The sequence below is a fragment of the Cydia splendana genome, chromosome 1 (assembly GCF_910591565.1).
Source record: "Cydia splendana chromosome 1, ilCydSple1.2, whole genome shotgun sequence".
Taxonomy (NCBI): domain Eukaryota; kingdom Metazoa; phylum Arthropoda; class Insecta; order Lepidoptera; family Tortricidae; genus Cydia; species Cydia splendana.
This window is the reverse complement of record NC_085960.1, coordinates 28,201,704-28,490,061: the sequence shown is the minus strand read 5'-3', so window position 1 is coordinate 28,490,061 and position 288,358 is coordinate 28,201,704. Positions and strand designations below refer to the sequence as shown.

General features: G+C 39.7%; 8 protein-coding genes across 8 annotated transcripts in view; 4 read left to right on the top strand and 4 right to left on the bottom strand.

Moving 5' to 3' along the window:
• Window positions 1–132,339: 132,339 nt before the first annotated feature.
• LOC134803424 (DNA replication complex GINS protein PSF1-like) lies at window positions 132,340–133,284 on the bottom strand. The gene is made up of 3 exons (XM_063776280.1): window positions 133,114–133,284; window positions 132,961–133,025; window positions 132,340–132,880 (listed from the first exon to the last, which is right to left on the bottom strand). Exons 1-3 carry the CDS (start codon window positions 133,183–133,185, stop codon window positions 132,430–132,432), a joined length of 588 nt encoding a protein of 195 aa, XP_063632350.1. The 5' UTR covers window positions 133,186–133,284; the 3' UTR covers window positions 132,340–132,429.
• A 5,698-nt stretch (window positions 133,285–138,982) lies between these two features.
• LOC134792553 (NF-kappa-B inhibitor cactus) lies at window positions 138,983–155,559 on the top strand. The gene is made up of 5 exons (XM_063763818.1): window positions 138,983–139,561; window positions 142,217–142,536; window positions 152,454–152,542; window positions 153,945–154,160; window positions 154,476–155,559. The coding sequence occupies exons 1-5, from the start codon at window positions 139,179–139,181 to the stop codon at window positions 154,527–154,529; spliced, it is 1,062 nt and encodes a 353-aa protein (XP_063619888.1). The 5' UTR covers window positions 138,983–139,178; the 3' UTR covers window positions 154,530–155,559.
• A 5,229-nt stretch (window positions 155,560–160,788) lies between these two features.
• On the bottom strand, window positions 160,789–192,623 carry LOC134797489 (sphingosine-1-phosphate phosphatase 1-like). The gene is made up of 6 exons (XM_063769732.1): window positions 192,118–192,623; window positions 184,604–184,757; window positions 179,080–179,176; window positions 167,901–168,073; window positions 164,544–166,377; window positions 160,789–162,094 (listed from the first exon to the last, which is right to left on the bottom strand). The coding sequence occupies exons 1-5, from the start codon at window positions 192,533–192,535 to the stop codon at window positions 165,960–165,962; spliced, it is 1,260 nt and encodes a 419-aa protein (XP_063625802.1). The 5' UTR covers window positions 192,536–192,623; the 3' UTR covers window positions 160,789–162,094; window positions 164,544–165,959.
• Window positions 192,624–211,269: 18,646 nt separating this feature from the next.
• LOC134798343 (lysosomal-trafficking regulator) lies at window positions 211,270–259,765 on the top strand. Its single transcript, XM_063770754.1, has 57 exons — window positions 211,270–211,771; window positions 214,392–214,467; window positions 215,029–215,114; window positions 215,392–215,507; window positions 216,874–217,010; window positions 222,060–222,193; window positions 223,085–223,168; window positions 223,360–225,722; window positions 227,373–227,548; window positions 228,013–228,138; window positions 228,663–228,753; window positions 229,530–229,641; window positions 230,970–231,154; window positions 231,652–231,849; window positions 232,743–232,853; window positions 233,311–233,427; window positions 233,876–234,007; window positions 234,541–234,692; window positions 234,997–235,051; window positions 235,643–235,818; window positions 236,286–236,360; window positions 236,569–236,686; window positions 236,997–237,163; window positions 237,371–237,544; window positions 238,132–238,275; window positions 238,733–238,903; window positions 239,222–239,371; window positions 239,709–239,902; window positions 240,279–240,325; window positions 240,663–240,799; window positions 241,400–241,504; window positions 242,081–242,254; window positions 242,822–242,911; window positions 243,147–243,281; window positions 244,889–245,059; window positions 245,091–245,255; window positions 246,035–246,121; window positions 246,442–246,523; window positions 246,626–246,799; window positions 247,103–247,186; window positions 247,403–247,521; window positions 248,093–248,325; window positions 248,884–249,074; window positions 249,180–249,323; window positions 250,929–251,109; window positions 251,845–252,066; window positions 252,677–252,938; window positions 253,364–253,511; window positions 253,942–254,082; window positions 254,546–254,760; window positions 254,968–255,123; window positions 255,443–255,632; window positions 255,864–256,000; window positions 256,328–256,563; window positions 256,975–257,183; window positions 257,416–257,602; window positions 257,836–259,765. The coding sequence occupies exons 2-57, from the start codon at window positions 214,402–214,404 to the stop codon at window positions 257,957–257,959; spliced, it is 10,356 nt and encodes a 3,451-aa protein (XP_063626824.1). The 5' UTR covers window positions 211,270–211,771; window positions 214,392–214,401; the 3' UTR covers window positions 257,960–259,765.
• A 4,448-nt stretch (window positions 259,766–264,213) lies between these two features.
• LOC134792533 (zinc finger protein OZF-like) lies at window positions 264,214–275,980 on the top strand. The gene is made up of 9 exons (XM_063763802.1): window positions 264,214–264,406; window positions 264,681–264,820; window positions 265,134–265,164; window positions 265,289–265,320; window positions 265,602–265,763; window positions 269,159–269,284; window positions 270,175–270,241; window positions 270,560–270,688; window positions 275,486–275,980. Exons 1-9 carry the CDS (start codon window positions 264,296–264,298, stop codon window positions 275,870–275,872), a joined length of 1,185 nt encoding a protein of 394 aa, XP_063619872.1. The 5' UTR covers window positions 264,214–264,295; the 3' UTR covers window positions 275,873–275,980.
• Window positions 275,981–277,055: 1,075 nt separating this feature from the next.
• Window positions 277,056–278,406, bottom strand: LOC134792542 (NADH dehydrogenase [ubiquinone] 1 subunit C2). The gene is made up of 3 exons (XM_063763812.1): window positions 278,185–278,406; window positions 277,949–278,092; window positions 277,056–277,217 (listed from the first exon to the last, which is right to left on the bottom strand). The coding sequence occupies exons 1-3, from the start codon at window positions 278,342–278,344 to the stop codon at window positions 277,168–277,170; spliced, it is 354 nt and encodes a 117-aa protein (XP_063619882.1). The 5' UTR covers window positions 278,345–278,406; the 3' UTR covers window positions 277,056–277,167.
• Window positions 278,407–286,117: 7,711 nt separating this feature from the next.
• Window positions 286,118–286,970, top strand: LOC134792520 (rRNA-processing protein FCF1 homolog). The gene is made up of 2 exons (XM_063763793.1): window positions 286,118–286,221; window positions 286,332–286,970. The coding sequence occupies exons 1-2, from the start codon at window positions 286,219–286,221 to the stop codon at window positions 286,944–286,946; spliced, it is 618 nt and encodes a 205-aa protein (XP_063619863.1). The 5' UTR covers window positions 286,118–286,218; the 3' UTR covers window positions 286,947–286,970.
• A 653-nt stretch (window positions 286,971–287,623) lies between these two features.
• LOC134792509 (DNA methyltransferase 1-associated protein 1) overlaps window positions 287,624–288,358 on the bottom strand; it is a 3,860-nt gene continuing 3,125 nt past the window's right edge. Inside the window, exons 7-8 of the mRNA XM_063763784.1 lie at window positions 287,891–288,045; window positions 287,624–287,784 (exon numbers count right to left, since the gene is read on the bottom strand). Of these exons, the coding sequence (XP_063619854.1) occupies window positions 287,668–287,784; window positions 287,891–288,045 (272 nt within the window). The 3' untranslated portion in view covers window positions 287,624–287,667. The remainder of the gene's footprint in view (window positions 287,785–287,890; window positions 288,046–288,358) is intronic.

Here is a 288,358-nt window from a genome sequence, read left to right as displayed (position 1 = left end):
TTTTTTTATAATTTTATTTACTTTAATTAATCCAAAAACATTGTAAGAAAATAATAAATGAGATCCACTCAACTTATCAATAACTTCGTAATTATTAATTAACAAATCTTTACTCAAGCATACATAATACATAGATGTTTTAGAAATCGAAATCATGTCTAATATTCGCAATTAGTGTAGTAAATAAAGATAGTGGACCCCGCAGTAATTCCTCAGCCAGCAAAAACTTTACAGTATGATAAAGTATCAATAAATAAAAAGTATTGTATAAATTTCCAACGAATAATAATAATAGAATTAAAGTAAATACCTAAAGTCTTAAATCGTTAATATCTTTTTACGGAAAAATGCTCCGTTCAAACTTTCTTCACCGGACATATTCATGTAACGTATCGCAACAATATATGAAATATCAGAAAAAAATAACCCAGCAGAAATCCCAGTATTAATAAAATATAATTTTTTGGCGTGTCTTGGACCGGAAAATTGCTCAGTCTAATTTTTTCACTGGAATGCCATTTTACTGCCGTGTTATACCTACAAATTGAAAATCTAAAAAATTTCCACTCTCAGTTTTTAATAGTTCTGTAATACATACATTTGGGTACGCATTTTTTTTTGATTTTCTTACCCACTGCGCCAAATTATATTCTAAGATCATATAAGAAGAAAAAAATGGCAGAGCAATTTTCTGATGAAAATGAGCGGCAAAAAAATGAATTATCATAAAAAAAAATTGTCATATTTGACAAAACTTTTAGATTTTTTTCTAGTATCACATACTGACACAAATAACTTATTTTGTAAAATAATTTTGGACTGAGCAATTACTCGGTTCAATATATAATCAGATATGTGTTTTTACCTAACTTAGAAGTGTTTTTTTTTTGGTATTTATATGTTAGCCTCGGCTCATGCTATACAATAACATAGCAAAATTTCATCGACTGAGAAATTAATGCATGGGTCTCCATACAACAACTTGCTTCATTTACTACACTAAATTGCAAAGATAACAATATAATAAGAAGTAGGTATCGCGGCTATCGGCTCAATCGGGTGGCCATAGCTAACGGCTAGCCCCCCCCCCCCCCTCCCGTCACCATCAAAAATATGAATGTCAGGAAAAATATTCGGAAATCAGGAATTTTGTCAGGAAATTCTAAATTTGTATCTGGTAACCCTACACGTGAGGTCAAATTTTATTTTATTTTTATTTTAAATATCCTAAGTACGAAATTTTTAAAGATGCATGTCCTATGGCTTAAATCTAGCACGAGATCTAAAACAAGTGTACAGTCACCTGCAAAAGTATGTTACTATTCGAAGGCCGCAAAAATATGTGACAAGCTCTTATGGCTCTACAAATAAGATATAAATAAAATATATAAATAAGATATATCAGATATTTTTGCGGCTTTTGTTGTGTAACATAATATTGCAGGTGACTGTACACAGCGTGTTTTCCAATTAAGTGGGAATGTTACATACTAATTAACACCATTATTATAGCTACAGTGAAAAATATCAGAGAAGGAAGAGATCGCTCTTTAGCTATAAGACCACTTGTTATCTGCCTTTATGGTGATAGGTTTTTATTAAATATTGTGTTTTTGGAGTTATTCATTTATGTTGTAAACATTATTCATTTAAATATTCATACCTATTTGAAGAAATAACCACGTAAACATTAAAATATAAGCAAGTAATGAGCTTTACATTATAAAGATTAAACATCACAAATGAAACAAACTTAGAGGGTAAATGCAAATGTCAATGTGGCTAATTCCGTCATAGGCGTATTCCGTCTACGAGCGTTTTTCTCGAACAACGAACAACATTGATAATTTCTGCGGCAAAGCAGCGATTGCTTTTAGTTTCAGCAAATGGTTTTTTTTTCTACGAATGAAAATCAAAGAAATATACGCTCGTAGACGGAATTAGCCACATTGACCTTACCTACTCTAGTATAACCAACCGTGTTCACATGAATATTATTTGGTAACATAGGTGGGTACCTAAATACTTTTTTATTGCAAATCTCACATAATATGATAATGATTCAATGAAGTAATGTATGTATTTTTAATTTGTATATTTTTTACGCTCGTCGTAAGGTCTGCAGCTCACAGAGCCACTAGTCCTATTTCTATTGGCTTCCTCAAGTGAGTGGCCAGCTTGTCTGCAATCTGTATAAGCCGTCAAAAGGCCTCTCTTGGTCTAACCTCTAACCACTAGGATCTAAGGCGTGACGTGCGTTTGCACGGACACGTTCCAGTGTTAACCACCTGTTAGGATTGGGAATGTATTCAACATATGGTTATTAAGCAACAATTAATTACCTAATAAGGGCCAAGTACCTACTAACTTTTAAGGTTTTTTGGTACTATTTAGGGTTCTGGGAAACAATTGCACCTAAATTTTCAATTTTTCTGCTGTAGTTTAGCAGTGAAAAGACAGAGGAGACAGAAGAGTAGATGGACAGACGAGTAATTTTCGCATTTGTATCTAATATTGATGATTGAAAAGTCAGCTTGTATAGTTTTAAAAAGAAACTTACTTCGATTCCCGATTGAAGTGCCTCTTGACATTCCCCTTTGTAGATTTTAGGTTTATTTATTGTTTAGTTTTTATCTAGTTATTAGGCTTATTAGGCATAATGGTAATTCTTCTTATCTTATTAAAATGTTTAGAGTAAAATGCATGCTGTGTTCGCCTGTAATTGGTGGCGCAAACATAATTTAATAGTACGCAAGTGTCCCAACTAGCAAAATCACGCTAACAACAGTCTCTAGACTACAATTTTGTCGCTCTTATATTGATTTTATATCATCGTATAAGCCCGGGTTTGGGCACAAAGCATAAGCGTATTTATTTTAATATCGTTCTAATATCAGTCTAATTGAATGTTGTTTGCATTCACAGTAATCTTTTTCAAAACTATATTAAGCTGCTTTAGGCTAATATCGCTTTTACGTAAGTATCTTGTAAGCCTACATAGGCTTATATTGGTCGAACGTAAGTATCTTGTAAGCCTACATAGGCTTATATTGGTCGAACGTTAGAATCTTGTAAGCCTAAATAAGCTTATTTTGGTTTGAAACATTCTATTTGTGAAGTATAAATATACGGGTGAAATTAACTGCAACGTGACAAAAACATATTAGTGTAAGTGTTTATCTAACTTTTTATGAATTATGTTTAAATATAATAACGTGCTGTTTATCATCGTCTGTTTATGTTTCAGGGTAAGTATTCACATGGGAAAATATTATTTATTGTAAAGTAGACCCTGTTTTACACTTCAAACTTCATGCGCCTACTCAAATATGGTATTAGAATATTTTTATAATTATTTTATTTCTTTATTTTGTATTGATAGTCAGCCATTGATGTAGGTGTATTTTTCAAGCGCACTATTAGAGTATTTTAAGCATTCTGAATACAAATGATGTGGCCATGTTGAATAAATTACGGTTCCATGCTTTACTTACACTAACAATAGTGTTCCCAAAAACGATTTAAGATCAAACCATCTTATATTGATCTTCTCTTTTGTGATATAAGTGTCTTGATCTTATATCACTCTAATATCTTACTAAAGTGCTGCTGTTGATCTTATTATAGCTTTAGTAAGATCAGAAAAGTACGTACTTACAGTGTTCTTATGCTATGTTGATATTAGTCTTACATTCTTACAATAGCATTTAGAAATCTAATATAAAATCAAATGAACTAAGAGAATGAGGATATAAGACCAGGTACTCTCAAGTTCAATGAGACTTCGTAAATGTTGTTGTAAGAGCAAGAGGCTTATAATAGTATTATGCTATGTTGATATTAGTCTTACATTCTTATAATAGCATTTAGAAAGTCTAATATAAGATCAAATGAACTAAGAGAATGTGGATATAAGACCAGGTACTCTCAAGTTCAATGAGACTTCGTAAATGTTGTTGTAAGAGCAAGAGGCTTATAATAGTATTATGCTATGTTGATATTAGTCTTACATTCTTATAATAGCATTTATAAAGTCTAATATAAGATCAAATGAACTTAGAGAATGTGGATATAAGACCACGTACTCTCAAGTTCAATGAGACTTTGTAAATGTTGTTGTAAGAGCAAGAGGCTTATAATAGTATTATGCTATGTTGATATTAGCCTTACATTCTTATAATAGCATTTAGAAAGTCTAATATAAGATCAAATGAACTTAGAGAATGTGGATATAAGACCAAGTACTCTCAAGTTCAATGAGACTTAGTAAATGTTATTGTAAGAGCGAGAGGCTTATAATAGTATTATGCCATGTTGATATTAGTCTTACATTCTTATAATAGCATTTAGAAAGTCTATTATAAGATCAAATGAACTTAGAGAATGTGGATATAAGACCAGGTACTCTCAAGTTCAATGAGACTTAGTAAATGTTATTGTAAGAGCGAGAGGCTTATAATGGTATTATAAAATGCTCTTATATACATATATAAGACTAGGTAATAAAACTAAACTTACTAAAGTGCATATTAGCTTGTCTAAGACTAATATAAGAGCGATGATAAGTTCAAAACAAAAATAAGAGCGCTATAAGCTCACTACTCTTATAAAGTGCGCAATCTGAGACTTTTTTGCTAGTTGGAGTGTTAGTCCATAAGTTGTTGTTGCCACTGTTGGTGAACCTTAATAAAAAATATTAAAGTAAAAATGTACACTGAGAGAAAAATCACCACCAGGAATTAATAAACAGTTCTGTACTGGGGGAAAAAATGAAGATTTAGTAGTAATCATGGAAGTTTCACTATTTCTGTAAAATTTATTTATTTCTACAAACAGCTCAGTAATACTAAATCTAATTTCAGCAAACAGACTTTAGTAAATGGAGCATTAAACAAAGTTCAGTATTTGTTACAATCCATTTTTATTACTACTAAAATTCTCCGATTTTTACTAGTAAAGTTTGTGATTTTTGGAAAAAAGCATCTGTGATTTCAAGTTATGATTTTAGTAAATGTCTCACTTACATAGTTTTGTAATATCTAAAAAACGAGTTCGCGGGAATAACATTACCCCATTTAAAATAACAATTCAGTTGTTACTATAGCGACATTACAAAGTTTACTGGTATTTAGTAGATAGACTTGTTGTGTTTATGTTCATTGTTGTACCAATCACTAAACGAGTTTTGTAATACCAACACAGCTACTTGCTACGTTCATTTGGTTAGAGTTAGTATTGTGTCGGATGTCGGGCGGGCGTGTCTCGTGTCTTCTTTGTTTAAAACATACTTAAGTTAAATAATAAATTTAGGATATATTGTGTACCTACTGTGTAGTTGGGGTCTACAGGAATATATTGTTCTGCAACTTCGAGCTAGCTGTTGTTATTCTAGTGATAATGACATCAAAGGTAAATCTAAACTGTTTGCAATTCCAACCTCCCTAGCACAGGTGCGCCGCGAGAGCATGTTGCGCGCGTAATAACTACTAGTCTCTTTCTGACTGTATGAATAAGAAAGGAATGGGTAGAATATCTCGACAGGCTTTTATAGTGCCTCTTTAGTACAGAGATATACTACCAAATGCTTTTTTATTCATACAGACAGAAATAGAGACGGGTAGCTACCACGCGCGCGACATGCTCTCGCGGCGCCCGTTTGCTAGGGGCGGAGGAATTGCAAACAGTTTAGTTTTTGCCTGTGACGTCATTATCTCTAGAATAACAACAGCTAGCTTGGAATTGCAGTACAGTTTAGTAAAACCTATGACGTCATCGTCTCCGATATTGCTAAAGCACGCTTAGAATTACAAAACGGTTAGTTTTCACCCATGACGTCATCACCTCCGATATTGCTAAAGCACCTCTCGAAATAACAAAACCAAATTTCTGAAATTACTCTAGCATACTTCAAATTACAAATATAGAAGTTGTATTTCCTACTAAATGGAAATTGCAAAAGTCAATTTGTTCCTATTAGTTGACTCTCCTTGTCCCCGGATTAAGTTTTATTTTTGTAATTCTAAGTGTGTTTTTGTTAGTTTTTTCTCTCAGTGTAGCGGAATGCTACAATAAGTCACGTGACTATTTCCATACATTATTTAAATTTCCCTTGGCATTTGCTTGATTTGCTATAGATAAACGATTGTCAAGTGACACTGTGTGTGCCGCCTCCTCCTCTCTCCTGAACTTTCCGTTTCAATATCCGCCGGCGGCTAACGCCTGCACACAAAATTTAAACCGAGAAGTGTCACTTAAAGCTGTGTACGGATTGCGCGTACATTGGCACGCGTAGTCTGTTACGCGTATCCTGGAACACCATGTCCGTACTTGCAGCTACGCGTACATGCCAATGTAAGCGCAATCCGTACACAGCTTTTACTTTGCGGTTTCAGGTACCTATGATATTTTGAAAGCATATGGGTGTTTAATTTAACCGTACTCATTCTACAGAACTATTCTTCAAAATTTAATAACTTTTCTAAAGTGTCTTAGGTAAACAAATACGGTTTTTGTAATAAGAACAGACTTACGGCCTTTTTACACTAGAATACTAGAAATGGGAGCTCGTTTTGATTTATTGTTCGTCGCTGGAACTTTATCCGCTGTCCGCCAATAGCTATCCTCATTTATAAGGGGATTGTAAAAAAGAGCCCAAGCTATTTATTATTATGTTACGTATCTATAGTTTTAGGTAGGTACTTATTAAAACTCTAAAATAAAATCATTGAAATGTAGCGGATCAGACTACGCATCAAAAGTAGGTACTACCATTCTGTAATAACTTAACAAAAAGAGATATGCGGGTCAAACAGATCACTGTGTTATGTCTTTCCTGTAGACATACACAAGAGTTAAGGGCTATAAAGGTTAATTTTCTTATTTAACCCTTATCCTTTTATTCAGAGAACTATGATAAAATCATTGCTTACATGCCCACAAGCTGTTAACTATTGCCCACAGGAGAGAAAAATGTGCTGTTCGCGATAACACGCTAGTTTTCTCTCCTGTGGGCAATAGTTAACAGCTTGTGGGCATGTAAGTAATGATTTTATCATAGTTCTTTAAATAAAAGGAGGACCTTTTCACGTGGATAAGGGTTAAATAAGAAAATTAACCTTTATAGCCCTTAACTCTTGTGTATGTCTACAGGAAAGACATAACACAGTGATCTGTTTGACCCATGCCTCTCTATGTAGAACATTTAGATTGTGACAGATACTTTTGAACGCAAACTATAGGAATAGGTAGATGGATTTATATTTGAAAAAGTAGTCCAAAGTGGCAGCTAGTTTTGGCGCATTGTTTCATCCCTGCTATTGATAATGACTGTATCTAGATAATGAAACGAACAAAAATCTAATGCCTAGGCCTATGTAAACTTTGTTTCCAGACTTGGCTGAACACTTCCCAGTCCCTAGAATATTATTGAGGGTTCCGAAGGGCGAGGGGGTGAACGACGCGGACAAATTCACAGTCAGCTTTATTACTATAGATCTGATTCATCGCATCGCATTGGTTGGTCGCGGGCGTTAAATGATGCGCCGGGCTGGTTTAGAAGCACGCACGCTTCCAAAATGTGATAAATATTGAATCGTACGTACGGATTTGATTTTGTAATGTTTCTGTTAGTATTTTCTTTACTCGTTAGTAAAGATGTGCGGAATGAAGAGGCTCCAAGTTGCACAAAGAGCGATGGAACGCAGTATGCTCGGTATATCTCACTGCGATAGAATCCAAAACGAGGAGATCCGGCGACAGACCAAAGTAGTAGACATCGACCGACGGATTGCTACTCTTAAATGGGCCTGGGCCGGGCACATATGTCGCAGAGATGATATCAGAGCATGTCCTAGCGTGGAGGCCTCGTTCAAAAAGACCAGATCACAGACCTCCAACAAGATGGGAGGATGATATTAAAAAGATTGCAGGCCCACTCTAGAAGAGAGAAGCAGCAAATCGGGCTGCTTGGAGGAGATTTGGAGAGGCGTATGCCCAACAGTGGGCGCATACTCGCTGAGGAAGAAGAAGATTTTCTTTAACCCTCGTGCCTTGAAACCCTCGCAACGCTCATGATTCCACTTTTCGTACCACTCGCTACTCTCGTGGTTCTATTTTGGAACCTTTTGCTGGCTCGGGTATCAATATTATGTAACGATGAAAGGACTTTTTTAAACAACAACTTTGCCCAGCTTGTAAAACAATAGTTATTTACGATACAAGTGCGGAAAAGAGGAAATTTGAAACGAGTGGCGATAAATTAAAACACGACCGAAGGGAGTGTTTTAAATCGACACTAGTTGCGAATTACCTTTTCGCACGTGTATCGTACAACGTTTTACAGTACATAGGGCAGTATAGACGCACGAAAAGTGCTATTTTACGCACTAGTGCGGGAAAATAGGACCATATGTACTATAAATAACTCTTTACATACATTCATGCTAAATTTTCAAAACACAAAAACGGAACAAGGGGCTCGTCTACCCCAGCCTGTGCTCCGTCTAATTAAATAATGATTTGGTGTCACCCATTCATTATTTATAATTAGTCTCGTCTCCTCGCCGCAGAAGAAACATTAATCATACCAATTAGTGTTCAAGTCTGAACAAAGTGAAAAAATAGCATTTCTTTCATGTTTTGAAGGCGGTGTAGAGTAATGGTTTCAAATTTAAATTGTTTTGTTATCAAAGGAAACGCGAGAAGTTGCGTTAGATTACATTTTCAAAGTTCATTGATTTTTGACATAACATTCGAACCTCTAGCGTTTCATTTAATGAAAACCGTTACAAAAAAAAAGAAAACCGACTTCAAAAAGGATAAAATAAAATATAATCCGTTTTTAAGTATATGCGTTACTAACTGATATGTTTGAAGTCGGTGCCAAGCCAAATTTGAAACATACCATGATTTTAGGGCGATCCGGTAACAATGTTTGCCATAACAAGGATTGCCTTACACGACAGCAATTATCATACTTTCTGTAGATACCTAAGAACCCACTGTCAATCCACCTTGGCGCAGTCCGTACCATGTTTGTCGGTACTAGTATAAAACCAATGCGATTGCCGATATGTTTTTTAAACAGCAATTTTTACTAATTTTCGAACTGTCCATAGTACTCAGTTGTGGGATTGGGACTGAGTTATTTCCCGCCTCTTATCCAGAGAACTTGATTTCAAAATATAAAACAATTCAAGAACCATCTACAGGGCTTTAGCTTTTTACCTGCATGGCAAATTTCACCAGTTTACATGGCAGTTGTTTAGCTGAAAAGGTGAGGGCATTTCTCAGGAGGGCCATTTTTACGTGTCCGGGGCAATAAATGATTGAATTTACAGTTCAATAAATCTGAATTCATTTAGGCATGATCTTCAGCCTATGTTCCGTCTGGGACACTATCAAATTATTTATTTATTATTTATATAATACAAGAAAAAAAAATTCAAATGCCAAAAATGATGTTCGGTGGGAGTGTCCCGCACCCAGATTTTATGAAACAAAAAATTATTACTCAAGATGGGGCATTAGATCGCAGTTATTATGGGTATTCACGCATAAGGTATTAGTTAACTTATCATATTCTTTATATCACAATAATGTGTTTGCTCAACTCATTGAATAAAACCAAATTTACGATGTGTCCCGGGCTAGTGCCTGATTTCGGTGTAATTTGCAAAACATGTCGGTACTCCTTCAAAGTTGTAAACCAGGAACTCAGTGTCTCAAACATAGTATGCGTTAGTTGTGCCTTAACCGTTGAATAGAGTAGAGGTACGGTCACAGTATATTAAAGTGATTTTCTGGTTTCACCGTCCTTCGGTGGGTTTGGTTCTATGTTTTTTTGAGATCGGTGGTGCAATTTACTCCGAAAGTTTCAGTGCATTTATCGTTATGCAAGTGCTTAAGAAATCCTCGAAAGTACGTAAATCCATCATTATTACATCTCCTCTGTATCACTCATGCTATTTCTGCAATTGCTAAAAAGCGATTAATTTTGACATCACTGGTGTTGATTTCCTTGGATTCGGTGGATTTTTTGACCACCGATATCAAAAAAGTGATCACTGAATTCAAATCCTGCTTTGTAAACTAGCTTGTTGTACTAATTTATCACACCTTAAAAGTGCAAGATACGTTGTATAAACGTAAAATTATGTTTGTAAGTAAATTAAGTCATAATAGGTACAAAAAATCACTAGTTTACTATGAGTAGTTTTTTAAACCAGACGTGTGTTGAAACTTGTAGACCCAATGTTTCTTTCTCTGTCTTGATGTTCTCTTCAAACCAATGAAGTAAATTATGTTAATTGTCCTCTGTATCACCTGAGGCCCTACACCTCGATAACTTTAAACGTGTCAGCCATGTTAAATGAATGCAGATCCCACTTCGTTTACAATAACTTGTGTATGTAAGTACTATGCAAGGTGCACCCAAGGGACGGGATGTTCAGAACAAGGGATTAAAAATAAAGTGGCCTTCTAATGTCGAGATCGCTTCAAAGGCACTGAGCCTACCTTACTGATCGATATTTCTAAAGGATAGCCATAGACACAAATTGAACATAGCAAATGTTTTAACAATCCTCAATGTCTTACGTCTTTATGTCTAAATATAGGAGTTACAAATTAGCTCAAGTGTTTCAGAATGCTGGAGATCTCCAGCACCCTCAAATAATTAACAGGTTATTAGATCTTCAAGCATTAGTCGACCACTTCAAATAGTTTTAAATTGATGGAGTTCACGCTTTAAAACTCTGTTATTCAAAAATACTTGTTTTTCGTATTGCATCACATTGCTTTATAAGTGCATTAAATATTTTTTGAGCATTGAACACCACTCAAAAGTTTCTTGTTTATCGAGTGTAGGTAACATAAGTTTCTTTTTGATGCGTGTGCGGTCGGATTGTGTGAAACAAACATCTTCTCCTTTATGGCACTAATGTGCGAATTTGTGGTCGACATGTCTGAAACTCGTTCCAGGACCATACATCGCCCACCACCCTATTATATGAGAGGACAGTCAAATAGTGTGGGATATCTTCTAGAGATGTTTTTTTACAAGCCGTAATTAGGTTATTTTAAAATCTTGGGTCTATATCTATTAAATTTATGTAAGCTTTCGAGATCATTAGCCTTATTACATCGCTTATAATCAAATAAGAATGAAAAATATGATTAAAATGTAATATGATTGAGATATAAAATTGAAATGTGATTTTTGTGTATGCATTATTGAATTCGGTGACGCCAATTGATTTCAGTGCCTGCACATGATTTCGGTGTTTTTTCAATCTCAAATATCTTAAAAACTATAAGGTTCTAATGGAGGCCTCCACTACCAATATTTTTTATTCTAAGGCTAGATTTTAGGAAATAAAGTCGCATGTCAAATAAGTTAAAAAAAAAATTTGGCACCGAAGTCAGGCACCGAAGGTCATCTCTGAGAAACGCCCGTGACAAAGAGACAGACAGAATTACTTTCACTATTATAATACCTATTAGTACAGTTGTACTGTGATTTATAGACATAAAGCTGATTATTTTTGACCGGTATTGTCACTATTTGTCTTGGCACCGGCTTCAAACATATCAGTTAGTAACACATATACTTAAAAACGGATTATATTTTATTTTATCCTTTTTGAAGTCGGTTTTCTTTTTTTTTGGAAAAGTTTTTATTTCTCCATTTTTAATTGTAAGGCATTGTTAACAGCTTATGAGTGACGCGTGACGCATGAATGAAAATAATAATGATGCGTATCACTAAATTCGTAATCATTCCTGTCACTACAGTGCACAAACACAAAATCCATCCTCCGCCCCGCCACTGACCCAATCCCTCAACCCCCAGATCACTCAACCTCACAGCACATCAACCCCTGATCACGGAACCCCTCGACCCTGAAGCCTGAACCACCAACCCTTCAACCGCCATTTCCCGACTCCTCAGTAGCCTTACCATAAGTCTAACACTGACATATTAGCTTAGCGAGTGCGTAACTTACTTTCTATGCGTCTCGCTCGTACTGGCATCCTATTAGTGCGAGCGAGATGTATAGAAAGTAAGTTACGAAGACGATAGCGAAGATGTAGTGTCAAACTCGTGGTAAGGCTACAGTTGTACTTCATCAAATGGGTTATTAACGGGAGGAAATGTTTGAGTTACTATAAAAAATCGGGCAAGTGCGAGTCGGACTCGCGCACGAAGGGTTCCGTACCATATAAAAAAAAAAACAAAAAAAAAAAGCAAAAAAAAAACGGTCACCCATCCAAGTACTGACCACTCCCGACGTTGCTTAACTTTGGTCAAAAATCACGTTTGTTGTATGGGAGCCCCATTTAAATTTTTATTTTATTCTGTTTTTAGTATTTGTTGTTATAGCGGCAACAGAAATACATCATCTGTGAAAATTTCAACTGTCTAGCTATCACGGTTCGTGAGATACAGCCTGGTGACAGACGGACGGACGGACGGACGGACGGACGGACGCACGGACGGACAGCGAAGTCTTAGTAATAGGGTCCCGTTTTTCCCTTTGGGTACGGAACCCTAAAAACAACGATGTCGCCATACTCGTACCTTTAAAAATTGAGGAGTTCCCTCATTTCCTTATGAATTCCGTCACCAGATTATAACCAACAATATTATGGGAACACCTTGGAGGCAACTTCGTTCAAACAAAAAAATATATACATATTCAAATCGGACCACGGGTTCCGGAGTAATCTACACTTATAAAATCATCATCATTTATCATCAACAATCATCATCATCAGGTCCACTCCATCAAATTAGTGGTTTTTAAGAGGAAATGCTTGAGTTGCTTAAGACAATACCCAAACCACCATACATGTGCCTTTAAAAATTGAGGAGTTCCCTCAATTCTTCACGGATCCCATCATCAGAACAGCACCAGATTAATGTGGGACGCTCTTGGAGGCAGTTCCCTTCAAACAAAAAAAGAATTGCTCAAATCGGACCACGGGTCTCGGAATAATCGCTGAACGTCGTACATTTTAAGAAATCGTCATGATTATCATCAAAACAATCATCATCATCAGGTCCACTTCATCAAATTGGTGGTTTTCGAGAGAAAATGCTCGAGTTGCTTAAGAAAACACCCAAATCACCCTACATGTGCATTTAAAAATTGAGGGGTTCCCTCAATTCCTCATGGATCCCATCATCAGAACAGCACCAGATTAATGTGGGACCACCTTGGAAGTACCTCCTTTCGAACAAAAAAAGAATTACTCAAATCGGCCCACGGATCTCGGAGTAATCGATGAACATACATAAAAAAAAAAAACATAGCCACAACCGAATACAGAACCTCCTCCTTCTATGAAATGGAAGTCGGTTAAAAATAATATCAAATAAGTACATAAACTAAGTACAAGTAACGACCTACCCACTCACTATATATATTTACCCTCGATAAAATACAGTGAAAGTTGTGTAATCACCAATAGGTGACGATGTTTAACGTCATAATAATTTGTTAAATTGCATTGCAAATTAAATATTTTTTATGCATGCCAGTAAGGATAACATAATTTACCGCGTTTTTTCTGAGACCCGTTTGATTCGACGGTTAGGTAGGTACTAAGTATAAATCTTTATCGGAAATAAAATATTCCCAAAATAAATATTCACGGAAATATTTAATTCCAAACCAAGACACGTCATTTCTCCCAGCCTACAGTACAATCAAGTCAATATTTTGTAATCTACCTAGTCATTAATTCTTTGTATTAAAGCATGTAGGTTCGTTAGTGTCATTTTAATTATTAATTCAACAAGCGGACGTCCATTTTAAATCGGAATGTACAGACATATTTAGGTAGGTACGAAACTGTATACCTACCTACTCGCAGTAATAAATCTATAGCTACGTTATCATGATGCCTAAGTATTAAAATAAATTTTAGGCGATCTATTCAATTCACACACACTAGCGTCTTTTGAGCGACGGCGTCCCCTCAGCGCTATGTAAAATGGTGTTGCTGCGCAGTTGCGCCAACCTTTGCGTCGAACAGCAGCCATAGAGTTAATTAGACGCCGACGCTCGGGAGAAGCCTAGTGTGGGGTGCGTAAACGAAAGGTTTGTGGACTGGAATATACTGGTACTAAAGAAATTTACGCAATCACATACTTTCTGAATTCAATACTTCCAATGACACTTATGTTCGTTCCGATTTTGGTCGCACTTTTGATTTCTTGACAGGCAATGTTATACATTTCAGACCTGTGCATACCCATCACGGCGATGCCGCAGCCATGCACTAAGAAAAACACTTTGTACATATGTACCTAGATAGGTATTTACCTAAATTTTCATCAAGTATTTATCAGGAATAATAAAATAAATCTTATTGTTAGTCACAATACAAAATAAAACATGATAACAATACCTTCCTAGGTAGGTACTAGCCCTAACGAAACATTATTCATGAACTCAATTGAGTATACATATATCCGAAAAAGTTAAACATATCAACTAACTCAGTTTATATTAGCCAAATATTTCCTCGGCTCAATCGTCATGCGTATAGTTACTAAAGGTTCTATCTCATCCCTCAACTAATATCACATAAAACCTTTTCGTACTATTCTTGAGCTCATCTAACCTAATCACGTAGGAGTTATAGTTTCTGCAGGGTTAGCGGTTCTCGACCAATGCGGAGCTCGGGCTGAGCCAGTTATAACTGGACAAAACTGGATTTGCGCCGGTTTATACACGGTGAAGTTTGGCAGCTTATTATAGTGAACCAACTCGGAAGGTAAACTGTGATGTTTATATTTCAAATGAAAGTAGGTACTGTATACTATACCTTTAACACTCCATATCTGGGTGAATAAAAAAATTCTACTTTTCTTTTCGATTCTTTGTTCGGTCGTGTAAAGAAACGGTGATGATAAAATGCAATGCGGCAACGATATAAAAATGTTGGAATTAAGTAAATTGACAATGACATTACTCCCGTTACCCCTCTGCCAAAAACCATGCACAATTGTGCAAACTTTTGTATGGACTGACATGGTTATTTGTACATCATGTACACATAGCCATACATTTGACGTGCCCCTCCCCCGCAAATATCGGCAGACTGTTTTGTACAGAAAATGACAGCCACAGCGTTTCCAGTTACTAAATGCTCTAAGTGCTGCAGTAACGCTGGTGTCCTCTTAATCCGAACGATATCGTAAAGGTGACTTTCCACTGCACTACTGTTGCGATATTACTGCTGCAGCCACTGATACCGCCGCCGCCGCATGAGTGACAGATTGGACGTCATAATCGCTGCAGTAAAGCGGCGGCGAACGTCACATTCTATGGGCCCGATTCGGATTTTGAAATAGACATCTTATAGACATCACCAAGATACGATAAGTCAAATTTGACATTTGACAGGTTAGATTTTAAACATACTATTGAACGATTTCCACAGGATATGACTTAGAGATCCAATTCACATCTAATAGATATCTTACTCTATCTAACGTAAAACTGACATTGGTTGCCCGAATTGCGCTGCAAAAGAGACATAGTTGATATCTAAACTATATAACGTATCTAGAATGGATCTAGTACGTGTCGTCTCTTGTGAATATCTTGAAGTTCGAATACGGCAGTATTAAGGAAATTGGCAGATACAGCGCCCGCTTCAAGGTTGCAGCAGTAATGCCGCAACAGTAATGCAGCTGCCAAATGCCAAAAAATGCCAAAAAATTCACCATCCAAAAGTAACCTTTAAAACATTGTGCGTTACCTATAGTCAATTCCGTTAGGTACTCTAGTCCTTGCGATTGATGTAAGATCATTAGTCCATACAAAATTAATTAACGAAGTCAAATAAACTTCTTTTGGACACTTCCAAGACTTAATTATCGTAGAAATTGAAAAAAAAAAAATTCCCTTATTTTCCCGTCGACCCAATTTCCGATTCTTGCGAAGGAAGGCGGTATGATTAGTGATGTGTCATTGCTAATATTTCTATTCCGGAGAAAATTACGCTAGCAATAATGTCGTACAAATTTTTACGGAATTTACGACTTCGAGATTTTCGTCATGGAAGGCAACTTGAATTGAGTTAGAATAGAAAAGAAATATCTTGTTTTTTCCACCTTTTTTTGTCTATAAATTAAGATTTTTTTTTGTATGCTAATAAACGCTTCTAATTTCGAATACTTTATTCCATACATTATTCCGAATCCAATAAGGTATCACACGTATTTTTATAAGTAGTATCTCTATTTTTCACCGTTTTCAGTTTGTCGAATATACTATATACTCGTATATCTTAGATCTTAGTTATTTCAAGCAAAAACAGTAAAAGTCCGACATCCCAATAATCTTAGCAATTGCACATCACTACGTAAGATTTTGTGTGTGTACCTACAAGTTGAGAGAGCCTTTTTCTCTTAGCCCTCCTTTTTGCTGATAGGGGGTATTTGGCAGAAGAAATGGAACGCTAATGCATCTATTGTTCGTTTGGGAACAGTTTCGGGTGCCGTCGTATTCGTACGAACAGGGTTCGTTGGCACAAAAATTCGGTTGAGAATATCTTTTTTTTTTTTCAAACATGCAAGGAATATGTCTGCTCTGCGTTATGTAAGTGATAAAGCAACGAAAAATCATGTTACAGGCGCTTAGCTTAAGTGAGACGCGCCGATAATTTTTGACTGCTTGACCAACATTCCCTATTTTAATCCTTATTCCCTGGACTCTCTAGTACTATTTTTTACAAGTTTTATACATTACTTTGATAATTATTGTAAAAGGAAGTAAAATATTTTTTTTAGTAAAATTAATAGGTATCTGATAGTCTGTACCCTAAAGTTACTAGGTATGCCCTTGTATGCCCTGTAGGTTGGAAACTCTTTGGTTTTGATCTACTTATATGATTGAACTCGGTAAATGGCGTTAAAATCATGTTAGAATTGTTTTGTCATGAATTAAAAAAATATTTATCATGTTGATTAGAAGTGTTAGAACCCTACAGAATTCAAGGGACTCGATATTATGACAAAACATACTACTTCACGTGCGGGTGTCCGACTTGCACTAGGCTGTTTTAATAGCTTTAATTATATATACATGAAAGAAGACGGCTATGAATATTCGCTATTGTGACTTTTTTCACAAAAGTATTTGTAGAGAAAACCAGATTTATTATAAGTTCTATAAGCACTAACTCAACCGTACATGCCCCTGCAAAACCTAACACTATATATATCCATATTTAGGGATTTATCTGACGGCTTCAAAGCCCGGAATCCGTTTTATTTCGCACTATCTTCGGCATCCTCTATATTAAGTCGGCACGTAACCTACTGGTATGAGTATTTGTATTGGGGCAATAAGCGTTAGTAGGCTAGATTAGGGCATATTATTATCTTCGTAGACTTAAAGTATCTTCCCATACCCGGCAGGCAGTATCGCTACCAAAAACGCTCAGAACCACCCCGCGGCAAGAACCCCCTAATTGTAAAGTTACCAAGAAATATCGCAATTCTGACAACCTTTTATGTTATTTATATACCGTGAACTTCTGCTGTATTATTATGAAATGAGTGCTCTTGTTTTGGGAATTGGATAGTTAGAGTTCGTATTTTATTTGCAACGCTGTTCTCCTAATGAATTAGGTAATGGAATTGTATTGAGAATTAAATAGACTAAATAATTAAATTCGTGTGAATTGTTGCCAAGAAGACTAAAAAGCGTATTAAAACTCATAAAATAAACTAATATGAAACGAAACGGCAAATGATCGAAATAAATACTACTAAGTACCTACCTAATTGTATGGGCCACATCGTATAGGTTATATCAAAGACATATGTAACTCCGTATAAGATGAATAAAGTCTAAGAAAAAAACGTGCCTCGGAAATCAAGAAAAAGTCATTCTCGGATAGATGGCGTACACACCTTTGGCCTATGTTCGGCTAGATGGCGTTGACGACACCGTTTTATATTTAACAATTTTAACACATAGGTATCAGTGAATGAACATGGGTCAAAATGATATAAAAATAATAAAATCATTTATCCATATATATAAATTTTTTCGATAGTTTTATACGTTTTCATTTTGAGTTTTAGTCGTGTGTCGATAGATGGCAGTAAATTAACTGTGACTACAAAATTTACTCTGACTGGACCCCTCTATACTATCTATTCTCTTTGGTTATATATTACCCCATTACTCGTCAAATTCTACGAGCCTTAATTAGTTCATTTATATTTTATCCTTTTCTTATAAGTATATTTTGTCAAAATGACGGATTAAGACTAATAGCTAATTAAAGCTTACAGATGTATTGCATAATTATTATCCATCTTTTTTTCACGGAAACGTACAAACGTGTCTTGCTATTTCAGTCAGTCTCGGTACAAAAAGTATTGAGGTTGACTGAAGCAGCATGACAAATACGAACGCTTACGAGAAAATACGATGGAAAACAATTATGAACTACATCTAGCGTGTATATGAATAACGATATAAGTTAGGGTTCTTTATTATTGCGGAACTGTCGTCTTACCTCTGATGTCAGTGTCACACATGACAACCGTAAACTTAGAATCCGACAACTTTAACAAAGTAAATATAGAAAGTTGTGAAGTTAGAGTTTTAATCAAACAGCAAAAGGTTCAGTAGGAAACATTATCTGACCGCCAAAAGTTGTACCGAAAGTAAAAAGTTGTAATGTTACCTTATTTATTTAGAAATTTAGAAATTCAAATCAGGCAACAAGGCCCATATCACGAATACCTTACAGACTAACATAAGTACATAATATATGTATTTTATAAACTTAAAACTAGACACTGTTTATCAAATTGATCCATCACGCGCACCATACTTTTCGACATATGTAGGTATATATTAAAAGAATCAAGCAGAATTACCTTACAACGTTATTGGTAATAAACTTTACAAATGACCATTAAGGAAAAGGATTAATGGGTTCCTTTATGAAAAACCACAACTCGCTAGAAAAAAACAATCATTCAAAAATAAATAATAATAATTCCGGCTATATTAGTTTTAGCTGGGCACACGTCTTCGTTCATGCATGAGAGAGTTTTGGCTATAGTCCCCACGCTGTTCCAATGCGGGTTAGAAACTTCACATACACCTTTGAATTACTTCGCGGTTGTAGGTGCATGCAGGTTTCCTCACGATGTTTTCTTTCCTCAAAAAGCTATGAAAGACAAGACAATATATGAATACATGTATAATTGTGCACAAACATTCCGTGAGTACAAATACAATTCCGTGTTTTTTATAAAGAATTGATCCCTAAAAGTTACACAACAGTCAGTATAACAAGCACCCAAAGCACCCAAAGGAGCTTCTAACTTTGAGGAGAGAAAGTTTAACAAACTTCTTATGCCGCAAATATTGTTCTTGTATTACAGCCTCAAGCCTCACATTTCACCGTGTCGAAACTGAGCCTTGCCCGAGTGTTTTAGCAGATTATAATCTGACGTTGTTAAGATATTTAATATAATAAAGTGGTAGTAACTTAAGAAAACTTATCATAGCTTACTTATTGCTTTTATTAAGTACATATTTTTATTTTCTTTTTCTTTTTCTCTTTATTTTGGCACAAACAGTCATTACAGAAAAGTGACATTGAAAAATATTACATATAATATTGACAATACAGTGCCGAAAACGTTATAGATTATAGTTATTAATTTTGTTGCAACGGACCAGAATTAACTTAACCATAAGAAGCTATAAATTGAAAGAAGGAAGACGTACAGCAGGGTGTAATTTATTGGGCATTAGCATGTGTAAGCATCACAATAGTTAATACCCTGTATGTAGCTTTATACCAACTTTATACTGATAATCCTCGGAGTAATTAACAATGGAGCCGCCATTAACAGGCGTTCCCCTCTGTCGAAAATAGGCGGCCAATGGTCAACCACATGTCAACCATATTTATGGACTGACGTTTATCTGACATGACGTACCTATACATTTGATGTGCCCCTCCCCCGCAAAAAACGGCAGACTATTTTGTACCGAAAATTTTAGACATGGCGTCTTCGTTGGTTATATCCTCTAAGTGATAATCACATGTAGTATGCACCTGTAGTATACTTTTTGGTTATTGTATCTATGGTCATTTTGGTTGACAGAGAGAACTGTCAGCTTTGGCGGCAGGTTTTTGCACCGAGGTTATGTTCGATTCGATCTTTTGTAATCTTATAATTAGAGTCTGGCTACCAAGGCCTATTGACTTCCTTGAAACGATGTGACCCTTCAAAATTGTATATGTGTTGTCCGTTCCCAGACGAGATTGCCAGTAATTAACATCAAAATATTTTACTACAGCAACATTGCTAGAACTGGCTTTGTCTATACGATTTCTAGGAACAAATCAAATTATTTTATCAAATATATTTTGATTTGTATTTTATGAAGTAGTCATATGTAAATTATTATTTATTTTTTGATATATGTATATTATTATCTATTATATTTTAGTTTGTCTTTGTCTATGTTCATAAAATCTACGAAGGGTAGACGTGCCTCTACCCTCCTTGATAAAATAAAAAAAAATCTTTGTCAATTGGCCTCTTTGATAGGCCTTGATTTGGGTCTGGCCGGTAAGAACATAGACAAGATAAAAGTCTGTAATGTCAATGCTGTCATTTAAGTCATTTAATGCAAAAATATCAATTTTCATATAAAACGATTTATTCACTTGAAATATATTTATTTACCTATTAATTTTAAAAATAAAAACTATTCATATGTACGAGCAACATATCTAAATGCGTCTTCGCACAGACTTAGTTAAATTTAAACCGTTGTCTCTCTTCCTTCCTTGCTGTATGTATCCGGCAATGGCGACTTTATCAACAATTCTTATCCGGATTATGGAAAGCCCTAATGTGTGTGTGGAAACCGTTGTAGTAAATCAGAAACAGCGATAATTTCAAGGTAAGATATATATTAATCTTTAAATAAAAATGAGCGTGCTAATTACCAAATTCAAATATAATAATTTAATCTTACTATCCCCGTAAGTCCCGCGGACGCTATATCGCGTCCGAAATTATAATCAAAATTCAACATAGATGTAAAACCCCACATTGTTTAAGCTGGTAACCCTAGGAATTAGCGACGTTAGTAATTAGGAAGATAGATTATATTGTTTAATTTTTTGACTATTTTGTTTTAGAAAGTGAATCAGCAGATGGCTTGAGCGTGAGATAATAATATAATCCTGGGCCGTCATATGATTTCTTGGAAAAAGCTCAGAAGGGCACGTATCTGCCGCATATCCAAACTAGTTTCCCGGTGACCAAGAACGCTGCGCGGATCTGTGAAGCAGAAAATGACCGATAACCGGATAGATGTAATAACAACTTGTAACCATTTGCCATATCAGTGTATGTATTCATATGTATTATGAAAATATTTATATCTTAATAATACGTAACTTTTTGTTACCTTTTATATTTCACGAATTTCTGAATATAGTACCTAATCATTATCTTTTAACGTATTTTTTTACTTATTTGTGAAATGCTAATTTAAGAGCCCAACAACGTGCACACTAGCGCCAATGCTAAATAATCGTGATTATTTAAATTTAACGACATGTATTTAAAAAAGGGGCCGCTACGGACTGTATTGTGTATTTAGGTACCTTTTGAATACATCAAACTAGATTTTATGTTGCTGGATTCGTCGATCTATGAGCTCAAAACAAAAACGGCCGTTTTAACTTTGGACGGGTAGATTGACGAATCCAATAACATAAAAACTAGTTTAATGTATTCAGCAGTGGCGCTAGTGTGCACGTTGATGGGCTCTTAAAAACCTGACCCCAACAAAAAAGAAAAAAATACAAAAAGAAGTTCCCTCTCTGGGATTCGAACCCAGGACCATTAGCTTCCTGAACTGGATTACTGCCAATACCCGCTAGGCTAAACGGGTTGTCAATTCTAATTACAATGGTATCCTACCAGAGCGCTAGTAGTATAAACGAACTTTTGAAAGGGACATTTTTTTGTATGGAGTTATCGTTCTTCTCCTAGTGAGTATTATATTCTTTGCTGGCTACTGAAATATTACCCAAAGTTTTGGCGGGAAATTAAAAAAATCTTGGGCTGGTCACACTGTGTGTAGTAGGAATTATAGTTTTGATACTAGAAAATATTTTTTATTTTCTGTGCACACGTAAGGTACCTAAGGAAATAAGTTAAATATACGTTGACTACACTCAAAGTCAGCTCACATAATTTCTACCACTATGTAAAGTATAGTCAACGACAAACACATATGATTACGTTCCAATGTTTTGATTTTATTGATATTTTCTAGAACTTCTAGTTTATCCGTTTCTTTTACACACTTGTCCTGTTTATGAGATTCAGGTATTAGTAATTCACATACTTAATCAAAGTTATAGGGAAATGTTAGAAGTTTAGAACTAGTACTTAAAGTATCAAAATATTAATAGAGCACCAACCTACGAAATTGTTTCCGACTTGTAAACATTGCAGTTTTTCGTTATAAAACGCTTCACGTCGACTTTGCACATTGTCGTAATTATTTACGAGCTTAAATAATAGGTTGCGGACGTCACTCGGTATAGTCATTATTAACATTATTTAAGTATTATTTAAAATAAACGCCTTATAAACCGCGAACAATTTGAATGAATGACATAAATTGACAACAGACTTTTAACTTTTTTTAAAAGCATAGACAATTGGTGATGCAACAAGGAAATATCTGTCAACAAAATTTGGCTAGCCAGACTCTAATCCTGTATATCGATATAATAAAAGAAATGTTACTGGAAGCAGTGGTTTGAGTGCTAAACCCCTTTTACTGAGCATTAAATCTATGAATGATTACACATGCCAAGGACCAGGACGTTCACCTTCGTAATTGTTTACTACCTACTTAATATCTAAGCGTGTTTATAATAATTATTACTCACTTATGATTTTATTAATCGTAACTATTTCATTTACTATTAATTTAGTTTTTCAACCCTCTAAGAGTGGTATTGAAAAGGTCTATTTAATTGAATTCTCTGTTGTAAATAAAGATCACGCAAAAAACGTTATTTTGGTATTTCATTGATAAAAAAAATAAAACGTTGTTTTGCGTGATTTCTGTATAAAACAAAGTTTTACTATCAATTTAGCGCAAATAAACATTCGAAAGTAGATAGATGCGCACATATTTATGTAGTAATAGTGTGTAATTACTTAATATAACGCAATTGTTTTTTGTATGGAAAGCGAACCACCTTAATACGGGAAATAAAACTGTTTCTAGTGTAGTTTTTTCGACGGATGGGTGGTACGAACATATGATGGTTACGGTTGGGGCAAGAGTTTAGTGATGAAGTTTAATTTTGAGAGTAATAAAGGGCAATCAACTTCGTTATTGACAATTTTATAGAGAAAGGATATATCGAACAGGTTGCGGCGGTTTACAAGACTTGTGAATTCGCAATGTAGACATCCCTGTGGGGCTTTTGGTTGCCAGAGATTGTAAAGCGTCACGGTAGACATAGTTGGAAATGGCGGAACAAGCTTAGCACTATTGCATGAATTGTTGTCACATATTAAGTAATATACTTTTACACAAACGCAGTTGTGTGAGTTGAGTAGGTACACACTTAAAAGGGCTTTAACATAGGGCTAATCAAAGAGTTTTAGTACCTACCTATTTTAATTAAATAAAAATAAATTTAATCTCACTAACATCAAACAAAACTGTAGCTTGTAACCGTAGAGTTGATCTTGTTCACGTCTCCTGAATCAAAGTGTATAACCTGATAGTGATAGTCTATCATAATGTGACAGTGCAACCGTAACATCGCAATCTATCAAGCAGCCATATATCATTGATTACAATATGAGTGCCTAATCACCTTCTGTCTCAAGTCGAATTGGGCTCCAGTATTCACGGATCTAGTTACGTAATCCGCCTAAAGATATTCAAACCCAGTGGAGCTCCGCTATTCAGGTCGCCTTACTATAATAACCTTCATGGACACAGTATTCCTTCACACGTATGTATCAGCAAACAATCTTACTCTCAAATCGATTTAGTCCCCAACTAAGCTAGGCTTTAGAATTTACAACGTTCCAAACGTTCGTTGGGGACTAAATTCATTCATGCAGCAAAGACTAAAACGATTTCCTTTAATATGAACGGCCTCCTACCTAACCTGTGAAGCTGGAGTCCTTAGTTTGAATTTCGAATCCCGTTAAGAGCATCGACTTACACTTTAATTGACCATATTTAGTTTTCAGGGCCCGTCCTTAATATTGAACTGGAAGGTGAGAACTAGAATTCTGCACTAGTTTTTTAAGTGAGTAATATTAACGGTAGCTACCTACAATTACATTTACAATACTATTAAATTAATAATTTGACACTTTGACAGCGATCGGACTCCACATAAGGGGGAGACGGACGTTGTGCAAATAATTAATTCTTCTCGGACAAAGAAGTTTAAGAGCAAAGCTGGCAAAATTTAAATAAATTGGAAAGGCTTAATCAGAAACTGCTCTTTCAAATTGAGTGAAATTGCATACGAGTAAATATCCGTACACGGCGGGAAGAAGTTGATATCTGGCGGGAAAAAAAAATGAAATTTGATCCTTACGTAGTTTTATTTTAAGTTCAAATTCCTTCGGTAGAATATCTCGAGTTATCAACTTCTTCCCGCCGTGTACGGATATTATTAATTAAAGCTGTTGCTCATTACTTGGTTTCAATAATAATATAGGTAAAATCGACAGCCGATGTTGAATAAATAGGTAGCTACCGATAATTAAATTTCGCTTGCGGACTTGTAATTAGCTCTGTATTTTTAATTCAGTATTAAATACGAAACAATATTAACGGTTCTAAAGAGTGCTATTTGTTCCCAATAATTGCTTTGTGCAGGTGAAACCATAACGCGAAATTATATTTTGGGGCAATTGCGTCAATTCCATTTTTTTTATTACAACTGCTCTGACTTTTTACGCACTTTTATTTAGCTTCACTGCGTAAATTTTTGTATGTAGGTAGTTCAAATCTTGTGAACATTTTCATTAACCAGACAATCTCAAGTATTTTTTTTTTTAACAAACAGAGCCTTAAGAAAAAGTAGAAAATTGGTAAAAAAAAAAACAAATTTGGTTTCATTATAGTATATGGTGGAAATATTCACTGCAGTAGGTACGTTGGGTTGGTATGTCTGTAAGTCTCGGTAGCCCAGCTGGTAGAGCAGCAGGCTGGTATCGTAGAGACTCGAGTTTGATTCTCGACCGAAGCAGTGAATAATTACTTTCTTGTAAAGTATCTTCTAGCCTAGTTGGTAGTGACCCTGCCTACGAACAGGAGATCCCGGTCTCGGAGGTTCGAGTCCAGGTATGGGCATTTGTTTGTGTGTTTATCACAGATATCTACCTATCTGTTCCTGAGTTAAATATGTTTTATATGTATTTAAGTATATATCTACTCAAAGCACAATCCTTATTGAGCTTACAGTGGGACTTGAACGATTTGAGTAAAATTGTTCACTAATATTTATTTATTTTATTTATAAAAAGTCTCGCAAAAACTAGGGAAATTATATTAATCCCCTTGAATACTGAGGAACCAGACTGTTTGCTTAGCTGTTATCAAACTTGTAGGAACTTTACAAAAGGTTATCCTCGAGCGTTAACCCCGTAATTCGACAACATTCAAAATACTCCACATAACCTTTGACCCTCTTTTTGTATATTTTTCCTAAGTGCCAAGAAGGTTTTCACTCACGACTTTCCGTGAAATGCTCCGATTAAGTGAGTACTCGTAAATCCAGCTCGAAGTGTGTATCGCCGCGGCGACGCGTGTATTCCTGCGCAATCCCTGTGACATTGACAAACTGACTTATGTATATTGTACACCGTGTTTTTATTGAATTCCGTTAACTTCGGGGTATGGTTAAATACGTTTAAGAGAACTAAATGGCATAGTTAGTTTTCAAAAAAGATTTTTTTTTTTTTCAAAAAAATAATTAAGTTTAAAAAGTAATTAAATGTAGCATATAGCGTTGTTGTAACACGGGCATTACATTTAATTCAACTAAACAATTGAAATCTGTGACATATGTCAATGTCATTTCGAACATCGATCGACCGAGATTGTACTTAAGTTTAGTAGCAAATGTATGAACTCATTCTAAACACTAATCAATATGTAAACCGGCCCTAAGGCAAGTGTACACGCTTGTAGAGGCCTTATAGGAAAAAAAAATGATTATCTCGGAAATGGAGTTAATTTGAATATCGGTGTCTTTGGGAAAGTTACTTGATTTAAGCTCAGGAATGCACCCTTGAAATTAACGGAAATCAAAAAAACACGGTGTATAGTGACAGCGACGGAAACGTGCATTACAACTATATTGACTCAAGAGGAAAGGGGAAGGCCGCTTCTCCATACAAACGTAGTCCCCATTTTCCTCTCGGGATTTTGATTTTATGGAAATTATTTTGACATAATGATTTCATCAAATGATTTTTTCGATTTTTTTATGATTGTGAAAATTAGGAGCGAAAAACAGATTTCATACAAATTTTTCAATGCTCCTACCTCTTACTTAATAATTAAAAACTGGAAATAATCAAACGTAGGGTTACCTATACCTGTGGTTGAAATACCTACTTACAAAAAATTGTGTCAAAATATTTTCAATAATGTTATATAATATCCAGAGAGGAAAATGAGGTCTACGTTTGTATGAAAAGGCGGTTTCGCACGGGTCCTCCAAGCCACTTTCGTCTTAAACGTAAAGGCGGGCCCTACGGTGAAACGATGTGGCCAGTATATTTACATGTAGGCCAGTCAAATTAGATCCTCAGATATCAATCAAATCATGCTTACTGCAAATTTTCCGTCAGCGTACCATTTTTGAACTACAAGCAAAAAAAATTCACAGATTTCGTGCCTCACACGACTATCGAGCACATTGGAAATGAATCTACGGAATTCGAAAAAATATTGTCGCTGAGCGACGAGAAAGTCTGGATAAGGAAAAAGTTACAAAATAAAACTACAACGTTGAATGATAATTATTTTATTCTTAGATTAACATAAGTATCCTGGACATAACGCATGTGAACAAATAAATTGCAAAATTTCCACACGCGTATCGAAGTTTGAATAATTGTCGCAGTGGCGCATAAGTATAGGTACATATTTAATTTTTCGATTAATAAGCGGGATATATTAATGTTCAAAGTACAAGAAAATTATTACACGGCAAATCCGTAGTCAACTCGAGAAGTGGTAGCCACATCGCCGTTATCGCCACTCGAGTCTTGATCGGCAGCGGCCCATTTGCTGCAAGATATTAAATTTTCTTGACAGCAGTTTGACGCGACGAGAGATGACCATAACAGCGTTTGTCTAAGTTGCACCAAACCTGAGTTCCAATAGGTACTACCAGGGTTCAGCATTAGCTATCTTGGGTAATGCTCTAACATGTGATCATCATGACGAATCGGATGTCCAAAACAGCGCGTGCCTATGTTGCACCAAACCTGAGTTCCGCTAGGTACAACCAGGGTTCAGCATCAGCTCTATCTTGGGTACTACTCTCCTAAGTGCTCATCAAGACGAGTCGGATGACCAAACCAGCGTGTGCCTATGTTGCAACAAACCTGAGTTCCTTTAGGTACAGCCAGGGTTCAGCATCAGCTCTATCTTGGGTACTACTCTCCTAAGTGCTCATCGAGACGAGTCTGATGACCAAAACAGCGTGTGCTTATGTTGTATTAAAACCGACCTCCACTAGGTACTGCCAGGGTTCAGCATCAGCTATCTGCTAGCAGCCGCCAGCGACATGCTGAGGTGAGACCATTCGTGGCACTTTTTCTTTTTTATGCTCCTCTGTATAACTCTCTCTCTACCTCTACCTCTACCTCTACCTCTACCTCTACCTCTACCTCTACCTCTACCTCTACCTCTACCTCTACCTCTACCTCTACCTCTACCTCTACCTCTACCTCTACCTCTACCTCTACCTCTACCTCTATTTCTATTTCTATTTCCACCACCACAAGAATGCATAGATTGTCGAATAGTGAACACGTTATCTACGCCCGTCTCAAACAGGATAGATAGAGTTAGACCAAGAAAAATCTGCAGCGATTTTGATAGCCCACGGAGTGCAAGTGTTATTCTGCCGTCATAATCCCGATAATTCACAACAAACACCGATAACGAACTCTGCGAAACATGAAGTCATAAATGTCATGTGAAAAATGTCGTTATGACTTTTTGACTATTTTAAGGTTAGGCTACAGGGCAAACCCTTAACCCGATCGTCTTTGTTTAAGGCTCAAATTCTAGCTGACTAAATTGTCCAGAGCCGTTTTTCTCAAATTTTTGATATCACTCTTCGTTTCCAAATTATCGAGCACCAAAATCAAAAATTCGGAAAAAATTGAATTTTATTTTCACTATTTCGACCATAACTTTTTTCGGTTTTGACTTTCTCGAATAATTATTTTTGCATCTTACAGCTCTCGTGATTATGCGTCTTTTGAGCCTTTTTTTAATATCATATCTTCACAACTTTCTGAGATATAAGGGGATCGCACTTTTTCGTGAAATCGGACCCTATACTGGAGCGAACGAAAAGACATTTCCAATGTCAAAACTGAAAAAAGAGCTAATTTTTTTCCACACCGCCTGGAATGGAGCTAACTCGGATTACACTAATTACTTAAGAACCAAATGAAGGTAAATATTAAAACGGTTTCCAGCTTGCTGGGAATTAATTCATGGAAAAAATCTAATTTGATTGGCCTATTGGTGTCATTTCGCGCAACCAACACGAGCCAGTCGTACAGTAAGTATATACCTACCATTTTTTTTTATTTTTTTTTTAAGAGGGGAAATGCTTTACGCATACCACCCGGCGCGGGGACGGGCCGGGATGGTTATGTGGGACTCCCTGTTGTGGGCTAATGAGACCCCAGGTTTACCCACTAAAACCCCTCTGTTGCCGCCTCGCTGCTATATGGCGAGGTCCCAGGAACGCCGAAGTACTCTTCCGCAACCTCGCCAGAAGTATATACCTACCTAATGCAACTAGGAATATAAAAACTTTTACACCTTGTCAAATAAGTTATCAAGTAAAAAACCAATCATTACCTACAAAGTATCGACACAACGCATTTTTTTATTTGTTTTAACTTGTTACAGATTTTCAATACCTACTATCTCATTATACTATTATAATTATACTTCCTAAACGACTACCGGACTTCCAAGTCATATTGGAAATTCTCGTTTCCAAACATTTCTACAAAACACGACAAAACTAATTCAGATATCAAGTTCCTACGTATTTATTATTTCTTTCGTAAAATATGTTTCAATAGCTACTGGTTGCCTACCCACGTAATTGGTCGTCACAAGCCAGGGGTCGGGATCACGCCTCCTGATAACACCATTGGCGCTTAAGACTTAAGACCTTTATATACGCGACTTCAATATAAATTTCACGCATTTGGACTTAAACGCCATCTCACTTGGTGTAGATATGATAAAAACAATTTCTCGGTATTTTTTACTGCTTGCTTTGCATGTTTTCAATGCCTGTTAAGGAAAAAACAATTTTATTCATTGATCCATATAAATTCTAGGTCTAAGTTGTTTGATATTTTTTTAGTAGTAAAAATTAATAAATAGGTAATTAAATAAACAAAACATGTTTAATCTTGCTTTTTTTTTTCAGAGTACAGATGTATAATTCCGAATTCACAGAAAAGTAATTCAAAATTATGATCCCTACTCCCAAGGATTTAATGGGGCCAAAGTTGAAGTTTAATAAAAACAACCTTCTGGATGTAAGAATTTAATTGTTAATTAATAAATAATTAAATGCCTTGCGTATTTTAGCGCAACAAATTACGAATTCAAACGATAACAATGATCATCATTCGACGCGACAGGCAGGTATAATTCCGCCACTTGTACATTTTTCTTTGTTCGTGCAATAAAGATTAAATAAATAAATAAAAACAATACATCGCATATATTTTGTATTAATTATTTTTAGGCGTCAACTCAAGTCCTACAGAGCAACAGTTGAAGTTGCATTCGTCACTGTATATTTTTATATTGAAAGAAATGTTTCCATAGAAAAAGCTGTTCCCGAAATAACTGTTGACATACTCTGCCATATCTACTTCGTGCTGATAGCGCCCCTGAAAAATAAAGTTTTAGGAAGATAACGGCAGTTATTTTATTCAAACTTTAAATCACCATTACATCAGATAATTGTATAATTAAGTCATTGACAATCCGCCTCTATTTCAAATTCTCTTTGGTCATGTCAAGGTAAGCTCAAATCGAAAAATAAATAATGTAACAGAACGACAGTTAGGTAGAAAATATAATTGCAGAAGAATTTCTATAAAAATTTTACCTTCATGATCTCGCATTTTTTTGTAAGATTATACAAAGACTCGTATATAGGCCTTATAAAGAAATGCTCGCATGGTTTTGATATTTGTAGTCTGGTCTCCTTGCCGTTTGCCATCATTACAATTTTTCCCTGGAACAAATCTGTTTTTACAAACATTGTTATAACAAATCGTTGACCCATGTTGTATTAGATCGTTTTGACTGGGGTCTGTTAGACCTTCAAAATAATTCTTCTATTACTAACATAATATATATTATACCTATATATTATGTTAGTATGTTTAAACTGATTTTTTATTGTTTTATTTATTTTTTAATAAGTTCTTTATTTAACATAATTTATTACAAGGTAATTCTAATTACTTAACCTAGTGTAGCTTTCCATCCTAGACAGTAATAACAATAAATTAATACAGTTTAGTGAGCTATATAGGTGCTCATTATAAACTTTTTAAAAACTCAGTGTTTGTCTTATTATTTTTTTGTTAATTAATTTGTAGTAACCTTGGTGGGTGAGCAGGTTTTCGTAACCGTCAGGTTCACAGCAAGACGTCCAGGCCCGGATATACGATAATCCAATATAGCGCAATCTTTGGATTTTGGTGAATGGCATACCGAAAATGAAGTAATCCGTAAGACAAAAGGACCCTTAAAACAAAACACAGAAAAAGTAAATAAAACTAAAACTTTCAAAAATCAAACCAAATAATACTAGTGTAAGAGTAGGAGAAATATATATAATAAGTAGCAAACCTTCTGACCAAATTTCACGCGAGTCAATTGAACATCCAGACATAGGTACGAAAGAAATGAGAAATACAAATATTCATTTTACACCGTGAGGTATTGAAAATTCTAAAGCATTACATTACAATACATCAAATCTAATTTAAAATTATTAGATACGTTAGTATTGGGTTAAAATATAACATTTGCATTACAGGAAGTGGAGAAAGATTTGTAGATGGCCATAATACCGCCAGTGAATATGCTCGTAGCACACGACTTCAGAGGGCCTACCCCGAACACCGAAGATCGCAAAATGCGGCATCCCTCTCTATCACTCCAATTACGCCCTAAGGACTAAAAGAGAAAAATTCCCGCAATTTACGAACTTCGGTGTTCGCGGTAGACGAGGGCCTACTAGTTGTAGTACGACGAGGCACATCTAAATAGCAGTTGGAACAATGTTGCTAGCCCTAAAAATATTAAACGTGATTATAGTTCGTTTTTTAGCATTAGATAAAAGGTACAATCTTGATGTGTCTTTTAATTGAAAAACACGTTTTAAAAATAACGGCCCTATTCGAACTTTAGGATACTTACGTCAAATATTATGACTAGATAGATACGATATGGATTACTGGATTAGATATATTATGTCAGTGTCAAAAGTGACTTTTCTTGACCTTGACCTTCTTTCTAATGCTAAAAAAACGAACTAATGAGATAGGAATTACAGAGGACTTTTTGTCTTATAGAGTCTGTGCGGAAAGAGAAGAGTCGTGAAATATATGTGTTCCAATACATTCTATGGCTCTTCTCTTTCCGCACAGACTGTGTTTTCAACTTATCCCAATGCAGCATACTTAGATGATGATGTACATAAAAATAATATAAAACACATATACGAGATGTTTCAAGCACAAATATTTCTTATTTCTTTCATCTTCTTATCCTTTGTATGTGTCATTCCATAGAATAAATGTATTTTTCATCACTCTTGCTCGAAAAATACCTTATTTCATGCAGGTGTACCTACTGAAGGACAAAGGCCTATATTGTTCCCGCGGGAGTTAAATTAAGTTGTCACTAATTCATACGAACCATGTAGGTTATAAGTAAAATACTTTGTTTAAGTTATGGTACCTCGATTATAGGAGTTTTACTTTTAAAATACCGACGACTACTTTAATTTTTTTATTTTGCTTTTAAATTTTTTGTTTATGCTTAAAACTATTTAATTTGGTTAATTTAGTAGCCGTTTAAAATATTTTTACACAATTTTCAATTGTAGCTGAATGTCGATGGGTCTGTGCCTTCGATGCTTACACTGCCTAAAAAATTAAATATGGCGGTCGAATGTTTGAAATGTCACCGTATTTAAGAATGATTTGGCTTACAAATTTAGTTTTTTCTTTCTTCTGTCATGAAAAACATTGTGTGTAACTCCGGGGGTAAAAATATTGTTACTCGAGTCTTTAATTCTCTCTTCTCTCCAGCCTACGCTGTCGTGAAAATAATAGACTCTCGGACAGTATTCCACTTACCCCCCCCCCCCCCCCCCCCCGACGTTGCACAATGTAGTATTATTTTTTCCTTCTTCATTCAAATATTTACATCACACAAATATTAGAACCAGGGCCCATCAAATTCATGGACATCAGGGTTTCCACCGAATAGTTCACTTCATAAAAGATAATTCTATTAGTAGCTTAAACTTACGTACGACTCTTTACTTGCCAAACTTATCATCAACATTAGTGCTGAAACTGCGAGCACAACTATTACGATTTTCAACATGTTAAATGTACGTTCGTATTGCCGAAAACCGAAAGAGACACTCATACAAACTGATATTTCTCCCCTGCCCTTATCCCACGTTATGTGGGGTCGGCACAACATGTTTTTCTCTTCCATTCTCCACTGTCTTTCGTCTCCTCAGCACTCACTCCTTTCTTTCTCATATCCTCTTTTACACAATCCATCCATCGTATTTTGGGTCTACCATCCGCTCTCCGTCTATCAACATTCATCCCTAACATCATCATACAAACTGATATATTTATATTTAATACTTAAATTAAACGTTTGCCTTATCTGATGGTAAGCTTCGTTGAACACACATTATAGAATTGTGATTGCCGCCACTTTTCAAGCGCATTTTGATCGCTAACCAATACGAGTAACTGTCTAGACATCGCTCAGAGTAGAGTAGAGCACACCACTGATAGGTGTTTGAATTGCCATTAGGTTTTTAAATGTTTTATTTTTGACTGTATTTTTCTTTCAACTGTTTGAAGACAAGACTAGAACATTCGAACATTGCAGGCTAAAAAAAAGTTTTAATCGGCCATATTTATGCAAAAATATTAATTAGAAAATAACATACATACACGTCATAAGATCAGCTCAATGTTACCATAATATTGCATTGTCACCCGACTCACATATGCATGCAAATTTTTATCTTCATAGGAAACCAGGAAGTGGTTCAAATTTAACTTGCAAGATTTGACCATTACAAACATACATAGGTACATTGCAAGTTAATAAAAAGCCTAACAACATATGCAGTAATCGCAGTTGAAAAGTCAAGCAATTGTTTATCTTGTTCTCTTTGAATAAGTTATTTATTTATTACACGCTGATTTTCATGCAAGTAACTACTGCACATACAATAAGCAGGGCAGCGTTAGGGCGATTGTGCACTACAATGAATTTTACTGTCCGGCAGGCCGAGCCGAAAGACGGACAAGTGCACAAGCCAATCATCCGTTTTTTTCATGCCATATCGCCATAAGTATATGAAAACTCGGACTGCCGGACAGTAAAATTCATTCTAGTGCACAATCGCCCTTAGAACGGGCTGTGTCCGGACCGGAGCTTCCAGAGCATCGTTTTCTATAGAAAACATCACGTGATCGCCTGTCATGTCATAGAAGAGTAAGCTCCGGAAGCTCCGGCCCGGACACGGCCCGGTCTAACGTGAGTCATCCTTAAGAGTTAAACTTGTCGTCAAAGATAATAAAATTGGTAGCTAAAACTTACATACGCTTCACTTGCCACACATAGAAATATTGGTGCTGAAACCGTAAGGAAAACTACTCCGATTTTCAACATTTTATAGAAGCTGCTGTTAGCATTGCCGAATACAAAAAGACTCAATTAAACTGATCTGAACAGGCTTAAATTAAACGTTTACCATATCTGATGGTTGCAAGCTTCGTTGAGCACATATTATAAAATTGTACCTATTTGTTTGTTGTTGCGTTTGTGCATCTTGTGCATCATCGAGTGTATCATGATCGCTAACAAAAAGGTCTATTCGGATTTCGAGATAATCACAAGATCTTGAGACGATTTAGAGATCAACTAGATCTGCATTAGATATCGACTAGATGTGACTTGGATATCTAAGTCATAACTTGTCGAAATCGTTCAAAAGGACCTCCAGAATCGCAGAAACGTCAAATTTGACGTATCTATCTTACAAATATCTTTAAATTATCCGTATCGTAACTTGTTGAAGTCTAGTAGAAATCTTATTCATTTTCCGAATCGAGCCGTAAGTTAAGACTGACTCTCGTTATACCGGACCGGGCCCGAGCCGGAGCTTCCGGCGCTTACTTTTTCTATGACAGATGACCAGTGATCACGTGATGCTTTCCATAAACGAAGCGCCGGAAGCTCCGGCTCGGACCCGGCCCGATCTAACGTGAGTCTGCCTTTATATGAGTCACAAGAAACCGTCACAGTATCATTATTAAAATATATTAATTCAGACATGTAACAATATGAAACAGGAGACATAAAAGTAACATAAATAGGATTTATACCGGGATGGGTATATTCTTTGTATGTTATTTTACACACCATCAGTTTATTTAATTTTCCATTAAACTATAGTATAGAGTGAAAGGGCAATGCGTAGTGTATATATACGTAGTGTACTACCTCTCTTTTATGTACTAATAAATGTAAATATTTAATTTTCCGTTGAGTAACGAAAATATCATACGTTTTCGTAACTTAGAGGTGAAATTGCACTTATTATGTACAGAATAGGGAATTCTATCAAAATTTGATGAAATAAAAATCTACCACAAAATACAAATCGGCCCTCAATACTGGTTTCCTCAAAGTGAAGCTCTTAGTAAGCGGCTGGAATAGGTAACGCGACATCCTGCCCTAACCAACCGACGCATTCATCATAGGCTGTTTAAAAACATAAATACCTATACAGGGCTTTTGACCGGGTACCAAGGTCACTCATAATGGCATATGATGCGCGCAAATATACAAATATATGACTTGTTATTATGACTCTACAAATGAGATTGTGTCGTTTTGGAATACCTATGTTATTGCAGTACCAGGTTATATCAACAAGATAGCAGATACGTATGTACCACGCAAATGTAGCCGCAAAACTGCGCTGCCCCACAGGAACATTAAGGAAATAAAGAATCGAGGTGAAAGTCGGGGTCCACCAGGGCTCTGCATGTTCTCAGTGCGCTACTATAATACTGTTCCGATCAATATAAAAGCCGCGAAGCGCGAGTCTTGCGCGTTTTTAGGGTTCCGTACTTAAAATCTTAATTAAGGCCATTGGTAGATTTAAAATTTTGTTAATGCTGTAAACAAATTAAATTGTTCATACAATTTATTATCCCACATTCCACAGCTTTTAACATGTGCGAAATGAAAACACTCCATTACGAATATTGGTGAGAACTGCCGATGGCGATGGCATTTATTATTACAGGGCGTTAATCAATTAACACTCCAAGCGTTCAAAGCGATAATGATAGCGATTGGGGAAGCGTTTAACTGCGATAGCGGCTTTCATACGCTTATACTTAGTGAATGTATTTATTTTTCTGTACATTGCTACTGTCATACTTTGCTTGACAGACTATAATTATGTAGCTCCGCCATGTTGAAACTTTCATATACAGTGAAACCTGGTTAATTGGCACCTGGATAAATGGAAAACCTCAATAATTGCAACCAAAAGTCCGGTCCCGGTCCCTTGAGACCAAAAGGCCTCTATAATTGAAATTTTGGAACCTCTATAATTGCAATTTAGATTTTAGTGCGTTTCGTAATTTTGCCTCTGTAATTGACCACATCGCAACTAAGACCTCTATAATTGACACTGTGCTAAAAAAATCCGTTATTTTTGCTCTTCTTTTTACCTCTATTATTGAAACGAGTCTTACTTATTACCTCTGTAATTGAAGTAATGTAGTTGTAGACAGCAGAAACAATATTTTAATAGCAATAATCATTTTATTTATATCTTCGTCCAGAATTCAATTTATTTATTGGGTATCTATCACAGCCTGTATTAGGTGAAATAGTTTTGATTAAATCAAAAACAAAGTATGCTTTTTACATTCAATAAAACTTTCTTCTACAATTCAAGGGAATTTTTTAAACCCAAACGATTAATAAGAAAATAAAGTAGGAATTAATGTAGTGTAAAAGTGCAAGTATAGACAGAAGCTATATATACCAGAAACCCAGAACGTAAGCGTGTAAATTTATATACTTTCAATGGTTATTTGCACCTCCATAAAAGAAATTTGTCAGAACGCAACCTCTATTAATGAAAACCTCTATAATTGACACAACGATTTTTTGAACCTCGTTAATTGACACGACCTGCTTAAATGAAAAACCTGGTTAATTGACAAAAAATGGCCGGTCCCTTGAGATTGCAATTATCCAGGTTCCACTGTATGTAGGTAGGTACTTTGATCAAATCTGCTCACATAACTTCAGAATGTGCACTTAAAGTCCTTTGAATGATAATTGATGTTCTAGCTGATCTTATTAACTAGACTTAAAAAAATATCGTCCCCTCATTACAGACGTTCTTACTTATTTACCTAATAACAAATAACCACTCAAATAACGTTAAAAAAATACATGCAAGTGGGTTACCTAGATTTTATAACTATTTATTCCAAGTTTCAAATCGAAAGCAGTTCCCGAGATATTCAGCAACGTGACAGACATGCAGACAGACAAAGTCGAGCCATAAAGTTTCCTTTTTAGGGTTCCGTAGTCAACTAGGAACCCTTATAGTTTCGCCATGTCCCTCTGTCTGTCCGAGGCTGTGTTCCGTGATCGTTAGTGCTAGAAAGCTGCAATTTGGTATGGATAAATGAAATTAATCCGACAAAGTGGTAAAATAAACAGAACAAAAAATTTTTAGGGTACCTCCCCTACACGTAATGTGGGGATGAAATATTTTTTTCGCTTTAACCCTATGGTTGGGGATGTCTTTGGATAGATCTTTCCAAAGGAATAGCGGTCTTCAACAAACATTTTTTGATAAAGTATTGTAAGAAAAAACCGGCCAAGTGCAAGTCGGATACGTGTTCCAAGGGTTCCGTACATTAAGTCCGACTCACGCTTGACTGCACATTTCTAATAGGTTTTCCTGTCATGTATAGGTAAAGAACTATTTTGTGAGTTTTTTTTTTTCAAAATTTTAGACCTAGTAGTTTCGGAGATAAAGGATTTTTGGCTATTTTCTTAAATAACTTATATCCTATTTATTTTAAATTATAAAAAAATAATATTTGATATTCTCAAAATGAGCTCTTTCATTTCCCTCCAAAAGTGGCTCCCACGTTTAAAATTAATTTCTTTACATGTCCGTCTTTCGGTCACTAATTAACATATGTGTACCAAATTTCAACTTTAATTGGTCCAGTAGTTTCCGAGAAAATAGGCTATGACAGACGGACAAACAGACAGACGCACGAGTGATCCTATAAGGGTTCCGTTTTTTCCTTTTGAGGTACGGAACCCTAAATATTGTGTCTCGGCGTCTAACTTTTCAACCATAAGTCAAAAAATATCAAAAAATCGTGAAAAATAGCTTAATAAAAGAAAACTATAGCGAACTTGATCAGTTAAGCTGTTTTTGAGTTATCGCAAAATGTCTTCCCTTCATAGTAAAAACACGTAGATACAAAGCGCTGGGAATTAGACGTGTGCGCCGCGCCGGCGCGCCGCCGCCGCCGGGCTTTTTGACCACGCCGCCGCCGCCGATAAATGATCGGCGTGAAATCGGCGTGACCTTGAGTGTTGTTAATTAGCTATTCCAAGTTGGTTTTTGGATTACAACATGGATTTTTTGTATTATTTATGTTACAGTTGTCAAATATACATCAATTATTAATTAAATGAAACTGAATTAAAGTAACTGAGTAATCCTAAGTATTCACCGTCAACTGTTAACGAACGAACGAAGACTACTGCTAGTGCTGCTTATACCTTGGACAGGTGTTCTGTATTTTCGCAGAACTATTTTTGCCAACCAACATTTCGCCGACGTTTCACTTTGACAACTAACGATTAGCAAATTTTTGTATGACAACGTTTCAATTGGTAAAATTATTGTAAAGCAGATTATTATAACGCCTCTAAACTTTTGGGAGACTTATCATTTGTCAAATCTTTCACTTGGTCGAACAACTCTTGGACGAATAACGTTTCGTTGAAGCTACAGTTCGCTTTTCATACATTAGGCAAGTTACAAAATTATAAGAAAAAGATACATACCAAAAAATAAAAAATGATTGAGTTGTTGGACTTTTTATAATGTATATTTTAATATTTGAAGCCAGTGGCAGCGAGCGAGCGAAGCGAGCGAGCAAGACCTTCCTGGGCAGAGCCGACTTGAATATGGTTAGGTTAGAAGACTAAGTGCCAGTTGCACCAACCACATTTGACAGACTGATCAACGTCAGCCGGCGCGCCCTGGCGCTTTATTATGAAACTTTCCATACATAAAAATTCAGCGAACTCTTTAACAATACGAACAGTTTGGTGCAACCGACCCTAAAGGAGCAAAGCTCCCGCCTTAGTCTTCGAGGTTTTTTTTTTCAACAACCCAATAAACGTAATTACACAGCAACTTTCGGGTCAAATATCCTAACTTTCGTGTCAAATATCTCGGCCATTTTTGATTTTGGAGAAAAGTTATTCCTACAAAACATGCTTATTTTAGCATATTGTCTACGATTACTTAAAAAATAGATGTTATAATGACACAACATCCATCGTAAATTTTACCAAGTCCTAGATTTTTGACAACTTGCGGGTCAAATATCTCGGCCATTTTTAATTTTAGAGTAAAGTTATTAAGAAAAAAGTGATTACTTCATCGAAATCTTGTAAATTATTCTAAGTGTTTTGAAACCCCTGTTTTTATCATTTTCTCAAAAAAAATTCTAAGTCCCAGAAACGGCCCCCCTTTGGTACAGTCTGACCAAATGAAACAATTGGTAAACAATAAATAACTAAGTGTATATTATGCCAACTAAAACATTCTACGACATGAAAGTTGGCAATTTGAAAATTGACATTATAAAACACAGACCAATCGTTTAGTTGGTAACTGTGCGGTTGGCAAATAAAAAAAAACATTCGATAAGTTGGGAAATGAAAATTCGGCGAAATAAGATTCCGCCAAACGTGAGTTGGGAAGTGATAATCGGCCATACCCTTTTCGGCGATAAATAAGAGAACCCCTTGGACAGCTAGAAGAACGAACCCCTCCATTCTCAAAGAGCTCTATATCGCCACACATCTCTTCCCAACATGCCATGGGTGAGCCCTTAGATTCTTCGGACATATTATCCAACGCATGATGTGGAGAAACACATGAATTTAAGCCGAATGAATGGCAAACGTGTTCGAGTTGGAGCATGTGTGAGATGGTCGAACGCTATGAAGAGGTCGGCTTGCAGCAGTCTGCACCGTGCAGTCCATACGGCTTATTACCGCACGAAATGGAGACAAATTACATGTCGCGAGCCTCAGCAAAGAGAAAACGAGAAAGAAAATAGTGTGTGTGAGAAGATAGTGAGCCTGGTGCTTGTACGACAAGAAAACCATTAAAAAGAAGCCATAGCAGTCCAGTATAGTCTAGCAAATGTCAAGGATATGTGGAGTTCTGTTTTGTTAAAGTACGTAATTTTTAATAGGATTAGCCATGGAAAGTTTGAGAAAATGGAGAGTTACAGATCGGATCGAAGGTCATTGGGACCAGGTAACCTCTTAATGCAAGCCAGTTACTAGGGAAAATAAGTTATTATACCCATCCTATATTCATTTACAAACCCTATTATACTCACAGCATATTTCTAACTATACGTAGTTAACTGACCAGTAACCTGCATTGATAAAATTTTCAGGAAAAACAAAAAAATTATGATTTTTCTTAAGAAACCTGAAAGTCAAGGTCACGCCGATTTCACGCCGAAAACACGCCGCCGCCGCCGATTTTTTGGCAAACGCCGCCGCCGATCATTTTTCAATCGGCGCACACGTCTACTGGGAATGTACTCCCTTTTGCTTGTAATGTACCTACATGACACTTACTAATAGCACCCGTTCAAGGTCTATTGTGACGGATGAGTAACTGCGGAACCCTACACTAAGCATGCCCCCGACATGCTCTTGGCCGGTATTTACCTTTGGCACAGAACCAGTGGCGGATTTGCCCTAAGGCCCAGTAGGCCCGGGCCTAGGGCGGCAAAAAATTAGGGGCGGCAAATGGTGACAAAAAATTCGCCGATGATAACAAGAAATAACTTAAAATGTAGTCAATATGATAGGTGCTGCAAAAGGGGCGGCTATGCCTGGGGCCTGGGGCCTATGGGCGGCTATGCCGGCTATAGGGCCTGGGGCCTAGGGCGTCAAAGACTACAAATCCGCCACTGCACGGAACCCCAAAAATTACCTACCTATTAGAGTATGAGAAATAAAAATATACCTACCTATTAGAGTATGAGAAATAAAAATATACCTACCTATTAGAGTATGAGAAATAAAAATATACCTACCTATTAACAGTAGATACCTAGTAGTTAGAAGAAAGGTAAAAAGGTAAGAAATAAAAACAAAACACACACAAAACCATATATTTGCAATTTGCATACCTACTTATTTTTTAGGCATCATCTCAACGCCTATAGAGGAACAAGTGAAATTGCATTCGTCACTGTAGAAAAATGTCTTGAAAGTAACGTTTCCATAGAAAAAACTGCCACCGAAGTAACTGGTGATATACCCAAATATATCTATATCATGCTGATAGAGCCCCTAAAAATAAAGTTTAAGTTAATTATTACATAGATAAGAAGAAAAGGACAGCAGTTTTTATTCAAGAACTAGCGACCCGGCCCGGCTTCGCACGGGTTACACAAAACCTTAACAAATTATACACCTAAATGTTCCTCAAGCAACACTCTATAGATAAGTGAAAACCGCATGAAAATCCGTCCAATAGTTTTTGAGTTTACCGCGACAGAGACAGATGCGACGAGAACTTTGTTTTAAATAAGAAACCACAAAATGACACTTCAGTTTAGATCGAATATATCTAGTAAGCAGGTACCAACGAATTAAAAGTAACCACGCGTTCGAAATAAAAACCGGATTTTACACAAATTAGTTGCTAAATTAAAAAAAGTTACCTTCCCAATTTGACATTTTTTTGTAAGATTGAACAACGACTCGAATATAGGTTTGACAAATATATGCGTGCAAGGGTTTCCTATTTGTAGTCTAGTTTCTTTTCCGTTTACAAACATTATAATTTTTCCCTGAAAAAGTAAGTACTCTTTTATTACATATTAATACAATAATAATTAAAAACAAAATTGTAACAAATCGTTGACATAGGTCGTCTAGACTAGATAAATAAGTGAGCATAATAAATTATTGATAGTGTCAAATGTTGTACTTTGTTAACTGTATGCTGTGCTACTTAAGCCGTTTTATTTATTTTTATTTATTGATAAAAATGTTTACATGACATTAAATACAGTATAATAACCATTGCGTCGCGAAACTTATCTGTTTAAATAATTAGTAGGGTTTTCACAAATTAATCCGTAGTTAGATGTTTTCAGTAAAAAGTGTATCATTTATTTTTTCCAAAAACTAATAAGTTTTGGATGGTTTCAACTCAAAATCACGAGGACTATTGATTAAAAAATAAAACAAAAAAGTGCCTCCAGTTTTTCAAACATAGCTGTCAGTTTTGTGCCGATCCATAAAAATGTACGTGGAAATGCGTCACATATCCGAAGTATTTTCTTTTTTTTTAATCGATCCCTCTTATGATTCTGCATGGAAATACCCCAAAAGTTAATAGTTTTTCGAAAAAGGTAAATTGTAAAGTTTTTCTGGTAATGGCGCTTTACCTTGTTGGGTGCGCAGGCTTTCGTAACAGTAAAGTTCATAGCAATGCGGCCCATCCTGGACATACGATAATTTACTATAACGCAATCTTTGGGTTTCGGTGAATGGCATATCGAAAACGAAGTAATACGTAAGGAAAAAGGACCCTTAAAACAAAAGAAAACAAGAGTGAATAAAACTTCAATAATCAAAGCAAATAATACAATCATCCACTTGAGTGCAATTATTGATTATTAAATATAATAATACAATAATATAATATACATATTGGGCTAGGTTATTAGTTTATTAGTTTTAGTTTTGTAGGTAGTTTTAATTTTAGGTTACCTTTTATTGTAATAAGTTAGGTACTTAATTGTAATATCGTCCGCCAAAAGGGATGTCAAAGTTTCTACTATTTGTAACTTAACTGCAAGTACTTAGTTTACTTATTATATATTAATTACTAAAGTATTTATCCCAAAATACCCGTAAATGACCATTTCAACTTTATCGGCTGTTCAATAGCATAATACTATTGCTTGTATAACTTGTGTTGTGGGACTGTGGGTACGTTGATGATTGTATACCTCTACATGTGCTCTACATATAGATTTTGGCAAAAATTAAATTTTTGGTACAAGCTTTTATCGCTGACTGTACTTTTCTTTCCACAGGCAACTAATACTCATCGAGACAATTCTAAAAACCCCAAACACAGTTAGGTTACGTTGTGTTATCACAGAGTTCCTATGGCCACCTCTTGTCTGCGTCATACGATCAGCTCGATGGTACCATAATATTGCATTGTCACCCGACTTACATATGTACCGATGCAAATTTAAGTTGCAAGAATTGAACATTACAAACATATACATAGACCGTGTACATTTCAAGTTATTAAAAAGCTTGTAAAATAATGTAAACAAAAGACATTTAGAGCTCTTTCGGAAACAGTTATTTGTGCTCAGAAACAAATGTTAGCCTAAAAAATTTGTCGTCAAAGATTAAAGGATGACTCACGTTAGACCGGGCCGTGTCCGGACCGGAGCTTTCGGAGTCATCCTTAAAAGTTAAACTTGTCCTCAAAGATAATAAAATTGGTAGCTAAAACTTACATACGCTTCACTTGCCACACATAGAAACATTGATACTGAAACCGTAAGGAAAACTACTCCGATTTTCAACATATTATAGGAGCTGCTGTTAGTATTGCCGAATACAAAAAGACTCAATTAAACTGATCTGAACAGGCTTAAATGAAACGTTTACCATATCTGATGGCTGCAAGCTTCGTTGAGCATTGATTATAAAATTGTATTTGTTTGTAGTTGCGTTTGTGCATCTTGTGCATCATCGAGTGTATCATGATCGCTAACAAAAACTAAAGCCCTTGCTACACGGTCCCCGACAAGCCTTCAGACCGCGTCGCGTTGGTCCGTCCCGGACCGTGTAGACAGTTGTTTCCAACAAAATTTGACCAAAACTGACCAAGGACAGACCAAGGTCAGACGGTTAGAAGGCTTGTCGGCGACCGTGTAGCAAGGGCTTTAGTTAAGACTGACTCTCGTTAGACCGGACCGGGCCCGGGCCGGAGCTTCCGGCGCTTACTTTTTAGCTTATTGATCACGTGATGCTTTCCATAAACGAAGCGCCGGAAGCTCCGACTCGGACCCGGCCCGGTCTAACGTGAGTCTGCTTTATATATATATGAGTCACAAGAAACCGTCACAGTATCATCATTAAAATATATATTGATTCAGACATGTAACAATATGAAACAGGAGACATTAAAGTAACATAAATAGAATTTATACCTGGATGGGTATTTTCTTTGTATGTGTATTATTTTACACACCATCAGTTTATTTAATTTTCCATTAAACTATAGAGTGAAAGGGCAATACGTACCTAGTGTATATATGTATACTAGTTACTCGTACCTGTCTTTAATGTACCTACTAATAAATGTATATATTTAATTTTCCGTTGAGTAACGAAAATATCATACGTTTTCTGAACTTAGAGATGAATTTGCACTTATTATGCACAGAATAGGGAATTCTATCAAAATTTGACGAAATAAAAATGTACCACAAAATACAAATCGGCCCTCATACTGGCTTCCTCGAAGTGAAGCTCTTAGTAAGCGAAGCGGCTGAAATAAGTAACGCAACATCCTGCCCTAACTACCGACTGCCGACGCATTCATCGAAGTTAGGCTGTTTGTTTACAAATACTAAATACCTATACAGGGCTTATGACCGGGTACCATCAAGGTCACTCATAATGGCACATGAAGCGCGCAAATACGAGTAGGTATATATGACTTGTTATTATGGCTCTACCAATGAAATTCTGTCTTTTTGGAAGATATTATTACAGGTGACTGTACCAGGATTGTATATCAACAAGATAGCAGGATACGTATGTACCACGCAAATGTAGCCGCAAAACTGCGCTGCCCCACAGGAACATTAAGTAAATAAAGAATCGAGGTGAAGGTCGGGGTCCACCAGGGCTCTGCATGTTCTGAGTCCACTACTATAATACTGTTCTGATCAATATAAAAGCCGCGAAACGTGAGTCTTGCGCGTTTTTAGGGTTCCGTACTTAAAATCTTAATTAAGGCCATTGGTAGATTTAAAATGTTGTTAATGCTGTAAACAAATTAAATTGTTCATACAATTTATTATCCCACATTCCACTGCTTTTAACATGTGCGAAATGAAAACACTCCATTACGAATATTGGTGAGAACTGCCGATGGCGATGGCATTTATTATTACAGGGCGTTAATCAATTAACACTCCAAGCGTTCAAAGCGATAATGATAGCGATTGGGGAAGCGTTTAACTGCGATAGCGGCTTTCACACGCTTTTATACTTAGTGAATGTATTTATTTGTACAAAATATTAGCCAAATTTTAGTCCTTATCTGATTGACCTGTAATTTGGTATACTTCTGTAATTTCCGTGACAAAATATGTAATAATAAAAATAAAACCACAGTGATCTAAACTATGATTATGATTAACTCTAGCTTTTGCCCGCGGCTTCGCACGCGCAGGAGAGTTTTTTTAATTTTGTTTTTTTTTACGGACTGAACAGTGACTGACCTTAGTCTCACCTGCTGGAAAGTGATGACAAGGCCAAAGGTGTAGCTCACTTTTGACGACCGGTCTGGTCTAGTGGATAGTGACCCTGTCTGCTAAGCCGATGGTCCTGGGTTCGAATCCCAGTAAGGGCATTTATTTTTGTGTGATGAACACTAATATTTGTTCCTGAGTCATGGTTGTTTTCTATGTATATAAGTATGTATTTATCTATACAAGTATGTATATCGTCGCCTAGTACCCATAGTACAAGCTTTGCTTAGTTTGGGGCTAGGTTTGATCTGTGTAAGATGTCCCCAATATTTACTATTTCAGTAAAAGATTATTCACAGTATTCACTCTTGACTTGAAGACACCTGTGGGCGCAGCACGGTTCCATTTTTATCGTCTATCACTATGCGCGTCCCTTTCGCACTTACGTACTTGTTAGAACGTGACAGGCATGGTGACAAGGGATAAAAACACGACCGTGCTAAGCCGCCTGAATTGTAATTATATCGATTAATCGAGCTCGACTTATTTAATATAATCTAATGTACGTTTAGTACCTAACACCTTTTAATTTATATTTTTTATTTATGTAGTTGTAGCCTTTTGTACCTATAGCACCTCCTTATACACTACATTAGTGGTTAGAGCCCTTGGATTGCTAGAGGACGATAAACATTGGGACTCAACTTTAGAGGAAGCTGCGTTGTGCGATTCTCCCTTCAAGCTGCGTGAACTTTTCATAATAATGTTAGTTTTTTGTCAACTTACTGACCCGTTAAGTCTCTGGGAAAAATATAAGGACAGTTTTTCGGACGACATTAAACGGCAACTTGAGAGAGAATTGCAAAATGGTGCGGAGTTTTACATGGATGGAGTGTATCAGTGTGTGTGGTTTGCTGATACCTAGCGGAGGTGTCACGGTTTACCTCGGGGTGGGTTTGCTGATACCTAGCGGAGGTGTCACGGTTTACCTCGGGGTGGGCTTGCTGATACCTAGCTACTACTGCTTCTCTGTGTACATCAGGGTTCATTTTTTGGTAATTGCTTACGGCAGCTTTGTGATCTGATGATTTGTTTTGCATATATTTATTTGCGGCAGCTTTTAGTTGTTTGTTCCGTGTAGTATTCGTGAACCTGGCACGGCGTTTTTTAGTAACTGTTTTGGTAGCGGTAAGAGATAATGATGAGTCTGATTCTAAATGGGGTGGTGGGGTGGTAATCTCTTCATTCCTTCTCGTGGTAATCTTCTTGGCAACCACAGAGAGGAGTGAAGAAGGGGGCTCTGATATTGTGGGTCTTACGAGTAATTCACTGCGAATATATACGTCAAAATGACCGCTAGACAAATCACTTGAAAATCTTAGTCGGCCCACCGGATTACCCACAGTACCAACTCTCATATATAGCTCATTGTTGCGGTAAACTTCGAAAACCCACGGAAACAGTTGTCCTGCCGCTACCAACTCGCAGAGACTACCGTAAGTAAACGGGCGCGACATTTCAAGGCAGTATTCAACGGAGCTGGAGTAATTATCACCGTTACTGTTATGAGACATAATAACAAACTCCTCCCAGTTGGCCACCACGTGACTAACGATTTGCTCGCGCACCTCCCTGGCCATCACCTGCGTATCATACAGAAGATAGGAGATGGCGCGACAGGCTCCATCTCCAATTAAAGGTACTACGGTGTGAGCCAACATGGTCCCATCAATATCCAACAATTCAACAGCCATTGTAGGTATTAGTGAAATTTTCCCTGAGCTAATAGCTAAAAAAATTTACTTTAAGGGATTGCATTCTCAAAAGTCAGAATCACGTGTGGCTGTAAATCAGCGTGTATGTTACAACCGTCTATGCTATCTTTTTAATTAGCATTCCCCACCAGGGGCCATAGTTCACGTCGGCTACGTTATATTTTAATTTTGATCCCATTTTTGTAATTAGCGTCCCACAAAACCATGGAAATGATACCCATATTGATATTTTGAAATTTCAACCCCATTGCACCCCCACCAGGGGGATGATTGTTCACTTCGGCTACGTTAATTTTAATTTTGATGCCATTTTTGTTATTCGCGTCTCAAAATACTATGAAAACGATACCCATATTGATATTTTGAGATATCAACACTATTGGGGACTTTTCCCCCTCTTAGGGGTTCAATTTTCAAAAAACCTGAAACACGTGTTTACTCATTTATCTTTAGGAATACTCTTGTGAAATTTGGAATAAAATAGTCTAACTAATCTTGTTTCCCCATACAAACTTTGGACCCCCATTTCACTCCTTTAGGGGATGAATTTTGAAAAATCCTTTCTTAGTGGACCCCTAGACCTTATAAGGAATCTAGTTGCCAAATTTAGACTTTCTAGTCCCAGCGGTTTGGGCTGTGCGTTGATTTAAGTCAGTCAGTCAGTCAGTCAGTCAGTCAGGTCTTTCACGTTTATATATTTAGATTTAGATTTAGTTTAAAAAGCGGTGGTGGCCGAGTGGATATGACGCCCGACTTTCAATCCGGAGGTCGCGGGTTCAAATCCTGGCTCGTACCAATGAGTTTTTCGGAACTTATGTACGAAATATCATTTGATATTTACCGCTAGCTTTTCGGTGAAGGAAAACATCGTGAGGAAACCTGCATACATCTGCGAAGAAATTCAAAGGTGTATGTGAAGTCCCCAATCCGCATTGGGCTAGCGTGGGGACTATAGCCCAAGCCCTCTCGCGCATGAGAGGAGGCCTGTGCCCAGCAGTGGGACGTATATAGGCTGAATTATTATTATTATTATTATTATATTTAGATAGATAAAGCTAAAAAGCTGGACAGCTATGCAACGAAACTAATGATACATTCAACTAACCCAATGGGTTTTCTTTCTTACAACTTAAGGATAAAAATCCATAAGGGTTCCGTTTTTTGCCATTTGGCTACGGAACCCTAAAAAACCAGGAGAAGTACTTACGGGATAATTAAGTACCTTCTTGCACTTACACTCTAGCTAGAGGGTTATATTATTTTGAAATGTATATTACAAAATTACTCCATTTTTGTTCTTGAGCTATTTTATTTAGTTATTTACTATGCGAGTTACAGTTGTCATTTCAAAACAAATTAGTCGCTAAAATATTAGGTACAGTCGCCATCAGATATATCGGAGCGGCCAAGGTGTTCACAATATCTGAACACGCGCTCTAACGCCCTGACAATAGAGGCGTGTTCCGATATTTGTGAGCACCTTGGCCGCTCCGATATATCTGATGGCGACTGTACATTGTTGCTGTCTGTAATTAACCTCCAAGTTACAACAACTGCATAGATTAATGCTTAATCGACTTCAGTAAGGATGAGGTTCTCAATTCTCAATTTCAACTAAGCGCTAAAACGCATCGCGCCCGCTTGTGACGTCAATATCAGTGGTGGAGTGTCCGTAGAACTCTATTCCCACTGGCTTCCCGACAGTTCTAGAGTACTTACGTTTACTATGGCTTATGAAGCTAAAAGAAAGCCAAATTAGCTCCGGCTTCCCTACGAACATTTTAGACACTTACTGCCCGATTCGAACTTTAAGATACGTCAATTAATAGATCTAGAAACTTTATGGATTAGATGTGTCAGTGTCAAGAGTGACGTTTTTGTTTGAAGAAACGTCACATTTGACACTAACATATCTAATCCATATCGTTTCTAGATCTATTAACTGACGTATCTCAAAGTTCGAACCGGGCTGTTATTCACTGCTATATTCGTTAAGGATGCGAATCGAAAGAGAAACAATTAATTATTAATATAATCGCACCTCTATTTTCAATATTACTTACCTCGTGGGGTCCATACGAGTAACTCTACACCAATTATCGTTGTTATTATTATATTAGCGGCGGATATTTGAGCTTTGCGCACTAGGCCGCAATAAATTGGTTTACCTTATGGAATTTGATGATTTTAATGAACCTCTATTAAGCAGAATTGTCTGTAATGAAATGAATTTGATGATTTCATGTTATATAGAAAAAATATTTTCGGTTTTATTACATTTATAAAATAGGTAAGTAATAAATATTTTAATTTTGTTTCTATTGTATTACCGGTATTATATTTTTAATATTTTTAAATTTTAAAAGGGTAAAGGATGACTCACGTTAGACCGGGCCGTGTCCGGGCCGGAGCTTCCGGCGTATCGTTTTCTATGGAAAGCATCACGTGATCACCTGTCATGTCATAGAAAAGTAAGCGCCGGAAGCTCCGGTCCGGACACGGCCCTGTCTAACGTGAGTCATCCTTAATGCACAAAACTAAACGTACGTCTGTTCCTTTCCAACTTCAGTAACAGAAGTAGGACAAATCTTTCTAAATAATGAAATAAATTTATCAAGTGACCTAGATCTACGCCTTCATAATTTACTATTTTATCTAAGAAAGAAACGGTCATACCTATCTCAGGAACTTCTTATTAACTTTCAAGTTGAACATTTTCTCAAGAACAGTTTAAATAACACGTAACGTGCACAAAGAAAGTTCCTAATATCCAGCTAATTATCCAATTCTCAGGGGTACTAAACCTTTAATTTTATTCTCTCCATTTATCTTACAAAAGGCGCCGGCAAACACTACTAACAAAATTATAGTCACGACTTTAATTCTCGGTGGAAGCACTATTCCTTGCTATAATTTATAAAACAGGAATTTCCTAGACATTACGGTACTAGTGATGTGCATTAAACTTAGCTACTATGCGCATTAGATAAGTACGTAATTTTAAGGAGAAACATCTAAGACTCATTTTTTTGGCGCGTTAATAGTTTCACAGTTGATGATTGGCTCAAATCAATTTTGATTGGCTAATCAAAGCAATCGTGATTAAAATCCGGTCAAGCGAGGAATTTAAGTCAAAATGTGAAATCTTGAGCAGAAGTTAAAAAATGCTGCCATATTGTGTTATAATGTTATTTTAGAGATATTCCAAATTGTCACGCGTAGTTTTTATCATTTTTTGCGAATATATCTCTTTTCAAATCATATACTTATTCATCCGATTTTGAACGATATCAAAAGCTTTTTCAAGTTGGTGAGCTGAAAAATATGTCGGCGCAATGTCAAACAACTGAATTTCTTTGCACACAAATATTTATATCGAGAATGTTTTCAGACTATCCAATAATTTCGATAGACGGAATCCTCCGACAGCGAAAGTCAAACATAAGTACCTATAGAGCTTTACTTCCCGACCTTGTACCGAGAGGAATACTTCAGAATAAACTTGCTTTAGGGTCAATTTTTGAAGAGGGTGTTTTTTCGACATTTGTATGGCAATTTTTTATTTTTGAAAAATCTGATTTATAATCATCGTTTTACGAAGGGTTCTTAACAACAAAAAATATACTGTACGAGGCACCTCTGTACTTTTTATAGTTAGCTAGATATGGACGTTTAAAGATCGACATTTGTATGGCACTATTTAGCCATTTGTAAGGCGCTTTTGACATGTATAAGGCATTTTTCGACATTGTATGGCAGTATCAACATGTATATGCCACTATTTATTATTTTTGTTGCATTAATAAGACCCTGACGACATTTGTATAGCACCTTCTCGACATCTGTATGACACTATGTCGACATTTGTATGCCACAATCGACATTTTTACGGTCAAAATAGCCGTATAAATGTCGCCATACAAATGTCGCGACATGTCGCCAATAATATTTTTTTTGCGATATTTCCTACACAATACAACCGATTCACTTATTTATTTTACTATATATTTTAACACTATATTTGCAACTATTATTATAAATAAACATTTTTATTTCAACTATGTACCAACGTATTAAGCGTCCATACAAATGTCATTGTAGTCGTACCAAAATATATCGAAAGAGATTCTTACCTGTTTTTAAATAAATTAAACTGTTTCCGCGTCCACACTCGATGTCAATCGATGCCCAACTAACCGCACTATTGCGTCGTAAAATTAATCTAACCGTTATTCAATAGACAAAGAAGATTATACGGGGTATATTTAAGTCATAACAAAACAGGTTATGATTAAATCAATTCTCTAGAAAATGCTCTTTATAAAAATACAAAGTTGTTTATATTTAATACGTTGCCTACATCCAAAGTTATGATTTTTTTATTGCGCTATGCCGCCACTGGGACACGCGAAAAAGCGGCAAATTTCGCCGTTTTTGGCACTTCAAATGAGATTTTGTCAGAAACAAATAATAGTTTAGGTACAGTTGTGCAAGATTTTTAAAGCTTATAATACATTGAATGAAAATATATACATACCCAGTCTTTTAGTCGTATGGACTTCGAGTTTTAGCCGTGGGACAGCAAAAAATGCCTATTTGAAAATTGACCCTTTAAAATGTTTTTAGTACTCGCTTGTTTTACTTGGCTCAGCATGAGTACTTACAAGTGCCTATAATTGAAGGTATTTGCTTAGTCGAACATTGAAAATATAGATTTAATAGTCGTAGATGTTCACGGTTGGCCCTCAGGTGTGGGAACTATTGTTTTTGTTATCAGCGGATTTTTAAATATACTGACTTTTAATTGATTTCAGCGCTATCTGTGTTAAGCTTTGCGAGTTTATCCTCATAAAATCTGGTATGGGAGCATTTGGACTACATCACTAGTAGATGCGACTCTCCTTGAGAGAGCCACCGTGATTTGAATAGCATGCAAAATCTCCGGCGTTCGTTGGCTAACCGCGATGTCCCCTTGACTTATTCACGAGTCTCCTTATCACTCTTTGTCTTTGTTCGGAATTCTTGGGATCTGTCAAAGCTGTGTTTATGCTGAGTTATGGATGGTAATATTTGTAATCATATTCTGGTAAGCCTCTTGTAAATAACGAATTCCCTACATATATGTACTATACCTACGTAATACTTTTGTTTTAGCGTGTAACTGGGGTGAAAGGCACCATTTCAGTTACAGGATATTAGCGCTCTCCTGCGTTTCAGCTACTTCAACTACAATACCTATTGTGTTTTTCATGCTTTACCAATCTACCATATCTGGTCCATATGATATCGCGATACCTAAACCAACAAAACCAATAAGAGTGAAATCGAATGAATATCAGCAGTTATTATGATTATTACGGGTGATCTCGGAATAGATAGCAGCTATGTGTGGCAGTTGTAAGTTCTTGTATAGTTTTGTAGATACATAGAGTTAGACCAAGAAAAGTCTACAGCGATTTTGATAGCCCACGTAGTGCAAGTGTTATTTATACGTCATAATTTCATAGAAGTTTGACGTTTAAAATGACACTTGCACTACGTGGGCTATCAAAATCGCTGCAGACTTTTCTTGGTCTAACTCTACTTATGTTGGCATCTACGACTTCTGTCACATTTTCCGGTAACAAGCGAAGCGCCTGTCATCAGGCTGTCAGGGATTTATTGCCATTAGATTGCGAACAAAAGCGAATTTAGATTCAGATGGTACGTACGCAAAAAGTCAATTAGTCGAATGCAAAGAACACGAGTATCTACTTCCCTAAAATAACAGAGAATTGTCTGATTTTTCGTTTGAAAGCTTTTGTAGTTTACATCTTTTGTTCTCAGGAGGCATTGTACCTAGCTAGCTATAGATGATCCGCTGCCAGACTTCACCGTGAACTATTGCACAAACGATGCTATACGATCCAAATGGATAGAACGGTTCTCAAATAATATCTTCTGCATTGCTGCATGGAAGTTTTCTGTTACAATATACAATCTGCACTTGGGGAAAGCTGCCAAATTCAAGTTCAAAACACATCATTTAACATGAAATTTTATTTATCTATTTAATTGCACACTCTAGGTTCAGTACACTTTAAAATAAATACATAGGAACACATACTTATACATACCATATACAATCATAACAATTCTTAAATTAGGGCACGTTAAGGCAGCAAGGAATGTGATTTCATAAGATTTTTATAAACGGGAAGGAATTTAGCACATCTTTAGGACGGAAGAAAGATAGTTGAAACGCTCTATAAGATATAGAGGGGTAAATAAAATTATTATAAATGATCATAATTAAATGAATATAAATTTATTTTGTGATAGTAACACGAATTTAAAATTGATCCTGATTTATGAATCTTATGATATTCAAAATTCATCCATATTATCCCCTTCTGACATATCTTGTTATATCCGCAGCCGTATAGTGACCGGCCGCGGCCATATAAGCTATTGGCTTTACGAGATACGCGCCCAGTTGAAAAGCTAGAGGGCAGCACGTAGCTTTGTTTGGACTTAGTGCGTTACTCCATCCGATGGTATTCAGCTTTACGAGTTAACCATCCGTTTTAAAAAGCAGCAAGTGCATAAAGCTTCGTATGGAGAAAATTCGTTTCTGCATTGGAGTGTATTCGCACCGTCCAGTTTTATAGAGGTATTATTCAGACGAACGCTGGCTGGTTGTAAAATTGGCTGCGCTATCAAGGATACTCGACTGCTATTCGCCACGCTTGCTGGCCCCTACGACCATTATAAAAATATGTGTACTCTAATCACGGATAGTTGTTACCAATCTTGAGGTTAAGGTATACCTTAACCTATCTATTACCCATAGGAACCGTAAAATGGGGTGAGTAGGGTTCGCGGGGAGAGTTGGGTTATGAATGGGGAGAGAAGGGATGAAAGGGGGGTGAGATGGGATTTTAAGGCAAATTTTAAATTGGAATGCATTATTTTTGTAGCAGTACTACAAAAATAATGTATTGTACTGTACATCTCGCTTCCACTATTGCTCGCATATGAGCAATAGTGGAAGCGAGATGTACAGAAAGTAAATTACGTAGACGTGAGTGTTATGTCAATGTTAAAACTGATGGTAGAGGCTCTGGTGATTTTAGACATAAGTTTAAATACAGTTAAGTCACGAACAATTGCAATTGTAAAAGGCGCCTACGCACTTCGGTAATAACAATTGACGGCTATAAAACTCTGAGGCTATAAATGTTGACTGAAACTGGAGTTTAAATTCGATTTATTAGAATTCGTTTATATAAAGATTTTGGACTTGGATTATTATTTTTATTTTATTTTATATTATCCAAAACAACCAACATACAAAAAAGCCACGACACTCGATGACACCACACTAGAGTCGAACCAAACTAACTCTGCATGCCATTTTCAATGACAGTGTGGCAATGTCATCATTAATGTCAAATTTCTATGAAAATATGACTTTTATAATGACACTCCCTCACTTTGTGCTATCCAAATCGGTGCAATGCTAGCTTAGACGAACTCTAGTGTTCTTCATGACTCATTTCATAACTGAGTTCCATTGTCCATTTATGGTGTACATCAGGAGTTCCCGAACTATGTGCCGCGACGCCCGGGTGAGCCATAGACTGCAAAGAGGGGCACCGTGAGGCAATCCTAAGTAATATTTTTTTTTCAGCTGTACCTATCTAGTTATTTCAAATACCTACCTACCTAGGTAGTAGGGTTTTAAGGTTAAAATCACTCAATTATAGTCCAAAATCTCCCGACTGTGGTCCAAAACTAACTCTTAGGTAGGTACCAACACTCCACTGAGAAAAACTAAAACAACAAATCTATGAATAATTAATTCCGTATTAAACTTGGTGACCATAGTTGTAGTATTCGACTATTTTGGTGGTTTTACGGTACTCGTATAACCCAAATGGAAGTTCCATGTTGTCCCTCCCACTCGGAAACTCGCAACTTTTTGTAACGTCCGACAACTTTGATCAGTGTATTGATTACCTGCCACTTTATATTAGGTACCGCAAGTCTTCGGTGGGGATGTTCGCTTTTGCGGTTGTTTGGCCTAAATAAAAAACTCTTTAACTTTAGCTCACGACGAGTATCAAACATCTAATAAATAAATATCCAAACATACAATTTTTAACATAGGGTGCTGCTAGTTATTGGCCACTCTTAACAATAAGGCTTCAATTGGCTTGTTTCTTTCTCATTTGTTAGGAGTGGCCAATTACTATTGGTAGAAGAGCCGGCCGCAAAATTTCTAACCGACTTGATACCACGATGAAATGCACAATGGTTTCCCAGAAAAGTTATGCTAAGTCCGAATTCGATAGTCTGCCACGGCGGAACTTGCCGAAAGTACGAAAAAGAAGGCCACTTCCGGTGCGAAAAAAGGGGCTGATTTAACCCATCTGATACCGAGATAGTAGTTATGGCAGCAGTTAGAAATTTACATGTAGACACAGAAAAGCGAAGTCTGCCACTATTTTTTTTGCCGGAAGTGCTTGGCAGACGCTCTCAAAGGTGACCATCGGGACCCCTAAATTAACCCATCTGATACCACCATGAAACCAATGCCAGTCGGTAGGTATGAACTCTCATGTCAGGAATATATAAGTCTGCCAAGGCTTTTCCTGCCGAAACACCATGGCAGACGAGATTATGTAAGCAAGGTCGCCATCGGTTACCCTACACTAACCCATCTGATACCACCATGAAACCAATTCCATTCGGTAGGTATGAACCCCCATTTTAGGAATATATAAGTCTGCCAAGGTTTTTCCTGCCGAAACACCTTGGCAGACGAGATTATAAGCAAGATGACCATCGGTTACCGTACACTAACCCATCTGATACCGCCATGAAACCAATTCCAGTCGGTAGGTATGAACCCTCATTTCATGAATATATAAGTCTGCCAAGGCTTTTCCTGCCGAAACACCTTGGCAGACGAGATTATGTTAGCAAGGTGTACATCAGTTACCCTACATTAACCCATCTGATACCTCCATGAAACCAATTCCAGTCGGTAGGTATGAACCCTCATTTCGGAAATTTTTAAGTCTGCCAAGGCCTTTCCTGCCGAAACTCCTTGACAGACGAGATTATGTAAGCAACATCCGCATCCGTGGGACCGGTATACGTGATTACTGTAGGCTTATTTATTACTTTATGCTTTTACATATTTGTATATTATTATGTTATTAATGAAATATATTTATAATTTATTAAACCTATACCTAATACATTGGGAATTCATTACCTGCTTACGGCAGTAGTAGGGAGTAGTGGGTGAGTTCTGGCTCACTTAGCCAGGCCAACAGTCCCTCCCCCTTTTTTTCCCTTGTTGAGGCCCTGCAACCTTACCTTGAACCCAACCTAATGTCATTGTAGCTCGAATCTAACCTAATCTATTTTTATTGCTTTTAGAAAATATTCTAATAACAATTATCTACTTTTGCAAAGTTAAATGTTGAATTCTTTATTTCGCAAAATGGAATTTTAATGTGACTATAATGTATGTGCAATCTACTTAGAAACTGGGTTTCGAAATATAAAAACACACATTTTATATAGGATAATAAGTTTATTCAAGTAATATTCTGAACATATGAGATATAGTAACATCATTACTTATTCTGTGTACAGTGGAGAAAACATGCAAGTTGACATTTTTCGTTTTAAAATAAAGATAAACTAAACAGTATTTGCCACAAACCGATGTTAAAAAACTTTGCAGTTGTTGGTTGGCATAATACCATCTCTTACAATTTCTCTTCATTAACATTTTATGATACCTTCCTGTTTTTATTTACTTAATTTAATTTTTTACTTTTTATGTGATCGGTACTTCATTTATTTTAGATTTTGGGCTAATATTAGTTTGTTAACCGACTTCCAAATCTCAAAGAAGGAGGTTATCAATTCGGTTGTATGTTTTTTTTATTTTTTATTTTTTTTATGTTTGTTACTCTATATCTCCGTCATTCCTGGACCGATTTTGAAAATTAGTTTTTTGATTGTATGTATATGCATACAGATTGGTTCCGTTTTTGTCAAAACCCAGTTCTGATGATGGGATCCATGAGGAATCGAGGGAACTCCTCAAATTTTAAACGCATACATATAGTGATTTTTGGGTTTTTATCATCAAATTAAGCATACACATTCAAAAAAGTGACATTTGATGAAGTGCAACTGCTGATGATGATCAGAACGGAACTCTTCAACGACGCATAGTTCACGTTTGGCGATTTGTCGTCTTCGTTATGTTTGTTAAGCAAGTCAAGTTTTTAAGCCACATTTTTGTCAAGCTCGAGTTCTGATGATGGGATCCATGAGGAATCGAGGGAACTCCTCAAATCTTAAAGGCATGCGTATAGACATTTTTGTATTTTCATCAGAAAATCAAGGATTTTCATTAAAAACTGGCGCATTTGATGAAGTGGAACTGCTGATGATGACCAGAACAGAACTCTTCAACCACGCATAGTTCACGTTTGGCGATTTTTCCTCTTCGTTATGTTTGTTAAGCAAGTCAAGTTTTAAAGCCACATTTTTGTCAAGCTCGAGTTCTAATGATGGGATCCGTAAGGAATCGAGGGAACTCCTCAAATATTAAAGGCATAAGTATAGATTTTTTTTGTATTTTCATCATAAAATCAAGCATTTACATTAAAAACTGTCGCATTTGATGAAGTGGAACTGCTGATGATGACCAGAACAAAACTCTTCAACGACGCATAGTACACGTTTGGTGATTTCTAATTTCGATTTTGACTTGGACTGCGACCCGGACTCGGACCCAGAACCGGACTCATACCCGGATCCGGTTCGGACTCGGACTCGGACCCGGACTTGGAATCGAACTCGGACCCGGACTCGGACTCGGACACGGACTCGGACTAGGACCCGGACTCGGACTCGGACCCGGACTCGGAACCGGACTCGGAACCGGACTCGGACTCGGACCCGGACACGGACTCGGACACGGATTCGGACCCGGACTCGGACTCAGACTCGGACCCGGACTCGGACCCGGACCTTGACCCGGAAAACCACTATAATATATATTATATTATAATTATTATTATTACACGTAAATTTGTTCACGAAGAAACCGTGTACCGACTCTTCATGCCATTATATTTTTAATTTGCTGTTATTCTCTACAAATCGACACTAAAAGTATCAAAATATCAAAATATGGAGTTCCGTTTGAGAAAGAAGCAAAACAATTTTGTCTTTGACAGTAATTGAATTATTGTGTGATTTTGAAAGCTAGACAATTCAAGATTTATATTTTTACTCACAAAGACAACACAGAAATTCAATCTCAAATGTAAACCTTCGAACAATTTCCATACATTGACGACATCACTCAAAATTCTTCTTCAAGTCAGATGCTTATATATTCCTAAAATGGGGGTTCATACCTACCGAATGGAATTGGTTTCATGGTGGTATCAGATGGGTTAGTGTAGGGTAACCGATGGCGACCTTGCTTACATAATCTCGTCTGCCATGGTGTTTCGGCAGGAAAAGCCTTGGCAGACTTATATATTCCTGACATGAGAGTTCATACCTACCGACTGGCATTGGTTTCATGGTGGTATCAGATGGGTTAATTTAGGGGTCCCGATGGTCACCTTTGAGAGCGTCTGCCAAGCACTTCCGGCAAAAAAAATAGTGGCAGACTTCGCTTTTCTGTGTCTACATGTAAATTTCTAACTGCTGCCATAACTACTATCTCGGTATCAGATGGGTTAAATCAGCCCCTTTTTTCGCACCGGAAGTGGCCTTCTTTTTCGTACTTTCGGCAAGTTCCGCCGTGGCAGACTATCGAATTCGGACTTAGCATAACTTTTCTGGGAAACCATTGTGCATTTCATCGTGGTATCAAGTCGGTTAGAAATTTTGCGGCCGGCTCTTCTACTATATGTAGTGAACAACTATAGCAGTCACCCTATACCTACATAATTAGTAGACTACCATACATACAGACATACAATACCAGCACCCGTACAGGCGTACATGTATATTCCTCGGGTTAATGTGACTCTTAATTTAGTTATTTTCGACGCCGGTCAGATATGTGACGATATATTTTGCCTACAACCCGATGATGCCATATTTTTTGGCTAGGAGGGTCCCAAAAGGAAACAAGGCGTTACCGTGTGCCTTCGAGAGGTCACGGGACATCCCCTGAGGGCAAAGTTTGTGTTAGGGCCCTCGACTCGAGATATACATGTGATAATATTATGGGGTATAAAAAAATTACTAAATTTCATAGGTGGAAATCGCAATTGCAAATGGTCAGTACTTAATATGTGGAATAGCATAAAACAAATTGATGATAAATTCCCCCTTAATTTGGCAGTGTCCAAAATACTGTATCAAATCTGTGACCCTCTTTTTGTATTTTTTTCTTAACCAGAATCATTGATACTATATTGAGCGGCGGGGAGATTTGGACTCACGACCTTCCGGGTTTTCTACCAAATTATGGGTAAACATGGCTTTATTCCTACAGAAGTTCTAAGAAAAAAAAATCCTTTTATTAAGTAGCGATCTAGCGATCAACAGAGTCAATCAAAATTCACTTTGCGACTAAGACCCAAAATTCTCGGCTTTGCCGTGTAGAAGAAGTATCAAGCTAGCGAAATATAATATCACGTATTACTTGCCCCGTCATACAAAGATTGTTTGGAATAGATCGCTCTTTACTCATAAGACCGAATGGTTCCGTTATTGACGTGTGTAAGTAATTATATCTATCTACGTATAAGCTTACATAAGCAAACGGACTTATTTTATTATTTAACCTTAAATTTAACCTTTGAATATATTCTGCTGTCCAATTACTGTCATCACACAACAAAGAATAATTATACCCAAAAAACCCACTAAAATTGCAGGCAATTTAAATTATAGTGTTGGCAACCAACCGCTTTATTAATACATGGGAAAATCCCGTGTATCCAGAGCGGGCGTTCCCATTCCACGGAGCATAGGCGAGTAGACTGCTCAGGCTGGTGGCGCATTTACATGGGGCCAATAACCATGACAATTAGAGTATGCCTCCTATATTATTAGTATCGATTCAAAATCAAAGAATTTAAGTAGACTAGCTTTAGAAATTGGAATGTTTTTATTCAGATGATAATAAAGTTGATGATCATTTACACGAAACGATGAGCTTAGACGAAATTACGATTGAAATCGTTCTATTTAAACACGCCGGCTTATCTTATTTATGCTTGCAACTCCGAGTGATGATCTATATGACATTTCCTTCAAGTCGCTTTTTGTTGGGCTTCATTTAAAAATAATTTAAAAAATATGCTTTAACTGAATTCTTAGAGTCTGGCTACTGAAATATTACACAAATGTTTGGCGGGAAATTCAAAAAATCTTGGGCTGGTCACACTTTGTGTAGTAGGAATTATAGTTTTGATACTAGACAATATTTTTGATTTTCTATGCACACGTAAGGTACCTAAGGATATAAGTTAAATTTACGTTGACGTGCTCTCAAAGTCAGCTCACATAATTTCTACCACTATGTAAAGTACAGTCAACGATAAACACATATGTTAACACTTTCTCACCATATACCATTGTAACAAGGCGAAAAATGAAATGGAGTGTAATAAGACCTATCTCGATAATATCGTAATATTAATCTATCACCAAAAAAAAATGCCAAATATGCTAAATGCTAAGTATCAAAATATTTATAGAGCACGAACCTCCTAATTTGTTTACATTTGTTTAGGACTTGTAAACATTGCAGTTTTTCGTTATACAACGCTACACTTCGACTTCGCACATTGTCGTAATTATTTACGAGCTTAAATAATAGTTTGCGAACCTCACTCAGTATAGACATTATTAATATTAATTAAAATAAACCCCTTATAAACCGCAAACAATTTGAATGAATGACAAACATTGACAACTGACTTTTAGCTGTTTTTTTAAATCATAGACAATTGGTGATACAACAACGAAATATCTGTCAACAATTTTTGGCTAGCCAGACTCTATTACTTAGATGTTACATTTCTTAATAAATAAATATACTAAATTTCCAAAAGTTGTCTACAAAAAAACGTGACAGCTACTCCATATAGAAATGAACTGTCATGATCCCTAGACGATGACAACGTTGGATTGGCTTTGAGGTGACTATCGGTAATTGACCTCGTGCAAACTCTTACCTGCCCGTTGGAAACTCCACCTCTGTAAGAAGGTAGAATAATTGTGACTACGTCCCCAGTTCAACTTGGACTTAACATTCATAAGAGCACTGCCTAACCGAGTGCCAGAACTATACTGGTACTGCTATACCGATGAAATACTGTGAAGTTAAGGTGACCGATTCTGTATTAAACTTCTGTATTTTGTGGAGCAATTGTGGAGAGTGTGGAGCAATACTGTGCAACAGTAACTATGTAAGTTACCTTATGTTACCGTGTTCTTGTGTACTCGTGTATCTCGCTCGCACTTATTTTGTTAATACTTAGCTTAAGAAAATGCTTGTCACAGCCACACCCTTCTGAGGACCATGAGACACCTACATATTAACTTATAATACCATGGTGCAAAAAAATATATTGTGATTATGAGGACTTATTGGTGCGCATGAGATGCCATGCATGGTCAATGCAAGGTCGTATCAAAATACGAAACATTATCAAATTCTTAAAATAAAATCGGCTTCCGGGATTGAACTCAACATGCCCTCGCGAGGGTTTTACCAGACGGTTTGTGAAACGGACGCGATGTTTTCCTTGTAATAATAATGCGACTATCATAAATGATCCCGAGAATCCGCAAGTTTACGGAATTCCAACTTTTTTGTAACCGACGATGCGTTTTGACAGATCATTTACGTACTAAACGGAGCATGTAAAGACTCACTCTTACCTTGCATACTACTCGTATTGCTACTGCTGACACTACCATTCTAATTTAGTATGAAAACGTAACCACTAATTAAAAAAATTGCTTTACGGATAAATATATACCTACCTACTGTTTTAACCTAAACTGAATGCAATATAGCAGTGCGGCTCGCGCTGTAGTTCTTTACAAATTAAGGTTGTTCGTATCGTATGTTATAACCGCGATATTTTAAGACGCTTCATAATGCGGAGTCTACATGAGATAGTCTATGGTAATGAGTAATGACATTAGTTATTTGTTAGGTATGCGGAAATGACTTACCTATTGACCTATGGTTACGTAGTGGTAAAATAAACACACATATCAACACGCGTATAATTGCATAAAATTATTTATTTTCTCCGTCATGAATTATACCTAATCGTAATTATATCGCATCCATATCAAATCCATATTCATACGTATCGCCTCCTTAAGCTCTTAATAATGGCCACGAAGGTGGGTACTTTGAAAAAAAAAACATTGACCTCTGTCATTTGCAGTGCCGGATTAACCCTTTTAAGCAAAATAAGCACTTGCCACCATGTCTAGGGGGCACCAAAAATTATCGAAAAATTTTCGCGCTCGCTTCGCTCGCGTTTTCAATTAAATTCTAAGATGTTTATGATAAAGGTGACATTCGGGTGGCGCCTGCAGCAGCATTAGGTACTCTGTTGCAACGTTACTGCTGCAGCACTGTCAATTTTCGTGATAAAATGATGTGACTGATTTCCACACTAAAAGTAAAAATGTACAACTGTCTATCAAACTGCGTTTTTTTATATCGAATAATTGTCGCGCTCGCTTCGCTCGCGTTTTCAATAACTTTCTAAGATATGATAAAGGTGACATTCGGGTGGCGACTGCAGCAGCATTAGGTACCCTGTTGCAACGTTACTGCTGCGGCACTGTCAATTTTCGTGATGAAATGATGCGATTGATTTCCATACTAAAAGTAAAAATGTACAACTGTCTATCAAAATGCGTTTTTTATATCGAAAAATTTTCGCGCTCGCTTCGCTCGCGTTTTCAATAACTTTCTAACATATGATAAAGGTGATATTCAATTTTCGTGATATAATGATGTGACTGATTTCCATTCTAAAAGTAAAAATGTACAACTGTCTATCGAATTGCGTTTTTTTTATATCGAAAAACTGTCGCGCTAGCTTCGCTCGCGTTTTCAATAACTTTCTAAGATATGATAAAGGTGACATTCGGTTGGCGACTGCAGCAGCATTAGGTATTCTGTTGCAACGTTACTGCTGCGGCACTGTCAATTTTCGTGATAAAATAATGTGACTGATTTCCGTACTAAAACTAAAAATGTACAACTGTCTATCAAATTGCGTTTTTTTATATCGAAAAATTTTCGCGCTCGCTTCGCTCGCGTTTTCAATAAATTTCTAAAATATGATATAGGTGACATTCGGGTGGGGACTGCAGCAGCATTACTCTTTTGCAACGTTACTGCTGCAGCACTGTAAATTTTCGTGATAAAATGATGTGACTGATTTCCATACTAAAAGTAAAAATGTATAACTGTCTATCAAATTGCGTTTTTATATCGAAAAATTTTCGCGCTCGCTTCGCTCGCGTTTTCAATAACATTCCAAGCTCTTTATGATAAAGGTGACATTTGGGTGGCGCCTGCAGCAGCATTAGGTAGTCTGTTGCAACGTTACTGCTGCGGCACTGTCAATTTTCGTGATAAAATGATGTGACTGATTTTCATTCTCAGCTGAAATGCAATAATGAACGTCACTCAATTTATCAAAAAAATTCAATGTAATCTTGATGACCCTAGGGAGAGGGGGCACCATGGTCTAGAAATACTTAGGGCATCAAAATATCTTAATCCGGCCGACTGGTCGTTTACGGAGTCAAACGATTTGGGACTCGCATTTTATACGCATTACCATATATGCCTTCCCGAAAAAAATCGAATCATTCGCGAAAGTTTCGCAACGCATTGAGGTTACAAGGGGCACGTGGTCTTCCTCAGGAGTCTGAAGAAGACCACGGTAAGTGGCGCTCTAGCCAGGCAGGCCGCTTCGCTTTCGCTCGCGCGCGTATACCTTACTGTATCGTCCGATGTTCACCCACTACTCTGTCGTTTAAATCCTTAGAGAATATAACCAATGGAGACGCCGTCTATAATTTTCGGTACAAAATAGTCTGGCGTTTTTTGCGGGGGAGGGGCACATCAAATGTGTACCTACGTAACGTAAACATAGCCATGTCAGATAAACTTCGGTTGACCATTGGCCGCCTATTTTCGACAGAGGGGAACGCCTGTTAATGACCACTCCGTTTGGTTATATTCACTAAGTTTAAATCACGTGTAAAATTTGAATAAGGGCGAATAAAACTACTGATTTTGGAGTGTAGTTTTATTTAGTGGTACCTAATTGTAAAATATTTTATCTGGACTTCAGTCCTCTAGCATATCCATATGTCAACTTTACTTGAAGTTCCGCCTCCAGGGGAGAGGGAGAGAAATTAGGATTAGAAATTAGCCGCTTACTGACACAGACAGAATTACACGCGGGCGGAGCCGCGGGCACAGCTAGTAAATGAAATAATTAACAAAGAACGAAAAAATACCGTTTTCGTTCCAATACAAAAAATACCGGTATCCGATCCCTGATATTTTGAAAAAGATTTAAAATAGAAATTTGTGAATAGTTACATACCTATATGATTATCGCCCTTTTTAATTGCCTTATAAAATATTGAACTGACAATAAAGTTATCCTAACCAGAGTTATTTACTTTTAAAATGTCAGTTGTCATTTTTACTATATTGTTTTCTAATTGTCAATGAGTAGTAAGTACGAGTCTAAAAATCGATGGCATGAAAATCATACGTTTTGTTATCATACTCGTAATAAATAAACTTGTTAGCCTGGGGTGTATACGACGACAATTATTCGAACCTATTACAGCCCCTGCTTTAAAAATAAACAATATACCGGTGTTACACTGTATCACACAAAACGAAAACAATCGCGAATCGCATTAGCTTTGCCCCGGAATTCTGTGGGCCTACCGCGAACCACGTTCGATGTGTTGCCTCCCTGTCACACTTACGTACGAACTTACAAGTGCGACAGAGAGGCAACACGTCGAACGTAGTTCGCGGTAGACCCTCTGGCCCCGAGTGCCGATGCCGGTAGAAAGTTGCAATCTCCGACAAAATAACAGGACCGATTTGTTTACATTTTCCCTGAATACGCTTTACAAATATCCGCTGCCGTACGCGCAATATTGTTAAATAAAAATAGGCACTTTTTGTTCTACAAACGGGGCGGCTATTAAGGTTTAAGCACAGAATAAAATAATAGAACCTATTTCATATATTTTATATAGAATCTACACTAGGGCGGTCCACGTTTGTATAGGAAATATTTAATCTTTAGCCAGAAGAAACGGCACCTCCTTCTTTTGTTACACTTATTATCTTAATAAAATACCTACGCCAAGATTTTCAACATGTACAAATACTGTTAAAAAAAAATTTTTTTGGGCCCCAACACTAATAACTTCAAATTTGCTGAACACCCCTTTGTAGTTGGGATAAAATTACAAAACTTGGCGTATTTTATCAACTAAGTGTAACCAAATAAGAGGGTGCCTCGCCGAAAAATTTAAAAAAAGGTTTTAGTACCACTACACCCTAATGATCACGCTCCACCCCGCCGTCCCCGCCCCGCCTCGACACGCACGATTCACCCCGCGGCGGCAGATTGTCTAAGATACTACCTAGATTGACAGAATTTTCAGTTCGATTATATACCAACAGTACCAACACTATACGAAATGTATTCTACCAAGTATGGGTGCTTATGAAAAAGTTGTTATTCAGGTAAATAACAACTTTTTCTTGTACTACGTTGCCATGGTTACACCAAAATATTTTCAACTGATTGCCCTTAGTAACTTGCCTATACATATTTACACATTGATGCATATGCACACACATTCCGCCCGCCCTCTGCTTAAGTTAGATTTCATTGTCTATTTGTGGGCATAACGGGAAATATGAATGTAAATGTAAATGATGGGCGACAGTCCGGTCGGGATCGCAACTGTTACTCAATCCATCAAAAACTAACAAAATTTCCAGTGATGATGCGGTGCCCAGTACCCCAAATGTCGTTAGATCGTGAATGTAACCTTCCGAGCGTTTTCACACTGTCCGATTCGAAATCAGATGTCATATACAATACAACCATAAAGAAGTAAAAAGTGCCTTTTTTATATTTGTATATTGTATAATAATTTAATAAAAGTTTGCTGTTCAAAAGAAAACTTTAATGCAAACATAAAAGGACTTGACACGTGACTCAGGAACAAATATCTGTGTTTCTAACATACAAATAAATGCCCTTACCGCGATCGGAACCCAGGAACATCGGCTTTAGAGGCAGAGTCCCTACCAACTAGGCCAGACCGGTCGTCACGGGCGTAGCCAGGTTTTAGTATCGGAGGGGTCCAAGAAAATAAAACGACTAAAAGTACATAAAATAACCCTTATACAAGAAAAATATTAGAGACTAGCTGTGCCCGCGGCTCCGCCCGCGTGGAATTCGGTCTGTGTCAGTAAGCGGCTAATTTCTAATCCTAATTTCTCTCCCTCTCCCCTGGAGGCGGAACTTGAAGTAAAGTTGACAGATGGATATGCTAGAGGACTGTAGTCCAGATAAAATATTTTACAGTTAGGTACCACTAAATAAAACTACACTCCAAAATCAATAGTTTTTTTCGCCCTTATTAAAATTTTACACGTGATTTTAACGACAGAGTAGGTGTATATCGGACGATACAGTAAGGTATACGCACGCGAGCGAAAGCGAAGCGGCCTGCCTGGCTAGAGCGCCACTCACCGTGGTCTTCTTCAGACTCCTGAGGAAGACCGCGTGCCGTTTGTAACCTCAATGCGTTGCGAGACTTTCGCGAATGATTCGATTTTATTCGGGAAGGCATGGAAATGTGTATAAAATGCGAGTCCCAAATCGTTTGACTCCGCAAACGACCAGTGCCGGATTAAGATATTTTGATGCCCTAAGCATTTCTAGACCATGGTGCCCCCTCTCCCTAGGGTCATCAAGATTACATTGATTTTTTTTTTGGTAAATTGAGTGACGTTCATTGCCGCATTACAGCTGAGAATGGAAATCAGTCACATCATTTTATCACGAAAATTGACAGTGCCGCAGCAGTAACTTTGCAATAGAGTACCTAATGCTGCTGCAGTCGCCATATCTTAGAATGTAATTGAAAACGCGAAAATTTTTCGATATAAAAACGCAATTTGATAGACAGTTGTACATTTTTACTTTTTAGTATGGAAATCAATCACATAATTTTATCACGAAAATTGACAGTGCTGCAGCAGTAACGTAGCAACAGAGTAATGCTGCTGCAGTCGTCACCCGAATGTCACCTTTGTCATATCTTAGAAAGTAATTGAAAACGCGGGCGAAGTGAGCGAAAAAAAACGCAATTTGATAGACAGTTGTACATTATTACTTTTAGTATGGAAATCAGTCACATCATTTTATCACGAAAATTGACAGTGCTGCAGCAGTAACGTAGCAACAGAGTAATGCTGCTGCAGTCGCCACCCGAATGTCACCTTTATCATATCCTAGAAAGTAATTGAAAACGCGAGCGAAGCGAGCGCGAAAATTTATCGATATAAAAAACGCAATTCTAATTCTAATTCTGTCTATCAGACAGTTTTACATTTTTACTTTTAGTATGGAAATCAGACACATCATTTTATTACGAAAATTGACAGTGCTGCAGTAGTAACGTTGCAACAGAATAAAGCTGCTGCAGTCGCCACCCGAATGTCACCTTTATCATATCTTAGAAAGTAATTGATGCGATCCGATAATCGACGATGGCGGAGAAATCCATCCATTTTAATTCTATGAATGTTAATATTCTGAACTTTTCGGGGGGGGGTTTGAACCCCCAAAACCCTCCCCCTGGCTACGCCCGTGCCGGTCGTCGTTAATAATAACACACTTCAACAAATTTTACTCACTCGGGTTTCTAATATAGATATAATTATCTGTTCTAAGAAATGGCTATTCCACATCTATTCTGTATTTACTTATAGGGCCGTGAACTATTGCGATATTCATGGCACTGAGTTATCATAAATTATCGTTATAGGTAGGTACCTAATTCACTACTACATACATATTTACAATGAAATACTGTTCTATTAAATTTAAAGCACAACTTCTTTTAAATTAAGGTTTGGTGACGCTTTTGAGGAATGCTAGCTAAAATATGACGTGTCATAAAAATGCAGACGTCATATTCATATCGCATGCATATGTACAATCTAATGGCATCAGCGCGCATCGTGAACGGGGACCGGTAATTACTTATAATACCTAACTATATTTTTTATTACTTATTTCCATTTTAACGTCACGTAGAGGACTTTGCTGTTTTGCGTCATTTAGATATTTTAGATAAATACAGCGATTGATTTCCAGATTGTAGATGAAAAGGGGATATTACCTTTTAATGTAGGTAGATTTTCATGGCATTGATTATTATTTAAATTACATATTATTACATACCTAACCATATTCTGAGAGGTGAATAACGTTTCGATATGGGGACAGTCCCGAAAAAGTCGAAAAACATTAAATTCATACATTTCAGCGATATTCGGCGCGATTCGGGAAATGAATTAGAGATTCACTAGATATGAAATAGTAAAGATATGTGACGTCCCACGGGTAAAGGTACCTTATGGCGGTTGGCGTTTATTAACGCCGCTCCAATATTATATTATGCGCTATGCGACGTAAGCGCCAGCCGCTATAAGTTACCTTTTGCCGTGGAACGTTGTGACGTTCTACTACCTATTTCATATCTAGTGAATCTCTAATTCATTTCCCGAATCGCGGCGATTGATGTTTTCTTTGGAATAGCGATTTTTGGGGGTTGGCCTATTATACAGTATGACCTACATATTCACCGGTCAGAGTATAGTCAGACATATCACATAATAAAACCACCATAATAATATATAGGATAATTTCTAATTTATTTATTTTTATTATTTATTTGTGTGTTCAACATCATCATCACACAAATAAATGCCCTTACCAGGGCTTGTATATATGTGTATATGGGCATTTATTTGTGTGATGATGATGATGATGAACACACAAATAAATGCCCTTACCAGGATTCGAACCTGGGACCTCCTGTTTCATAGGCAGGGTCACTATCGACTAGGCTAAGAGGCCGTTTCATTGATAGATTGATAGATCACAATTTGTAATAATAAAAAATAAAAATAAATACTTTAACTAAATATTATCGAAATTAATTTCTTGGAGTTAGATATGAGGATATTGGGTATTACTTGAGGTATATTTTACAAAAAATAATTCAACGGTGTCGTATCTGGAGGAGCCCAAGCTTGGTATGTTTAGAAAATTATTTTTATTTTTATTGTATGCAAGTGACGGAAATATAATAATGTGATATATTTTTAGAACCGGCTCATAATGCCCTTTCATTTAATACTAAATACGATAGGTTTCTGAACAATATTTTTTTATTTTCCATACAAAAAAAAGATGACGACATAACTCCTTTCCGTTTGTTTTTTTTTGGTGCTACGGGTCAAATTGATTCAAATGGCCTAAAGATTAATCGTGCCGATTTTCATACCTTTAACACCATTTGCAGCTAATTTTGGGCAACCGCTAGTACTATTAGTTATTTTTCTCAAAAATGGACGGCAAATTCGACTTTGCCGTCTAAAAAATAGGTCGCGAAGCGCTTAGTTTATGGTCAGTCAAAAATTAAAAAGTTAAAAACATTGCAGTCTCGATTTTGGGACTGCAATGTCGCATACAAATTCCATTATTTGTCGAGTTCCAAACTTTTAAAAAGTTGAAATGGCCATATCAATTGAAGGCACAGGCCCTTTGAACAGCCAAACAGATGATTAGTGCCGCGACTATTTAGTTGTCTCAAATAGGTTGGCGTATTTTCGGCAGAAAAATACACTTCTATTTTTTTATTAAAAAAATAAAAAGGCGGCAAGGGCTTTCTTCTGTGAAAATATATACGTAACAACGTTGCTTTTGTAAAATATTTCTATGATATTTATATTTCTTCCACCATTTTTGAGAAAAGCACTATATATGACTCGGCTGGAAGGCTACTTGCTGGCTTCGGATTCAATTAAACGGACTCCCAAGGTCGTCCGTTTAAAACGAATCCTCAGCCTGCAAGTAGCTACTTCCGAGCCTCGACAATAATGTACTATTATTCCATGTTGGTAATGTTTGATTTTTTATTACTTTAAACCACTTAAAACTATTTTAATACTCTTAGCCATTTTTTACAAGGTGAATACGTTGGTAATATCGAAAACTTTTAGCCTTCCCTTCTTCATAATTTGACAAGTCATACAAGCATACAGAGTATGAACTCGATCGAGAGATCAATCACAGTTACGGGCCAGTTTATTGACATAAAATAGTTATGTACATTCACTTAATTGAAAGTGCGCAACAACATTACGGTTATTCAGTTGTACACGATAGTTCATCTTATCAGCTGGTAAAAAAGATCAACCTTTACCTACAACCATACCAAAATTCCCTTATACATAGTTATTTCCCCTATTTTTCCTTCCTTAGGTAGCCTAACAATGCGTTATAGATTTTGTGGTTTACACTGAGAATTGGGTAGGTATTCACTTAAAACTCCTATACAAAGCTCGTTTTAAACCGCAGCCTTGTACCAAAACTATACGAGGAGGTACCTAACAACAGAAGTTAAACACTACATACATAGTTGTAGTTTAGTTTAGAACCCCCTATTTTCTAAAGTGACGCATTCCCCGCAGTGGAATGAGGAAAAAGCGGTCCAACGGTGTCTCGTAACTCATACGGTCGGTTGGGTTTTTTATGCGGTGATGTTTTGATACTGGCCGCACGACCCGGAAAATCGCGGGACAATAAACTTCACTCACATTTCAATTAAAGTACTTAGTTACAACACTATATTTAGGTAGATACACCTACTGTGTCTTAAATCAAAACGTGCATTTCACACAAAATGATTAGGAGCAAGGAAACACGATACTTACCTAGAAGAAAATTATAAATTTAAGATGACGATGACAAGCAACAATTAATGTATGGACGAGAGTGCCCTCGATGTTACCTATTTATTCAGTTAAAATTTTCGTTCTTTCTGATTGAAATAATTCGAAAAAAATTAACTGCCTAACAGGAAAAAAATATTAAGGGTATAGCTCGTAACTTTTATGAGATCCCGGTACTTAAAGAACAACAAATCCAGTAGCGATACTATCTCTCCGATAGAAAACATAAAAAAACAAATGGCGTCGCTCTATTCGGCCAAAAACGATAAAAATAAAGGAGGAAAAAGTACACTCCGTACACTTATGAATCAACGGCAGACAGTCGTATCTCGGTTCTATTAGATTAGGCTACCGTGTTAGCTTTAATTAGATTTACCTTCTATGTAGTATGATTCGCGTAGCTCTCCTCCTCTCGGACTTTCCCCCTACATCGTTTTTTTCACGCTTTCCTTCCTTGGGAATTCTCTATTTTGTTGTGTGAAATTTTACGTAAAAACGCGGTCAAATGCCAGTAGCAGTCCTGTGAGTAATGGTTACGTTTCCGCTCTTGGACACATGGGTCACGCTCGCGAGTTATGATGGCTGTAGTGTCAAAGCTTAGATTTCGTCTGAGGAAAGTCAAGCTTGCGCCTAAACTGCTATTAAAGGAAATGTACAGTAAAATGTATATAATGCGGTTTATGACGGTACGTGTGCTCCACTTTTGGGTAAACCACGGCTCGTCTATATAAGAAGTCCCCTCTGGGTTGAAAAGGCAGCTTTCGTGAAAAAAAATGCCTGCGTAAGCTAAGCCATGTTTTCACTTAGTGTTCTGAACAGGCGGGGCAGCCTAGCTAAGGTGACTATCGCTTGTGCTTCGCCATCGTATCGCTTTGTATCTCTCGATCACTCTTCCATATTAGTGTGACAGTGACCGTTGCGTTTAGATTTAGATTTAGATTTATTTATTTCATAATATGAAATTACAATATAAATTATTTTACACTAATCTATACGAATTTATATTATGATCGTCAAGTAGGAAAATAAGAATTGATTATAATTATACAAATGTCAAGCAATAAGTACACAATTTAAAAACCATTAAATAAATTTTTAACAATGTCAAATAATATAAAATGTAAAAACAATGTCAATACAGTAAGCATGGATATGTCATAATGATCGTCAAATTAAAATAAAAATGAAATATAGGTCAAAGAAAAATTAATTACATTCAGTTTATTGTGTTACATGTCATTTCCATATATTCATTTACAGAATATAATGGATTATCCAATAAAAAGAGTCTCAATTGGCGTTCAAATGTTTCGTCAGATGGTTCAGTTCGCAATTTTGCAGGTAGACGTTCATAGTATGTTGGTCCAATCACCCTCGGATTTTTGACTGAAAGTGCCATGCGACGCGGCACTGTGCGTAGTCTACCCGTGGATCGGAGCTGTTTGTTCGCTACGTAGCGTTAGCGATTGGCATGTTGTCTACGGGGCCATCCGGCCTAGCCAAGGTTACAATCGCTATCGCTTCGACAACGAAAAGCATTCTGTCTCTCTATCACTCTTCCATATTTTAGTGAGAGTGACAGTTGCGTTTCGATCGCTATCGCTACGTAGCGTAAGCGATTGGCATCTTGGCTACGCGGCCAGTTCTGAACAAATAATCCGTCATTCTCGCTGTAGGGTAGCGCGTATGAACAGCAAGCGAACGTATTCGTTCTTTAATGATTTACCTAATTATTGACTGGACGCGGCGAAAGATTGCTCGCTCTTTCATTCATTCAGTGAAAACAACGTCACAGCGAGCGAGCTATTGTGCTGAACTTTCGCTCGGCGTTGTACGTGCTCGGTGGGTCTTCAATCCTTTTCCGGAATTTTATGCGATGGAGTGGAATCAGCAAAAAGGATTGCAGCTCATTGAAAATATAGAATCTATCGCTGCTTATGGGATCAAATATGCAAAAGTTATGGAAATGTTGCGATGAAAAACGATGCTTTCATTTCTATTTCTTTGTTGTTGGCTGTTTATTATGTAGGTAGGTAATACAGATATTCTGAAATGGTTGTCCATTATAGGGGCGTTTCTCAGAGATGACCTTCGGTGCCTGACTTCGGTGCCAAATTTTTTTTTTAACTTATTTGATATGCGACTTTATTTCCTAAAATCTAGCCTTAAAATAAAAAATATTGGTAGTGGAGGCCTCCATTAGAACCTTATAGTTTTTAAGATATTTGAGATTGAAAAAACACCGAAATCATGTGCAGGCACTGAAATCAATTGGCGTCACCGAATTCAACAATGCATACACAAAAATCACATTTCAATTTTATATCTCAATCATATTACATTTTAATCATATTTTTCATTCTTATTTGATTATAAGCGATGTAATAAGGCTAATGATCTCGAAAGCTTACATAAATTTAATAGATATAGACCCAAGATTTTAAAATAACCTAATTACGGCTTGTAAAACAACATCTCTAGAAGATATCCCACACTATTTGACTGTCCTCTCATATAATAGGGTGGTGGGCGATGTATGGTCCTGGAACGAGTTTCAGACATGTCGACCACAAATTCGCACATTAGTGCCATAAAGGAGAAGATGTTTGTTTCACACAATCCGACCGCACACGCATTAAAAAGAAACTTATGTTACCTACACTCGATAAACAAGAAACTTTTGAGTGGTGTTCAATGCTCAAAAAATATTTAATGCACTTATAAAGCAATGTGATGCAATACGGAAAACAAGTATTTTTGAATAACAGAGTTTTAAAGTGTGAACTCCATCAATTTAAAACTATTTGAAGTGGTCGACTAATGCTTGAAGATCTAATAACCTGTTAATTATTTGAGGGTGCTGGAGATCTCCAGCATTCTGAAACACTTGAGCTAATTTGTAACTCCTATATTTAGACATAAAGACGTAAGACATTGAGGATTGTTAAAACATTTGCTATGTCCAATTTGTGTCTATGGCTATCCTTTAGAAATATCGATCAGTAAGGTACGCTCAGTGCCTTTGAGGCGATCGAAGACTCTACATTAGAAGGCCACTTTATTTTTAATCCCTTGTTCTGAACATCCCGTCCCTTGGGTGCATAATACTTACATACACAAGTTATTGTAAAAGAAGTGGGATCTGCATTCATTTAACATGGCTGACACGTTTAAAGTTATCGAGGTGTAGGGCCTCAGGTGATACAGAGGACAATTAACATAATTTACTTCATTGGTTTGAAGAGAACATCAAGACAGAGAAAGAAACATTGGGTCTACAAGTTTCAACACACGTCTGGTTTAAAAAACTACTCATAGTAAACTAGTGATTTTTTGTACCTATTATGACTTAATTTACTTACAAACATAATTTTACGTTTATACAACGTATCTTGCACTTTTTAGGTGTGATAAATTAGTATAACAAGCTAGTTTACAAAGCAGGATTTGAATTCAGTGATCACTTTTTTGATATCGGTGGTCAAAAAATCCACCGAATCCAAGGAAATCAACACCAGTGATGTCAAAATTAATCGCTTTTTAGCAATTACAGAAATAGCATGAGTGATACAGAGGAGATGTAATAATGATGGATTTACGTACTTTCGAGGATTTCTTAAGCACTTGCATAACGATAAATGCACTGAAACTTTCGGAGTAAATTGCACCACCGATCTCAAAAAAACATAGAACCAAACCCACCGAAGGACGGTGAAACCTTTAAAAAATCACTTTAATATACTGTGACTGTACCTCTACTCTATTCAACGGTTAAGGCACAACTAAAGCATACTATGTTTGAGACACTGAGTTCCTGGTTTACAACTTTGTAGGAGTACCGACATGTTTTGCAAATTACACCGAAATCAGGCACTAGCCCGGGACACATCGTAAATTTGGTTTTATTCAATGAGTTGAGCAAACACATTATTGTGATATAAAGAATATGATAAGTTAACTAATACCTTATGCGTGAATACCCATAATAACTGCGATCTAATGCCCCATCTTGAGTAATAATTTTTTGTTTCATAAAATCTGGGTGCGGGACACTCCCACCGAACATCATTTTTGGCATTTGAATTTTTTTTTCTTGTATTATATAAATAATAAATAAATAATTTGATAGTGTCCCAGACAGAACATAGGCTGAAGATCATGCCTAAATTAATTCAGATTTATTGAACAGTAAATTCAATCATTTATTGCCCCGGACACGTAAAAATGGCCCTCCTGAGAAATGCCCATAGCCTGCCTATTCTTAAATTAGTTTAGCTACAATAGATGTTATGTTGCAACAGCAACATAACATCATTATATAGGTACTTATACTGAAGTGCCGTCTGGAAGTTTCCGAAAAATCTCGTTAACTTCTCATATTTTTGTGTGGAGATCGAAATTCTCCGTTTCCAAAATAAAACTTAATTACCTAGAACTTTTCCCATTTTTCGTAACTTTCCGAAACTTGCACATATGTAATCTTATGCTTATAAATATCGTAATGAATGGAGCCCATTAGTATTTCTTCTTTCTCTGTTTTAAAAACTTTTACCCCCCATACCACGAGCAAACTCTGTTCGATACGATTATCTTCTAAACAACTCTTCGTTTATATTTTCTATTTTGAGCGAATGTCAGCTGAAGCGAGCATTCGCTCTACTAAACAAATGTTTGTTCAGAACACTAAGTAAAAACACAGCTTTAGGCTGCCAAACGCAACACGAATTCCTTTATGATGCAAAGAGTAAACCCTAAGACGAATATAAGGCACAATAAAGTTTATTTAGTCCTAAGAAAGCCGACCCTGTTTACGAGCAACAAAGAATTTAATCAGAACAATAAAAGATGAATGGGGACCCAGGGAGCAGATAAGCTCTGCAGTGGCCAACTTGTAACAGCGTCCGTACAGTTTTATTCCAGACAATCAAATTGAAAGTTTTCCTTGCTCTTAGTGAGCAAAGAGATGAAGACCAAGTTTCTTCTAAGCTAAGTTTATTCTACTGAAGTTATAAGACAAATTTGAAAATTGAGTACTTACCTAAATGAGATTTTGTATTAATGGCTGACATGTTTATTGAAGTTATAGGTAGGTACCTACATAAATAAACCATATAAACTAAACATAATAATTAACTATATGTATGGATTATCATTTTAGAGGGTATAGAGAACACCTCGTGTTGGTGTGGTACCGTAAAATCCGGTAACTTTAGTCCACACTATGGTCCAAATTCAAGTTCCAGTAAAATAATTAATTTAAGTATTTTTCAAATTATTTTGAGTACATAATATAGATAGAGCATTAGTGTATCTATGCTGCAAAATAAATGTAACGAGTACAAATCAAAGAATCAACGTTAAAAACTGGACCATTAGTTGCACTTAGTTCAAGTTCAAATATATACTTTTCACTTCTCATGCTCAAAAAGTGCACCTTTATGTCGTGCGTGGACGACATAAAATCGCATTTTATGCTCTAGAGCATAAAGTAAAATCATCTAATACGACCCTTATTGACTTAGCAATAAAGTCCAAATTCTGCCATACAAACTGCCAGCCCTGCCGGCGCGCCCCCGACCGGCGCTCTCCCGATCGGCGTGCCCCGCGCCCCCGACCGGCCCAAGAACAATTTTCTTTAGTCTTGAATAAATACGTTAATAGTAGTTTATGTGACTGCTACATAATGAAAGGCATTAAAATACGAGTGTGGGTTTATGAAACGAATGAAATGAGTTTCATAATAGTATCACACGAGTGTTTTAATGCCTAATTATGTACAGTTACATACACTGCTTTATCTACACACATATTATAAACTTTCTATGATATATTTACTAACCTCATATTACAGCCGACATTGGGGCACTTTCCTCTCTGGCGGAACTCGCGGATATGAGATGGCGTCTCCGAAATATCTTTATCGCACATTTTACACGAAACTTTTGTTATAGTTACTTTAAAAACAACAAAACAAATTATTTTTTACTTACAAACTAATTAAAAGATAAACTGTACGTCAAATGGCGGCAAATGAAAACTTTTTTCACGCATGTCACGCATCCATTGTTTTTTTTTTAATTCAAAGACAAACTAGAGTCGGGGTCGATTACCATATCGTCCGATACCAACTTACAAGCGAGATTTGTCAATATTGTATGCAATTGTCATTTGATTTCGAATAAAACGTCATCTCGACTGATATTAGAATAGGGGTCAAATCAAATTGCCTTTTTTTCCAGAGATGTTCGAAATTTGAATGTCATTACCAAATCGATTTTGATATAGTAATGAAGCTATTACCACATTTTCACAGATAAGAAATTTGCTGTAACAAAACAGTTTATCGTAATGTGGGCCATTATTTACGGATTTTGAAGGTATCATAGAGAGTTTATGATATGTGTGTAGATAAAATAACCTAAAATATTTGATTTTTTGTATATTTTCCTCGCAATCGAAGTGAAAAGCAGAGTGTACAACATAAATGTCATAAAGGGCATAAATGTCCATTTTTACCCTCGTCTACTATTTTAAAATTGCCTCGGGTGAAAATGGGTCACTTTATGCCCTTGTTGTACAATCTACTATTATTCATGTAGGCCCAGCAACAAGCACTTATGAATGGTTAGTTGTTTAAAAGCTAATTACCTATCTTATCTTAAGGACTATATATAGTTACATAATTTTACGGTACCTAACTAGTTTTAAGTACTTAACTTATTGTTTAACAGTTAAAAATATGAAAATTACTTTTCAAAAAGCGCTATTTAATTGTTGATCGAACTCAATTACTTTTAGTTTTGTTAAAACTTACAAAAAATTAAAATTAAAAAACAGTACGATATCCGCGACACGCACAGTAAGAGCAAAGACATATGTAACTTCGTATAAGACGAATAAAGTCTAAGGAAAAAACGTGCCTCGGAATTCAAGCAAAAGTCATTCTCGAATAGATGGCGCACACGCCTTTAGCCTATCCTCGGCTAGATGGCGTGACGACACCGTTTCATATTTAACAATTTTAACACATAGATATCAGTGAATGAACAGGGATCAAAATGATATAAAAATAATAAAATCATTTATCCATATATATACATTTTTTGATAACTTTATACGATTTCATTTTGAGTTTTAGTAGTGTGTCGATAGATGGCAGTAGATTTACAGTGACTACAAAATTTACAATGACAGGACCCCTCTATACTATCTATTCTTTTTGGTAAGAGTAAGAAAAAAACCTGACCCACGGGGCTTTAAAAAAATGAGGTGAATATAAAATAAAAAACCGGTCAAGTGCGAGTTCGTTTTACTCGTGCACCGAGGGTTAGAGGGTTCCGTACAAATTTTAAATTATTTTATGTATATTCACGAAAGACTTGGCCAGAAGTATACTAAGCGTAATTGTGTACAGCGCCATCTATTGACAAATTGGCTAACTAATTTGCGCGACATTGTATGTATGTTGGTTTCTCAGGGATAATTCTTTATCATGTGAACCGATTTCAAAAAAAAAATTTTTAATTGAAAGAAGGTGTTTTTAGTGTAAATGGGCTTAAATTTCAAATTAAGTTAGAAAAATATTACACTTCCAATGTGTTTGGGTTAGCGTTGTTCATAACTACGAGTAGGTATTCCAAATTTCAAATTGATAGCTGTAGTAGTTCTCGAGATTTTTAGCGATGTGACAGGCTGACAGACGGACAGAGTCGCACCATAAGGGATCCTTTTGTACCTTTTTGGCACGGAACACTAAAAACGACATGAATGCGGCTCGTGCACGTCACGTCACTCGTCCTCCGCCAATTTGCGTCATACCTATCTCTCCAAGTCCAGGCAGTCCGGGCTCTTCACTACCACTTTCTGTTTTGCCGCTCGACACTTTGTCAATGTCACCGAATGTGTCGAATGTGTGCGATTTGTCGGGATTGTTAGTGCTGCGGAAACGCGCACTAAATGTCATACGACAATGAAATGGAAACACAATTGCGAAGGAATTATTTATGGCACCTATCGTCAGCACATATCTCGAACGGAATTCCGCATTGGTTTAAGGCAATTATGGCTTCGCGTTACATCGACATCGTAAAGTGACCAAGAAAATATGTCGTAGTTTATTTATTATACCGAATTTATTACAAATATTTTATGTGAAAAATATTTTTTTTATTAAAAAAACTAAGAAATATTTTATTAAATAGTAGGTAGGTAATTATTGGCTTTATTTTTGCTGTTTACGTCATTTCCGTAGCGCGAACTAAATTAATATACTCATCATAACAGTGCATATCCGTTTATCGGACATGCAGGTAACTAAGTGTCGTTAATTAAGTAGTGTTTGTAGTGTTTGTTAATTAACGTAACGCCGTACGGAATCACTAATTAGGCAAATTGCTACAGTACATCCAGGGTTCAATCAATTCCCTAACATTTAAACTAACTATGAAGATTTAGCGCTATTGGCGCTATGCAAAGCTTTGCTTAGTTTAGGAATCTATGTACCTAAGTACATTAGCTGCAAAAGTGCAATTGGAATACATTTGTAAAGTGGTAAATTTATGAAATGACATTATGATTTGCACAACACTGCCCTCACTCTTAATACTGCATATGGCAACAAATGTGCGTGATGAGGTGGACATGAACCCCATCATCGAACCCCCGCGAAGGTACGAGACCCGTAGTGCGCGCGCGGGACTGCTGCGACTCGAGCCGCATAGACTAGCTAAGTCCAAAAAACTCACCCACGTCATGGGCCGTAGGGTGTACAATCATCTACCGCGGGAAATTATAACAGCACAAAGTGCTTCACTTTTTAAATCAAAACTTAAAAAACCGGACAAGTGCGAGTCGGACTCGCCCACCGAGGGTTCCGTACTTTTTAGTATTTGTTGTTATAGCGGCAACAGAAATACATCATCTGTGAAAATTTCAACTGTCTAGCTATCACGGTTCGTGAGATACAGCCTGGTGACAGACGGATGGACGGACGGACGGACAGCGGAGTCTTAGTAATAGGGTCCCGTTTTACCCTTTGGGTACGGAACCCTAAAAATGGCTTCTCGAGCAGACGTTTTACGACCACAAGGAGCTATTTAATTAATTAATAATGTAAGTTAAACCTATGGTTTAAAATTTTATTTTGGGATAAAATCTCATTTTATGTGGTTACACACTGTAATCTATTATTGACATGTAATTTTTATTATCAATAAATTATTATGATTATGATTATGATTTCGCATGATATGAAAATCTTCCATCCATAATATCCTGGCTCAGAAATACTCTACATTTTGGGACAATTGGAAGTCTAAATACGCTGAGTGTTAGTATTACCTCCGCATTATAATTTGAGCCAATTATGCAGCCACACGGAGCGCGTATTCAAACCACACTTGTGTTTTGTTTGTTGTATCAAATTAACTACAATTTAAGTTCAAACCCCACAGTTTCGTGTAAACCGTAATTATTAATAATAATATTATCACGTGCGTATTTGCAAAAACACGATGATAAATTTCAAAATTTAGATATTTTCAATGAAAAGTTATGTAGTTTCAAACGACTGACCTTGAAGTGTATTAATAGGCTTTAATTAGATAGTTATTAACTCTAAAGGGGCCCAGTGATTACCAGTCCGCCGGACGGTATCGGCCTGTCAGTTGTTCGGAGCTGTCAAATTTTTGTTCTAACTGACAGGCCGATATCGTCCGGCGGGGTTATTCGTCGACCGCCATATTGGTAACATCGCCTCGTGATTAATTTCTTTGTTTTTGCTCATTAATGTTGTTTAAAGAGTAATATTGATAGCGTATAAATTATGCAGTAAATTAATGTGGAAGTGTGCAGATAATGAAAAATTCATCATGAAACGCGTTTAACCACCATTCTGGCGTCAACGCCGGGTAGCCCACGCGGGTCCTTGTAAAGTCCAGCTATCACATAAGAGCACATACTTAACCCAACTACCGAACAACGTCGTGCTCTACGAGCATTTGGTATTTCTACCTCTAACCGTGGCTAGCTAGAGCCCTAGAGGCCATAATTTGATAGTTTTATACCGTACACTGGCTGAAGTTTATTTAGTACAAATAATATTAATTCGATCCCACGTGGGATCGAATTAATATTATTTGTACTGTCGTAGTTTATTTATTATACCGAATTTATTACAAATATTTTATGTGAAAAATATTTTTTTTATTAAAAAAACTAAGAAATATTTTATTAAATAGTAGGTAGGTAATTATTGGCTTTATTTTTGCTGTTTACGTCATTTCCGTAGCGCGAACTAAATTAATATACTCATCATAACAGTGCATATCCGTTTATCGGACATGCAGGTAACTAAGTGTCGTTAATTAAGTAGTGTTTGTAGTGTTTGTTAATTAACGTAACGCCGTACGGAATCACTAATTAGGCAAATTGCTACAGTACATCCAGGGTTCAATCAATTCCCTAACATTTAAACTAACTATGAAGATTTAGCGCTATTGGCGCTATGCAAAGCTTTGCTTAGTTTAGGAATCTATGTACCTAAGTACATTAGCTGCAAAAGTGCAATTGGAATACATTTGTAAAGTGGTAAATTTATGAAATGACATTATGATTTGCACAACACTGCCCTCACTCTTAATACTGCATATGGCAACAAATGTGCGTGATGAGGTGGACATGAACCCCATCATCGAACCCCCGCGAAGGTACGAGACCCGTAGTGCGCGCGCGGGACTGCTGCGACTCGAGCCGCATAGACTAGCTAAGTCCAAAAAACTCACCCACGTCATGGGCCGTAGGGTGTACAATCATCTACCGCGGGAAATTATAACAGCACAAAGTGCTTCACTTTTTAAATCAAAACTTAAAAAACCGGACAAGTGCGAGTCGGACTCGCCCACCGAGGGTTCCGTACTTTTTAGTATTTGTTGTTATAGCGGCAACAGAAATACATCATCTGTGAAAATTTCAACTGTCTAGCTATCACGGTTCGTGAGATACAGCCTGGTGACAGACGGATGGACGGACGGACGGACAGCGGAGTCTTAGTAATAGGGTCCCGTTTTACCCTTTGGGTACGGAACCCTAAAAATGGCTTCTCGAGCAGACGTTTTACGACCACAAGGAGCTATTTAATTAATTAATAATGTAAGTTAAACCTATGGTTTAAAATTTTATTTTGGGATAAAATCTCATTTTATGTGGTTACACACTGTAATCTATTATTGACATGTAATTTTTATTATCAATAAATTATTATGATTATGATTATGATTTCGCATGATATGAAAATCTTCCATCCATAATATCCTGGCTCAGAAATACTCTACATTTTGGGACAATTGGAAGTCTAAATACGCTGAGTGTTAGTATTACCTCCGCATTATAATTTGAGCCAATTATGCAGCCACACGGAGCGCGTATTCAAACCACACTTGTGTTTTGTTTGTTGTATCAAATTAACTACAATTTAAGTTCAAACCCCACAGTTTCGTGTAAACCGTAATTATTAATAATAATATTATCACGTGCGTATTTGCAAAAACACGATGATAAATTTCAAAATTTAGATATTTTCAATGAAAAGTTATGTAGTTTCAAACGACTGACCTTGAAGTGTATTAATAGGCTTTAATTAGATAGTTATTAACTCTAAAGGGGCCCAGTGATTACCAGTCCGCCGGACGGTATCGGCCTGTCAGTTGTTCGGAGCTGTCAAATTTTTGTTCTAACTGACAGGCCGATATCGTCCGGCGGGGTTATTCGTCGACCGCCATATTGGTAACATCGCCTCGTGATTAATTTCTTTGTTTTTGCTCATTAATGTTGTTTAAAGAGTAATATTGATAGCGTATAAATTATGCAGTAAATTAATGTGGAAGTGTGCAGATAATGAAAAATTCATCATGAAACGCGTTTAACCACCATTCTGGCGTCAACGCCGGGTAGCCCACGCGGGTCCTTGTAAAGTCCAGCTATCACATAAGAGCACATACTTAACCCAACTACCGAACAACGTCGTGCTCTACGAGCATTTGGTATTTCTACCTCTAACCGTGGCTAGCTAGAGCCCTAGAGGCCATAATTTGATAGTTTTATACCGTACACTGGCTGAAGTTTATTTAGTACAAATAATATTAATTCGATCCCACGTGGGATCCACTTTGACGTTGGCGAAATCATGGACAGTATCGATGGAGCCGTATTACCCAAAGATTGATTAATTGATTGATCGTCCGGCGGCCTGTTAGTCAGTGGTCGGCTTAAGTGCACTCTTTGTTTTTGTTTGTTATTAAAATTTATCCATTTTTGTTATTTATACGACTAGGATATATGACTAGGATATACGACTATTTTTGTAACTTCAATTTCATTTCAACTTTGAAATGCATCGAGTATTTTTGTAACTTTAATTTCATTTCAACTTTGAAATGCATCGAGTATTTTTGTAACTTTAATTTCATTTCAACTTTGAAATGCATCGAGTATTTTTGTAACTTTAATTTCATCTCAACTTTGAAATTCCATTTAGTTTTAGTACTACTTATATAAGTTATATGGTTTATATATTCTTATATTTCCTTCTTATATTCTTATAACCCTTTATTTTAATAATTTATTACTATAAGAGACTGTTTGTTTCTAAATAAAGAAAAAAAAGACTTATAGGGAAGGCAGACTTAAACCGGTAAGCTGACGGAGATGGCCTAAAAGTTTTAGTTTTTTGTTTGATTTTACAATCAGATCATTCCATTCGACAGAAGAATTACTTAACTTCAATAAAAGTGTATTAAATTTGGCTATTTTAGTAAGATTTTTTAGACTGACGAAACTCCCAAATTTCATAAATGTCGCCCTAATTTCTATAGAACGTATAAAAAAAGTGATTTTTATGACTCACTATCAACCTATTTAAGTCAAGTTTAGTCTTGCGCTGAACTTCAAGCTCAATAAATACCTATTAGGTAGGTATTCTTAAAAAGTTTTAAGTAGGTAGGTACTCGTAGAACTTGGCTCATAATTTCACATTTAGGTATGTTTCGTTGTGATGTGACCAGTGTGATACAAAATTCAGTATAGGCACCTCCTTCCCAGATTTGATCTTTTTACATAATTAAATTTATGGTGAATAGGTATTAAATTCCCACCAAACCACAAACATTTATTCATTATTCATATGGATATGGTGCATATCTAATAAAGGATTACCCGCGGGTTCTTTGTAGGCCGGTTAATCCGTTTTTGCGATTTAACATTATGATTCCCTATGTAAGGTCCTTATATTAAAATACCAAAAGTAAGGTGGGGTAAGACGAACATAGTTTATTTTGCTCGGGGCAAGATAAACAATATGAGGATCCCATACAAGTGTTTGTCTTGCCCCGGTAATAGTCTTACCCCATCTTACCTTATCAAAAATACGTAACGTAATACGTAAGCGATCTCACTCTGTGTCGCATGGCGACAGGATAATTTGTATACATATAGGATTTGATATAGGTAGTAGGTATCTAGGTATTCAAATCAAATGCTATTTATATTCAGTCACAAAAATGTTGTATAACCAAATATTCCCCGCAGGAATACCGCAACCGCCTGTCATGTGGAAATTCCCATATAAAGTAATAAGGAATTTATACATAGCTTCTGCCCGCGAGTACGTACCGTAACCTATGCGTGGAATGACGTTTGATAAAACTATCATACATGTCCTTCCGTGGGCCTCAAACTATCTCCATATGTACCTAATTTCAGCTCAAGGGTTTAGAGAGCCACAAAGCTTATTATCGTAGGTATCTATGTAGAAAAACCGGGCAAGTGCGAGTCGGACTCGCGCACGAAGGGTTCCGTACCATAATGCAAAAAAAAAAACGAAAAAAAAGCAAAAAAAAAAACGGTCACCCATCCAAGTACTGACCCGACGTTGCTTAACTTTGGTCAAAAATCACGTTTGTTGTATGGGAGCCCCATTTAAATCTTTATTTTATTCTGTTTTTAGTATTTATTGTTATAGCGGCAACAGAAATACATCATCTGTGAAAATTTCAACTGTCTTAGTAGCTATCACGGTTCGTGAGATACAGCCTGGTGACAGAAGTCTTAGTAATAGGGTCCCGTTTTACCCTTTGGGTACGGAACCCTAAAAAAAGAGAAAATTAACAGTGACGTATCAGGAACTCAAAGCAGGCAATTACTCCACCGACAAGAGCTAGGCTCTTAAGAATAATGATGATGATGTAGAAATAGAGCCAGTGTGAAGTGTAATAGGGTGCAACGCCTGCTTAGAATTGTTTTCGTCAAGAGGTGCCAGACCACACACGCACGGTCTCTTTAGATACCTATTATCATTAACTCATTCGATCCATTTGTGCCATCTCCCCTGAAATCACCTTGGTATACTTCGCACATAGCCGATAAGGTGACGTACAATGAATACAGCTGCATTGCTGTTACGGCATTACTGCTGCTTCGTTGGCGCCAATGTTCGTTGCTGCATTGCACTGCCGCGATTAGAACGTTCAATCCCTCACTCATTTTGTCAAGGAAATTGACAATGACAAGCCTACAAGAAATGCAGCTTCCATAATGTTTAGATCGAGAGAGGAAAATTGGGACTACGTTTGCATGGAGAACCAGTCGTTTCCTCTCCAGCATTTCTATTCTAAAGACTACGTAAACTAGTGGCTCTGTGAGCTGTAGACCTCGCGAGCAGAGCTTGAAATAACATGGTGCTAAGAGCTTTAAATACACCGTGTTTTTTTTGATTTCCGTTAATTTCAAGGGTGCATTCCTGAGCTTAAATCAAGTAACTTTCTCAAAGACACCGATGTTCTAATTAAGTCCATTTCGGAGATAATCCATAATTTATTTTTTTACTATAAGGCCTCTACAAGCGTGTACACTTGCCTTAGGGCCGGCTTACATATTGATTAGTGTTTAGAATGAGTTCATACATTTGCTACTAAACTTAAGTACAATCTCGGTCGATTGATGTACGAAATGACATTGATATGTCACAGATTTCAATTGTTTGGTTGAGTTAAATGTAATGCCCGTGTTACAACAACGCTATATGCTACATTTAATTACTTTTTAAACAAAAAAAAAACAAAAAAGAAAACAAAAAAAAATTTTTTTTTTGAAAATTAACTATGCCATTTAGTTCTTATAAACGTACTTAACTATACCCCGAAGTTAACGGAATTCAATAAAAACACGGTGTATAGTAAATTAAAGAAAAACAATACGAAATTTATGTGTAAAAAAATACAAAAAGTTATAATATCCCAGCATACAATTACTGGGGATCGAACCCAGACCCTCTGTGCAAACAGAAAAAGCGAACGTTTACAAACTGAGCCAAATAGTTCTTAGATGGGTTGACGAAATTTAGCTACTCCTTCTCAAATTAAAATTAGTTAAAATTAAATATCTAAATACCGCCTAAACCAGCGATAATTTTTTTCTGCATTTTTTGCTATTAACTCTGTAAACATGTCTCAAAAAGAAAAAAGTCTTATGATATCGATACGACTATTTGTTTAGGCGCCCGGTATCACGACTCCGCCATTTTTAAAAATTTCCAAAAACCGGATTGACAAAAAAGTTTTATTTAGTCATAAAATTCGGTCACAAAATTTCACGAGAATCGGTTAAGAATTGCGACCTGTAGAGGAGAACATCCGGACATACGAAAGCAAAATGCCCGAGTCAAAACGTAGACCTTCGCTTCGCTTCGGTCAATAAATACATAATAAAGTACTACCTATACTATGTACCTATGTTATACAAGTAAATTCTGATTCTGAACGTTTTATATACGTGATGTAGCTGTACAAAGTACAAACATGTATACCCACGAGGGCAGGGCTATGATTATAAATAGAGGGGAATATAAATTTCCTTGACCTTGAGCTGGTTATTTTTAGTAAAAGATAGAAGGTTGAGTCCGGGGAATGTTTGCGTACTCATCTGCGTCTTTGGATTTTCCTGCACGCCCGAATTAAGTAAACAACCACCAGAACTACGAGGCAGGTACAAATCTATTATTATACCCGCCTATTGTGATTCACGTTTACAGAATATGTATGCATAATGCATATATATGTACCTATACATTAATTAATGCAAGTATTCTGTAGAGTGTAGGACATCCGTTAATATAATTATACTCATTGTGGTAATTAACAATTTATAAATATTGACATTGTTATTAAATAATAATTAATCTGTGAAATGTAAATATAGAGTAAATGCATGTTAGTAATTAAGTATGTACCTATAGTAAAATTTTCACGCCGGTCGGCAGAATTGTGCTGGACTTATATTTCTATGTAACATCTGTGTTAACCATGATTCTAACAAATAAATAAATTACAATTACAATATAAGATATTTACGCTGGTGTATTTATTGATCTCAATGTTCAGTCAGCATCATTAGCGTATGAAACAACGCACAACTTAGGGAATGCAAATCGGTTATTTTTTGTATGGAAATAACCGCGTTTTCGGTTAATAACCGATTATTTCCATACATAAAATAACCGAAAATAACCGATTTGCATTCCCTACGCACAACGCGCCAAAAGTATCTTTAACCCTCGAATACTTTTCCAAATCTGGACAAGTCTCGTTTAGAAGTATCTGCTATAGAATAATTGTTTTATCAATTGGTACATATATAGAGACATACCTATCCCTTTTTTTAAGATATCAGAGAATGATAGATACTCTTGACGCATAGTCTGAGACTCTAATTTATATTGATGCTGAAGGGCAGTGAAGGGGGCCACGTCAATAAACAATTTTGAATTTACTGGGCGGAGATAATTAAGGTTACATTAAGTTTGTCAAACAGGCCAATTCGAAACTAAACTGACATCAGAGTAATATTGGAATCATGTTATTTAGCTATCGTGCATCTCGAGCACTCTCGAGCAAGTACGAGCAAAGTTCTCATAATAATAGTGAACGTTCAAATAGAGCGTATTACTGCAACGTTCTGCCGCCAGAGTGCAGCACTAAGCTAGCTAGTAAGCTATAGAGTAATTTATACATACTGTGCCTTAAACTGTTTTTTGACAAGTTTTCCCTATTGGCCTGAAAGCACTGCTGTACAAAATTACAGATTCGGTAAACGGGCGACGAATTTTTTAAACGACTGCCCAAAAAAAATTGTATTGTTTTAGGGTTTCTACGTGAGTTTCATTATTGATAAAATGAGTGGCAAAGTTTAACGGTTTCACGGGAACTACTAGTTGATATACCAAAGTCCGAATGGTTCTTGCAGTACGTCTTACAACTCCAAGTAGCCGGCCAAGTGAGCAAGTGGTGCATGCGAGTAGCTCGCCTCGCCTGACTGCCTACAGGCAGTAGGTACTCGCTCAGAAACCATGGTTCAGTACCTAATTGGGCGATTACTATATGGAGTTGAAAACTCTGGGCCGGTTAACTGCTTCTCCCAATTTAGGTACTTACTATTTTAATATTAGGGAACCTGGGGCAATATATCTATTAGGTATACCTTAAGGACATGTCGTGATAACTTGCGAATGAACTGAAATAAAATAAATATATTTAGATATGCTTAGCCCTCAAATGCAGTATGCAGTATAGGATGCAGTCCATAATAACAAAAACGTCTAAGAAAAAAAGTTAGACTTATTTATTTCAATAGAAAAACAAACAGATTTTTAGTATGAAAATAGTTACATTTGTTTTCAGACGGAACGGCAAAATTTTGAAATTTTTGTCCAAAAAATCTTATTTACTTTAGTGTTTATTAACTTTTTAACTTATCGTTATTTTAGAATATGTTTCAATTATCTTAATGGTTAAAAATAAAATTTTGTTACATTTGTTAGTTGAACTTATTTTGGAATTAGTCGAATTAAACATTGAGGAAACATACATCAAAATAATGCACAGGCAAAATTTGGGTTATCAATGTTATCATTCAACCTTGATTAGAGAAAATAATATTGATAGATGACTGCTAATGACTAATGAGCTCAATAAGCAACCAATTTATCTATCGTTACCTACCGGGTAATCACTTATAGTAGGTACAATCATCACCAATGGAAACTGGTTACTTTGTGTAACATTTCCATACAGTATTCCCCTATTAACACACACATTGGCCAACTTTGTTCATCGTTTATCTTTGGAAAACCCACGTTCGTACCTACTTCAGCTTTCAGCCACAAGTGTTGCGACGCAAGTGTTAATAATAAACAAATGGGTTTATCCAGAGTATATATATATCGTGATGTTTATCAATATTACGATGCCTTCACGTGTTCAATTGCATCATAAACAAGGCAAGTTTAAACAGATGATAATTACTTTCGTAAAAAATATTTGATAAACGTTTTGATTTTTAGTTTAAAGTTTATTCTAAGACGCAATGAAGGTACTTATTGCGAATTTTGTTATGTCTATCCGTGACAAAAGCAACGTCAATTACACTGATGACAGCGTACGTTGAAGATAATATTTAATTTGTTTGAAAAATAGGAAGAACATATTTTTTTTATGTTATTGATCAAAAGTGTCATCGTTTGATGAGTACAATCTATATTTATGTTTAAGCTATTTGCTCGTGTTACAGGCCCACCCGTACCCGGTAACATAAGTCTAGGTATTTATCAGAAACGATAAAAGCACTCGAACCAAAGTTATAAGAATTTTCAAGCAATTTGTAACAATAACTTGAATAAGACGGAAAGTGAAACTTTGAAGAAAACTGCAAGCGAACAAGCTGAAAAATAAAGCAAAACTCTTATAAATCAAGCCAGTTCGCGCTGAGCCGTTTGCAGGTGCAAGAGGTGCAGCAAGCCATTCATAATATGCAGAACACCCTATAAATCGGGACGACAAAGTTGATCCAATGGAATTTAACAGTTTTCGTGTGTTCCCATTGGTGACGCGAGCGGGGCCTAGCCGATTGCGGTACCAGTTTTATATGATCTTGGAACTTCTACCGACCTATAGTCTGACAAAACTATTATCTTATCTTATCTTATTGTTTTCGGGGGCCCTTGCGGATACACTTCGACCCATAGGGATCTTTTGTGCAATTACCCCCTAGAGAAGATCCGTCAACTACTCAAGAGCTTTTCCCACCATATCCATGTGTCGGATGATGGAGCTCATGGGTAGCGTTTTAAAGTCCTTTGGTTCCAGATATCCTGAGAGCCTACCGCGAACCACGTTCGATGTGTTGCCTCCCTGTCACACTTACGTGCGAATTTACAAGTGCGACAGAGAGGCAACACCTCGAACGTGGTTCGCGGTGGGCCCTCTTCTCCAAAGTCCTTCATTCTTTGTCTGGCAAGGGCGTGACATTCACACATTAAGTGTTTCACTGTCTCTTCCTCTTCGCCACACATACGACAATCGGTGTTGTCAGAATGTCCCATCTTGGCCAGAATTCCTTTGACCCCGTGATGGCCAGTAAACACCCCCGTTATGATTTGGAGTTGTCTTTTGCTAAGTTTCCAAAGCTTTTTGCTCCAGCCGGAGTCTACTCCTTGCATATAGAACTTTGCATGCTTTAGACCCATCAGACTGTCCCATTCTTCCTGATGTTTGGTCTTGATATGGTCTTTAATAGCCGTTGTGATGGTTCCCTGTGAGAGCCCCACGAATGGTTCCGGACCTATAAGGTTACTTACAGGTCCGGCTCTGACAAGTTCATCTGCATTTTCATTGCCTATGAATCCCTCGTGCCCTGGGATCCATACCAGTTGCACTCTGTTTTGCCTTCCAAGTTGGTTCAGAGCTTGGACGCCATTATATACCAGTCTAGAGTCCACTCTGGGCGCTTCAAGCGCTTTGAGTGTAGCCTGACAGTCGCTGAGTATATAGATATTCTTCCCTTGGGTTTGCCTAACTATATTCTCATGCACACAGGCAATTATAGCGACATGACAAACCTATTGGTTTTATAATATCCCTAATTTTGAATAAGGTGGCTGGATATGGTGGACAATAAGGCGCAGGTACCTTACGTAACTGAAAAACCCTGTGCAGTGCAAGTGTTATTTTAAACGTCAAACTCTTATGAAATTATGACACTTGCACTGCGTGTGGGCTATCAAAATCGCTGCTGACATTTCTTGGTCTAACTCTAAGTACACATTTGCTTCTCAGTGTCTATTTGGATTTTTTCGAGTCGTTCGAAAGTTACTGCGAACATCGAAAATCAAAATCCTTTAATCTCCATCTCTCTCATTCCAAAATGACAAGAGCGAAACGGTCTTAGAATTCCAATGTTTGCGGTAGACCCGAGTTCCTCAAGCTCAACATTTCGCGTCGCCCGTGCTAGGTATTAGAACGAGTCCCCAGCTAAGCATGAAACGGCGGCGAACTCTGTCGATTTATCAGCAAAACACGTTAATGTCACATAAAATTAAGTTATAGCGCAAGTTGCAGTATCTTATTAGGTAAAACGCTGACCGGGGACGAGTCTGGATAACTTTCGAGCTACCTACTAATAATAAAGTAGCACCGTCTGGTTATTTGTTATTCAAATGGGTTTGTTGAATTCAAAGTTTGCGTTGAATGTTATTGCAATAAAATGACTACTACTTTTGAATTTGTCTATGTGTAAGGCACGAATTAAGGGCGAAAGAGACATCATAAATACTATTTAAGACTAGTAGACGTAATTAAAAAATTCACAGATTTCGTGCCTCACACGACTATCGAGCACATTGGAAATGAATCTACGGAATTCGAAAAAATATTGTCGCTGACGAGAAAGTCTGGATAAGGAAAAAGTTACAAAATAAAACTACAACGTTGAATGATAATTATTTTATTCTTAGACTAACACAAGATATAAGGGGATCGCACTTTTTCGTGAAATCGGACCGTATACTGGAGCGAACGAAAAGACATTTCCAATGTCAAAAATACTAGCTACTAGTAAAGGAGCAAATTGACGAAGCAGTCTACGTAAAGTATTCATACAAGCTACAGCTATACTTTTCTTGTTTCATAATTTTAAGTGCATTGTTAACAGTCCATCGTTGTCCATGGCCTTTTGTAATCTAATAAGGTCCACCAATGTACAGTTAAGATTGTTGCTGTTAGTACCTACCTACTCAAATTCTCATTCAGTTTTTAGGTACCACACAGGAAATATTCTCAAAAATATTTTCTTTTGTCTGACTTTCTTTATAAATAGGTAACTAATACCTACTCATGAAAATAATATTGGGGTCAAACAGATCACTGTGTTATGTCTTTCCTGTAGACATACACAAGAGTTAAGGGCTATAAAGGTTAATTTTCTTATTTAACCCTTATCCACGTGAAAAGGTCCTCCTTTTATTTAGAGAACGATGATAAAATCATTGCTTACATGCCCACAAGCTGTTAACTATTGCCCACAGGAGAGAAAAATGTACTGTTCGCGATAACACACTAGTTTTCTCTCCTGTGGGCAATAGTTAACAGCTTGTGGGCATGTAAGTAATGATTTTATCATAGTTCTTTAAATAAAAGGAGGACCTTTTCACGTGGATAAGGGTTAAATAAGAAAATTAACCTTTATAGCCCTTAACTCTTGTGTATGTCTACAGGAAAGACATAACACAGTGATCTGTTTGACCCATTGAGGATGAGCAACGTCATGTGAAATTTTACTTTCAAACCTAACCAGTTATTTCTGATACCGAAGTGGCAAAACCCAATGAGATCACTGAAATTAAATAGGTTTGTATTTATAACCAATTAAATATAATGTTTGACTTTAAAACCCGCCGAAGATAAGACACGTTACGGTTAATAACTGCCTTTGAAATCAAATCTAAGAGCTTAATTAGCGGACACTGAAGACATAGTAGACGTTTATTATTTTTTCAGTACATTTTGGATAATATTATGATTATGTTAGTAATTTTATAGGTACCTACCGATATACATAGGCAACACGGAAAGTTCTTAGAAAAGGCCACCTAGAGATGATATAGCAAAAGAATCATATAAGTAGGTACTTCAAGAAAACATTATAGTTGGTTGCTTGGTATATCTTTACATTTTTTTAGGAATATAAGTCAGTCGGTTGTCTTATTTATTTGAGGAATTTTGGCAATTTGAACATTGTATGTCGAACGTTATTTAAAACCCGAAATATTTTTCGTGTTATATTATACGATTATCATTGTGGGCATAGCCAAGCCAAAACAAAGTAACAATAGGCTTTAGTTATATTTTTATAATGAAGCCTAGTCCTTGTACGACTTTTTACACTTTGAATTTCAAATATTATCTCTTTTGTAATTATTTCACGGATAACAAAACTTATAAACTATTTAAAAATTAAGTATAAACTAAATAAATTAAAACTAATAAAATATATAAAACTTACCCACCTATCTTAGGTCCCCCAGATCTGTTCCCTGCGGATGGTCATAGTAACTAGGTATGTCATTCAACAGCGATGTTAAAAGTTTACATCGCAGTTGTGCGGTTAGTAAAAAAGACTAACAAAAAGTTGCATATCTGCAGTTTCTGGCATCTCAATATCCCTATAACACCAGTCAAAAAACTCTTGCATGAATATTTATGCGCAAAAAAACTTCAATCTCGATCGGTAGGAACCTCATGAATTTCATACAAAGCCTCAAGGACCCAAAATTGCCGTACAAAAAGGGCATTGGGAAGGCTTTGGGAGAATGACCCGGGTGCGTTTTAGGGTGATCATATTGTAAGGAAAATTCGTACACGTCATCAGAAAAACTTAACACAGGCATTAAAATTAAAATTGAGGGCCTGTATAATCTAGTCTGCCCCTGTCGTGGTCGTGGCTTAGCTCAGCGGCCATTAGAACGTTTTCAAATTCTCCGTTCTGATATCGGATCACGGATATACCATATACCTACATAAATAAGTAGGTACCTAGATACTATATAATCACTTACTATAGGTACCTACATGTGCACCTATTTTAAAGTGTATTTCGTTAATTTGTTTTTGTTGGCGAGTTATTATATTTCTCGCCGTATAGTCATCAAAATTCCCAATACCTACAAACGAAATACGTCCCTTAGATAACCTGATAACCGGCGTGTTCTCCCATTCTGATAAAACGTCGTAATTTATCTAAGCTCAGTGTCCATTAAATAAATTAAATTATCCATATTAATAAAGTATGATGACTATTTATATATGTGATTATCATACTTGCATAGCACAGATCACCAATATGCGTTTGCTTTACCAATAGGCATAGGCATTGTGGTGTAATACACAAATAGTACAGGACAGAAGATGGGCAGCTATAAATGTACTAACCGTAAAAAGTGCCTAATTTGCTCCACAATTCGAAATTTTAAAATTATTTTATTAAGGTACGGGCTTTTCAAAAAAAGTGTTCTTTTCTAATGCTAAACACCGATCAAGTTCGAAACCCTCCATTAGGCCTGTCGGGCCACGCCTAATGGTGGGTTCCGTAATATTAAACAAGCCATATAAGCAAAAGGCTGTAAGTACCTACTTTCGTGGCACTTACGTTCCTTTAACGTACCTACCGTAGGTTCAGAGAGCGGAGTTTTTGAAAAATCGTAGGTTTATACCGCTTGTTTAGATCACAATACTTACGGTTGCCAACAATTTAATTAGGAATATTGAGGATTTTCTCTAGAGACTTCATCGATTCGAATCCTGATGTATTTACTTTCGTTCGTTAGAAAAAAATCACGACCACTTTAAAAATTTGTATCAATTTATGCACAATAAGCTAAAAAATATGAAATTTTGCTTCTAAAAAAATGAAAGAAGAACACGAACCTACGCGGTCTTAATAAAATGAGAAGTTTTTTTAAAACAAAAACTATTAATGACTCAACCAATCATGAACAACTTTCGTGGAAAGAAAAAGGGTTCCATTATCCCCAATCATTTGTTATTGAGCTGTTCAACATAATTATAAATTTCCTAAGCTCAAGTATTCAGTTACTTACTTAATTATAAAGTTTTATTGGCTGCGTCCCGACCAGGGATGTTGCGGATGCAGATTTTTTGACATATGCGGACGCGGATGCGGATGCGGATATTTAATGGCTCACATCCGCGGATGCGGATGTCAAGATTAGGTACTTAAAAAACGTCAAATATTACATTTCTAGTAACTTTTATTAAAAAAACGAAACGTTTAATATTTGAGTAAGAATATAGGTGCGTTATATTTAATAAACAGTAACTTGGCCGACTTTTCTGGATCTAGACGATTTCGTTATAGGTAATGATGAAATTACCTAGCACTTACGCCACCGCTAAGACGTTCCTGTACCGACTTGTTCGATATCCGCATCCGCATAAGCTCCGCTTCGATTTTATGCGGATGCGGATGTTGAAAATAATGCGGAAGTTTCGCGGATGCGCATATTCGCAACATCCCTGGTCCCGACCAATGAGGCTGCCAATGCTGCCGTCCGTCACGGTTTTATTTCCCCGGATTTAACGTATTCTGGAGCTCGTCCGGGTCAGATTTCAAGAAACATCCTGGAAACATTTTTGTGTCAAGGATGAAAGAAATTTTATGATAAAATAAAAATATTTTTTCTACTTTTTTGAACTTTCTGTCCGGCGCGACGTCGGCATTCGGCAATGTGACGTACCTACATCATAGGTAGGTAGGCATATACATTAAGTTGACTCATCACGCTAGACCGGGCCGGGGCCGGGCCGGAGCTTCCGGCGCGTCGTTTTCTATGGAAACCACCACCGATCAGAAGTCATAGAAAATGACATGTGGGATGCCCCGGCCCGGGCACGGCCCGGTCTAGCGTGAGTCATCCCATACAACCATTTCCAGTCGCCGTTACGACGCGGTGTTGACACATCTTGTGTCAACACCGTCTGTTTCGGTCACAATTCCAGTCGCAGAGTCGTCGCCGTGTCGACACAGTTACCAGAAATGGGGAAGGGTCGACACATGACACAAAGTGACATAAAGTGTGGTCGCCGTGTGCACACATTGTTTCGGGTTTGCGACTACTTTATGCCAAAATCATTCGTTCATTCGTTCATTTTGTTCCTGTCAAATGGAAACTGTCAGATGGAAAAATACTTAAATAAAAATAAGTGACATTAATACGCCATCTCTAAAACGGATTACAAGACGTAATTATATATTGTTTGCATTTATATTACAATAGGACTTAAATTATTACGGGGAATTAAACTGCTCGAGTGATTTGATAAACTAAGTGTAATATAATCAACGCGCCACCACATTGTTTTAGTTTAGCCGGAAATGAAATTGTTTACTTCTCAGTGCCTGTGTTCATAACTATATTATTTGAAGCATTTTTAGTACTTCGATGCGTATACTATACTTAAATAACAGAAATAACGCTTTACATACTACGAAACTTGTTAATTATGATGTATAAATATGGTTTAAGGCTGAGAAATATTGCAGTCACAAAGTAGTTGCAATGTTTCGACTTTGTGTCGACTCTGTGTTGACACATGACACGCGCTGTGAAAAGTAATAACAAAGTTACTGGTATGTTACTCGATTTGCAAAATGGCTCCTTGTGTTGATTTGTTTTCAGATATTCTCAAAGTGTAAAAATGCCGTGGTCAGAGATGGGCATTAATCGATTAACTGTTTATTCGACTAATTAATGGAATAAAAAAAGTTAATTCTCAAATTTTAATCGCGATTAGTTTAGTCGACCTAACATAGATTGAAATTGAATTAATCTGAATATTAATCGAATAAATTATCGATTAAATCTCGATTGAAAGTTGACAGGGGGCCATTTTTGTACGTAAAAATAATAGAAATGTCTTGCATGCAGATGGTAGCAAAACACTTTGTCATAAAAGTCGAGATGGGTGTCGATATATAGGTTTTAGGGAGTGCCGATTTCGAAAATAATGACCATTTTGGCGGCCATGCACTGTGTCATAAAAGTCGTCATGGATGTCGTTTTATAGGTTTTAGGGGGCCCCGATTTAGAAAATGATGACCATTTTGAAATCCAAAATGGCGGCCATGCACTATGTCATAAAAGTCGTCATGGGTGTCGTTTTATAGGTTTTGGGGGGCGCAGATTTAGAAAATGATAACCATTTTGGATTCCAAAATGGCGGCCATGCACTATGTCATAAAAGTCGTCATGGGTGTCGTTTTATAGGTTTTAGGGGGCGCAGATTTCGAAAATGATGACCATTTTGGATTCCAAGATGGCGGCCATGCACTATGTCATATAAGTCGTCATGTATGTCGTTTTATAGGTTTTAGGGGGCCCCGCTTTCGAAAATGATGACTATTTTGGAATCCAAAATGGAGGCCATGCACTATGTCATAAAAGTCGTCATGGGTGTCGTTTTATAGGTTTTGGGGGGCGCAGATTTCGAAAATGATAACATTTTCAATTTAAAAATGGCGGCAATGCACTATGTCATAAAAGTCGTCATGGATATCGTTTTATAGGTTTTAGGGGGCGCAGATTACGAAAATGATGACTATTTTGGATTCCAAGATGGCGGCCATGCACTATGTCATAAAAGTCGTCATGGATGTCGTTTTATAGGTTTTAGGGGGCGCAGATTTCGAAAATGATAACATTTTCAATTTCAAAATGGCGGCAATGCACTATGTCATAAAAGTCGTCATGGATATCGTTTTATAGGTTTTAGGGGGCGCAGATTTCGAAAATGATGACTATTTTGGATTCCACTTTTATGACAAAATACGTAGCCGCCATCTTGGATTATAAAATGATCATCGTTTTCGAATTCTGCACCCCCTAAAACCTATAAATCGACATCCGTGACGACGCAAGTTATCTTTATTTTCAGATCTAACAAATTGCTACAGAATACAAAGGACAAAAAAGAAGCGAGGAAGTAATGAAACAAGCAAAAATACAGATGATTCCTCGACGCAATTGGGTGATTCTTAAATTGTGTCCAGATTTTTTTTGTCATAATAGTTTTAGATTTTTTTTTGTGTTTTGTATCTGTATTTTTTATGTAATTCGACATTAAGAGACCATATACATCTCTTAGTAATTGTAATAAGTTAGATTGAATTGTTAGTTTTATTTTATAAAATTGTTGATGTTATTATTTTTGCTTGTAGGCGAACAACGCGCGAACGCGGCGCGGCGCGGCGCGGCGCGGCTAAATCAATCCTTTGATGCCCATAGAAGTGTCCTACGTAAGCGATCTCGTTGCGAACGCGGCGCGGCGCGATTTGCACGCGAATGTCGGGCGGCGAGGCGCGGCGCGGCGCGGCGCGGCGCGGCGGCGGCGCGGCGAGACGCGGCACGGAAAAAACAAACCGTTGTTGCATATGGAAGTGTCCTAGGTGAGCGATTTTGACGCGATGGCGAAGCGGCGCGGCGGCGGCGCGGCGCGGCGCGGAACGGGCGCGATCAATCCATTTGATTTTTAGACGCGAATATGACGCGGCTAGAGGCGTTGCGTATATAGAATTACCGGCTATGATTTGATTAGTCGACTCCCGTTTGATTTCTTTATAGGTTTTCCTGTAATCTATAGGCACAAAACTAAAAAATATTCAAATTCGCGGAAATTGGCATAAAAGACTTAACTCCAGTAGCGTCTATGGCACTTACGACTATTCTGAGTTCGCTGTAATAAAGATTCGGCAAAGTAATTTATGTCATTATTTTAATTTTTTTAAGCTAATTGCGAAGTTACAGCTCACAGAAAAGAGCAACTACTTTGGTTTTTAACCGCCTTAAAAAAAAGGAGGTTCTCAGTTTGACCGGTATGTATTTATGTATGTATGTTTGTCCGTGATTTTGATGCGGTTTTCAGTGGGATTGAGAGTGCGAGTGCGAGTGCGAGTGGGAGAGGGAGTGGGTCCCTGTATTACGTGCGCGCAGCAAGATCAATCGATCGTCATAATGAGACAAAAATAAATAAAACGAAATAAAAAAGTAAAAATATAAATAAATCAATTAAAAAAAACAAACATAAAAGCAAAATAACTTAATATAATTTCTTTAAAAAAACCGGCCAATTGCGAGTCAGACTCGCGTTTCTAGGGTTCCGTACATAATTCCGACTCCCGCTTGACTTCACATTTCTAATAGGTTTTCCTGTCATCTATAGGTAAAGAACTATTTTGTATATTTTTTTTCAAAATTTTAGACCCAGTAGTTTTGGAGATAAATGGTCATTTTTTGGCTATTTTCTTAAATAACTTCGAACCTATGTATTTTAAAATTATAAAAAAAACATGTCCATCTTTAAGTTACTAATGTACATATGTGTACCAAATTTCAACTTAATTTGTCCAGTAGTTTCCGAGAAAATAGGCTGTGACAGACGGACAGACAGACAGACGCACGAGTGATCCTATAAGGAGTATGAGGGTTCCGTTGTTTCCTTTTGAGGTCCTTCCAACCCACTGAAAAGCACAAAATATTTTTTTATATACCAGACCCCACCCCTATCCTTGTCCAGTCCCTATCCCGTCGTAAAGCCAATTTCTGCCAAAACGTAATTAATCCATACTATCCATACTATATTAATACTAATATTATAAATATATATAATATTATAAAGGCGAAAGTGTGTCTGTCTGTCTGTTACCTCTTCACGCTTAAGCCGCTGAACCGATTTAGTTGAAATTTGGTATAGGGATAGTTTGAGTCCCGGGGAAGGACATAGGATAGTTTTTATGTCGGTAATCATCCCTGAAGAGAGTGCAAGGGGGGGTGGAATAGGCCTGATGACAAATTTTGAAAACCCTTTTAATATCGTCGGTACACTTGTATTAGTTCCGAAAAACACTATATTTCAGTTATACTCATAAGATTTAACATAGATAATTGCATTTTATTATAGCTAGTTTAAACTTCGCGCGAAAACGCCTCGCATGCCATTTGTGACGTCATTATTTAGTTGGTGGTAGGGTGGTAGATATTGTTTACATACTTACAGTTACGAATTTCCCTTGAATCCGAATGATATTGTTAATTCAGCACCATATATTACGATTAGGGATGATAAATACATTACAAAAATTTATCACAATAACTCATTTTACACAAAAACTCTCACACGGTTGCAGTTTAAGATGAATTATTTAGATACATGTACATTTTGAGTGAAAATCACCGAACGCCGGTTTTACTTTTTAATTTTTCATTTTTTCTAGTTACGACAGCCAACATGGCAATGATAGTTCCATTCAGCCAAATAATTAAAAATGTTTGTTGTTCAAATATCGTATTATTTAGCATTTTATTTAAGTAATAACAAATAGATATCTACTTTATATCGTGTAATAATATTTTTTGGACGTAATAAATGTTTAGTGGCGAAATAACATTTTTTTTGCACCTTTCGAACTCTTTGGTGCCCACGTATAGATTTCGGTCAATGAGGTTGTCTATGTTGCTCTAAGAAATATGTTATGGATTGATGACGTCACTGTTTGGAACGTTTCTGATTGGCGTTTCAGTAAAAATGGCCGATTGGAGAATTTTGCACTTTTATTTTATTGAATATATTAATAATCCTTCAGTTTATACTGAGATTGGGCCATTTTTTAGAATCATATTAACATATATGTTTCGTTGAAACCATTATTTCCATGATTCTTTGTTACTTGCAACAGGCCTATTGAAAGAGTTAATGAATTGCCTAATAATTGAAGCAAGCAATGCGCGAATTGAATCATTGCTATTAGAATTATCCAGGCGCCATACCTACTTTAGCTGCTGTCACTAATTCCACGCAGACGAAGTCGCGGGCAAGAGCTAGTAATATTATAAATGCGAAAGTGTGTCCGTCTGTCTGTCTGTCTGTCTGTCTGTCTGTTACCTCTTCACGCTTAAACCGCTGAACCGATTTTCATGAAATTTGGTATAGAGATAGTTTGAGTCCCGGGGAAGGACATAGGGTAGTTTTTATCCCAGAAATCCCTCTTTAAGGGGGTGAAAAAGGGGGTGGAAGTTTGTATGGGGAATCAACAACCTTTTCTTCAACAATTCTTCAACTTCTACTTCTCTAACTTCAACTTCTCCAACTCGAACTTTTCCAACCTTTTCAACGTCGTCAACTTCAACTTCTTCAACTTCTTCAACCTTTTCAACTTCAACTTTAACTTCTCCTACTTTAACTTCTCTAACTTCAACTTCTCCTACTTCTTTAACTTCTTCAACTTCATCAACTTCTCTAACTTCAACTTCTCCTACTTCTTCAACTATTTCAACCTTTTCAACGTCTTCAACTTTAACTTCTCCTACTTATTCAACTACTTCAACCTTTTCAACTTCAACTTCAACTTCTCCTACTTCTTCAACTATTTCAACCTTTTCAACTTCTTCAACTTCAACTTCTCCTACTTCAACTTCAACTTCTCCAACCTTTTCAACTTCTACTTCTCTAACTTCAACTTCTTCAACTTCAACTCCTACTTCTTCAACTCGTCCTTCAACTTCTCTAACTTCATCTTCTCCAACTCGAACTTCTTCAACTTCTCCAACTTCTTCATTTTCTACTTCTATAACTTCAACATCTCCTACTTCTTGAACTTCAAGTTCTCCAACCTTTTCAACTTCTTCAACTTCTTCAACTTCAACTTCTTCAAATTCGACTACTCCAACCTTTTCAACTTCAACTTCTCCAACTTCCTCAAATTTAACTTCAACTTCTCCAACTCTAACTCTTCCACTTTTGCACCTTCTTCAACTTCTCCAACTTTTTTTAACTTCTCCAACTTTTTCAACTTCCTCAATTTCTCCAACTTATTTATCTTCCTACTTCTTCAATTCATCCAACTTCTTCAAATTCTCCAACTTTTTCAACTTCTTCAACTTCGACTTCTCCAACTTCTTTAACTTCAACTTCACCAACTTCTTCAACTTCAACTTCTCCCACTTCTTCAACTTCAACATCTCCTACTTCTTCAACTTCAACTTCTCCAACCTTTTCAACTTCTTCAACTTCTTCAAATTCAACTTTAACTTTTCTAACTCAAACTTAGTCAACTTTTTCAACTTCTCAAACTTCTTCAACTTCTCCAACTTTAAATTGTCCAACTTCAACTTCTCAAACTTCAACTTCAACTTCTCCAACCTTTTCAATTTCTTCAACTTCTCTAACTTCAACATCTATTTCTTCAACTTCAACTTCTTCAACTTCGACTTCTCCAACTTCTTTAACTTCAACTTCTTCAACTGCTTCCACTTCTTCAACTTCAACATCTCCTACTTCAACTTCAACTTCTCCAACCTTTCAACTTCTTCAAATTCTCCAACCTTTTCAACTTCTTCAACTTCAACTTCTTCAAATTCAACTTCAACTTCTCCAACTTCTTCAACTTCTCACACTTCAACTTCTCCAACCTTTTTAATTTCTTCAACTTCTCTAACTTCAACTTCTCCTACTTCAACTTCAACTTCGACTTCTCCAACTTCTTCTACTTCAACTTCTCCAACCTTTTCAATTTCTTCAACTTCTCTAACTTCAACTTCTACTTCTTCAACATCAACTTCTTCAACTTCGACTTCTCCAACTTCTTTAACTTCAACTTCTTCAACTTCAACTTCTCCCACTTCTTCAACTTCAACATCTACTTCTTCAAGTTATCCAACCTTTTCAACTTCTTCAACTTCAAATTCAACTTCAACTTCTCCGACTTCTTCAACTTCTCCAACTCCAACTTCAACTTCTCCAACCTTTTCAATTTCTTCAACTTCTCTAACTTCAACTTTTTTTACTTCTTCAACTTCAACTTCGACTTCTCCAACTTCTTCTACTTCAACTTCTCCAACCCTTTCAATTTCTTTCAACTTCTACTTCTTCAACATCAACTTCTTCAACTTCGACTTCGCCAACTTCCTTAACTTCAACTTCTTCAACTTCAACTTCTCCCACTTCTTCAACTTCAACATCTACTTCTTCTAGTTATCCAATCTTTTCAACTTCAACTTCTCCAAAATCTTCAAATTCAACTTCAACTTCTCCAACTCGAACTGTTTCAACTTTTTCAACTCCTCCAACTTATCCTACTTCTTCATCTTCAACTTCTTCAACTTCGACTTCTCCAACTTCTTTAACTTCAACTTCTTCAACTTTAACTTCTCCCACTTCTTCAACTTCAACATCTTCTACTTCTTCAACTTCAACTTCTCCAACCTTTTCAATTTCTTCAACTTCTCTAACTTCAACTTCTCCTACTTCTTCAACTTCAACTTCTTCAACTTCGACTTCTCCCACTTCTTCAACTTCAACATCTTCTACTTCTTCAACTTCAACTTCTCCAACCTTTTCAATTTCTTCAACTTCTCTAACTTCAACTTCTCCTACTTCTTCAACTTCAACTTCTTCAACTTCGACTTCTCCAATTTCTTTAACTTCAACTTCTTCAACTTCTCCAACTTCTTCAAATTCAACTTCAACTTCTCCAACTCTAACTGCTTCAACTTTTTCAACTTCTCCAACTTCTTCAACTTCTCCAACTTCAACTTCAACTTCTCCAACCTTTTCAATTTCTTCAACTTCTCTAACTTCAACTTCTCCTACTTCTTCAACTTCAACTTCGACTTCTCCAATTTCTTCTACTTCAACTTCTCCAACCTTTTCAATTTCTTCAACTTCTCTAACTTCAACTTCTCCTACTTCTTCAACTTCAACTTCTTCAACTTCGACTTCTCCAATTTCTTTAACTTCAACTTCTTCAACTTCAACTTCTCCCACTTCTTCAACATTTACTTCTTAGACTTCAACTTCTCCAACCTTTCAACTTCGTCAAGTTCTCCAACCTTTTCAATTTCTTCAACTTCAACTTCTCCAGCTCGAAATTCTTCAACTTCTTCAACTTCGACATCTCCAACTTCTTTAACTTCAACTTCTCGTACTTCTTGAACTTATACTACTCCAACCTTTTCAACTTCTTCAACTTCAACTTTTCCAACTTCTTCAAATTCGACTACTCCAACCTTTTCAACTTCTTCAACTACAACTTCAACTTCTCCAACTTCTTCAAATTCATCTTCAACTTTTCCAACTCGAACTTCTTCAACTTTTTCAAATTGTCCAACTTCTCCAACTTTAAATTGTCCAACTTCAACTTCTCCAACTTATTCAACTTTATCAACTTCTTCAACTTCTACAGCTTCTCCAACTTCTTCAACTTCTCGAACCTCCAAGTTGGAGTGGAGGTGGAAGTGATGTTAAGATAGAAAAATATGGTTGTCTGTAAAGTCGGTTTACGGACGATAATTTTGCGTGATAACGTCATAAGAAAACATTACCATTACATTACGTAACGTTACCATGGAGATCTGTCCACAACGTTACCATGGAGATTTGTCCACAACGTGACACTTTTTCGTGCATGCTACCGGTGTTCATCGATTTATAAGACGTTATTACGTCAAAATTAATAAATAAATAAAAGAAAATAATATCTTAATTTCGTTACAAATAAAGAAAGTTCGCATTTTTGACTAATTGTAATTAGTCATCCATTTTGGGGGCGAAAAGAAGGATGTAATAAAAAGCAGATTTGTTTAAAAATTATGGTACCCAAATTACTAATTCCACGCAGACGAAGTCGCGGGCAAAAGCTAGTACCTAATAAGCAAATTAATAACCACCCGGGTAATTGTGTACTTAGTTTTTGATGGCGGTGCCAATTCAAAATCCCAGTAAACCAAAATTTTAGACAACGAAGAACGCTGCACTTACTTGCATAACCACATAAAGACATAGTTTACTCATAATTTAAATACGAATTTACTAAAAACCGTTTCTGCGTGCGGCCATGGCGATCGTGGAGTGTCTCCCTAGTCGGACAAGGCCGCCGCGCCGCGCCGCGCCTTCGCCGCGTTCATGTGTGAGTAGGACACACCTATACGTATCGACGTTTTGTTTCACCTCGCCGCGCCGCGCCGCGCCGCGCCGCGCCGCGTGTTCGCCGCGCGTTCGCCGCGCCGCGCCGCGCCGCGCCGCTTCGCGTTAAATCGCTCATGTGTGAGTAGGACACACCTATACGTATCAACGTTTTGTTTCTTCCTCGCCGCGCCGCGCCGCGCCGCGCCGCCGTCGCGAGTTGTTCGCTTACGTAAGACGTAGCGTAAAAGTGCCCTTGTGGCCTATTTGCTGAATAAATGTTGATGTTTGATGTTTGATGTCTTATTTTTCACATATTACTCTCACAAGTTCCGTGACATTTCGACCTTGTAATTTTTTAAGTAAATGTTTTTGTTTATCTATGAGGATCTCACTATAGAATAGTATAATCAAGGTATGTTTATATTTGATGAATGAAATAGTAACGCAAAAAAAAAATATATTTGTGTCTTATATTCCTGCCGAAGACTTTTATTTTACCTTTTCCTTCTACACAAGTTTGGCCAAGTAATAAGAATTTAGGGCTCTCAATTTTATTTTGACTTCTACAACAGTAAAGCTACGAGGCCATGTTTGGTATCGTTTTCGTATAAATTCGCAGTACCAAATTTAGTTAAGGTATCACATTGACACCATTCCGAAGTAAAAACATATAAACTTATTAAAATACTTTCTTTTAAACTCCTCTTCACGCTTAAACTGCTGAACAGTTTTAATTTAAATTTGGTACACATATATTTTGAGTCCCGAGACAGGATATAATAAGTTATCTCAAAAATCATCCTTTAAAGGTGTGAAATGAGGTGTAGGGGGGAATTCAGAATTGACTTCTTGAAGTTAATACTGTTTAAGTTTAGGTTTGAAGTCATGTTTTTTCATCATTTTTAACTAAATCAAAGATGTTGGCCATACCAAATTTCATATAAATCGGTTCAGCGGTTATTGATTTCCCGTACAAATTTCCACGCCACTTTTCACACCTTCAAAAGATGATTTTGGTTATAAGATCTATCCTATGTCCGGGACGCAAACTATTTCTATACCAAATTTCAACGAAATCGGTTCAGCGGTTAAGCGTCAAGAAGAGTTTCAAAAAAACCGGCCAAGTGCGAGTCGGACTCGCGTATTAAGGGTTCCGTACATTAAGTCCGACTCGCGCTTGACTGCACATTTCTAATAGGTTTTCCTGTCATCTATAGGTAAAGAACTATTTTGTGTATTCAGACGGACATACATACAGACGCACGAGTGATCCTATAAGGGTTCCGTTTTTTCCTTTTGAGGTACGGAACCCTAAAAAGATTTATTTTTATTTTGTGGAATGGTGTCAATGTGATATGTTAAATGGATTCAGCACCCCAGATTTATACGAAAACGATACCAAACACGGCCTAGCACCTTCACTGATATAGATATATCAAGATAAAATTGAGAGCCCTAAATAAACTTTCAAGAGCGGATATCTCAAAAACTATTCAACATATCGAAAAAATTGACTTAATAAACTTGTAACAAATTAAATTAACTTTCATTTTGTATAAGTAGCCATGTCGCTGAGATGCATAGTTTCCGAGATATAATCGAAAAACGGGAAAATGGGACCTTCAAAGCCCCCTCTCTCCCCCCCCGCTCAAGGGCTACGACCGGGGACTTTTGATATGTTCACCTCCTAACTTGTCAAACCGAGTTACGGAGTCAAAAATTGTGTTCCGAGCATTTCCCTCTACAACTTTTGGAGCATTCGTTGCCTGACCTAAGTAGCTTATTGAATTTCTTTAAAAACTTTTCTGTAAAAGGTTGACGGGTGTTGGGTGTTTATATGGTTTCGGTCGATTATTATCATTTGCATTGCCCATGATGACTTACTAGAATTACGATCACACGAGACACTAATAGTAGTTTGACAAACCTTGGTTTTCAAGAGGTATTTTATATTGACATTTGCTGTCACAAATTTGCTGTCAGATTTAGTCGCAAACCGCACGCAAAGTGCACACAAATGTGTCGACACCTTGTTACGGAAAAGTGTAGACACGGCGACGACACTTTGTTTCGAAACAATTCTAGACACATTGTGTGGACTCTGTTACGACACATCTGACATTTAGTTACCACTTTGTGATTCTGCGACTGGAATGGTTATATGGGATCCTTTATGTACCTATGTAATAAAATAACATCGGTATCGAAGGCATTCTATCGTTTGTTTTGTTTTGTGGATGATTTTCCTTAACCGTCAATCAAAAACAAATGCAATAATTAATGTAGATGTTATTTATTAAGGCATTCGCTGTCAGCGACCTGCTAGGCGGATTCTCGGTTCGTATAGGCGATTTCCGCTGCAAAGTGGAAAACACGTGTTGTCGGCTGCGCTCGTAGTGCGTAACACGCGCTACTAGTGAATGTGTTAACAGATGAAAAGCGAAGCTATAATTGTGACGTTCTCAATCAAAAGGTACCACTTTGTCGCTTACGCGAGACGAAATTTGCTTGTATCTTTATACAAATATTCTGTCAGAGCGTCCTAATGACATGCGACAATGTTTAAGTATTTGTTGATTTCGCGCCTTTTGGTAACGGAAAATGTGCCTAGGCGTGCGTGTGTGTTGGTGTGTGTGCGTAGGTACCTACCTATGCAGCAAGGATTACACGAATAATAAGTAGGGTGTTCGTACGCCCCACTTTTTGAAGTGAAAACTTCTTTAGCGGCGCTGTGCACTTTTTGTGATGGGGAAAAAATGTTAAACTCGCGACAGCGTAAGACGTAAGACGCTTCGTAAGACGGACACGTGACCTGATCGAAAAACTGTTACAATGTCATTGAGTTTTCACTTTTGCCGGCACTCCCGGAGTGCAACCCGTTTTTTTTTAAAGCGGGAATTTTAGGGCAAATAAAACAGGGCGTAGTTCACGCAGCCTTGCAGTTGCAGCGGGCAGCAATGAATCGCCCATTGAACTCCAGTTATAATTCAATGAAAGCGTTCTGCATATATTTGTATACTACAAACGTATTTTGTTTATTAAGGAACTTTATGAGTTCCTCTTTGGTTGCAAAATTCCTCGTTGGCCAACAGATAGTACCTAGATAACCCGAAACCTATTGATCCAAACGCGTAAACAACCACTTTACTGACCCTTTCAACATTTTTTTCTTTTCTCATGCTTTGTAATTTAACCCATTCAGGGCCAGCGACTCAGCGTATGGGTCATGCTCAAACAGTTCCGCAGGGCCAGTGACTCACATGTGAGTCCTGAATAAATTCTGATTTAAACTTAAACGAAACGTAATTTGATGTAATAACGTAAGTATCATATAAGCTAACAACCATTTCTATAAGGCATATTAGGATAAAAAATTATAAACACGTTTTTTTTAATGAAAACAGGGTCTCGAATATTCAAGTTTGATTTACTATCAGTGCAATATAGTAAATATACTGAAATTCTAGATACATAATGCGATGCACCCTCCAAAGGATACAACAAAATTATCAACAAAAATATCTACAACAGCTACCGCCACTACCACTACATCCGGAAAACTCTACATTTTAACTTACAACGTCAGAACACTCGCAACTTACGAACGCTTAATAGAATTAAATGAATCCCTGTCAAATATTAAATACGACATAATCGGACTGGCTGAAACGAGGCGTATGGGAAATAAAATAGAAGAGTACGACAACTTTATATTATGCCACACGGGACAAACGGCTGGCTTGTATGGTATAGGCTTCTTAGTTAAAAAATGCTACAAACATAACATAGAAAGCTACATTGGCCTTACAGAAAGAGTCGGAATCTTAAACCTGACGTTTGAACAAACTCGTCTATCAATCATCCAAGTCTATGCCCCTACGGAAAAAGCAAATCAAGGCGAAATCGACAATTTCTATCGAACACTCAATAAAGCGATTGAAATATCATATAAAGATTTCATACTGATGGGAGACTGGAATGCCAAAATAGGAAAACCAAAAAACGAAGAATATCTAGTCATGAAATCAAACGGCTACGGCGATAGAAATGAGAGGGGACAGAGATTGATAGATTTTGCTTCAGAAAATAAATTATCAATTTTAAATACATTTTATAAGAAAAAATTAAAAAATAGATGGACATGGATATCCCCTAATAAAAAATATAAAAACGAAATCGATCTCTTTCTATCAAACCGCCCCCACATGTTTCAAAACATAGAAGTACTAACTATAAACTACCCTTCGGACCACAGGCCAGTCAGAGCAACGCTCACACTTACACAATCAAAGAAAAGTAGAACAAAATATACTAACCATCAGAAAAAAATACTAACAAGCGAAGATGATATTTCGAAATTCAATGATTGTTTAAGTAAGATAATGAACACGGAGTTCAACAAATCAGTCCAATATTACTACGACAATATCATCAAAGCCATAACCAGAAGCCTGCACACGATTCAAAACGAAAACAAAGATCAAAAACCTCACAAAATTCTGTCAGAGCGCACACTACAGCTAATGGAGAGACGAAAGGAACTCCAGAGAATAAAAAACAAATCCAGAGCAATGAAAAATGAGATCTCTGCCCTTTACAAGCTTATAAGTAAGTACATACAGAAGGATTACACAAATCACAGGTACAACACTATTGAAAAACACATAAACGAAACGGGAGGCACAAGGAAAGCCTACAAAGAGCTGAGAACGAACAAAACATGGATAGAAGGACTGAAACAGGGCGAAAATATACTCAACAACCGTAACGACGTCATCACCGTAGCAACGCACTTCTATAAGAAACTATACTGCACTAGAGAATCGATCTCAGATGAAAGCGGAGACCCATGTCCAACCCAAGACGACAACAATTCACCTGTACCTCAGATTACAAAAACGGAAGTATCAAATGCAATAAAAGCTCTAAAGGCGGATAAAAGCCCAGGCTCAGACGGCATCACAAACGAAATACTGAAAACTGGATCAACAACTCTTACGGCCCACCTAACTGAACTGTTCAACCTCATTATTAAAACTGGAGAAACACCCACCCAATGGTCTCAATCTGACATTATTCTCATTTACAAAAAAGGCGACCCAAATGACATAGGGAATTACAGACCAATAAGCCTGCTACCTACAATCTACAAGCTCTTCTCTTCAATAATATACAAGAGATTAAACTCTACACTAGAGACGCATCAACCTATCGAACAAGCCGGATTTAGAAGAGGTTACTCAACTGTTGACCATATACATACAATCGATCTTGTCATAGAAAAATACCGAGAGAGAAATAGACCACTCTACATCGCATTTATTGATTACCAAAAAGCTTTCGATTGCGTATCACATGAAAGCATATGGAGAACTCTAAAAGCTCAAGAGGTAGAAAATCAATACATTTGTGTAATCAAGAGTATATACAAAAACAGCAGGAGTAGAGTAAAACTAGAGACACCTGGGCCTTGGTTTCCGGTCAGTAGAGGAGTAAGACAGGGCGACCCTCTATCACCACTGCTGTTTATAGCAACACTGGAATCGATTATCAGTCAGCTCAATTGGAAGGGTCGGGGTATTAAGATCAAAGAAGCCTATCTAAACCACCTAAGATTTGCAGATGACTTGGTACTCCTATCGGATACAGGACTAGATATTCAGTATATGATAGAGTCACTTAATGAAGCTAGTAAAAGAGTAGGCTTAGAAATGAACCTGTCAAAAACAATGTTGATGACTAACAGCACAAAGAGGACAATATACGCTGATAGTGAGTGTAGTGAGCCGCTCGAGTATACAGACAGATACATATACCTGGGTAGACAAATTAGCTTTGACCAAAATAGTAACTACCAAGAAGTGGAACGTAGAACACAGTTAACGTGGAACAAATACTGGGCACTAAAGGAGATATTCAAAAGCAGCTTGCCAACTAATATTAAAACTAAGGTACTAAACTCATGCCTTATACCGTGCTTAACGTATGCTTGCCAAACGTGGAAGTTCAACAAAAAAATAAAGGACAAAATTATTTCTTGCCAAAGGGGTATAGAGCGCAGTATGATGAATATTAAAAAAATACAAAAAATAAGACACACAAAAATAAGACATATCACGAAGGCAAAGGATGGATTGATACACGCTCAATCATTGAAATGGAAGTGGGCCGGACATGTGGCACGCATACAAGACCAAAGATGGACTAAAAGGGTGACTACATGGGCAGGTCCTCAAGGCAAAAGAAGGGAAGGAAGACCGGTAGATAGATGGGAAGACGAGCTGAAAAAAACAGCCGGCCCCAACTGGATTCAAGTAGCCCAATCTAGAGAGGACTGGCTATCTTTGGAGGAGGCCTTCACCTGCAGAGGGGTTCTTGCAGATTAAAATTGTATTAAAATTGTATCAAATAATACCAACATTTAAATAAAAAATAAATTTTAAATCACTAATAACTCTATTACTAACAAAATGAATTACTAACTTATTAGATTTAACTTTTTTTGTTTTTAAATTTTTGTAATCTGCAACGAAATAAAAGGCTTTTTATTTATTTTATTTATAATGCGATGCAAGAAAACAGAAAGATCTATATTTAAAAAATACAAAAAATATATATATTTCAGAAGTTATTGACATGGCTCAAGGTATGGGTCACCGTGGCCTGGCGCTACTTGTAAAAACTACTAATGTTTCCGTAGCAGGCTAAAATAAACTTTATTGGCTGGTTTTAAAGCTTATTTCATGTTGAAGCTGTTTGATATTGTACCATTTTACAACTGATTACTGTTTGGATGATGGTAAGCAACAATTTGTAGGAACCAAGCCGTAGTATAATAATATTTTGTTTTGTATGAGGGGTAAGGCAACGAGGATTTTCTCCCACTGTACTTTTATGTCATAATATTTGGTGATCGTTGTATTGTATCTTAGGCAATTACCTACTAACAATGATGTTAAGGTTAATTTTTTTCGTTTCAATATAGAACAAGGCGGTTGAAACAGTCACCACTAACTAATATGTATTGTATTACAAATAGTTTGTGACAAATATTTACAAGTTTTTTCAAACATCGTGGTTTCTACGGCAGATTAGAAAGTAAGTACTATAATACATTTTAAGTTGTCTATTGTTACTAATATAATGGCGTTTACCAAAACAAAGATACATGACCGACAAGGTGTAAGCTTATCGGACACACTTGGACAATAAACAAGGAATGCATCCGAGCGGCGGCGGCGGTATTATCTTTCATGTGGTATTTGTCACAAGAGTTCAAGATGTGATTCATCCCATCCCCCATTAGAGATGTATTTTGGAGTAACATGGAAAATATTATTTAGTCACGATTTATTCGTTGGCGACTTTATACTCCTCCTGTGCTGTTTAGTGATTTCGTATTTTGTGACCATGGCTATGGATTTCCGGAATTTGAACCCGCCTAACCTGACCGACTGTGCTATGAACTGGATCGGGATATCGGGAAACGGGTCTAATTTAACTTCCAAGATTTGCCCCAAAAAACAACAACAAAAAACACGGCAAGTTAAATAGAATCAGACCAAGCTAAGTTGGCAGCGATTTTGATAGCACAGGCTGAGTACCTAAGTGTAATTTAAATGTCAAACTTATATGAAATTATGACGTTTAACTTAACACTTGCACAGGCTGAGCTATAAAAATTGCTGCCAACTTAGCTTGGTCAGACATTAAAAGCTTGTAGAAAGTAAAAATTTTCACTCCTACAAACTGCAATAATTAGTTTCTTTTTTGATAGGCACAGAAAATCGGTGGTTAGTAAAAATGTTGCATAATGCTGTCCAACTGGCCGGCTTCATAAGCGGCGATTTATTTACCGTTCGCGCCAGGCTCGAGATCCATAAGCTGAGTCATACGTTTTAGCTAAAAACGGTTTGTATGGTGGCCTGGCGTATTGTGTACGCTCGGCGATTCGTGGCCATGAATGGGTTAAGCGCTTCATTGTTTAACTAACCAAGCGGGTTGAGATTGAGAGTGATACCTACGTTTCGACATTTTCGACCCTGTGTATATTTTTTTAAGATTATCAATAGAAATTCGGAATCGTCCACTCCAGTGACACTTGTATAAGGTGGGGTAAGACTAACATAGTTTATTTTGCTCGGGGAAAGACAAACAACCAACAAACAACATGAGGATTCCATACATGTCATAGTCAACCGGTGATACTTAGGCCCACTTGCGCCATCCCACTAACCCGGGGTGAAGCGGTTATAACCCAGTGTCAAATCGTACTGGTAACCATGGTTACTCCAGGTTTAAGCGATTAACCCGGGGTTAGTGGAATGGTGCCAGTGGGCCTTAGTCTTACCCACCTTACCTTAGGTAGGTAAAACTAACAAGTACTTATCTAAGGTAAGGTGGGTAAGACTAAGGCCCACTGGCACCATTCCACTAACCCCGGGTTAATCGCTTAAACCTTACCTTAGGTAGGTAAAACTAACAAGTACTTATCGCCCAGTCGTGCGCCATCAGTGGAGCCGAGCGGTCGCGTCCACTGGTAGCTCCCGAAAAGCTGCGCCTTTTTGCGACAGGGCGACATGCGCTCCGAGACGCGCCGTTGCGCTCAGTCGCGACAGTGCGCCGCTTCGCTCCGGAGTGTGCCATCGCGCTCCGAGTTGCGCCCTTGCGCTTCGAGACGCGCCGTTGCGCCCAGTCGCGACAGTGCGCCGTCGCGCTCCGATCTGCGCCTTTGCGCTCCGAGTTGCGCCTTGGCGCTCCGAGACGCGCCGTTGCGCCCAATCGCGACAGTGCGCCGTCGCGCTCCGATTAGCGCCTTTGTGCTCCGAGTTGCGCCTTGGTGCTCCGAGACGCGCCGTTGCGCCCAGTCGCGACAGTGCGCCGTCGCGCTCCGGAGTGTGACATCGCGCCCCGAGTTGCACCTTTGCGCTCCAAGACGCGCCATCGCGCCCAGTCGCGACAGTGCGCCGCTTCGCTCCGGAGTGTGCCATCGCGCTCCGAGTTGCGCCCTTGTGCTCCGAGACGCGCCGTTGCGCCCAGTCGCGACAGTGCGCCGTCGCGCTCCGATTAGCGCCTTTGTGCTCCGAGTTGCGCCTTGGCGCTCCGAGACGCGCCGTTGCGCCCAGTCGCGACAGTGCGCCGTCGCGCTCCGGAGTGTGCCATCGCGCCCCGAGTTGCGCCTTTGCGCTCCAAGACGCGCCATCGCGCCCAGTCGCGACAGTGCGCCGCCGCGCTCCTGAGTGTGCCATCGAGCTCCGACTAGAGCCACTGCGCTCCATCTTGCGCCGGTGCGCGCTCCTATACGCGCCGTTGTGCCTATAGTGACAGTGCGCCATCGCTCTGCGCTAAAGACTTTGAGTTCCGGATTGAGCCATCGTGCGCCGCTTCGCTCCGGTGTGGGCCATATCGTCCCACGGCGCCTCAAGCCGCTACGAAGAAAAGGGAAAACAGCAAAACCCAGAATCCAGAACACACGGGACACATCGGAGGCGATACGTACACCGAGTAAGGCGCTGTACGTATCGCGCCTGCATTACACCGCCACGGCTGCTGAAGTGGTGGAGTATGTACACCAGAAGACCGGCTTCACGCTGAGGGTGTTCCAGCTTCGATCGCGCCACTACGTGCACTTCAACTCTTTTGTGGTGCGCGTGCCCCGACCGCTGCAGGGAACCATCGAGTGCGTCGACTTCTGGCCGAAAGGTGTCGTGTTTCGGAGGTTCCGGGGCAGCCGATGCTTCGGAGCCACGCCGTTTTGTCGACTAAATAGTGTTTAGTTTTAAGTTTATAAAATACATATGCATGTTAGTCTGTAAGGTATTTGTAATATGGGCCTTGTTGCCTGAATTAAATTTCTAAATAAATAAATAAATAAAAGATCCAGAAAGAAGCACTATTATAGGTTAGTCATAGTATTTAATAACTAGACATTATTAACTTATTACACTAAGATTTGCATGATATATATAGATACTGTTTTAGGTTAAGGTTACCAAATTCAATTCAATTTCACTTTTAATTCGTAAAAAACTGACACCAAGAAAAGTTCCTACCAATATACAGTGCCAACAAAACCTAAAATGGCAACAAGGAACACTAACATCAAAGACAGAAAGGGCCCGATAAAAGCCGGGGCAAGCTACGCGCCCGCGGAAAGGACAAGCAGGGGTACTATGGGCACGCAGCCTAAAGCCAGACTACAGGGAACTGGAGCGGGACGCCCGGTGGAACCTAGGCAGCACCAGGTGGGGGCGGGGCAGCGTACACACCTATTACACCTACACAAGAGAGGGAAAAAACAAAAACAACTTATAAAATCCCCTCCAAAAGCAACACCCCTCGGGATGGGGACCCCTCAGCGAATGGAGACCATACACCTCAAACCAATTTGGAAACTGAGAGCCGTCACTCCACATCAAATGACCTAGAGCCCAAGGAAGGACTAGAGAGTGAGAAACGGCTCGAGCCGGAAGTAGTTTTCAGCGGGGACCACTCATTCATAGATTTTGAAGCGGAGGACTTCATACAGGAAAACGCCCCACATAACACGGAAGAAGAGCCCGACAAAAGTAAGGAGTCAGAAGAGATAAATATAGGCACACATGACTCCAGACAACAAATTAATAGCGTTAGGATAGGCTCAGCAGAGGTTAATTACGGAGAAAATACAATTGCGGTAAGATCAAGGTCACCGCTACAAGAAGGGGAGGGAATTATGTCTGTGGAAGCAAGCGGATTCATGAAGAAGAGAGTGTCAGTAGCCGCAGACATAGTTACCAAAAAACCCTTACCAACAACACAGGATGAAAGGACTAAGCCCGCAACTACACCAGCATCACCACCCTACGAAGGAAACAGCAGCCCGGCAATGGGCAGACTATCCTTTGGCCTGGGTAGCATCGGCGATGCACCACGAGAAGCTATGATAGCACTAGAGGAGGCTAAGGAAGCACTGGAGAGCCGGGCTGCTGGAAACCTAAAGAAAGAGGTAAGGCAGATGGTCGTGGACCGTCTCTACAAGCTACAGAGCCTGGTACTCAGAGTCTCGGAATCAAGATAGAGGCTGGCAGGTGATTTGGAGAGAGAAAAGGCCCTTAGAGCAAGGGAAGTGGCCAGACTTCAACGAATACACTCTGAGGAGCTGAAAAAGATCACCGAACAGTACCACACCCTGAAGGAAAAGATTATAAACATCCAGGAGGAGTCGGAATCGACGAGGAAAGTACTGGAACACGACATAGTTCGTCCGCTAGACTTACTGGCAAAAGAACAGGCGACAGCGAACAAGGAGCTATTGATAGCCTCTAGGAGAGAAACCGGCACTCCACTGGAAACAGCATCAACTCCCACGAACGAAGAGTTGAGAGAATTAAACAGAGAGATAAAGGAACTAAGGAGGTCAATAACCAATAGTGCACCCATGGCAGTTGAGAGGCTCCCTAGGGAAGTTACGTCTCTAAGGGAAACATTACAAGAACAATCCAATGTGCAACCAAAAATCTCCCAGATACTAGATGAGATCAAGGAGATCAAATCTATAGGTGTGATCAGCAAAGAGATTCTAGCCCCTGAGATAAAGAGTCTCAAGGAAATGATTACACATACAAAAAGCGAAGCCCCAAGAAATGTTGAACCAAACTCCCAGGTAACACCAAGCCTAGATCTGATACTCCGCACGGAGGTCAGGGAACCCATACGTGAGCTCAGGGAGGAGGTAGGCACTTTACGCAGCTCTGGCCCCTTTGTGGAAATCCGGGAACAACTTCGGAGCCTGAAGGAGGCAACAGAAGAAGCCCAAATCCTGGGGGGAGCTAATAATACCCCTCCCCAGGACCAGGAACGCACAAAAACAAAACTCCTGGAAGAAATGGAAGGTCTACGACATGAGATAGCGTCGTACGCCGAGACAATAAAAACGGATCAAAAACTGCCGATGGACGAGGAAGACGACGATAAAAATCCCTGGATGAAGGCAGGATCGAGGAAGAAAGCCAGGAAGGAGATAAGAAGGAAAACGGAGAAGGAAAGCTCACACAGCCCTCCACCCAAGCCAAAGTTTCCGCTGACTGTTGAATCGAAAGATCCCAAAGACACCAGCACCACTGTCATAGACAGAGTAAAAGACAACGTAGATGTCTCCGCGCTGGGAATAGGGGTAGAATACATCAGAGGTATAAAAAAGCAGAAAGCGGCCATTGGGTTAACAAGCGAGGAGGACCGCGAGGCGCTGAGGGCAGCCATCACTGAAAAGTGTCCAGGTCTCAAGACCACCACTACTGCTCTTAGGAAACCCCTCCTACGCCTAGTGGGAGTAGTCAGAGGTCTCACGGATGACCAAATACCAGGGGCCATTGTGAGACAAAACTCGGCGCTCCTGGGCGACATGGAGAGGGCAGAAGCGCGAATGCGGGTGCTGAGGAGGACGCGATCAAGGAAACCGGAGGTCTCGAACATCATCATTGAGGCCGACACCGATATTTGGACAGGTCTTAAGGACAGGAAGTTGAGGCTGGGATACCAGGTCGTGCCAGCGTATGACCAGTCGCCAGTTATACAATGCTACGCTTGCCTCCGTTTTGGGCACTTTGCGAGGGATTGTACGCACCCACAGGCCTGTGGCCACTGTGCGGGACAGCACGACACAAAGGAGTGCCAAAGAAGGGAGGATCCCCCTAAATGCGTTAACTGTGAAAGGCAGGGTAGGAAACTGGAGAAACTGGAACACCCGGCCTACAGCTCTGAATGCCCTGAGTGGAGGAAGTGGGACCGGTTAGCGAGATCCCAAGTTAGATATTGCTGAGGGCGACATGGCAGGACAAAACACGGCACAGCAGGCTACACGAAGTAAGCCGATCATAGTCATGCAGGTGAACCTAGGCAGAGGCTACGCCGCCACAAAAGAATGCCTGAGGGAAGCAGAAGCCACGGGAGTGGGTGTGCTGCTGCTGCAAGAGCCATACGTGGGGTCGAAGGGTTACGTGACAACCACACATAGAGTTGTGCAACGAGCCCAGGGGGAAGGACCGGTTAAGGCAGCGGTGGTAATCCTGGACCCGACGCTTGACGTAGTGATCAACCAAGAACATGTCACAAAAAATATAGCAACAGTAAAGATCACATATGGCTCACTATCAGTAGCAATGATAAGTGCATACTTTGAGGGAGATCGCCCGATACAGCCATACCTGAGCCAGATTAAGGATATAGTGGATGCCTCAAGGGGAACAGGAGTGATACTCGGTGGGGACGTCAACGCATCAAGCCACTGGTGGGGATGTGGAACCCAGGATGGCAGAGGGGCAGACATCGTCGACCTGTGCTCTGAGTGCAGCTTGAATGTTCTAAACCAAGGGTCAACACCCACCTTCTACACCCACAGAGGGAACAGGCTGTACTCGAGCATCGTGGACGTCACGGTGTGTTCTGACCGGTGGCTGGATAAGGTAAGGGAGTGGAGAGTGATAGAAGAGGACACGGGCCTCACCGATCACAGACGAATAAGGTTCAGCCTGTCAAGGGGAGATGGAAGAACGCAAAGGTCTGCAAAAACAACAAGGAGATACGACACGAGCAAGGCAGAATGGAAAGAGTTCTCAGAGTCTCTGAGGCGGCAGTTAGAACAAAGGGACATAACCGTCGAAAAGATAGAGAGCATAGTAATACCCGAAAACCTTGAAACCGCAACCGTGGAACTGATGGAGGCCATCCAAGACGCTTGCATTAACACAGTACCTATGAAAGGCGAAAACACTAAGCCAAAGAGTACACCGTGGTGGACTGAGGAGCTGGGAACCATGAAAATCAGGGTCAAGACCCTGAGGAGAAGAATAGCGAAAGCTAATCCGGCACGGAGAGGAGCTGTCCACGCGGAGTACGCCGAGGCCAGAGAAGAATACAGAAAAAGGATTGAGGAGAGCATAACGTCAAACTGGAAGAACTTCTGTTCCCAACAGAAGCGCGAAGCGCTCTGGAAAACATCCTACCGGGTCATTAAAAAGTGCATGACAGAGGATACCAGCATGGAGTGCCTCCTCAAATCCCCGGAGGACGGAAGCATCCTCAGCGAGCTCCAGTCAGCGCAGCTCCTCACCAACAGTTTTTTCCCCCGGGACGACCATACCGCGGACCAGGCATGGCATAAGGAAATCAGAGAGGAGGCAAACGAGATCCGGAGGGCCGCAAAAACCCCCCCGCTGGGAGTCGAATTTGTGCCATTTACCGGAGGTTCATTCCCTTTAGAACCTGAGCCACCTCTGGCTCAGGTTCTAAAGGGAATGAACCCCCGCAAGGCGCCCGGAACAGATGGACTGACATCAGACATATGCCACAGGGCATTCCTCACCAGCCCCACGGTCCTCGCTGTATTCAACCAGTGCCTTAGGCTGCTATACTTCCCAAAATGCTGGAAGGAGGCCTATATTAGGGTCATTCCGAAACCCTCAAAGGAAGATTACGGGGTACCAAAATCCTATCGCCCCATAGGCCTACTCCCAGTAATGGGAAAAGTACTCGAGAAATTGATATTTAATAGACTGACGTGGGAGCTGGCACAGGGGACAGGCTTAAACCCCAGACAATACGGCTTCACGGCACAAAAGAGTACGGAGGATGCATTGTATGATGTTGTCACCTATGCGAAGGAGGGAATCAAAAAGAAAAAGATAACAGCCTTAGTCTCCCTGGATATTGAGGGCGCGTTCGACGGAGCTTGGTGGCCCATAATATTGAAAGAACTAAACACTCATTGCAGGGACCGGTGGATAGTAGGCATCATCTCCAGCTACCTAGAGGACAGGAACGTGACCCTCAATTACCTTGGAGAGACGGTCAGGCGGAAAACTGAAAGAGGCTGCATCCAGGGATCGATAGGAGGACCGCTGCTGTGGAACCTGCAGCTGGACCCCCTACTGCGGGAGGCCGAGGGGGGGACCGCCCAGCTGCAGGCTTTTGCAGATGACATCGTGATAATGGCTATGGAAGACACGACCGAAGAACTAAACAAAACGGTCAATGACGCGCTAGAAATGGTCGCAAGATGGGGCATGAAACATAAGCTTCGGTATGCCCCACATAAGACACAAGCGACCATAATAACTCGCAAACTCAAATACGCCACGCCATCGTTCCGAATGATGTCGACACAAATTGCCCTGGACAACAAGCTGAAGCTTCTGGGCCTAATAATCGACGAAAATCTGGGGTTCGGACTCCACCTGGAAAAGGCTTCCATCAAGGCGCTCAACCTGTATAAGGTGGTGAGCAGAATGGCTAAAACTCGGTGGGGACTAAATTCAGAGATCCTAAAGACTATATACTACACGGTGATTGAGCCTACGATGCTCTATGCTGCCGGAGCCTGGGGGAGTGTTGCGTGCAGGGTATATGCCAGGAAAAAACTAGATAGGATCACCAGAGTATTCGGCATTAAAATTGCCAAAGCCCACCGCACAGTATCCACAGTATCGGCAGCAATCCTGGCAGGGATAATCCCACTGGACCTCAGGCTGCAGGAGCAACTGGAGCTCTATGAGGTGAAGAGAGGGAAGCCTCTCCCGGAGATACAAGAAGGGAAACTGCAGTCTAGGGTCCATCCGTCGACCCTCCCGCATCCGGCTACGAGGAGCCGACCTACCTTTGGCTTCATAAACACAGAGGAGGACATAAATGTAGGGCCGTCCCAAATAGACACTTGGAGGTGCTACACGGATGGTAGCAAAATCCAAGGGAGGGTTGGGGGAGCACTCACTTGGTGGTCCGGGGGTGAGGAACGGGACTGCAAGAGTTTTAGGCTGGCGGACCACTGCTCGGTGTACCAGGCGGAGATGATGGCGCTGTACCAAGCCACAAAAATGGCGAAGGATATGGGCTACCGAACGGCTACAGCGACTCCAGATCCTCCCTCCAGGCGGTTAGCGACCCAAGCTCCCAAAACCCCATTGCCGTTGAAATCAGGGCTAATCTAGAGGAGGCCTCATCTTGGGGAAACCCGATAAGCCTATTTTGGATAAAGGCACACGCCGGCCTAGCGGGTAACGAGAGGGCGGACGAGCTGGCCAAGGCGGCGGCCCTTGACCTGGGGAACGCTCCGGTCTACAGCAGGTTCCCTCTCTCCTTCGCAAAAAGATCAATACGAGCCAGAACCATCGAAAGATGGCAAAGCCGATACGAGGAAACCGACAGAGCCTCGGGCACGAAGTTATTTTTCAAGGACGTCCGAGCAGCGAAGAAAATAATAGAAAGACTGGGAAACAGGAATACAGTAGCTCAGCTACTGACAGGACATGGGGGCTTCAAGCAATATCTCCATAAGTACAAGCTGAGAGACGACCCTCATTGCTCCTGTGACGGGCAGACTGTGGAAACTATAACCCACATAATCACAGAATGCCCAAGGTTTGGCCTGGAGCGATATAACTGTGAATGCGAGATAGGGACCAACATCATGGAAGACAACTTTGTGAGGCTGCTGGAGGATGACAGGGCCCGAAAACAGTTCGTTGCCTTCGCAGAAAATGTGATAAGGAGAGCGGCGAGACAAAACGGCGCCACGGCAGTTTAAGCTGACCGTAGGGTAGGGCGGAATTGGGGGGCCCACTCGGCACATGGCGGCATCCCTGCTGGTGGTGGGCCAGGGGAAAGCGAAATACGTCGCTCTCCAATGACCAGCCACCGGCACGGAAAAGGCGGCCATGGGCGGAGTGGGTGACAAAGATTTCTGCCCACCATACGGATAGCAAACTAATAAATGCGCCAGCCAGCCCGCCAGCGGAATGGGAACCACAAATTATGCACCATTATGATCCATTATGCTCCTTTGGTCTGGGGGGCTCCAAAGGGCTCCTAAGCGTTCCAAGGTGCTCCCTTGGTCAAAGGGGCTCCAAAGGGCTCCTAAGTGCTCCAATGCGCTCCATTGCACAATTACGCTCCGAGGTGCTCCCGGGTGCTCCAAAAGGTTCAGCTGCGCCTAAATGCTCCGCTGCTCCTAATTGTGGATCTAAAGTGCGTCATCACGCACTAAAGCGCCCATAGTACCCTTAACTTAACGAAATAAATATAAACTAATTAATAAACAAATAGAAATAGTACGGAACTATATGTTGAAAGAAAGGAACAAATGATAAATTATGTAATTAAAAGTGACATTGCAAATCTGAACTATAATTAAATTGGACATGTATTAACAGTGCAAGAAAACTGTCATTTTGTAAAATAGACGCAATCCAAAGTGACATCACAAATTAGATCTATAATTAATCTGGACATGGACATGTACTTATAGTGTAAGAAAACTATCGTTTAATAAATAAATTTTGTGTTGTATTGTGTTAGTAATAAGTATTGTTTTGACATAATCAAATAAAAGGTAAAAATGTAAAAGTATTATATGACCATGAAAGTAGTAAATAACAAGATAATTTAGTGACAAGGTAAAGTATTGTATTGTATTAGTAATAAGTATTGTTTTGACATAATGAAATAAAATGTAAAAGGTGATAAGATAAAATAATCTAGCGAGAATGTAATAAATAAATAAATACTGTATTAAATTGTATTAATAATAAGTGGTCTGCTGTTTGATATAATTAAATAAAATGTAAAAATGTTATTATAAGATAAATTAGCGAGAATGTAATTAATAAATAAATATTGTATTAAATTGTATTAATAATAAATATTGTTTGACATAATTATATAAAAAGTAAAATGTAATAATAGAATAATTTAGCGAGAATGTAATAAATAAATAAATATTGTATTAAATTGTATTAGTAATAAGTATTGGCATGAAAAGATGGAAATAGAAAAATTGATAAAATAGAAATAAGTGCTGGAAAAGAAATACCAGCAATAAAACAGAGGAGGGAGGAGGGTCAAAAAAAAAAAAAACAAGTACTTATCTAAACTGGGTTCATTGGTAGGCATATATGTCATGTCATGTAGCAATCACGTTTATCAGTAGGTTAGGTTACCTACGGGGAAGTGTGACGGCCTCCTGACGGCTCACTCTGCCCATACGGCCTTAACTGATTTAGGTATGTTTGCACCATCTGTACACTAATGTTGGAAAGTCCACTGACCACATGTCAATGTCGGGCCGCTGGCTCCGCGCCAAGCGCCTTCCGGGTTATGACACATGCGCACACCACGGGATTTCGGAGATGATATGGGGAACGGGTATAGGTATATTAGACATTGCAAGAAAGGTGTCACTTAAGAGGGGCTGGAAATTTAGGAAACAAACATACGGCGAGCCGCGTAGGTATTAGACATTGCAAGAAAGGTGATGTCACTTAAGAGGGACCAGAAAATTAGAAGGAAACAAAAGATATGGCGAGCCGCGCGAAACTAGCGACAGAAGATTTGGTCATCGCGCGGTTTTAACTTATATTAATTACTCTGAAAAATGGATACTTCTGGTAGACTGGTAACGATACAACTGAAAACAAAATAAGAGATGTGTTTTCCCGATGTTTTTCTGTCGAGCCGAGAAGTTTAACCTTTAAAGGTTTCAGTTGGAGTCTGCCCATGCAAAAATAGTCTAGTTTCCGTGAAAATTTGTAGTGTTCGTGTAAAGTTAAACATTCAATATTAACCTTTTGGACGCCAATGACCGATATATATCCGCACCGCAGGTTCAACGCCAAAGACCGATTAATCGGTCACAGACCACAGAGCAACATAGACCTACGTGCATATGCATAAAGTTAAATTTCAGTTTTGACACTTCGGTGACGTGGCGGCCGCGTAACAGCTTTTGTGTTTGACACGGCGTTTACAATTTTGCTTTAGCCCCTTCTGGAACGATCAACCACAACCACACGGTCAGGCTTTTTGGTGCTCGCTCAATTAGCTTCCCATGTGCATGACCTGCTTCGTTATCTAAGAAAATAGGTAAAATCAGGTAACTATATATAGTCCTATAATCTATAATAGGTACAAGTATGGTCCAGTTTTTAACGTTGATTATCAACGTGCCTTTTTGATTTGTGCGTTACCTACATTTATTTTGTTATTAATAATAAAATAAAAAATTGTAATCAACAAGAAACTCTACATAATAATGTAGTCATGTTAGTCCATCGCTATATGGTCTGCCTCTTTCGTGGATTATATAGTAGCAGAAAACTAATTTTACAGTACATATGGTCCTATTTTCCCACACTAGTGCGTAAAATAGCACTTTTTCATATGTAGTGTAAAACGTTGTACGATACACGTGCGAATAGGTAATTCGCAACTCGTGTCGATTTAAAACACTCCCTTCGGTCGTGTTTTAATTTATCGACACTCGTTTCCTCTTTTCCGCACTTGTATCGTAAATAACTATTGCACGTCACGCAATACCTATTATACCTAATATAAAATATACTATACTTACTAAGTAACTACCCACATGTGTACATCCGCGATCTCGAGCACGCTCGGCTGGTTCGGTTAGGTACCTAAAAAATTGTGAAAAACGGGCTACCAAGAAACCGTACTTTAGTCGAAATATATAATAAACGTTGGAGTCACGTCCAACGGTTGGACACGCGTTTGACCAATGGCGAGGGACTAAAGTTGTACCTAACTTGTAGCAGAGTCTAGTAATTACCTAAAGCTTGCAGCTTTATAAAAGCTCCCCCGGTCGCCGCTCGGCGAGTTAGCCGATCTCGCTTTGAGGATACCTACTGATACTCAAAGCCAAATGGCAACAAATTGCACAGGATCGGGTCATTTGCATCCCTGAACCCTTGAACCACTATAATTAGTAGGTACCTATGACAGCCTGAGCTTGCAATCCAGAGGCGAAAGTAGGTCATTCGGATCTACTCAGTGTTTCCTAACTATTTTCCTTAACCGAGGCGTTCCAAGAAACTCATTATTGGTATGATTGATAACTACCTAACACTGGCCGTGAATTTACCCATAACAATTAATTATCTTATAGTTATAGTATGGACTAAAAAACCAAAAAGTTTGTCATCGTAATTTCTAAAAAACGGCTAAGTGCGAGTCGGATCCGCGCACGAAGGGTTCCGTACCATTACGCATAAAACGGCAAAGAATCACGTTTGTTGTATGGGACCACCACTTAAATATTTATTTTATTTTGTTTTTAGTATTTAGTTATAGCGGCAACAGAAATACATCATCTGTTAAAATTTCAACTGTCTGTCATAGCTATCTCGGTTCATGAGTTACAGCCTGGTGACAGACAGACGGACAGCGGAGTCTTAGTAATAGGGTCCCGTTTTTACCCTTTGGGTACGGAACCCTAAAAAAAGATGGAATCTAACGGCCGTGAAAACCGATAGTTATTCCAGAAACTACTTTGTTTTTAGTACTATTCACAATAATATTATCACATTTTATGACACTATCAGGACTTAGCCGAGCTGAGTACGTCATCAGAGTCATACCTACCTACGTGCTCGTAGTAAAGATTTGTAAACCCATGTGATGTTTTTTTGAAAGATGACGCCGCAGATAATACTGTGTAAATTTAAATAACAACTTTATGCTTATAGCTCAGAGTTACTTTTTCCATGTCATAACGCAATGTTTCAATGAATTGAGTCGATTTTCGTCATTTTGATGTTGTTGGTTGACGAATTTCTATCAACGTATTTTGTAAGACGGCGATATATCTACATTCTACATACTTACCTACCTAAAAGGGGGGTCAACCTCGGAATGAGATAATAAGCTGTAAACTCGTATACACCTTAGTTATGACATTTTAAAGGTTCTCTTAAAAGTCGATGCATATATCGTGTGCGCGTCACAAGTTATTCAAGGGCAAAGTTCATGAAAATCGGTTTTTCGCGAATATCAAGATTTCTATAGCTCCAACGCTGTTTACATGTAGGGAAGAGTTGTAGAGCATAAAATTTGTGACACGTTAGGCATGAACATTTTTTCATGAGATTAGCCGTTTTCAAGATATAGGGCACAGAAAGCGCAGTGATCAGACATACGTACTATTAGTTGGTTTGATAGTGAACGACACCTTGCATTTTGTGACTATGCGCAGAAACTTGGCACAGTTGATTCATAGCTGGTCTTGAGTAGATTCTGACCGGGAGCCATCGAGAGCCACGGCACATTTAGTGGGGGGGGGGGAGGGGGAAAGTTCGACGCTACCGCGCTTCAATTGAAGCATCATTTCTCTAAAGCTATACATATTAGGGCATGTGATATATCATTTCCGGATAAATTAAGGATGGGGAATCTATTTTTGGAACAAAAACAATGTACTCTCTAACAAAGAAAATGAATAAGAATGAACTGAAAACTACTTCAACTTGCTATTTTAACTACAGATAATGATTTCGGGAATTAAATAAAAGCATGTGAAAACATTTTCTTGTATTATTAGTACCTAAAATCTACCTCTTTCCTGTAGAAATACCTTAAGTTATAGGCTATAAAGCTTAATTTCCTGATTAAACCTCAATAAAGGGGTACCCTTTTTGTATTTTATGACATATATACACTCAAGCTGTTAACTATTGTCCACAGGAGGGGCCACTTTTGTTTTAAAATCCATAAGTGTCATTTTAACGATTAAAAAACTTTATAGAACGTATTATACACACAGATTACCAGCTCGCCTTACGTCATAGTGCGTTTTCCGTGCCGCTGCGCCTTCTTTGCCGTATATCTTGAAAACGGCTAACGGCATGAAAAAATGTTTCATACCTAACTCGTCGCAAATTTTATGCCCTACAATTCTTACCTACATGTAAACAACATTGGAGCTATAGAAAATTTTATATCCGCGAAAAACCGATTTTTATGACCGTTGACCTGGAATAAGTTCCGACGCGCACACGATATATGCGTCGACTTTTAAGAGAACCTTTAATACGTCATAACGAAGGTGTATACGAGTTTCCAGCTTATTATCTCTCATTCCGAGGTGAAACCCTTAATTTAACTGGGCCATAATTTGTCACTGACCATATGATATATAGGTAGGTAGGTACTTTGTTTTTACAGGATTACAAAAACTTTATTACAAAATCAGGCACTTAATGTGGTATTTTTTTTAGAACTAAATAATTATTAATTAAGTACCTACTCAATGAAAATATGAATTCACACTTAATTCTGTGGAGCTCTATTAATGCAAAAAAAAGCAAAGTATATTTCAGGCAAAGATTGTGACATCCACATATTAAATATGTACTTTTTCCAAAAACATGAAGCACCATAGGTACATAAAGCATTATACTGTGACCTGTACACAGAACATTAAGGGCCACTTGCATCATTCACTATTAACCTGTGGTTAACCGGTTAAACCTGGAGTTACCATGGTTACCAGTACAATTTGACACTGGGTTAACGGGTTAGTGGTATGGTGCAAGTGGCGCTAAGAGGATCCTCATTTTCTCTGGATATTGACAGTTATAAAAAATATTTTTACACAATTTGATGTAGGTATGTTAACCACAGTTAACATGTACATAAAACTGTGTAAAAATCAGTAAATAAATTGTGAATTGCATATAAATCAACCTAGATGCCTTTGATTTTTTATTTTATTGACTTAGGGGGTTTTAAAGATTTGTATGTTTAAAGATTTGTAATTTATCGACACTCGTTTAATTTCCTCTTTTCCGCACTTGTATCGTAAATAACTATTGCACGTCACGCAATACCTATTTTACCTAATATAAAATATACTATACTTACTAAGTAACTACCCAAATGTGTACATCCGCGATCTCGAGCACGCACGGCTGGTCCGGTTAGGTACCTAAAAAATTGTGAAAAACGGGCTACCAAGAAACCGTACTTTAGTCGAAATATATAATAAACGTTGGAGTCACGTCCAACGGTTGGACACTCGTTTGACCAATGGCAGAGTCTAGTAATTACCTAAAGCTTGCAGCTTTATAAAGCTCCCCCGGTCGCCGCTCGGCGAGTTAGCCGATCTCGCTTTGAGGATACCTACTGATACTCAAAGCCAAATGGCAACAAATTGCACAGGATCGGGTCATTTGCATCCCTGAACCCTTGAACCACTATAATTAGTAGGTACCTATGACAGCCTGAGCTTGCAATCCAGAGGCGAAAGTAGGTCATTCGGGTCTACTCAGTGTTTCCTAACTATTTTCCTTAACCGAGGCGTTCCAAGAAACTCATTATTGGTATGATTGATAACTACGTAACACTGGCCGTGAATTTACCCATAACAATTAATTATCTTATAGTTATAGTATGGACTAAAAAACCAAAAAGTTTGTCATCGTAATTTCTAAAAAACGGCTAAGTGCGAGTCGGATCCGCGCACGAAGGGTTCCGTACCATTACGCATAAAACGGCAAAGAATCACGTTTGTTGTATGGGACCACCACTTAAATATTTATTTTATTTTGTTTTTAGTATTTAGTTATAGCGGCAACAGAAATACATCATCTGTTAAAATTTCAACTGTCTGTCATAGCTATCTCGGTTCATGAGTTACAGCCTGGTGACAGACAGACGGACAGCGGAGTCTTAGTAATAGGGTCCCGTTTTTACCCTTTGGGTCGGAACCCTAAAAAAAGATGGAATCTAACGGCCGTGAAAACCGATAGTTATTCCAGAAACTACTTTGTTTTTAGTACTATTCACAATAATATTATCACATTTTATGACACTATCAGGACTTAGCCGAGCTGAGTACGTCATCAGAGTCATACCTACCTACGTGCTCTAGTAAAGATTTGTAAACCCATGTGATGTTTTTTTGAAAGATGACGCCGCAGATAATACTGTGTAAATTTAAATAACAACTTTATGCTTATAGCTCAGAGTTACTTTTTCCATGTCATAACGCAATGTTTCAATGAATTGAGTCGATTTTCGTCATTTTGATGTTGTTGGTTGACGAATTTCTATCAACGTATTTTGTAAGACGGCGATATATCTACATTCTACATACTTACCTACCTAAAAGGGGGGTCAACCTCGGAATGAGAGATAATAAGCTGTAAACTCGTATACACCTTAGTTATGACATTTTAAAGGTTCTCTTAAAAGTCGACGCATATATCGTGTGCGCGTCACAAGTTATTCAAGGGCAAAGTTCATGAAAATCGGTTTTTCGCGAATATCAAGATTTCTATAGCTCCAACGCTGTTTACATGTAGGGAAGAGTTGTAGAGCATAAAATTTGTGACACGTTAGGCATGAACATTTTTTCATGAGATTAGCCGTTTTCAAGATATAGGGCACAGAAAGCGCAGTGATCAGACATACGTACTATTAGTTGGTTTGATAGTGAACGACACCTTGCATTTTGTGACTATGCGCAGAAACTTGGCACAGTTGATTCATAGCTGGTCTTGAGTAGATTCTGACCGGGAGCCATCGAGAGCCACGGCACATTTAGTGGGGGGGGGGGGAGGGGGAAAGTTCGACGCTACCGCGCTTCAATTGAAGCATCATTTCTCTAAAGCTATACATATTAGGGCATGTGATATATCATTTCCGGATAAATTAAGGATGGGGAATCTATTTTTGGAACAAAAACAATGTACTCTCTAACAAAGAAAATGAATAAGAATTAACTGAAAACTACTTCAACTTGCTATTTTAACTACAGATAATGATTTCGGGAATTAAATAAAAGCATGTGAAAACATTTTCTTGTATTATTTGTACTTAAAATCTACCTCTTTCCTGTAGAAATACCTTAAGTTATAGGCTATAAAGCTTAATTTCCTGATTAAACCTCAATAAAGGGGTACCCTTTTTGTATTTTATGACATATATACACTCAAGCTGTTAACTATTGTCCACAGGAGGGGCCACTTTTGTTTTAAAATCCATAAGTGTCATTTTAACGATTAAAAAACTTTATTGAACGTATTATACACACAGATTACCAGCTCGCCTTGCGTCATAGTGCGTTTTCCGTGCCGCTGCGCCTTCTTTGCCGTATATCTTGAAAACGGCTAACGGCATGAAAAAATGTTTCATACCTAACTCGTCGCAAATTTTATGCCCTACAATTCTTACCTACATGTAAACAACATTGGAGCTATAGAAAATTTTATATCCGCGAAAAACCGATTTTTATGACCGTTGACCTGGAATAACTTCCGACGCGCACACGATATATGCGTCGACTTTTAAGAGAACCTTTAATACGTCATAACGAAGGTGTATACGAGTTTCCAGCTTATTATCTTTCATTCCGAGGTGAAACCCTTAATTTAACTGGGCCATAATTTGTCACTGACCATATGATATATAGGTAGGTAGGTACTTTGTTTTTACAGGATTACAAAAACTTTATTACAAAATCAGGCACTTAATGTGGTATTTTTTTTAGAACTAAATAACTAGTGGCTCTGTGAGCTGTAGACCTCGCGAGCAGAGCTTGAAATAACATGGTGCTAAGAGCTTTAAATACACCGTGTTTTTTTTGATTTCCGTTAATTTCAAGGGTGCATTCCTGAGCTTAAATCAAGTAACTTTCTCAAAGACACCGATGTTCTAATTAAGTCCATTTCGGAGATAATCCATAATTTATTTTTTTACTATAAGGCCTCTACAAGCGTGTACACTTGCCTTAGGGCCGGCTTACATATTGATTAGTGTTTAGAATGAGTTCATACATTTGCTACTAAACTTAAGTACAATCTCGGTCGATTGATGTACGAAATGACATTGATATGTCACAGATTTCAATTGTTTGGTTGAGTTAAATGTAATGCCCGTGTTACAACAACGCTATATGCTACATTTAATTACTTTTTAAACAAAAAAAAAAACATAAAAGAAAACAAAAAAAATTTTTTTTTTTTGAAAATTAACTATGCCATTTAGTTCTTATAAACGTACTTAACTATACCCCGAAGTTAACGGAATTCAATAAAAACACGGTGTATAGTAAATTAAAGAAAAACAATACGAAATTTATGTGTAAAAAAATACAAAAAGTTATAATATCCCAGCATACAATTACTGGGGATCGAACCCAGACCCTCTGTGCAAACAGAAAAAGCGAACGTTTACAAACTGAGCCAAATAGTTCTTAGATGGGTTGACGAAATTTAGCTACTCCTTCTCAAATTAAAATTAGTTAAAATTAAATATCTAAATACCGCCTAAACCAGCGATAATTTTTTTCTGCATTTTTTGCTATTAACTCTGTAAACATGTTTCAAAAAGAATAAAGTCTTATGATATCGATACGACTATTTGTTTAGGCGCCAGGTATCACGACTCCGCCATTTTTAAAAATTTCCAAAAACCGGATTGACAAAAAAATTTTATTTAGTCATAAAATTCGGTCACAAAATTTCACGAGAATCGGTTAAGAATTGCGACCTGTAGAGGAGAACATCCGGACATACGAAAGAAAAATGCCCGAGTCAAAACGTAGACCTTCGCTTCGCTTCGGTCAATTATTAATTAAGTACCTACTCAATGAAAATATGAATTCACACTTAATTCTGTGGAGCTCTATTAATGCAAAAAAAGCAAAGTATATTTCAGGCAAAGATTGTGACATCCAGATATTAAATATGTACTTTTTCCAAAAACATGAAGCACCATAGGTTACATAAAGCATTATACTGTGACCTGTACACAGAACATTAAGGGCCACTTGCATCATTCACTAACCTGTGGTTAACCGGTTAAACCTGGAGTTACCATGGTTACCAGTACAATTTGACACTGGGTTAACGGGTTAGTGGTATGGTGCAAGTGGCGCTAAGAGGATCCTCATTTTCTCTGGATATTGACAGTTATAAAAAATATTTTTACACAATTTGATGTAGGTATGTTAACCACAGTTAACATGTACATAAAACTGTGTAAAAATCAGTAAATAAATTGTGAATTGCATATAAATCAACCTAGATACCTTTGATTTTTTATTTTATTGACTTAGGGGGTTTTAAAGATTTGTATGAAAACGTTTTTTGCTTCTACCTCTTATAATAATAAAAAATCGAATGATCGAATGGAATTTAATGTTTATTACATTAAATTGTGTAAAAATATTTTCCAAAATATCAAAATCCAAAGATGAAAATGAGAACTATGTTCATATGGAGAAGCGGTCCTCTACTATCCTCTTAAAACAAATTAATAGATAATACCTGATTCAGTTCAATTGTTTATTAATTTAATATGGACAGCCACAGTGTTTGTATCACTTAAACCACATGTTTTTAAAATACCTAACAATATTAGTTATAATATTTGTTTCAAAATGCCCTGTCTTATTAATGTTTGGCACTCAGATGTTGGTAAAAAATGTCTGCTATTTTTCTTCAGAGTAATCACATCACCATCTTCAAGCTCTAACTTGCCATAGTCAGCCAAACACAACACTTCAATATACAGTGACTTTGGAGGCTTAAGATTTTCTGTCAAATCTATTCCACTGTAGCCAATGTCCTCTCCTAAAGATCTCATGTATGTTGCTAGATTGGTTGAGTATTTTGAGAACCAGTCATATTCATCATCAGAGAGTAATTCTCTTACGTCCGGAGGCAAGGCAGAGCCAAACTCCCAGCGTAGAGTCTTGATCTTATTCATTCTACTGAACAAATACGCAAGCAAGCAGCGCTTATTACGTTCTAAAGCTGAGTGCCTTACTTGCACTGTTGTCCAAAGAGATTTGTTTTCTGATGTAGCATTTCTGAAATTAAATTTAACGTGTAATAATATACATTTTTAACAGGTTTAAGTAGAGTAAAAGGGAAAGAGGGTAACACTCACGCATCATTCATATTCATTTGAAATAGGGACTGCGTTTCTTCCAAGATTTGCCGTATCTTTTCATCCTGAAAACGTAATTAGAATAGGAGACTTAAGATTTAGCTTTTGTCTACTTTTCGCTTCATAATTTGTTTAAATATTTGAGTAACTTACATTGAATTGATCAATAGTCTCAGGATTTCTTTCTGCTTCTTTTATAAGTTCTATAACTTTTTCACCAAACATTTTGACAAGCAATATTTATGTTCACATTCAATTGCTCAAACGATTAATGGTATCTTTATTTCAATATCAAGCCACACATTCGATATGCGAAAATTTAATTATAATATAACAAATCAACCCTAACTATTTATTGTTTATAACCCCAAAACGTTGTTTTGTTTAAGTTAAAAATAAAAATGCACATCACAATTTTATTGTTGCACATTAACGTCCATAGATGTCACTAACTTTAATTTTTAGACAGGTAACATTACGGGGTACGTTCTAAATTTTATGGGCTCTACAGACCGTTGCGACTTTTAAAGGCGACAATTTGAGCTAGAACGGGATTAAAGTATAGTTAGAATTAGACAAAATTGACAAACAGACAGGCCACAGACATAGAATCCGCGCTCGCGCTTGACAGACAGCTTAAGTGTGCGAAAGGGAAGCCATCACGTATATGAACATCCCATGAGTGCGAAAGAGTCAGACTACCAATGAAAAAACGTAACCACAGTTTGACGACGGCCGCGGACGGCCAAGAGCGTATCACGGTAAATTTCAAATTGAAAAATATACACGGAATAGGTCGAAAAGTATTGAATAAAGTAATTCAGTGAAGATGGTGTCTTGTAGTGTGCCGGATTGCAGTGTCACAGGGCCAAATAATCCAAGCAAATACTCATTTCAGAGGATTTATGATATTCCGAGCGAAATTTTCATAACGATATTTCGTCAAATTAACAGCGTAAAAAGTGTAAGAAGCCGATTTATACAGTTCATTATAAGTTTTTCTTCCTTTATGTGCTAATATTTTATCATATTAGTCTATAATTTAAAATATTTCGTGTAAAAACATAACCTGTTACTTTACGCTAGGGCTTGACAAAATGTTCATATGACAGTATCGATAACTTGTCGGTATATTAATAGCTTTGTAATTATTTCTTCACAAGACATCATTAAGATATTAGCTTTTATAACTGACTTCAAATAATAACGATTGTTATACCTTTTTGAAGGTGCTCATATTTAGCGGTAAATTTAAACTTGACTTTCCAACACAGTAAGAGTTACATTAAGATAAGTCTGCAACGATTTTGATAGCACACGCAGTGCGAGTGTTATTTATACGTCATAATGTCGTAGAATTTTAACGTTTAAAATAACACATTTGAAAAAGTAGTCGATAAAGCAATCAAACATCGACAGATTATTAATATGTTGTAACATGACATCACTATTTTGCATCTGACATAGACAATTTACGCACACACTTGCATTTTATTTTTGGTCACGCTTTTGAAGATTGACAGTTGTTCTTAGAATTAGAATAGACAAGAACAGCCTGTCAGCCTGTCTTATCAGCCTGTCTCATAAGACAGGCTGATAAAGCGGAGCGAAATCACAAATCACGTGAGATATATTCGAGGTCCTAATTAAGCGGTATTTTGCGGTAGGTTGGCTTATAGAGCTTGTTTATCTAACTAACGTCAGGGACGCAGTTATACGTTAGACGCGGTGGAGATATAGTTGGTCAAGCAAATCTTGTCAGTTGAAAAGGGCGCGAATTTTAAATTTTCTATGGGACGATAATGCTTCGCACCGACATTGTTTGAATTTGCCTGTCTATTCTACTGACGGAAATGGCTTGCTTGACAGACTATAGCTTGCTAAAGTCTGTGGGGAAAGTTAAGAGTCGTGGAATATTTTGGCCGTAACACACTATCGCACCGCACCAAGGTCATTGTGCGACGCACCGATAAGTAAGAGCGAGAAAGAGATATCGCTTTCTCGCTCTTACTTATGGGTACGTCGCACAATGACCTTGGTGCGGTGCGATAGTGTGTTACCACTTTTATGGGGCCCAATATATTCCACGACTCTTCTCTTTCCGAACATACTCTTACTCTATTTATTTATATTTTTTTTTATAAAAAATGTAGATTTTGCTTATCTTAAAGGCGTATCCTAGTAAATTTTTCGCCAATCTGATTAAATTGCCCGATCGAATCTGGACGTGCGGATGCAAACGCCAATTTGGCTCGCCGAATTCAACCGGCGATAATGACCGATATTGTCCGATATTACCGATAAAATGAGGCGCGGACGCAAGAATACCAATTTGTGAGGCTAGCTATTTTCGTTCTGGGTCATTTTTTTCAATTTAGAGGGCTCTAATGTCACCATAAATCTAAAATTGGAGATTGACGCCAATTTCATTTCTGATCAAATCGACCGATTTGATCAGTCCCGTCTGAATACCGCTTCATGAGTTACAAATATAAATCCGCCATTGATACATAAGTTGATGTGTTTTTGAACGTACCCGCGATGGTAGAATGCATCAGGCTGACGCAACTAGGAAGAAAAAAAGGTTTTGTATGGACTATAGTGACCTAGCCATAGCCAAAAAAACAAAATAAAACGTCAGTGCTATTCATCTGTCATGTCAACTGTCAGCCACATTGCTTTGTTGCTTGTCATGGCGGTTCGTAGGTTTTACTTACGTATTTCTTGCAATTTCTTTTTTAAAAGCCTTCGTTATTTTCCAAAACAGTCAAACGTGATAAGAACATACAGTGAGTCTATAGATTTTGTTTAAATGCCACCGAAAACTAAGTTGTTTCAGTGCGAAATATGTGGAAATTGATACACTCGCGAAAATCGCAAAAAAGGAAGTTTATGGCGAAATTTCCATTAGATGAAGACCGGTAAGTATTGCTTTAGATACTTTTAGCCTTATTTTGGTGTAGCAGGCTATAAACACATCGAAAATTAGATATTTCATATCCACTTTCATTGTGAACTAGGGATGTACTACAAGTATCGATACGAAGTATCGATATCGACTGCAGCCTAATTTTTTATCAATGTAAATAGTAAATAAAATAAAATGAGTGAATTTCCTGGTAACTTGCATAGAACATGACTATAATTATTTCTCCGAATATTTTTAGTGGTAAATTGTGACGTTCCACGGGAAAAGGTACCTTATGAGGGTTTCTAGTTTCGGAGATATTAAATGTTTTGTAAAGAGGTGAAAAAATGCTCAATTTTTTTTTATTCTGTGATCTGAAACCTTAATGCGTAACGTTTGTTTACCTGTTTTTATTTTTGTTATAAGTTAGTTATAAGCCTAGTAATGTCGTCTCAGAGTTTAGTAGAAAAGGTACCTTATGGAAAAAAGATTGAAAATTCCCAAAATAACTAGTCAATACGGGAAAAGAAGTTTGGTAGAGAACTGTATTAGCATTCTGCAAAACTAATTTGATAATTTCAGTTCTGGTTGGGGCGCCTCGCAAATATTATAACCGTACATAGACCGACATCACAAATCCAAGTAGACTGCTATTATACCAAAGTTACTCTCGTCAAGACTTTCTTAACTAGAATAATCTTCATTTGGTTTGGTCGCATGCAGTAAATCAGCCATTGGTTTGCTGAAAAATGCCAATACCCGACGCATTACCTTATGGAATATCTGAGGTCATTGAACCTCAATGCCGCTTATCTTCAATAGCAACCGAAATATATTATTGATAAGAAATAGACGATTTATACCATCTTAACCCCAAAATATGATTAGTTTATCCTAACTGTTCCATCATCATCATGCCTCATCATGTAACTTGACCACAAGGTACCTTTTCATTACATACAAATTATTGGTCTTTTTTAAGATTATTATGACGAAGAATTAATTAAATTGGGGGCAGTTTAATGTAAATTAATATTTTCTATTCATAAAAGATAAACTATAATATGATTGATATTTTGTAGTGATGTATTATTAGATTTATTTCCATAAGGTACCTTTTCGTAAATGTATGGAGCAAATACTGTTATTGTTATGTAAGTTTAAAGTGGCATAAGGGGTTAAATATAGTATTTAGTTGGGGTTTTAGGATTTATTTCATTTGAATGACAGAATTTCTTTCATATGTGCTCAGAAAAATTGATTGTGTGTCACATTAAAAGTAAAAATATTCAATTTTGTGATTTTATATGAAAAAGTCAGAAAATACATTTTCACCTCTAAATCGGTATTGTTTTTTGCTTAAACTGTCTGTCAGTGTCGTTTTCTAATAGATAAAATTTAAATCTTGAGAGCTCATTGCAATCAATCGTGAAAATGAAATAAAACTTTATTTTCAAGAGATTGGTTAGTATACACATAAATCAGTCGATATCAAAAGTTTCTATTTGCATTACAGAACAAGTCGCAATATTTTTTTAATCTCAGATATATAAGGCATTATTATTTGTAGTCAACTATGTAACTTACTTCAGGAACATAGTTTTTTAGGCGGCTAAACTTAATACTTCTCTATCGTAAAGTTGCTCATTTCACAACATTATTTTCAAAAAATCATATCTCTGTAACTACGCAACCTAGAAGGTTGATCTTTTGTGTTATCGATAGCTTATTTATTGTAGATTACTGGGGTATGCATAACTCCATACCCGCCATAAGGTACCTTTGACCGTGGGACGTCACAATTATCTATCATCTGTGTATTAATGGAATGGACATTATAATATATATTTTTGGAATCTAGTAATAATTACTGCAATGTTCTGCCGCCAGAGTGCAGCATTACCAACTCTAGAAAATTAATAGACTAACTTAAGCCCCCCATTCACACTCCTACCGTGTAGGCCGCCTCGTAGTCCGCCTCGTTGGGTAGGATTGTGTATGGGGGTTGCGGACTACGAGCCGTCCTACCGTTTAGCCGTTTGTAGGACGGCTCGTAGTCTGCAACCCCCATACACAATCCTACCCAACGAGGCGGACTACGAGGCGGCCTACACGGTAGGAGTGTGAATGGGGGGCTTTATACAGACTCTGCCTTAAACTGTTTTTTGACAAGTTTTCACAGACTATAAATTATGACATTGATGCATCAAGGCGGTTTGTTAACAAGGGCCTACCGGTAAACGCGAAAATCGAGGTTTAGTTATCTGCCTCTATATCGCCGGAATATGCAAGAGTGATAGAGAGGTTAGATAACGAAATTTCGATTTTCTTGTTTCGGGGTAGACCCCCAGATTGTGACAGATAGTGGTAGTGGCGCTACCTACGCAGAGTTTTGCGTAATATTCCCTATTATTTAAGATTTTAACCTAAAATATAAGAAAATGTATGTGTGTCTGTTTAAATTATTAAATGTTTTCAGATGCAGGCAGTGGGTCAAATAAGTTACATTGGAAGACTTAATTTTATTATTCAAGAATATAATACATATAAAAAAATCATTTAATCAGGTGAACACACATTTTCCTCTGTTACCTGTGGACCGTCGAACCGTCGGGATATATGTTAAATTAATTATATTAAATTATTTAAAAAATCATTTTACATATTTTTATTTTTACAAATAAAAGTCGTGTTCACATTTAAGTCCAACCATGTATTAGTCCACTCAAAGAACAACAATATAACAATATAACATACGACTTAAACGTGGACTTGATTCTAACCTGATTTCGAGTACGAAATTTGTTGACCGGGGCCCATGTTTCAACCCTCCCCAATTTATCGATATCGATAAAATTCGCAAGCGTGTAGGATACTACTATTTAAGTATGTTATGTTGGTACTATTGTTCTTTGACAGTTCTTTGTCGTACATGTTGATAATGATTGGATAACCAAACATATACACAGACCAATCAAGTCGCTAGTATGGAAGTCCCGTCTCTTAAAACGTAGTGATTATATTCTCTTTGGAATGCATGACGTTTGGTTGGGAATGCCCAGTTACGTTGTATAATCTGTGGTAACTATAAAAAGACAACACCCACTGCGAAATAAATAAATTGACAACGCGATCGCTGTTAAGTGGACCTGCTGCAAAACGGGAGCGGTATATTACAATACAACACGCGATTACAATTTAAGTGCATTGTGAAAATATGTTTTAGTGCGTTTCTACACTTTAAATTGGATTGAAATTCTCGTGTTATACACATTGTACTTGGTGAAAGTGCAAAATTAACCTAAACAAAATGAGTGCCAAAAGAGTGATTGATTCTACGAAGGTTCCCGTGCAGGAGACCGCAGATTCTGGTTATTTGTCTGGTCCAATTAGCGAAGGATTGGATTCAGGGGCCTTGTCAGGTCCTATTTCTGAAGAACTTAGACATCCCGAAGATGTGTCTAGTCCTCAGTCGTCGAGACTGTTGAGTTCAGACAAAACGGATATGGATTCTGGTGTGTTGACGGAGGGGCCTTGTGAAGAGTTAGATGATAAAGTTGTGGAACTTCAGGCGGAACTGAAAAAATGCGATATTGATAGTCCACCTGAAGTCAATGTTAGCCCTGCCTCCATACCAGAACACTTGCAGATACCCCTTGCTAATATTTTTCAGCAGGATGCTGATGGTGACAAGTAAGTATCTATTAACTTTTAAAACGTAGCAAAGGAAGGTCAAAATGATGCTTTGATCTTCTTGCAAAGCATAATAGCTCATCTCTTAACATTGAAGGACTATCATTCTAAAGAAAGGGAGGGTTATATATGCAATGACCTCTATTGATATATTTAGGTAGTTATAATTCCTTGGTAAAAGCTGTTTAATTATGACAATTATTTACTTCACCTGACTTATATAGTTAAATGATATCACCATGTGCAGTAATTCTTATTAGAATGGAAAATAATAATCTAAACAAATATAACCTCAAATACTATGCACCAAAAATTTACATTTGAATCAAGCCATATCTAACCTTCTGCCCACTGAAGGCCTACAACATGTTACATGATACAATTGTGGTTTTGTTATCACTTACTTTTAATTAAATATATTAACAATGGGTCACTCACATATTTTAAGTCGAAAAACGCTGTTGTGTGTCTCATGGAAGTTTTGTTATTAAAATTACTTTTAATTAGTCATAAATATAATAATATTTTAAATTATGTATTTAATCTCTTGCAACAAAAGTAGACTTCGACCAAGGTAACTCTGCAACGATTTTGACCGCACAGACTGTGCAAGTGTTATTTATACATAATAATTTCATAGAAGTTTGACAGTTCTAGACACGCAGTAGTGTGTCCAGCCAAGTTCAAAGAATAAGGAACTGGCGACGCAGCAACCGTGTGTAATATTACACGAACCATTTCGAGCTACTTTTGACCCCTTCACAACTTGAAACCCATTTGACCTACACACATGAAATTAGGCACATATATCTAGCCCCTTAGCTTGTCTAGAATCCATAATTTCATAAACATAGCTCAAACAGTTATTGATAAATTAACATTTAAAAACTGGCATTTTTGGGACTGACTGACTTATAGATCAAAAACCTAACCCACTTCTAGATACAAAGGAAAAATCTGAAAAATTAAAATTATTGATAATTCGATGGAAAAAAGCATACATTGATAATTATTAGATTAATTTAGACTTATAGATGAAAAACCTAACCCACTTCCAGATGATCTAGAAACTTGATATTTGACACAAAGGTAGACAGTCGTATACAAAGGAAAAAATCTGAAAACTGTAAATTCTTGACAGCTGCCCGCGTGTAGCAAGGGTCTCCTTTTCAGCTTGGGCATAACTGCTTTCATGATGAATACTAGTAATTTCTGTACAAAAAGTAATGATATCCCAACAAAAACATAAATGTGAAATGAGAGCCAAGTTCAATATTAAGAATATGTGTCATTGTTGACTTGCCGACAAAAGAATTGAGTAAAACGAAAATATTACTTTGCTAATCCGCGAAAAGATAACGTGCTAGTCAATCAGTGCTAACCCGTTATACTTACTTGCGTATTTTTACATGCAATTAATATTCCCACCCTCCCACCGCAAAAATAAATACGAGGCATCCTCAGGAGTTTAGAGAGGCGAAACACGTGTCGAGGATTATTCTTTTGGTGGTGGTTTGTTATATTTATTTGCGTATTTATTTTTGCGGTGGGAGGGTGGGAATATTAATTGCATGTAAAAATACGCAAGTAAGTATAACGGGTTAGCACTGATTGACTAGCACGTTATCTTTTCGCGGATTAGCAAAGTAATATTTTCGTTTTAATTAATATGGATTTCCGCAAAGTAACTCCTGATTCTATTCACTAAAAGAATTGAGATCTATATGGGTGCCAAGTTCTGTGCTGTGTAGAAAATCCTGAAATTATAAAGGATTTGTCTTGGCTAGTTAATATTGAACTTGGCTCTCATTTCACATATATTTTTTTGTTGGGATAAAATAACACTTGCACAGTCTGGGCTATCATAATCGCTGCAGACTTATCTTGGTCTAACTCTAACTTAAAACAACTTTCAATGTTGTTTGCTTAACTATATCATAACACCAAGGTTCTTCACCATCCAAACTTATGTGTCTTCTTCTTCGACCTAGTGTTTTCCCAGCCTGGTGCCAGGGTCAGCTTTCCTACTCAATCTTCTCCAATCCAGGTTCAAATTGTTAGTTGCTTTCTTTGTGGAGGAGGATAATATTTATGTGGTTGAAGTATATGGCAAATTCACTGATAAGATTTTGCACTATAACCTATCTAATATATCATAACATAGTAAGTAAAGGCATTAAGTCCGCCTGTTGTACTTTTGCTATGTGGATTAAAGTTTATTTGAGGCAAAAGTAAATATGTCGAACCATTTAAAAAATTAAGATGTTCATAACTTATTTATGCTAACTAATAAGAGAACATTCTCAAAAAGTTGGAAATTTTCCAGAAATTTCTTTGTAAAGGAATTCTCAGAAACGAGAATGTTCTCATCGGCACATCACTAGACTATGGTCATGATATGATAATGAAACTTTTTCTTAAGTTAAACAAGATATTTAAATTGTAATAATAATGTTCAAACTTAACTTGAATCAAAATGTCTTTGTTCAATTTGCATTTGGAAACACTATTTTAATTTCTATTAAGTTCAAAATTTAATCATTTGATGTGTCAACATGAGTGGTTTTATATTACACAAGCTGTAGACGAGTTTAATTATAAGATGACACACCATACCATGAGTAATCTTTATTAATAGTATTATTTTCTTCCCAGTGTCTTGCACATCACAGCTGTTCATGGCTGCAAAGTGCGAACAGCACTGCTCATCAGGCTGTGCCCTCACCCATCGTGGCTCGACATCACAAATGACTATGGCCACACAGCGCTACACCTGGCCGTCATGAGTGGACATGCCATCATCGCCAGAATGCTTGTCAAAGCGGGTGCTGCCTTCACCATCAGAGATCACATGGGGGAGACTCCATTGCACACGGCAGTGAAAGCTGGCAAGCGAGACTGCTTACTAGCTCTCTTAGACCCTGTGCCCAACCGCAAAGATCAGAAGGCTGTATTGAACCAAACAAATTATCATGGTGAGTGGTTAGTTATGTACCTTTTGTATGAAGTAGCGTAGTATGTAGTTACTATTTGATGCATATGTCAGGTTTATCAGGTATGATCTACTATAACAGTGACAAGATTTTATTTTAATTCAAAGCAATGTCTAGAAATCCTTACACCACAATCAAGAATCACTCATTAAAATATTTATTTTTGACCTTAAATAGATTATATGAATATTTCGTTTCCGTTCCATCATCGATAAAGTTATTAATTATTATAATAGAGAGTAAACAGCAGATCTGGATATCGTTTTCTACACCATTAAACCCGTACACGGCGGGAAGAAGTTAAGAGATAACTCGAGATATTCTACCGAAGAAATTTGAACTTAAAATAAAATTACATAAGGTTCAAATTTCTTCAATTTTTTCCCGCGAGTTATCAACTTCTTCCCGCCGTGTACGGAAACACGACGTACGTAATACGACTAATTCGTCATATAAAAGCTCCTTACATGGTCGTTGCACCGTTTGATTCACTAAGTAAAAACCCGAGATGGTTTTCCCGATAACGCAAGACGCAGATTCGAAACACCGCATGTTTTTCTCGGTTTTTACGTTTCTGGAGCTTGTAAGTAAAATGTAATTAATATATATTTTTATAAATATAAATAAGCTCGCACGATGTAACGCAGTCACTATAGTTCGTTTTTTAGCATTAGAAAGAAGGTAAGCGGTCTTGACATGTCTTTTAATTGAAAAAAGCTTTTTAAAAATCAGTAATTATTACCAGTGATCGTACATTTTCCAGCATTTTTGGTGCAGCAGAGTAGTGTTAACGGAATAGATAATTCCAACTGAAATGGTAAATTAAGGTTAATATTAACGTAATTAACGCTAATTAATCATTAGAGTTGAAATTATTTATACCAATTCCGTTAACACCACTCCGCTGCACCAAATCGATTCGCGTGGTGTTAACGGAATTGGTATAGATAATTTCAACTGAAATGGTAAATTAAGGTTAATATCAACGTAATAAACGCTAATGAATAATTAGGGTTGAAATTATTTATACCAATTCCGTTAACAACACTTTCTGCACCAAAAATGCTGGAAAATGTACGATTACTGACTATTACTTATGAAAGTAGAATAATATAAATGATCGTATTAGATTCATAATTGTTACATATTTGACGTGACTTATTTTTGAAACGTGTTTTTCAATTAAAAGACACATCAAGATTGTTTACCTTATTTCTAATGCTAAAACTACGAACTATATACCTAACCTAGTCTAAAAACCAACAAAAGCTTTTTTTTTAGTTTCGAAATACTTTCAAGTAGGTATATAGGTAGCTATTTAATTATTGCTCTCTGGAAATATGTAGGTACTTAATATAATGTTACAATCGTTCGTTATCACGTGTAGCGCCATCAGAGGTCACGCACTCGCGACAATGGTCACGACCGAAGTAAATAAAGTGGGAGCTGTCTGTGTGTCTGTCCTTATCACGCCAATGCACAATGCTTCTAGAACTAGATAGAGACGCAGTTAAACAGGCATTCGGGAATACAAGAATCTTCTCATAAAACAGTTTTATTAGACTGCAAGCTTCCCACTAGTATAGTTTTGTTATCGATCCATAAATAACATACCTAGATACCTACATAGTCGGAAGTCAAACGCATAAATATGCTGCTCTGTGAATGTTTAAATAAGCTTTGGATATTTTTATGAATGTTATGAGTAACGGAAGATGATATTTGACAGTGATGAATTGATATAATTACATTGAATTGATATCCATAGCTTCATATGGTATAAGGGTCAATTCATAACTGCCAAATATCAATTCTTACGATAACTATAGTTAAAGTGCCTGGTCCGAATAGCTACATTATAAAACTGCGTCCAAATCTATTACACACCCATCACAAACCTATTTCCTGCGATGATCTCACCTATACATATTTATATTATTTATATAGGTATAACCAGAATGTATACTCGATTGGTGTTTATCGAGGCATCGCCCTCAGGCTAATTTACACAAGCGTACATATTTATGATTTTTGGTTTCGTTTGGTACCTATCATTTGGTGTAAAGGCAAGAGACCGAAATAGGCTCTTGAAAAGGCGATAATATGATCGATAAAAATGGTAAAATCTTTTATTAGTAGCGCATTCAGTCATGGATAGATATATGGTTGATTTCGTGATATCGGTTCGGTGATGTTATGAACGATTAGAACATGTTGAATGACGCCCTAGGACGTCCATCCGGACCTTGAGCGTTCACACGAAGATCGCCTCAGAAAAAATACGGAAGCACACTAGGATCTGTTATGAATTGAATTGTCTGAATGCATGAAACCTGTTTACTAAGGATACTACGACACGATTAGATTGTTTACGTGTGAACGTACTTGGTGACGTGGCCCAAGGTCTATTACGTCAACAGCGAGCCTTGCAGACGTTATAGGGTGACCGCCATGAACATGAATCAAGGCTCGTTGCAAGATCACGCAGAACTTTGGGATCAAATCATACTAGATCAAGAAGACAATTGTCTTCTTTTTGTAAAAATCTTTTTACAAATTGAGCCTACCTAACGACCTATTCGGAATTCCCAAAGCAAATAGTATTAAAAAGAGATTAGTTTCTGTCAAATATATTTTAAATCGTCGGAAAACCCAAAGTGTTCTTCAATGTCCTCGCAATAACCGAAATATAAAAAGCCATTTGCATAAATGGGTTTACCCAAAGATCGAGATAGTTCCTAAGATGATGGCGGAATTTTAATTAGTAAGGCAAAGGTGCGAATGTGTGGGCTCCTTTGGACCGGTCCAAGCCAGTGTGAGACGCGCAATTTGGGTATTTCCAGCATCGTTTGACCGCTCGCGTAACCATTTGGCGAGTGAAAGCCTTCCGTTCTCGCAGCCAAAAGCCAAAAAGCCTTTCACCGTAAAACTCTAACGGAGATACGACCGTTTCAGCCCGAGCGCACCCACGTTGGGATACCCGGGCTATTGTTCCATTGAGAGCGTTACGTGTGCTGATACGTGTACGAGCTATCTAGGTTGCATTGCGAGAGGGTTTTCCCAGGTAAGAGTTGCATCCACAGCATTGTCCAAAGCGCGTGTACTGTTTTTTATTATAAGATTTATAAGAGGGTCAACGATCTGTAAAAATAAACTACTTTATAAAATGAGTCGGCATTATGTAACGATCAGGGAAAACGCGGTTTCAAAAAATCAGTCATACTGCTCAGTAGGAAACCCCAGTCAACCGCAAAATACCTCGTGGATAGAAAACTTAATAAGGCAAATATAGCGGTTGTGCCAAAGGTGTAAGTGGGCTATGGCAAAGCTGCTGGAAATCCCAGCATTCCCAGCGAAGCCGATTGCCCGCTACTCGCACCGATCTCTTCGCAGAGGATTTCTAACATTAAACATATTGTTTTATTACAATCGACGTCAGTACATCTCTGATATTTTTTGTCGTTGTTACTTTCCATAGTTTCCATTGTTTTATTAACCGACTTCAATTTCATAGAAGGAGGAGGTTCTGTATTCGGTTGTGGCTATTTTTTTTTTTTTTTTTTTTCTATGTACGTTCACCGATTACTCCGACATCCGTAGTCCGATTTGAGTAATTCTTTTTTTGTTTGAAAGGAGCTACCTCCGAGTTGGTACCATTTTAATTTGGTTCTGTTCTGATGATGGGATCCATGAGGAATTGAGGGAACTCCTCAATTTTTAAAGGCACATGCATGGTGTTTTGGGCGTTTTCTTAAGCAACTCGAGCATTTTCTCCCGAAAACCACCAATTTGATGAAGTAGACCTGATGATGATGATTATTTTGATGATAATGATGATGATTTCTTTAAATGTAAGTATGTTCAGCGATTACTCCGGCACCTGTGATCCGATTTGAGTAATTCTTTTTTTGTTTGGAAGAAGTTACCTCCAAGGTGTTTCCGTATTATTTTTGGTTCTGGTCTGATGATGGAATCCATGAGGAATTGAGGGAACTCCTCAATTTTTAAAGGCACGTGTTAAGTGATTTCGGGGTTTTCTAAAGTAACTCGAGCATTTGCTTCCGAAAACCACCAATTTGATGTACTGCAACTGTAGCCTTACCACGAGTTTGACATTGACACATTCGCTAACGTCTTATGCATCTAAATGTAACTTTTTATGCATCTCGCTCACACTAAGGTTAGTACGAGCGAGATGCATAGGAAGCAAGTTACAAACATGCTAGCGAATATATCAATGTCAAACTCGTGGTAAGCTGGTAAGGCTACTGATCGGGGATTAGGGTTAGGAGTTAAGGGGTCAGGGATTAAGGGGTCGGGGAATGGCGGTTGAAGGGTTGCTGGTTCAGGACCGAGGGGTTCCTGGATCAGGGGTTGATGTGCTGTGAGGTTGAGTGATCGGGGGGCTGAGGGATTGGGTCAGTGGCGGGGCGGGCGGATGGATTTAGTTGACAGGAATTATAATTTCCTAGACGGACTCGAGAAAATTTCTGGTTCAGGGTCGAGGGGTTCCTGGATCAGGGGTTGATGCGCTGTGAGGTTGAGTGATCGGGGCGTTGAGGGATTGGGTCAGTGGCGGGGCGGAGGATGGATTTAGTGTAGTAGTGACAGGAATTATAATTTCCCAGACGGACTCGAGAAAATTCCTGATTACATATTTATTAAAGAAATAGGTACACGAATTTAGTGTTAAACATGATCTTGTTTTTCATTCATGCGTCGCGCTCTTAACAATGCGTTAAATCTAAAAATGGAAAAATAAAAACTTTTTACAAAAAAAAGCAAACCGACTTCAAAAAGGATGAAATAAAATATTATCCTTTTTGAAGTCTATGCGTTACCAACTGATATGTTTGAAGTCGGTGCCAAACCAAGTAGTAACAATACCAGTCAAAAATAATCAGCTTTATGGCTATAAATCCCATTAGAACTGTACTAATAACTATTACAAATGTGTAAGTAATTCTGTCTGCCTCTTTGTCGCCTTTTCATGGCTAAACAACTGAACCGCATTAGGTGAAATTTGGCAAGAAGGTAAATTTCTTGAATTGTTTTATATTTTGAAATGTAGTCCTCTGGATAAGGGACGGGAAATTACTCAGTCCCAATCTCACACTTGCGTGCTATAGACTGTTCGAGCATTAGTAAGAAATGCTCTTTAAAAAATACGACGGAAAAAAAATGCATTGGATTTCCACTAATGTGCCGACAAACATGGTACAGACTGCGCCAAGAAGGTTTGATCGTGTGTTCTGAGGTGTGTTCTTAGATAGAATCGACGTCAAAGATATGTTTACACTTTTGCACCTTACACCTTTGTTATAAGGCGAAAAGTGTAAACATATTTTTAACGTCGACTGTACCCACAGAAAGTATGTTCATTGTCGTCGTGTAAGGCAATCCAACGTAGGTACATCCTTATCGAATCGCACCAAAATCATGGTATGCTTCAAAATTTGGCTTGGCACCGACTTCAAACATATCAGTTGGTAACGCATAGACTTCAAAAAGGATAATATTTTATTTCATCCTTTTTGAAGTCGGTTTGCTTTTTTTTGTAAAAAGTTTTTATTATAGATATCATCATGTTACCGTAAGACAATGAATTAACTTCTTATCAATAATCTGTCAATTTCTAAAACAACCCGGAAGGAGAATAGAATAGAATATAATTAAGAAACACGATTGTTATGGATGATTTACTTAGTATTGTTGTTTACGACATCACAAGTACCTATATACTGTCCAAGTACTTTTTGTTTGTTTTGTTACCGTCCAGTTAGCACCAGTTAATCGCCGTGACAAAAACAACAAATTTCGAGGTTTAAATTAGTGTTATTTTTCACACAATTAATTATGTTCAAAATATTATTGCCTCTTCCACATTCCAACCCGTCTTAAATCGGGAAGGGACAGGAAAATCCACATCTACATTCTACAATGATCCTTTTATTACCCATCGTCACGGCAACAGACTCATTTCATAATACCGTTGAGGTAAACAATAGTTTTCGAAATGCCACTTCTCGCTGGCGCGTATCTGTCTGTTTGTAGGACGCTGGGTTTCCCAGCCTCGGGTTTTCCAATGTCATACACCCCGTATGTGTCTTTTAAAAGAAGAATTCTTTCACGTACAACTTTACTGGCGTTATTGAATATTGAGATGGGATTGAAGATACGGATCGGTAAATCAGTAGTAACTACATCTCTCTTTGTTTACACCTAACGTACTTGTGACTTGTTTATCTTTAGCCGTGGCACAAATTAATACCGACTGTAGGTTGTTTGTGTATGTATCTACTTGGATAGTGGATCAACACAGCTTTGACCCAAATTAAATGGAAACATTACAGGTAGAGGTAGGGAACGGAAATTCCAAGGTGTTTTGCAACGCATCCAAATTCTTGGCAGCATGGCATTCTGCGGCTGGGGTTCCCGGTGTCATAATCCCAGATTTCCCTATAATGCTTCGGGTTTACCCAAATATGTACCTGTCTTAACGATTATGAGCATCGTTCCACTTAATTACCTAAGAGTGCGCTATGCTATGCGCGTCACAGATCAATAGCTAGCCTACTTGTAATTATTATTGCTGACAGTTTCCATGAACTTACTACGCGTTTCCTTGTAAACAAACAACTCAATACTATGAAATTTTCCATTAAACGAGACTCATCGCATCTGCATACGGAAACAGTGAAAATAATGATTGCCATATTTGGCGCGGTGCGTCGCGCGCGCACCTCGCCTCGCCTGGCCACAGTCCACATAGCTTGGAAAACCCCAGCTTGCGTCGTGCCTGCCCCCTCGCCTCGCCTCACAACGTATCTATAGATAGCACCGCAACCGCAGCGATCATGTCTACGTTGCGTTACTCAATGAGGAGTACCACGTGTAACACATGTACTTTTCTAACGAGATCGTAACTATATAGCATAACATGACATTCATGTCCAAAAGTGTAGAATATTCATAAGTCACATGTACAGACCTCTCCAAGCGACATGTCACATGACTAGATTATAAATAACACTTTGTGTTAAGGGTACCTTCAATGCGATATTTCTAATGTTTTTAGTGTGGTAGGTAGTTAGGTACCTGTGTCACTTCAAGTTGCTTGGGAAATGCGCATAAAACAAAACAGTAAATGCCGACATACTGCGATCAGCTAGGGTTTTCCTCAAGGTTGAATGCACTTATCAGCATTTACGTACTAAACAAAAACTTATTATAGAAGGTGTATTAAACAGTAGCTATTTTCCATTCGTCCGGCTGTATATTCTAGTCGTCTTAAATAAAGTTGGATTTCAGCCAACATTATGGGACGACGTAGAAAAGCTGGTAGATACATAACTTGGTATAGCTGGCATTATTTAAACTCCGACAACTTACCAGAATTTGGATCTTGTTGTATAGGCATTAGAATTGTTATTTGAACAAAATGTTTTGTTACAATTTGGACAACTTGGTTTCAAGTAGGTACCTACGTTTAACTTATGTAGAGATTTCTATTAAAGCGAAATGTAGGTCATATGTTGTCCCCAGTTATTACAATGCATGTAATGTAAAGCTTCATGCTATAATAGATCATGACCTCAAATGAGGTTGTGGTATTAGTGTATTCGAGAAAAACTGTCCTTAAAAGAGATTCGCGCGATGCAGTGTGAAAAGCCAAAACGCTATGTTTTTTTCCTCGACTGTTTGCGGATTTTACTTTTCTCAGTATTATCGAAGCCAGTCATCCGTGACTACGTGGGGTTACGAGGTTAAGAAATAGATGGCGAATCAAAGGCTTGACTAAATACCGGTGTACTAGTGACATCACCAGATGATCGTGTAGATCAGTGGTTCCTAACCCGGGGGTAATTACCCCCGTAGGGGTAAAACTGGTATTTTACGGGGGTAATAAGCTAACCCAATATAACAATACAACAAACGTACACGTTTATTTTTTATTACCATTGGGAGGAGGGGTAAAATCAGGTTCCCTAGTTAGTCATAGGGGTGACCGGACTGTAAAGGTTAGGAACCACTGGTGTAGATACTGAAACATTATCAAACATATGCGATAGTGTCCGACCGAAACATGTTTTTTGGCCGAAACTGAAACCGAATGTTCGGCTTTGGCTCTAATTTCGCCCGAAACCGAAACCGAAACTTTTGTAGACTTGTTAAAATCGTTGAAAAAATGATATGAAACCGCTTTTACACACATATTATGGGGCTGTCAATACCCAAATGTCCTTGCTGAGATTGATGTTACTTAAGCAGTTTTGTAAGAAAATTACTTGAGTTAGACCAAGATAAATCTGCAACGATTTTGATAACACACGCAGTGCAAGTGTTATTTTAAACGTCAAAACTTCAATGAAATTATGACGTATAAATAACATTTGCACTAGTTGCACTGCGTATGCTATCAAAATCATTGCCGAATTTTCCCAGTCAAGCTAACATGTAGATACAGGGTCAACCAAAAACGCGAGCGCAGCGAGCGCGAAATTTTTTGTTAACAATATCGTAAGGCCGGGTACCGATCTTCACCTGGGCCTAAAAGTCCGAAGTGCCCCAGTGAGGCGAACTTTCATGCGAAGTCAAAGCCGTGCTTCAGGTTTCAGGATAAGTAGTTGAGCACAGACTCCAACCAATGTCCATTGTATTAAAAAGCGAGACCGCAGGCCGAGCAAGACGCAGCGAGGCCAAAGGCTAAGCTGAAGTAGAGGACATGTGGAACACAAACCAATGGTAAATTGAGGTAAAAAGTGAGGCTAAGGTCGAGTATTCGTATGAAAAACTGTACTGGGAACACTTTTAAGGGGTTTTTCTTCGTTTTAATCAATAGTCAGCTGTTCAGCCTCGCAAAATATTAACTATTGAGAAAATCAACTTTGCGGCACTAGTTGAGCCGTAGCCTTTAGCCTCGCTTAAAATTTGCCATTAGAGGTAGATAGGAAAATGACTGAATAAGTGAGTGAATAAGAGCGAAAAAGACATCGTTCGACTCGGGCCGAGCTGATACTCGGTCAACGCCTGAAGATTGAAATTAAAACGCAAACTTATTTCCCTGTACTGAACAACAGAACATGCTGTATGTAGAATTTGATATTTGGTTACTATGTGCTTTTCGGTGAAAGAAAAACATCGTGAGCAAGCCGGACTAGTCCCGATAAGGCCTAGTTTACTCTCTGGGTTAGAAGGTCAGTCTGATGGCAGTCGCGTTCGTAACAACTAGTGCCTACACCAATTCTTGGGATTAGTTGTCTATTGGACCCCAGGCTCCCATTCCCATTGCCACGGCTAGGCAAAAATTCCGGTATTATGCGAAGAAGATGATGAGTTTTCTTATTATTCTCTTGCCCAGGGCCCAGTAACATGCGACAGTGCTATCTCATTCACTCCGATACAATTAGACCGGGTGCGCGTTATAGGTATTGACAGCCTCCTAAGACTGCGTCGACCGTCCAGTGGCGCCCTCATTAGTGGAATTGTGTTTTATAATAAACCAATTAATTTCTGTACATATACATGAATCAGTATATGTAGGTATTAATATTGTTGTCCTACTTATTCCCCAATTTTTGGTCTTTGTCCGAAGTACCATTTCGTAAGTTTCGGCCCGGCCGTAAGGTTCGGCCGTTTTTTGGCCGAAACCGAAACTACAGCCGAAACATGATTTTTTGTCGAAACTGGCCGAAACCGAAACCGAACCTTCGGTCGGACACTAATATGGGAGTATTTCACCGGTTATTTGATAGAAATAAATAACTGTTTATATGTCGTGTCAGTCGTGTGATATATATTATCGTATCGCTAGATCCTGTAGGGACTGATATAATTAGGAAGCTTTTGTTTACATTGCTTTTAAGCAATTATTTTATATATCTTTCTGTTTGTTTCAGGCCAAGCTTGTGTGCACATTGCAGCCAAAAGGGGAGATATAGAAATGCTGCACACCCTCATCCTCTACGGTGCCGACATCAACGCCAAGGTTAGCGCCGTGACGCACATGCCTTACACATTCCTACCACACCATTACCGTGATTAACCTTTATTGATTACTAATTACAACAGCTGCAAGTAATTATCGATAGTACGTTTTTGCGATGCATGCGTATTGTTTATTAAAAGTTCGATTAGGTATATCATATCAATTAAATAGTGAATTTTTAACTGCATGTGTGCAGTTAAGTATCAGAAAAACAAAGGGAAAATTAGAACACTGATATTAACATGATAGATATTTTGATTGATCTCTGTTTTTACGCACGATTAACGAGACGTAAGCTGACGAGAATATACATACATATTTACAAGAATAGAATAATATTGACGGCTGCGTTAGCCTGCTATGTCCGGAGCGGGCATCGAACATCTTTAGCAATGGCGGCTGACGTCATTCAATTATTTACCTAATATTGTATTATCTAAAGACAACAATCGCTAGTTAGCTGACTAGGAAACGTGCTATGTGACAGATTGCTGAACAAAACACCACGATTGTTTGGCATTGAGGTTTGTCCGTCGGGAAACCCGCTCTAATCTGATACTGATAACGATACTGGGTTTTTTCACCACTCCACCTTTAGATGTCTTTTGCTTTAGGGATGTTAGCATCATCTTGACTTGCACAATTTACTATACTTTACTACAGTAAGTACAAGTGCCTATCAAGGTACTTGTGTAAATTATGATTTTGAAGCGTTTTACTATACTTGACTGTAATGAATACATGCTTATCTACACAATTTGCAAATTCTTTAAATTTTCTCGATAGTTTAGGTATATTCAAGTCCGTGAGAATTTAATAATTCTTATAATTTAATATGTTTATAAGCTTATTTAATAATAAGGTGATTGATACGAACATTGAATTTATCCTTGTTTGCGACTGTACATGCAAAGTTAGGCAGAAACGCAAGGCAATGACAATATAAAATTATATTAGGAAAATCCAGCGCGGTCAAAAGCTCCCAGCAATAATAATGGGAATATCATTAATTAACATTAAAATGGCGACTCATAAACAATTGCTAGTGTTTCCCAAATTGCTTCTTGGTTCTCGGTATTATAATGTTTGACTTAACGAGCGAATTTATGGCGTTTACTTTAAGTACGGCCGAGTTTTACTTTAAGTACATCTTTACAAGCCAACGATCCAAAAATATACTTACGCGACCTAATTGTCACTGTCTTAGAGGCGTGTATCGGTACTTTAAACTGGAAGTAATATTGAATTTTTCTGCCGAAGACCGTCATTTCGTTTGTAAATATTCTCAATCAGATATTTTTAGTCAGTATTTTTTCGAGGACCACTCTAAACTCCTTTTAGCGTCCTAAACAATGTATAGTCTTTAGATTTTTTTATTAATAAAATATTTTCTCTTGTTCAGGACGGCAGCTCAGGTTGGACGCCCCTGCACTACGCGGCGCGCGCCGGTAACCAAGCAGTCTCGCAGTACCTGCTCGAACGCTGTCCCAAAGTGTGGAAGTACGCCTCCGACTACGCCGGACGCACGCCCATGCGTCTGTCGCGTCGCACCGGCGTACATGACTACTTCATTAAGGCGTACAAGCATGACGATGACGAGGACTACACGAGTGATGAGGTGAGTCGGTGGTATAACATGTCGATCAAATGGTCCAAATTTTAGCCGTACATATATTTTTTTCAAAATATTTAGTCAGAATTTTGGGTGGACAAACGACAGGTTAGGTTAGTCATGCCATCAGTATTTGCAAAAAAAGACTAAGAGCAAGCTTTGGTCTTTATAAAACGAGATACATACTTATGTTGTTTAACATTATGATAAGCAACTTAATTATGATTAAATACAACGTACTCTTCCCGTTGGTTTTCATTAGGTACGTCATATAAATAAGCCAACTACAGCGTCACTAATGTACATTTTGTTTGCCTACAGGACGACGGTGACGACTTCTTCGAGACGCATAAGTCGCAGGCCGTCGCGGTGTGACGACATTAAGTAAACGACATTGAACGCGACCGAGCACTTACGTTATTGTTACGTTAGACTGAAGGGGTGGCCCGTTCACGACAACGCCCAAGCGTGCAATCTAAACGTTCGTTAATTGTGTTTCCACTTGAAGGATAATCTTATCGAAGCCCGGAGTCTTTTTCTTATCAATCTAAGCCGAGTATTGAGGCTCTAGATTTAATGCTCAACTATCCTGAGGATTTTTAAATTGTACATAACTAGGATTAAAGTATAAAACTTTACTGCTGCATACAGTTAATCAGGTTACGGTTTCAAGTGGAAACATAATTATGACTGTATGTGTAGGTATTTATTTAAATTTACGTTTGCCAAGTGCAAACTGTGATATTAGAGTTCCGTATAACGTACCCTTATTGGAGCCCGTCCGTCTGTCTAGTCTATATAGTTAGTTAATCTGATAATGGATGGTGTGAGTAAGACCGCGTTTTTTTGAAAAGCGTACGTTTATTTAATTAACCCACCAAAATCGTTGGCTACGTGTCAACGATTCTTCCTGTTTGTCATAGGTCGAATTTATATTATAAATAGTATAATTTTATGGATATAACTAGCCTGGCGATTGGCTAGCACAGGTCTTCCGTAATATTTTGTGAACACACTATTATGTAGTTTAGACTTGTTGTTACTAATGAGCCTGCTTTTTTATAATGATAATTTTGTTTCAACGGGTGTGATGAGGTTCGTTGCTGACGCTGACTTATTGTCGAACGGAACTGTCTACCAACTATCATACTGTCAGTTGTGATAGACTTTGTCCGAGCGGAATTCGTTTTAACTGCCATGCGGCAATTTAAGATGATAAAGATTCTATAGAGATGTATAAAATGTGAGAATCGAACCCCAATTACTTGTTTTTATCTGTTGCAAGAGATCAGGTCAGCGCTGGTACCGGCATTTGAGATAGTCAATTGTTTCTATGTTAATATTTATGTTATGTGAGTGTAAATTATTGTAAATAGTATAATAAACGTGACAACTGTTTCTGAAACATGTTTTTGTCTTGCTCTAACTTTCGTTCGAAAGGAGAAGTGAAGGCTACTCGACCCTAATGACCCTACACTACAGCTACACATATATAAAGTATTTAATGTTTGGATGTTGGCTCGTGAGCGGGCATGCAGGTGCACCCACAGTCATTGCGATAATAACATAAGTTTAAACACCTTGTATAGTTTCAGAAGTGAACGTCCCTATTAAGAATCATAACTCGAAACAAGCATATTTTTAACTACAAACATTTCAAATGTTAAAGTTCTTCAATTTACACTACACATAGTGTGTTGCGATTTTGATTGCAAAAGTATTTATAGATGAAATAAGATACTGTCATTAAAAATATTTTTCGAGCTATGATGTTAAAATTCTCGGTCGGTTAATCTACATAATTTACAGATAGCAGTCATCAAGGACATGCCATAGACTTGGTCCCATGCAGCAACCGTACTAATCGGCATTAGCGAAAGTCTATTCAATGTTTTCGAACGACAACACAAAGCAATTTTCACTTCTGAAACTCCCGCTCTCAATCAATGTTGTAGCTTCATACTTAGCACATCAAACATTAAACTTGTGGCACAATTGTATTGATAAGTTCACTGCCGCGGTGAACTCGCAATAAGCGCGACGACGTCAGTTGATCGCATGAATTTTAATTTAGTTTTTGATAACACTATCAACCGCATAAAGTGTCTGGATCAATAATACTGCCATAAGAAAAATTTTAACCTAGTACCTTGATCTAATCACACAGTACTCTATGGGTGTTGGCTTCACAGCTAATTATTAATTGTTGTTCTTAATTAAACGGTTATATTTATTCTGTCGGTTGTTGGAAAACTTGGAAAGGAGGAAAGAAAGAGGTCGAATAGAGAGTTAACATGAAGGTCGACCGATATTCTAATTTAGTACATACTTGTAGAAATCACATAAAAACATCGTTGCATTTTGTCTAAATAATGTAATTGTATGCGAAATATGTGATACACGAAAACAACAAGATATTTTCGTTTATCACATAATTTAAACTGAAAGTAGTTATATAGGTACTTACTCTCTATGATGCACAAATTAAATTGAGAGACTTGCCAACTGATGAGATAAAAGCCCTGCTAACTATGTTGTATATTTATTGGAAGTTACATAGTTTGTCGCGTCTGAGCTACGAACTTTGAAATGAATAAATAACTTATTAGTAGGTACCTACCAAAACAAAGATATGGAGTAGTACGCTGTACTTTGGAATTATGCTCGCGCGGCCGCGGCCCACAAATATACCCAGCGTGTGTCGCAACAGGGTTCCCCTAGACTCCCTAGAGTATAGATATATGATAGCCATATGATAGCGATCGTTTTACATAAAAATATATCAATTTGTAATGCACTCATTGTAGCAGAAGGGGTTGTTGGCAAAACATTAAGCTATAAAAGCGTAATCTAAGGCATAGTATGAACATTCTGGGCTCAAAGTTTTCTTACTACCTGTTTGATATTTGTTTACTGGTTATATTGAAGGGGATAAATAACAACTTTTAAGTGCCGCTATGTGCCATGGTACCTTACGAAGGTCCTAAAAACAATCAAAAATATTTAGCTCCACAGCCAGTCATGCAGGCATAGGTCAGCAAGACTATCAGCTTAGCGCCACTGCATACAAATATGTATGTTGACAATAGCCCAGTTTAATAAGATGTAAGACTCCAAGAGGACTTCGAGGTACAGCCAACAATTAATAAATACGAACAATTACTTAGTGCTCAAAAATACTACAACGCCTTGCCAGAGTTGCGAGCACCTTGTTCGAAAAGTCGTTGATGACCGTTTGCCTTCCAATGTAATTGATGTCCTATAGGTACCTGTAGATTTGTTGGTTTATAAATGTGTATATTTTTGTATTATAAATGTAAGTATATTATATATTCAAAAATAGATTGTATGTATTTAACTAATAAAACAAATAAATATATAGTATTTATGAAAATTTGTTGTTTGATTTTTAGACAAAATAAAATAAGCTGTTTTGGACGGTCTATTAACTGAAGTACTCAATCAGGCCGTAATCCCTAATAAGTCTACAACTTAACCATCAGTTCACTGCTAGGTATACTATTATTACAACGGCTCAATAATCGGAATTTACGTTTAGAAGTCATAAAAGCAGTAAGTTACAAGATTTTAAACGTGCGTAAAATTGAAAAGTATATATGCATACGTGGAACGTGGAGTGGTATGGAGGATGTTTGTCTTGAATATTTACTAGTCTCTGGTAAAATTAAATAGGTACTTAAACTAAAGTGAGCCCCAAAACATAAAATCCACCCAGGAACTACTATTTGACGAAACCGCCTTGTCTTAAGTGCCTATAGAAATTAGCACCTTAATCGCGTGTCAAACACTAAGTAATTCTTAATAAATGTTAATTGAGTTGAGTCTATGTGAACATGACTTCAATTATTATCAATGGAAAACAATTCATTAAACTAGTAAATAAACTAGGCTAAACAATAGAATCCTTTGTGAGAGCACCGACGTGACAATGAAACCTACTTATATATAGGTACAGTCAAGACAAGTATAATAATATGCATATATATAAAGTTACTCAAAAATATGTCCCATAGTTCTTAATTAGCTGACATAAGAGCTATGGGACATATTTTTGAGTATGATGTGTGCAGCCATACTTTTACACTTGACTGTAGGACAGGATGTTGCCAACTCTGGCCTACGATGTTGCCTCAATGCCGGATGACCTATTAAGTAGCGGACGAAGCCACCCTAGAATACGTATAGTCTGACAATCTAATTGCTCTACACATAGAGTCATCTCATTTTTAACCGACTTCCATTTCATAGAAGGAGGAGGTTGTGGCTATGTTTTTTTTTTATGTATGTTCATCGATTACTCCGAGACCCGTGGGCCGATTTGAGTAATTCTTTTTTTGTTCGAAAGGAGGTACTTCCAAGGTGGTCCCACATTAATCTGATGCTGTTCTGATGATGGGATCCATGAGGAATTGAGGGAACTCCTCAATTTTTAAATGCACATGTAGGGTGATTTGGGTGTTTTCTTAAGCAACTCGAGCATTTTCTCTCGAAAACCACCAATTTGATGAAGTGGACCTGATGATGATGATTGTTTTGATGATAATCATGACGATTTCTTAAAATGTACGACGTTCAGCGATTATTCCGAGACCCGTGGTCCGATTTGTGCAATTCTTTTTTTGTTTGAAGGGAACTGCCTCCAAGAGCGTCCCACATTAATCTGGTGCTGTTCTGATGATGGGATCCGTGAAGAATTGAGGGAACTCCTTAATTTTTAAAGGCACATGTATGGTGATTTGGGTATTGTCTTAAGCAAATCAAGCATTTCCTCTTAAAAACCACTAATTTGATGGAGTGGACCTGATGATGATGATTGTTGATGATTTTATAAGTGTAGATTACTCCGGAACCCGTGGTCCGATTTGAGTAAGTAATTATTTTTTTGTTTGAACGAAGTTACCTCCAAGGTGTTCCCATAATATTGTTGGTTATAATCTGGTGACGGAATTCATAAGGAAATGAGGGAACTCCTCAATTTTTAAAGGTACGAGTATGGCGACATCGTTGTTTTTTATAGTAACTCTAACAGTTCCTCCCGTTAATAACCCATTTGATGAAGTACAACTGTAGCCTTACCACGAGTTTGACACTACATCTTCGCTATCGTCTTCGTAACTTACTTTCTATACATCTCGCTCGCACTAATAGGAAGCCAGTACGAGCGAGACGCATACAAAGTAAGTTACGCACTCGCTAAGCTAATATGTCAGTGTTAGACTTATGGTAAGGCTACTGAGGAGTCGGGAAATGGCGGTTGAAGGGTTGGTGGTTCAGGCTTCAGGGTCGAGGGGTTCCGTGATCAGGGGTTGATGTGCTGTGAGGTTGAGTGATCTGGGGGTTTGAGGGATTGGGTCAGTGGCGGGGCGGAGGATGGATTTTGTGTTTGTGCACTGTAGTGACAGGAATGATTACGAATTTAGTGATACGCATCATATTATTTTCATTCATGCGTCACGCGTCACTCATGCCTTACAATTAAAAATGGAGAAATAAAAACTTTTACAAAAAAAAAGAAAACCCGACTTCAAAAAGGATAAAATAAAATATAATCCGTTTTTAAGTATATGCGTTACTAACTGATATGTTTGAAGTCGGTGCCAAGACAAATAGTAACAATACCGGTCAAAAATAATCAGCTTTATGTCTATAAATCACATTACAACTGTACTAATAGGTATTATAATAGTGAAAGTAATTCTGTCTGTCTCTTTGTCACCTTTTCACCTAAACAACTGCCATGTAAACTGGTGAAATTTGCCATGCAGGTAAAAAGTTAAAGCCCTGTAGATGGTTCTTGAATTGTTTCATATTTTGAAATCAAGGTCTCTGGATAAAAGGCGGGAAATAACTCAGTCCCAATCCCACACCTGAGTACTATGGACAGTTCGAAAATTAGTAAAAATTGCTGTTTAAAAAACATATCGGCAATCGCATTGGTTTTATACTAGTACCGACAAACATGGTACGGACTGCGCCAAGGTGGATTGACAGTGGGTTCTTAGGTATCTACAGAAAGTATGATAATTGCTGTCGTGTAAGGCAATCCTTGTTATGGCAAACATTGTTACCGGATCGCCCTAAAATCATGGTATGTTTCAAATTTGGCTTGGCACCGACTTCAAACATATCAGTTAGTAACGCATATACTTAAAAACGGATTATATTTTATTTTATCCTTTTTGAAGTCGGTTTTCTTTTTTTTTTTGTAAAAGTTTTTATGTTAAGTTAATTTTAATGACTGTACCGAGTTAGTAGAACGGCTATTTTGTTCAGACAAATATTACAATACAGTAATCTATACTGTGCATCTCTAAAATAAAAGCACAATAAGAGATTAAAAACATAGCTTAAAGCGCAACCATCATGTCCGTGAAGATGGGACTAGCATCGTAAAACTCACTTATTTATAGCAACGCCTTATAATGATGACCACGACGATCATCATCCTCCTAGCGTTTGTCCCGTACTGTGACGGGGTCTGCTTTCCTACTTTTCTCCTTCCACTTCGCTCTATCCTGGACATCGGTTTCCGCTAACCCACAGGCGTTATTTTGATTGTTATAGCGATGCTCTTACTAAACTTAAGAGGTAGTAGGAATGAAACCACAAAATACTTAGAACAATTCAGTTTATTTTCGGAATCTCGAACTATTGACACTCATAGTCTTGTTCATTGTAGGTACACATTTGAATTGCGAGTGCAATCGAACATTAAACCTTATCAGGTACATAATAGGCATAACAATGCATTGTGCGGTGCGGTTACGCTTCGACGCAAACACGTCAAATCAATGCGTAAATATAATAGTCAAATCAAACGCAAAGCTGATGCAAAAACGCTAAAGGTAGTCAATGTATATAATATACGTAACTCAAATAGGGTAAACTATACAAATCTTGGCGCCCTTCAATCTTATTGAAGTACAACAGTGGTGATTTTCCTACATAATATGGGGCAATGACGGTATTTCTAAAGGCCAATCATTGAATAGTTTATCCTATAATTTTGATGGCGACCGGTCGGTTGCTTATTTATTCAAATTATTTGTGATGATTTTTATAATATCTTAATAAAATCTAGACTAATCAATGTAAGGCATTCAAAACAGTACTTTTTAGGGTATTATAACCGCATAATAAAAATGTTCAGATTATACACAAAGGCAAGTTTGCTTAATTAATTATTGTTTACAACATTTGGAAATTTACGAGCGTCATTTAGGTAAACAAAACATGAGAGGCGGATTCAAGATCAAGAAGATGGAGCACTGTTTTTACAAGCCAGGTAACAAAAATCAATGTTTACGCAAGTATATACATATGTTTACTTTTTGTCGATACCTACTACAAGAAATATACGGTATACCACCTCTTCCACCCCTTGACCGAAAAAACGGAAATAACCGTTTTGCGTGGACATGTAGTCATTCAGCCCTACTGGTTATATGTATATAAAAATACAACCCAAATCATACATACAGCTAGCAAATAATGTATAAAGGCACCGACGACTTAGTTTAGGCGATAAAAAAATAACAATTCACTATAACAATCAAAATTACTACTAATTATTACTAACTAACTAGTTACATAATTATAATTTGTGTAATACTACTAAGGTAGGTATCATAAAACTATAGACCAATTTCGTTTTAGTGTTCAAATATTAAATTATACATACACACAATATTTGTGTACTTAAATAAATAAGATGCAGTGTAGGAATGTGACGTAGGTACCTAGTAGATAGATATAGGGAATATTAGAGTGATAGAATAGACGAGTAACATGTTAACTCACAGGAGGTATCATTAAAGTTATGAATATATTTATGTATGGTGTTGAAATACATAACGGGAGTGCTACCGCTTATTCTCTACAATCGACTTCAAATAAAAGACACAGCTTATCATTAAGATCTGATACGTACCACCCTCCATTGGAGATTTCGGTGCCCGGAAGCTGTGTGCATCGACCAGCTGCGGAACGTCTAGATCCTAGCAATGTGGATATGCGTCGGGACTGGAACTTTACGAAGAGTAATTTTGAGCTAATGTATAAATTAGTGTCCGAAATAAGTTGGCAGAAAGTTCTCAGTGCTGGCGAGGTCGACATCGCTGTGGACACGTTTTACAATATGCTATACGATATCTTTGACCTCTGTGTACCTAAACGAAAACGACCGCCCGGTCCAAGTAGACGATATCCTGTGTGGTTCACGGCTGACCTGATTAGCGAAATAAAACAAAAAAATAAACTGCACCGGGAATGGAAGGCTACACGGGATAAAGACGTCTACAAAAAGTTTGCAACATTAAGGTCAAAGGTAAAAGAGCTGCTAGCGGTTGCTTATGATAGCTACATAGGGCGTATCCAAAGTACTCTTAAAGTCAATCCTCGCGCTTTCTGGCAGCACGTAGGCAGTCTCAAGACAAATGGTGGTTTTGTTTCCCGAGTTAAGTCTAAAGACGAAGAATTTGTTGGTAAGGAGGTAGCGAGCGCGTTCGCTAACTATTTCTCAGACGTTTTTCTACCTGACATTCCGCTTCTCGATCCAAACTTGTTAGAAAATGCCGATCGGAAACCTAACGCCAACTGCATTGATATCAAATCAATAACGTTGCAGGAAGTTGAAGCGGGGATAAAACGCCTAAAGGCCAATAGCTCCGTTGGACCTGATAACCTACCAGCGTATATTGTAAAGGGTTGTGCGGAGTTTCTAAAAATTCCGATACAATATATTTTTAACCTGGCGCTCTCTTCTGGGTCATATCCTCGATGTTGGAAGGTGTCTAGAGTGAGGCCGATCCCGAAGGCGAGTGACACTTCCGTCGTTGAGAATTACAGACCCATAGCCGTTCTTCCCACCCTGGGCAAGCTGTTTGAGTCCATACTTCACCGGACTCTATCTTCACAGGTTCGGCCCTTTTTGTGTGACGCGCAGCATGGCTTTCGGCCTAGTCGTTCGGTCAACACGAATCTGTTGATACTAACTGACAACCTTTCTCAACATCTTGACAGAGGTACTCAGGTGGATGTCATCTATTTCGATTTTTCGAAGGCTTTCGATCGCGTGGATAACGATGTTCTGCTTAGGAAACTTGATGAAATTGGTTTCTCTCCCAAGTTACTAACCTTTTTTTCCAACTATCTGCGCGATCGGCAGCAATTCGTCCGACATGGTTGTTTTGTCTCGACTCCTTACCATACCCGGTCTGGCGTCAGTCAAGGCTCCATCTTGGGGCCCTTGTTTTTCGGTATCATGATTAACGATCTCAAATCGGTTCTTCGGGCGGCTCAATGTCTCTTGTATGCTGATGATTTAAAGCTAGTATACAGGATAGAGCAAAGAACTGATTGTGAGACGTTACAAGAGGACATCGACTTGGTGTTTCGGTGGAGTATGCAGAATAAACTTCATTTTAACCCAGTCAAGTGTTCTGTGTGTACATTTAGCCGATCTCGTTCCGCTATACATGAGCATTATACACTAGGTTCGGAGCCGATAAATCGTGTCTTTGCCGTCAAGGATCTGGGCGTAGTGTTCGACGCACGGCTGACGTTTCACGAACATATTTTTTCTCTTGCCAAGAGTTCCTTTCAAAGGCTGGGTTTCGTAATCCGAAACCTCCGTGATTTTCATGACCCGGTGGCCATAAAAATGGTTTACAATGGTCTAGTAAGGAGTAAGCTAGAGACTTCGTCGATCATATGGAACCCCTACGAATCGACGTATGCTTTGCTGCTTGAGAAAGTTCAGAAAGCGTTTCTAAGGTTCCTTTATAAAAAAATATTCGGATTATATCCGTACCTGTACCCGACAAAGTATCTTCTCGGCTCCCTCGGGTACAACTCCTTGGAGGTCAGACGGAATCACCAACTTTTAGTCACGGCATGTCGAGCCTTGCGTGGTGAGTCGGACTGTCCCGAAGTTGTCTCTGGTCTCGTGCGTCTGTTTGTTCCGGACGTCCCGAGGATGGCCCTCAGACCACGACAACGCGACCTATTGGCCGTGCCGCCGGCGCGCACCGTATCGCGCAGGAACTCGCCGCTGCCCCGCGCCCTCTCACTACTCAATGCGCTCCTGGCATCGACACCTGAGTGCGACCTATTTGCTTGGCGATGGACGGCAGTGTATAGAGAATGCTTGAGATTCTGTGAGGCGATGGATGCTAGGTGCTCTACTGTTCCAATATAATTTGTCAAATGTAATGTGCTATTATTGTTGTTGTTAAAATAATTGTTGCTTTTATAAGTACTTATTGTTATTGTTTTTAGTCTAAATTTCGTGACGCATTGGTTTAACTGTAATGTCATGTAAACATTTTTATCAATAAAATAAAAAAAATAATAAAAAATAAATTAAACCGGCCGTACGATTGTTTGCCATCTCGGGGTAACAAAAATGTGCAATTATATGGTTGAGGCCAATTTCTCCAAAAATATATACTCTTTTTGATGTCAGAATAGTATGGTGAGCCCACTAAAGTTCACATTTAGGCCACGTCTAGCGCGATCTTTGTTTTTAACCCCCGCATTTAAGCCAGTGGGGAGACACTCCTGACTTCGGGCAAACTCGGCTCCGTTCGGCTCAGCATTGCTCCGAGCAATTATTAGGGTTGACACCACTTGACGTCCCGTTGCGTGCACGACCACAGATAAGATAATGACTTGAATTTTGACAACCCTAAATAGACGAAAGGGATAGTGCCATAAGTTAGAAAGGGATATCATGATTCGACCCTGAATCGCTGTCAAACTTCGGTTTAATAGGAAGTGTCCTTTCTGTACGGTAGTACCTACTATTATGTATTCTGCGCTTAACTTAGCTAATACATATTATTTTTGGTAAGATAATTGGCCGTATTCATATCTTTGCCCTTGACTGTAAGTAAGTGCATTTTATTTATTTAATCTCGACCGTACCAATGTTTGACCTTTGAAATATGTAGTGTATAATCAACAACCAAAACAAATCAGAGAACTACCAGAAAAATCAAAGTAATGTCGCTTATATATTTTAATGACTGTAGGTATTTCTTATCTCTTCACTTGAAATCATCTATCATTAAAATATTACGATTTATCTAAATAGCTTCGTTATTTCCTCATAAGGAAATCCAAAGTTTTTCACGGTGTAAAAACCTGGTGACCGCAATACTACCAGCTTACCAGTGCGCCCCGCCGTTTCTAACTAACCGAGGTTTTCCTAAACAATCATTCATTAATAAATAATTCTTGGAGAACGTACATCGGGGCATAATTGACTGCAGAAACCTACAGCATTTCTAATAAAATTGACTTAAAGGTTTTATTTGAGGTTTTGGCCAGAAAACATTGTTAAACTGAAGAAACAACAACATCAAGTAAACATTAGGTAACTAATGATTTCATCTAATATTTGTTTTCCTGTTCAAGACCAACATTAGAAAACAAAAACAATTTAAATATAGAACTGACCCACATTACAAATATTTTAAACGACATTCAAAGTATACATAAATTAAATTGATGATATCTAAAGTAAACAACTAAAACAACACTATTAGTCAGGCCAATCAACCATGTTACCAGAAAGTTGCAGAAAGATAAAAACTCCTTCTATCTCTTTCACGAGAAAAATTCTAACACTATTTTACCTACATCAAAAAAGGGTTGTTTTGAGGTACTTTGCTCCTCACACAAATGACTACTTCCAAATTATTAAAAACATTATAATTAAAACACTCGGGAAACCCCGATTTAAGGCCTCAAATGGAATGTCGAACATAAAAGAGACTAGTATCAAATCTCAGTATAATACGTAGGCCTATTAATTCTAAGCAAATAGAACACATTAGGGAAAACGAAAACCGTGTTAAAACCTATCATGCCGTACGTGAAGTACTTGTAGCATAATTCTACGATTATTTTATTTTTATTATCTAGACTGTTCTCCGAGTTTCTTAATTCGTTTTTATCCTTTCCTAGTAAAGCACAGATGAAGGCGTAAGAGACTGATTTACCTATAGCCCTGGTGGCTACAACGCCGCAGAAGCCGAGGATGGTTCGAAGGATGGTGTTGCCGAGCATGTCGATGGAGGGCCAGATGATGGTGTAGGGGGGAGGGGTGGAGGCGGGCGCCATGTTGCCGAGCTGGTAGTTGGTCCAGGAGCCCGTTAGGATGCCCGCGCACACGCTCACGATCATGGTCGTGTCGCCTCTGGAAAACGTGGAAATTTGGTTAGGAGTTTTAAGTAACTTAATCCCCTTTTATAAATAAAAGCACAGTCGGCGATAAAAGTAAAAAATACAGACATAACGTCGACTATCACGGCATACGCAAAGTGATTTTCCCCGCAGTGAATATTGTATATACAGCCCCATACGTATATAGTCAGGGGAAAATCACGTTGCGGGTACGGCAGAGTATTGTATTCTAAGGGCGTAAAAGGGGAGCATAAACAAGTTTCTACATGAGATCATAGTGTGATTAAGACCCATACCTAAATAAACGAATAAGACAAAAACGCTGTTAATTATAATTATACAATAAAACGATGACCAACACAACAAAATCCTTTGAAAATAATGACACACGGTACGTACTAAATCAGAGGAAAATGCATTCTAATAATCGATCTTTGAAATGGTAAAGTGACATCATTCAATACATATATATATATATATATATCACAATATCAATACAATCCATCTTTAGTTACTTCTTTTATGAACATTGATTAACAAAACTGGCACGACTTAGTAAGCCCAGGGGCTAGGGGCGTGTATTGTAGAAATTACAATTTGGCTTTACTAACAGAATAGGGCCTACCCTAAGAAGTATTTTTCTTCTAACCATTACGAGAACCTTGCCGATACCCGTCAAAGGGTAATAAGCATGGCACAATAACATGACAGGTTAAGGGCACGCCTTGGCCTCGGAAAAACCCTAACTTTACTATGGTTGAAGTAATTTCTGATAAATGAAATGAGACAACGCTCGTCTTGTCGACAAGAAGACCAAAGTTATATTCATTATGTCACTAAAATGACTTTTAGACGCAGGCACATAAAACTCAATTTGGCAAAACAGACATTGACCCTAAAGCCCTATTTAGACGAAGCGAGAGTTTCATTATCATTACATTGCGGTTTTTGATCGGTCGGTTGAATTGGACGTAACCAACAGTCCGCAATGTAACTAAAATCGCATGCGAGTTCGCGCGCCGTCTAAATCAGCTTTTAATGTGTATTGTGTACATTTTAAACGTGAGGGGAAACCCAGTTTTCACGTCCTTGTACTCATGAAAACCGACATTTTTTCATTTCCATTGTTTCAGTTGTTGTCATGACCCGGGGTCAGCTTCAGCTGATTTGACATTTTAACCGCATTCTAGAATATCGACACTGTTGCAAAAACATAACATGTTTGAAATCTTGTACTGATGGTATGACATAAGTATTAGAGAAACTAGTACCTACCTAGTCGTCCTAGTGGACGACTTGTGTCAAGACTGTCCCATACATGTTTCTATATAAGTGCCAATCCTTACTCCCGTCTAAGTCCGCCTCATCAATATGTATGGTAATACCGTTAATACCAGCCGTTAGCCCGTGCGTCAACAACGTCCACTTGTCCGCGTTGGGGTGGTAGTGGTGCACTATGACCAGCACGGACACGACGAGCGCGACCACAGGACCAGCCAGTCGTCCGGCGGCACCGGGACCAGTACGGTTGCTCACCGGGTGGGCGTCCACTTGTCCGCGTTGGGGTGGTACACGATGACCAGCACGGACACGGCCAACACGACCGCAGGGGATAGCCAGTGGGTGAGCAACCAGTCGTCCAGCGCGTCCACCATAGGTATCAGGAGCACTAGCAGTCCTGAAGCCATGAGCAGGCCCGCTGCTATGTCCTGCGAGAGAAGCGGGGCTCGTTAGCATTTAAACTATCGACAACACAATCGTCGACATCGTACACAAACACTTTATCATTACTATAACTCATTTATGTATAGTTATCTAACGTAACACTCTAAATCTTTGACGACCGGTCTGGTCTAGCGGGTAGTGACCCTGCCTATGAAGCCAATGGTCCTGGGTTCGAATCCCGGTAAGAGTATTTATTTGTGATGAGCACAGATATTTGTTCCCGAGTCATGGATGTTTCCTATGTATTTAAGTATTTTGTACATAAGTATTAGGTATATTATATCGTTGTCTGAGACCCACAACATAAGCCTTCTTGAGCTTACCGTGGGACTTAGTCAATTTATGTAAGAAAGTTATAATAAAAAAAATACAAAATGTTTATAAAAATGTTTTATAGTCTAAAATTCTTTTTTCGATTGATGGTTAGCCCGTAGTGTTTTCCGTTGCAATAACTTTCCCGTGTGAATAACAATAATTAAATCCTAACAAAACCCAAGGAAAAAACAGTTACCAGCCTAACACTCATAGGTATTATTTGTAAAATTTCCCGACTTCTAGACACTAGAGTTAGACAGTCCCTCTAAAACTTAGGTATTACCTACATTTGCTTAGTGACACACGTTCAGGCTTGGCTAGGATTAAGTACTATAAGTACATCACAGATCACACCCATTTCGGGGAATGGATAGGACAAGAACCTTTGTAATCTTTGTATTGAAGTCTTGTCATGCCCTCGGTGTTTAACTGTCGGCACCTATCTACCTACACACCTATCTACCTACACATACTTAGGGCCGTTTGTATTATAGCTTTCATTTTGGCTAATCCAATCTAGTGAGGTAAGTAGTGTCACCCAATGTATGGGACGTGCAAATTTTGGTATCGGATGAATTCACTTGGCACAGATGTAGTATACGTAAAAGCTAAACCAATCCAACCCGGTAGCCATCCGCCACCCCCTGGTGGGTAGGCAGGGGGGCATCCAAAGTTACACGCCGCATATCGGCTTCTATTTACCTACCACCTCGAGTTTGGTATCATTTCCAGATAAATCGGGCATGAGGAATTCATTTTTGAGACCTTTGATGTACAGTTTAATAGAAAAAAATAAAAATATTGACGAACAAATCAAAATCGGTGTGCTGTTTTTTTATTCATTTATTACTATTATCAGCAGAAACTAGAAATGCTAGAAAGTTGAAATTTGCACACCAGGTTACATTTATAATATGTACAAGAGATAAGAAGCGATTTTGAAAAATTCAACCCCTAAGGGGGTTAAAAAGGGGATGAAAGTTTGTATGGGGTTCATGTTTTTTTTAAGCTAGGAATTTCAAACTTCGTTAAAAGATATATTATTGAAATACAAGAAAACTAATTTGAGCGTTTTTGAAAATTCATCCCCTAAGGTGGCGAAATAGGGGTTGAAAATTTGTATGGAGATCCAAATTTTCTTCGAGTGTGGGGCTTGAAACTTTTTATATGCGTATATTATTAGAATACAAGAAAAGTAATTTCAGGGTTTTTAAAAATTCATCCTTTAACACGGTTAAAAAGGAGTTGAAAGCTTGAATCCATTACAAATTACTTTGACTGCCCCCCCCCCCCCCTGCCTACCTGCCAGGGGGTGGCGGATGTCTACCGGGCTAAAATAGCTTAGCTTTACGTATATTACTTCTGTGCTAAGTAAATTCATCCGATACCAAAATTTGCACCTTATGACACTACTTCCCGTACTAATCTGAAGTGCCAAAGAGATATATATCATCATTTATAATTATGAAGATTGTATGAATATGAAGGAGTCATATTATTAAATTTAAATGCGTGACCACTTTTGGACTTCTATATTAAAATAAAATTGACTAGATTAAATATTACTATTATGAGCCCCATTACTGAGTTGATTGATCTAAAAATTATTAAAATAAATAAAATATTTCTTCACTACACAAACTCCAGTGCATCGGGGCTAGTAGGTACCTAGGTATACATATTAATATTACCAGTTTTTTATATTAATTTTTCCCGGTAATATCCCTGAATAGTACCTACTATAAAATTATCTCGTAGGTTAATTTAGTCACAACAATACTGTTATAAAATATATATTTAATATAACAATGAACACGTGGAGGAACACGTTTACTTCCAAAATGATGTATGTCACTAGTCAACTAGTATTGAAAAATTGTATTTCAAACACTGAATCAGCACTAGGAAAATCCTTTGCGGTGATTCAACTGATAAACTAGGGAAACCCAGGACTATACTAAACTAGAGAGGTATAGCCTATTATTTATGCGATTATAGTTCTTATTGTTAGAACTTTACGTCCTAAAACGTTATGAATACGATGTCTGCTTTGGCTGCTTAGAAACTGACATGGCTGTTTACATAAGTGTAGATAAATTAACGAGTACATATACGAGTACCTACCTACGTCTGTTTGTAGAAATAATTAGTACTAGTCATTTAATACGCATGTATATTAAGAGCAAGAGTGGCTTAAATCCATTATATCTTACATGGGATAAGGTCCACCGATGAGCCGCGTATCCATTAGAGGCAGCCTCGGGTCGAGCAGCCTCAACTTGAAGCAAACAGCCTCAGTTTGAGGCTGCTCGCTCTGAGGCAAAGGCTCGAGGCACGTTGTGATCAGCTCGAGGCGAATCGCCTCAGCTTGATCCGCAACGCAAGTTTAAAGCCAAAACGCGTCGATCGTCTCCATCAAATGCACGGCTCGGACTGAGGCTCCTTTGAGCACGGTGAAAAAACCGACAAAATATGGCTCGGCTCGCGGCCACGAATTTGCTTCGTGTCGCGGCGAGCCTCAGGTTGAGCAAGCGTCTCCACTTGCGCGGCCTCGGGGCGAGGCAGCCGCTCGACCCGAGGCTGCCTCTAATGGATACGCGGCTATGGACAGTAATCAGTGTGGGCGATGGTAGTGTCAAATAATATTGATGTTCACAATTTATAAAAAATACTTTAATTGCTGGCTGTTTAAACTAAATTCTGCTAAGCACCTTTATTAATAAAGCGAATACTTTGTTCTATTAGATAATTATTCAAAGTATACTAACATGGTAAGAATAATTTCTTTGAGCTCAGAGTCCAGTCGTAATTGAGCTGTATTGGCCGTGTCAATAATAAATTGGAACGTGTTCCCAGTTTAGTTCGGGTCTTGAAACCATATTACTTAATGACGCCACAGATAACCATTAGGTAGGACGTAGGTGCAATCTAATATATATAAGACGCTGGTGTAATGAGGTTGTCTGGGTTGTCTTCTTCAGGTATCTAGTAAAACAGGTACATTACCTCTAGATTGCATCAATGTTTGAAGATTTTTAATTATTTGTTTAAGCAGTTATCATTAAAATTAATGTGCTTAATTGCAATGACAACTTTAATTACATCATATCAGCCCTTTGTCGCCCACTGCTGAGCATAAGCCTCTCTTCTAGTACGCCACTTGTCCCGGTCCTGAATTAATCTCATCCAGAAGTGACCCGCAATTTTCCGGATGTAGGTATCGTCCACCCAACGAGCCAACGGACGCCAGGCGCTTCTTTCACCCGAAAGCGGCCACCATCATTCTGTTAACATTTTAGTCCACCAGTTATCACTCTGCCTAGCAACATGTCCAGCCCAATTCCATTTTAGTTTGTTAATGATGAAACCCACGTCACGCACCTTGGTGCGGCGACGGATCTCGACATTCCTTACTCGATCTTGAAGCTTGATACCGAGCACGGTGCGCTCCATGGCTCTCTGTGCTACGCGGATTTTAACTTTAATTACACTGACCGAAAAGCTAAAAAAATAAGGTCTTCCTTTCATTAGGACATCTTAAAATAATCTAACTTTATGGCTTCGCTGGTTTTCACATGATCTTATCATTATTACGAACATATCATTAATATCAAAACATGTGCATCCTTGACACATGTGTATGTATGTGCTTAGGTCATACTGATTCCGAAAAAGTTGTATTTTGTATTAAGTATGCCCTAATATTGGGGATATTACAGTATTGCTTTTTGTTAATTTTAGGGCGACTACCTACAACATCATACATATAGGTATGCTGTACCGTGACAGTAAAATACGAATAAAAAACTATTCTATTTTATTATATTCTAAAACGTGACGTTGTCGTACACGCCCACAATAATAGTACATTATTGTCGAGGCTCGGAAGTAGCTACTTGCAGGCTGAGGATTCGTATTAAACGGACGACCTTGGGAGTCCGTTTAATTGAATCCGAAGCCAGCAAGTAGCCTTCCAGTCGAGTCATATATAGTGCTTTTCTCAAAAATGGTGCAAGAAATATAAATATAATAGAAATATTTTACAGAATCAACGTTCTTACGTATATATTTTCACAGAAAAAAGTAGAAACAATTGAAAAAATTAGCTTTGCCGCCTTTTTATTTTTTTAATTAATAAATAGAAGTGTATTTTTCTGCCGAAAATACGCCAACCTATTTGAGACAGCTAAATAGTCGCGGTACCAACATTATAATTATAAGTACTAATCATCTCTTTGGCTGTTTAATGGGCCTGTGTCTTTATTTGATATGGCCATTTCAACTTTTAAAAAGTTTGGAACACGACAAATAATGGAATTTGTATGCAACATTGCAGTCCCAAAATCGAGACTGCAATGTTTTTAACTTTTTAATTTTTGACTGACCATAAACTACGCGCTTCGCGACCAATTTTTTAAACGTCAAAGTCGACTTTGCCGTCCATTTTTGAGAAAAGTACCTTAGTATCATCCATACATACGTTTTAATACGCAGCGTAAAAGTGATGACAGCGTGTGATGCGTCAACATATTCTAAACTTCAGTGGGGTGATTCCCTAATTTGTGCGCCCAAGTGACTAACGCCTGAGCTTATCAAAGTTCACGGTAAAATTCTAACATCACGAGGAAAAAACATGGAAAAGTAAACGTAAGCAATCAAAACAAGGAAAATGTTTTACTACGAAGTTACAAGCAACTTATTATGTAGGAATGTTCGTAGTAAATTCCATAAGCAATCATTTCGGAGAACTAAGTTCATTGTTGTTTATCAAAGCAAACAGGGCCGTAATGATAAGAAATCAAGCCTGTTGGAATGTTTCTTTGATACGGCTCTTCGGTAGCCTTTCTTCTTCTTCTTCTTTATTAGGGGCTGTATAAGGCTCCAAAGCCTATGTATCACTGCGACCATTCCTGATCTATTGTGATCGCCACCTATTACAACTCTCGATCCAACCCTGCAACTTCGAATAGCTGCAGGATCCTTTTGGTCTCGAGAGACTTTACCTGCTCCGGGCGTAATATGTGTCCGCCCAAGATTAGGTCACGAGTACGCATTAGGCAAGGGCACTCTGTGAGGATGTGCAAGGGCGTCTCCTCCGCCTCCATGCTGAGTCTGCACCGCCCTATGTCACGTTTCCCCATGGTGTGCATGTGCTTATTTAGGCCGCAATGCCCGGTAAGCACCCTTACCAAGTTGCGCAGTTGGTTCCTAGACAGCGCTAAGGCGTTCGAGGACGCCTTTTTGCTGAAGGCCTTGATAAGCGCTTTGGAATGGTTCAAACCTGTTGTTTCTCTCCAGAGTTGAATGGTTTTGTAGTGACAGTAGGTCTTTAGGGTGAGCCGCGTTAGGCTTTTGGGGATACCACAAAAGGGCTCAGGACTGTAGTTCTTCCCCTTAGCCCCTGCTCGCGCGCGTTCGTCGGCCTTCTCGTTTCCTACGATACCCGCATGCCCCGGGACCCAACGTAGAACAACCTTGTTCCTGGCTCCAAGGTTGTTCAATAGTTGCCTGCAGTTCTCAACCAGCCTCGATGTGGTGACATCGGAGGTTAGAGCTAAGAGTGCCGCCTGGCTATCCGAATGGATATAGATAGCAGGGTTGGGCAAAATACTGGCTTCCACGTATTTCAAATACAAATTACAAAATACATTTTTAAAAATATTTGAAATACCAAATACAAACTACTTTGGTGACTGGTATTTGAAATACAAAATACAAATTACAGTGTTTAAAATAATGTATTTCAAATACAAAATACAAAATACTTTTCATTTTTTTTTGTTTAATCATTTAGTATTTTTAACGAATATCCTTTCCTAAAAACTTATAGGGTCATTGCGCTTGTTTTCGTACAGCTCTAGTTTTCATCCACTTGACGAAATTTGAATATAAACCTACATTGCTGCAAATAGTAAATTAAAAATGAAATATATTATTTGCTAATCTGTCAAGTGGTCGAAAATTAGAGCATGGACGGAAACTACTGCAATGACTCTATCCCCTGGCTGTTGACGAAAAGTTCCGCGCAGAATAGCTCGCGCACAGACATAGAATACGCGCTCGCGCTTGACAGACAGCTTAAGTGTGCGAAAGGGAAGCCATCACGTATATGAACATCCCATGAGTGCGAAAGAGTCAAGACTACCAATGAGAAAACGTAACCACTTTTGAGTTTGACGACGGCCGCGGACGGCCAAGAGCGTATCACGGTAATTTTCAAATTGAAAAATATACACGGATTAGGTTAGGACGAAAAGTATTAAATAAATAAAGTAATTCAGTGAAGATGGTGTCTTGTAGTGTTCCGGATTGCAGTGTCACAGGCAGGGCCGGATTAAGCATGTCGGGGCCCCTAGGCAGTGCGAGGCTCGGGCCCCCTACAGTCAATTCTGCACACAGCATATTCAGTACAGGGAAATAAGTTTGCGTTTTTAATTTCAATCTTCAGGCGTCGGACGAGCCGATCCAAATAGAACGATGTCTTTTTCGCTCTTATTGCGTGGACGTAAAGCTTTATTATATAGGTTTTTGCCGATTCCGCGTCGCGTCAAGTGTGGGGAGAGCCTCTAGGCTTAAGGCCAATTCCCAGTGGAATACCAAAGATGTGAGCTTCAGCGTCACTTTCCTATCTACCTCTAATGGCAAATTTTAAGCGAGGCTAAAAGCTAAGCTCAACTGGTGCCGTAAAATTGATTTTTTCAATAAGTTAATATTTTGCGAGCCTGAACAGCGATTGTCCGACCATACGACCAAACGCCGAGCCACATGATTAGAATCAACCTAATAATAAAGAATTTTCATATGTTTAAATTACTAGAGTTAGACCAAGATAAGCCTGCAACAATTTTGATAGCACTCGCAGTGCAAGTGTTATTTTAAACGTTAAAACTTCTATGAAATGATGACGTATAAATAACACTTGCACTGTGTATGCTATCAAAATCATTGCAGACTTTTCTTGGTCTAATTCTACTCATTCACCAGTCAAGCTAACATGTAGATACAGGGTCAACTAAAGAACCAAAATATAAACGCGAGCGCAGCGAGCGCGAAATTTTTTGTTAACCCTTCAGTTAGCGAGTTAGAGAAGGATAGCATACCATAAGAAACACAAAAACACTTGGTATAAAATTTGTTGGTGAGGACCATTGATTCGGGAGCGACCGCCTAGTCCGAGGTCAGTCTCGTTTATTAAGAGGTTGTTTTGTAAAAGAAATTGTATCTTAGGTCCCTTTTATTGATTTAATCTTAAAGATAAAAGTCTTAACTAACTGGGGTAACTGTTGGGACAATGTTCTTGTATAAATGTCATCTTCTGTACACAGTTTGTCAATAAAGTGTTTCTATTCTATTCTATTCTATTCCTTTGATAATTAAATAGCAATTACCTCCAATAATCAATTAGTTTTATGGTGGCAGTCATTTTTAACAAGGAAGCTGGAAAACTGTCATTCTTCCGGAGTATGATTAGGTCTGGCCAAATGTATAAACATTAGAATAATTTAATTGCTATATTCAAATAGCCTATATAACTCTGATTCTAACAATATGTGATTTAATATACTTTCAAACATAGAAAAGCTTAAATCGACGATTTTGTAAAATTTTCTTAATCTGCGCTGACCACCCACCGGGGCCCCGCCACTTGACTACTTTTCGCGTTTTCGCTGGCGCCACTTGAAGGGTTAACAATATCGGAAATTGTGAAAGCGTGTTAAAAGGCCGGGTATCGATCTTCATTTGGGCCTGAAGTGCCCCAGTGAGGCGAGCTTTCATGCGAAGTCAAAGCCGTGCTTCATCAGGCTTCAGGATAAATAGTTGAGCACAGACACGAACCAGCAATGTCCATTGTATTAAAAAACGAGACCGCAGGCCGAGCTTGGCGCTACGAGGCCAAAGGCTAAGCTGAAGTAGAGGAGATGTGGAACACAAATCAATGGTAAATTGAGGTAAAAAGTGAGGCTGAAGGTCGAGCATTCCTATGAAAAACTGGGGACAGTTTTGTCTACTTTCTTTTTCTTTGTTTTAATCAATAGTCCTCGTGATTCAGAGTCGAAATAACCCAAAAGTTGTTGGTTGTTCGAAAAAAAGTGAACCTTTTTTCCCGAAAACCCCTATTATTACAACTTTACAACAGGTACGCACAATACGCCCCGTAAACTGTAACGTATTGCTTCAATTTGATTACAGTAGGTATTTCATTAATTTAAATGGGTCGATAAAAACAATAACAAAGCATATAAATTTTTATAATAATAAAAAAATTACGCATGAATTTTGACCCTATGGAACAAAATATTATTTGGTGCGCGCTGAGCCGCCGGGGCCCTCTGGCCGAGGCGGGGCCCCTAGGCAGTTGCCTACTTTGACTTAGGGTTAATCCGGCCCTGGTCACAGGGCCAAATAATCCAAGCAAATACTCATTTCAGAGGATTTATGATATTCCGAGCGAAATTTTCTTAACGATATTTTGTCAAATTAACAGCGTACAAAGTGTAAGAAGCCGGTTTATACAGTTCATTATAAGTTTTTCTTCCTTTGTGTGCTAATATTTTATCATATTAGTCTATAATTTAAAATATTTTGTGTAAAAACATAACCTTGACAAAATGTTCATATGACATTATCGATAACTTGTCGGTATATTAATAGCTATGTAATTATTTCTTCACAAGACATCATAAAGATATTAGCTTTTATAACCGACTTCAAATAATAACGATTGTTATACCTTTTTGAAGGTGCTCATGTTTAGCGGTAAATTTAAACTTCACTTTCCAACACAGTAAGAAATACATTAAGATAAGTCTGCAACGATTTTGATAGCACACGCAGTGCAAGTGTTATTTATACGTCATAATGTCGTAGAATATTAACGTTTAGAATAACACATTTGAAAAAGTAGTCGATAAAGCAATCAAACATCGACAGATTATTAATATGTTGTAACATGACATCACTATTTTTGATCTCACATAGACAATTTACGCACACACTTGCATTTCATTTTTGGTCACACTTTTGAAGATTGACAGTTGTTCTTTATCATAGCTCACGCATTGTACCTATTTGCCCTCGTACAAGTCGTACATTATATAAAAAAAAGCGTTCCATTTTAGGATCATAGAATTTAATAAAATGTATTTTGTAGAAATGTATTTTGAAGCTTGAAGTATTTGAAATACAAAATACAAAATACATGTGAGTGCAGTATTTGAAATACCAAATACAAAATACTTTTCCAGGTAGTATTTGAAATACAAATACAAAATACTAAAATGTATTTCAAATACATGTAATTGAAATACTGCCCAACCCTGATAGATAGTATGGTTGCCGTAGTTGCTTTGCAGATTGATTGACGCACATTCTAGAATGGCGTATACCTCTGCCTGGAATATAGAGCAAAAACGTCCTAGGTTTAAGCTGATGCTTTTCCTAGGCGCTTCACCGTATACTCCGCAACCTACTTCAGATCCGGATTTGGAGCCATCAGTGTACCACCTCAGGCTTCCTTCTTTCCACTTAATTTGACTGTTTGACCAGTCCTCCCGTTTGGGGATTTCCACTGAGTAAAGTTTGAGTGGACAAAATTTGGGTGACATAGTGTCGGTTGGCATCCCAAGAACAGGAATATCGTACACTGATTCATTAAACAGTCTCAGAGTTTGCGATAACCAATTACCTCTCCTCGCGCCCGCTATTCTAAGCATACTAGATCTCGCCTCCAATTCTAGATGCAAGTGGAGGGGTGGTAGATTTAGTATGGCTTCTAGGGCTGCCGTCGGGGAGGATGACATGGCCCCAGTGACGATGACACAGGCAGTTCTTTGAAGGCTGCCAAGCTTCATCACTGTTACCTTCTGCGTCGTTTTCCTGTACCATGCTACAGAGGCGTAAGACACTATCGGCCTCACTATGGATGTGTACAGCCATAAGGCAATTTTGGGTTTTAGACCCCATCTGTTGCCTGCCAAACGACAGCATATTGCCAAGGCTGATTTAGCCTTTTGTATGGTTCCGTCCACATGCTTGTTCCAGGTCAGTTTCTGGTCCAGTGTTACCCCCAGATATTTGACCTCTGTTGAGAACGGAATAGTTCGGTAGCCTTTACTTTGTCTCTAAAAAAAATTTAAGGTTGTGTAAGGTTACTTTAAATTGGTTGCATCTATATCTTAAGAGTTTGTCTGTAAGTACCTCTCAAGGTAACAAATGTGTTGCAATCAATTCGACCACTTTGGCTATAGGTAACCATTTATTTGATGCTGGCTACATCCGACCCGAGTCACAGAATAAATAATGGTACTACCGTACAGAAAGGAAACTCCATACAAAACCGAAGTTTGACAGCGGTTCAGGGTCGAATTATGCTTTCCCTTTCTTATATATGGCACTGTCACTTTCGGCTATTAACGGTTGTCAAAATTCAAGTGATTATCTTATCTGTGGTCGTGCACGCAAAAGGAAGTCAAGTGGTGCCAACCCTAATAATTGCTCTGCGAGTTTGGCCGAAGTCAGGAGTTTCGCACCCCTGCCCGAGTACAGTCGACGTCAAAGATATGTTTACATTTTTCGACTTATTACAAAGTAGTAAGGTGCAAAAGTTTAAACATATCTTTGACGTCGACTGTACACGTAGATACGCGTACTCCTGTACTTTAGTAAAACGACTTACCAGAACGCTGTGCATGCCAAGATACACGCGGCTGACGCAGATAAGTGTACACCACGAGACAGCAATCAAGGCACCCCAGTGAACCGGGTACTCGTATCTAGGACAAAAATAGCACATTTAAAAGTAAATAAAAAGTTAGTACCTACTTAGTTAAAAATAGTTAGCACTGCTGACTGAATACAAGGGTCTACTATTTAAGTAGGTATATGTGCCCTATCATGCCTCGCATTCGCATACTATGCAAGTCATGATTATCCCGAGTTTCATCATATTCCATTGGAAATATCCAAAGTAACCTAAAGATTATATCTTATTCATAACATATATCTTTACATGTTTGTATGAATGTATGACATGTATGAATCTGCAGCATGTAGCAGCAGTCGCTTACGCTTTTCTGAAAATTGTTTCGATGTAAATTTATATGAAATAAATATTTATCTTAAGCGCCAGTTCCTATAAAACACTATTCTAATAGGTAAAGTCCTTTGCAATAAATAACATATTGCCGGGTCCAGAAAAAAAAGATAGACGTAACAACTAAGATATCCATTTTGTTTTTATAGGATTAATTGAGGTTATCATATTATCCCATCAAACACAAATGTGAAATGAAGGCCCATTTACACGATACAAGATTCTTGAACAAGAATTGGCAATAATTGAATGCAAGTTTTGCCGTGCAATAATTGAATTCAAGAATTGAATCAAAGTGTTTATACATGAGCAATAACCAAAATCTTGAATACAATTATTGCATTCAATTCTTGATAGGCAATATTCTTGACCGTATTTCGTTTACACCAAAGACATTTATTGAACGGCAATAATTGCATGCAAGTCTTGACAGGTCTAAACTTCAAGTTGAATCAAGTATGATGTATTGAAGCCATATTGAAGCAAGAATTGAAGCGATTTGCATTGGCAGATTTTCATTCAATATTGAACGTTTTTTGTGGGTAGTAAAACTGATAAAATGAGCAAAAATTATTTGAAATTAGTTAGTTCGGAGATAATAAAATTCATAGAAATTTATAGAAGTCATCAATGTGTGTGGGACACAGAGGATAAAAATTATAAAAACCGTGAGGCTCGCGAGGCTGCCCTTGCAGCTTTTTCTATAGAACTTGGGGTAGAAGGTTTTGGCACAGATTAATAAATAGTTACTACGTAACAGATACTTCATTCCCAAACAAAAGCAAAAATACCTACGCTATAATAGCCTACAGAACCTTAATAATAATACCTGCTGCTCAGGACAAGAAGAAATGTACCATAATTACGCGCACAAAGAGTCGAGACTGTGTTGCCCGCCGTTCGAGTCACGTGCCAACGCGTCATCGTAAGAATGCGCTAGGGTTGTAGCTACCCTACCTATGATGATTATTGTAATAAAACCAATGTTGCGAATCAAATATGTTTTAGTTTTAATATAATGATTTATAATTTTTTCACTTCTCGGAATTCTCTGTTATTACAATTTTATAAGTAGTTGAAAATATCCGAAATCGCGTAAATAATTTTAATAAATATTCAGGAGCAAAGCAACGGACAATCAACGGTTTTTAAAAGTTGTAATACGGTGCTACCAGGCCGATTAATTATTACGTCGTCAAAGTTATTTAATAATACTTTTTCTAACCCTTCAATATAATTATTAAACTTTCAGGTGGGACCTTTAGCCCGCCATAAAAAGATGAATTTTTATTATAGGCTTTTTCCTTTGTTTTTTTGACTTTTTCACCCATCTACTGCACAATAATTACGTGGTTTCGGCATTTCGAAGCATAAGCGCGGGAAACGCGCGGTGCAATGCGGTGCGAGCGCTGAGGCGGGCGTTCGGCGGCCCTCTGTCGGTTGTATCGTCGACGATACGCCGAGCGGTAGGCATATAGCGCGTGGCCTTGAGCGTGTGACGGAGGCCTGGTTTTGGTCCCAAAGAAATAATGAAGAAACTTAAGAGCATAAGAACGCAATATAAAGCTGAAAAGAAGAAAGTGAAGGATTCAATGGGAACTGGATCTAGCAGTGCTGATGTTTATAAGCCAAAACTCGATTGTTTTTAATGAACCTTACCTGTATAAAATCATTTAATGCCAAATAAATCGCGTTAAGTACTTCAACCAAAAACGTACTTATGATGCACTTAGGTACTCTAAATAACTGAGACAAAGTGCCGAATGAATCTCCAGTTGCCAAGTATGTATGTTACTTCTAGCTTAACGTGAGCCGGAATTGCATTACGCATCACTGTGTTCTGTCTTTGAATTGTAGAACTTATTTTATCGAGCAAGAAAACTGAGCTTTGTTTACACGAAACATGTTCTTGAACTCGGCTTCATCCTCAGCTCGTAGCTCCCGGCACAAAGTGTTCGAAGCTCCGAGCAAACTTCTTCTGTCTATCCATTTTTTGTCCAACATCTTTTTCTTCTACTTTTGTGACGTTTTTCTAACAGTTTTTCTCGTAACACAGTTGCTACTATAGCAGCGACAAGGAACACACCTTCGCGTACGGAATCCATGTCGACAATAAAATATGGATTGGCAATTCTTGAATTGAATTAATTGCACTAGGTTTCGTTTACACGTATGCCAGTATTGAATTCAAGTTGCTACTTGAATACAAAAATGTCATGTATGTTTAGATAGTGCAAGTTTTTTGTTGCCTCAATTTTATTGTATTGAATGTTCAAGAATCTTGTATCGTGTAAATGGGCCTTGAGAGCCAAGTTCATAATTAAGAATATGCGTCGTTGTTAACATCGCCGGAAAAAGAATTGAGATCTATATGGGTGCCAAGTTCTAGTTCGCTTGGGATGTAATTAAAGTGCAGGATTTGACCTGGCTAGTTTATACGTAGGTACACGCTGTATTATATTTGTCTATGTTACTTTTCGAAAATTTAGTTTAGCCGATGGAATATTCCCGACGCTAAAGATTTTCCTTTATAAGGAATGAAAATAATTCATTGGGTTACAAATTTGAAAATAAAAGATAATAACATAACACAATGCTGCCCTTTTGTTGAAGAAAAAACTTGGTGGATGAAAGGTCACCTAGTAGTGCGGTGGTATATTAATAGAAGGCGCCTGGGGTTTTCATACAGCAAATGTGCACATCGGAAGATCGTAAGAAAAAGTACCGGAGTGTACATTGAATCGAAATCCAAAGAATAGGAAACTAAGGGGTCATCCATTAATTACGTCACACGAATTTCTAGGTTTTTTGACCCCTCCCCCCCCCTTGTCACATTTGGTCACATTTGGCAAACCCCTCCCCCCTAGTGTGACGTCACATTTTTTCTACGAAATCGCCAAATCGAATTAAGAAAGTACCTAAGTATTATTAATATTTTATCAAAATATTTTTGACGATATAAATATTAGTAATTTTATAACCCAAAACTGCTTAGGAAAGAAAATTAAAAGAATAAAAACGATTATCGTTTTAAAAACTTGTTATTTAAATGTACAGCGAATGAAATAATTAAAAAAAAAATTCGGTTACTGATGAAGTTAAAGTGACGTCACAAAGTTTGTGTCTCCCCCCTCCCCCATGTCACAATATGTCACATTTTCTTGACCCCCTCCCACCCCCTAAACGTGTGACGTAATTAATGGATGACCCCTAACCTAAGTGGTAAATTTTATTCCTGAGTGATTTCTAATGGCATGGGTAATTTTAAAGAATTCATAAATGTCTGTCAACTCTAAAAAGCCGTGGATAATCGATTGTTCCTATCTCTCATTTTGATATTAGTGTTTGTTAGAAAGAGACAAAATTTAACAAAGGTCTGTTAAGTTTTTTTAAATAAGGGGGCTCATATCTGTATAACACTGATTTAAACTTTCACAATTTTTACTCGTCACTCGCAACGACGGGACGGCGCGCGAACTCGCATGCGATTTTAGTTACATTGCGGACTGTTGGTTACGTCCAATTCAACCGACCGATCAAAACCCGCAATGGTATGACACTCGCATGCGATTTCTCGCATCGTCTAAATCAGCCCTAAAATCGCAGGTTGAAAAATCGAACATTAATGAGTGTTTTGTGTCGATCTGGTGACATCCCTAGTGCCATAGATTTATAAGGCATAGATTCCTAGTTCGTACACCCCAAGTGAAGCCATTTCAAGTGCGACGTCACGTCACACTCGCATCATCGTATTCGAACGGCCCTCGCAGTACTCAAAGTCAAATCGGTCTGTGTACACCTCCCGTTTAAAAATCAAAAACTACAGGAAAGATGGTTGTTTGTACAGCGAATGGGTGTCACAACACATCATATAATAAAAACAAACCGCTTGATATTACATTTCACGCGTAAGTATCGAGTTTAATGTGATATTTTTACATAATCGTAAATACAAAAATCCAAATTTTCGTCAGCCGCCATTTCTTCTAAATGTTGCCAGTGTAGTGAATATTTTTTCCTCCAAATGGGACATGACGTCTACATTTTAGAATAAATACGCTCCATTAAATTTCATTGTATAATTATAGAAAGTTAATTATTTAGGTAAGTATTTACTTTTTTCTTATTTTTATCTTGTGTCATGTTCGTTTCAGTTTTCTGACTGATCTACTTCTGTCTGCGAGATAGAAGGAAAAAAATAGACTAAATCGGAATGACGCAATATGGAAACATTGGAAACGGACTAAACACAGTCGAATATGCTCTGTCCTATTTAAATTTATTCTTATTATTTTATGCACATTTGTTAAATAAATAAAAATAGTAAAAACTTATCAGCTATTTATTTAATCCTTATTTCACAAAGTACAGAAATGCAACAAATCCCAAAATAAACAAAAAGCTTTTGCTACAAAATCGAATCTATACACTTCCAAATTATTAATAACCAAGTGTGATGTTGTTAAAATTCCCCTACTTTGAGAGAAGTAAATGAATACTGGCAACATATTTTGTATATATGTGTGTGTTTGCTGAGCGTAAAACACGAGCGTTCCACGCACACATCGATCGTGTTTCGGCTTCACTTTTGGCAGGTTAGCCGTATGGAGACTATCCGTCTATGCGTTATTAGTTTAAGCCTAGTGCGCAAAACGTTCAAGTTAATAACCAAGATGACGTGCGGGTAGGTCGAATAACTCGCGCGCCTAGACGTTGATGTCAACTTTAGCCAGCCTTCTCCAAGATCACGGGGGCAACGCCGTCCACGAAACGTCGGTAGCAAATTTAAAACTTAATTTTGCGCGATTAAGTCATATATGTGTCTGTTCGTATTTTCTACAAATGTCTCATGTACCTATATCACACCACACACATTATTTATGGAATGGTAATAAGTTTGCAAATTCACTTATGGCGCAGAAGACAATGTATTATCGTCCACTTACAAAATAACTTAGCAAGTAATCCAGAGAATAGTGTGAAATATTCGTATTGATCGTTTATTTGAAACTTTAATGAGATGTAGGGGGTACATGATGCTGCTCTTGCCGTGTCATGGGACACATGCAGAATTGCAGATTGCCTATATTATTACTAAACAAATCACCTGTCCATAGTGTACAACAGCACAGAGAATGGTATTGAAACTCCGACCATTGCATGTGTAGACGGCATGCCATACTCAATGGCCCATTTGGTCTGTAGTTTCTTGACCGGATACCCCGGACGGGGCCATCGGATTATGTCTTTCACACCTTGTCCTGGAATTGAAGAGAAAATTGTTTGAGCATTATTTGTATAAGAATTGTGTTTGATGTTTATATTGGTGTTCTGCCTTTTGCAGAACTATTTTTGGCGGAATTTCATTTGCCAACTAACATTTCGCCGACGTTTCACTTTGACAACTGACGATTAGCAAATTTTTGTATGGCAACGTTTCAATTGGTAGAATTATTGTAAAGCAGATTATTATAACGCCTCTAAACTTTTGGGAAACTCAGCCTCCTTGCGGATCATACGTGGTCCAAAAGGAGCCGGTCACAAGCCCGGGTAAATGAGGAGTGCACTGGTCGTGTTGTCGTCTTGGGGGAAACCCCATCATGGCAACACGCCCCAAAACCCCCAGGGTCAAGGTGGGAGGACGTGCCGAGGGCCCTCACAGCCGGCTGTGGGCAGCGGGGGGTTGGTGCTGATTGGGCTCGCAAGCGGAAGAGGGGAGGGGGAGCAGGGCCTGTGATGTGTCTAGTGGAAGGGGAGGGGCAGTTGTCGAGGAACCCCGGGGTGTCGCGGAGAGATGCCCTTGGGGTGAACCGCCTCTGCTCTGAACCGGAAGCTGGAGTGATGGGAAACATGTGCACAAGTGTTCGCCCCGGGAGGTCATGAGCGACTTCCTTGGGGTAAACCAACGTGCACATTCCCATCACAATGAAACAACACAGGAGCTGCTCTTTCATGCTTGCGAGCTCACTCAGCATAATCGCTGTCGCTAACGACTATGCGTAGGGGAGTGGCGTCACTGCGTAGGAGCAAATGTTGCTGGGTATAGGCAAGGGAGCACTGCCGACCACCCTAATTTTAGTTCTTCCCACAAATTTAAATAGTTTATGGATTCTAGAGACTTAAAAAAACAAAAACCCAAAACCAACACCGCGCAAGCGGAGAAGAGACCCGTAAGGGTAGAAGTGCGTGAGGGCGGGAAACCAGCTGAGGGACCCCCGACCGTCTCGAAAGAGCGGAAGGGCGGGAAGCCAGCTGATAGACCCCCGATCGTTGAAGAAGGTGGGACTCTGAGCTCCGACGAGGAGAGTGGAGGAACACAGAGAGAAGCAAGGCAGGGCACTCCAGATGTCTTACAACTGGGTGGCCTGACTTTGAACGAAGAGGATGCACTGCTCAAATCACCATCGAGGGGGGAAACCACTAGGGAGGCCACACCGATGGAGCATGAGCAGTTCCACAAGTACGAGTCGAAGGCTCAGAAAAAGAAAGCCAAGCTGCTTAGGAGGAGGGCTGCGACTGCTGGGGAAGGGAGTGGCATTCCCGAGGTATTTACCAAAGGGGAGGCCAAGCCCGGCCCGAGCAGACGCGGCTTAAAGATAAAACGACAGAGTACTGATGAGGGTCGCTCAGAGCGTCCTCCAGCGAAGCGTCCGAACCAAGGCAAGGCGGCCGCGGAGGGACCACGGAACGTCGCTAAGGCGAATCGGGGTCTCGCTGTGGCTGTGTGCCGAGAGGACGGAGTTTCGGTGGATGAGGCTCTGGCGAGACTCATCAGAAAGAGGCTTACGCAGCTGATTGAGGTGGTCGTCCTGAAGGTAGTCAGGGGGGAGCCTGGCTTAGTAGCGCCAAGATTCGCTACGTCGGGGTTGGTGTCAGAAGGATTCTTCCTTGTGACACCAAAAACGACGGAGTCGAGGGAATGGCTGCTAAGTCAGGACTTCGGAGAGTTGGATGGCCACAAAATCATCGTGCGTAAGCTGGAGCAGACCAGGGTGCAGGTTTGGGTTCCGGGCGACACGGACACTGAGTACGTAAAGGAGTTCCTTTACGCTCAGAATCCCGATCGACCGGAACTCAAAATTCTGCACTGGAAGGCAGTAGGTAGGGAGGCTCTAGAGCTAGGAACCCGACTGACCTATATGGTTCCAGACGGAGTCGAGGAGAGCTGGGGGCAAGAGAAGACCAAGATTCTGGACTTCTCGGCCACCAGCGTACGAGTCCGGATTCTGAGGGCGAATCCAAATCCACAACCCTCAGAATCCAAACAAGAGGGACCAGCAGAAGCACCCGAGCTGAAGCAGGAGAGTGCTGAACCCGTCGATGTCCATACGGGAGGAGAGGGGAGTATGGATGTCGCCGGCAGTGAACTCTCCGAGTAGCAGCTCGGGGACAACAACACTACACACAAGAGATGAAAAGAAAGGGAGACACACAGGGAACACTACACAAACACACACACACCAACACATACACGAACATATGCCAAGTAAACCTCCAACATTGCAAGGATGCGATGTCCGAGCTGGGACAATATGTTAGGAGGGCCGAAGTTGACATAGCACTGCTGCAAGAACCTTATGCATGGAAAAATCGGGTGGCAGGCCTGGGACATCTGGGGGGAGCTCTCTACTACGAAGGGAATGGTGAGCTGCCTCCTAGAGCATGCATTTATGTGAGCAACAAAATAAGAAACATGGGTTGTGTCATGACCTTATGTTACAGACACCTTGTTGTGGTGGAGACCTACTTCATGAAAGAAGATGGCAAGAGATACAAGGTGGCGCTAGCGTCCTGCTATTTGCCGGGCGATGGAGTGGCACCCACGAAGGAACTAGAAGAAACGGTACTGTGGTACAGAGGTAAGGGGATTCCACTGATTGTTGGTTGCGATGCTAACGCACACCACGAGGTGTGGGGTAGCACCGACACCAACGAAAGGGGCGAATCATTGATAGAATTCATAATTAGCAATGACCTAGAAATTATGAACATAGGTAATACACCAACGTTTGTAACGAGGGCCAGGAAAGAAGTGCTTGACATTACCATGGCAACGAAAGAGGTGAGCGACAAGGTAAAGGGCTGGAGGGTGGATGTGGAGGACAGCATGTCTGACCACCGCAGATTACTCTACAGCATCGATAGTCGCGTAGAGAAGATGAAGGTAAGAAATCCACGTAAAACCGACTGGACGAAGTACGAAGAGGAGCTAAGGGAATTGGCTGTCTCGGGAGTCAGGTATGAGAATGTGAATGACCTAGAAAATGGGGCTCGCAGACTGAAAGAGATCATATTAGGAGCATACCACAAGGCCTGCCCGGAGAAGCTGCTACAAACAGGCAAAGGGCAGCCATGGTGGAACAGAGAACTACAAAAGGTAAGGAAGAAAGTGCGAAGGGCAATGAGAGTGGCGACAAAGAGGGACGACTCTCAGAGCTGGGACACGTACAGAGAGGTCAGGAATAAGTACACCAGACTAAGAGAGAAAGCTAGACTAGAGGGCTGGAGGAGGTTCACGGGAGATTTAAACAGCTATTCAGAGGGGGCACGAGTAGTGAAACTACTGGCAGGGGATCGATCGTGCCAACTGGGTAGTCTGAGAGTAAATGGAGACTTAGTTACGGAACCAGGGGAGATATTAAGCGTCATGCTGAAATCACACTTTCCGGACTGCAAAGAGATGACAGAAATGGAGGAGCAGGAAGGTCAGGAGGAGTCAGACTGGGCAGCGGCATTGGAGGTGGTGGAGGAGGAGAGGGTAGAATAGGCGATCTGCTCCTTTGCGCCCTTCAAGGCTGCGGGCCCTGACGGAGTCCTGCCGGCACTACTGCAGAAAGGATATAGATACATAAAAGAGGACTTAGTGGAATTATACAGGGCAAGTATTGCACTAAAATACATTCCAAGGGTGTGGAGAGAGGTGAGGGCGGTTTTCCTGCCGAAACCGGGTAAGAAATCATACCAAGAAGCGAAGTCATTCAGAAGCATAAGTCTGTCGTCGTTCGTACTAAAGACTTTAGAGAAAGTGATAGACAAACATATAAGAGAAAATGTGGAAAGCAGTGGAGACCCGCTACATGGGAATCAACATGCTTACATGGCAGGAAAGTCAACGGAGACAGCCCTACACAACCTAACTTTAAGGGTGGAAAGGGCACTAGAACCGAAACAGTACGCACTAGGCTGCTTCTTCGACGTTGAGGGGGCTTTTGACAAAGCAACCTTCGAGGCCGTAGAAGAAAGTCTGAAGAGAGAGGGCATCCGACCGACAATAGCGCAATGGATAGGGAGAATGCTAAAAGGTAGATCCATTACGGCGGAGCTGGGAGGAGTAACAAAGACGATTAGTCCAAGAAGAGGGTTCCCACAAGGGGGATGCCTGTCCCCCCTGATGTGGTGCCTACTTCTGGACTCAATGGTAAAAGAGCTCAATAGAGGAGGCATGTACATGCAGGCTTACTCTGATGATGGAGTGCTGCTAGTGAGAGGAATGGTTCTCACCGTGATAAGAGATATAATGATAAGAGGTCTCAGACAGGTACTGAGGTGGTGTAGAGAGAGAGGGTTGGATCTCAATCCATCGAAAACGAAACTAGTGATATTCACTAATAGAAGAATAAAGGAGATGAAACCCATAAAGATACAAGGAATAGAACTAGACATGGTGGAGGAGTTGAAATATCTGGGCGTTACTTTAGACAGTAAACTCAGGTACAAAACTCACATCAAGGAGCAGACGGCTAAAGCTATAAGAACACTGTTCCAATGCAAAAGGGCAGTAGGAAAGAACTGGGGACTGAAGCCAGGAATGATCCACTGGATCTACAAGGCGATAATACTACCCAGGGTGCTATATGGAGCAGTGACATGGTGGCATAGAGCACATATTAAAGAAAACCAAAGAGAACTAACCAAAGTCCAGAGATTAGCGTGCCTCATGATGACGGGGGCTATGAGAACGACCCCGACACACGCAATGGAGGTAATGCTAGGCTTGAAGCCACTCTGGATTGAGGTGGAGAAAAGAGCCACGGAACAGTGGTATAGAATGAAAGCATGCAAGGAATGGAGAGGAAGCTGCGTGGACAAGAGACACGCGCTGATACAAAGAGAGGCACTATCAAAACTTGAAATGTTGATGGCTAATAATGACCTTATAAAGAGGCAGGAGATTTTTGACAAGAAATATAGAATACACATAGGAGAAAGAGACAACTGGAAGGTGGAAGTCGGACACCCGACGACCATCTGCTTTACGGATGGCTCAAGAAGAAGCTCGACGAAACTAGCAGGAGCGGGCATAGTGATCCCCAAACTGGGAGAGAAAGTATCAGTACCACTGGGTAGATATGCTAGCGTGTTCCAAGCCGAGGTATGTGCTATAACACGCTGCGCAAGCATAATCAAAAAGAGCGCAAAACAAGAGGGAGCTGTTGTAATATATACAGACAGCCAGGCAGCACTAAAGGCACTAAAGAAAATATCAGTTACCTCCTCGCTCGTGAGAGAATGCCGAGAGGAGCTCAACTTGATAGGCAAGCAAAGAAGTGTCACGGTGGCATGGGTACCAGGACACCAGGGAGTAACGGGAAACGAGAAAGCAGACGAGCTGGCGAGGATAGGGGCGGAGACGGAATACATAGATCCGGAACCGGCTCTGCCTATGTCAGCTGATGTCACGAAGGGAGTCATAGAGGAGGTAAAAGAGATGGAAGCACAGAGAGAATGGGAAGAAGAGACTGGATGCAGACAGTCGAAGATGATGATCAAAGGTATAGACCACAGGAGAACCAGGTATCTTTTGAAACTAGGTAAGAGCAGTCTGAGACTACTGACAGGTATCATTACAGGTCACAATACTCTCAACAGACACCTTAAGATAATGGAAATTAGTAGAGACGCCGCCTGTCCACATTGTGGTAAGGAGGAGACCAGCTTACACTTACTAGCAGAATGTACTATGTACGCGGCACCGCGATATAATACATTCGGTAGAGACACACTAGAAGAAAACGAACTAAAGGACGTCAAACTCAAAGATGTCCTTCTGTTCTGCAGGAAAACAAGAAGATTAGAGGAGAATAGTGTGGGAATGCCGCCGGGACAGTAACCTGCAGCTCCAACTCCAGGGAACCGGGCTGAATGAACGCGACAAGCGATCGACAGCCCGCCTGCTTCCGGCCGGGCGTCCCTACACTACATCTACATCTACAAACTTTTGGGAGACTTATCATTTGTCAAATCTTTCACTTGGTCGAATAACTCTTGGACGAATAACGTTTCGTTGGAGCTACAGTTCGCTTTTCATACATTAGGCAAGTTACAAATAAGAAAAAGATACATACCAAACAATCAAAAATGGCCGAGTTGTTGTACTTTTTATAATGTATATTTTAATATTTGAAGCCAGTGGCAGCGAGCGAGCGAAGCGAGCGAGCAAGACCTTCCTGGGCAGAGCCGACTTGGATATGGTTAGGTTAGAAGACTAAGGCGGGAGCTTTGCTCCCTCCTTAGTCTTCGAGGTTATTTTTATTTCAACAACCCAAAAACCTAATTACACAGCAACTTTCGGGTCAAATATCTCGGCCATTTTTGATTTTAGAGGAAAGTTTATTAAGAAAAAAGTGATTATTTGAACAAAATCATGTAAATTATTCTAAGTGTTTTAAAACCCCTATGTTTTTCTCATTTTCTCAAAAAAAAAAATTAAAGTCCCAGAAACGGCCCCCCTTTGGTACAGTACAGTCTGACCAAATGAAACAATTGGTAAACAATAAACAACTAAGTGTATATTATGCCAACTAAAACATTCTACGACATGAAAGTTGGCATTTTGAAAATTGGCATTATAAAACACAGACCAAATGTTTAGTTGGTAAGTGTGCGGTTGGCAAATGAAAAAAAAAGATTTGAACAGTTGGGAAATGAAAATTCGGCGAAATAAAAATCCACCAAAATGATAATCGGCCATACCATTTTCGGCGATAAATAAGAGAACCGTTTATATTACTTAATATATAGGATAAGGATATGAATTTCTAAGAATCATTTATACAAGTGAAAGATGATAGAATAACAAGTACCTATAAAAATTATATAAGTAATACACAAAATTTATACTTCTTAACTAAATAGATCAAAAGTTAACAATGTGTATTACGTAAATAAAATTTCATTTTATTGAATGTAAATAAAATGAAATGTTTGGGATTTACGTTAGCTGTAATGTAATATTTTTATGATCCTAAATGATAAAAAAATATTATGGTTAATTGTGAAGAATCTATTGAGATTATAGAATAAAGTTTAGTGTAAAGACACTCAAACATTACACCAAACCAATATAACCTTTATTGTGTTGACATAACTGACATAAGGATAAGGATTTCATTTTATATGTAAATAGTAACCTTGTGATTAATTTGTATCTAAGTCTAACATGTGATAATGATAAGATTTGAAGTTTAGTATGACTCATAACACCAAGGATAATATTTGTCACTCATCAATTTAAATATTTAAAGACAGCCAATAAAAAAGATATAAATACTTTTTTTTAATATGTATAATAGCATTTTTTTTAAGTTAAATTTCGATTAAAAATAAATAAGTTATATTTACCTAGGTACATACAAACAGTCCAGACAAGTATGACTCTCCTACCGACCGCACCATCAATATTCCAGAACCAAAAGGGTATAAATGTGGCATAGAATATCTCATCCCCAAGTGCAGTACCAAGTACAAATAGCCAGTACCAGAACTTGTTATTGATATGGCACTCGACCTCCTCCACGCTCTCGCCTGAAGTATCCGTATCGTATGAGGTTTGAGAACTGCTAGAGATGTTGCTAGGCGCCCGCTTGTGCTGCCTTATATCACTGTCATTATCCTTCTCACGTTCCAACCTCTCTGAATGTATGACTTCACCATCGCCTTCGTTATCCCGAACACTGTTCTTGTATATAACTCCAAAAAAGTTCTGCACTTTGACGACCAACAAAGGGTCTTTTAAATAGTCTATAAAGTTATCCCACATTGTTTGAAAGTTTAAATTAACTATTACTTAGAATTTATATTCTAGAATCTATCACGACCGATCCCTCGATAGTCTCGATACCCTTGGTGGGCTGTCAAAAATGTCAATATTGTCAGTTTGACGTTATAACCTCAGTATTGCCAGATACAAACTAAAAAAACTAAAAGGGCTTTCCAGATATATTTGAATCCAGTGTGTCTATCGCGAACACCGAAGTTCGCAAATTGCGGCCATCCTTCCCTTTTACTTCAATGAGGCATAATTAGAGTGACAGAGAAATAGACGCAGCTATGAGTGAAAGCGAAAATGAAATATGGGGACCGGACCAAAGCCGGTACGCCTGTCTGTTACAGCTTAGAACATGTCTGAGGTAGCCCTTGTAAAGGACCTCGACTCTATACTCTTTGCCTTGACTCGAAAACGTCAAAAATGTCAAAATAAGTTCAGCTGTTGAGAGGGTTTTTTGTTTACCAGTTTACCTCTTTTTCTAAAACATAACCAAATAAATACTTGTAAATACATTTATTACTTACTTTTATTGTATTAAAGCCATGGGTGATAAGTGCTAGTTATTAAAACTTAGTTGTAGGTTTAAACCTAAGTTAAGACTATGACTTCGTCAATAAGTATATTATCTTAGTCTCCTGGATTGCAGTACTCTGCGTAAAAGTAGGTAAGTTACTTGTGTTACTTCACATACATAATATGAATATAAAGTTCGTAAACTTCGGGTGCTGTTAAGTACTGGCACTAATTTATGGCCATTACTTTGTTAAAACTACCTACCACTTTAAAAGCAATACCTTTTAAAAAGAATTACATGATATTAGAAACTATAGAAAGATGAAAGAAATAATAGAAGGGTAGAAAATCAAATCAACAATTTGATATTTTTTTGTCATTACATTTATAACAAAAATATATACCATGCATAACTGAAATATTTTAAAATATGTACTTATTTTTATTGTCACTTCTGGTGGGAAGTGAAGATGATTCTTTGATATTTTGATAAAAGAGTCATTTTAATCTGTTAAAAGTCAACATACACACAAATTTTCTGCTTCAACTATACAAATGAAAAAAAAAACGCAGAAATGACTGTGAGAGAGAACTTTATTCATCTTTTATTTTAAATGTACAATAAGTTGGTTAACCAGTTCATCTTTAGTACCTATGAAAAAAATAACTTTTCCATGAGTACATTCCAATTATAACAAATTTATCATTCTATTTCTCTTCTTCCGATATTCAAATTCAAATTCAATTTCTTTAATGTCAAAATAACACATGTCAACAAAATCACAATAGAACTACGAAATATACAACTAACACTAAACACTCAACTACAAAACACTAACACTAAATTAAAAACACATAACCAGATCAAGGAAAGAAGAAGAAAATAGCTTAAACATCACAAATACATCACAAATGTCATTATTTACGAAATTATTTAATGTTAAATTTACTGTAGAATTCCTTAACCGTAAAAAATGCCTTATCAATTAAATATGCTTTCAACTTCTCAACAAACAGGTCATAAGAAGCCGCCTCTTTAATCTCACGGCTCAGGCTGTTAAAGATTTTAATTCCAACTACCCCCAACGAGTTGGATGTTTTCGCAAGCCTGACAAAGACAGACTTAATGTCCCTATCAGTTCTCCTTTGTTCAGGTCGACGCATCACATATTCACTTTAATAATCAATCAATACTATGCAATACTTGATGTGGTTAAATTCATTATACCTCAGGTAACTACAATGTGACTGCAGTTCTCGCACTGTCTGAAGGGGACTTTACTCTATACTGTACAAGCAGTGAAATAAATTAATGAAACCACTAACAACAACTGGCTATTAGGGGACTTAATGTCTGTGCAATAAAGTTTAGAATTCGTTAACAGCATTGACAATAGTCTGATAGAAAAGATGCTTTGGAATAAAAATAAATCTTAAGCATAGATATTGTAAGGAAACAAAACAAAGGAACAATTTATGTTATTTATTCCATAATATTGATATTTACCAAATGACCATGACCTGAAAGCAATGAGATACAAAGCCTCTAAAGTTTATAGCTTCTGACTGTTTTTAGGGTTCCGTACCCAAAGGGTAAAAATGTTACCCTATTACTAAGACCCCGCTACCCTACTGTCTGTTTGTCTGTCCGTCTGTCTGTCACCAGGCTGTATCTCATAATCCGTGATAGCTAGGCAGTTGAAATTGTCACAGATGATATATTTCTGTTGCCGCTGTATCAACAAAAACTAAAAACAGAATATAATAAATATCTCCCATACAATAAAAGTGATTTTTTTGCCGTATTTGTTTTCAAATAACATAAGTACTACACAGGAACTAGCAAAAAAAATGAACCACATATACAGGATGATTCATGAGACGTGAGCAGGACTAATCCTGCACACTCAGTAACTGATAATCGATCGGTCACCGTCGTATTTAGGAGAAACAACCACACTTTTTCCTATTTTTTAACTTTTTGGTGAGGGCGAATTTAATTCTCAACAATCATGGTCACCCTACAGGACCTAATTAATAAACATAAAACCTCTTTAACCGTAATGGCATTTTGATTATGAAGAAAATAAACAATCAAACTTGAGTGAGATACGAGTTTTCAAAAGTATCCAGACCGTGATGACAGTAATGACATTCAATTTGACACAGAATATCGGTAGTTTAGTATTCTAATTTAAGGGTGACCATGCATGTCGTAAAAAAATTAATAACTTTTTTTTTGCAACATGACTAGAAAATTAACGTTAACCTCAATAATACTGATACGAAACAGTTGCTTATAATTAACGATATGCGCAGTGTTAGTCCTGCTCACGTCTCCTGAATCACCCTGTATTTAGGACCTGATACCTCAGTAACTATGACAAAATCTATGATAAATAAAAATAAATGATATCAGGTACAACATATGAAAGACGGGACAAGACAGTCTGATAAGCCAAGACAGTGAATTTTTCCATTTTTAATTTGTTTCTAAGCTTAACTATGAAAGCTAAAATCTGCAAAGTATGTCATGCACTACAATACATTACTTAAAAAATAAGTCTAAAAGTAATAATATCCTGTACTAACATTTAAAAATCAGGCAATATATGAAAAACAAAGAAACTCCTCCTTTTTTTCATGTTGGTTAAAAATGCACTTTTTGGTAATAGAGATTACAAATAGATAAAAAAAAATTAGTTTGTCCTATAATTATCTGTTTAGGTAGCATACGTCATTTTAGAGTTGTTGGAATTACCTATCATCATATATATAAAATTGAAAAACCAGAACGGGATAAAAAACGAGGGAAGAAGCGAGATGGCGCCTTACAAATATCTAAAAAAGTTTTTGACACGTTTCTCGAATACGACGCACGTATGATAACAAAAACCTGTTCAAATCAATTATCTACATAATATAATAATAATAATAATATGCCCGCAGGGCAGCTTGTGGCGAGCTGTTGGGAAGTAACGACCCCACGGACCCGAGTGCTCCCGAGAGTCGGTCAGGGTCTCCGTCTCCGGCGTGTCTTCGTCGGTCGGAGTGGATCCCAAGGGGACCCGCAGGACTCTCAGCTCTGGCTTGCCTTAATTGGCCGTCCAGAGAGGAGTCGTTAGAGCTATATGCTCCAGGGGTGGAAGTGAAAGATGCATAAGACGCGAGTTGGCACAGTGGCTGCTAACAGCCACTGGGTAGAAAGCGGCGCACACCTCTCGACACCCCTGAGCCGCTCACACCGATGTTGCTCCTGGTCGTCTTCGCGACGGCAGTTTCAGGGGCCCATCTAGTGCGCGGCAAGTCACCACCTGCCTCGATAACTTGTGTGAACATTGTTATGGCAGGTGTCCGTACGTCTTTGTAATAACCCAGTCTCATAGTCCACCCAAACTTCAATCCATAGACCGGTATACTGTTCTCTTTTTCTACAATAGTCCCAATGCCTGCTGAGACCGGTTCATGGGTGTCTATTGTAGCACCTGTGAACGGGTTCCAGCAGGCGTTCTACATGACATAAAAGCTCTCCAAGGGGCCTCTACGTGTTGGATCTGTGTCCCCACGCAAGCCTATCAAAAAGCCGGGATTATAGGCCCGTGATATCCAAGGAGATACAAATAATAATAATATAGCCTTTATTTCTCTTTTTAAATACATATTTACATTAAAAAGATATTTAATTTTACTTGTTTTATTTTTATTGAGGTGCCCAGTGTCGGGCAAAGGCCTCCTCCAGCTCCTTCCAGACTGTCCTGTCCTTAGCTTTGCGGGTCCAAGCATGTTCAGCCACTTTGACAATATCATCGACCCACCTTTGCTTCGGGCGGTGAGCTGCTCGCTTGTTTTCAAGTGGGTGCCAATGTAAAATCTTCTCACTCCATCTATTGTCGGTTGTTCTTACTATATGGCCCGCCCATCTCCATTTTAGCCTACATGCAAGTTCGGCAGCATCTGTTACTTTTGTTATTTTTCTAATATCACAGTTTCTTTTTCTGTCACGTTTTTTAATATTAAGCATACTTCTCTCTGTTGCTGTCTGGAAAACATTTATCTTTTGTATGATGTCTTTGGTAAGTGTCCAAGTTTGGCATCCATATAGTAATGTTGGGAGTACTATTGAGTCCATGGCTTTCCTTTTAAGGTGTATGGGGAGTTTTGACTTAAATATTGTTTTTAAGGACCAGTACTTGCTCCATGCTAGTTTTATCCTTCGGTCAACTTCATTTGATGTTAGCTGAGTAAATGATATTTTTTTTCCTAAATATATATATTGGTCCACATACTCTATTTGGCTCGATTCTGTTATAATAGGTATTTTTGCGCTGTTTGTCATGGCAAAGGTTTTTTGTCTATTTATCTGCAATCCACACAATTTGCTTTCTTTTTCCAATGTATTAAGCATGTAAACCAAATCCTCATGACTATTTGCAGTCAGAACTATATCATCAGCAAATCGGAGATTGCTTAGGTACTCGCCGTTGATTATCACCCCTTTGGTGTCCCAGTCTAACTTGCGAAATATTGATTCCAGAAGGGCTGTAAATAAATTTGGTGATATAGGGTCTCCCTGTTTCACTCCTCTGTGGATATGAAATGGTTCTCCTTTTTTATCCAGTTTGACAGCCGCCTTGCTATTTCTGTAGATTTCTTTTAATATATTTATGTATGTTGTTTGTACTCCCTGCTCTTCTAGCGCTTCCCATAAAGGCTTGTGGTGTATAGAGTTGTGGGAACACTCGATTGACATCATGTGTTTTAACAGAAACACAGAATTGTTCTGATAAGAACAGTTGCGATCGACTGACACTCTGCGATTAAACAGAGAAACAGGACGTGCCCTGACAAGGGCAGTTTTATGTTGCTCTGAGAAGAACATTTTACGTCGCCCTGATAAGGGCAGTTTGCGTGCTCTGAGAAGAGCAGTTTTATATTGTCCTGAGAAGGACAGTTTAATATCCGGAGCCTGCAGCATCCTCGTCGATCTCGTCGTGTCTTCCAATCAGCGAGCGCGTAGCAGCGAAGTGAGGCACGGCGATCCGACGACGCGATGTTTACTCCACGGCGGCCGGCGAGCGAAAGGGCTGGCGCCGGCGGCCAACTCAGTTTTATTCCAGCGCGGCACGCGCCGCGCCTGCGCAGTGGCACGCGCGCGCTCTCGCTCTCGCACGCGCCCGCGCACCGTATATCTCCATCTCACTCTATTGTAAATACGTCTCTTTCTTGCTTTTCTCAAATTGTGTATAAATACCGTGAGTTTTGTAAATAAATTATCATTCTTGTACATACTACAAAGCGTTTCACTTCTACTACAAACCTTCTGATACACCAGTAGCCATAGCTTGCTATAGTGGTGACCACCGACTCTGGACAAGAAGGATCACAATCAAGAAGATGCATCCCGACGATAAAAAAAAAGCGATGCCCCGGAAGAAGTCACCGTCAGCGAAGCATTCAAAATTAAAACGACGTTAGAGGACCTCGCGCTGCTCGCCGACAAAATGTTGGAGCACACGCCAACATCAGCGTCGCACCAAATCGCCGCAGTTTCTACTCCCGCAGTCTTACCACCTTCGCTACCAACACCTCCACCGTCTACATCAGCTCTCGACGCACAGTACCTCATCGGCGAGATTAGACGGCTATCGCTCGAAGTCGCCGAGCTCCGTTCGAGACCGCGCGAAAACTATAATCAACGCTACAGCCGCTCGCACCGCCGTTTCCCATCGCGCCCACGAAACCAATCGCAAGACCGAAGACGCAGCCGCAGAAGCTCGCCGATGCCGTATTGCCATTACCACCGCCGTTTCGGGATGGACGCTCAGAAATGCGCACAGCCGTGCAGCTTCAAACCGATACCGGCAACACCATCAACAGCGGAAAACTAGACGTAACGCTGGATGCGGCGGAAACCGGCGTTACAACAAGATCTCACCGCCTCTTCGTACGTGACCGAACCAGCAAGCTCGTTTTCTTGGTTGACACGGGAGCCAACATCTCCGTCCTGCCAAGAACACCCGGCACGAAGGCGCAACCCCTACCCTTTCAACTGTACGCCGCCAATAATACAGTTATTCCCACCTACGGCGAGAAGACGCTGGAGCTCGATCTCAACCTACGCAGACCATTCCGGTGGAAGTTCATCATCGCTGCAGTATCGAAGCCAATCATCGGTGCAGACTTCCTGGACTACCACCACATCATAGTCGACATCACCAGGAGACGACTAATCGACGGCAAAACCCTACTATATACGAACGCACAACTCTGTACCGCAAACATACCTACCGTGCGCAGTATAGACGTGCAACAGTCGTACCACAACATACTTGCCGACTACCCTGGTACAACTCGTCTCACCTCCATGAAGCTCAGCCCGAAACACAACGTCGAGCATTTTATCGAAACAACCGGACCACCACTTCACTGCAGACCACGTCCGATTGCACCGCACCGCTACGAACTCGTGAAGAAAGAATTTGCCAACATGATGGAACAGGGCCTATGCAGACCAAGCAAAAGCCCTTGGGCATCACCTCTTCACGTCGTACCGAAGAAGAATGGCGAATTACGTGTGTGTGGCGATTACCGACGGCTTAACGCAATCACTAAGCCCGACCGCTACCCAATCCCACGCATACGTGATTTTACCTACCAACTCGCCGGCAAACAAACATTCTCCACCTTGGATCTCAACCGCGCCTACCAACAACTACCAATAGCAGAGCAAGACGTCGAGAAGAGCGCCATCATAACTCCATTCGGCTTATTCGAGTTTCCAAGAATGTGCCCCGGCCTAAAAAACTGCGGACAGACATTCCAACGCTTCATACATGAAGTACTGCGCGACCTCGACTTCGTGTTCCCGTTCGTTGACGACCTACTTATCGCGTCAGCCGACAAAGCTACGCACGAGAAGCACCTACGCGCCGTACTAAGCAGACTCGAAGACTACGGTATAACTATCAACCCGTCGAAATGCGTATTCGGACAGCCATCGGTCAAGTTCCTGGGCTACGAAGTCAGCAAAGACGGCATACGACCACCTACCGAGAAAGTGCAAGCAATCATCGACTACCCTAAGCCGAAAAACATCGATGAGCTGCGAAGATTCCTCGGCATGCTGAATTTTTACCGCGAAAACATTAAAAACGCCGCGCAAATTCAAGCACCACTCTGCAAATACCTACACAATGCGAAGAAGCGCGACAAGACCGAAATCAGCTGGGACGGCGAAGCTGACGAAGCTTTCGACGCGTGCAAAGCGAGCATCCAAAACGCCGCTTTGCTCGCGCACCCCTCCCACCACGCCCCGCTAGCAATATTTAGCGATGCGAGCGACAGAGCCGCGGGAGCATCGCTAAACCAATTCGTGAACGAAGCTTGGCAACCACTTGGCTACTTTTCTAAAAAGTTCTCCGATGCCCAGACCCGCTACAGTACATTCGACCGTGAACTGCTAGCAATATACCTGGCTACGAAGCACTTCCGGAAGATGTTCGAAGGACGTGAACTTATAATATTCACCGACCACAAGCCGCTCACCTACGCATTCACCAAAACAAGCAATAACAACGAATCACCGCGCCGCACCCGTCAGCTGTTGTATATCAGTGAATTCACTACTGATATACGACACATACCCGGAACGCAAAACGCCGCTGCAGACGCCCTATCTCGCATCGAAGCCATCGCATGTCCATCTCCTATCGACTACGAACAACTAGCAAGAGCGCAAGAGCGAGATAGCGACACCATCCGATCACTCGCACAGCAAGACAACCTATCGATGAAACAAGTCACAATTCCCGGAACTACAGTCAAACTCTACTGCGAAACATCGACGCCGCACTTACGACCTTACGTACCCGAAGAGCATCGCCGTGCCGCTTTCAACGCAGTACACAACATAAGTCATCCTGGAATTAGAACGTCACGAAAACTCGTCGCTCAACGCTACTTTTGGCCCGGACTAAATGCCGATGTAGGCAAATGGGCAAAAGTCTGCGTTCACTGCCAACGTGTGAAAATCCAGCGACACACTGCAAGCCCTATTTCAAGTTTCCCGCCAACTACAAGGTTCGAGCATATACACGTCGACCTTGTAGGACCGCTACCTACTGCCGCCAGCGGACACAGATACCTACTCACTATGATTGACCGCGCAACCAGATGGCCCGAAGTGACACCATTATGCGAGATCACCGCCGAAGACGTCGCTAAAGCTCTATACGAAGGCTGGATCTCCCGCTTCGGCTGCCCCGCTACCATCACGACCGACCAAGGACGGCAATTCGAGAGTCGAGTATTTGCGTCACTCACCCGCTTACTCGGCATCGAAAGAACCCGAACTACGCCGTACCATGCCCAAGCGAACGGTATGATTGAAAGGTTCCACAGAAGTCTCAAGGCCGCACTCAAGGCCAGGCTACAGAACGACAAGTCATGGATCGACACAATACCTAGCGTTCTACTTGGACTACGAGCCGCACTACGCACAGACACCGGTGTAAGCCCAGCCCTACTCACTTACGGCTGCAGTGTACGACTACCCGGCGAACTGTTACTACCTACGAGCGATGACGTCACCATGGACTCCGACTTCGTGGAAAAACTACGAGCGACCATACACAGCCTAACACCGACAGCAATGATCCCGCATGGCAACAAGAAACCTATCTTCGTGCATCGTGACCTTCAAACCTGCGAACAAGTATTCGTACGAGTTGACGCCGTAAAGAAGCCGCTACAAGCACCTTACGACGGACCCTACCGAGTACTAAAACGCAACGACAAAATATTCACTCTGCAGCTACCTAATCGCCAGATGAATATTTCGATCGACCGCTTAAAACCCGCATTCATCATCGCAGACACCGAGCAAGAAACACCTACGAGTACAACGGACATACCTACAACCTTAACGACCGCAACAAATATACCTACAGCTACGAGTTCAACGAAAACGCCTAACATACCTACAACGACGAGTACAACGATCGCAACGAAAATGCCTACAGCTACAACATCGAACAAAACTTCGCAACCGACTGTACCACCGAGTTTACCGACATCACAACAAAACAACAACAACCAACAACAGAAAAAAGGCATCCTGAAACGAAGAGATGAACCAGACACAACCACGACCACGCAAGTACCTACAAGCACGAGCACAACACGCCGAGGCCGCACTATTCGCCTGCCGGTACGCTTCGCTTGAGGGGGAACCCTGTGGGAACACTCGATTGACATCATGTGTTTTAACAGAAACACAGAATTGTTCTGATAAGAACAGTTGCGATCGACTGACACTCTGCGATTAAACAGAGAAACAGGACGTGCCCTGACAAGGGCAGTTTTATGTTGCTCTGAGAAGAACATTTTACGTCGCCCTGATAAGGGCAGTTTGCGTGCTCTGAGAAGAGCAGTTTTATATTGTCCTGAGAAGGACAGTTTAATATCCGGAGCCTGCAGCATCCTCGTCGATCTCGTCGTGTCTTCCAATCAGCGAGCGCGTAGCAGCGAAGTGAGGCACGGCGATCCGACGACGCGATGTTTACTCCACGGCGGCCGGCGAGCGAAAGGGCTGGCTCGTGTGCTTCTTTCATGCCTCCCGAAGGGAGGCATGAGATGCCTTTCCATCCCTTTTGGGGATTTTTGGCGGTCTCTAATCGCCACCCGTAACTACGGGTGGGTCTATTTTGTGCCCTTTTTCTAAGGGCGGGGGCTTCGTGGCCGTAACTAGCCATTTGGCCTGTCATGGCTTTTTTTCTTTTTTTTTTCATTTTCTCTGTCTGTCTGTGGCTACTTGGACTGCGGGATCCTTAGCCACTGTCTGGCGTGTCTACTTCTCTCGCCAGTGCTCTAGGGAGCTGGCGAGATCGGCGGCGGTTATCCGGCGGGCGTGTGTGCAGCGGCGCGATGCCCTGTAGGTGTTGGTGTCTGGAGTGGTCGGCGCGCTCGAACATTCTCGACGATAGGTGGCTCACGAAGGCGTCCAGGCTCTGCCATTTCAGGCCTCGCTGAATATCTACGTTTCGCACGTAGCGGGGGGCATTGACTATGGTGCGCAGCGCCGCATTCTCCTGCGCACGCAGTCTTTTCTTGTGTGTTTCAGCCACCAGGGCGTACCATGCGGGAGCTGCGTACGTCAGGCGGGACCGTATATAGGTCTTGTATACCCCCAGCTTCGTGCGACGGGGGAGGCTGCTGCAGAGCACTGGACGGAGCTGGACTCGAGCGCATTTCACGCGCCGGATCACGTCGTCCACGTGGGGCTTCATGGTTAGCCGCCGGTCGAGTGTTACGCCCAGGTACTTGACCTGCGGTAACCATTCGATTTGTTCGCCGTGCAGGCGAAGCGGCGGTGGCAGCTGTTTGGTGAGGCTGGAGATCAGCGCCTGCGTTTTGCCAACGTTCACTGACAACCTCCACCTGAAGAGCCAGTCGGGGAGTGCGTCAAGGGACCTCTGGAGTTTCATGGCAGCGTGCTTGAGATTGATGGACGCGGCGAAGAGTGCCGCGTCGTCCGCATAGAGGCCCAGCTTGACGTCTCCAACGACCGGGAGGTCGTCGGTGTAGAGGGCGTAACAGGCCGGCGAGAGGACGCTGCCCTGGGGGACGCCCGCGTGGATCGGGTGTTCTTCCGAGACGGCGTTCTCTACTGCTACTCTGAAGCGGCGGTCAGTCAAGAAGGAGGCCACCACCTTGACTATCCGCCTGGGTGCTTCGGTCTTCGACAGTTTGTAGATGAGTCCCTCGTGCCACACTCTGTCGAAGGCCTTCTCCATGTCGAGGCAGACGGTTGCTGTGTACTCCTTCCTGTTCATGGCCGCCGTCATGAAGTGAAGTACTCTTGTGAGCTGCAGGGTCGTTGAGTGGCCTTCTCGAAAGCCGAACTGCTCTGGCCTTGGCTCGATGAAGGGCTGGAGCTTGCCCAGCAGGAGCCGCTCGAACACCTTGGAGAGGGTGCTGAGCAGGGTTATTGGTCGGTAGCTCTCCGGTCTTCCTCTGTCCTTTCCGGGTTTCGGCAGCATTATCACCCGACCAAGTTTCCACGGGGTCGGGTAGTGCCCCGAGCGCATGATCCCATTGAACAGGCGCGTCACCGCCACGACGGAACGCAGTGGCAGGTGACTTAGTGCCGCGTTCGGGATCTGGTCGGGGCCCGGGGCTTTCTTGTGTTTGCAGCGACGGAGAGTTCGCTGCACTTGGCCGGGCGTGAAGAAGACCGGGTCGTCTTCTTGTCCCAGTGGCTGCTCGTAGAACCTCTCCAAGTGTTCAGAGACTTCGCGGTGGTGTGCGTGGTCCTGGACTGGGTTGGGCTGGAACTGTCTGCTCAGACACTCGGCGAAGATCTCCGCCCTGTCCTCCGCCTTGTATCTGGGCAGTCCGTTGGCGTCCTTGAGTGGGCGAATCGAGTCTCGCGTCGTGCCGAGTTGACGGCATAGACGGTGGATGGAGGGAACATCACCGTCTATGGACGCGATGTGACTCTCCCAACTCATGGCTGCGTGGTTGCTGAGCTCCTTTTGCACCTTCTTCACGAGCGCGTTGAGCTCCGCTCGAAGGGTAGGGCATCTTGTTGTTTGCCATCTTCTCCTCAGGACGTGCTTGCGCTTAATGAGTTCCAGGATCCTTTGTGGCAGGAGAGGGCGTCTCCCGTCACTCCGGATGGTGTGCGCTGCTGTGTTCAGCGCGTCCTGGATGTCGGAGGTGATGGCGGCGGCTGCACTCTCCACTTCCTCTGCTGAAGAGACCGCCAGGGTCTGGGGTTTCCCCTCCATGGCTTCGACGTAAGTCTCCCAGCAGATACGGCGTCTGGGTCTGGTTGTGATGGCTCTCACGGGTAGGTCGTCTAAGGTCAGGAGTACTGGGCGGTGATCCGATGGTAAGTCGGGTAGGGTCTCCTGGCCGATGGCTGCGTTGATGTTTTTATGTACCGCGAAGTCGATCGTGTCTGGCCCGTGCACGACGTCGTAGTGCGTCGGCTCTTCGGGTCCGGACACCCCGAAGTCGTGGTCCACGGCGGCTTGATATATCACGCGGCCCGCTGCGCTCTGCCTCGACGCGTGCCACGCTTGGTGCTTCGCGTTCCAGTCCCCGGCCATGATGATCGGCAAGGGGGGACTGAGAAGCTTCAGCAGGTCTCTCTGCAGTGTGCCGGGTGCTCCTCCCGGCCTGTAGATTGCGTAGAGCCGAAGGTCGTGGCCCGAGACTCTGATGTCGACTCCCAGAGCATAGAGGGAGTCGAGGGGCTGGTATTCCACCGGCTGGTGGACGATGGACCTCCGGACTAGGACTGCGAGGCCCCGGTAAGCTGAGCCATCCTGCCGAAGCTCCTCCTTCCTGTATATGACGTAGCCGGGGATCTTTAGTGCGGTTTCGGCGCGCAGGAACGTTTCGGACACCAGCATCACGTCCACGTTCTGCACTGCGACGAAGTTGCGCAGGAGTCCGATCTTCGACCGTAGCCCCTGCGCGTTCCAGTATACAACACGCAGACTATTGAATTTTAGTCCGCGTGTTGAGGGCAGCTGTGAGCGCCTGGGCCACTGTCGCGAGCTGCGCCACGAGGGCGGCGAGGTCGTGAGTGGCGGTGGGCGTGATGTCGGTGTCTGGTGCTGGATCTCTTTGCGGTGGTGGGGCAGTGGAGTTGGAGGATTGGGCTGGCACTGCTGGCGTGGGGGCAGCCTTCTTCTTCTTCTTTTTTGGCTTCTTCTTCTGGGGTCCGGGCTCCTTCGCCTGCTGCGGTCTGTTTATCCCCCTTTGGGTGGGGGGGTTCGCCGACGCCATCAGTGTAGCTGGCGCCGACTCTTCCACCGTGGGCTTGGGGACCGTAGCGTTGGTTGTGGGGCCCGGGCGTGCCGGAGCCGAGAGGGCAGATCTCCCGGCCTTCCACAGGCGGTAGGCTGTTTTGTAGGAGGGGCAGTTCCTGTGATTGCCTGGATGGGGCCCCCTGCAGTTTTTGCAGGTGGCCTGCTGGTCGCGGGGTCTCGTACACTGGCTGGCCCAGTGCGGTTCAGCGCAGCGTACGCAGGCAAGCTCCCGATGACAGCCGTGTGAAGAGTGGCCGAAGCCCTGGCAACGGTGGCATTGTGGGGGCCCCTTCTTCCCTCGCCACGCCTCCACTCTTATTTTCTTCATGTGGAGAAGCTCCGACACCCCATAGATGCCCGCGTGGTCCCGAGCAGGCCCCGCGAGCTGCACGAAGTATATGCAGCCCGGGCGTCCCGCTCTCGCGTTGATTTGCTTCGCATATTCTACGGGGTGTCCTTGCTTCTCCAGGGCGTTCATTAAATCCAGAATTGGAGTCTTCTCGGGGAGGCCCCTGACGGCCACTTTCATCCGCTTCTCGTCATCCAGCCCGTAAATGTTGAAAAGTGGCTTGATGACGTCTGTGGCCTCCCCTTTTTTCTTGGCTTCTTCAATGGCTGCTGCTGCCGTGTCCTCCAGCTTGGTCAGGTGACGTATCACGAGGCGGTATTCCTCCTCGGTACGGGGCTCGAAGAGCACGCCCTCTCCCTTCGGCGTGGTGAAAGGCGACTCTCCGAGCTCCTCGGCGATATCCTCCAAAACCTTCGGCCAATTTGGTAGAATGTCTGCGACGATGGCGGGGTATTTGGGTTTTTTATTTTTTTTTCTACCCTCGTCATCGTCGCTGCAAGGCTGCGTACTACTATCGCTCTTTTTAATAGTGTTGTTATTATTTTTTTGGTTGCTGTTTTTTTTTGAGAGTTTCATTTTTTTTTGCAGCCTTGCTGCCGTTGGTTTTGGAGCTCGCTGTTGCTGCGCCCGAGGGGAGGGCGGTGGCGGTTGCGTAGCTGGTACCGGGGGCCGCGGGTCGTTGCGCGGGGGCTCGGGGGGCTGCTGTTGAGGGTCCCGGTGTGGGGGCCATGAAGGGGGCTGAGTCGCTGGTGGCTGGGGCCTCGGTTGGGGGTCGCTCAGGTTGCGGTGGGGCTTCGGGTCTGGGCCGAAGTCTCGGGTCCGTGGGCGGCGAGATATTATGGCAGATCCTCTTCGTGTCCTGCCTGGTGGGGGGGCTGCACTCCGGCTTCCTCTTGACCGCCGATAGTTGGAGTAAAGCCGGGTGCTCCCCGAGGAAGCGTAGGAGGGCGACGTCATCTGGGGACAGCTCTACCTCCTCTCCCAGGGCGTGCTCCCGCAGCCTGATGCAGGCCGCGGTCCATGTCTCCATCACGGGAGACATGTAACCGACTTGCCCCAGGCGGGCTACCAGGATACGGTCATGATCCAGTAGCTCGCGAGGAGAAAGTCGGTCTCTCTCTTCCTGCGGGATCGGTGAGAAGGTGCGTCCAGGGGCTGCATCTTCTGACCGCCACGGCTGTGGTGAGCCGTCACGGTCCGTTGTGAGGGCATCCGTGAATTCGGCGAGTTCTTCGTCGGATTCGGCGGCTGGTGTGGGCTCTGGCATCGGTGGTGTTGGTGCGGGTAGTTGTGGAAACCCGCTTTCCTGACTACCCACATGCCCCGCGGTGGCGGGGGGGTTGGTGTCTGACGGCGGGTTTCGTGTGGGTACTTCGTGAAACTCACGTTTGGAACTACCCACCCTAACCGAGGGGTCGGGGGGGGCCGTGAGTTTCAGCGGTGGGGCTGCGGGTGGTTTTAGAAAACCGTGTTGACGACTACCCACCCGCCCCGGAGGGTCGGGGGGGTGCTTCGGCTTCTCGTTCATGACGCTCGGGCTCAGTCGGTCTTAGTGGGCGGTGCCTGCGCGACGCATTACTGCCGGCCGTAGTCCCAGACAGGGGTCCCTTTTCCAGGTTAGGCCGTTTTAGCGGCGCCTGGAGTAGTTTCCACTGTCTAGGGCGACCAGTAGTGGGTGCAGTGGGCAGCTGGCGATCCCCTCCGGCGAGGCCGGGTGCGATCCGGCGAAGATTTCTTCGAAGTCCTTGCAGGATGAGCTGGTGCTGGCTTTGGGGGTGCGTCCGAGTGAGGTACCAGTGGCTCTCCAAAAGGGCTGGCGCCGGCGGCCAACTCAGTTTTATTCCAGCGCGGCACGCGCCGCGCCTGCGCAGTGGCACGCGCGCGCTCTCGCTCTCGCACGCGCCCGCGCACCGTATATCTCCATCTCACTCTATTGTAAATACGTCTCTTTCTTGCTTTTCTCAAATTGTGTATAAATACCGTGAGTTTTGTAAATAAATTATCATTCTTGTACATACTACAAAGCGTTTCACTTCTACTACAAACCTTCTGATACACCAGTAGCCATAGCTTGCTATAGAGTCAAATGCCTTGGAATAATCAATGAATGCTATATATAATCTTTTTCTATATTCGATATGCTTTTCAATGAGTTGGGTAAGGGTAAAGATGTGGTCAATAGTGGAGTAGTTTCGCCGAAATCCTGCTTGTTCTCTTGGTTGGTGGCTATCAAGCACTTGTGATATTCTTTTCAGTAATACTGTAGCAAATACCTTGTAAACAGTCTGTTGCAAGCTTATGGGTCTGTAATTTTCTATAGCAGTAGGGTCACCTTTTTTGTAGAGTAGAGTTATAATTGATGTTTCCCATTCTTTAGGAATTCTTTTCTGTGTCATAATTTGATTAAAGAGTTTGGTCAAGACTGGTGTGAGTGGATCTATAATTGCTTTTAGGATATCGTTTGTGATCCCATCGTCTCCGGGGCTTTTGGTGCTTTTAAGTAGCTGTATGACATGTTTTATTTCAGTCTCAAGGAAGAGTGGTATGTTTTCATCGCTATGATGGTCCAAATTTTGATGGCTTAATTCATTATTCTGGTACAGTTTTCTAAAAAACTCTGTTGCCGTATTGATAAGCTCTTCACGGTTTGATATATGTTTGTTATTATGATGTAAAGTCATGAGCCAAGGTTTGGAAGTATTTAATTTGCGTTGTGCTCTTTTTGTTGATGCTCTCTTTTCCAATTCCTCTTCTATTATTTTATAGCGGTGATTTTTCTGATTGCAATAAATTTGTTTTTTGATAAGTTTATAAAGGGCTTTCAGTTGATTCCTTTCGGAGCGTGTTCTGTTTTCTTTGTTTTTTAGTCTATTTCTCTCATTAATAAGTTTTTCAATATATGGTGTGATTATAGATTCCTCTGATTTTTTGCGCATGGGTAATTTTGTCATTGCCTTTTTTATGTTCTCTGTCAATTTCTGATAATTTAAATCAATATCATCAAACTCCACATCGTTTATGTATTCCTCAATGATGTTTTTTAAAGATTCTTTCTCTAGTGGATTTAAATTTTTGATTGTGTTTCGGTATCCAATTCGCGATTTTCTTTCCACTAGATCCTGATTGATACATGCTCGAACAAGTCGATGGTCTGTGGGAAATGTAGTATTAATTATTTGCACATCATAAATATCTTTAGTATTTTTAGCGAGGAGAAAGTCAATTTCGTTTTTAACATTTCCTGCTGGTGAGACCCAAGTCCATTTGTATTTAGGCTTCTTTTTATTTTTATTATCATATATATAAAATTGATAAACCAGAACGGGATAAAAAACGAGGGAAGAAGCGAGATGGCGCCTTACAAATATCTAAAAAAGTTTTTGACACGTTTCTCGAATACGACGCACGTATGATAACAAAAACCTGTTCAAATCAATTATCTACATATGGGAATAGAACTAGAGCATAAAAACTATCGCTTCCGATGCGTATTTAATTTACAATAAGGAAAAGAAATTTTCATAACAATCTTCATTTTACGACATCGGCCATTTCTCGGCAACTCTCGGTTGCTTTCGTTTGGCGGTGCTACAGATTAGACCAAATAATCCGTAAGTTAAAGTAAACTAAATTATGTTTGTCATGTTGGTATACAGGTATTTCTGAGTGTTGTTACACGAAGCAAAATAAAAAGTGCTGTCAACCTCAACCTTAGTCTATAGAGCCCATACGAGTGATTTATGTCATATATGACTTATCATTCTTATCAATCAAAGTAATTACTATATTATTATTATCAATTTGTATTTTGTTGTTTTAAATTTATTTTTGAGTTATATTATTCAGATTGACTTTCACGGCTTCGGCAAACATTGCCATTCGTCCGGGGAACGGGCTAAGAATGCTGAGATGGGCCAAAAATACAAAGTTGATAGTAAGTTATGTAGGTAGATTAAAGTGCATGTTCAGATATTATTGAGCGACCTGATAAAAATAAGCAAATGTACAGTCAGCAGTCAGCCAAATATCGTAATATAATTTTGTTGCCATAGAAATAAGGATGTGGTCCGATATAGTGGCGAAATATTGAGAGACAAACGCGGCTAAATTCAGTGGTGGCTCGGACACTTAGAGAGAATGGGAGAGGATCGTGCCGTGAAGAGAGCGGGACAAGAAAATGGGAGACGCCCGAGTGGACGTCCTAGGTACCGCTGAAACGACGTAGTTGCTCAAGACCTGCTCAACCTCGGCCATGGCGACTGGCGAGAGCTATCGCAAGACCGAGAGGACTAGACTACCTATGTTTGTATGAAAAGGCGATTTAAGGGCGGTGGTCGTCCATATTCGTCTTAAGGCGAAAATTAATCTAATGAACGTTTTTGCAACTAGGCTTATAAGAACAAATAATAATTTTATCTTGAAACAAGTTTTAAATAAATACGTGTAGATGAAAAAATACAATCTTGCCTTTTATCAAATCACATAATTTTTTGACAAATTTGCGAATTGAGTTATCCAAATAACGGCTACAAATAAGAAATCCCTATCACAGTTTTAAACCATGGCAGGGTTGAATACATAATGATGTCGGTATTTAACTAAACATAAGACGAACTGTTTATTTCATTTACGCGAGCGGAGCTGCGGGCCCGTCTAGTCTGTTAATAAATTTTCAATAGACATTCCCGCTGTGAGAGTTCACCATGTAAAGGGTAAATCCAAAATTTTTATAGTTGAATCAACATCCTAGATAGATGTGGTTTGTGGATTGTCAATTCATGTTTAATTCAAGCTTATCTAAAAGACAATTTAAACTTTCCCTCATTAATAAAGTATACATATAAGCAGAAACATTATAAAACATCAACATAAAATGATACTAGGTAGTAGGTACTAGTACTTAACATTCGCAGAATAAATATTGTATATGCCTATTATCTGTGATTTACCTACTCATTTAACCAGTCAATGCTAGACCTTACTTTGTTACAATAAGGTTTACGAGCGGTCTATTAACTGTCTCAAAGATGCTACTGAACATACTGATAACCACCAAGACGTCCGGTACGATCGACCTAAGCTAACTGCAGTTTCGCCTCCAAATAAAAATACATCTTAATTTATCAATTTAAAGTCTAAACTCGTTTAACGCTACCAATTATAATAAATAATGAATGACCGACCGCATAGATAAGGTTTCCCGAGGGTTGATTCTGATGTTGTCCTACTATCCGTCCCGCTTTTCGCGGATCAAATGTCAGAGACGACACTACACGTTTTAATGTAAATTGATTTGAATAGAATTTGTTCGCCGGTTCGTTTAGTTTACGCTCGGCCGTCGTACGTAGAGAAACTAAAACTAGTTTCCGTGTTTTGGTAGTTTTGGTGCTGCGTCGTTTACGAGAGAGTTTTGTGACTGAACGAATTAGTGCTAGTGCGTAGTGAAGTGTGTTTAAATGACGTTTTAACATTTGTTTAACCTATATCGGTTAGTCCTAATTACATTGTGTGGTTCGTCGCAAAGCTTAAGCCGACTGCTGCAAGGTGGGTAGTGTTTGTGTATTGTGTATAGGCATATATGTATATGTAACAGATTTGATTTATTTACATACCATTCAATGCATGGGTTACGTTACGATACTACATATTTCATTTACGCCAGGCAAAATATTTAACCCTTAAACTTTGACATAAAACAGTGCATATAGCAAATGTTTATAAACTTAAAGAATCGGCAATGCGCATGTGACTCCTCTGGAGTTGGAATCGCCAGATTCGCTAGCGTCCGATATGATGCCGTGATCACAAATGTAGGATCAGATGGGCCATGCGCTAATTTGCCATTATTTTTTATCACATTAATAATCATTTTATCACTTTTTACGAATAATCACTTGTGCGTTCCACGTTTATTTAGTGCTAAATAATGGTTAATGAGAACTCTTCATTTTAAATCGAAGAGTGCTGTGCACCTATAAATGCCTTTTGTATATGGCTGTTATGAGAGTTATGTGAGATTAGAAATGAGCAATAAAAGTAAAAGGTTAAAAGCCACGATGATTTACCACCACACACGTAACATATAATATGAAAGGTTAACGCACAGAAATTCGATTCATCCTAAAAAGTAGGTAGGATTCAAGGAGAAGAGGTCAAATCTGTGGGGGGTAAACCTATCACTATTTAGCAGAGATTTATAACGCAGTAAAACCAAGAAAGTGTATACTAGAAATTTATTCAGTGTTTACATGAGGACTGTTATTAACCGACTCACGTACATAAAAGCATAAAAGTGAACAAATATTTCATAGAACCGTTGCTATACAAATTATGAATTTGACAGGGTTCCATCTACTGCCAGTACTAAGGACCCTTAAAATAGGCGCAACTACATTCTATAAATATCACATTAACATAATCAATATATATAATAAAAGAAAGTGTACAATGTGCGTGCCGCTAAAACTCAGAAATGAGTCCCGATACGATCATGGAAGCTATATGGGGTGGTAGCCCTCTATCTCCCGTCCATGAAGAAGTTTTCCGTTTTTACCTTAAGGGTGTGCTTTTGAAGATATAAGGGCTGAAAGTTTCGCCCTCTGAGACCCAGAAGCAGTAGTTTTTGTTTTTGAATTTTGAACCTTAACTTAATAAAGGAGAGTTTAGAATAGATCGTGAAATATATACCTACAAAAATGTGTACCTGGTGAGGTGTCTCGGGTCTCGGAGGCTAGATATTTCTAGAACAGTCCAGAACATTCGACAGTATTCGAGAGCACTCCACAGCATATCAGAACATTCTGGAATGTTGGCGAATATTCGAGAACATTCTAGATCATTGTGAACATTCCAGAACACTTTCGAATGTTGTTGAATATTCTGGAACATTCGATGCCGTCTCGGAGGCTAGACATTTCTGGAACAGTCCAGACAATTTGAGAGTATTCGAGAACATTCCACAGCATATCAGAACATTCTGGAATGTTGGCGAATATTCGAGAACATTCTAGATCATTGTGAACATTCCCGAATACTTTCGAATGTTGTGGAATATTCTGGAACATTCGATGCCGTCTCGGAGGCTAGACATTTCTAGTTAGTCCAGACCATTTGAGAGTATTGGAGAGCATTCCACAGCATATCAGAACATTCTGGAATGTTGGCGAATATTCGAGAACATTCTAGATCAACGTGAACATTCCAGGACACTTTCGAATGTTGTGGAATATTCTGGAACATTCGAAGCCGTCTCGAGTATCGTAGGCTAGACATTTCTCGAACAGTCATGACCATTCGAGAATATTCGAGAGCAATCCACAGCATTTTAGAACATTCTGGAATGTTGTCGAATATTCGAGAACATTCTAGATCATTGTGGAACATTCCAGAACACTTTCGAAAGTTGTGGAATATTCTGGAACATTCGAAGCCGTCTCGGGTATCGGAGGCTAGACATTTCTAGAACATTCCAGACCATTCGAGAGTATTCGAGAGCATTCCACAGCATTTCAGAACATTCTAGAATGTTGTCGAATATTCGAGAACATTCTAGATCATTGTGGAATATTCTGGACCATTCGAAGGTTTTTTGTAGGATCATAGCTACCTATTGCGGTAACGTCGTGAGTTTCGAATGTTCAAGAACATTCCGGAATATTCTGGAATGATGACGAATATTCGGAAATAGCCTAGAATCCAGGATGCTAGATCATTGTGGAACGTTCCAGAACACACTCAAATGTTGTGGAATGTTCTAGAACATTGTGGACTATTTGAAGCCTTTTTTTTCTTTCCATTAAGAAGATTTCCGTTTTTACCTGAAGGGCGTGCTTTTGAAGATAATTTTACTCCTAGACATTTCTAGAACAGTCCAGATCATTCAAGAGTATTCGAGATCATGCTACAACATTTCAGAACTTTCTGGAATGTTATCGAACATCCAATAAAATCATGGGATCAGTTGTCAAGCGGACCCCAGGCTCCCATATGCCGTGGCAAAATGCCGGGATAACACAAGGAAGATGAAGAAGAAGTAGGTAGGATTCATTCTTGAGGAAATTCGTGTTCCCCAGTTTTCTCGTTCATCAAGATATTCAAGATATTTGAAAATAATGTAAGATAAAAAAAATATTGTCGGTATTAATCTATTTCGACATTGTCACAGTTGAAAGGCGATGGCCGAAGAACCACTGAAGCTTTACTGGGACCACTTCTTCAAAGCGGAGACTGGCACTTATGAGGTGAGCAGGGGAGATTTTTACATTTAGTTATTATTGTTTTAGTTTTATCTAGTTGTAGCTTGTTTAGGTTTAATTAGTAATTATTTATTTTTAAATTTGATTTGTTTTTTAGGACATACGGTCCCTTGAAGCTGTGAATAAAGTAAACAAAAGATACGGTCGTTTATGCCGCAAAAAACGCATATTTCAACACTCTCAAGGGAACCCCGTATTCACAACTGTTCTTTTTCCGCACAGACTACTGGTATCCGTATTTACCTATGCCCAAGGCGCATCATATTGTACTCGCATCCGGAACCACTTTAGCTCGTTAGTGGGACCTTGTACTTATATAGTTGGAGATGTCATTTAGGTAGTATTGATTGAAGTATGTATTGAGCTTTGTTGTTCCATGCTGCCTTAATCCACTTACTTTTCATGAATAATTCTTCAAGATACTGTTGCCACCCGTTGCCAAATCTTCTCGTCAATCTCACGGTTTTCTTTCAAGGAAGTCTTGAAGAAGGGCCTGTTTGAAGAAGTACTCCAAAGTGCATTTCATCAGACGTGTTGTTGTTGCAGAAATCAACATGGTTGGACCTGTTCTTAGCCGAGTTCCTTGTCAGACTTAATGGTGGCGCTAATCCGAAGGAACTCATAAATTTTTGGTAAGTATTACTTATTAAGCTTGAATAATTAACACGTTTGTCATTTGTTCTACGATAAATGTGGTCTACAGGGTTTAGACCCAAATATACGGAAAAAGTACCCTAGCCTTTAGATCTGAGTGACCTGAGCGCTATTTCGTAGGTAAAACACCAAATAAGTAACAAAAATGAAAAGAGGTCGCTGTAAAACCTTGTAATACAGGCGGATAGCGTCGGAAATTGTTCACTTTTTTCTTGTATTTTAATTGACTATGTTTATGTTTTCGTTCGTTTGTAGTCCCGTGAGCGGAGTGGTGACACTAGTGGGTTGTGAGTTGCTTTGCGGGATCCACCGCGTGACGTCTTCGTTGAGCGCTCACAGTTCACCCAAAGAAAATGATGTTACAGCACCAGGTAAATCATAAATCATGTATTCGTTGTGACCGTGGTTACAGATGTTCTTAGAATTACCTAAGGTACCTTCTTACCTCAGAACTAAAAGGAAAAGTACCTATATACAGCCAGATCAGTCCCATCATCATAACTTAAGAGCTCTGCTCTTGTCGGTGGAGTAATCACCAATCCTTCCTTTCCTGCCCATTCGTTTGATTTCCTCATACGATACTTTCTTTTCCACCTGGCTGAGATATGTAATTCTAGGCTTTCCTCTGCTTCTCGTCTTTTCAATCCTGCCTTCCAGAATCAGAATTTCCCATTTCCCCTCTTGGTTTAATTTTTGTCAAAATCCAGTTCTGACCATGGGATCCATGAGTAATGGAGGGAACTCCTCATATTTTATTCTTATACCATTACAATAAATTATTTTGAGAAGTTCTATATATTTTCCACTCCATCAAACGGCACTTTTTTAAGTGCTTTATATTTATGTAAAAATCTTGTAACCTCTTAATCGTAATGGCCTGATCTTAAACACAAAGAAAACGCACCATATACATTTCGATTGGGCGGCAGATTAGGAACCTGTCAGTGTCGACCTCATTAATCAAGTCTCAAACGTAGCATTTTTAGGGTTTGAGGTTGATAGGGGCCTGACTTGGAGTCACCAAATCGACAAAGTATGCAACAAAGTCGCAACGGCATGCTTCCTATTAAAACGGCTGGCGCGATTTCTCCCAAGGGAAATCGTTCGATCTTGCTACTTCGCGACCGTGCATGCGCACCTCCAATATGGAGTCGAGCTGTGGGCAACGACTGCCGGTTGGGACAGGGTTTTTCGACTCCAAAAACGTGCAATAAGAGCCATAACGCGCGTACCCCAAACGGGCTCAGCGAAACCCCATTTTAAATCGTTAGACATTTTAACATCGCCTTCACTTTTAATCCTGCAAATTGCAGTAACTACGCGAGAAGAGGTAGATGTGACACCCGCAATGTGGCTACGCGCAGGTACGCGACCCGCAGCACTCACTCTGGAAAGTTGCCTCTTGTGTCTCATAGACTCGCAAAATCTAAAAAACTTACGAACGTCATGGGTCGTAAGGTTCTCAACCACCTACCGGCTGACATTACTGCTGCACCAAGTGCACCTATAAAAAGAAACTCAAAAAATGGCTTCTCGAGCAGGCGTTCTACGACCATAGGGAGTTATTCTCTAGTACATAATTGTAAGACGCTCTTATAATAACTATGTAATTTTTTATATCTTAATGTTGACATGTAATTTAATACTACCAATAAAATGAATATGAATATGTAATCGTTATTTCCTCGTAATTATTATTTGTTACATTCCAAAGATAATAATCGTTTTTTTTAATAGTTGAGGAAAAAGAAGACCGTCCGACAAGTTTGTTCACAAAGACCAACTCACAGTCGACCGGAGAAGTGCTGCGCAAGTACTTGTTGGGAGGCGTGGCATGGCGCTGTCTGGCGCTGCTCAGAGCATTAGGAGTCGAGGTATGATTCTACATAAGGCTATAGCGAATGAAGTCGGACAGATATATCTTGCCATCTGACTAACGTTCACGAAGACGGATGGACGGTGGGAGTTTGCTAGCGTCTCTCGAGCGTCTAGTCAACTCTATGGCTCCTGCTCGACGCAACGTTGGCGCCACTGCGCAACGACGCTATTTCTTGACGGTGGGTTGGCCCAAAATTGAGATAAAAGGTGGAAACCCGCGCGGTCTGTCTTCCGTCGTATGTTTTGTTTCCTTATAATTTCCTGGCTTTACGCATGTCTTAAGTAAATTAATCTATAACTAGATTAAAAAAAACCGGCCAAGCGCGAGTCGGACTCGCGTTTCTAGGGTTCCGTACATAAGTCCGACTCAATACTCAATACTCAATATCTTTATTGCGAATAAGGAATAGTCCATGCAGTAGTGGATACACAGTGTCAAATCAATTAAAACAGAAAAAAAGTAATTTTAAAACATGTCAAAAATATAGAAAATAAATAGCACATAATACAATTGATAATGTCATTTCGATTAGAATAATAATGAATAATTATACAGATTAATACAACACATCAGAAGATTCTACAAACAACAATAACAGTCCAAAACAATAAAAATCAAGATAAAATTAGTGCAATTCCAAGGTCTATGTTAATCAAATATCTTACCAAAGTATTCGTCCAGGTTATAGAATGGTCTACTTATTAAATATGTCTTAAGATTCGTACTAAACTCTTTAACATTACTGGAATCCTTATTTTTTATGTCAAGACTATTATATATTTTAATTGCGATATGGTTGATGCTTTTCTTATAGTATGCAAAGTGTAATTCAGGTAGCACAAGATCTAAATTGCGGCGAAGCGGTTATCTCTCACATTCTTTTTTAGATTCAAATGAGCTTAAATTTTTATGAACAAATAGACAGATTTGGTATAAGTATATACAATGGAGTTACTGTAAGTATATTGTTGTTTATAAAAAGATGCCTATGCGTTTCAGGGAAGTAACCTTCAATGAAGCGTATGTATTTTTTTTGCATCAGTAGAATTTTATTTACACTTGGACTATTGCCCCATACTTCAATGCCATACCTGATTATACTCTCTACGTATGAATAGTAAATAGTTCTCAGGGTTTGCTTATCGCTAAGTTAGCTAGCTAGCTAGCTAGCTAGCCATCGATTTTAGTGAATAACATGCACTTCCTAGACGTTTCACAATATAGTTTATGTGGTCATGCCACCTTGGGTATGGATCTAGTTCGATACCAAGAAAATGAATTGAATCCGATTTGGCGATTTAGCAAAAGGGAGATTTAGAGAACAGTCCATTGAGTTGAATGCACGTTTAAAAATCATGTAGCACTTGTCATTATTGAGCGACAGACCATTTGCGGAGAACCATTCTGAGAGATTTTCCCAGCCACGTGTGGTTATATTCTGCAATTCTTCTTGATTCTCTGCACCCAGAATTAAACTAGTGTCGTCGGCATACAAATAAGGAGTTCCATGTAAAATATTTTCTGGAAGATCATTAATAAACTCACGCTTGACTGGACATTTGTAATAGGTTTTCCTGTCATCTATAGGTAAAGAACTATTTTGTGTATTTTTTTCAAAATTATAGACCCAGTAGTTTCGGAGATAAAGGGGAGGGGGGGAATGGTAATTTTTTGGCTATTTTCTTAAATAACTTCCAACCTATGTATTTTAAAATTAAAAAAAAAACATATCCATCTTTGGGTTACTAATTTAAGTACATATGTGTACCAAATTTCAACTTAATTGGTCCAGTAGTTTCCGAGAAAATAGGCTGTGACAGACGGACAGACAGACAGACGCACGAGTGATCCTATAAGGGTTCCGTTTTTTCCTGTTGAGGTACGGAACCCTAATTAATCATACATCATTAATTAGGTATAATTATAAAGAAGCAAAAAGTACTTACCGGCATAGATATGTATGAACCGTTTGGCGTGTAACAAGCATTAGTTATTGCACAACCTACTACCGGCGTAGAAGCATGCTTTCACAACCGTAGCTAAACAACCGAATTAAACGATGTAATGAATACCTACTTAACACTTATGACGAAACAATTATTGTGAACAGCTTAATGAATCGGAAAAAAACATATTAGAGCGATAACTTGTATATGAAAAGAATCGATGGTTGAGTTATTGATATAGGAACTCCCTACGTCATTTTTCGGTCCCTATAGTTATCCGATCGGATTATCCGGTGTCTGATTAAGTATAAATTTTACTAATTAAAATAGTAAGAGGGCCCAAGAAACGTGATCTTGTCATCGGTTATTGAAAGATGTGATGTCTTAAACCTTTGTAAATTCAAGCACTTCCTACCAAAAACGTTTTTCTCTGCGTTTTTTACGAATTAATTGAAGCCAAATCTTGACAATTAAATATGTAAAATAGTAATGTTAAAATCTTACTCGTACCGTGCGTGTGTGATTCAGACACACACTGGGCCGGTTTTGAACCCCCGACGCAAAAAGATGGGTGTTACGAGTATAAGTGTGACCGCTATCTGTGTGTATGTCTGTCTGTGTGTGGCACCGATGTACCGATGGATGTACCGATTTTTTTCGAGGTTTTCTAGCGGTGGTTCTAACTTTCTAAGTCATGTTTTATCAACATCTGTTCATCCGTTTCATTGCGTGGGGGGTTTTTAATTGTTTTGATTTAATCAATTATGGCTACCTTTATTTCGTTTACACCGTTAACATGATTCAGTACTTAAATAATAATTAGAAACCAAATAGATCGCTGTGTAAATCTTACTATTATATTATGTAATCGTTCTAATCTTATCATAACGTAAATAGTTCATATCTCGATGCATAACGCACTTCTCAATACAATGTGTGTTATGTGTAGGTACCTAACATAATAAACAAGTTATTATCGTTAGATAAGCACAGCTACTGGGTCGTCTGGATATTTGTAGGATACTAGGATTTATTTACTAGTGGCTCTGTGAGCTGTAGACCTCGCGAGCAGAGCTTTAAATTACATGGTGCTAAGAGCTTTAAATATAGTAAATAAAAAAAAACAATACGAAATTAAAGTGTAAAAAAATTAAAAAAGTTATATCCCAGCATACAAATACTGGGGATCGAACCCAGACTCTCTGTGCAAACAAAAAAAGCGAACGTTTACAAACTGAGCCAAATAGTTCTTAGATAAGCTGACGAAATTTAGCTACTCATTCTCAAGTTAAAATTAAATATCTCAATACCTCCGAAACCAGCGAAATAAATTTCTGAATTTTTGGCCATTTAATCTATAAACATATCTCAAAAAGAAAAAACTCTTATGATATCGATACGACTATTTGTTTAGGCGCGAGGTATCACGACTCCGCCATTTTTAAAAATTTCAAAAAACTGGATTGACATAAAAAAAATATTTAATCATAGATTCTGGTCACAAAATTTCACGAGAATGGGTTGAGAATTGTGACCTGTAGAGGAAAACATCCGGACGGACATACGAAAGCAAAATGCCCGAGTCAAAACGTAGACCTTCGCTACGCTTCGGTCAACTACATATAATTTTTCATAGAAGCTTGATATGTATTGTGGTTGTCGTTTGAGTAAAAGTTGAAATATAGCATTTTTATGGAAATAGTATCTCTGACTAGCCCCAACCAAGGGCCTCGCCAGGGGGGAGCTGCCATCCCCTTGAGAATAAAATTTGTAAATAAATGTATGTCCCTTCCCCTCCCCTCCACCATTGGCCATAGCAACTACGAGCTCTTTCCGGTGCACGAGTACTTGATGCATCAGAAACCTATAGACTAGTTCAACGCACTATAACTACATTATATTACTTCATAATGGGTGCTTCATATGTCTGGGTAAGTGTAATAACAAGTCACGTGACTCTATTGATTATGACCCTTGTTTATTAGGAGAGCTTGTTAACATTATCTTAAATTGTGTCTGTTTGAATTATATCTAGGTATGACTAATAAATACGGCTCCACCCATTTATATTTGAAATCTAGGTTATATCTAAATGGATTAGGATTGTTATTATATTACAGAATTATACGATAAAACACATGAATGAGCTAATACATTCTAGGTATAAAAATTGTGTTGGAATTCTGAGAATAGTAACTGTGATTTGTCAAGTTATGAGTATGAGTAATTTAAAAAATAAAGAAATCTAAATGCCCCATTAAATAAATTTAGTAAGTGTAACCTAATTGTGGTAATATGTATATATTTTGTATACCGTCACGTCTAGTTTATAATACTTATCTTTATCTAGCTCTCATATTGTTTATGAGTACTATTTTAATACATAAAATTTTAAATAGAGTAGGTACCTAATAAAAGTGCCGTATTTAATTTTCCGATATGGAGGCAAGCCAACGAATTATGAAAGTTCGCGGGCAAATAAAAAAAATCTCATTACTTACTTACTCAATTACATCTTTAGTAGTTATTAAAATAAACCTAATGTCCAAAAAGCAAACGGTATCAAATATACCCGTCGCGATGTAAAGCAAGTTGTCGCATTACTTGATCGTGAATAGTATTTTGTCTAAACAGGTTTTTCTTGAACACTTCCTAATGATAATGTATTCGTCGAAAAAGTTATTTTAGGAATGTGGATCATTATATTAATTATAACCAGATAACTAAGCGCCACTTGCACCATCCCACTACTCCGGGGTTAAGCGGTTAAACCGGTAACCCAGTGTCAAATGGTACTGGTAACCATGGTAACTCCAGGTTTAACCGCAAAGCCCCGGGTTAGTGAAATAGTGCAAGTGGGTCTAAGAATATGAAATCTCGTTTGGGTGATTATTTCACGGCTTGCACTTGATGTCGGTAAATATTGCTCTTATGGCCACTTGCATCGTCTCTCTAACCCGGGGTTAGCCGGTTAAACCTGGAGTTACCATGGTTACCAGTACAATTTGACACCGGGTTAACGGTTTAACCGCTTAACCCCGGGTTAGTGGGATGGTGCAAGTGACGCTTAGTGCTACAAATAATTAATGTTAATACAGGGCCTCTCATGCTGTCGCCAACTGAGCTCCGTCCTTATCTGGCTGTTCGGCGAGCTGAGCGCGGGCGCGTCCACTCCGGCGCAGCCGCGCCCGCGCGCCCGAAGAGCGCCCATACACCAACTATTTTCCAATAGGTGAGCCATCTAACCACGGGGCCTAGCCAAGCTGACAATCGTTCATCGACGAACGCCAAAGGAAAACAAAAAAAATGTACTCTCATATTTAGTATACAATACAATAGTATACATATCGTGTAGGTGAGCAATTCTCAAAAAGTTTGTACATTTCGATCACATCTTAGATTTCTATAAAAATTGGTATGCTGGTAAAGTACATGAAGCTGAACAACTTCCACCATATTTCCCAAAATGTCCCAGAAGGTTTCTAAGAAACATTCCTTTTTTGTTACCAAATGTGTAATCTGGTAACAAAACAGGAAAGTTTTATAATAACTTTCTGGGATTAACACTTTCGCAACCGGGCAAAAAACGGCGCACTACCCCAGAAACCGGTCGCCTGTATCTGCGTACAAAACAACCCGCTGGGCGGGTTGTCCGGCATCTGAGTAAAGTTTACGAGTGCCCGAGAGTCGGGTACGCGGTGTCGAATGTGTTAATTCTTTAACATAACGGGACATGGGACATTTTGGGAAATATGGTGGAAGTTGTTCAGCTTCATGTACTTTACCAGCATACCAATTTTTATAGAAATCTAAGATGTGATTGAAATGTACAAACTTTTTGAGAATTGCTCAGGTATGCATATCGTGTAGGTACTAAATGAATACCGTGGGCTTGAAGTCTCTCGAGTGCCATGTCTTCTCTTGGGAAATGTTTAACGATGAATGGCGCTTCTAATAATATTCGGTAATAAATAATATATTATTAAATTGTAGAACGGGACTAAAGTTTTAAGATTTACCTCCGACGTTTCGAGGACGGCGTTGTCCCCGTGGTCTCGGAGAAGACTGGCTAAAGTTGACATCAACAAATAACATCAATAGATAATATAGCATTTTGTTACAGGATATGGTCCAAACAAAAGCCTGCTGGCAGTCCGGCATCAAAAATCAACAACACTACAGTATCCGAACGGAGTACGACGGGACGGTAATTGCATTACAATTTCAGATTGATGGTATTTTTGATGGTCCGCAATGTAGGAAAATCCAAAATGTCTTTGTTTCTTTATACATTCTATTTAAAATGCGATTCTTTTCAGTCTTCTAAATTATTTACTTGTAGGATCAATCATGTAATAACAATACAATAACTTAAAACCGTCTTTTATGTTATCATAGATCGAGACACGTAAGCCAAAGTAAAGACGCCGATGTCAAAACGAAAAGGAAGACGCTTAAGCAAGAACTTTCTTCCGAGTCTGCTGACTCCAACGACGACTTGCAAGTTCTAAACCGATCGCTCGCCATCAAAGTTTCATCCCCCGACGATTTCGAGTACTTCAACTCGCCCCTAAAGTCTTCCAATGAGTACGCCAATGAACTTTACAGTGACCCTTTTCATTCGCCAAAGAAAACAAAACCAAAACCGGATGATTATATGAGCGAAAAGCATAGAGAGGTTATCAATTCTGAGATATCCGCGTTTGAATTCATCCTCATGATCACGGATTTACTACAGGAACTGTGTAAAGCCGAAAGCAGCTTGTCGGGTTCAGAAGGTTCACAAATATCAATGCAGTGTATAAATTTCTCATTAAAAAACCTATGCTCTCTACAGTTTGGTTCGCTGCCCGCTTGTTCTAAGAGTGCGGACGAAGTCTCCCACATAAAAGTCGCCCTAACAGAACTACTAATAGTCTCTTTAGACAAAGTTCTCATCCGGTCCGACCTGTGTGCCAAACTAATAAACAATGGCATACTACCGATGCTGCTAAGAATATTAGAGGACGTAATCTGCAAATCTAGCTCTAAGTACCAGAAGAAGTCTGATCAGAATCTCGCCTATGATACTTTAACAGAGGCTCAGTCTGACGATATGCTCAGATTCGTTTTCGGCATAGCGTATTCTATCACAGCTTTCTTCCACTGTCTTCTTATGCAGTGTCGCACCCTGGACAATTTAAGGGAATTCACCGACCAGTTCAAGTTGTACGGGGAGTGTCTAAAAGGCGGTCTACTCAGAGAATGCGTCGAGTTGATGATCAGGATACGAGGCGTCGATTACGATGAGGCCGTCACGCTTATAAAGAAACTGTTAGAGTCCGTCGGGAAGCTAATAAACGGAATGAAGAGGGTGCGGAGTGAGGTTGTGCATTCTGCAGCTTGCCCCCGTACTAGACATAAGGTCTGCCGTGCGCGGGTCGCGGCGGGCATGCATCACCACCATGACATTCTAGGCGAGGCCAGCACAGATCTTCCCTTATCGTCCACTTGTTGCGTATCAATTCTATACGGTACACTGGCTTGCTTGTTAACGGACGAGGAAGTATCAGCTCAGGCCCCGCTCAGACATAAATTACTGCGTGTTATGTTAAACTCTGGCGTCTGCTGTTGCTTTTCCCCTGGCCTGCTAATGGAAAATATTGTCCGATTGATGTTAACGCACGACTCCGTCGCTTCGAAATGTCTCCAAGTTTTAGAACATACTGTGTACGGGGATTTGGGAGCGAGCGTGCTGATACCGAAGGTCACAGATCAGCTCCCTTGTTCTATTTGCGAGCCGAGCGATGACAAAAGGCTCGCCAAGAAACACTGCCTCTACTCCGTTAGCCCGGTCGATCGAAAGAGTATATGGTCATTCTTGATCCACTATAACTCATTACTACAACTGGATAATCATAATAATGTGTTGCATGCGACTGTGTCCCATTTGCTTCGAGTGACACCAAAGTGTCGGTTAGAAATGAAGCACGAGTTACTCTTCAGCGTGATATACCCGACTTTCATAGTCGCCAAACATAGATACATTATTAGAATGGAGGACTCGGCCTATTTCCTGACCGTATCATGTCTAAATATATTTTCCAGTTTACTAAACACGGTGTCTTTTGCCGATCAGTTCATTCAAAAAGGTGGCCTTAGCTACGTACTGGAACTCGTCTCCCTACCAGAATTCTCAAACCAGTGTTGTTCCATACTCGAAATAGCTATTACCGTTGAAATATTCAAATTGATCAAAGAGAATACAAACACGACTTATTATAGAGACATGAGCTCTCTAGCATCTATCCAAATGCTATTCAAGTCTCTGTCAGAAACTACCCAGAGATGCTTCAAAATCTACCGGCTTAAACTTCCGGAAGAAAAATTCAACGAGCTTTCTGACGTCGCGGAGGAAAAGAAACAGCTATCATTCAAAGAGAAACGCCGTGACTCGTCGCAAACAAGAAAAGTGTCGATCTCTATGCCGAAAGCGATAAAAACGAACTTTGCTGCGGGTGAGAACGTGATAGAAGAATCTATAGACGACTACTTAGAGGCTTTGAAAAGTGCATGGACTTTCTGGAAATCATGCGCGGCACTGTGTCTTTATAGTCCCGTGTTCAGACAATACGTGGTTGACGAGGACGTGTTCTTGGACAGTTTTGCGCTGCTGCGAGTGTTATTGTATTTCGTGAGTAACTGCGAGATCGCGCCGGCGGAGATGAGACTGCTCATTAAGATCGTGGAGGCCTTGCTGACGGTACAATTTGCCGTTTCAGGTGAGTTATCAACTGAAATTTGAACCTTTAGTGTAGGAAATAGAGTTGATTTTGTTTTGTTTTTAAATTGAACGAAACAAAACAAATGCAACGCTGTTCTAATTCAACAAGATTTAAATTTAGTCGAACTGAATAAGAATTACATACTAGGACCCTAAGCTAAGCCTAAAAACGGAAATAAGAAACGTCATCCTGGTAATAAGAGTACAACGTGGGATAGGTCACAATTGTGACCTTTATTGATAAAATCAGTGTGATACTTCTAAGAAGAAACTAAAAATTATCCTAAAAAGGACTTGTCTGAAAATGCTACATATATGTTAGTTAGTTGCTCTTCGCGGTTTTATTGTAGGTAATATATGTCTATTAGACAATGTGTATATTTGACACCTTATCGGCCACACTTTTATTAATTTCTTTGATTGACTGAGTGAAGTAATTACATTTGTCATTAATAACTTATAGACACGATAGCAGCGTTCGAAAACAGTCGTGGTTTCCGTATTTTATCTGTTTATTTCTATTCTCGAAATTGGTCGCGCCTCCAATATTTGTAAGTTTTATTTATTTATTACAAACGAGAGAAAACCTCAGGGTACTACATACACTACACCTAGTCTAAATTCTACTGTTAAGGCCCAAATTTCTGATGTTCTTTATTAAAAAGCCTATCATTATTATGATAAGTCTCATATGTTGTATTTCTAAATTATACTCATATGCATATCGAACATTATTAAAAATACGAACCTTAATTAACTGGAACATAACATATTGAAAGCCACAAAGAAGCACACAATACAATACACCTATCATTTGCGCATCTGTGCCTAGGCCCCGTTAAAAGCCGTTATTAAATGATTGGTCAATTTGTATCAAATGTTTCGTTGCGGGCCGAAACCACAGACGGAACATTCCACACGACACGTGGTTAGATAATACGGCACGGTAACTTTATATTGGCAAAACCTACCTATACTATTGCTAATGTACCTACAACGGAAAACTAAAGTGGACTCTTATGTTAAAGGAAAGGTTCGTTTGGTAGCGGCATTTTTTTTTTAACTTATTGAATTCAAAGTAGACAACGTTTTAGATACAGGGTTTAAGAAGACTTTTAAATGGTCTGTTTTAGGGCTTTACAAATTACGTTGCTCAAGTAATTAACAAGCAGTACAGCGTAGCGGTGGTAAAGTATACAGTCTATAAGTATCTCTAGTGCAGCTAAGGTCGCGCGTCGCGTTCGATTCTTCTGTGTCACTGCGCACGGTACATTAGAGGCTGCAGGATTCTATTACCGAGGGTCACCTGAATAATACCTCAACAATTGCGTATGTTGTTTAGCTAGGAGGACACGCAACTGTACCAGTTTCTTGCGAGTTCAACTGAACGATTCCAATCGACCGGACCGGGCAACTAAGAGCCGGAGCGAGTCTTACATAGACATCTGTCTAAGATATTTGAAAATTACATACGGTTGTTAAAGGTAATAGTATTTAAATGAGACACAGCTTATAGCATCTGGTTGACTCCTAGGGAAATCTCTCGCTGATTCACCCCATCCCGGTCGATGTAAATCGTATGTGTAATACCAGGTGTGTAATAACTGTAATACCAGGACATATTCAATATCCACAGTGAACATTTCAGACGTAACATCCGACCGTTCAAAAGACGTCAGCTGCGCTGTGGTCCGAGCGGCGCTGCACAACGCGGGTACTGACGGTAGCGCGGCGTTGCGAGCGCTGTGTGAGGCGCTAGTGCGCGTCGCTATTGCTGAACCAAGCGCTGCGCACGCCATGCCGCCACCTCCACCGCAAGCAAAGGTATGTAGTGACATTTGCGAGACTATCCCGTAAGCTACGCGGTATTCAAGCGGTAGTGAACAACGCGAGTGCCGACGGAAGCGCGGAGCTACGACCGCTATGCGCGGTGGCTGAGCCTAGCGCTGCGCACGCCATGCCGCCGCCTCCACCGCAATCAAAGGTATGTAGTGACATTTGCGAGACTATCCCGTAAGCTACCGGCACTCGCAACGCGACGCGACGATGGCTGAGCCTAGCTGCTCAGCTGCGCTGCTTGCACGACTATGCCATAGATGCTGCGCGGTAGGTCGAGCGTCCCTGAATAACGCGGGCACTAACAGAAGAGTGGCACTGCGAGCGCTGAAAACCTCACTTACCTACTGGCTATTATTATCATATCATTACCGTAATTCTGCTCTGTCCTGATAACTTATATTAATTTATTTAAACTGTATTTTACGTTATATTTCGTATTGGTTGATCAGGTGCCGCCCCTCCTTTGCCCCTCCGGCAGTAGCTCAGTGGAAGGCTCCTCTAGCGAGGAGAGCGTTGCAGTGCCCTACGCGTCCGACCACAGCGAGCCTTACAACCGCGCCGACGAGGGGTACGAGGTAACTTAACACCTTATTACATCACAACCAAGGCTCAAATTAGAACTGAATAGATCAAGAAGGCTGTCGTTTACTATTAAAATATACATCATTTGAAATTAGTCTATTTCACTCCTAATCAGAATATGCACTTTTCTTGAAGTTTTAACTTCTGCGTCCATTTATTGACACAAGCGTGATTCTAGGCCAGTCAAGTATTTGTAGCGGACATTCTGCCCTAAATGTAGGAGACAAAATTAATGCATTGAGTGATAAAGTCAAGCGGAATCGAACTTACGGAAAATAAATGTTAGAAATATGTATATGTGATATACGAAACCCTCAGGGCGCGAGTCCGAATCGCACTTGGTCAGTTTTTAAGAGTAACGTAGGAAACATTGACATGGAAACTAACAGTTATTGAGAGTTGATTGACCCTTCTATATAGATGATAATGCATGTCGATGTAGCAATGTTCGACGAGGGTTTCTTACGTAGTAAGCACGTACGAGTGAGAGTATATTTTAAAGCATATTGGTTTCCAGGCGGACGTGGAAATAGGCAAATATGACCCGCTATCAACGTACAAATCACGCAAGGTGTCCGAATCGTTGTCTTCTTTGAGCAGCCCTACTGGTGAGTATTCTATTCTGCATTTTCTAATGTAAACATTTGATTATGTTTAATTTTAAAAGATATGCCTAGTTCATATATATGTTCCATTTACCCGAGTTGGTACAGCCAAAAGGGGAAAGGAAACGATTTTAACAGTCTATGTATACCGGGTGTGGCCTGTAATATGAGCAAAAAATTAAACTGTAGGCTGTACTCCTCATACTGACCAACATTTGTTCAGCGACTTTTAAAAAGAACTTGTGGTTTGATTTTTAATACACTTTAAAGTTTATTCTAAGACGCAATGTATTGCGAATTTTGTTAAATTTAAGGCGTGACAAGCAACGTCAATCACAGTGATAATGGCGTGGCGATGGCGTCCATTGAAGATAATATTTATTTTGTATGAAAAATAGGGAGTCTAAATACTTCATAATTTTTAAAAGTTGTTGAATAAAAGTGACACCGTTTGAGGAGTACAATCTATGTTTTAATTATTTGCTCGTGTTACAGGCCACACCCGGTATAAATGTGTGAGGGGTACCGAAGCATCAAAACTGAGCCGATTTTTATGAATATTTTATTTATTCGTCTTACTTCTACAGTTGCTCAAAAAGGGCTACTTTACGTGGCTGTTTAGCGTTCGTTTTTGCAAACTTATCCCGCTTTTATGTACCTACATGTTCCGTGTCTTTTATGCGCTTACGGCTCATAAAAGACATCTCGGGGATAGCACTTAACACACTTGCAATAAAATGTACAATAATAGTTTAAATGTTTACATTTGCGTTCCTTAGGTACAGAGCCTGCTTTGGGACCAGCATGCTTTCAGTACGCGGAAAGCGGGCGGCTAGCGCACCCCGAGCTATGCGTTATCGTGCTAGACATACTCACAGACCTAATACACAAGTAAGTATTCATTTTTTAACATCCATGTATTGTAATTTGCGTAAATCACTGTTCAGCACCAGTTGATGGAGAAATGAAAATTACCGTCCAGTCAGAATTTTTAGGGTGATGTCCGAACGTCATGAACGATGACAAAAGTCAGGATATTTCCTTTTTTCATATGACAACCCTACATAAGTACACACATAGAAGCTTCCGTACGATTACCAGTTCGCCGGACGATATCAGCCTGTCAGTTAAACGCCAAATTAGACAGCTCCGAACAACTGACAGACTGATATCGTCCGGCGAACTGGTAATCTGTGGGCCCCTTTAGTATGGGAGCGCGACCGCTTATTACAGTTGCGTCACATTTACGCACTATACTTTTCTAAATTATACCATATTTACAGAAATTGGGTTCTAGGTGCGAACATGTCCTTTTATACTGTAAGTAGAGAAAGGATGTAACAGAAGGTCCTGCCTGCGCCGTAGTATTTTACAAGTAAAGTTGCATCTATTTGTACTTGCACTCTCTGGCGTCAAATAGAGGATTAAGGGCTTTGATTTTGAATGGGTTACATTATGTCTTATTGATTTTAATTGCAGTTGCACTCAAAACCCAATTCCGTTATTGGTTTGTTTACAGACAACTTATATGTACTTAATTCACTCGCGTACTGTTGTTTTGCAATAACGATATAATATACTTATAGGATTATCTTAAAACCTAACGAGTTATCTCTACATAAGTTACAATGTAGTAATGAGATTATCTTAGTTGTTCGAGTTCACCTTGCGACTGTACCGTTTTTTCTTCGAAGCCGTATTACTGCTTCACCTAATTATTATTAAACACTAGTAGTAAAAGTCAATTTGGTTTGCCCAAATAGTTTAACATTTTAGTAATAAGGTGTGTGCTGTTTGGTGTTGTAAACTATGTTGTCGCGTGATTTTAATGACGGAATGTTACTATTTTGTGGTGATACATTTTTTCATTGTAATCCTAACACGGTATATGTAGTAGGTAAATGTGAAGTAAATGGGAGTAAACTTCAATGTTAAGAATTATGTGTCTTGTCGACATCACTGATGAAATAATTAAATCGATTAAACTAAATGGATGCCAAGTTTTGTAGATCATGAAATCACTAAGAATAAATTGCCTACTTGGCTAGGGCGTTCAGGCCAAGAATAAGAGAACATTGGCATGTTAACAATTACATTACGGGTTTTGATCGGTCGGTTGAATTGGACGTAATCAACAGTCCGCAATGTCACTAAAATCGCATGTGACTTCGCGCGCCGTCTAAATCAGCCCTTATTCAGAGAAAAATTGTGTGTTATAGACTAGTATCGGAACCCGACGGGCAAGATGGCGCGCGATTGTCGGGCGCGTCGTTAGCGCGCGCGTGTTGCACTCGCCTCGCCGCCGCGCTGGGCCGCGCGCGGGCGCCGCCGCCGCCGCTGCTGGGCCGGCTGCTGGGGCCCAAGACCGCCGCCTTATTGGAGTTGAGGGATCCTGATCTTGCAGGTTAGCAACAGCTATATTAGACATTATCCACGCCCGGTGGGCAGCTAGTTGCACGCACCACGCCGAGCTGGGTCGAACTCACCGCCGTTATTAAGTTGGCTGCTGGTTAACATATTATGACATGGAACAAAACGACCCCAACCTCACATAACATTTTATGATAATCCTCTTAGAATTTAATTTCAAGAATCTGACTTGGGATGGTTGTTACCGATTTTTGCCATATACCTAGAGGCGTAGGCTCTTTTCGAGCGATGGCGCCATACCTTTGGCCTAGTCTCGAGTCGATGGCGATACTTTTTGATATTTAACAAATTTAACACATTATATCAGTGAAAGAATAAGGATCAAAGTCAAATGGCGTTCTAAAAATTTTAATCATTTGTGTCGAAAGATGGCAGTAAATGTACCGACTACATAATTTACTTTGACAATCCGCCTCTATTTCAAATTTTCATTGCTACCTAAACTTATACACAAAATTTATTTGCCCACAGATCTTCAACGCAGCATCTTAGAGCTAATCCACGTGGTGGCCATGCGGTCGATAAGCGCCTCTGAGCTGGCGCTGCTGCTGCGGCTGTGCGCACGGCGGGCGGCGCTGCCGGCGCTATTACCAGCGCTGCTTCGGCTGGCCGGGGACGCGGAGCCCGCGCCGCTTGCCGTGCTCGCCTTCCCTGTCACACAGTTTACAGGTGAGAGCTAAGGGCCACCCCACATTTAGCGTCTTTCGAGCGTCGGCGTCTGGTCAGCGCTATGGAAAATGACGTCGCTGCGCAGTTGCGTCGACGTTGCGTCGAGCAGCGGCCATAGAGTTGTAGACGCCGACGCACGAAAGACGCTAAATGTGGGGTGGCCCTAAGTCGAACGAATCGTCCTTTAGATGTCGCTGTACTGACCGAGGCGTCTTATACAACGCGCTATGCGTCGACGTAGAAAACATTTGTTTCGGGACGTCATAGCGACTCCGATCTGTATATGTGTAAATGATATACTTGGTCAAGCAAATCTTGTCAGTAGCAAAAGGCGGCAAATTTGAAAAATCGAAGGTTAGCAACACTGTGTTAGAATAATTCCAAAATCGCGTGTCATCTGTGTTTTATCTGTGGAATGTGGATCGTGAATGACGGCTATCATGCTTGTTTACATTCTGAATCGTTGCTATTTCAAGAGTTATTGCTGCTGTCACCATTAAATACCAATATATTAAAAAAAATTGTGCATGAACTTAAGCAAAGTCAAGGTGCCTCCAATGTACAACCATGCTCGTTGATCGTAAATATTTGTGAAATTTGAGGTTTTGATAATTACATGTTTTGGTTCGATGTACATCGCTGCTTTACTTGACGCAATACTGCTCTTTGAGTGTTATCCTACTTTACTTTGTTGTATTATGTCAATAATGATGCTGACAAATTGCTACTGACATAATTTGCTTGACAGACTATAACTAGCCAGCGGAATTCCAGTGTAAGTCATTTCTGAGTCGCACTTTTTTCTGACTTTGTGTGCCTAAGGCATCAAGTGAAATTCTGAACACCGTATTGGTAATGGTTAGACAGATATATTACAAGTTTTTGTTAAACAGATGCCGGGCCCCTGGGGCGGAAGGACGGCTTCGAGGACGTGAGCGCGCCGGCACACTGTGCACACGCAGAGGCGGCGGCGCGGGGGCTCCGAGAGGCCCATCTGAAGGCCGGTTAGTACAAATGTATGCAGTATCCCGAGAACGTCGTGTCGGGTTTGAGGATGTAATCACCGTTTGAGGAAAGAAGCAGGGTAAACGCCGGTCAATACAAACAGACGCAGTTACAATATTATAATTATGCACGTAGAAATAACTAGTGATCGGCAATGTAATTGTAGTAAAAGACAATAATTTTTATCTTATGAAATGTTTTTAGTAGGTAATTGTATTTCAAAACTACTTAAATACCTTTTTTGTAAAAAAAAAACAATCCGGATTGCGGGCTTGCCGCCGTATCCATACAAAACATTGACCAAATGTGACGTTCCATGGAAAAAGGTACCTTATGGCGGCCGGCGCTTACGTCGCATGGCGCCGCAATAATATTGGAGCGGCGCTAATAATAGCGTAAGCGCCAACCCCCATAAGGTACCTTTACCCGTGGGACGTCACAAATCGTGTATACCAGGTTTGAACTCGGCTTGGGCGCTGCACGCTATGCGCTGCGGCGCGGAGGGCGCGGGCTGGGCGCCGTGGCTGCAGGGCTTCGCTCTCACTACCTGGCTACGTCGCACGACGCCCAACGGTACTGTATCCATTCAATAAATCTCTTAAATGTTTATTCTGCCATCTGCCAAACACAAATTAATTTGAAAATGGAAGCATCTCAAAAAAAATAGGTACATATTTGCATTACATCTTCATTTGAAATACCGCTAATTGGCTTAGCTAAAATACGCTGAAAAAAGGAGCATCAGTTTTGGCGGTATCATTTATATGAAAACAGAACGAGTGACGTCACAGTCAAATCACTTACTTTTTTTTATTTCCGATTTTTTACATAGTAGAAATTGTGTCAATGAATAATTGCGGTCTATGTTTTTCTAATAATTTTCTAGTGCTTTATTTCGTGCATGGTGTGAAATAAGGCAATATCCCTCTTCTGAAAGGCCAACCTACATGTATCTACCTGCCATAATGGTAACCGGTTAAAATTCTTAATTAAACATTATAATAGGTATTATTTTTTACAGAACCAGCGAATGAATGGAAGGGCTCGGAGCGTTCACTCGACGCGATGGATGAGGACATAAACTCGGAACTACACGTGCTGACTATTGGACACGACTCGCTCCTGCTCGAGCTTTGGCTGCACACAGACTCCGGTGAGTACCCGCTTTCATTGTATCATAAAAAATAAGTAAATAAATAATTATTGGACATGTATTCTTACACAAATTGACTGTTTGTTTGTTTTATAGTAACTTTAATTTTTAACAAGCAGAAACGTCTGCTAACGGTGCTACTAAGCTTAGAATAAATTTAAAAGTGGAAAAATTACTGTCTTGGGTGAGACTTGAACTCACGGCCTCTGGATCGATACTCCAGCGCTCTGCCATCTGAGCCACCAAGACCACCATATTACGGGTCAAGGGGACCCTAGCGACATCTACCTTAAGAGTGTTACACTTCTTAAACGGCTACCGGAGTTCCAAGTTACATTGGAAATTCACCAGTTACGATGTGCTACCCATACTAATTTTAATTATGGTGGAAAGATTTGCTGGCTATGAAAATTAATGAGGTCTTGGTGGCTCAGATGGCGCTGGAGTATCGATCCAGAGGCCGTGAGTTCAAGTCTCACCCAAGACAGTAATTTTTCCACTTTTAAATTTATAGTAACTTGTTATATATTCAGGTGCGTTCACACTACGCCTTTCGCGCCCCGAAATATCATGCTACAAAGTGCTAAGTGAAACCCGCGTGGACGCAGCACTACCACCCGCGCAGTGGTGCTGCGTAGCCCTTAACGTTAAGGAGGTCGTGCATAAGCGAAAAATACACATACAGGTTAGTCAAGGAATGATTTAATTAGCAGCTTTGTCGAACATCAAGTTTTAAAGGTGGTTGGCCGCTGGAAGTTTTTAACAGATGGCGCCATCATAGCTTGCCCTGTCAATCCCTAGAATTGTGTATTTTTTTTTGTTTTTTTAATACCCGTTTAAGCTAAATCTCAGTAAAAGGGGCAAGCTATGATGGCGCCATCTATGCAAACCTTTGACAGATTGCCAACCCCATTGTTCGAAGTCGATTCTTAAAATGATATGATATGATAAAATTCCGATATTTTTGTTTTTACTTTTTTTGTTATCAGGTGACACTTTACATAGATGGATGCGAGTGTGAAACTGTGTCACTGCCTTTACAAGGTAAGAGCGTTACAGTATTCGGTTTTACGTACCTAGTTACATTTTTGTACATTTGATCTTAACCTCGTAAGGCCCAATGTGCATTACAATGTACACTTCGTGTCAATCTAATTAGAACCTTTCATTGACTAAATGAAGTAGCATTTCTTTTGTTTCATCGCTTTTTAAAACAATCGAAATTGGTTCCAATTTACTTATAAGGTTCAAATTAAAAAGGACCAATACTTTGTTGTAATAGGTCATAAATGCGTTAATTTAAGCCCCTCATAGGAGCATTCCATGAAATTGTCTACCGTTTGTCCCGTACAAACGCGAATTATCTGAAGATTTGCAGATATAAGAGGTTCCTTTTCTATGACAAATGGTCAAAAATATGCACAGAAAAATAATCGCCTGCTATAAATGACGAAAAAAAAGTCGCAACACAGGAAATAAAATGCGTTTGTACGGGACAGCCCGTGGAATGCTCCATAGCTGATTATAAATGAAATCCCTTAATACATATAAACGCTTATTTCACAAGTTTTTGAGTATAGTGTAACCTAACCTAACTTGGTGTAATACCTAAGCTACACATACGTTCTCACGCAGGCATCCTGGTCCGCAAAGTGACCCCCACGCACCTGCTGGTCGGTCACTCGGTGGCGGCGCTCGGCGGCTACCACATGTCGGGCTGCTGCGTGTACCGCGCGCCCGTGCTGGGCGCCGCCGCCGCGCTGCACGCCGCCGCGCACAAGCCTGAGCCGCACCCGCACCTCAAGTGCAAGGTGAGAGTTGTACATTCTACAGTTCGCCTACAATAACCGTGGATTGATGTCGAAGTGGCGAAGACTGGAATCGAAAGCGGGAGGGTATGCGCTGCAGTGGGGGCTAATTTCGCTATTCGTGGTATTCGTGAGAACTATAGGCTTCCAGACATAAGTGTCTCTTGGGCGTTTAAGAGTGCTTCAAGTTTAATTTTAAATGTATATAAAGAATGTGAGGACATAAAGAATCCCTTGTAGATAAAGGATCCCTTCTAAATGTAGAATTCTTATTGCGTTATTCAAAAAAGTCTGTAAAATTAAACGAGTAAGTGATCTTCGTTTGTCCCTATCCGTACTTTTGACATTTGTCCTTGTCAGAAAAATACAACATCTAGAAAAGGTTTGCTCAGTTCAAGGGAGTTATTCTGAAAAGAAATTTTCACGAAAACTTGAAAGAGGCTATAAAACCGTAAGTTTTCTTTTTACAGGTCGATAATGAAATTCCAAACTACTCAAGACTCTTGACTCCGAACGTGCTCGACTCAAACATCGATTGGGATCAGGTAAGCTTGGATCGCCTGTTAGATCTTTCTTCTCATATTATCATCATTGTTTAAGCACCCTTTGTGACGAGGCCATCACGTGGCTGATTGGACTTGATCAGTATTTATAACTGTTGGTTCTATACCATACGATTAAATAAATAAACCAGTGTCTAATATGTATAATATGTACTACAGTAAACAATACTAATGTATGTTTTATGTTTAGGTGTACGATATGTCCGGAGCGGCACTTCGTGAGCTGAACGAGAATCTGTTGCTATCCTTCAGCGCGCACGCACCTAATATCGTCAATCTCTACCACCAGACGACGCCATTACCCACAGGTAATTTGGTGTGCACGTTTAAGTCAATACTCTCTCTCTCTGTGGTCGCTCCCTCAGGACTGAGGATCGTGGTCATCGCTGGATGTCAATACATATCGTTTCAAAACCAAAGCTAGTGTTTTTTTTATTTATTTAAAAGATATTACGAGTATTTAATGATTTTGAGTTTATCACATGACTATACTTTAGTTCAGAGTGAGTTGAAAATCGACACACCTTACGCGCCACAATTTTTTGACAATTTATTGTAATGAACATTCGTACATTTTGATTTATAAAGAAAATATATCAGTATTCTTTTTTTCTCCAGTATTTTCCACTCGCAACCCGGGTCCGAAGCCAGTGGCGGGCGCCTGCGTCCCCGAGCCGCTAGCATGCACCTGGACCGTGCGCTGGAAAGCGTCCGGGCACTGCGGCATCGCGCCCGCAGTCTACATGCTGGGCGGGCCGTCTGTGCTGCTGTATCTGTTCGCCAGGGTAATGTACCTTAAGTTAGTGTTTATAAGATTCATTTTGTAATGTCTGAGCCACTAGCGCATGCGCCACTAAGGTTACCGGTCACTTTAGTAAGCATATGTGCATAGCAGTATTCTCAATCATGATTACTCAACAACCTGGGTCCGAACAGGTCGAAAACTTTTAGGAGACTTTTAACAATACTTAAAACCAATTTATTTCCTACAGGTAGTGGAAATGGGGGCGAGCGCAGAAGAACAAGCCATGGCATTGGGAATAGTCCTTCGCGTATGCCGAGCTGACAACAGGCTACGGTCGGCATTGCACGGCGCTGACGGCTTGGAGCTGCTGCTGCGAGTGTTCGGGGCGCCAAAGTGTCGCCTAACTCGTCTAATGCTGCAGGTAAAGACAGAATAACAAGTCATGGCATTGGGAATAGTCCTTCGCGTATGCCGAGCTGACAACAGGCTACGGTCAGCATTGCACGGCGCTGACGGGCTGAAGTTACTGCTGCGAGTGTTCGGGACACCAAAGTACATCTAACATGCCGAATGCTGCAGGCCAATTCCTTCAGAAACTACCAGGACGTTCTGTTGAACTCAAAAGCGATAACTAAGTCGTCGACAACTATTCTTTGGAGCACTAAACGCAGACCCAATACGGAAAGCCGATCCTCTCGGAGATTATTCGGGAGACTTTCGGCCAGTTGCGCTGAAAATGATGATTCTACGTCTTTTACGAGTGAGTATACCTCGATAGCAGAGACGATGCTTTGCTCGGCATTCGAGTATATTTCCTCGCGTGGGGCTGTGGGGCTAGCCTAAGCCAGTTTTCAACAGTCACTGAAATAGCTCAGCAAGCCAAACTATCGATTCTTTTAACCCGACAAAAGTTTGCTCTTCCACCCTTTTCTTTTTCTACTAGAGGGATTATATAATCATATGCTGTATGTGGCGTTACTAATATTGCTTACTTGCGTATTTCTGCAGGTGATCTTAGAGGAAGCCTGCACTAGCCCCGTCTTAACTTCCACCGGAGCTGGATTGGTGGTCAGCGGTGCCGACGCTGTTGTACGCGAGCCTGCGTTACTGGCGCTACTAGTGCAGGCCAGCCGCCATCTCGACACGGAGGAGGTATGAAGAACTGAATCCGAGTGTCTAGATGTTTATGATCCTAGAGGACGCCTGTATTAGCCCCACGTGTTAGCACCGGAGCCGGGTTGGTGGTTAGCGGTTCTCCTGTTGCATACCAGCCGCTATACAGAAGAGGCGAGTGTGCGCTATACGTAATTTGTGACCTTAGAAAAAGCCTGCAGACTTCCTGTGCTGACTTGTAGGAGATGTAAGCGGAACGGTCAGTTTTAGCAAACTGTAGCCCTTACATAAAAAAAGAAATTTGACAACTTAGGGCCATCCCACACTAGCGTCTTGAGCGTCGGCGTCTAGTTAGCACTATGGAAAATGGCGTCGCTGCGCAGTTTCGTCAACGTTGCGTCGAACAGCCATTGAGTTGACTAGACGCCGACGCTCGGCAGACGCTAGTGTGGTCCTTATCGGTACTTGTATTATTTACCGTTCTGTTGTTATCCAGGAACTGGAATGGGAAGTGGAGGGCGAGCGCATGCGCGGCTCTCTCTGGGCACTGACGTTGTGCTGCATACGTGCGCTGCTGGAAGACGCGGGCGCACGGCGGTGGCGCGCCTTCAACCAGCAGCAGCTGCACCGGCACCATCTACTACGGTTGTTGCTAGCTGCTTGCAAGGTAGAACGAGCTACAAAAATTATATGGACACATTTTGAATTTAGTTTATTCATAAAGTGGCCACGCACTTTTGCACTGTATGTACAGTCACGGCATTTTAATGTTTTCCACTTTTGAACCTGAATGCTATTACGAGTACATAGAATCGAAAAGTGACAAATCTTCAAATTCCGTGACTGTACATACAAGCTTGTACAGAGGAGACTTTAATCATCGACCCTAGCTAATACACATTAGATTTACAAACTTCCTGCAAGCGCAAAAGCGAAGAGCCTCCTCACCGCGCTAATATTCACGTACCAGGAGTTTTTTTTTCAGGAACGTTTCCTAAACTCGGAGGACAATCCAAGCCGCAGCCCGGACACGGCAGGCGCCTGCCTCGTTGGGGTGGTGGGGGGCTTGCTTGGCTCACCGCCCCTCCCCTGCCATCTGGCGGAGCTGTGCGACTTCCTACTGCTGATGCACCAGGTATGTCCTCTATCTTATGTCAGAGGGCCTACCGCGAACCACGTTCGACGTGTTGCCTCCCTGTCACACTTACGTACGAATTTACAAGTGCGACAGAGAGGCAACACGCCGAACGTGGTTCGCGGTAGGCCATCAGGACCGTGTAGCTTGCCCTCTGAAGATCGGTGTTGGGTCGAATTTCTTTTTTTAACTTTAAAACTCATTTAGCTCTTATAGAATTAACCTTGATTTAAAGAGATGACTGGTAAATATCTGTCTCTTTCTATAATAGGTACAAAAACTCCCTAAACAATGAGCTGAAAATATGTTCTCGAAATCTGATCTTTATTCCCACCAGGCAAGCGACACGTTTGTGACGCATTCGCGGGCGAACTTCTACTTCCTCCTAACGGCAGACACCCAGGACACCAGCGAGTTCATGATGAAGGCGCGGCGGCGGGAGCAGCCCGAGCCCACTGACAGCGGGAGTCTGCGGGAGGAGGACAGCAAGCTGATGAAGGGCATCATCAACATGCAGATAAAAGAGGGCAGGTTAGTGTCCACCAGCGGGCTCAGCACGGTTCCATTTTTATCGACTATCACTATGCGCGTCCCTTTCGCACTTACATACTTGTTAGAACGTGACAGGCATGGTGACAAGGGATAAAAACGCGACCGTGCTAAGCCGCCAGGTCTATTAGTCCTTAGACAAGGGACGCATTCGCCAGAAAATGACTTCCTCCTATGAACCAAGAAACAGGTTAGTGTTAACAGTGAGCTTAACTAACCTAACCAAACCGGGAACAACTTCCATTGTTTATTTGTCTATTTGTTTTTGCATGTTTCTCCAGTTACATACTTTTAACTGTTCAACGCAGCTACTTGCTTGTTTCTACATGACTTGTCAAAATTTTTAACTTGCTTACAGGAAACACAATATCTCATCCACGTCAGAGAATTCGGATTTAATTATTGGTAAGTTGATCATTTACATATATTACGATTAAAGTAAAGTGACTGTTCGCTTAATCACTACACCTTATAAAACAAACTCCCCCGCCGCGTCTGTCTGTTTGTGTGGTTGTCCACGATAAACTCAAAAACTACTGAACGGATTTTCATGCGGTTTTCACCTATCAATAGGGTGATTCTTGAGGAAGGTTTAGGTATATAATTTGTTAACCCGTACGAAGTCGGGGCGGGTCGCTAGTAAATATAAGAACTGAAGCAATTAATTAGACATTTGACTTCCCTTCAAAATCAAAATTCAACTAAATGATTTTAATGTATTTGATTTCCGGTTTGGTTTTAGAAACTAGCGGCGACATGTTGGACCTCGTAGAAAACGAGGTCGCGCCCGACGACGCACTCAGCGGGTACATAGTGGTCGACGTGGACGATGTAGCACACACAACCGTCGAGATGTACTCTAGCGGTATCTACCATGAGGTAATCTTAATCCTCGTATCAACTTTACAAGTCGAAATGCATCCTAGCCCAGTTGATGTCAATTTACCGTTGGTCTAATTGTAGTTGGCCAAATTCCTGTGGTCTTCGTGTCCTACGCAACAGGACTTTTATTTTTTTTGTTCTATTCATAAAACATTACGGGCCTGATTTAGTTAAATTATGTTTTAACTCTTTCTTACAAATACATAAGTCAAAATGACAGATAAAGACAAACGATTCATAGCTAATTCAGGCCAGTAACGCGTTTATGAATAACGCCATTACTCGCGGATTTAATAGCCGGATTGTTCGCGGGTTTCTTGTATAGCAACAACAAACCAACCTTAGACGAAAGTTACAGTACCATGACCACGATGGTTCTTTATAATTCTAATGTAAATAAGATTTCATATCTAAGCCGCGTCTATTTGTGTGTTTGTAAACTGAAAAACTCCGGAACGGATTTTCATGCGGCTGTCACCTGTCAATAGAGTGATTCTTGAGGAAGGTTTAGGTGTATAATTTGTTAATCCGTGCGAAGCCGGGGCGGGACGCTAGTTATTTCATATATCGTAAATATTAAATCTAGCATTATTACAGAAGCGAGTTCGCGCCGGCGCCGCGCCGGGGTGGACGGCTTGCGAGGGTCTACTGCTTCTCCTGAGAGACGCCATCTTACTGCTCTCCGAACACGACTTGGCGCAGGTACTCTTGAACTTTTGAATAACTTCCACTGGTCCTTTTTAGGGTTCCGTACCCAAAGGGTAAAAACGGGACCCTATTACTAAGACTCCACTGTCCGACTGTCCGTTTGCCTGTCTGTCTGTCACCAGGCTGTTTCCTATGAACCGTGATAGCTAGACAGTTGAAATTTTCAACGATGATGTATTTCTGTTGAAACGGAACCCTCGGTGGGAAAGTCCGACTCGCACTTGTCCGGTTTTTTACTACTTAATATACCTTAATTACTTTGAACACTATTTGTTGTGTGCTGCGGCCGTTATTTCTTGCAATTTCATCCTAAAACCTGTCCACCAACTTCACACTGTTTTCTCTACACATATACAGATGTTGTGCATAATTATTTTCCATCGTATTTTCACGGAAACGTTCGAACGTGTCTTGCTATTTCAGTCAGTCTCGGTACAAAAAGTACTGAGGTTGACTGAAGTAGCATGATAAATACGAACGTTTCGGGAAAATACGATGGAAAACAATTATGCACTACATCTATAACTGATTATTCGCAATAAGATTTGAAAGTCCTTAAATCCCGCCTAGGCGATGCAAGGCGCCATCCAGCCTGAGGCGCTGGTCGTGCTCGCGAACCACCGCGACGCGGGCGTGCGCGCCGCCGTGCTGCGCGTGGTGGGCGCGCTGCAGCGCCGCGGCGTGCCCGCGCTGCAGCCGCGCGTGCCGCACAAAACTTACCTCTACAGACATCTAGCCAACCAGGTACACAGTTTACAACCTTTTGCAAAGCCCTATCCAGCCTGAAACTCTCAACCGCAGGCAACGATACACGACTGTACCTGTCGTCTAGTTACTTACATTTGATGAATATTTCACCACTAAAACATTCCCTCATAATATAGTATCTCGATTTTACCGGCTTTTGTGATAATTTATTAAAACAGTTTTACATGATTCACGATTAGTTTCACTATCTAGACTTATATCGACCGGGCCTTATATAGACTGAGCGCGGTCTACACAACTTTGACACCCACCTATCTTTTTTTTTATTGAGAAACAAACAGTCTTATAATAAACATATGAGCAACAAATCTATCAATAATCTATCTTCATTTACCCGTGAACAAGATGCATGTAACTGCGTCGAAATATCGGAAGCTCGAATACAATAGGTAATCACGGTTCATATCCCGGTCGATATAAGTCTGAATTTATTAAAAACCGGAAAAAAATCAACAAGCCTTCTATTGATCAATCCATATCGTGGTAGACCGGCTCGAACTCTAATCCTTATGAACCTATGCAAACCCTTTGTTAATTTTGCAGATAGCATTGTATCCGAGCTCCGTGGAGCTGGCGGCAGCATGCGCCGCCCTTGTCACCAAATGCGATGTACCGTTGGAAGACCAGCTTGAGGTAAGCTTAATTACCTAATTATTTTTCATTTCAGTTCTTATTGTACAGCGAGTTGCAAACCCACTTAATGGATGAATTCCATTCATATGGTTACTTATGAAACGAATATTCAATTATAATTTCGTGTTTTTATTGGTATGAAATATAATTTTCAAATAAAACATTTTAAGATAAAAATAAAAATATTGATTGCCCCATAGCAAAAATCCAATTTTCATTAAACTTAATTATCCAGGATGATATCTGGGTGGATGTTTCACCTGAAATGCTACACTGTGCGGCTCCGCTCTTAGCAATGCTGCCAGCCTGCTTACACGATCCGCCGCTTGCGCACAACGTGTCTCTACTCGTTCGCCGCATTATTGACAAGGTAAGCCATGCCGCGGTAAGAAAACCCATTTTAATTCATAGCTAGTAGATGTAGATGTAGATGTAGTGTAGCGCCTGGCCGGAAGCAGGCGGGCTGTCGATCGCGTGTCGCGTTCATTCAGCCCGGTTCCCTGGAGTCGGAGCTGCAGGTTACTGTCCCGGCGGCATTCCCTCACCATTCTCCTCAAATCTTCTTGTTTTCCTGCAGAACAGAAGGACATCTTTGAGTTCGACGTCCTTTAGTTCGTTCTCTTTTAGTCTGTCTTTGCCGAATGTATTATATCGCGGTGCCGCATACATAATACATTCCGCTAGTAGGTATAAGCTAGTCTCCTCCTTACCACAGTGTGGACAGGAGGCATCTCTGCTAATCTCCATTATCTTAAGGTGTCTATTGAGAGTGTTATGACCTGTAATGATACCTGTCAGAAGTCTCAGACTGCTCTTACCTAGTTTCAGAAGATACCTGGTTCTCCTGTGATCTATGCCTTTGATCATCATCTTCGACTGTCTACATCCAGTTTCTTCTTCCCATTCTCTTTGTGCTTCCATCTCTTTTACCTTCTCTATGATTCCCTTCGTGACGTCCGCTGACATAGGTAGAGCCGGTTCCGGACCAATGTGATCCGTTTCCGCCCCCATCCTTGCCATCTCGTCCGCTTTCTCATTACCCGTCACTCCTTGGTGTCCTGGTACCCATGCCACCGTGACGCTTCTTCGTTTGCCTATCGAGTTAAGCTCCTCCTGACATTCTCTCACAAGGGAGGAGGTAACCGATGTTTTCTTTAGTGCCTACCGTGCTGCTTGGCTATCGGTATATATTACAACAGCGCCTTCTTGCTGCACACTCTCTTTAATTATATGTGCACAGCGCGCTATTGCACATACCTCTGCTTGAAATACGCTAGCATACCTACTCAACGGTATTGATACCTTCTCTCCCAGTTTAGGGATTACTATGCCTGCTCCTGCTAGTTTCGTCGAGCTTCTTCTTGAGCCATCCGTAAAACAGATAGTCGTCGGGTGACTGACTTCTACCTTCCAGTTGTCTCTCTCTCCTATATGTATCCTATACTTCGTGTCAAATATCTCCTGCCTTTTTATAAGGTCGTTATTGGCCATCAACATCTCAAATTTTGATAGCGCCTCTTTTTGTATCAGCGCGTGTCTCTTGTCCACACAGCTTCCTCTCCATTCCTTGCATGCTTTCATTCTATACCACTGTTCAGGGGCTCTGTTCTCTACCTCTATCCAGAGTGGCTTCAGGCCTAGCATTACCTCCAATGCATGTGTCGGGGTCGTTCTCATGGCCCCTGTCATCATGAGGCACGCTAATCTCTGTACTTTGGTTAGGTCTTTTTGGTATTCTTTAATACGGGCCCTATGCCACCATATCACTGCCCCGTATAGCACCCTGGGAAGTAGCTAGTAGCAATACCACCAGACTCTGTCTATTATTGACGAAAACTTACACCGACTGGTCATAAAACTTTATCTTTACGAATACAAAAGGACAAGACTCACTTTTCAATAACTTTTCTCAAACCGGATAATTAACTCCTTACTTTTTGACTCATTCGTTATGTACATTAATTCTGTTGCACACAGGGTTCCCTAAAACTGCTTTCCGAAATGTGCGTGGCCGAGGTGGCCGTGCGCTGTATACGCGACCTGGGCGCGACCGGGGAGTTCAACGGACGGGCGCTACTGCTGTCCGACATGGGGGCGCTACTTGCCAAGCTCGCGGTTAAGGCGCTCGAGTCACACCACCACATGCAGGTACTGTGACGGCTCCTTCACACAAGGCTCCCTAAACTTGCTCTCCGAAATGAGCGTGGCCGAGGTGGCCGTGCGCTGTATACGCGACCTGGGCGCGACCGGGGAGTTCAACGGACGGGCGCTACTGCTGTCCGACATGGGGGCGCTACTTGCCAAGCTCGCGGTTAAGGCGCTCGAGTCACACCACCACATGCAGGTACTGTGACGGCTCCTTCACACAAGGCTCCCTAAACTTGCTCTCCGAAATGAGCGTGGCCGAGGTGGCCGTGCGCTGTATACGCGACCTGGGCGCGACCGGGGAGTTCAACGGACGGGCGCTACTACTGTCCGACATGGGGACGCTGCTCGCGAAACTCGCGGTCAAGGCGCTAGAGTCGCACCACCACATGCAGGTACTGTGACGGCTCCTACACACAAGGTTCCCTAAACTTGCTCTCCGAAATGAGCGTGGCCGAGGTGGCCGTGCGCTGTATACGCGACCTGGGCGCGACCGGGGAGGTCAACGGACGGGCGCTACTACTGTCCGACATGGGGGCGCTGATCGCGAAACTCGCGGTCAAGGCGCTAGAGTCGCACCACTACATGTAGGTACTGTGACGGCTCCTACACACACAACTTGCTCTCCGAAATGAGCGTCGCCGAGGTGGCCGTGCGCTGTATACGCGACCTGGGCGCGACCGGGGAGTTCAGCGGACGGGCGCTACTACTGTCCGACATGGGGGCGCTACTCGCCAAGCTCGCGGTCAAGGCGCTAGAGTCACACCACCACATGCAGGTACTGTGTGTAGAATGTGTATGATTTTTGACCTACCAGATGTAAAAGTAAACGCATATGGCCTAGCCCTTAAAGCTGGTCCTTTAGATTCAGAGGTCTTTAAACTTTTTGACGCAAAGACCACAGCCAGGCCTTCGGTTCTCCCGATTTCTTAAAGACTAGTTACAGCGGAAATTAGATGAGATGTGTATTGTCCACAGATAATCACCGATATGCATCATATGCTGACATATGTGGAATTGACGGCCGAAAGCGAGAACATAGCGCGAGCCGCACGCGGTGCCCAGGTATACACAATTTGCACTTTTTAATATCATCATCACAACTGAGCTATTTGTACTATGGTGTGGCTGAAGTTTTGGCTGAGCGAAACTGATTTGTGGTTCGCTCGGCTGGTAAAAATATGCTACTTTATTACATGAAAACCATATGCAAAATAACAGCTGTAGTATATAAGTACAAGCTAAGTTAAAATCGTGGCCGCATAGTGACAACTTTGTTATTTGACTAAAAGTTAATTTATGGGAGATAGCTGTCCCAAGAAATATGAAAGGTGGGATATGGATGTGCTTTTTGCGTTTGTATCAAAACAGCGTTAAACTTGCAGGTGGCATTGTTCGTGGCACAACTCGACCACTTGGACATAGCCAGCCGCGCGCGTCAGAAAAATAACAACTACTTTACTAATGGTATGTTCTCTAGTTGCTAGAAAATTCCATTGTGAAAAATACTCTCAAGTATTGTAATGACTATATATCAAAAACTAAAAAAAAAATATTATGATTCCGCAGTGCTTTCATCAGCAGTATCGCTGGGTACAGAGGGAATATCCCAAACGGAACTGGAAGCTCGACACTTAGCCACCGTCACTGCGGCGGTGAACTTCTTGCAGTCGCGGTCACCCGCGCTGCCGGTCCACTCCGAGGGCGAGCTAGTGGAACAACTACTAGTCATGCTTATAGCCGGTAAGTCACCTAGTGAATAAACTCACTGACAAAAATAAAACGAAACCGCACACAACATGTTCATCTTGCCTAATGGCTAATAACTTATCACGAGACGCATAGGTAATGACAGTTGGCCTAAGAGCATCTCTTAGGTTCAGTTCTGTATTAAGTTGGCGTATTAACTGCCGAGGATCGTAATAGCATCAATGAACACTTGCTGGCTTTCCAACTGCTACGCTTCTAGTCCAAGACAGGAGCATTGAGGGTCGACTGTAGTCGAACGTTTGATTGCCCAAACTCCAGTAATATTTTTGTTTCCAGCCGTGAGCGGGGGTCTCCCAACGCGGCGGGCGTGGTGGGCAGGCTCCGGTGGGGATGGATGGCTGCGTGCTCTACGAGAGCTAGGTTCATTTTTCCACTTACTACCCTACATTGTTTATTTTTTAATTGAGTACATTTGCCCAGTGAGTTAATGCTTATTAAATTTTTGTTTAACTTTCTTGTCTTGATACATAGGGACTTGTTTTTTTATTAAAACTCGCGCATTTGCTCTCAAAAGGCACAATTCAGAACTGCTGGTGAAGATTTCGAAATTATGGCTAATGGGTTTTTTTAATCTAGTGTGGTGGGTGGGCGCACCAGCTCCGGGCGCACGCACGCTACAACCGCACCTACTGCGTGCACTGCACGCCGCCCCACACGTGGCCACCATGCTCAAGCCTCCACCACCTTGCAGAAAGGTAATCATCATAGACTACTCTTATTTAAGCGGTCATCACACTATTGCAGATGCGTACGCCGCCCCGGTGTGTGAGCGAGACAGCGTTTTGCACGTGTCGCTATATATGTGCCACTCATCAACAACACCAACACATCTGAATGTAAAGACCATCTTACAGTCAGTTCGAGTATCCCACTGACTGCGCCAGTTAGCCTTTAAACACTGAGATAGAAAATAAAATTGATAGAGTATGAGGAAAACCTTTTTTGTTGTGAGAAAACAACTGATTACCTACCAAAGTATATAACAAACGAAGATATTTACGGTGGCGTATGTTCCGGCAAGGTCGGTGGAGCGGTAGTTTAGACGGACTTTGCCAAAAGTTTAAACTTGACTATTCATGGCCCTACTAGTCTGGCCCTACCCTACTTGTAAAACCTTTTTGAAAGAAATACGATGAGAGCACTTTCAATAACCTTGTTTCGAGGGTTTTCAATATGTACCTACCAGTTATCATTTTATAGGTAACAAAAAGCATTTTCCCCATATGTATCAATTTCATTACTATACTACAGTTACTTGTATGTCAGTTGGCAGTGTACCTGCTCCTGATGTTGCGTCACATGCACACGCTAGCCGAGAACGGCGGCGAGGGCGTTGAACTCGCCATCACAGACTGGGCGCGCGGCTGGTGCATGGCGCTCCAAGATGGGCTTGAGAACAGGCTCGGAGCTGCGCTACAAGACGAGGCTGCTGCCCTACTGAGAGTTGACGAGGAGCGCTGGGCCAAGACTACCCACCACTACAACGCCAATATTGGCAAGTAAGTACGAGAGCTGGGAACTCGAAATCACTAATTGGGCGCGCGGCTGGTGCGTGGCGCTACAAGACAGGCTTTAGAACAGATTCGGAGCTGCTTTGCCTGACGAGGCTGAGGCTTGAGAGCTGACGAGGAGCGCTGGGCCAAGACTGCCCACAACCACAAGGCCAACATCGGAAAGTAAGTACCAGGGCGTTGAACTCCTCATAGATCACGGGTTAGGCGCACTACTGGTGCGTGGCGCTACAAGATGGGCTCGAGACTGTGCTCGGAGCGGCGTTGCAAGACGAGGCCGCGCCGCTACTGAGAGCAGATGAAGAACTATGGGCCGTGACTAGCCACAACCACAACGCCAATATTGGGAAGTGAGTATACTGCGCACAGGAGGGACTGATGAGCCGGCTCTAAGCAGTTTGACAAGAAGCATGAGGGTATTGACAATTCGAGGTAGCATCATAGGAATCACAGCGTTATATAAATATAACATAAGATATGGTACTTATCAACACAAAATACTGTACTTTTTTTCCATTTAGTCTTAACAAAAGATCTTTGCTTCAGAATAATCTTCAGCAAGGAGTCTCTAGCGACGCGTCTAACCGAGTCAGCAATGGCAGCAACGCGAACCGTAGTGGACGCACAAAACGGAGAACGCAAGGCGTTTATGGAAGTGCTGCGGCGCTCGCAGTCTTCTGCTGCCGTCGCAACGAGGCGCTGGCAGCGACTGGCCGACCATCTCACTCATGAGCAAGGTATGACCGGTATGCGAGGACAAATTGAACGCAAATGTAAGATACTGTTCCTACTGAATCTCCGTGAAATAGACGGTTAATTATCACGTTACTTTTTGTTTGCAGCATTATGGCACGATCCGGAATCGTACCCCGTGTCATGGGAGCTGGACGGCGCGGAGGCGCCGGGCCGCGTGCGCGTGCGTCTGCGTCGCGCCCATCTCGCGCTCAAACCGCGCTTCCTTAAGCCCAGCCACCAGCACAAGCCTGGTGAGTAGACAAACTCACTCACTGAATATTAAAGACACCCGCGCGAAGGGTGGCAAATCTCAGTGTTCGGGGCCCCACTGATTAACAGTCCGCCGGATGGTATCTGCCTGTCAGTTTTTCGGAACTGTCAACTTTTTGTTCTAACTGACAGGCCGATTCCGTCCGGCGCACTGTTAATCAGTGGGCCCCTTTAGGAGCATGACAAGAGCGGCTTGCCTGCCTTCAACGGCAGACTGTAGGACCACAGAGTACCTACTAAACTATCCAAAGTGTATGCCCGATGATAGATCGTCTGGTCGCTCATAGGACTGTCAAAGTGATAATAGTCAAGCGACCAGCGGAAACACTATACTGGCACCATCATAGCACAAGCCTAGCTTAGTTAATTTGATCAGATTATTGTCGAATGTAACTCTAATAATGTTTTTTTCTCAAAAATAGACGGCAAAGTCGACATTGCCGTATAAAAAATTGGTCGCGAAGTGCGGAGTTTATGGTCAGTCAAAAATTAAAAAGTTAAAAACATTGCAGTCTCGATTTTGGGACTGCAATGTTGCATACAAATTCCATTATTTGTCGAGTTCCAAACTTTTTAAATAAATGGCCATATCAAATGAAGGCACAGGCCCATTAAACAGCCAAACAGATGATTAGTAATAATTATTATAGTGTTGGTATCGCGACTATTTAGCTGCCTCAAATAGCTTGGCGGATTTTCTGCAGAAAAATACACTTCTATTTTAAAATTTAAAAAATAATAAGGCGGCAAAGCAAACTTTTTCAATTGTTTCTACTTTTTTCTGTAAAAAATATATGTAAGAACGTTGCTTCTGTAAAATATTCCTATTATATTTATATTTGTTGCACCATTTTTGAGAAAAGCACTATATATGACTCGGCTGGAAGGCTACTTGCTGGCTTCGGATTCAATTAAACGGACTCCCAAGGACATCCGTTTAAAACGAATCCTCAGCCTGCAAGTAGCTACTTCCGAGCCTCGACAATAATGTACTATTTCTCAAAAATGGACGGCAAAGTCGACTTTGCCGTTTAAAAAATAGGTTGCGAAGCGCGTAGTTTATGGTCAGTCAAAAATTAAAAAGTTAAAAACATTGCAGTCTCGATTTTGGGACTGCAATGTTGCATACAAATTCCATTATTTGTCGAGTTCCAAACTTTTTAAAAGTTGAAATGGCCATATCAAATGAAGGCACAGGCCCATTAAACAGCCAAACAGATGATTAGTACCGCGACTATTTAGCTATCTCAAATAGGTTGGCGTATTTTCGGCAGAAAAATACACTTTTATTTTTTTATTACAAAAATAAAAAGGCGGCAAAGCTAATTTTTTCAATTGTTTCTACTTTTTTCTGTGAAAATATATACGTAAGAAAGTTGCTTTTGTAAAATATTTCTATGATATTTATATTTCTTGCACCATTTTTGAGAAAAGCACTATATATGACTCGGCTGGAAGGCTACTTGCTGGCTTCGGATTCAATTAAACGGACTCCCAAGGTCGTCCGTTTAAAACGAATCCTCAGCCTGCAAGTAGCTACTTCCGAGCCTCGACAATAATGTACTATTATTAATTGTGTGTCGCAGTACTGGCAGAAGCAGCTGCGCGCAGCACAGTCATGCTTCGCAGCATCACGGGCGACGCGGGGGGGTTCCGCGGGGGGCTAGTAGCGCGACTACAGCTACACGAGACCGTGGCGCACATGGCACGCGTCACGCTCGTCACCGTGGCGCGAGAGCGAGACGGGGAATTGCTGCTCACCGACAGGTAACATCAACGGCCTTGGAGTCGGTTTTAGATCCCGGGAAAACAAATACGCGTGCTCTTCGCACCAGTAGGACAAACTCTATGGAACGTTCAGTGTTTCTTGAATCTTGAAACATCGGGCAGTTCTGTTTAAAAACTTCTTAAGGAATAGAACGAACTCATATTTAATTACACAAACGGGTCTACCGCGATATAATTTCATTGTTTTTACCTTTAATTCCGACGTTTCAGCTGAGTTGCACCAGCTGTGGTCACGGAAAGACTGACGTCCCAACAAATGTCAACGGAGATATTAATAAAACACCACTAAACTACCCGAAATTAGTTTATAAAAATGTATAAAAATAATGTAATGTATTAGTGTATAAAAATGTTAAATGGAATTAAAGGTAAAAACAATGAAATTATATCGCGGTAGACCCGTTTGTGTAATTAAATATGTGTACAAAACGCGAGAGTTTAAAGTGTTATATAGAACGAACTGATTAAACAGTCGAAAATCTAGGGAGAGTAACAGGGTAGGTGTTTCAGTTGAGAGCATGTGTCGAAAGACGACTACTATTGAAATAATAGGTATTATGCTGAGTAAAAAACCGCAGTTGTAAGAAGGAAGTATAGTTTGGATTTTATCTAAGCGTATTGTTGTCATTCTGTTCTCCCCGTCTACTTCTTGGATTGCAGAAAAAAGTGTTTTACATTTGTATTTTATTATATGTATTTTTTTTCTTATCATAGGTGCATCCACTTCGTTCCGGACTCGTTAGGAGACGCAGAAGGCGAGGAGGCGCTGAGTTGGGCCCTAGAAGACGTTCGACACGTGGCCACCCGACGGTGGTGCCTGCAAGAACGGGCCGCGGAGCTGTTCCTAGCTGAAGGCAGGGCGTGGCTGCTGGCGTTCGCGGGGAACGCCGAGCGGACTGCGTTCCTGCAGCACACCGCCAAGCACTTACCCACTAGGTAAGGTCCCTGAGCATCGGAATACCGCAATATCATGGAAGACCTGTTGCACACTGACGGCTCGGCCACGACATTCCGCGACAGGCGACGGCGGCAGCGACAACCATAGGTGGGAACGAAAGGTCCGATCGCAGTGTCTCGCTCCAACCTATGTTTATCGCTGCCGCCGTCGCAAGTCTCGCATTGTCGTGGCCGAGCCGTGTCCCCGCTGCGATCGCGCCACAACTCTTTTGTGTTGCGTGTGCGTTGCGCACCATCGATTGAAAAAAGTACACCATTTTGTCGCATAAATACCTAGTGTTTAGTTTTAATTTTATAAAATTTATATATATGTAGTAGTAGTAGTAAACTCTTTATTGTACAAAAAGACAAATAAAAAAAACATATAATTAGTAAGAAATACAAAGGCGAACTTATCGCTTTGAGGGAACGAGGGGTGTATGTTAATCTAAAAGGTCTCATATGTCATCTTTATTAATAAATAAGATATTCTCAACTAGGCGCTGGAAGACGTCCGACGCGTTGCCACTCGACGTCGTCTGCTTACTACATAAAACGGCTTCAAAAATTACTCTCCTACCCTCTGTTTCTAATTGAAGATTTTCCCCAGAATGGAGCCCGAAACCTTATCCGAGGCTATGAACCAATGGCGCAACGGCACCATCACCAACTGGGAGTACCTCATGAAGCTCAACGGCCTCGCGGGCCGCACCTACAACGACCTTATGCAGTACCCCGTCCTGCCTTTCGTGATAGCTGACTATAGCAGCAGGATACTGGACCTTAACGACCCTGCCACGTTTAGAGATCTAAGCAAGCCCATGGCCATACAGAATAAGAGCAGGGAGCAGCATTATATCAATACATACAATGTAAGTACAATAAGAGTCAGGGTTTAATTAAATAAGTCATTAAGGTTATGTTTCGAGTATTTTTCTAACCATTCCAGTTATCTTTTGGTGGACATCCGTAATTAACTTTGGCCATATATTCAGCCCGTCTTTTGTTTGTAATATTGGTTCGCGTATTATTGTCAAGCTCAGCGTAAATAATGCAATACTTTCCTTCCCGTCCTTTTTCTATGCAATGTAATGTATTTATCTATGTAATGTATGTATGTATTTGTGTATGCAATATTCTTCCCACCAGGCGGCTCGTCTGCTCGTTGACCGACTATTACCTATCATATAAAACAAAGTAACACTGTACTTCATTCAAATGTCTAATCCACTATCTATGATTCATTTTAACCCTGCCTAATTCTATCTGTTGTGACAATGTGTTACTTTCCCCTCAGGATCTAAAAGCAGCCCGCCGAGAAGGTTGCGGCGCGCTAGCGTCACGCGAGCCACATCACTATGCATCGTTATACTCGAACCCTGGTTGTGTGTTACACTACCTCGTACGGCTACCCCCATTTACACAACTGCTGCTGCACTACCAAGGTAAGTGTGTACAGCGAGCTGCATATATGGACACATTTTGAATTCATTCATTCATTACAGGGTGACAAAGTATGGCCCTCGAGCTGACTCTGGTCCGTGAGGAGTTCAATCCGGCCTGCTTAGGTCTCGTGTAAAGTAGAAAACACAAAAAATATCGTAAAATTTCGAAAAATATCCCATCCCATAGTTAATCTAAGTTTTTCTAATAGACAAGACTAATACACCCTTTAAGGTTATAAACACTCTACGCCGGCTACGGCTCAATATTATGTTTCTTGAGCTAAGGTTGCACTAGTCAAAATTTACCTACATAGTCTACATACACTAAGTAACTAGAGAAGTATGCATTTATAATGTACCATTGTTTGACGTCGCAGTTCCTTTCTTTTCCCTCATTGACGACAATTTCTCAAACCTTTTTGCCCCATAGATAACAACTTCGACATGCCGGACCGCACGTTCCACTCGTTGGCGACAACGTGGCGACTTATCACCAACGACTCGCCCACCGACGTGAAGGAGCTCATTCCCGAACTGTACTACCTGCCCGAGCTGTTCCACAACGACGAAGGTAGTACCCGTGTACCCGTACTTGTATGTATATGATCTGACGTATGCGACGTCTAATAAGGTGATACAACATCAACATGCCTGACCGCACGTTCCACTCGTTGGCGACCACGTGGCGACTCATCACCAACGACTCGCCCACCGACGTGAAGGAGCTCATTCCTTAACTGTACTACTAGCCCGAACTGTTTCACAACGATGAAGGTTGTATCCGTACTTGTTGTTATTAGACTGTATGGTGACTCTTAAAATATACGAGCAGAAGATTTTAGATTTATATTTTTACTTCGTTATATTACCGCATTTAAAGTTCTGCTTTGTGGAGACGGCACAATATAGCGCAGTGTCGATCGTATTTAGTACCTAACGCTGGGATAAGGGCAGGAAGAAGAAGAGCTGTTACTAAGTATGGCCGCGCGAGTGTTCTGGAGGATGCCAACCTTAATAAACCGTGTGTCTCACAGGCTTGAATCTCGGCATGCGTCAATGCGGCGCGTGCGTGGACGACGTGGAACTCCCAGCGTGGGCGGCGGATGCGCGCCTGTTCACACTTGTCCACCGCCAGGCGCTCGAGGCGCCGCTGGTCACCGAGAGCCTGCCGCACTGGATCGACCTAGTGTTCGGCTACAAGCAGACCGGCCAGGCCGCCATCGACGCCGTCAACGTGTTCCCGCACTGCGTAAGTATCTATCTCTACATAAACACAAAAAAAAAACGTTATATTGAGACGGTCGCGTAACAAAAAGAAAGACGCGTGTTCCGCAGGAAAAATATGCCGATGAACTCTCTTAGCTAGTTTTGTACGAGTATTACTTTTCTCAACTCAATCGTTTTGGGATCTAGCGAGCAATTTAACCATTAAATAAATTTATTATTTTATTCGCAGACCTATTACGGGTTCGACCCGGAGATGTTGTCCGACGAGGTGGACCGCACGGCGGCGGCCGCCATGGTCCGCACGTACGGCCAGGCGCCGCGCCAGCTGCTGCGCGCGCCTCATCCGCACCGCGCGTCCGACCTGGCGCCAACTACTGACAGACAGGTACAGGAACACCAGGGAGGATGAATGTTATCGGGACAAAATACTGCAATTTCTATTCCGAGATGTCGGACAACCTGCTACGACTTTCATCCTGTTATGTTGTCTGACGTTAGACTTACTCGTAGAAGACCGAAAACCGTTCCCTAGAAGTTGAAAATTACTTCAATATTCCAAGATTTCCAAGGCGTTCATGAAAATGCTACGTACCAACATATATTAATTTGAAATATATTATGCGTGGAAAGTTAGGTCACCCACCTATTACATGGTGACCCTGTTATGGGGCCTCACTTAAAATCATAATTTAATTTAATTCCAGCCACAAGTATGGGCGGGAGTGGAAGGCGCGCGCTGGGGCCGGTACTGCGGCTCGCCCGCGCTCGGCGCCCCGCGCGTGGCGCTGCGGCGCGCGCTGGGCGGCGCCCGCCTGGCGCCGCTGCCGGAGCGCGCGCACGCCGCCGCCGCCGCGCCGCCGCACAACGCGCTGCTGGCGTTGCCCGCTGATCACGGTGTGTATAATACAAACACTACTAATATACCACTAGTTACCCTAGGCCTACGTGTCAGCCTGGGTCGGCGTCAGCGTGAACCGTGCACGCTCTTAGTTTTAGTTTTGCCGAGGCGTTATAAATATAAATAATATTAATCCTGCTTTAAGGCCTTATACACAATTTTGTTCTACATTTAACCTCTAGTGATTTTATAATCTACTTGTAATTTATTCATGATAACTGTTGTAGGCGACGTCTCGACCAACTCGTCGGGCGATACCTGTCTAGCTCTGTTATCGTGGGGCCACTCGGACGGCGTTGTGCGTCTCAAGCGCCGCCGCGACGCGCCGCTCGAGCCCGTGCTGCGAGTAACCCCTCTTGACCAGGTAAGTAATTTGCCAGTAGCATGCCAGCTATTTATTCCTGATGATGATCTACTTTAGAAAACTGAGAGTCTAACTTAGGGTGGTATTCCACCTGTCCAATTTATTTGTCCAATGTCAGTGCGTCTCACTCTCTCATTAAAGCAAAATGTGAGACATTGGACAAAGAAATTGGATAGGTGAAATGCCCTGAAAGTCCCCGTGTACTTGTTCAAGTACAAATTAAATTAGTGTTTTGTACTCTTATAAAATTAAAAGAAAGTTCCAAATTCAAAAGCGCAAAAATTGACTTTGGTCTTACGAGGATACATATGAACGGACTAATTTCAGATCACAGCAGTGGCGACATCGTGCACGTCAGCCTCATGTCCGGTCGTGATCGGGCACGCGTCCGGCCGCGTGCTAGTGCTGCGGCCGCGGCGCGGCGGCGGCGCCGCTCTACGTGCGCGGTCGCTCGCGCTGCACGCGCACGACGCGCACGTCTCCGACGTCGCCGTGTGCGTACCCGCCGGGCTGCTGGTCACCGCTAGTGTTGATGGCAAGATCGTGCTGTGGGACTTGAACAAGTTAGTTTTTTTTTTCTTTATTTAGAAACAAACGGTCTCTTATAGTAATAAATTATTACAATGAAGGGTAATCAGACTTACAGACCTACAGTTTCCTTAATTAGAATATATATACCATATAACTTATATAAGTTGGTACTCAATTAGAAATACAAAGTTGTAAAATTGATGTTACAACAATACTCATACATCCTAACACAAATAAAAAAGGATAAATTGTAATAAATAACAACAAAAAGTGCAGTTAGATTTAACTATCTAATTAAAGAAAACTTTTTATCTAGGTTTTTGGCTGCTTAGTTCATGTACACTTACGTCCAGTGTATTCTTGTGTCAGTTACAACTATGAGTTTAAAATTTTACCCTTCAAGTAATCATGTAAAGTTTTAAATAAAAAAATATCCCTTACAGGCTGACCTACATCCGCACGCTCCCCAACCGCGACATGCTGCCCGTCACGCACGTGGCGATCAGCGAGACGCTCTGCGATGTTGCCAGCGTGCACGACGTCACGGCGCCGACGACGAGCACGCCCACCGCCGACGACGACTCGTACGAGAAGGACGCGGAGAACTACAAGTCGCTGATACGCGTGCATACGGTCAACGGGAGGTTTGTTGGTGAGTCGAACTTTGTTTAGAACACTTCTCTCACTGGCGCTGTGCCGTGACGCGCGTGTACGATGTCTCGGCGCCGACGAGCCGCCACTGATGGTGATGACTTGTATGAGGAGGACGCGACAATAACTACTGACTTTTTAACCGACTTCCAAAAAGGAGGAGGTTATTTATTAAAACATGATTTGCAATAAATGTTAAAATGTTGATACTATTATGATCATGTGCATTGCAGGTAGCGTGAAAGTAGCAGAACGAGTAACATGCATTTGCTACTCGAACGCGCCGGAAGGCGTCAGCGTGAACGCAATAGCGTGCGGGGACCGCAGCGGCGCCGTGCGGTTCTACAGCGCGTGGGACCTGCGCCCGCTCGGCGTGCTGCCGGCCGCGCACACCGCACCCGCTGCACTCGGCGTAGTCAGGTATGAATGTGGCGAGTCACCTACACATCGAACACGTCCCCGGATGATGGGTGTCAGACGAGAGCTAGAGCTTAACCCCGGCTTGTTTAAGCCCTTATATGAGTATCTAAATTATTTTAAAGAAAATATTATTTTTTAATTAGGATTCCTTTTGTCTCTGAATTTCTGTTATACTTACCTCTGTCTTAAGTACGTATTATTTTTTCTTAACCATGTTTGTTTTTGTGTCCCAGCTTAACATACAGCCTGGACAGCGAGATCCTGTTCGGGTGCTACGCGGACGGCACGTGCGTGGCGTGGCACGGCGGCGGCGCGCGGCCCACCGTGCAGCTGCTGCCCGCGCACGCGCTGTTCTGACGCTCGCTGCGCGCGCGCTGCTGCCTCGCGCCCGGCTAGCGGGGTCACTCACCCCGGCTACTGTCGCAGCCTACATAACTTGAACACGATCTCGATTGATCAATCACCGACTTGGACGATTTTAAGTGCGCGTAGACAAAACGTGAGTTTATGTACTTGTGATTTATCGTTTTTCTGGTGCTCAATGCGCTCAGTAAACACGCGTTGATAAAACGGTAGCCCAGTATTCGAGATAAGACGGAATTGTAACCGCTAGTGCATGGCTACGGATTGGTATTGTTGTCTATAAAGTATTAAAACCCGCGCTTTCGAAAATGTAAAATGCAATGACAGGCAAATAGCGCGCATTTAGGTTTTCATGGAGCAGATTAACCTGATTAACGTAAACAGCCTTACCTTCTTTTTACTTGATCTTATCAAAGTATTGGTCATAGGCTCAGGCCAATTGTGCGAACGATGTGTATCACGCATTATTTCTTGTGGCTGGCTAAGGCTACAAGAAATGCATCTGAATTTAAATATGATCAAACTTTTATTCGAAAAATTTGAAGTCACGAATCTCAACGTCTGATAAATGTTGTTTCGTGAAAATACGCTAAAATATAGACTTACCCAATGTAAAATAAATATGATATAGCAATAATAATTATCATTCTTATAATGTGTACTGGTTTTGTGTTTGGAATATAGATAGTTTTAAGATGAATGTTTGTCTTCCGTCAGAGCCTAGCGAAGTATGTAGGTATACGTATATTATGTTATAAATCTATGATATTGCCATGTATTCGAAAACATTGCAGCTTTCTTTATTTATACTGTTAAGAGACTTGTTATGTGTACTCTATGGAGTAAAATTGTATCATAATATTCATAACATATTCCAATCACTAATCATATTTTAGCAATCAGAATGGAAATCCATTTCCTTTTTACAAATACTTAATGATATGAAGTAAGAGGCGTCAACGAACGAAATAATTGGTGCTCAGCGGGCGGTTTTAATAGGGTAAACTACTCAATTTTCGGTACCCCCAACGACTGGTATTTTTCCTTGGGCAGTTTACCCTACCAGCCTCACATATTAGACAGTGGTTTATTTGCTCAAAGCTAAGTAATTATGTAACGGTATTTATGCCTCATTGGCCAAGCCAAATTTTTATCTTAGCAATAACTTATTTGTAAAAAAATAATATATTATATTAGGTATGATAAAAGTTTTATATTAGAAACAAATTAAAGGCAACTGAAATCAAATATTTAACTTAAATCCACTTGTATTTAAGAGGGTTTTTATTGAACTTGGATATTATTATTTTTTACAGAGGATGAGAGGATTGACTGTGATGATGTGATGATGAAACGAAAACGCAAATGTACCAATATAAACAATCTTCAGGCACTGCGTTAATTAATTACCTATATTGTGCCTATAATGCAGTTGGTGGTATCGTAACTTAGAAAATGCGTAACCTAGACAGTATAGAAATATTAAATGCCATAGAAATGTTTTATACTAAATTGAACATTGAAATTTTACATTGAACTTTATCTCTCACCATAGCATAACCTAGAAACATAAATATAATACACTATTTATATATATATATATATATATATATATATATATATATATATATATATATTGCTTAATGTATATATTTTAGCCGCGTACCTGAAGCGTCCACAGTATAAATTGTCAACATAGATATATTCATTAAGAAAACAATTGTTTTATTTTATTACTCTGTCAAAGAATCAGTGTAGAATGATTTTCTTATGCAAGCTATGAATAAACTTTCTAATAAACATTTTTTTTTTTGTTTTTTAACTCCTACCTTGATATCTATTATTATTCTAAACATGTACTTAAAGTTATAACAAAAGGATTAATGCGACAGAGGAAAGGGCCTACCGCAAAGAGATAGTAAGCATCGAAATCGTTATTTGCCGCTATATCGCTCTCGTCTCTAGAAGACACTTTACAAAGACTTTTATTCAAACATGATTTGCAATATATGTTAAAATATATATATATATATATATATTGCTTAATGTATATATTTTAGCCGCGTACCTGAAGCGTCCACAGTATAAATTGTCAACATAGATATATATTGATTAAGAAAACAATTGTTTTATTGACCGAAGCGAAGCGAAGGTCTACGTTTTGACTCGGGCATTTTGCTTTCGTATGTCCGGATGTTCTCCTCTACAGGTCGCAATTCTTAACCGATTCTCGTGAAATTTTGTGACCGAATTTTATGACTAAATAAAATTTTTTTGTCAATCCGGTTTTTGGAAATTTTTAAAAATGGCGGAGTTGTGATACCTGGCGCCTAAACAAATAGTCGTATCGATATCATAAGACTTTTTTCTTTTTGAAACATGTTTACAGAGTTAATAGCAAAAAATGCAGAAAAAAAATATCGCTGGTTTAGGCGGTATTTAGATATTTAATTTTAACTAATTTTAATTTGAGAAGGAGTAGCTAAATTTCGTCAACCCATCTAAGAACTATTTGGCTCAGTTTGTAAACGTTCGCTTTTTCTGTTTGCACAGAGGGTCTGGGTTCGATCCCCAGTAATTGTATGCTGGGATATTATAACTTTTTGTATTTTTTTACACATAAATCTCGTATTGTTTTTCTTTAATTTACTATACACCGTGTTTTTATTGAATTCCGTTAACTTCGGGGTATAGTTAAGTACGTTTATAAGAACTAAATGGCATAGTTAATTTTCAAAAAAAAAATTTTTTTTTGTTTTCTTTTTTGTTTTTTTTTTTGTTTTTAAAAGTAATTAAATTTAGCATATAGCGTTGTTGTAACACGGGCATTACATTTAACTCAACCAAACAATTGAAATCTGTGACATATCAATGTCATTTCGTACATCAATCGACCGAGATTGTACTTAAGTTTAGTAGCAAATGTATGAACTCATTCTAAACACTAATCAATATGTAAGCCGGCCCTAAGGCAAGTGTACACGCTTGTAGAGGCCTTATAGTAAAAAAATAAATTATGGATTATCTCCGAAATGGACTTAATTAGAACATCGGTGTCTTTGAGAAAGTTACTTGATTTAAGCTCAGGAATGCACCCTTGAAATTAACGGAAATCAAAAAAAACACGGTGTATTTAAAGCTCTTAGCACCATGTTATTTCAAGCTCTGCTCGCGAGGTCTACAGCTCACAGAGCCACTAGTTTTATTACTCTGTCAAAGAATCAGTGTAGAATGATTTTCTTATGCAAGCTATGAATAAACTTTCTAATAAACATTTTTTTTTAACTCCTACCTTGATATCTATTATTATTTTAAACATGTACTTAAAGTCAGTGGCGGATTTCCCATAAGGCACAGTAGGCCCGGGCCTAGGGCGGCGAGATATTGGGGGCGGCAAATTCTGACCAAAAATTCGCTGATGATAACTAACTCAAAATTAGGCCAGGCAACGAATTCTCAAAAAAAGGCATAGAGGGAAATGCATGGAACACAATTTTTGACTTCGTAACTTTGTTTGAACTAGTTAGGAGGTGAACATATCAAAAGTCCCCGGCAGTAGCCCTAAGGCCGGGGGAAGAGGGGAGTTTGAAGGTCCCATTTTTCGATTTTTCACTTATATCTCGGAAACTATGCGTTCTAACGGTATGATCATTATACAAAATCAAAGCTGATTAAATTTTCTCCAAGTTTTACTCAGTCAGGTTTTTCGATATCTTGGTGATTTCGCAGTTTAGTTCGCGCCAAGATGGCTAAAAGCATCAGCTGATCGAGTTTAACTGTCATTTATCTACAGGGCTCTCCACACTTTTGCGCGAATCGCGGCGCGAAGGTTGTTCACGCCTTCGCGCCTTGTTCCCCGTTTTTAGTCGGTTTTTCGGCCCGCGTCAGCGGAGCAAGCCAGAATAGTGTGTAATGTGGAGTCTTGCTAGTTCGTAGAAGAAGGCGTGAACAATCTCGTAATCGACGCAACACTCGCGTTCGCGGCTTCGCGCCGCGATTCGCGCACGAGTGTAGAGGGCCCTGTAGATAAATGACAGTTAAACTCGATCAGCTGATGATTTTCAGCCATCTTGGCGCGAACTAAACTGCGAAATCACCGTGAAGTTTGCGAGTGTGGAGTCATACGTCAAAGTTGAAAGGACATTTTAGTCTTTAAATATGATTAGTAATAAATAAAACTACCCAATAAACTGTTAAAATCTTTCGGGTTCCTTTCCTCGTGAGCGCCGTGAATATTATTGTAGGAAATGTACTGCAAAATTACAGACGTTCAAGAACGGATATCTCAAAAAACCGGGAAAGTGCGAGTCGGACTCGCGCACGAAGGGTTCCGTACCATAATGAAAAAAAAAAACAGGAAAATAAGCAAAAAAAAAACGGTTACCCATCCAAGTACTGACCACGCCCGACGTTGCTTAACTTTGGTCAAAAATCGCGTTTGTTGTATGGGAGCCCCATTTAAATCTTTATTTTATTCTGTTTTTAGTATTTTTTGTTATAGCGGCAACAGAAATACATCATCTGTGAAAATTTCAACTGTCTAGCTATCACGGTTCGTGAGATACAGCGTGGTGACAGACAGACGGACGGACGGACGGCGAAGTCTTAGTAATAGGGTCCCGTTTTACCTTTTGGGTACGGAACCCTAAAAACTAAACATGCTACTTACCGGTCGAAAAACTCTACTGTATCAAACTTGTAGCAAATTTAATCAGCTTTCATTTTGTATAATGATCATGTCACAAGGACGCATAGTTTCTGAGATATTATAAGCGAAAAACCGAAAAATGGGACCTTCAAACCCCTTACCCCCCGCCCGCTCAAGGGCCTACGAGTCCAAACAAAGTTACTAAGTTAAAAATGTGTCCCAAGCATTTCCCTCTATACCTTTTTGTTGCCTGACCTAAATGTAGTCCATATGATGGGTGCTGATGCTGAGAAAGGGGGGCGGCTACAGGGCCTGGGGCCTAGGGCGGCAAAGACTGCAAATCCGCCACTGCTTAAAGTTATAACAAAAGGATTAATGCGACAGAGGAAAGGGCCTACCGCAAAGAGATAGTAAGCATCGAAATCGTTATTTGCCGCTATATCGCTCTTGCGTATTCGCGCGACAGAGGCAGATAACATTATTCGATGTTAGCGGTAGGCGGTTCTAATCAAAGATAATATAACCACTACGTTTAATTCTAATCACTAAACTTGATCTCATCCACAAGATGAGATCAAAATTATTTGCACATGGCGCTTAGCACTGGCTTAAATTTATTGTAGCCAGTACCATAGTACTCTTTATTATATTTTTTTTTTTTTTTTATTCGTCCTTTCTGGACAGGCTATCTTTATTAAACAACTGTACCGATATTCGAAACCTAAGAATAATATTGAGAATGGCAACATTGTGTTGTCGGTCGTATTGTCCTTTTCTAGCATATACGTCCCTCTCTCTCTCTCTCACATTCCCACCACAGAGCAGTTGGTTTTGACAGGTGTTTGACAGTTACCGCCAAAACAAATTTCCAAGACATTGGCTTGCTGTTTTTCCATCTGGAAGGTCGTGAAGCTAAGCTGCTGGTGAGTTTTTGAATTTGTACCCCAGTTTAGCTGACTATATTGAAAAACAGTTTCTAACGGCTTTTGCCGTTCGAAATAAATATTTAAATTTAGTTGTCCGTTAAACTATCTAGCAAATAAAAACGATCCGCAATAGTGATGGGCAAGTGTTTTCAAAGGCTGCCTGCGCGCACCGTGGCTATGCCAATGAAAATACTAAAACACATGTTAGAAAACACATCGAGCTGGTAAAGCGTGCACGTGTCACCATTATAATTTAATTTTATACCTACATTAAGTCTCTTCAGAGTCTTGTTAGTTTAAATCTTTGTGTGTGTGTATAATAACGGTTGAAATTATAATACTTAAAAGGTGATCTGTGGAGGCATACCCTTCAGTTTACAAGTGATTTGTGTTTTCGAATACGAAACGATCGGATAGTTAATACGTGTTACGTAGAACCTACGTATGAAGGTAGAAGCTTATAGACGTGTAGGTTTTTCAGGCTATCTTTATTATACTGTGCCGAGACTGTGCCAGTACAAAAAATGAATAAATAAATTTGACACATCGAGCTGTCACTCAAGTCAACTGTCAAAACCTCAAAAAGGAAGGAAGAACACTGGCTGGCTTGGACTGGCTCAAACGTATAAATATAGGTTGAACGCTGACTGTATGAAGAATAATTAGATAAATTCAATTTAACTAAAACAAATGACTACTAAATGTTGAATAATTACAATTTTTTTTGAGTTCGTTGGGTGTTAGTTAAATCAAGAAATGAACAAAATTTGCAGAATTTGTTTGGAGGAAGGGGTACTTTCTTCGGTGTTTACAAAGAATTTCAATATATCCTTATGTGATATGATAGAATATTGCTGTAATGTGAAGGTAAAGTATCTTAGAAATACTCCAACTTCCACTGTTTTGCGACTTTACTCTAGGTCCCTTGTTCTCAGTTGTTTGTTTTCTAACATACACTATGTTTTCTTTTTAAATAATGCCTCCTGGCGGAAGTAGTCTTGTAGTTATAATGAGTATACTTATTTAATAAGTATAAATATACTCATTATGTATTAGTTATAATGAGTATATTTATACTTATTAAATAACTTACTGCTATTTTGCCAAAATCATAACCATTAACAGTTACAAAATATTACAGATTGGGAAAAATGATGGGCTGCCAGAACAATTGTGCAGCAACTGCATATACAAGCTGGGAGTGGCTTACCATTTTAAACAGACATGTGAGAGTGCTGATATTCGACTCAGGCAGTACTTGGGACTGCAGTTAACATCTAAGTAAGTATGCACTAGTTCAGCGGTGTCACTTACGAATTTGAACTCATCAGGCAGTCTAGCGCAACTGACCAAATGCGCGCGTGGTGCGAACTAATCAACAAATCGCGTTGTAGCTGTGTAACACTGCTGTACTGGCCCCATTCTTATTACCCGTAAGGCCAGTCCTGAGATATACATCAATGAAGTAAGGCCCATTTTGGTAATGTAGCATGTGTAAACTTGCAATTCATACACTGTTTTCTTAAAATAGCGAAAGGTTTTGACTTCCAATTGGGTTTACATTGGAGTGATTTTTATGTATTTTTTGTTCTAGGTATAATGATGCAGCTATTATGACTGACCCTGTAAGCCTGTTATATTCAGTTTTAGAGCTCCATACAAAACTTTGTTCACAGAGTTCTTATTTTATTATTATTTAAGAATGGGCTGTTTATTGCATTAATGTTTACTAATTTTTTTATATTACAGCTGCCCATACCACAAGCTATAATAAAGAAATGGTAAGATTAAATACTACCTACTAAGATTATTTTGTTGTAACGTAATTCTAGTAAGTAATTCCAATTAAACTTTAATTTTCCTTGTATGGTGGGCTGCTAGAGGTCAAACTATTAAGAGACTAAAGGGGCTCACAAATTACCAGTTTGCTGGACGATATCAGCCTGTCAGATAAACGGAAAAGGTAATGTCTCCGAACAACTAACAGGCTGATATCGTCCAGTGAACTGGTAATCTGTGGGCCCCTTAAGAGAGGTTGATTGTTGAGAGAATTCATTTTCAGCAAATGTAGACTGTCCCAAAAAAAAAGTAGCACCAACTACAAGAAGAAACCTGAGGAGGAAAAGCTAAAGCGTGGGCCGAAGCCTAAACCCAAACAAGTGCATGCATGTTATGAGTGTGACAAGGAGTTCCGCTGCCAGGCACAGTTGGAGACGCATGTCAGGTACATACACTAGTTTGTATAAGATGTCCCTTTTTAGGGTTCCGTACCCAAAGGGTAAATTCGGGACCCTCTTACTAAGACCACAGATTAATAAATAGTTACTACGTAACAGATACTTCATTCCCAAACAAAAGCAAAAATACCTACGCTATAATAGCCTACAAAACCTTAATAATAATACCTGCTGCTCAGGACAAGAAGAAATGTACCATAAGTACGCGCACAATGAGTCGAGACTGTGTTGCCCGCCGTGCGAGTCACGTGCCAACGCGTCCTCGTAAGAATGCGCTAGGGTTGTAGCTACCCTACCTATGATGACTATTGTAATAAAACGAATGTTGCGGGGTGGATTTCAAAATCCAGCGAAAACTTATGGTTCGGTCTTTATAAAAAAAAACTAGTAGGTTGTGCGAGTTGCAACTTTTTTATATGTTTTTAAGAACTATTATCTTCATGTTCCTTCAATTACCATCTCCAATAACTTAATAGTTTTTTTTATATAAAATGTTTTATGTGTCTAAAATCATCACCGTCGACCGGAAAAATCTGAACCTTTTTGTTTGCAGTGAAAATTAAAGCATAACCTATCGTACGATTGCGATTTTTCTTTTACTTATATCTTTTCCATGTTGTTGTTTAACACATGAAAAAATATGCAATAAATTCCTTCACCGAGAAAGTACATTTAAAAATATTTAAAATTTTGTCACGAATATTCGTCAACACCGTCATGGTAATGTCAATGTGAGCTTATCTCGGTGTATGAACAACGAAATACCGCTAAAGGTCCTTGCCCTATTTTTCACTTTAGTGTAGAATGCCAAAAATGATTTCACTATAAAGTCACATCACTGAATCGTGAGAAATATTACGAACAAATTTGTAAAACGTAGTTTGTCACAACAGAGCATCATCACCGTTATGCTTTGGTTTAAAAAAGTTACAAATGATATATTAGAAATAATGACTGAAATGAATGGCAAACTACATGAAGTTTATTGTGTAGCATAGACATTAACTACTATTATTCGTATTCTAGAAATAAAAACAAGAAACTCTCAAATCGTCAACACCATACCCGTCATCACCGGGAAAAAATGACGACCGGTGATGATTTCATGTGTATGGTGATGACGGTTCTCAGAAACTTTTCTAGTTATTTTGCTATAATTCATTATGAAATTAAGCTGTATGTTTGAAAAACGTTCTCTATGTCTTCTAACACTATATAATGTCTACCTTATAAATGTAGAATAAATGTAGAAGAAGATATAACTATTTTTTTCACACTAGAGGATGCTTAGTTTTTATTTAACATTTTGACTGAAGTAGGCAAAATTTAGGTCATTTAGAACTTAGAACATACAAATGTGTTTTTTTTATAATCTAATAATGTAAATCGTGCAACTTAGAGTCTGTAATTGCATGTTAGTCGTGTTAAAACAAAGTATTTAAACAAGCAACATATATTAAGTTTTAAGCGACCATAGGCTACGGTACTGGCTCACTATCGTGAAGGCTTTATGTTTTTTGATAATATTATATTAATTGATGTATATAATTACACCAATTAATAATTATACCATTGGGTAGTCACCGGACCCAATACCTAACATTTTGTAACTTATGACATGCATTACAAGTAGGGGTCTTGCAACTTATAAAACACTGATTATATATTAATGTTTAGCTATTAAACAACATATATATGGATTTAAATCATTATAGCTATTTTTAAAGTTAATTAATAAAACAACAAAAATACAAACTTGTGCAATGAATCAAACTATCAAAAAAAAGTAATATATCATAAAAATTAAGCTCATTGGTAAGCCAGTAATTTTATAATATGACATAAATACCAAGTTATGCAGTAGATAAAAGAAGATGCGGGTTTAAACTGATAATAAGAGTACAATATTGTTAATATGATTTAACATTGAAAATACCCAAAAAAATAAATGAATACATAAATTGCCTATTTCGGAACATAAATTATTTAAAATTATACAATAAAAATACTTGTTATATATTTATTTATATGAATAAAATGTATTTTTTATAATTTTCTAAAAATAATTTATGTAGCTAGTCTTATGTTCAAAAACATGTTATTTGTAATGTTTATTAAAGTTCTAAAGTCTTACAATTAAAAAAAGTTTTTGTTTTTTTAATACGTTTTTAATACATATGTAAATTAGTTCCCAAATCGTCATTACCGTACATGCAGTGTCATTACCGTCTATAAAAGAGTCATTACCATACCATGGTTGTCATCACCATCTTGCGTTTTTATTTTCCGAAAGCGATAACTTCAAATATAAGCCACAAATGATTGTATAAATACCATACATATCCTCAATATACAACCCCCCATTACTTTACCCAGCTAGAATCGTGTTAAATTAAACATTGAAAAAAAATATTTTTTTGTATGGTGAAATTTTTTGTGCTGAAATCCACCCTGCGAATCAAATATGTTTTAGTTTTAATATAATGATTTATAATGTTTTCCCTTCTCGGAATTCTCTGTTATTAAAATTTTATAGTTGAAAATATCCTAAATCGCGTAAATAATTTTAATAAATATTCAGGAGCAAAGCAACGGTTTTTAAAAGTTGTAATACGGTGCTACCAGGCCGATTAATTATTACGTCGTCAAAATTATTTAAATACACTTTTTCTAACCCTTCAATATAATTATTAAACATTTCAGGTGGGACCTTTAGCCCGCCATAAAAAGATGAATCTTTATTATAGGCTTTTTCCTTTGTTTTTTTGACTTTTTCACCCATCTACTGCACAATAATTACGTGGTTTCGGCATTTCGAAGCATAAGCGCGGGAAACGCGCGGCGCAATGCGGTGCGAGCGCTGAGGCGGGTGTTCGGCGGCCCTCTGTCGGTTGTATCGTCGACGATACGCCGAGCGGTAGGCATATAGCACCTGGCCTTGAGCGTGTGACGGAGGCCTGCTAAGACTCCGCTGTCCGTCCGTCCGTCCGTCTGTCACCAGGCTGTATCTCATGAACCGTGATAGCTAGGCAGTTGAAATTTTCAGATGATGTATTTCTGTTGCCGCTATAACAACAAATACTAAAAAGTACGGAACCCTCGATGGGCGAGTCCGACTCACACTTGTCCGGTTTTTATTTTTACACAACCCGGCAGGGACCTGATGGATGGCATGATCCTGTAAAAAGATTGCATTATTGAAACAGCCCAACACTGTCTTTATCACTCTTTCATATAGACAAATCCGGATCGTCATAACTATACTGGAACTATCAAAATAATATTACTGTCATTACCTCATTAGGAGTCATTTACTGTTTCACAATGGTTGCATGGTAGCCAGTATAATCTATTTTGAAGAATAATGTGTATTGTTTTTCAGAACTCACACGGGAGACAAGCCCTTCAGTTGCATGTACTGTTCCCGCCGCTTCGCGCAAAAACATAACCTGACCATACACCTCCGGGTACACACAGGCGAGAAGCCATTTCAATGCGAGGTCTGCAGGTACCGTAAAATAATCCTTACTACCTGGCAAGTGCTGCCTCTGCGTGCGTCCTACGAGTATGACACGGGCAAGGGCAGTATCCTTTTGGTGTACGGTGTGTACCACTTATTTACATTTCTTTAAAGTGTCAATAGAGCGTCTATGTGTTGGCTTCGGCTCCATACACGCCTCCCAAAGGTACCAAACACCATTATTCCATGATAGGTAAAAACAAACAAATTATGCACATACGAGGGGCGTTCAATATATAATGAGAATGAGATGCAAACTCTTTAAATATTAGGAAAATAAATACTGGCCGGTAAAGCTAATCTACCTAGCTGATTGCCATGAAAAAAAAAACTAACTGTTTTTGTTTAAAAAAAAAATACGGCGATTTCTTTGCGATGCTATTGAGTACGTTAGCGAAAATGGAGAAAATTGAACTGCGCGCCTGTAGTCGCTGCAGTACAAGATTTTTTAAGTACTCAAGATAAAACCTTTTTTAGAAATGGAATTTTAAGTTTAGAAAAAAAATATACTAAGTGTATTATGCTAAAAGGTGACTACGAGTATGTCGAAAAATAAAATAACATTTAATATAAGTTGTATATAACATACTCATTCTCACTTTTTATTGAACGCCCCTCGTAGTTATGACGCAGCTTATTACTCCGTACCGTAATCACCTATATGGCGTTTCCGCCGGGTGCTGAACAGAATTACGCGATCTTACGCTGTGAGAGTAAACAGTCGGTAATGCGAGTTGCGGTTCATACAAAGTGGCGTTTTTTCTCTGAACATTTGTGGTAAAAAATATTTTTCTTTAAAGCAATCTAGGTAAATGTAGATGGTTTTCAGTAAGTACATGCTACCTACATGCATTCAAGTGTTCAAATTTTTGTTCCAGTAAAACATTTTCCGCGCAGGGAAATCTTCAGGCCCATCTCAAAATTCACACAGGACAAAAAGATCATGTAAGTTCATAAATATACCTACGCCTATGTAATAAGTTGTTAAATTTTTTTATCGATTTAGTTTTTGGCACATTTCAAATAATTTTTGTCCAAGAATGCCGTGTGAAACAAAGGAAGGAATGAAAAAATTGACACGGGTCTGCTATGTGTCGGTAGCCCAGTTGGTTAGAGCGATCGGAGCCCGAAGCGTAGTAAAAGTCTGTTACCGCGCCGAGTGTCTTCCACCCTCGCAGACGGTTCTTCGATGCGATGGTAGTGCTTGTCTTATTTTTGTAGGTATATCTTACCTTATTAAAAAGTATATTATATAAATTACAGGTTTGTTCCCTGTGTAACAAGTCGTTTATCACATCCAGCGAGTTGTCGCGACACATCAACAAACACAGAGGGGTAAAGAACTACAAATGCGACATCTGCGGGGCTGCTTACGCGCAAAGCAGGGATCTGGTAACTTATTTACACTGTTCACTGAATGTTGCTGTAAATTTGTGAATACCCATGTAGCACTATTAGCAGTAACAAATTTGAAACTTTGCACGTGTGTAGTAGGTATACAGGTTGGCTAAAAATAATTGCATTCCCGTTGCCAGGGAGGTTTTGGGATTATACTGAGCAATTCGGAGTTGGTTCCATATTAAAGTTGCTCAGTATAATCCCAAAACCTCCCTGGCAACGGGCATGCAGTTATCTTTTAGCCACCGTGTATACAATAGAAAAACATTGTATCTGGTAGGTATATCTTGTTAAAGTTCGGTATTGAACATATCACCTAGGTGATATTACCTACTACAATCTAGATTGCGACCTACTAGAATCTAGATTCTAGTAGGTAATATCTGAAAATCGCAATACAACTAGCAGGAGATCTAAGGTCCACCACCTTGCATTTTGGAGACAAAGCAAACTGCTTGGAACAGGTGTTCCTGGGGGTGATCTGAGCTGATTAAGCCCGGTCGCCAAGAGGTTCCCCCCAGCAGGTGGGCAGGGGAGGGGGGGTAAAAGTGCCTCCGGCGCGCCTCACTCTAAGCTTTATATCTGCATACATCTCGCAACTATATCAAGTTTGGTGTCTTTTTCGTGTAATTCGAGGATGAAGAATTCATTTCTGTGACTAAATTTTCACTCACCCATACAAAAAATTCGAGAAATTAAAAAAAAATCTATTGTTTTTTTTTTTTCGAAAATCCTCAACAAAATGTATACTGTGAGGATTTGCTCTAGAAAAAAAATACCTGTGAATAGCCCAGTTCTCCTACTATAGCGAATAGTAAACTTGTCAAACATTTTTTTCATAACTCTGTTAAAAAAAATGTTTTGTGTCGCGCGGCGTACCTGCATTGTAAGAGCGGTATGCAGCATTTAGGATTTTTAAGTGTTTAGATGATTTCTGATAAGTTGTTATTCTTCTGGTTGTAGATTACATTAATAAATTACTTCTGGACGTGATATATATACAAATATAAATTAAATATATAAATAAGGATGTTGGGAAAACTTTCGCCAACAGAGTTAAGTATTATAAAATTTATAAATGTGATAAAATTAACATTATTATTTGTATGTCTTTTCCATATCTCGGGACCATGGGGTCCCGGACCTTTGGGAGGCGTACGTGGGGACGAAGCCAACAGCGCAGAGGCCCTTTAAGGCACGTTAATCTAAAAGCAAGGGATACATGTGGTGGATACTATCCCCGAACGCACAATATGATACATCCGGAGATGGTCCCCGCCAGGTGCAAAGACTATTGCAGTGCAGCACTTTTGTGCTGCGATGGGAACTACGGTCATGGGCTATAGATTTGAAAGTTGGATGGACTGGATAATGGGCTATGGGAGAGACTAGCGGACACCTGCCGTGACAATCAGTCTCAAAATTGTAAATGACAGGTGGTGACTCGCCAACGCCACAGTGCGACAACAGGCCAACACTTTGGAGTGGCTGTGAGGTTGTCGAGAGGTGAGTCTGCGGTAGCCAGATCCCGGTAATCCGTTCAGCAGGCCGCCGGCGTTATGACATTTTACACTTCGAACCTGGAGCATAGGTCCCGCTCTTGCGACTCCATTCTGGCCGGCCAATCAAGGCAAGCACAGAGGCGAGGGCCAGATGACAGGGCCCTCTGGAATAGGGGTCCGCGGTGTCGTCACTCACCGTCAGCTCGCCACAAGCTGCCCCCGCGGGACATTATTATTATTATTGTGGTGTTGTGGGCCTTTGAGTGTCGCATTGACCAGCATTGATCTATTGTGACGGCCCTTTAAGTTCATTACTAATGCCCGTTGCATCCAGAAAGTTCCAGATTCTTTGGGCCGTAATGTTTTGTACCTCATAGGGTTGCACTACGTGTCGCCGTACCTACCTAGGGTACTGCTTTTTGACATTAGTAGTCCACAAGAACAGAGAATGTGCATTGCAGTCTCCTCTGACTCCTGACAGAACCTGCATGTCGCATCTTGTTTCTTGCCAATTTGAAACATATGTTTGTTCAACTTGCAGTGTCCAGTCAGTATTCTGGTCACCGCGCAGGTTTTGTGCCTTTTGAGTCTTAAAAGCTCCTTAGCAGTTTTGCTGTTGAACCCTTTGATCAAAGCTTTCGAGTGTTCTTGTCCTTTAACGAACTTCCACCAATCGATTGCCAAGTTGCTGAGCAGAGAATATGCATCTCGTTTTGTGCTTCCACAGAAGGGTTCTGGGCCGACCAGGGGTGTGTCTGCGCCCTTTCTAGCAAGTTCGTCCGCTTCTTCGTTTCCGTTAATGTCGGAGTGCCCTGGTACCCATCTAAGTGTAACTTTGTTGGAGTAAGCCAGTGCATTTAGGTTTGTTTTACAGTTCTGGACTAGTTTTGAGTTTGACTCAAGGGATTCTAGTGCCAGCGGAGCAGCCTGGCTGTCTGAGTTGATGTAGATAAGCTGGTGTCTTAGGTTTCTATCCAGGTTGATCTCCGCACATTTGTTGATGGCGAAGACTTTTCTGCCTGGAAGATTGAGGCCAGTGTGCCCATGCTGACGCTAGCTCTGAGCTTAGATCTCTCACCATAGATCCCACATCATACATCATTGCCTTTCTTGGAACCATCTGTATACCAGATGTGGCTTCCCTCTTCGACGTACATTTGGTTGTTGATCCATTTGTCTCTAGGAGGTATTTCTACTGTTTACAGTTTGGTGAGATGACATTCGGTGTGCGTGTCATCAGTGGGCATGCTAAGGGTTCTATTCGCAAAAACCCAGGCCTTTAGATTGGTTAATGCCTGAGAGCGCCATTTTGGCCTGTTTAGTGTGCATATTCTGTAGACGCACTGCTTGGCCTCCTTTTGCACCTGCAAGTGGAGTGGTATGATGTCCAGCAGTGCATCTAGGGCCGCTCCCGGTGTCGAGGAGTAGGCGCCTGTTACTGTTAAACAAGCCGTGCGTTGCAGGCTGTTTAGAGTGTCTATTGCTGTCTTTTGGCTGGTTTTGTTACACCAGACGGCGGAGGCGTAGGTGACAATTGGCCTCACTACCGCTGTGTTTACCACATAGCTATCTTGCTCCTGCCATTCGACAGCGTGACCACATGGCCATTTTCGCTTTATGTATAATGTTTCTCAGGTGAGGGTTCCGAGTTAACTTTTGGTCGAAGGTGACCCCTAGATACTTGACCTCTGCCGAGAACGGTATTATTTGTCCATTAAGTCTTGGTTTTGTGAGTTTATCGAGCTTCCGTTTCCTCGTGAATGGTTAAATGACTATTACAGTCTTGCTCGGATTAATGGACAAGTCATTTTCTCTACTCCATTTGAATATTGTGTTTAGAGCTCCATGCATTAGGTTGGATATTGTGTTGAGGCAAGGGCCTTTGACGATGACTACAAGGTCGTCGGCATATCCTTGTGTATCAAAGTCTTACAAAGACAGTAGTAAGTAGTAACAAAGATAAAACGCCTCCTTGTAGGCACCCTTTAGTGGTATAAAATTCATGCTCTATATATAGTATTGATGGTCAGAGTGGCTACTCTGTTCGAGAGCATGCTATGTACCCATCTGGTGGTTTCGTCTACTCCCTTTGATTTCATACCATTGAGTATGGTCTCTGCGGGCGTATTGTCGAAAGCACCTTCAACATCAAGGAACGCACATAGAGCGGTTTGCTTTTCCTCTAGGGTTTTCTGCACCTTGTCAACCTGGTTGAAAATTATTTCGGCGACACCGCGGTTTTCAGTTGTGTCGCATGTTCCGGTGTAGGATTTGGTCTATGTTTGGGGACAGATTATAGCCCCTCAGCAACAGCCACCATGCCCTGCTGACTGGGGCTGGTCCAAACAACATGGAGCCCATATGGACAAGCCTACCTGCGGCGGCTGCTGCTTGTTTAGAGCTTATTCGTTGCCGCTGCAAAACAAAATGCGCAGGGAGGTGCAACTGCATTAAAAAAAAACCTAAAATGCACAGTCTCATGGGCATGTAATGGCAATTACGAACAATATATATCTTATTTTAACCCGCATTTTTTGTCAAACATCTCCTATGTTAATTTTATCACATTTATAATACTTAACTCTATTAGCGAAAGTTTTCCCAACATCTTTATTCATATATGTATATATATCACGTCCAGAAGTAATTTATTAATGTAATCTACCACCAGAAGAGTAACAACTTATCAGAAATCATCTAAACATACTTAAAAATCCTAAACGTTGCATACCACTCTTACAATGCAGGTACGCCGCGCGACACAAATCATTTTTTTTAACAGAGTTATGAAAAAAAATGTTTGACAAGTTTACTATTCTGTATAGTAGGAGAACTGGGCTATTCACAGGTATTTTTTTTCTAGAGCAAATCCTCATAGTATACATTTTGTTGAGGATTTTCGAAAAAAAAAACAAAAGATTTTTTTTGAATTTTGAATTTTTCGAATTTTTTGTATGGGTGAGTGAAAATTTAGTCACAGAAATGAATTCTTCATCCTCGAATTATACGAAAATGACACCAAACTTGATATAGTTGCGAGATGTATGCAGATATAAAGCTTAGAGTGAGGCGCGCCGGAGGCACTTTTACCCCCCCTCCCCTGCCCACCTACTGGGGGGAACCTCTTGGCAACCGGGCTTAATCAGCTCAGGTCACCCCCAGGAACACCTGTTCCAAGCGGTTTGCTTTGTCTCCAAAATGCAAGGTCCCCTTAGAAAACGGGACCTTAGATCCCCTGCTAAACAATAACATTCTGTACCTAAGATTAATTGAATTATTTTTGTTTCAGAAAATACACAAGATGAAGAAGCACCAGATTAGCGCTCAAAATACCACAACTCAAAATGATGCTTATAACAATAGCAGCAACATTGACATCATTGGCATTGATGTGGGTAAAGAGAGCTCTTTGCCAACCAAGGTACACAGTGGGCATAGACCAGCAGACATCGAAAGTATAGGCTTGGTCAGCTCTAAAGAGCTGCATTCAGTTGCCGGGAAGCATCCGCCCCAGCCCAGCCAGTTGTGTCAGAGTAAAGGGTTCCAGCAGTACGGCAACAAGCTGGAACCCCACACCTGCACGGTTTGCGGTGAAGTGTTTGATTACATTACTGCTCTAGCACAACATTATTTGCATCGACATAAAGACTGTGAACCATTACCCATATTAAGTTAATTGGTAATTTTTATTCCAAGCAAGGTTCTGTGATAGTGACATTGTTGAAATATTTACAGAGTATCTCTGTTGGCTATGTGCGCGATTGTGGCAGCCAGGGCTCGGAACCGGTATTTTTTTAAAACCCCGAAATAGCCCAATATTTTGAATTATTATATGATTTGTATGTACTGAATCATGTATTTAGGTAACAACTTCGTATTATTAAGATTGTCTCACTAAAAATGAAACCAAATAAACCAAAGACCGAAAACGAACGGTCTAATACCGGTATTTTTGTATGGAGTAAATATCGGTTTCCGACCCCTGGTCGCAGCGCAAGGCAGTTATATTGATCATTTGAAAGATGTGTAAAATATGAAAATTGGGCTCACAAACTAACAGTTTGATGTCAGGGCAAAACACGAGGAAGGAAGAAACAGAGGGAGGTTTTCCCCAGCACTGAGGCATACACTTTGGACTTTAAAAAATACGAAATACGAAACCTAAGTAGGCATATGATGGATGGCATTACAGGATGGCCCAGAAATATGTTGACTATTTTTTTAACTGCAGCATAGCATATTGTATGATAATTTAACACAGCGGTCGGCAACCTTTTAGCAGCCAAGGGCCACATAGCAGTTAACAAAGTGGACGCGGGCCGCACTTTGTTAATATTTATGACTTTATCAGACATTGTCATTTGTCAATATTGCATACAAAATAGCCAGGGAGGCTCGCGGGCCGCAAGTGAGAGGTTTGCGGGCCGCTGATTTAACACATTAATTGCCACTAAGTACTATGGGTTACGCTTGTAACGCGTAGCCACGTCTTTGCCGTATGTAGCGAGTAGTCACTACGAACAGTGTACACGAGAGTCTGGTTCTTGGCCTTGAATGTGTTAAACAAACATTTGCAGTGTATCAAAGTTTTGTTTTAATTTTTAACAACATTTTGTAAAAGTAGTGTCAGTAAGATAAATATCCCTAAAATTGTTTTGCAACAAATTTTAGGGCCACCCCTGTATACAGATAAAATAAGTGTCACTTTTTAATACCGCACAATTGTAAGAGACTGGCACTCACACTGTTACGTACATAGACAATAGTGACCAGCATAAGAATATAGATTATGAATCTAGTCAAAACCAGTTTCCAGATTAAGGCACAGCTTTACCGTTTTAGGGTATTAAATGTCAAGCTTGTGTGTTTTGTAGAACCTTACATTAATTTATTAAACCATCTTTAAATTAACAGTAGTTTTATTTGCACTAGTTTTCAGTTACTATAAATAAATTGATTGTTCTAATAGGTTTAGCGAATTGGGATCCATGGCTCCAAAATGTCTCCAATCCTCTTCCTCTCTGTAACAAAAAGCTTATATTAGATGGCAGAAAAATAAAACACAATAGATTAATGATATAATATACCTTCAAACTTTTAAGAATATTCTCATAATGAATACTTGGGAAATAAAAAGTTGCCATCAGTTTCCGTGCATTTCTGTTTTTTTCTTTTTTTCTTATCTTAGTTCAGTGGGATTGGTGAGAGCTTGACATGAGTGAAACAAAAATAGACTGAATGAAATGGTTCACAATGACGCTAGCACGAGTGTGAACGAGATAAAAGAGTGACAAACAGTCCTAAACCTGAAAAGTATAAAGGAAAATCAAATAATTGTTTTTATTGTGTCAAGCTTTTTAATGTTTAACCGTCATATAGTATTGTACAACTTGAATCGTAATTCAGTTGTTAAAGATTTAAAAAAACTACTGTAAAATCGATTCATATTCATTCCAGCTCTCAACGACCGAACTGAACTAAAGGAACTAAAAGACCAAACTAGTTTGTTTGACCGATTGACCGAGTGTGGAATGCTCTCTGTAGTGACCGAGCAGGCACAAGCCTAATAGACTGCATCTTATCATATCCTTATCTTTTATTGATAGGTAGCTATCAAAACATTGTATTCAGTAAAATAACATTTTATATCTCATGGTACCCAAAAAATATTAATTATTTTACTGAATAAAATATATGAGTTAATTCATGAATATTGTGCTTGACTAGGATTAATCCCCATTCGAACGTATACCTGGGATTGGGAAGTCTTCAGGATGAAGCTCAACATAATGCCTGTACACCGCGTCTCTTTCGGCAAAATAAGCATCACGCCTCTTCTGAGCAAAACTCAGCACAGCAACCCAACCCGCCACGCCGAGGATGTGCTTTTGTATCCCTGAAAAATAAACCGTGGAACAACATGTACAACTATTGCTTAGGTTGAACCTGTTTTCTATAATCAAGTTGTTATTAATATTATGTAATTACCGCTAAAGACTGGACGTCTCGTGCCGAAGTTTATGAAAACTCCTGTTGCAATTCCAAAGCCAACACCTAATATTTCTGGCCAGTACTTATTCAGAAATGGTTTTTCTCTGCAGTCATCACCTAATTTAAGTAAATCAATCGCAGACATTTGCGAGGACATTTTTAATTGTGATTATTTTCACTTCCTCGGCACGACGGAATATTATTCGTTCTAGAGTGCTGTCAGTGCTGTCAAGTGAATGTCAAATCAAAATGTCAGTGTCAGTCATAGATGGTAGGATCCTATAGACGCGCTATAATAGGAGTGCGTCCGTGAGGGACAAAACAAAAACATACGCAATGCGACACTGTAATTGGCCGAGTTTTTTTGTTGCCCGCCATATTTCCCACTAAATTTACGGTTGGGAATAAAAAAAATGTGAGACTAACAAGGACAAACAGTAATAGCGCTTTCTCTGCTACTCCTACTAAGAGATACATAAGCCTATCCCGTTCGGTCATTTCCTCCCACCCCTTATGCCATCCAGTTATACTATATTTATGTCAGTGAAAAAATGTTGCCATATTCATTTTAAAGGGCTCTATAGATAAATTGCAAGTGTCTGCGATCCGGTACGCCCGCCTGTTACTGCCTTTATGTTTTACTATCGAACCAATTCCCAATCTAGTTGAATCTTGTACATAAAATTGCATCGTGTGAAACCATGAAGTTATAAGATGGAGTGAACTGTCACTTTTTTTGCCATCTTATCTTATCTTATCTTATTGTTTTCGGGGGCCCTTGCGGATACACTTCGACCCATAGGGATCTTTTGTGCAGTTACCCCCTAGAAGAGATCCGTCAACTACTCAAGAGCTTTTCCCACCGTATCCATGTGTCGGATGATGGAGCTCATGGGTAGCGTTTTAAAGTCCTTTGGTTCCAGGTATCCTGCTCCAAAGTCCTTCATTCTTTGTCTGGCGAGGGCGTGACATTCACACATTAAGTGTCTTACTGTCTCTTCCTCTTCGCCACACATACGACAATCGGTGTTGTCAGAGTGTCCCATCTTGGCCAGAAATCCTTTGACCCCGTAATGGCCAGTAAACACCCCCGTTATGATTTGGAGTTGTCTTTTGCTAAGTTTCCAAAGCTTTTTGCTCCAGCCGGAGTCTATTCCTTGCATAAAGAGCTTTGCATGCTTTAGACCCGTCAGACTATCCCATTCTTCCTGGTGTTTGGTCTTGGTATGGTCTTTAATAGCCGTTGTGATGGTTCCCTGTGAGAGCCCCACGAATGGTTCCGGACCTATAAGGTTACTTACAGATCCGGCTCTGGCGAGTTCATCTGCATTTTCATTGCCTATGAATCCCTCGTGCCCTGGGATCCATACCAGTTGCACTCTGTTTTGCCTTCCAAGCTGGTTCAGGGCTTGGACGCCATTATATACCAGTCTAGAGTCCACTCTGGGAGCTTCGAGCGCTTTGAGAGCGGCCTGACTGTCGCTGAGTATATAGATATTCTTCCGTTGGGTTCGCCTAACTATATTCTCATGCACACAGGCAATTATAGCGAATGTCTCGGCTTGGAAGACAGTGGCGTAATTGCCCATGCTTATACTACTACTAAAGTCATTTGCATAAATGCCTGCCCCCGTACCAGATTCTGTCTTAGACCCATCTGTGTACCATATGATGTCGTTTTCATCAGAGATTGGTGCTTCAAGACCTTCGGTCCACTCAGCCCTTGTTGGAATTTTAACGTTAAAATTCTTATGGAACACAAACTTGGGTTGCATCTTATCGCAGCCCATGTTCGTAATCCTTTTCATGAAATTGTCACATTCCATGTTTGTGTGTTTGGTCTTTGGCTTGCTATCGCTCCAGAGGCCTGTTAGGGTCAACCTGTGTAGCGATTTCCGCGCCTCAGATTGTATCACTAGGTGAAGCGGCGAGAGGTCTAGCAGTACCTCCATCGCCGCTGTTGGCGTCGTTCTAAACGCGCCAGTAATAGCCATGCATGCCGTTCTTTGTATTTTCATAAGGGCATCCCTGCATGTGCTCTTTAGTGTCCTTGGCCACCATGCCAGGCATCCGTACAAGATGATTGGTCTTACCATCATGGTATAGATCCATCTTAGTACCTTTGGGTTTAGACCCCACGTTTTGCCATAAGCCGATCTACACATTCCAAACACTCTAAGTGCCTTGGTGGTTGTTAGTTCGACATGCTTTCTCCAGTTCAGCTCTTTATCTAGTGTAACGCCTAGATATTTCACTTCATTGGACATATCCAGTACCCTTCCATAAAGCTTCAGCTGCTTCATGCCATTAAGGGTCTTTTTCCTGGTAAACGGTATTACCACTGTTTTGCCTGGGTTTATGGAGAGTTGATGACAGTTGCACCATCTCTCCACTTGCTTCAGTGCTTTATTCATGATTTCCGATACTGTTCCCGGGAATTTCCCGTTTACATGAATCACTAAATCATCTGCGTACCCTACCGTATGTATTGGGCCTTTGTTTAGTTCTTCCAACAGTGAGTTAACTACCAGACTCCAGAGAGTTGGTGAGAGAACCCCACCCTGTGGACAACCCTTCGTGGCCGTAGCTAATATTTCATCTCCCATAAGGGAGGATTTTATTAGTCGGCTATTTAGCATAGTACCAATCCATCTACAGATTGTTGGTTCTATGCCGTGTTTAGATGCTGCAATATTGATTGCCTGATACGTGGTGCGGTCAAATGCCCCCTCCACGTCTATAAAAGTGGCCAGACATAGTTCTTTGTTCTCTATCGCCAGTAGGGCTACCGCCAATACCGAAAATCGTCAATTGCGGGCATTTTTCTCTGTCACTCTAATTACGCCTTCATTGGAGTAAAAGAGTAAGATCCCCGCAATTTGCGAATTTCGGTTTTCGCGGTAGCCCCTCTGTTCCGCTCTGGTTGTCACCAGGTGTAGTGCCGTTTCAGTCGATAAGATGGAGTGAACTGTCACTTTTTTTGCCATACTAAATTTAACCTTATCACCGAGCTAGAAAGACGTTCTTACCAGACTAGAGAAAACGGTCCACTTGAGATAGCAAAGGTGGGTCGCGGTGTCTCACTCGCACATGTTGCCAATGTTAAAAATATACCATTGTGGTAGTATTTATATCAATATACTACTAAAGTTAAATACCTTCTTATATTATTTAAGTGCTATATTTAGAGTAAGGTTCTGATATCTTTTAAGAAATTTGTAAATAATTATGATGTCAATATTATTAACTGATTTAACCAAGCATGTGCACAGCAAAAAAAACATTCATTTTGATATGGTAGACATTGTAGTAACTTTGAATATTAATTGGTATCCCTAACGTTCTGCTAACGTGTGATGACATGTTATCAAAACATGTGAATGAAAAATTTCCTAAAAATGGTGAATAAATGTTGCGTTAAAGGTTGTAGGAGTGAAAGAATTTCTAATTGTGAAATATTGTTTCACAAGGAAGCCACAATTATTACATTTTGCGATAAAAATACAAGTCAACATTGTCAAACTCATTAGGGTGACCATGATGTCGGCACGATGAGAATCAGTGTTACACAATTCTTATTACGTACTTAAAAGTAAGTTTATATGAATAGGTATGTATTTATTTCGGCATGTTTAAATTGGTGAAATGAGAGCCAATACAGAATAAATAATTGCCAAAATTGAAATCCAAAGTCCTTAAACATTACAGACACATTTATACATTGTTATAATAATAAAAAAATACATTGATAATAAAAGCAAAATAGAACTTTATGGTAATTTACTGACTTTTGGGACGATACCAGAAACGTTACTGGGAATTTACCCTATTTGGAAAATTTACTGGGAACGGCACATCACTAGTTTCTTTACATTTCACGACGCTTCTCTTTTCGCACAGATGGCCTACCACCGTGAACACCGAGGTTCACAAATTGCGGGCATCTTTCTCTTTTACTCCTATAAAGGAGTAATTACAGAGACAGAGAAAGATGCTCGTCAAACGATGCAAACTTCGGTGTCTATGCTCCAGTGACAAGCGTCCTAGTTAAAAACTATAGCAAACGGGCGTAGCGGTCCCACGCGACCCTGTGGCAGTGGCGGATTTGCCCTAAGGCCGAGTAAGCCCGGGCCTAGGGCGGCCAGATATTTTAAGCGGCAGTCTATATGATGGGTGCTGAGAAAGAACGGCTAGTGCTTGCTGCCTGGGCCTGGGACCTAACGCGGCAAAGACTGTAAACAGCTCTCAGGACAGTGGGGGTGTCCTGAGAGCCTACCCCGACCCGCTTTCGACGTGTTGCCTCTTTGTAGCACTTTCGTACGTAAGTGTGACAGAGGGGCGACACGTCGAACGCGGTTTGCGGTAGACCCTCTGGTTCTGTCAGCATATCTATCTCTCTATCTCTCTCACTCATACCTGTATTCTTGACAGATGTTACGGCGGACCACCTTCCTGAGGATCGACCATGTTCGTGGTCCAGCATCTACGCCTATTAATAACAGTTTTTAGAACAACTAAATTAAGTACCTAAGGTTGTGTGAAGCGTTGTACAGAAGAGAAAAAAAACTATATCCATCCCTTTTTAGGCCATAATACTAATACAGCGAAAAGACAGTATGATTCTTTATAACTGATATAACTATGCATGAATAAGAAAAGATCCTGGCCAAACTATATATTCAATGTTATCCTAATATCCCACATATATATATGACTTATGGTCACCCTAATTAGAAAGAGATGCAACGGCCCACCTTGACTTCTCATGCCCGACTTGACAAAACTGTTTCTATGTATTATCAAAATGTGCGAGGGTTGCGAACCAAAACAGAAGAATTTTTAAGTAATATCTTAGTTTGTACTTGTGATCTTGTTGCGTTGACTGAAACATTTTTGACCAGTTCTGTTAGCGATTCGGAACTCTTTCCCCCTGGCTTTGTAGTGCTACGTAAAGATCGAGCACGCGACGTTGGGTGGGGAGGGGTTCTACTCGCAGCATCAAATCCTTTCATTTTGCGCCCAATTTATGACATAGATGGAATTACAGAGGAAATGGAGTTAGTAATTGCCACAGTTCAATGGAAAAATGTTAAGTTCCTGTGTTGTGTAGTTTATCTTCCGCCGAGCTACAATGATAATCAGTACTTATCCGTTCTATCATGCCTGGAAAATGCTGCCTGCAAATATTCTGACCTTGATATGTTAATTATAGGCGACTTCAATTTGAACTCATGTAGTGTTAAGGTTCGAAACCATTTTGAGACTTTTTTAGCTTTTTGCCAATTCTACCAACACAACACAATACATAATCACCATGGTGGACTGTTGGACCTGGTATTGAGTGGGCTGGATTCTGATCGCTTAACAGTGTCTGATGATATAGAGCCACTGGTGCCGCCGGACGCCTACCACCCGCCCCTCGAAGTAGCGCTAGTATTGCCGCGAGGTGTATCGTTGACACCCTCGCCTACGCTGAGTGGCCCCCCCGTGCCGCCGGTGTGGGATTTTCGTAAAGCCGATTTTGAGTCGTTGTACGCATCACTAGCTTGTATCGATTGGGGCGAGGTCTTACAGACACGTAATGTTGAATTGGCGACCGAAGCTTTCTATACAAAATTAAAAGAATGTATATCTAGCTGTGTTCCTAATAAAAGGCCAAGTAAAAGGTCCGGGCGGTATATCTATCCTCCGTGGTATACACCGGAAATTATCAGGTATATTCAGAGCAAATACTTTCACCTAAAAAAATACAAACAAACGGGAAAATTGTTTAACAGAGAGCTCTATAGATACTACAGGGGGCATGTCAAAATGTTAATCAAAGTTGCATATGGACGATACCTCGATAACATTGAGCGAGATATTATTAATGAGCCAAATAAATTCTGGAGTTATATTAGGAACAAAAGGAGGGATAGACGCGAAAGTACCTATTCGTATAAAGGTAAAATCGTGGTCGGGCAGGAGGCAGCAGAAGCGTTTGCAGAATATTTTAGCTCTGTGTTCCACAGTGAGGCACCGCGCTTAGACGCCGAGGAGGCGGCGCGCTGTGGCGCGACGGAGGCTGATGCGACGCGTGTGGCTGTCGACAGCGTGGACGCGCGGGAGCTGCGCCGCGCGGTCAGGGCTCTTAGGGCACGGTCTGCCTCGGGTCCGGACGGGGTGCCGACCTTCTTAGTCCGCGATTGTATTAGTGTTTTGGAGCAACCGCTTTTCTATATATTTAATCTGGCACTACAGCACTCTACCTACCCTTCTTGCTGGAAAATCACCAGAGTAACACCTGTACCCAAGAACAGTGTCGGTTCCGATGTGAGTAACTATCGGCCCATTGCGGTGCTGTCAGTTTTTGGCAAGGTCTTCGAAACCGTTGTCAACAATAGAATCAAAAATCAAACGGCCGCTCAACTTGATGACGCTCAACATGGCTTTAGGACTGGTAGATCAACCACAACAAATCACATCTGCTTTATAGATTATGTGAATACAGCCATGGATCACTGGTCCCAGGTAGACGCGGCCTATTTTGATTTCAAAAAAGCGTTCGATTTGGTTGACAATGACGTTTTGCTACAGAAGTTAGCTGGGTTCGGATTCACGCCTAAGCTGATAAATTTTTTTGCAGATTACCTACGTGGTCGTAGTCAGTACGTAGCATTGTCCGGATATCAGTCCCAGCCATATTACACCCGATCAGGTGTTAGTCAGGGCAGCACGTTGGGACCGACTCTGTTTCTACTGATGATCAACGATCTACCGAAGGTCGTCAGAAACTCTAGGTGCCTATTATTTGCAGATGATCTCAAGCTCTTCCTGCAGATTGGTGAACGGGATGACTGTGCCAAACTGCAGAAAGATATTGAGGCTGTGGTAGATTGGAGTGATGCTAACAAACTGCAATTTAACGCATCTAAGTGTAAAACCGTCACTTTTACTAGGGCTCGTTCACCAGTGTACGCTGCATACCATCTTCGAGACGTTCCGCTTGAAAGAGTCAGTGAAATATCTGATTTGGGACTCAAACTGGATGTGGAGCTGGACTTCCGTACACATATAACACAGACGTGTAAAGCCGCTACGAAAACGCTCGGGTTCATAATGAGGGTATCCGCGCAGTTTAAAAACATCAGGGTAGCGATATTGTTGTACAATGCTTACGTCCGGAGCAAGTTAGAGTTTGGAGCCATAGCGTGGGACCCCAGGGAGGAAAAATACCAGTTAATGGTGGAGAGAGTCCAAAGACGATTCGCCCGATACCTGTACAAGAGGCAGTATGGATACTACCCTCTCCTGTATCCTTCGCTTTTCGTCTCGGGTATGGTGGGGCTTCATACGCTGGAGCTCAGGCGGAAACTGTTGTTGTTGTTACACTACTATGGAGTAATAAACAACACAGTAAATAATCCGAGTGTACTGGCTCGACTCGGCCTGTTCGTCCCGGTGTGGCGTCCCTGTCCCCCGGGCCTGAGCGCGCTGCCCGCGCGGCGCCCGGCGCGCCTATTCGCGGGGTGCCCCGCGCGCACCCGCCGCGCCGCTAACTCGCCCACGGCTCGGGCTTTAGAGCTTCTTAATGTCTTGTCCAAGTTTGCCCCGCAGATCGACATATTCGCGGATAGTGTTGGTAGTTTTGGCAAAGAGCTCTCAGTATTCCTGAGTCGTTATCTGACCAAAAAATGTGTGACATGAAAAATTTTATAATAATTTTAAAATTTTATAATAATTTTAATTTAATTTTTAATTTAATGAAAAAATGGATGAAGAAGAAGTGTATAGCTAGTTTGTAAGCGATTTAGTGCATCTGTTATGCTTATGAATGTCTAATAAATAAACAATTAAACAATGTGGACACACTTTTTGGCTAATGTACACTATCCGGTTTACTCTATAGGTCCGTGTGTGAAACTGAAAGTCAGCTGTCCAGTTCATGTCATGTCAATTGTCATCGACATTCGCAACTAGATCTAACCTATTTGAAATAATCGACCATTTACTGTGTATTTAACATTTATTTAAACAAAAGCATTAAATAAAATGGTAAATATTTGTGGAACTTGTTTAATTATTAAGCTTCGAGTTCATTTCCATCAAAATGAGTACGGTTTATTCATAGTTTAAATAATATCACGTGTTGTTTATTTTCACAGGGAAAACAACGAAAAACTCGTAAAATTGTGGAAAAGCGGTTCGCACAAATGAAGAAGATGATAAGTCCTAGTGATAGTCGGATAAAGAAAAGTGACAGAGCGGCTCCAAAGAAAAAGAAACCAGAAGACCCTCACAAACTGAAGATTCGCGAAGCGCCGCAAGCAAGCTCAGCGCTGTTCTTCCAATACAACACTCAGTTAGGGCCTCCGTATCACATACTAATCGATACCAACTTCATCAATTTCTCCATCAAGAACAAATTGGACATAATGCAGAATATGATGGACTGTTTGTATGCAAAATGCATTCCATACATAACTGATTGTGTTTTGGCCGAGTTGGAAAAACTTGGTCGTAAATATCGGGTAGCACTTAGGATAATAAAGGACCCTCGATTTGAAAGGATTACTTGTCTCCACAAGGGCACTTATGCTGATGATTGCATAGTGCAGAGAGTGACCCAGCACAAGTGCTTTATAGTTGCCACCAATGACAAGGACTTGAAGAGGAGAATACGGAAGATACCAGGCGTGCCTATTATGTATGTTGCAGACCATAAATACACAATAGAGCGAATGCCAGATGCCTATGGGGCACCAAAGGGAGCTATTTAGCATTAAACTTAGTTTTAATTGTCATTGTGTTTTCTCTTCGCAATATTTACTCCCCATACCTAATGTATAAATATTCCCGCTGGTTTGCTTTCTTTGAGGGGAATTAAGTATTCTTTCGAGAGTATTCATTTCAAATATTTGAAACTACTTTAACCTTTCTAAAGCCCATGGTCCGACCTATTACCTCTTCTGTTCAATGAAATTTAATCCTATTCAATTAGAACAGTCGCTTTTGCTTTGTTTCGTTCCAACTTCCTACACCATAGGTTCAAATTTCAATGGCAAATTTTGGATATTTCATTTGTATGGCTGGGCCTTAGGAGGTTAATATAGGCAAAGAGAATTTAGACTAGAGGAATATTATCAAAGTTAATTATGTAGTCAGTACATTTACTGCCATCTTTCTGATATTTAACAAATTTAACACATTATCAGTGAAAGAATAAGGATCAAAGTCAAATGATGTGGTGTTATAAAAGTTTTAATCATTTGTGTCGAAAGATGGCAGTAAAGGTACTAACTAAATAATTTACTTTGACAATATTCCTCTCGTTCATATTCTCTTTGATATAGGTATAGAACATACCAAAATTAACTATTAAAGTTTTTAATATTTTTACTAAGATTTTTTTTTACAGCATTAACTTAATAAAACAACATTCAATTTTGCCTTAATACACAATATCTTTAATATAATGAATAGAAATACTGCTTGTTATAATTAAACAGAGGTGTTTGGAGTGCCAGGAGAGCCCACAACATCAATAATTTCCCCTGCTGTTGGCTTGGTCTCACTGTCAGTATTTGAATTGCAAATAGATGCTGGAATTGTTAGAGTCTGAAACAAGAAAACAAAACCATGTTATAGTTTGAAAATAGTTGATTTATGTTTAAGACCTTCAATATAGAGTTAATGATTTTTTAATAAATAAAAAGTTATTTACCTTTCCTGGATTCAGGGCTTCATACTGATGTCTCAGGGCTTGCAAATCAAATTCACATGATGCCAAGGCATTCTTCAAATCCAAAGCGAGTGCTATATCTGACCGGAGCTCATTGAAGTGTTTGCATATTGCCTCAGTAGGAGTAGGTGCAATATCTGAAAGAAAGAAAAAATAGTAAATAGATATAACCTGGATACTATTTGAATCTCATCATTGAAGAGTGAAAACGTCTGCATAAATCATAATGGGAAATCCAATCAAAAGCAGACACGTAATTTATCACACACACGAGACATGAATATAATCACGGCATTTGTTTACGATGACATAAAAAGCATAATGTTCCACACATATTGGACATAACTTCAAATCTTCTTCTTCCTCGCGTTATCCCGGCATTTTGCCACGGCTCATGGGAGCCTGGGGTCCGCTTGACAACTAATCCCATGATTTGACGTAGGCACTAGT

What these genes read in the sequence shown, in the direction of transcription:
- LOC134803424 (XM_063776280.1), bottom strand. Translation starts at nt 133,185, where the DNA reads ATGTTTGGTGAAAAAGTTATAGAACTTATAAAAGAAGCAGAAAGAAAT. An exon ending in AGACTATTGATCAATTCAAT is followed by an intron (nt 133,026 to 133,113) that starts GTAAGTTACTCA and finishes TTACGTTTTCAG; the next exon opens with GATGAAAAGATACGGCAAAT. An exon ending in CAAATGAATATGAATGATGC is followed by an intron (nt 132,881 to 132,960) that starts GTGAGTGTTACC and finishes ATTTAATTTCAG; the next exon opens with AAATGCTACATCAGAAAACA.
- LOC134792553 (XM_063763818.1), top strand. Translation starts at nt 139,179, where the DNA reads ATGAGTGCCAAAAGAGTGATTGATTCTACGAAGGTTCCCGTGCAGGAG. An exon ending in CAGGATGCTGATGGTGACAA is followed by an intron (nt 139,562 to 142,216) that starts GTAAGTATCTAT and finishes TTTTCTTCCCAG; the next exon opens with TGTCTTGCACATCACAGCTG. An exon ending in GAACCAAACAAATTATCATG is followed by an intron (nt 142,537 to 152,453) that starts GTGAGTGGTTAG and finishes TGTTTGTTTCAG; the next exon opens with GCCAAGCTTGTGTGCACATT.
- LOC134797489 (XM_063769732.1), bottom strand. Translation starts at nt 192,535, where the DNA reads ATGTGGGATAACTTTATAGACTATTTAAAAGACCCTTTGTTGGTCGTC. An exon ending in GACTGTTTGTATGTACCTAG is followed by an intron (nt 184,758 to 192,117) that starts GTAAATATAACT and finishes CTTCAATTCCAG; the next exon opens with GACAAGGTGTGAAAGACATA. An exon ending in TTGGCATGCACAGCGTTCTG is followed by an intron (nt 168,074 to 179,079) that starts GTAAGTCGTTTT and finishes CTTCTCTCGCAG; the next exon opens with GACATAGCAGCGGGCCTGCT.
- LOC134798343 (XM_063770754.1), top strand. Translation starts at nt 214,402, where the DNA reads ATGGCCGAAGAACCACTGAAGCTTTACTGGGACCACTTCTTCAAAGCG. An exon ending in CTAGCGGTATCTACCATGAG is followed by an intron (nt 240,800 to 241,399) that starts GTAATCTTAATC and finishes GCATTATTACAG; the next exon opens with AAGCGAGTTCGCGCCGGCGC. An exon ending in TCAACGTGTTCCCGCACTGC is followed by an intron (nt 254,761 to 254,967) that starts GTAAGTATCTAT and finishes TTTTATTCGCAG; the next exon opens with ACCTATTACGGGTTCGACCC.
- LOC134792533 (XM_063763802.1), top strand. Translation starts at nt 264,296, where the DNA reads ATGAACAAAATTTGCAGAATTTGTTTGGAGGAAGGGGTACTTTCTTCG. An exon ending in AATATTGCTGTAATGTGAAG is followed by an intron (nt 264,407 to 264,680) that starts GTAAAGTATCTT and finishes AAAATATTACAG; the next exon opens with ATTGGGAAAAATGATGGGCT. An exon ending in ACACAGGACAAAAAGATCAT is followed by an intron (nt 270,242 to 270,559) that starts GTAAGTTCATAA and finishes TATAAATTACAG; the next exon opens with GTTTGTTCCCTGTGTAACAA.
- LOC134792542 (XM_063763812.1), bottom strand. Translation starts at nt 278,344, where the DNA reads ATGTCCTCGCAAATGTCTGCGATTGATTTACTTAAATTAGGTGATGAC. An exon ending in GAGACGTCCAGTCTTTAGCG is followed by an intron (nt 278,093 to 278,184) that starts GTAATTACATAA and finishes TTTATTTTTCAG; the next exon opens with GGATACAAAAGCACATCCTC. An exon ending in TGAAGACTTCCCAATCCCAG is followed by an intron (nt 277,218 to 277,948) that starts GTATACGTTCGA and finishes TTTTTGTTACAG; the next exon opens with AGAGGAAGAGGATTGGAGAC.